This window comes from Oryza sativa, chromosome 2, assembly GCF_034140825.1.
Source record: "Oryza sativa Japonica Group chromosome 2, ASM3414082v1".
Classification (NCBI taxonomy): Eukaryota; Viridiplantae; Streptophyta; class Magnoliopsida; order Poales; family Poaceae; genus Oryza; species Oryza sativa.
In genome coordinates, this window is record NC_089036.1 from 24,086,468 (window position 1) to 24,323,632 (window position 237,165).

Here is a 237,165-nt window from a genome sequence, read left to right on the forward strand (position 1 = left end):
AAACTGAATCTTTTTTAAGAATCATGAAAAGTGGGTTTACTGGTTTCTTGACTTCTAGTTGGTTTTCTGCATTAGAACCTAGGAAAGCGGGTTTCTGGATTCTCACCTAATAGTTTGTTTTGTACATTATACAATTATATTAGAATCTGAATAAAAAGCTAGACTCTTATGAATTAGGACATGCGTTGGAGAAACTCCCTAAACCGGCTCTAGATTTTATTTACTCGGCCTTTGCCCATTGCTCGGCTACACTGGTCCTCTCTTGTGCCACAAGACGTCAAAGCCAACAATCATCGGCAGTGCTGAAGGGTCCCGCCCAATTACTCCGCTTTCCATATGATTTCTCCGAGTGGGGGATAGCCACTGCTAGGGCTAGATGCAAAACAGGAGGAAATTTCTTGAATAGTAAAAAGAATTACTCATGTGTATCATAAAATTCTCGCACAGCTATAGTTTCCCTTATTCGCGGAATAAGCGAAACAACATATTTGCAAACGAAAAGTAATTTGTAAATAAAACTATATGCATGTTCTTAGCGATCTAAAAGCAACTGAAAAATAAACTTCGATGAAAAAAAAACCTCGAAATCAGCTCCAAATTTAAGATTGAAAAATTCAAATTTTGGTTCATAAGTATAAGTATAAACGAAAAGATAAGGCCTTTGAGAACGGGAGATGCAATTGCCATCACAATTTCCATGTTTTTCCCTAAAAAAACAATTTCCATGTTAAGGGATCAAATGACCATTAGTTGATACACTGAATTCAGACCATTGCTGCTATTTGATCGTATGGATAAGACTTGTAGTTGGATCCTTACTAACAAATGTCTTCTAAACGTTTACTTTCTGGAGTATATATTAATTTTCTTTCATATATGTCAGTTAAGTCATACTCCCTCCCTCCTATTTTAAGTGCAGTTGTTGGTTTCTTTGTTCGACGTTTGATCGTCTGTCTTAAAATATTGCCTACTGGTGTTCGAATGAGTAGGATGGGATGTGCTTATCCCCACATGCAAAACGAAATGTCTCATTAGTATATGTTTAATTAAATATTATATATAATTGTTTTAAAGGAAAATGAACTAATATGAGTTTCTAAAACAGTTTATCTATAAAGAAAATGAAGAAAAAACATTGTTTAATTGTTCACTAAGCGTGTACGTGAAAATGGAGTGAGTAGAAGTCGTCGAACAAAGCCTTGAAAAGTTGTTGTACCCAAATTTTCCAAATTGTTTTTTTTAAGATAAAGTATAACAAACTGATACTCCCTATGTCCTATAATATAGCAACGAATCTGGACAGGTATCTAGATAGGATATTTCATATAACAACGAATCTAGACATATGTCTAGATTCGTTCTACTATGAAATATTTCATCTGGTCTCAGGTTGTCACTTTTCTATCCAGATTTATCGTAGTTATTTACTACTACGTCGTCACTATAGAAGTTGGTAAACGCATGTAATTTACACTTTTTACTGCCACAAAAAATCCCACCTGTTCCAAATCCTACTCGTGTTGTCCCCATGGGAACAAGGCAACAAGCCTCCCTTTGCAGCGCCAGAAAGATTCCTAGTCCTCCTCTCCTCCTCCCCTGAGTCCCCTCCCCTCCCCAGCTCCCCTCCCCTCCCGTCACATCTCCGCCCAATGTGGCATATAAAATCCCCCAGATCCAGCCCTCCCCACCTCCACTCCCTTCCTCATTGCACACACGAGAAACACAGATTCACACCCACGAGTGTTCGTTCGTGCCCGATCTTGCAGGTGGCTCTGTGTTCCGTTCTTGTTTTGTTCCGGTTTCTTGCGCTAATCCATCATGTTCGCAGGTGGGGGTGGGGGGTTGGTGGTGATGCCTGGGCGCAGTGGTTTATCGATCCCTTCCCTGCCTTGTGGCGCTGATCCAGGAGCGGCGAATTTCTTTGAGAGGGTGTTCTTTTTTTTTCTTCCTTTTGGTCCTTGTTGCAGCCAACGACAACGCGGGAATCGATCGATAAACCTCTGCATCCAGTTCTCGCCTTTTTGTGTTCAAGGGCTTGAGGCAGTAGTACTGGCTATTGCTTCTTGCTTCTTGGCTGCTCATGGGGTGTAAACATGTTTACTACTTGTTTAGGCTTGATATATATGTTTATGTAGGATATGTCTCTTTTTAATGACATGACTATGGTGATAGAACTGTAAAAATCTTTTATTCTGATGGTTGCATGATTTGATATGTGCTTCTGATAGGTTCTTTTATTCTGATGGTTGCATGATTTCCATGTTTACATGGTAGCTGTAGGTTTTGCACTACAAATTTCCCCTGGATATATTGTCTGAGACTTAGCATCAGCCATACTTTGACCATGCCATTGCTAATGTGTAAGGATAATGAGATGATGCATTGATGCTTGATGTAATTTGTGGGCTTTGGCCTATTTTATGCTTCCAAAGTATTTTGCAGGTGATTGTGTGGTTTTGTTTTGTCTTCTAATAGTGGGAATAAGTTCCTTGCTCTAGAGAGATTAGTTCTCAATTGCAATTTGTATCCATTAATGGAACTACGCGAGGTGGATTCTTGTTGGATCTTGCTTGCTGCCGTCATGAGTCATGACTGGAACAGGTTCCAGTTCATGTGGAGTGAATCAAATGCAGAATACGTTCTAATGCCAATGGGTCTTCCCTTGTATTCCCAATATTCTTTTGCCTATTGCTATGGTAAAAAAAAAGTTGTTTGCAATAATAATCTTTAAAAACCTTTTAATTTGTACTTCTATTGAATATTATTGTAGGTAGTGAATCCATCTCTTGTCTCTACAATATAACCCCTCCCCCCCCCCCCCCCCTCCTTGTCTTCTGTAATTATATGAAGATTAGCCAGCAAAGTTAGATGTAAAATAAGATACTTTCTAGCTAATGACTGCTAGAATGGAGTAAATCGGTAAATGCTCATAATGCATTAGGATTTTTAACTTTGAATTTTCTTCATGAATACCTTTCAAATCTAGGAAAGCTCAGGTGATTGTTGACATTATTCGATGCTTCCTACAGGAATCAAAAAATGAAGGTAGCCGTCCTTGATTCTGTCAATTAGATCCCTTTATTCTAACAGCGTTGCCTCTAACCTAAAGAATGAACTGAGTGCACAATGTCTCTATTGCTGAGGACTCGTTCTGTTCACCAAATGAAACCTTTTTTTTGTGGTTTTGTAGATTTTCAGAGACTCAGACCGATGCTTGTTCATCGCCAGGTGCCCAGGTTTTCCGTTCTTCTTGGTGAAGTTAAGTGGATCTGCCGTTTGGTGGCTGGTAATATTGATCTGAATCTGATACATATCAATTATATGCTCGGTGCTTGTTGATTGCCATCAATAATACCTTGTGTTCATCTGGAAAATATCATGTATAGTGTATTTAAGAACTCTGTATCAGAGCAGTTCGAAGATTGAAGATTTCGGCAGGCTACTGTGGCTTGCCCAACCTTGCTGTATCACTGTTTTACAACTTCCTAATAGGAGATGTGTTTATGTAACTCTGATTAGATACCGTTTTATTTGGAGGGATTATATAACTTACTACTCTCTCCATTTTAAAATGGACGACGTTATTGACTTAAGACATGTCTTTTGATCATGTGTTTTATTTAAAAATTTAGTGTAACTTTGCAAAAAAATGTAAGTCATGCTTAAAGCTTTAAATTACTTCTAATGATAAAACAAGTCAACAAAATAAATGACACGTGCATTTGTTTTGTTTTAATAAGACGAATCGTGTTATGTCATGTATAAAAGTTAGCAGCACCATACATTTTAAAAACTAAAACGAAGTTTTTTTTTGTTTGGAAAGTAACATTGTCCGTTTATATTTTAATTATCCGTTCTCAGAGGACGTTTTGTTCGTTCGTATGACAATCGTATTACATTGTCAGATGTTGGCACGTTGAAACATTGCTAGCTGAGGTGACTGCCAGTTCCATTTTTCTTACAAACAGAACAAAATTGCCTAATTCCTCGAAAAAAAAAAATTCTACTTACTGGACGGTACATTAACGTGCCCATGGTACATTAACGTGCGAGGGCCCAGAAGCGACGGTTTGGCCCAATCTGGCCCCAAGCCATGTCTTGTGTATCCACGTGCACTCGAGTTATTATATTCATGAAAATGAACAAGAAATATCAACAAATCGAGTTATCTGCATGGAAATGAACAATAATACTCCTATGTCAACAGGTCAGCCTGCTCCTCAGTAATCAGCACATGCTTATCCTCATTTTGGCACGATCGTCATGTTCGGTGATGTATTTAGGATTTTTATATGGCTGATTCAACTTATATAATTTTTTTAAATACCCTAAATATAACAAAGTTAGAAGTATAAATTGATCATATGCGTTTTAAAAAAGTTTATTTACACATATGTATATATATACATTGGATTAGAAATGTTTTGGGTGATTCCGGGACCATATCCCCTAGATCCACCTATGACCATGTCCGTGCGACAATTCACCGTCGACAAAAGAAATATCATATTGAGTTGAATGCACGAGGTTACCAACGAGCGCAAGCATCACAAGTTCGAGCAAACTGTCACCTTAGATGTATATAGGTTGCGTAGGACCCAGAAGCACAAAATCTCGTGAGCAGATCGATCAGCAGCAGAGCAGAATGGCTCTCCTCTCCTTTTGGTCACGAGAACGGATGCGATCTTGGCCATCTCTTTTCCCAAAAGGAAAAATTGGCAAGATTTTGCTTTGCGCCTTTGCCTTTATTTTTCGCCGCTCACGTCTACATCGGCGACGAGCTTTCCGGGAGCATATTGATACTACTAGCACAGATAAGGAACCTGACAGCTCAAGCACTAGCTGCTGCTGCTGAAATTATGGCAATTAAAGAGAGCGTAAAGCAGCAGCAGAAGTTGTTAATCACACTTGGCACTTGCAAAGAAGGGTAATCAAGGGAGAGTAAGAGAGCGAAGGGTGTCATCTGCATCCCGTGACAATAGATCAGAGAAGCCAGGAGGTCAGGTGAAAATTTGATAGGAAAGCAGTGGCCATCAAATATTAATGTAGTTGTGGCTGGATTACAAGACGATCAGCTCGAACACAACCAACCAAACTGAACTGAATGATGCTCCGGTTACACCAACCAGTATGATAAGACAAGAGAAAATTCTCTCAATTCCTACGAAAATTGAACCAAACAAATCTTACTCTCAGTACATTTCTCCTGCATTTATTTACAGTACCATCAAGTTGTATTGTTTTTTGTATAAAACTTATATTTAATTTACAAAAGGGAGTGAAAGAAAAGGGTATCCATATGCTATGCTTGCATTTCGGTTTCGAAGAAAATATTCATACGTTAGAAGTCAAAAAAATACGGAGAAATCTTCATCTCTCCCTCTGTCACTGCCGGCCTCCGGCGCGGCCGTCTCTACGGCCGCCGTCTCGCCGGCGGCGGCGGCGGTCGACGCAGCGAACGCCTCGTGCAGCACCTTCTCCACGTCGAGCGCCTCGGCGGCGGCGCCCGCGTCGTCGTCGTCGGGCGTCGGGATGAACGGCGGCCGCGCCACGTGGAGGACGCGGTCCCAGTCCACGCCGCGGAAGAAGGCGTGCCGCTTCACGCCGTGCGCGCCGAGCCGCCTGCCCGGGTCCTTCTCCAGGAGGAGTCCGATGAGGTCGCGCAGCGGCGTCGGCTCGCCGGGCATGTCCGGCCGCGCGGCGAGGACGCGGTGGAACGTCTCCCGCCGGCTCCGCCCCCGGAACGGCGTGCGCCCGTACAGCATCTCGTAGAGCACCACGCCGAGGCCCCACCAGTCGACGGCGTGGTCGTGCCCGCTCCCGGCCACGATCTCCGGCGCCACGTAGTCCTCCGTCCCCACGAACGAGTTCGACTTCGCCGCCGCCGACGAGCAGCGCGTGGACGACGAGGAGGACGAGGCCGTCCTGGACGTGGACGGCGGGGACCGGGACGACGAGGACGACGACGGCGACGGCCGTGACGCCGCGGCGCGGCGCGAGGAGAAGCACCCGAAGACGGCCGCGGCGGCCTTCGTGCTGTCGCGCCGCCCGCCGCGGGAGCGCGCGGTTTGTGGCGGCGGAGCCGTGTCGGGCGGCGGAGGAGGTGGCGGCGGCGGGAGCGTGGTGGAGAGGTCGAAGTCGACGAGCATGATGTGGCCGGAGTCCTGGATGAGGACGTTCTCCGGCTTGAGGTCGCGGTACACGACGCCGAGGCCGTGGAGGTGCTCGAGCGCGAGCACCAGCTCCGCGGCGTAGAACCGTATCGCGGCGACGGAGAACACCCTCCCGGCCTGGCGGCGCCGCAGCGCGTTCAGGTCGCCGCCGGCGCACCGGTCGATGGCGAACCCGACGACGCTGTCCGTGGCCACGACGCCGCGGAGGGAGGGGAGCAGCGGGTGGCGGAGCGCGAGCAGCACGTCCCGCTCGAACCAGATCCTCCGGTGCCCGTCGCCGCCCGGACCGCCGGCGACCTCCGCGCACTTGTGCCTCGCCGCGGCGCGGGAGATGGCCTTGAGCGCCATGGGATCCTCGTCCGCCGTCGCCGACACCGCCGCGGCGGCGCCGCCGGCGGGCACGACGTGGAAGACGACGCCCCTGGCGCCGCGGCCGAGCACGGAGAGGGCCTTGAGGTCGGCGAGGCTCAGCTGCGGCGGCAGCGGCAGCGGCGGCAGCGAAGGCGGCATGCTCACCATGGGCGCGCGATCGCGAGAAGCGCGCGGGAAGAAGAAGCGACGCGAACTATATTAATTATATTTGGAGGGTTTGAGGTTTAGGTGTGAGCTAATTCGTCTGGGTTGGCTTCGTTTATAGCCTCAAGCTAATCACCGTAATTAACTTCAAATGGAAGCTTATGAAGAGGCAAAGCTACAATAATCCGTGTATTAATGCCTGAGCAATAGAAGAAAAAAAATCAAGTTAGCAACAGCAACATGCAACATAACTGTAGCTTCCGTCTAGAAAATTCCTGAACTAATTCACGTGTGGTGTGAAAGGCAGGTTAATCAGATTTGATCATGTACAGTGAGCTGTCATCAACACCGAACAGGAAAGCCAACACAAAATAGACTGGAGTAGTAGTAAACCGACGAAATAACTTAGAAAAGTTCACCTAATTCTCGTGAAAAAGGGGGGAAAAATACAGAGCTCTAGGCTCGCCATTGTAGTGGCATATCAATCTGAATCCCCTGAAACGCAACTCACGTGCAAAGTCCTAGTACTTTCTTTCTCTGTAGCTCATCACATTCACATCGCTAGATTGGATTGGAACCCTATATACTGTTCATGACAGATTGCGTGTACTACCAAAAAAAAGATCCAGTAAAAACATAGATATTTCAGTGGTAAGTTTGAGTGTCCATGGAGCACAATCACAAGTTGATACTCTGATGTAATGCTGCACCGTATCTAAGCGCATTTCACAGCCTTTGCATTGCATCGGTTGCATCCAGTGCAATTTGCTGAATTGAGGTCAATACACAGGAAATATTCTGCTGTTTACGTCAGTAAGTGAGGTGTGACTGGTAGCAAGAATCTGCAGGGCTACTGATACTTTAGCAAGTTGTGATAAAACCGGTGGATGAACAGAATAAGAACCTGATTCCAGCATGAAAGGGAGATTCCACACGGTACTTGCTACTCTTCTGATTTCTGAATGGTTAATTGGCGACCGATGCTGATTCTCAACCTTTTCCAGTTGAAGCCCCAGCAGTAGGCATGATAAGAATCAGCACACTGCAAATAGATTTAGTTCAGACAAAAAGAACACAGGAAAAATTTGCTTCATTGTCACCCCGGTTGCTCTGGAAGTGTGGATTACCTTGACAGCTGGGAGTGACAGGAAATAGCTGTTCCCCCTGCTGAATGATTTCACATGATAGAAATGGTGAATTTATCGTCTCTACCTGTCAAAAAATACTCAAAAGACTACACAGTTGATATCAGTCACCATAGTATTTAGCACACTGGCAACCACATATGCTCTGCTGAAAACTGAAATGAGCAGCACACTAAATACACAATAATAGCAGAAACCAGAGCAGAGTGTACAAGTAGACATTTCCGCAGATGAACGATCTGCAGTCAAATTGCCATAACACTGAACGTTGTTGAACAAGATTACAAGCATGAGAACTTATGAACTGGACAGAAATTCAGAATTTATAACTCGAACTTCACTCAAACAAGGTAAAATTAAAAGCGGATAACTGGATATATACATCTCAAGTTGTTCACAACTACATGCTCCCTTTTGTGGCTATTAGACCACCTAACTGTGTGCATCACTGCATCCTTGATGACAATACTCCAATTATCTGAGGCAGAAGCAGTCCAATCCTCAGAAACATGACAGTATTACAGCAACCAGATGTGTGCATTCTGTGAACGATGCAAACACAACAGAACCGGGTCTACACATCCCTAGAAAAACAACAGTAGAACACTTGGACATGGCTCATTAGCTATTAGATCAAGATCACACAGTTCCCGTGGCCAGTGATATTAAAAATGGAGGCCAACTGATTTTACTCAAGATTAGCTGCACACTTGAGTCACTGAAACTTATCTTATTTACAGCACAACATGATCTCCTAATTCTTCCTTTGATGTTAATATTCCATCCTTCCAGGCCGAAACACAAAGTTCCTTGCCTTGCGGGAGCACAGCAAAGTTGCCAATGATACATAGAAGCTAGTCATTGTGCTGATACAGAATGCACCTAGGGATACCCATCCGTTCTCTCCATGCCAGCCACCAAGCCAACCATGGCGATTGCTTCCTGCCATTTTCCCTTCTGGCATCCTAGAATGCGCACTGCATCCTTCCCCGCTGCATATCCCAGGGTTTCCAGCCAATGCTCCTGGAAACTTCTGCAACCCATCAGTTGTCGGCAAAGGCCCAGATAGGCTATTGTAGGAGAGATTAAGCACCTCAAGCTCTGTCATGGCAGCTATCTCAGGAGGTACCACCCCTGACAACTCATTATGTGAGAAGTCAAGGGTCCGTAGCTTCCCCATCCCCCCAATACCTGAAGGAATCTGCCCATCCAAATAATTACAAGAGAGATTCAAATACTCCAGTCCCTTCATTGCAACCAACCCGTCTGGTATCTCCCCACGGAGCTCATTCCTAGACAGATCTATCCCGGTAGCTGCTTGAAGATCATAGCCCAGCTCCAATTGCCGGCCTGCCATATCCGTGGACACTGACACAAACAGCTGAGGTGGAAGCACAGCCTCTGATGGACTCCCCTGACCACTGCCTCCACCATTAAGGACGGCACTGACATTGAACCCACCATCCGGGATGAAACCCACAAACCTATTGCCGGACAAATCAATCCACTGAAGTGTTGGGAACGAGAACATCCAATCCGGTAGCTGACCAGAGAGCTGGTTACCAGCCAGTGATAAGAACCTCAAGCTCTGCCATTTGGCCACAGCTCCACTGAGCTCCCCTGTGATCTTGTTTCCTGACAAGTTCACCACCTCCAGAGATCGGCACCCGGCCAACGGCAGCGGAATTTCACCAGATATTCGGTTGTTCGACAAATCTAACACCTTCAAACTGTCAAGGGCATCAAGCTCCGGCCGCAGTGCTCCTGAAAGATGATTCCCCCCAAGCCGCAGGTACAGAAGCTGGAAGCAGCCGGCAAGGCCAGCAGGCACTACACCAGAGAGCCTATTACGCGACAAATCAAGCGCCTGCAAGTAGGTTAAATTCCCAATCCCAGTCGGAATCTCCCCGGAGAGCTGGTTATCCGCAAGAAACAATCCCTGAAGGCTCCGGATGGCGGTGATCCCGACGGGGATCTCGCCGGAGAAGCGATTGTGGGAGAGGTCGAGGAGGAGGAGGCCCGAAGCGTCGGGGTCGGCGACGACCCGCGGCGGGACGGCGCCCGTGAGCGCGTTCCGCGAGAGGTCGAGCGCGGCGAGGCTCGCCGGGAAGGAGAGGCGCGGGGAGAGCGGGAAGCGAAGCGCGTTGGCGGAGAGGTTGAGGGCGCGGAGAGCCGGGAGCGAGGCCGGGAAGCAGGTCGGGACGGCCCCGGAGAGCGCGTTGCGGGAGAGGTCGAGGTCGAGGAGCGAGCGCGGCAGGGAGCACGGCAGCTCGCCCGAGAGCGCGTTGGCCGAGAGGTCGAGCGCGCGGACGCGGCGGAGCAGCGCGAGCGGCGCCGCCGGGAGCTGCCCCGACAGGTTGAGCCCCCGCAGCGCGAGCCCGGAGACGGAGGGCGGCGGGGCCGGGGCGGGGGCGCCGGCGGCGGCCGGCGGGTGGAGCGAAACGCCGCGCCAGGACTCCGAGAGCGGGCCGCGCCACGACGCGAGCGCCGCGCGGGAGGGCGGCGGGAGGGACGCGCGGAAGGCCAGCAGCGCCGCGCGGTCCGTGGCCGCGGGCGCGGCGGGGCGCGGCGCGAGGGCGAGGGCAAGGAGGAGGAGGGAGGCGAGGTGGTGGAGGGGAGAGGCGTTCGGCATGGGGGGGAGTTGGCTGGGCTGGGCTAGGGTTTGGGCGGCGCGGCGCCGGCGTGGAGCGGAAGCAGCGCAGGTGGTGCAGGAGAGGAGCAGCAGCGGGGGCGTGTGGGCGGTGGTGGCTTCCGTGGGGTTTATTTTTGGGGGAAAGGTGGCGACGGCGGAGGAATTTGGGGGTGGGGTTTTACGAGCCGGGGGAAGCGCGCACACGTGACAGCGGCACGGCTGGTTCGCACTCGGGCGTGGGATGCACTGTAGTCTGTACGTGTAGGGGGGCGCCTTCCGGCGAATGTCAGATGGCACGAAAAACTTTTTAATGGTACGGACTACGGAGGGCATTTCACTGGTACAATCGTGAATCCGTCGGGCCATCTATAATATGAGCCACTCCTCGTGGGGAAACTCAGCTTACAATGGAGGATAACTGTGGATGGGCTACTCAAAATCTGAAGCAACTCAATAGAGACACTCCAACCCATAGTGGGTATGCAGCCACAAAACCCCATATATATTTTTACTACCCTACCCCTAATCTCTCTCTCCAGACCCTTCTTTTCTTTTTTTCACCGCCGCACGGGTCTCTCCCTCTCGCCGCTGCCGCCGCTCGCCTCTCTCGTTGCCGGCGGCTGCGAGGACGACGAGGAGGGCCGCCTCTCCCATCGCCGGCATCCACCGCCATCCCTCTCTCCCTCTTTCCCGTCATCGGTTAGGGGCGCCAGATCCGGCGCCGTAGTGGGCGGATCTGGGCCCCCCGCGGCTAGATCGGGGAGGATACGATGGCGGGCATGGCGCCGGCGGTGACGGGCAAGGCGCCGGCGGAGGAGGCCGAGCAAGGCGCGCAGTGGCCGGATCTCGTCGCTGTCGTCCCCAAGCATGACGACCACAACCACGACGTCGTCCTCGTGCTGCTTGGCCGTGAGCACGGGCGCCTCAAGCCCGTCGACGGCGCCGAGCTCGACCTCCGCCTCCTCCCTCGCTCCTCAGCCCGTCGACGGCACCGAGCGCGACCTCCGCCGCCTACTCCCGTTCCTCGCCACCGCTCCTGCTGCAGCCTCCTCCCGCTCCTCGCCGCTACTCCTGCCGGGTGGTTGCTGTGGCGGCGAAGGGCCCGAGAGAGGGGAACGGGCGAGAGAGAGAAAGAGAGAGAGAGGAGAGGGGTGGAAGGGGAATCTGTCGCTGGAGACATGGTGGCCACAGGAGCCCGTCGCTGCAATGCGTCGCTCGCCTTTGTCCCCTGGCCGAAAAGTAGCGAGAGGCGCGTCCCCTAGCCAGGGCGCGCACGGACTCACGAGGGGATGACGCGGATGGAAAGATTGACGGATGGTGCTAGGGGCACGACCTAGGGGCACCCGTTGTAGATGGCCTCATACTACTGGATACTTCCTCCGTTATAGGGGTGGGTAGAAAAAGACCGAGATCGATAAATGCGGTCATCAATTTGGTCCTAGGCAGGGAAATACCAAATTTTGTTCAGTCAATTGTTAGTCTCCTCGGTTAAATGAATAGACCGAATTAACAAAAAAAATGTCTAAATACAACCTACAATCCACTATGTTCAATAGGATTAAACTCTAATTTTCACGTTCCTACTTCTTCTAGGCATGCAATCTAACAAGAGTCTTTACTCATAAGCGCTTATGATTTTTTTATTTTTGTGTTGAAAATTTCCATTATTTCTTTGCATATATGAAAATGATATTGAATTTCGGTCAGGACCGAGACCAAGACAAAAAGACTGAGACCGAATTTGTTGGTCCTGATATTTTTGCGTTGAAATTTGGTCTTCACTTTTCAAAGACCGAAAGACCGAGACCGAAATTTTCGGTCAGACCGAATACCCACCCTTACTCCGTGGTGTTGGAATTGGATCGTGCCATTGCAAATTATTAATTTGAACAAATATTACTACAATTCGCGATATCAGCTAGATACCATTGAATTTTTTTTGCAAAATTGAAACTGTATCGTCGTTGTCAGGGTTATGGATACCACATACTTAATAGTAGTCGACTAAATCTCGGCAGGACCCACCACATATCATATCTTATACGGAAACAACCTTAGGATATAGGAGGAGTTCCGCATAAGGAAGGATGAATAGAGTTCTACATGAAAACGACAAGGACTACTCGGATTGTATCCATATTGGTCTCTGTCGGTGATATGGGACCGGGAGTATCGTGACCAGAGGCTTGAGGCAGACACAATCGCCCACGTGGCCTGGCACCTTCGGGGACGTCGGGCCCGAGGGTGAGGTGTCCGCCCTCCTCCTGATTTCCCCGAGGGGGGGTCGGGTGACTCCTGCCCCGGCCCCGAGGGCCGAGGCGCCCCGACCCCTTGTGGAGTTAGCGCCACATGAATGGGTTGGGTGAACACGGTAAGCCTCACCTAACCACATTTATTGCGGTCTGGTCGAACGTGTCACGCTGCATGCAGCGTAGTGCAGCGCGTTCCTTTATCCGGTCTGTGACCAGTCACAGACCGGTCAGATCACGGGTTAGGTGGCGACTGGCGGTCTGACGCACGCCTTGCCCCATCCCGTCAAGACGAAAGCCTCTAGGCACTCGTCTCAAGCCGGAGCTAGCGTGTAATCTCTTAGAGATGGCACGTTAGCCCTGGTTAGATTTATACCAGGCTTCATCCCAACCATTACAGGCAAGATGCTACATGAAGAAGGGCAAACATGCACGTTGCTAAGCTGACACGTGGTGGACAAGGATGACTGATTTGTGACCGGTCTGACACTGGTCGCGTCATCAACAGACAGCCATAATCCCACGTCGCACCTGTTTCCGGCGGAAGTGGGGGTAGATATGGGCCGTCCCGTCAGAAGGGCACCCGGAGAGCAACCGTACCGATCTCCGTCCATTTATGAAGAGAAGAACAGTCCAGTTTGGAGAGGGAGAGGGGCATGTGGTATCCCCTTGAGATATAAAAGGAGGACCTTGCCCACTTAGATAAAAAGAGGACTTTTGGACACAAGGCCTTGGCCAGATCCGATCCCAGAGCGATTGGGGGCTGGTTGACACTTTGTTACTTGTTCATACACAAATCCACCAAAACACAGGAGTAGGGTATTACGCTTCCCAGCGGCCCGAACCTGTATACATCGCCCGTGTCTCGCGTTTCTTCCTAGCTGGCGATCTTTCCACATACCGAGAGAGCTTGAGATTTCACCCTAAGCCCCCGGCCGAACCGGCAAAGGGGGGCCTGTGCGGTCTCCCGGTGAGGAGCCACGAGCTCCGTCATCTGGCGCGCCAGGTAGGGGGCTCAGCGTGTGTTTTCTGAGCTCTCGTACTCCTCCGTGTGCGCCAAGTTTTTCTTGTTCAGCCTAATGGCCGAGCAAGCAAAGGTGCACGACCTCTCTCCGAGTGTGAGCGGCGACGACGGGGAGCCAAACCCACGCCGTCGAGCTCGTACTCCCCCACCCCCTCCACACCAAAATCCTAAGCAGGGGGAGGCGCTCGAGAGGGTCGAAAAATCCGCAGCATCGCCAGTCGTGGGTGATGCAGGAGAACGGCGAGATGGGGAGCGTCGCCTCCTCGTCTACGGCGACGGCAGCACGCCTCAGGGCGCGCTTCAGGCTGTTGGCGCGCTCCTACGTCACCCGCCCGTCGTCCCTGACCCGGAGTCTCCAGCCCAGCGATGGCTGGACGACGTGGCCAACTTGGTCATGACGGCACAGCAGCGCCTGGGTGCTGGTGGACGGTCCGCCACCACCAAGACCTCCGGCGCCGCCACTACCGGCTCCGTGTCGTCAAGACGGAGGGCGCGGCGAGCGGCGGCTGTTGCACGCCATTCGGCTGTCACTCCCTCGTCAGCACCTCCGACTCGGGAGGATCAGCATGGAGAGCCGGATGCCCGCCTCGACATCGAGCGCCGGCGTAATAGCCGGCGTACTCCCCGCGCAACGGAGGGCGCCTCTTCGTCCAGAGTGTCACCTCGACATGGACGTGAGGACCAGCCCTCCGTGCCCCCGGCTGGTGGTGTCGGCTGTAGAGCCTTTGTGGCGAGTCTTCGGAATGTCCGTTGGCCCCCAAGGTTCCGGCCCACCATCACCGAGAAGTATGATGGGAGTGTCAACCCCACTGAGTTTCTCCAGGTCTATACGACCGGGATTGAGGCCGCTGGGGGTGACGACAGAGTCATGGCGAATTTCTTTCCCATGGCCCTGAAGGGACAGGCGCGGGGTTGGCTAATGAACCTGCCACCTGCGTCGGTCCACTCTTGGGAGGATTTATGCCAACAGTTCACTATGAACTTTCAAGGCACTTATCCGCGCCCAGGCGAAGAAGCGGACTTGCACGCGGTACAGCGAGGGGATGATGAGTCACTTCGCTCGTACATTCAGCGGTTTTGCCAAGTCCGCAATACCATACCATGCATCCCTGCACACGCGGTGATCTACGCGTTCAGGGGGGGTGTGCGGCACAACCGCATGCTCGAAAAGATCGCGTCCAAAGAGCCCCAGACTACCGCGGAGCTTTTTCAGCTCGCAGACCGAGTGGCTCGTAAGGAGGAAGCATGGACCTGGAACCCCTCCGGTTCCGGAGTGGCAGCTTCGGCCGCCCCCGGATCCGCCGCTCAGACAGGGCGGCGTGACAGGAGGAGGAAGAAGAGGTCGGTCTATTCCGACGACGAGGGTCATGTCCTCGCCGTCGAGGGCGCTCCGCGGGCCACCCGAAAGGGGAGGCCTGCGAGCGACAAAAAGAAAGAGGCTGGTACTCCCACCAGGGAGCGCCCAGCCGGCAAGTGGTGCTCCGTCCACAACACCTCCCTCCACGATCTCGCGGACTGTCGCGCGGTCAAAAACTTGGCTGAGCGAACGAGGAAGTGGGAGGAGGACAGGAGGAAGGAACGCCGTGAGGGCAAGTCGCCGGCAACTCCCTCCGGTAAACGGCGAAGTGAGGCCAAACAAAAGGCCCCCGCTGTTGACATCGATGACGGTGATGATGACCTAGGTTTCCAAGAACCTGGGGCCACCATTGCCACTGTCGATGGGGGAGCGTGTGCTCACGTCTCTCGCCGGAGCCTCAAGGCCATGAAGCGAGAGCTTCTGGCCGCGGCCCCTACTCATGAGGCGACGCGCCGGGCGCGGTGGTCGGAGGTTGCCCTCACTTTCGACCAGACCGACCACCCACCGTGCGTCGCCCGGGGAGGGCAGATTGTGATGGTGGTTTCCCCCACCATCTGCAACGTGAAGTTGGGGCGTGTCCTCATAGATGGGGGAGCGGCCCTCAACATCATTTCCCCCGCGGCTTTTGATGCCATCAAGGCCCCGGGGATGGTGCTCCAGCCGTCCCAACCGATTATCGGTGTGACGCCGGGGCACACATGGCCGTTGGGTCACATCGACCTACCGGTCACCTTTGGTGGATCAGCCAACTTCCGCACGGAGCGGGTGAACTTCGATGTGGCGGACCTCAGTCTGCCCTACAACGCGGTCCTGGGGAGGCCCGCGTTGGTGAAGTTCATGGCGGCGGTCCACTACGCCTACCTCCAGATGAAGATGCCGGGCCCCGGTGGCCCCATCTCTGTCCATGGCGACCTGAAAGTCGCGCTCGCTTGCATGGAGCAGCGCGCGGACCACCTCGCTGCTGCGTCCAAGCCCGAGGGTGGTGACGAGAGGCTTGGCACCACCGCCCCCACCGCCCCGAGGCAGCGGATTGTCACATGCGCCGAGGTCCCGGTCAAGGAGGTTGCCCTGGGCGACGGCCCATCCAAGACCACACGGATCGGTGGTCTTCTGGATGGCAAATAGGAAGACGCGCTCGTCTCCTTCCTGCGGGCAAACGCTGACGTCTTCGCGTGGAGACCGGCGGATATGCCCGGGGTCCCCAGGGAGGTGATTGAGCACCGTCTCGCCGTGCGGCCGGGCGCAAGGCCGGTCCGGCAGAAAGTGCGGCGGCAGGCCCCGGAACGTCAAGCCTTCATCCGCGAGGAGGTGGCAAGACTTCTGGAGGCCGGATTCATCCGTGAAGTCATCCATCCGGAGTGGCTGGCGAACCCGGTGGTCGTTCCAAAGGCGAACGGCAAGCTTCGGATGTGCATCGACTACACCGACCTTAACAAGGCATGTCCTAAGGACCCTTACCCCCTGCCTCGCATAGATCAGATTGTCGACTCCACCGCGGGGTGCGACCTTTTGTGTTTTCTAGATGCATACTCTGGTTACCATCAGATTCGCATGGCTAGGGAGGATGAGGAAAAAACTGCGTTCATTACCCCCGTAGGAACCTATTGTTATACATCAATGCCCTTCGGGTTAAAGAATGCAGGTCCTACTTTTCAACGTACTACTCGCATTTCTTTGGGTAGCCAAATAGGGCGTAATGTTGAGGCTTATGTCGATGACTTGGTTGTAAAGACGCGCAACCAAGAGACTTTACTCTCAGATCTAGCGGAAACTTTTGAAAATCTCCGCTCCGCCCGCATAAAACTGAACCCCGATAAGTGCGTGTTTGGTGTACCTGCGGGCAAGCTTCTCGGGTTCTTGGTCTCTGCCCGAGGCATCGAGGCCAACCCCGAGAAGATACGAGCTATAGAGCGGATGCGCCCCCCCAGCAAACTTAGGGATGTGCAATGCGTCACCGGTTGCATTGCCGCCTTAAGTCGTTTCATATCGAGGCTGGGAGAGAAGGCGCTACCCTTATTTAAGCTCCTCAAGCGCTCGGGGCCGTTTACTTGGACGGAGGAAGCTGAACGTGCCCTCACTCAGTTGAAGACATATCTCAGCTCTCCCCCAGTTCTAGTCGCCCCGGGGCCAAATAAGCCCCTACTACTCTACTTAGCGGCGACCCCCCAAGTAGTTAGTGCAGCGTTGGTTGCGGAGCGCGATGAAGACAATCCTCATTTCGCGCACCCCCGCCCTGTGCTGACTTGGCCCGGGAGCGAGCAGGGAGGAGAAGCCCCCGAGTCAAACGGTGGCCTAAGGCCCCTGACGACCGGAGTCGGCCCTCTGCCCGCTTGTCAGACGGTGCTGGGTGCCCCCGACCCTCAGGAAGGCCCCGAGGCCACTGCGGGAAGGCCGCACCTATCGCCCTTTGGCCCCGAGGTTAACCCTGTGCTGACTCGACCCGGGAGAAAGCAGGGAGAAGAGGCCCCCGAGCCGAACGGAGGCCTGAGGCCCCTGACGACCGGAGTAGGCCCTTTGCCCGCTTGTCTGACGACGCCAGGAGCCCCCGACCCCCAGGACGGCCCCGAGGCCACTGTGGGAAGGCCGCTCCTGTCATCCTCCGACCCCGAGGTCATCGGCACAGAAGACGAGTGCGCCCCGAGAGGCCACTTGGACGAAGAACGCCCCGGGGATGCGGCCCCTAGCGAAGAGGATCGGCCCCGCCGAAAGGTGCAGCGGCCTATCTACTTTGTTAGTGAGGCCCTCCGGGACGCCAAGACCCGATACCCTCAGGCCCAGAAGATGCTTTACGCTATTCTGATGGCCTCGAGGAAACTGCGCCATTATTTCCAGGCGCATCGGGTCACTGTGGTTACGTCTTACCCCCTCGGTCAAATCTTGCATAATCGAGAGGGTACAGGACGAGTGGTAAAATGGGCAATCGAGCTTTCTGAGTTCGATCTACACTTTGAACCACGCCACGCTATCAAGAGCCAGGCCCTCGCCGATTTTGTGGCAGAGTGGACCCCGGCTCCAGAGACCGTCTCAATCCCCGAGGCCAGCACGGACCCCTCTCAGCTGCCTCACACCGCCCACTGGGTGATGCAGTTCGACGGTTCTCTGTCTCTCCAGGGCGCCGGTGCGGGGGTCATGTTGACCTCTCCGAACGGAGACGTCCTCAGATACTTAGTCCGTCTCGACTTTCGAGCGACTAATAATATGGCAGAGTACGAGGGACTCCTTGCCGGACTCAGAGTGGCAGCTGGACTGGGGATCCGCCGCCTCTTGGTGTTAGGCGACTCCCAGCTGGTCGTTAACCAGGTCTGTAAGGAGTACCGGTGCTCTGACCCACAGATGGACGCTTACGTACGCCAAGTGCGGCGTATGGAGCGCCATTTTGACGGGATAGAGCTTCGGCATGTACCCAGACGGGATAACATGGTTGCCGACGAACTCTCACGGCTCGCGTCCTCGCGAGCCCAGACCCCACCGGGCGCCTTTGAAGAAAGGCTTACCCAGCCGTCGGCGCGACCCGACCCCTTAGGGGAGACGGATGCGCCTGACCGGCCCCCGAGGCCCGTCGGAGTCCAGGCCTCGGGACCCGAAGGGAGCGCTCCAAGCTCCCTTAGATTGATTGCTTGGATCTCTGAGATCCAAGCATACCTCGCAGATAAGACTCTACCTGAGGACCGTGAAGGGAGTGAACGCGTCCAACGCATTTCCAAACGCTACGTGCTGGTAGAAGGGACCCTCTATCGGCGCGCGGCTAACGGAATCCTCCTGAAGTGCATTCCTCAGGAACAAGGCGTTGAGCTTCTTGCCGACATCCATGAAGGCGAGTGCGGAGCCCATTCCGCCTCGCGCACCTTGGTTGGCAAGGCCTTTCGTCAAGGGTTCTATTGGCCGACAGCTCTCAATGATGCAGTTGATCTGGTCCGGCGATGCAGAGCGTGTCAGTTTCACGCCAAGCAAATCCATCAGCCGGCCCAGGCCCTGCAGATCATACCACTTTCGTGGCCATTTGCTGTCTGGGGGCTCGATATCCTGGGACCGTTTAAGCGGGCCCCGGGCGGGTTTGAGTACCTGTATGTCGCGATCGACAAGTTCACTAAGTGGCCCGAGGCTTATCCGGTCGTCAAGATCGATAAGCACTCTGCACTTAAATTCATTAAGGGCATCACGGCCCGTTTTGGAGTGCCTAACCGTATTATTACGGATAATGGCACCCAATTCACTAGTGAACTCTTCGGCGACTACTGCGAAGACATGGGCATCAAGCTCTGCTTCGCCTCACCTGCCCACCCCAGAAGCAATGGCCAAGTGGAGCGCGCCAATGCAGAAATCCTCAAAGGCCTTAAAACCAAGACCTTCAATATTCTCAAGAAGCATGGCGATTCGTGGATCGAGGAGTTGCCAGCGGTGCTCTGGGCAAACCGAACCACACCAAGCCGAGCAACCGGGGAAACGCCTTTCTTCCTCGTCTACGGCGCAGAAGCGGTTCTCCCATCCGAGCTCACCCTGAGGTCTCCTCGGGCCACCATGTACTGCGAAGCTGATCAAGATCAGCTTCGCAGAGATGACCTCGACTACTTGGAAGAGCGAAGGAGGCGCGCGGCCCTCCGAGCCGCGCGCTACCAGCAGAGCCTGCGGCGCTACCATCAGCGCCACGTCCGGGCCCGATCACTCTGCGTCGACGACCTCGTCTTACGCCGCGTCCAAACGCGTGCTGGATTGAGCAAGCTCTCACCAATGTGGGAGGGTCCGTATCGAGTGATCGGTGTCCCCCGGCCGGGCTCCATACGGCTGGCCACGGGCGACGGCACGGAGCTGCCTAACCCGTGGAATATCGAACACCTTCGTCGCTTCTACCCCTGAGGGGGGGGTCGAGTGTCAGGTTTTGGCTCGGGCCAACCCCGTACCCCCCTCGGGTGTGCAGGGTTAGCCGGGGGGCTACCACGCATGCACATTCTTATTTCTCTTATTTCAGCATTTCAATAAAAGCAGTTTCAATTTCCTAAAGGTTGTGTCTGTGCCGTTTTTTCCTTTTGAAGAATCTTGACTTGAAATAAGGTCACTCGTACTCAACCTTGCCCTCGGGGGCTCGGTTCGGTCAGCTAAAATCGCCAAACGGGGCCCAGAACCGAGCCGTGCCCCGGGGCGTGGTGAACTTCGGGGGGGAATCGGCAAAAACCCACAATCGGGTCACCCATAACCCTCGGTCACCACATTCCCGGCCTGGCCAGCCTCGACATGTGGATCTCCCCAGGCACTAGCCCCGACCCGAGCCATTAGAGGACTGGGACTTGGGCACGAGCCCTTAAATCAAGCTAAGACACAAAAGAGGACCACGGCACAGATCATCCTCATCTCATACGCATAGCAAAATAAAATTGACACGAATTTTTTCATCATTTTTGATTGCAGATTAAGTTGGTCTATACAAAAAAGAGGCATGAAGGCCTTAAAAAAAAAAAAAAAAAACTGGAGTCTGGCGGGGGCCTGGGGGCTCAGTCCGATGCGCCCGGGTCGCCGGCCTCGTCGTCACGGTCGTCTGCACCGCTGGCGTCGCCCTCCTCGTCGGAGTTGGGGGCGAACGCGAGCCGAGGGGCCGACCCCTCGAAACTGTGGACGATGTGGTCGGCGGCATCCCGGACCCGCGCGCGCGCGTCGTCCTCGGTCCCGGGAGGGAACTCTTCCAGCGCCATCCATGGAGAGAAGTTGGGGTCCCTGGCCTGGTAACTCGCTAGTACGAGTTCAACCGCTCCTTGGGCGAGGTCCCTCGAGGATGACTTGATGGTCTTCTCGAGCTCCTCGGGGAGTTGTTGGAGAGCCCAGGCCATCTTCGTGAGGTGCGGAGCGAGGCCTTCCAGGTTGGTGGGGTGTGTCATTGACTGGCCTTTCCAGAGGCCCGCTTGCCGACCGGCGCGATCCAGGCGGGAGACCGCATCCCAAAGCATGCCGGGCCCTATTTCGCCCGCCAAGCGGAGGGCCTCGGCTTCCCCGGCGGATGAGTCTAGCGCGCACTGCATGTCGGCGACGGTGAGTTCGGCAGCTGCGAGGCGGGCGGCTAAGTCGCTTTCGCCCGCAGCCGCCCCGCTGATACGCGCCCTCGCGTCCAGCTCCTTTTCCCGCACCTCGAGGTCGGCAGCCCGCTGCTCCAGTGCGGCTCTCTCGGCGCGGACGGATTCCAAATTGCGGCGTGCCTGCTCCGCCAGCGCTGCCTCACGGAGGAAAAGGCTATCCGCCAACCGTTGCGCCGCGGCCTCGGCCTCTTCGAGAGCTCGCTCCCGCTCAGCGAGTGCGTCCTCGCGGAGGCGGAGCGCGGACTCCTCTTCGGCGCAGGCGGCCTCGTGCACCGCCAGCGTTGTCTCCCGGATAGCGGCGGCGGCCTCGCGGTCCGCCAAGCCCCTCTCCACGGCGCCGGCGTGTTCCTCCAATGCCATAGCACGGGCCTCAAGGGCCTCCTCGCGCCGCCGGGACGCCGCTTCGATCTCCGTTGCCCGCCGCTCTCGGGCAGCGGCGGTGTCAAGGACCCCTTGGGCGGCGTCGAGCTTTTTCTTTAGCTCCGCCTCCCAGCTCCCGTGTTGAAGGCGGAGGGTGTCCTGCGCCTCGATCATCGCGGTGGTGGCAATGAGGGCGGCCTCCCGCTCCTCCTCCACCTCTCGGGCGATCTCTGCCAGCGCCGCTTTGCGGGCTTCAAGCTCCGAGACGTGACGGCGGTGAGCCTTGCGGCCCACCTCCACCATGACATCCACCGAGCGCCGCCCCTCCTCGACACGCGCCCATGCGGCCTCGAGCTCCGCTCGTTCCGCTCGCAGGGCCTCCACTTGGGCGCTGAACCCATCTAGCACCGCGGTGTTTGCGGCGGCCAAGGCCTGCAGAAGGGGCTCGGCGCTCAGCGGGGCGACAGAAGACGAGGAGAATAGCCGCCTTGGAGAGAATGCGACGCGGCTCGGCCCGCCGGAGGACGCACTGGGCTCGGGGATGTCCCCCGGACCCGATTGGTCCTGGACGTCGCCTGGGGAAGTGGGCCCAGGCGATCCGCCCGCAGCCTCGTCGCGAGCCGCCCCGGAGGCTGTCGCCTGAGCGTCGCCCGAGGGAGTAGGCCCAAGCGACGCGCCAGCAGCTTTGTCGTGAGCTGCCTCGGAAGACGCCATCGCCTCAGCCTGACGAGCCCGGGCGGCCTCCTCCTTAGCAGCTTCTTCGGCTTGGCGAGCCCGGGCGACCTCCTCCCGAGCGGTATCCTCTGCATGGCGAGCCCGAGCGGCCTCCCGGGCGGCCTCTTCAGCTTCCCGAAGGCGATCTGCGGCCTCTCGCCGGTCAGATTCTCGCCTCCGTTCCTCTGCGGCCGCCGGATCTTCGGCCTCGGATTGGCCGGACTTGGGATGGCGGGAGGAACGTGACGGGACATCGCTGAAGCAAAAGAAAAAACCAGAAGACAAACAAGATGGGTAAGAGAAAACTTGCTTTTGGGATAAAAGAAAGACGGTCGCAAAGAGAGTGGGACGAACCTGCGAGGGGGTCGGTTAAATGACCACCTTGGAGGGGAAATCAGGTTTCCCCAGGATGGTTCCGTCTCCCCCATCTTGCGGAGCCGCTTCTTCTTGCGCTCCCCCTCGGGCTGCGATGTCGGCGCGGCCCCCTCCGGGTGCCGACTGCTGGCACGCACCGCCCCGCCCCCTCGGGGAGGAGATGGGGGAGGTGTTCCTCCCAGCTTCCTCTTCCCCTGGGCGTCGGCAGGGCGGCTGCTCCCCGAGCCCCCGACGCGGGGCCCAGAAGCACGACCCCCTCCTGGGGTAGATTGTTCCCCCCGGCGGCTCTCGCCCGCGCCGTCGTGGCCCTTAGGAGTTTCCTCCTCTGAGGCCCCGACCCCCATCATAATGGTCAGAATGGAGGCGCGGTCGGGATCGCTGCAGAGGGGGAGGATTCCTTGAGGGATGAGAGACGCCTCCACGGAGCTGAGATTCAGCACCCTTTGGACCACGATCTTGAAGTCCTCGGGAGCCCAATCCCATCTGACTCCCTGGTGGGTCCGCATGTAGTCTTCGGACCCGGTGTACTCCCAGGCGCCCCGGGCGCGCCGTTGGAGCGGCGCAATCCGGCGACGGAGGTAGTCGCCGTACACCATGGCCCCTGTGAGCCCCTGGGATCGCAGGCCCGCCAGGCGGTCGAGGACGGCGTCATAGTCATCCCCCAGATCTACCGGCGCCCGCCAGCTGGAGACCTGCGCCGGGGGCTGACTTGGAAGTCGGAGGCGCGCTTCGTTGGCGAGGGGGGTGTAGAACCAGTCGCTCTTCCAGTCGTCCCACTTCTTGCGGAGGGCGCAGGGGATGTAGCGGTTCAACACCGGCCCCCGCGGCTGGAAGTAGCAGCCACCAACCACCGACGGCGGCGACACCGACTGCACGGTGAAGAACCACCGGAACAGCCGAAGAGATGGGCGCACCCCAATGAACATCTCGCACAGGTGCGCGAAGATGGCCAATGTCATCACTGCATTGGGGGTGAGGTGCGCCATCTGGAGATCGTAGAAATCCAGAACATCCATAAAGAAAGAAGAAAATGGCGGAACCAGCCCTGCCATTGCGAAGGGGAGGAAGAAAACGGACCGCCCCGGGTAGTCTGGTGCCGGGCGTCCCTCGCCCAGCATCACTATCTCCCGGCCGGTGGCAGATTCCGGCATAAAGCGGCGCGGCAGCCCGGCGTGCCTCTCGCTCACGATGCGAGAAGGCGGAAGTACGCTTCCGTCGAGCAGAGCGGAACCCCGTGCCATGGCGCCGGAGGAAGGGATGATTGAGAACGAGCGCGTGTGGCGAAGGAAAGGCGCAGCAGAGAAAGAGTTAGAGCTCAAGCAGCGAAGGCAAGGGGAATAGTGGCGAAAGGAAGGGAGCAAATCCTTTCCTCGGTGTCTTTATACCTTTGCCATCGCTGTGCCCGGCTCCTCGTTTCTCGCGCCCACTATCTCGCTCCCTCGTTTCTTACTATCCCGCTCCCTCGTTTCTCGTGCCCACGCTTCCACTAATCCCATTCGCCCGCTTGCGGCGCATGAGGTAGATATGCGGTTGTGGCAGTCGAGATAGATCGTATCGTGCGCGCGTTAATTACGCTCGCCGACCGAAGCAACGTTACCATATCTCCAGGCGAAGCAAATCGGCTCACCCAGATTCGTACGTCGCTCAAGTAATGTGGCAGTCTTGAAGAGACCGCCCATTATGGACAGCCAAGTCACCATTACCGATGTGCATGATTTGAGACCGTTGGGTTTCTGCCCAACCATGGAGACCGGTCCCACCTGTCACCAAGCTTTAGGAGTGGCGTCACGCCCGACCGCTTCCCTTGAGAAGGGCGATCGCCCTGGCATAACGCCGGGGGCTACTGTCGGTGATATGGGACCGGGAGTATCGTGACCAGAGGCTTGAGGCAGACACAATCGCCCACGTGGCCTGGCACCTTCGGGGACGTCGGGCCCGAGGGTGAGGTGTCCGCCCTCCTCCTGATTTCCCCGAGGGGGGGTCGGGTGACTCCTGCCCCGGCCCCGAGGGCCGAGGCGCCCCGACCCCTTGTGGAGTTAGCGCCACATGAATGGGTTGGGTGAACACGGTAAGCCTCACCTAACCACATTTATTGCGGTCTGGTCGAACGTGTCACGCTGCATGCAGCGTAGTGCAGCGCGTTCCTTTATCCGGTCTGTGACCAGTCACAGACCGGTCAGATCACGGGTTAGGTGGCGACTGGCGGTCTGACGCACGCCTTGCCCCATCCCGTCAAGACGAAAGCCTCTAGGCACTCGTCTCAAGCCGGAGCTAGCGTGTAATCTCTTAGAGATGGCACGTTAGCCCTGGTTAGATTTATACCAGGCTTCATCCCAACCATTACAGGCAAGATGCTACATGAAGAAGGGCAAACATGCACGTTGCTAAGCTGACACGTGGTGGACAAGGATGACTGATTTGTGACCGGTCTGACACTGGTCGCGTCATCAACAGACAGCCATAATCCCACGTCGCACCTGTTTCCGGCGGAAGTGGGGGTAGATATGGGCCGTCCCGTCAGAAGGGCACCCGGAGAGCAACCGTACCGATCTCCGTCCATTTATGAAGAGAAGAACAGTCCAGTTTGGAGAGGGAGAGGGGCATGTGGTATCCCCTTGAGATATAAAAGGAGGACCTTGCCCACTTAGATAAAAAGAGGACTTTTGGACACAAGCCCTTGGCCAGATCCGATCCCAGAGCGATTGGGGGCTGGTTGACACTTTGTTACTTGTTCATACACAAATCCACCAAAACACAAGAGTAGGGTATTACGCTTCCCAGCGGCCCGAACCTGTATACATCGCCCGTGTCTCGCGTTTCTTCCTAGCTGGCGATCTTTCCACATACCGAGAGAGCTTGAGATTTCACCCTAAGCCCCCGGCCGAACCGGCAAAGGGGGGCCTGTGCGGTCTCCCGGTGAGGAGCCACGAGCTCCGTCAGTCTCCCTAGTTCTACTTGGACAAGGGGACATCTATGGGTATAAATACAAGACCCCCTAGAAGGAGGGAGGACACGGAACAATAGATCAAGGCACAAGATCAACATACAAGCCAATATACGCCAAGACACGCCGCCGGATATTGACTTCAGAAATAAGCATGGCTAGTCCCCTACGGTGTCTATGGATACTGTCAGGAGAGACATAGCGCTGTCTTTGATCTCGCCGGATACGGATTCAAGGAGGAAGGCTACCCTGTTGTCGACTACGAGTCAGCACTTCAGACCGCCAAGTCGACAACAGTTAGATAGGCTACCCCAAATATTGTACTGGTGTGATTATGGTGAATAAGAGCAACGACCGGCTTCGGCCAATAGGAGTAGGGTTATTACCTGACAATTTAGGGGCCCGAACCTGTATAAAAATCCTCGTCTCCATCTTTTTTACTACAATCTCGTATATATTCTAGTATCAACGATCCCCATACTATGTAAATACCGGAATCGCGACATCAAACATCCACAGTCGTCGTCAGATTTTTCATGTTCTTCCCATCAGGGGGTCATCCACGAGAAAGGCAACCAGCTAGCTCCGGTGAAGAACCCTCCCTCCCTCCCCCTTCGCATCGACAAAAAGGAGGCAGCTAGCGAGCATCCTCCCCTATCCGAGATCATTGCCGGAGCCAGAAAGGCCATATCCCTGGTGCTTCCTCCCTCCCCCATCACCATACCCTTGGCATGGAGCTCGGCTCGCTGGATCCACCGGCCTATGATTCATGCTATCCTGGACCTTGCCGGTCCCACCGCCTCCGAATAAGGTAGGAACCCGTTCCCGGACTGCATTGCCTCGGCCCGCTTGAGGATCAGACGATGACCATGCTCGATGTGTGGTGCCGCAGTCCACCATGATCCGAACATCGACACCGCTAATGTGTCCCAGAGCTCGCTAATGAGGAGAATAAGGGAAAAAAAGAAGGAATAAGATGAAAAATTTGATGACGATTGCATGGTTTTAATTTTGCAAAAATTTAAATGGCACCTAACCGATATCGTGAACAGTAGTGTCATTTTTTTCAAATTGGTAAATTTGGAATGGCATGATCCAATTAACAATTTTTTAATATATGACTTTTGTACATACATTTGATTATCCATCTTTTTTTATTTGATTTGTTATTAATATTTTTTTTAATCATAACATATACTTTTTATGTTTGCAGAAAAATTTTGAATAAGACAAATGATACAAACATTTATCAAAATGTCCACGACATCATATATTGAAAACTAGAGGTATTATATTATAATATTAGCGTATAAATTGTGAAATAAACGACATGTGTATTCAGTTTTTAACGCTTCAGTCCTCCAGTTGTGTCTCCCTCATTTCTATTGAAACTATAAATTATTCCCTTAAAAGAGAGGCCTTATATTTCGTAAATACTCTCTATAGTGCATTTTTTAGACTTTCAAGTACTTTGTTTGTGATTGGTAAAAGCAAACATACTTTGTCTATACCAACATGATAAAATAGTGTATGATGAATAACTAGTCAACAATGCTTCATTGATTAGGGGTCTGTTCTGTTTTCCATGTCCTTTAAGTAAGGGGAAAATGAACATTTGAAGAGCACAAGATGACAAGAACTGTTGCGTTCGAAAAGTATGTTTTTTCTCTACTAATCGGTTGGATTATGGATACGATGATTTACTTCTAGGACGAGGGAGCCTCGTCCAAAATAGGCTAGGAGGGCAGATATAGATCATAAAAGGGCATTAGGGTTGAAATGCACTTGATAGTGCAGTGACTAAGAACGTGTGATTTTAACCCTAAGGCCCTTTACTTAAATTCCTAGCATGCTCACAATTTACCGAAGATACCACCGGTATATCATTCCAATGGAATAGCTGATGTCATGATTATGTTAGCATAATATCTAGGTACACCAGATCCTATACCTATCGGATCATGCTAACGTCGGTATAGTACCTGGTACCATATCTGATGCATATAGAGTATCGTGCTAACGACAGCTATTCCGTTGTAATGGTATGCTGTTATATAGTCTACCTCTTTTTATTTTGTCACTTAAGTTTAAGGCTTGATTAGAATTTTAGACAGGGCCTCCAAATTTCAGAGGACGGCCCAGTACGAGGCAATACTGGACTCCTAGCCTCCTGGCTAGTGATGTGGGCTTAAAAGAGCTGATCCCAGATGGGCCCTTTTATTTTAAGCCCACGACAGCCTTTGATCTCGTGTGTTCTTTTCCCCACGTTAGTGAATCAATCAACCTTGCCAAGTGCCAACTAACCTACTCCTATAGTTGATTCCGTGAAATCCCTGCCAGTGGTATAGTCGTACATGGTCCTGTTATAATTAATGCCACTTTTCACGATCCTCAGTTCCTTATTATAGTGCTTATCTATATGCATGTGCAGAATAGAATCATAGATTAGCCAATTTGCAGTACCTTTTTTTCCCTTTGAGAGTACCAACTTGTAGTTATACACCAATATACTTAACCACACAGCGAACAGTAACACCTCCAAATCTCAATTAACAAAACAGAGGAAAAGATCGAAGTGTAGTAATCTCCAGACATGAGTGAGGTAGTACAAGCAACGTACTACCAGTCTACCACCACCAGTAACAGCAAGCCTCGCAGCCAATCGATGACCGGTAAACCGCATCAGGTTCGCGTGGTAGTACAAGTGCAGAATCGTGTGTGGAGGTACTACGCGCCCCCCGCGCGCGCGACGGCGCGAGCGACGCGGATTTCTTTAAGTTTTTCCGCACGGTGTTACATGGGTTTGCGTCTCCGCTAATCGAGCGCCTCGCGCGCACACGCGCGACGGTTGGTTGGTTGGTTCGGTTTGTTTAAGATTTTGGTTGATTTCATCGAGCGATCCCGCGAGCGTAGACGTGACTGCGCAGCCGCCGCGCGGGGGTTTTTTTATGCAGTTGAGTGAATGCGCGCGTGGTCCTCTTTCTCTCTCTCGGCTCCGAGTCTCGTGACCCCCGCTGCTGGAGTCGTCGGCCGTCGTCGTCGACGCTGATTCGGTGATTCTCGTCCCACCAACCGGGTTTTTCTATAGGGTGGGTTTACACTTTACAGATTAGGTCGCTTTCCACGTCGGCCGTGGCCGGTCGCCGGCGTGACAGCCTTAGCTTACGGCGGCGACGGCAGCGGCAGCGGTGTTGTGTAGCGCCTGCCTTCGTACAAGGATGGTAGGGTATCAACAATGCAGTCAAACTTTTTTCTTGTAAACTAAACCGGTAAAAAAATTTGTTAATTATATTTTTGATAAGTAGGAGAAAAACGTATATGGTTATATGGTAGTTTTAGAAGTGACATGGTAATAACACATAGCCGTTATATGTAGACCGAGGTCACACATTTTCTCCATAGCGCTAGTGGCTTCAATTGTTATCTTTGTTTTTCTATGTCAGTTTATGATATTTTCTATTACAATCATGTTTTACTTAATTTACAAATAAGTTCAAAGTATTGCACTAAACACCACCAAATCTAGAAATTACAAAAAAATCCCCTTGCACTCTCTCTCCCTCAATGTCTCTCCCTCTACGCCAATAAGCTCGATCCCCACGGGTGTGGATAAAGAGCTCTCCAGCTGACACTGCCTCTCCTCTATTTTTCAGCATATATCAAAGGCATCTCTCTTTTTGACCGACGAGATCTTTAGCTAAGTCATCGTTTTCTTTCTCCAAAGCAAAACAAAGGCGGATCCACTTTGCCAAAGGATCCACTGGGTGATCTCAAGACTAGGGCCAATGAGGTCATTGACAGCTAGATTCATAGATCAGGCGATGGGTAGCAGGTTGGGAGTGGCCCATAAACAAGGAGAGATGGTAGAGCAAGCTGATGAGCTCTACAATGATGGGATTGTTGTGGCTGAGGGATGAGATGAGCATGGGACTAAATCTACATCGACAAAGCATCATACAAATAGGCCTCTCGATCTTCTTCTCCTCCACTGCGCTTGTTTTCACTTCCTAACCCCATCATTAGCCTCTCTTTTTTTTGGTCGAGCTAGCGAACACTAGCCGAAATTTATTAAGAAAGTGCAAGAAATTTACATGCTACAACCAACGGCAAGTCGGTCTCCTTCTTTCATTGGCCATCACCCGTTGGAGCTCCGCGCTCGGAGAGGAGGTGGACTGCACCGCATTGCTAGAGCATGGCCTCGCCGACCATGGCTTGCGAACCATGCCTCCACGCTCGAGTACCCTTGCCCTGACGAGGCGTGTGTCTTTTGTAGGGCACGACTAAGGCTAAGGTTTAAGGCCCCCATCCTTTGGCCAAATACATATAATACGCCATTCGGCGTATTAGCAAAATAATAATAATTTACAGATAAGACTTTCATATATGTGTTTTTAGCGACTTAAATACCAATGCTGGAAAATAAACTTCGATGAAAAACTTTAAAATTTCAAATTTTGGTAGCGGCTAATGCTGATTGAAGGAAACGATGGGGACCTAAGAGCATCTCCAGCAATAGACCTTATTTTGAAGCGTCTAAAAGTTAAATGAGGGCTGCCCCCATTTCTCAAGGACTAAAAAATGCCTCCAACTCCAGCAGTAGCCCCTATTTCTTAGTCCCTACTCATGTTTATCTTGTATTTTAAAATACAATCCATATACAGTATGTTTAACACCACAAAAATTCGAACACAATTATTTCTAACTCACATAATTTAACCATACTTAAATTCACAATTTCAAACACTACAATTCGAATACAAAATTAAAATTTTTAAACATGTAAATATGGTATGGGTACAGTGCCATATACGACAACAAGATGCAACCAAGATTCGTAATTCACCAATGAAAATGAAAATTGCTCATAAAAAATACACTATGTGAACCCAATGATGCATTATATAATTTAAAAATAATACATCCTACAACCATGAATGATTCGATTATAAATAACAAATCTGAAAGTAATATATGTCCTACTAGCAAGTGACACTAAAATTATTGTGGAAATAATTAACAAAAAAGGACTCCAAAGACCAATCGTGATAATGGCATATCCTACTAGTAAAGGACACATGGATCATCCAATAGAATCCAACTTATTCCATCGAAGTGCTCAAACTTCTCCATTACCGCCACCAAACTCACCTCCAAAGCCACTACTACCATCAAATCCACCATTGAGGGCAGCCACCTTTGAAGCTGCAATCTGTGCCCTCATAGCCAACACATACGTTCTCACATCCGGTTCCAAGGTGGAAACATCACAAAACATAATCTTCTGTTCTTGATCCCACACTAACTTACGCTCAGCAAATAAGAGCTTGCGCTCTTGAATCTCCTTAGTTTCCTTCCATCTCTCTTCTTTCAATTTCGCTTCTTTCTCTTTAGCGTCAAGCAAATCTTTCATCGCCTCTTTGTATGGTCCATCTTGTCCTCCATTCTTCAACTTTTCCTTTGCTTGCTTCCTACCTATTGGTCTCTTTTTAGCACTCGGCTGAGATAAATCAGGAGCTGTACTCTTGCTAGCATCATCTCCTTCATCTTCTTCACCAGCTCTCTCAATTGGGGTCGAAGACTTCCTAGACCGTGGCCTCTTGTGGGATTCTAGTGTTTGAAACTTTGGAGAATTCCTCAACTTGAGCCAACAATGATTAAACTGAAATGCCCTATTCTTTGGTGCAGTGGACGAGTATAATGCCTCAGCTTCAAGAACCTGCAACATAATTTAAGTTTTAATTCACATACATACAAGATTGTTATTAATAATAATAAATAAACAATTTAACTTACAAGCTCTTGATGTGGTATGCCACTTGGATGACGACGCTCAATTTGATTGTAGCAACCTTGAAACTTGCTTACTTCCTTCTGAATGTTACCCCAATGGTGCTCAAGAGAGTTTGCATTCCTATCAGACTCAAAATCACGGTTAGCATGGTAGTGCTCTGCGATCCTCTGCCAATATGCCTTCCCTGGTTGCTCATTGCCAATAATAGGATCTGAGCTAATGCTCTGCCATGAAATGCACAATTGAATGTCCTCCTTATGAGTATAGTTGCTTGATCTTTTGGCACTTCCTTTTGCACCATTTGTTGAAGTACGAAGGTCTTCATTTGGCATTAGCACTTCGACATCAGTGTCCTCGGACATCATGCGCACAAAGGAATCACCTCCACTTGTCATTGCAATCTAGTCACTGCAATAAATATATAAATTGACAACCTTTCCAATCTATCTCAGAAACATCAACAAGTGATTGCAATGTACATCAGGTTATACTGTTTGCAATATGTATTTATTTAGCATATATATTGGTTGCGCAGTACTAAGGACTCAGTGCAAACACAAATTTATTTCTTAAATATTATATATGCTCTGCAAGATTAGCTCTCTGACATAGAACAAGACACTGCATATAAAACATGAATGATGACAATGTACGTTTTGCTGTGCGAATGATTTAGATGGGCCTAGACGCCTAGTAAGCCCATAAAGATCAAAATCAAACAAGGAGACTCAGACATACGAAACTGAACTTTACTATTGTGATTTGTTTTAATCACCATCATCTCTGAATTTTTTTACTGCAGCATGTGTGCGGCCGGTGATAGATAGCTGTCGATGGTCGGCGCTAGGCCTTGTGGACAGCGGGTGGGCAGCTAGTTCGGGGAGGACGTCGAGACTCACCTGGGCATGATCAATCGGTGACGACGTGCGTTGGCCGAAGATGCAAGGAGGTCGGCGACAGTGAGTGACGGAGTAAAACCGATGATTGTGATGGCTTGAGGCGGCACACCATGGGATCTCGCCGAAGTTTCTTCCCGAGGGATGTCGGGTGGTCGCCGACCGGAGCAAAACGACCTGGCGGCTTGCTCGCTGGGAGGTTGTGGGAGGATGGCGATGACGCGGGAGGGAGGATGACGATGGCGCGCGCTCAGAAATTTCCCCCGCCAAAAAAAAAGAGGATGGGGGCTGTGGGGTTGAGCCCCCCGGACTGGGGGCTTGGAGGAGTGATCTAGGGGCCTCCCTAGATTGGGGGCTCTAGTAGGGAATCTGCTGGACCTATATTTTTTTGCATCAACTCTCAAAACTTATTTAGGGACTTTGTTTGAGGACCCTGTTGGAGATGCTCTAAGTAATTAAGAATTTTCTTTGGTTTTATTAAAATTAAGCTGGTTACTATAGTTGGTGTTAAAACTTTTTATTGGACAGCGACGTACGTCGTGAGGGGATTAAAGAATCGGGCAAGTTGGCCGAAAGCCAACGTGGTTCGTGTGGGCGCTACCGCGGTAGCGAGCGAGAGGTGCATGCACCTGTCAGAAAACGGATGCACCACCCAGGGAACGGACATCTTGTTTTTTCTTTTTTCTTTCCGGAATCCGGCGGAGAGGAACGCCTGTGCAATCCATGAAAACCGCGGCTGGCTTTGGGGGGGCTTTAGCTACGGAACAAAATTTTCGAGATGTTGCGCCTACGCCTCCCGTACAGGCTACAGCCCTGCTGCAGTGCTGCGTCGTGACCTGACGTGTCTGTCTAGCTGTCTCGTGGTACTAGTACGAAATTTACTGACACAACGCACTAGTGCATTTCCCAGCTGTTGAATTTCACCTACCATTGGAGTGACCCTGTTTAAATGGTAGTTAAAAGTCTTTTAAGTCCCTATTACATCAGATGTTTGAAAATTAATTATAAATATTAAACGTAGACTATTAATAAAACTCATTCATAATCTTAGACTAATTCACGAGACAAATCTTTTGAGCCTAATTAATCCATAATTAGCCTATATGATGCTACAATAAACATTCTCTAATTATAGATTAATTAGGCTTAAAAAATTTGTCTCGCAAATTAGCTTTCATTTATATAATTAGTTTTGTAAGTAGTCTATATTTAATATTCTAAATTAGTGTCTAAATACAAAGACTAAAGTTAAGTCTCTGTATCCAAACACCACCTAATTCGTACTCTAATATTCTCAAATGTACTGCTACTACTACTACAATACTGCATGGATCCAAATACTCTTATAAACAGTTAACAGATCGATATTGTAAACTACGAGTAAAAAGTATTCCCTCCGTACTCGTTTTGGACAGCGACACGGTCTCCAAAACATAATTTTGACTTCTTGTTTCTATAAAAATATATATTAAAAAGTGATATATGTATACTTTTATGAAAATATTTTTCAAGAAAAATCTATTCATATAATTTTTACATTTTCAAACTCAACAACTTGAGAGTTATTCATGATTTATATTCCCAATGTTTGACTTAAATATTGTCCTAAACGACTTCCATTATGAGTACAGAGGAAGTACAATTTACCCCCGAACTATTATGGTACGGTAGTACAATTTACCCTCTAAACTATAATAACATATATTGTATTCAATACCTCAAAACTCTTAAAACCAGACGAATACCGGGGCACTATTTTGGACGGTTTTAGGCTAGGTTAGCTGACTTGGCATTTCTAACGCGGCAAAAAATAACAGGCCCACTTGTCAGTGATCCATATATTCTCACCTCATCTCTTCTACCTCCTTCCACCTCGATCTCTCTCTCATCCTTGAACCGAGCAGTGAGGAGAAGGCCGCGGTGGCAGCAAAGACTACTCCCCGGGTTGCTTGAGGTGGAGCGTGGTCGGCTAGAGAAGCCCAGGGCGGTGACGGTGCGCGACGATGGCCATGATGCTAAACCGCTCGTTCTCACGGGGGGAGCACTGCGCCGCCTGGAGCACCTCCCGCGCGCCGCGGTACCGCCCTGTGGCCACCGACCGCGCTCGTACTCTAGCGCCAGCACTGAGCCGTTGCCACCGCTAGAGCTGCCGATCGGATTCTATTCCAGGGCAACGACCTCGACGTTGGGCCCTTGTCACCATCACATTTGTCATCGCAAGCCTCACCGTCAGTGCCACCATCTTTCTCGTGCCGCGCAGCACGGTGACAACGACGATGTGTCCCTGTTGCCGTCGCCGTCGCAGAGCGCCGACTTGCAGAGCTCCAACTTGACATAGTATCCACCCAGGTCACTGCACAGGCGCACACGCAGTCCATGCCGCTATCCCTCCTTCTCCCGCCTGCATGCCAGCCCCAAGAACACGGTGACGAAAATGAGGCCAACGTGCGTGGCCGACTACTGCTAGGCTGAGGCCGACCTGCGGTCAGAGAGGCGAGGCCGAGAACGAGCGGCCAATGCTGTCGTCGCCGTTGAAGGCAAAGGGCGCGGCCGACGCGCTCGCGCGTAGCCTCCACCTCCTGGGGTCCATACTTGTCGACGCCCGCCTCTTGCGTAGCTCCATCTCTCCGGCAACACCGCCGTCGTGCCCGACGCGGACGCACCACCAACACCAACACCGCACCACTCCGCCGTTGGCCGCACGAGCGTGCGCACGAGGAAGAGAGAGTAGGGTGACCGGGGAGGCGTTAGATTGAGGGAGAAGTATGACAAGTGGGCCCACGGAGTTTTTTTAAAACTTTTTTGCTGACTGGACTGACACGTTGGCATCTCGTAGGTAAGCTCAAGTCAAAACCGCTAAGAACAATATTTAGGTGGTTATTAGTCTAGTATAAATAATTGAGAGTGCAAAATGTCTACGTGAGCCTTCACGTATACACACAATGTATACAAACTAACAAATATTATTTTTTTAGAAAAATGTACATGTACTTTAAATAGTATTTATATATACGCGTGAAGTCCCATCTTTAAATTTATCATATATATATATGGAGAAAAAAATCTAAGACTTATATTCATAAAGCTATTAGAATTTTTTTTAAGTATGAAATATAATGAATTTGAGGATAAAACTTTACGCATACGTATAATAGTATTGAAAGTATATGTATAATATTTTTAAAACGTTTTAGCGATATTTAGTATAGTTGGTATGTACAGTACGGAGTATGGACATGAAGTTTGGTCCTGTTCGAGAACCCAACAAAGGGCAGATTAAGTTCTAGATTTTCGTGGCACGCTTTTCAAACTGTTAAACGGTGCGTTTCGTGTGAAAATTTTCTATATGAAAGTTGTTATAAAATATCAGATTAATCTTTTTTTTAAGTTTGTAATAATTAAAATCTAATTAATCAAAAGTTATTACCACCTCGTTTTACGTAAAACATTTGATCTTCATATTTATCTTCAGAAGATTCAAACAGAACCTTTGTGTGCCCAAGATATGAACCTCTTAATTAACAAATAGATATAGTTGTATAGCTATAGCTGTTGGGCGCACAGCTTTTTCATCCGTGAATGGATTACATTGTAGAAGTAAAACTTATTTCGAAAACTATACTGTATAAGTATTCGACACTGGCTTTAATTAGCTGAAAGGAAACTTTCATATGCCCTTTTATGGACCAACATGTCGCACGGACCACATTTGGTATAAATCCACTGAACACGTTTGATCTTTTCCCGCCTACTTAGCTGGAGCCTTATCCATTAATTTCAAACAGTTAGTAAGTCCTCAAATGGACTTTGAGAGTCACGTGACAACAACTAGGGTTTTTTTTTTTTGGGGGGTGTCCACTCGATCTTTCATGCATATTCACACCTTTCGCCTTTTCTTTTGAAAGATCACGGTTAATTTAGTGCTATATTAAAGAAAAGATGAATAGTTTAAAAAGAGAGCAAATTAATTTAAAAAAGATACGAATATTAGTGAAGTACCTAATATCAAATAATTAGAAGGGATAAGGACCAAGGTCATCTAACCCAGCCGGAAGACCTCTGGGTGTTTCTCTAAAAAAGAGCAAATTAATATTCAGTTGATTTAGAACAATCGGGCTAAAACCGCCATACAACAATAAATACACTAACTAGCTTTTTTTTAATAATGGAATAGATAACATCTCGGCCTTTGCTCAACAGAGCTACAGCCAATTATTACAATCTAGCACTTAACAAAGAGTGTAGTTCAAATAGAATTAAACACACACCTAAACATAAAAAAAATGACCAGACCAATATAAGGAGCACACAATTATTTAAGTCTATTTGTGAATCTCCATCCATAGTTGGCAAAAAGTTGCATAACCGTCGTCTCAAGCTTACGACATATAACTTTCAAAAGCTCTCCATCTTCATCACACTTTTACGGTTGTGCCCAAAACCGGAGCCAATATGTTGCTCTGAAGAATGCCTGCATAAATGAAATAGATAGTGATTTGTCAAAAATCATATCATTCCTACTCAATCACAGAGCCTAACATATAGTACAAGCTTCTACAAGAATTAGTTTGCTCCTTTTCTTGTTCACCCCCAAAGCCAACCATCAAACATACAATGTATGAAAGTAGGAAGGTATAAACCAAAAGAGTACTGAAACGCTCCCCAAACAAATTTTGCAAAATGACAATCTATAAAAAGATATTGAATAGTCTCATTTTTCATACATAAACAACATCTTAAGCTGCCATTCCAATTCCGTTTTGCCAAATTGTCTTTGTTAACATAACCCCTTTAAGCAAGTACCACATAAAAATCTTAATTTTAAGCGGCATCTTAAGTTTCTAAATAATCTTATTTCTCTCAATGTAACCATTATTAATTAAGGCTTAAGGCTAGATACATTGACCTTACAGAAAATAAACCATTTTGATGATAATTCCATCTAAAATAGTCAGTAGATTGATTCAACTGAATATGTACAATAGAAGCACGCAATTCATGCCAATATACAAGATTCTGACCAACTAAAACTCTTCTAAAAGAAACATTAAGCGGAACAGATCCCATGGCATTAGCAATAGATAAATTTTTCCTTCGAACTATATAATATAAAGATGGATATTTATCTTTAAAAGCCATGTTTTCTAGCCATGTATCCTCCCAAAACTTCATTTGTTCCTCATTATTCACAATAAAAAAACTCATATTTTAAAAAATATTTTTAACTTTCATAAGACCTGACAAAAAATAGGAATCACCCTAACTAGCTAGCAAAGCATAACCACGACAACAAAACTAACAGCCTTAAAACAAAACGCAGTTCACTGTACATTGGTAAAAACTCGCCGTCATTCGTCATCACACCACCGCACACATGATCAGGCGACTCCAATTTTGATAAGAATTAAGAACCAAGGAACACAACTTTACCTGACCAAAACCGAAGTCCGTTTGACTAATGCTTTCGATGCCACATATCATGGCTCCGACTTCACAACCACCGTGCGACCGAATCATTTCATCATTATCATATCTTATCGAATGAATTACTAATAATCTATCGAATGAATTACTGCGGCACAAGCTAAGACTATCTCTATCCTATTTTTTGTTGTCTTCCTCTTATGATATTACTCCACTGCTTTTGGACCACACTAGTGGAGCTAGGTTTAGATGTACTAGGTTTTCAAGTTTGCTTTACTTAGAAGATAGCTGAAACATGATTTCAAATAGACAAAATAGACCAAAGTGGAATTGGATAGAGAAAAGATTATAATTGATGTATGAGTTAACTAAGCGTCACCACAAAAACATGGTTTCCAGTGTTATTGATGGTTCGGTTTTTCCTTGTCATATCTAGTGAGCAAAACATATGGTTTAGTGCATTGACCCATTCACACCCAATTGATTATTCATTTCATTCCTAAATTTTGACCTAATTCCATTTACACATACCGTGAGTTTATTTTTTATTTTTTGCGGGGAACACCGTGAGTTTATAATACAACTCGTAAAGAGACAAATCATTGTGATAAAATTATACTACTGTTAGACATACACATGACTCCCCTGCAATAGAGTTTACGGATGTGCCGAGGTTAAAAAACCGCTCCCTAACGGCAAGGTCGCTAACAGCAATAACGGTTGAAAACAAGTGAAATTCAAACATTTTTTCCGCAAAATAAAATTTAGCTTGGATTTGTTTGAACTTAAACCAGTTATATCGAACAATTTCAAATGACCATGTCGATCTATCCAATGACTGTGATAATCAGTCTGTTAGCGTCGTAGAAAAAGTCTAGATGAGAAAAGTATCGAGAGGATGGGCGAACATAGGTCAGCTCGACCACCAAATTGACCCAACCAACTTGCATGATCGATCTTTGCCGTTAACTACGTACCTCCCCTCCTACGAGTGCACAACACCACAAACCAGCTTGTTTCCTCCATATCACAAAAGGTAAATATAAAAGACTGAGGAAGTATAAACATTTGCCGCCACCACCATTGATTATCGAGTTCATCCTCTAGTCCCCGCAGTCCGCAGCAGAGGAAAGAAAGCATCCAAAAATCTAAGCCACACCAAAAAAATCCTTTTTTTTTTCTTCTTCCTTCCCTTTCCTCGATCAGCATCATATATCCAACACAAAAATCTAGCACCAAAGATGCAGCGAAAAGCCGAGAGAGATGCCTGCCGGTTCCGGGGCGGGGCGCGCGACGCCACCTACGGCTTGCTACTGCTGCTGCTGCGCAGTGCAGAAGCCCACTCCACTCCGCGCGAGACATCCACTTGCCCGGGCCCGGCCGGTCCGCTGGTCCCCACGGCGCCACACGCCCCGAGAACCAATCACGGGGCCTCGCTTCCCTTTAAAATCCCACCACCCTCTCCTCCCACTTGCGCCTAGCCCCACCACCTCCACCACCTCACCTCCCCCTTCCCTTCCCTTCCCCTCTTCTCTCCTCTACTAGCTATAGTATAGGCCGCCCCCGTCGTTTTGTTAATTTTCACGCCGAAATTTCCACCCACACCACGCGCCGCCTGCCTACCTGCGCCTGCGCGAGCTGCAGATCGATCGACGAGAGGCCGCGTCTCGGTCGCGGGGGGTGGAGTTGATCGATCGATCCAAGGAGGGGTATGATGAGGAGGTTTCTGCCGGTGGGGGGAGGAGGAGGAGGAGGGGTGGAGCCGTCGTCGTCGTCGACGACGCCGCAGCGAGGGGAGGCGGAGGCGGCGGGGCTGCGGTTCGGTGGGGGGGACATCTCGCTGGGCCCGCACGGCGGCGGCGGCGGCGGCGGCGGAGGGGGCGGAGGGCATGGGCATCAGCTGCAGGACGGGAGCGTGGACTTGCTGGCGCGGCACAGCAGCTCGCCGGCCGGATTCTTCTCCAACCTCATGGCCAGCAACGGTAAGATCGATCGATCGATTGCGCTAGCCAACCCATTGTTCGATTTTATTTGTTCATCCGTGTTCAATTTGGCGTCGCGTGCGTGCATAGCTAGCCCATCGTGTATAGGCGTATAGCTAATTGGTTAGGACTACTCAGAGTCACGGATCTTCAATTTCTAGCTTAATTCTGTCAGGAGAGAACGGCTAGCTGTGCAAATGTCAACCTCGTCTTTGCCTTCACATGCCCCATCTCTTTCTCGTCACACACGCACACGATCGAAGTATCGATCGATCACATGAATTGCTGTTCTAGGCTTCTAGCAACAACCACCAAAAAAAACGAATTCCATCGATATTATTGTTAATGGTGTTCTTTCTCTCTCAGTGTTTCCTCCACACTGTTTCAGATTCTTCCCATACTTATCCGAAACCAAACGGGTTTGATCAATCGATCGATCTCTGTCTACCTGGTTCTTAACTTCTATGCAACTCCCATCACTACTAACTGCCAAAGCCACTAGCTCGCTCGGCGACGACGAAATGCTGATGAGCTCGCGCTATCTAGCTAAGCTCGATCCCTTTTGCAAGTTGCTTCTGCGGCGCGCGCGTGAATCGATCATCGCGTGCGACTTTTCACCGGTCCTAACTGGTTTTTTTTTTGGGTTAAAAAGTGGTTTTCGCTAAGGCCGTCATGGGAGGAGCTAGTGTGTATATCAGACTACTATCAGTATGCGTTGTGGATATCCATGGATGTGTTAGTCTGCGGCTTTTTGCTACGTGAGTTGCCATAAATAGTATCATGGAGATCCTCTGTGCCCATTTTTCTACTCAGAGCCATTAGCCATAGGCTCCTATATGTGGTTAGTAACTTTTGTGTGATAATAATGCATGTTTGCCACAGTTAGGGTCAATATATATATATATATATATATATATATATATATATATATATATATATATATATATATATATATAAGCTGTTAATTAAGGATCCACCATGAGATGTTATATCCATGAGATTATGCGGCTTAATTGTTTTCGTGATAATGTAATATGAGTTCAAGTTTTTAAGGCATATGTTATTACGAGGAGTGCACAAATTTGGCTCGGCGTGTAAGAAGGACGATGGAAAACTATGGGCTACACAGGAGGCGGGTTTTCTCAAGTAGGGTATCATCGATAGTGAAATGTGGGGTCTAGGGTTTTGAATACACCGCTTTTATTCTTTTTACGTACGCTTTTTATAATCGAGTGTCTCTAGATTGTCTTATTTTCTATTGCAACTTGCTATAAATGGCTTAGTTTTTTTGCCACTTGCACCTGGTGTCCCTCTCTCTCATTTGATCCATTATTTTCAGTTGCAAAGTCATTGCGCATGACAATCCATTCTTCACTACAATAGTAGACATGGGGAAAAAAAACAATTTGAAGCTATAGTGGAGAGAGCAAAGAGATAGATGTTTTTTTTTCTAATTTAATTTGTTCATAATAAGACTAGAAAACCATGCATTCATCTTCCAGGATTTGCACAAATATGTACATTTGATTAATTAGTATCACCATTCACCAACCTAGCTAGCTAAAACAAGCTCTTTTTAAAAATGTTTTTGGCAAGTATTCTCATTTCATATAAAGGATACCTATATGCACCTCATTTGATGAAAATCATTGCAAAATTATGCACCATCATTATTTATTCCATGAGTATTAAATTAATTCTGCGTCACAAATATTCAACGTTTTAGAGCATACAGAGATAATAACCCTTTAATGAAAACTTCAAAATATCATTTATTCAAAAATTAGGAATAAGTGTGTCAATATCTTTTTGAAATGCAGATCAATATGAACATAGAGTTATGTTATAATTAATTTTCACACTACATATATACCAACATCTAAAATGGCCTTTTGACCGAGCAACCTGTATACAACAATTGGTAAGGATAAAAATAGTACCAGTAGAAATGTCGAAATCCACATATAAGTACTACACCAGTACTAAATTTAGTAATTATACTTTGATCGAGGTAGGAATAGCCTCGAGTAAAGTTTAAAAGAGTCAAATGTCTTTCAGTGGAGCCCATGTAGCAGCATTTCTTTCAATGCGGCAGCCAGTTGCACTCTAGATTCTGCTCTAGATAGACCAACTTGCGCATATATGATCAATTAATTAGTATCAAGACAGCAAGCACAATTAAATTACCAGTGGATCTTAGTGCCTCGAACCCTAGCCAAGGCAAAAAGAAAAAGATGAGGGCATTTGATTAATTTGTGGATTAATTAATTTTTGATCAATGGATTAATTAGGGCGCCACTTGCCTTAATGTAAGGCGGGGACCACGTGTGTGTCGCCGCAACTTGGCCTGCGGGGTGGGCCCCCCGGTTTGTCCAGGTTCAGCTCCTCTGCTGATGGCCTGACGGTGACGTCACGGTCTTGCCTCGCTAAAGATAGTGACCTACGGTGCGTTGAGATGGCATGCGTGATTGCTCGGCTTCTTGATTTGGCGTTTGCTTTCTCTCTTGGCTGCGTCTATGTCAGCGTGCGAGGCTTGCTCATATGCACGGGCCGGCACGCGGCATGCACGTGCTAGCGTGTCCGGTAGGCTTCAATATACCATCTGTTCGCATCGTAGTACAAAAAAACCGAAGAAACCATCCGATTCAATGAAGAAAATTATCCATATTCTTAGGTTGTTGTATTTTGAAATGGAGAGAGTACTTGTTCTTATTAATTTGAGGAGAATAAGATCGATCCCCTGGAAGTAGTCGTAGGTACGTTCAAAATAAATATAAAATAAATATAGTGTAATGTGTGCATGTCAGTTCACTGGTCAGAAAATAATTTTCGCGTCATTCGCAGCAATTTGACTAGAAATTTACATTGTGGAATAAAAAAATCGTGGGGCCAAAATTTCAATGTTTTTAATGAAAATTTTAGGCTAGATCTTGGGATTTTCTTTTTTAACACAGTACAGACACAAACATGCATATATACACATGCATACTCAACGCTCTGAACATACACGCACACCCTATCACTATATAAGCACCTTTAAAGAGGACCGTCATGAAGTCGTCACAGACACTGTCAACATATTTTAAAAGTTGATAACCAACCATTTTGCTAAGGGCCTGTTTAGTTTGCGAAAAGAAACATTTTGGGTGTCATATCGGATGTTTGACCGGATGTCGGAAGGGTTTTTCAGATACGAATGAAAAAAATAATTTCATAACTTGCATGGAAACTGCGAGACGAATCTTTTAAGCCTAATTAATCCGTCATTAGCACATGTGGGTTACTGTAGCACTTATGGCTAATCATGGATTAATTAGGCTCAAAAGATTCGTCTCGCGATTTCCTCCCTAACTGTGCAATTAGATTTTTCATTTATTTATAGAGAGAATCCCTTATATACCACTGAAAATTGGTCTAATCCCTTATATGCCATTGAAAATTAGTTCTTCCCTTATATGCCATTGATCCAAATTTGCACACTCTCTCACGCCACTCCCGTCAGTTGACTATGTGTTGACCGTTAATTCTTAAGGAAAAAAGACGTATTTACCCTTCTGAGTATAGGGCATGCCTAACAACTCAGAGAGGGCAATATGTCTTTTTTACTTGAGAGTTAACGGTCAACACACGGTCAACTGACGGTAGTGACATGAGAGGGTACGCAAATTTAGACCAATGGCATATAAGGGAGGAGCCAATTTTTAGTGGCATATAAGGGATCAGATCAATTTTTAGTGGCATATGAGGGATTATCTCTTATCTATATTTAATGCTTCATGCATGTGTTCACAAATTCGATGTGATGTTTTTTGAAAAAAAATTTAGGGAACTAAACGGGGCCTAAGTTAAAAAATTCAAATACTTTTTGGGCTTCTATTGGGACCCAATAGTAATCCAAAATTTGAAACCTTTGATTTGAATAGCGATGTAACTATTGGGCATACAAGGTTTGAAAAAATGGTTACGGCCGGATTGCTAACTTTGATATTATTTTCATCCAAAACGACCAATACTGAATTGGAGGGAGTAGAAATTAAGTTGCAACACGTAAGTACATGTTTGACGATGTGCTTATAAGTAACTAGTAATAGCTAGTAAAGATGAACGCAAATGCAAACACTAATTTTAATTGTTTTTGTCTCTTTCATATATATAATATTCGTCTCACTAACGATCTACTACTCTTTCTAATTAAGGTGGTCGTTTGAACTCATCTTTCTGTAAGTTTCATATTCTTAATACTTGTGACCACTCAAAATAGACCTTACATTTTAAAATGGATGGAGTACAACTTTCTGGAACATATGGTTCTAGTCACGAGAATATTCCTCTCATATACTCCCTCCGTTTCTAAATATTCGATGCCGTTGACTTTTTTAAACATGTTTGACCGTTCGTCTTATTCAAAAATTTTAAATAAGTATTATTTTTTTCCTATCATTTGATTCATTGTTAAATATACTTTTATGTATACATATAGTTTTATATATTTCACAAAAATTTTTGAATAAGATGAATGGTCAAACATGTGCTAAAAAGTTAACGGTGTAAAATATTTAGAAACGGAGGAAGTATATCCTGTATCTATCGTGCTATTTTGTGCTGGGGCAACTCGGCCGGGCCACTTTTAATTTCGTAGTGCTAGCTTGTAATTTTTTTTAATTAGTTAGTAGTGCATAGTGTTGATGAATGGTAATTGTTGTGGTTTAAGTTATGTTTAACTATAATAACCGGTGATTAGTCAAGTTTAATTTGTACATGGATTTCAAATAGAAATTTGGTAGTGTTTAATTATGAAAATATTTATAGAACCACTATGCATATATAACATTACACCTGCAGTTAAACACACATTTGAACATGAGAATCAAACCTAACCTTAATTACGTGCACCTACTACAGAAAAATATTGTAGAATCAAATACACACTACTCCATTCAACCTTGGAGAAGCAAGTTTGAACATCCCATCACATCTAGGTTAAACTTATTGCTCAACACGTGTACCTATAGAGCTAGCTCTAACGGTATGCTAATACCGTAAACTATTGTTTACTTGTCACACTTGGCAGTTTTCAACTAGCGTTTGGGTAACAGTAGCTCTTTCTCTCACACACACAGTTAATTTAACTAATTAGCGATCATTAGTTAATTTCCGTGCTTGCTACTTGGCAATAAACTAAGCAGGCTTTCCAGGCTCAAAAGGCGGGGGAGGCAGCGGAGCCGAAGCCCACCACCACCCTTCCATGGCCGGCAGCGGCAGCGGCAGCAGCAGCGGCGGGAGGAAGATGAAGTCCCAGCTGAGCTTCACGGCCGGGCCGCCGCACCTCTCGCACATCGCGGAGGACGGCGCCTTCCCCGACCGCGCCGGCGCCGAGGCCTCCGTGCCCCGCACCTTCTCCGCCGGCGGCAGCAGCGGCGGCGGCGGGTTCTCCATCGTCGGGCCGTGGGAGGAGTCCAGGGACATCATCTCCACCCTCGGCGGGTACGAGTCCCAGGTAAAGATTGCTCGGCAAATTTGATTGCTAGGGCTACCTTCATTGAATCATTGTACACTACAAGGCTTCTTGATCTCTTCATCCCTTGTTTATATTTACTAACATTCATAAGAATTTGGACACATGTATGAAACACATACATTTATACATGTATGAATCTATTCAAAACTCAAAACAACTTATAATAATTAATGTAAAACAGAGGAAGAAGTAGTAGCTAGCTTTGCTGTGTTTGTGATATATATATATATATATATATATATATATATATATATATATATATATATATATATCGCGATGTGTTCTTGATTTCTTGGGCGTGTTGGAAATGGGGGCAGTTCGGCGGCATGGCGAGCACGTCGGCGCTGGAGATGGCCGGCATGGACAGGTACCTGCAGCTGCAGCATGACCAGGTGCCGTTCAAAGTGCGGGCCAAGCGCGGCTGCGCGACGCACCCCAGGAGCATCGCGGAGAGGGTACGTACGCAATATCATGATCAAAACGCCTCTATATTTGCTTTTGCTTTCTCTTCAGATCTTGACACATGAGCATGTACGTCGGTGTGATCGATGCGCGTCCGTAGGAACGGAGGACGAGAATTAGCGAGAAGCTCAGGAAGCTGCAGGAGCTGGTGCCCAACATGGACAAGGTGGCCATTACGATTTGAACTTTGCATAATGTTCATACCTATATTTACATGATATTTGAGGAAGAAAGGAACATCCCTAGCTAAGTATTTTCTTTTAAAAAAAAACTTTCCACATTTCTTGTGCCATTAGCACACAGATTCATGTTTCTCGCCTTAATAATAGACATGGCAAATGCACACGCATTCACCCATGAGTGTGCACTGTGAAGTGTCCCTTAACACATGCTCAACAAATTCATGGACACCAAGCGCAAAATCATAACCTAATAGAATTTCTAGAAAAAGCGTATCCATGTTTGTGTAGTTAAATTCTATAGGCACTGAGATTAGAGCTTTGGTGCATGACAGCCACAACTCCAACACCATACCAAACATGCTTTCTCAACAAATTCATGATTATTGTATATAGATGAAAGGGGTCGTACGTTCTCTCATCTAGTTCTAGCTAATATTAATTAGCGGTAACATTTTTTGCGCATGAATAATGCAACCAATTGAGTAATTAATTATGTTCGTGTTGCAACAGCAAACAAGCACAGCGGACATGTTGGACCTTGCAGTTGAGCACATCAAGGGTCTGCAGAGCCAGCTGCAGGTACGCATATTTGAGGATTTCTTCACAAGGACTAATCCCGCAAGTAGGGGATAAGATTGAAAATTCACATTTACATTTTTTTTCGTGAATGCGCAAAAGGCGCGCCCATCAATATATTAAAAGGAAAAGAGGTTTTGTTACATAACGCAACCAGCTAGACGAGCCTATGCGAAGGAAAGGAAGAAACGAAAAAAAACCGACATTGTCTATCATTCCCTTTTGTTCTAATCAATTTGTCTTATTTAAATCTTTTCCCTCTCAAGTGATGTATGGGCTGGTAATTAATACACCTCTCAAGGCTGAGAGATAACATATTTTCTATTTAGATTTGTTAGCGAAATAGCCGTGCTTTGCTACAAATAACTACAAATTATATGCATGCTAGTATTGTTTGGAACAAATTAACTACGAGGTGTGTTAGAAGATATATTCATCCCTGGGGATCTCTTTACACTATAAACTTTGTATTTTAGAGATGAAATAAGATAGAAGAAATATATATATAAGAACTAGTTTGTAATGCTGAAGCATATTGATCGGATAAGTAGTTGATAAAAGTATATAGCTAGCATATTCACTGGTACTATCATTAATTGTCTTCGTCTACAAAAGTATAGATCACATTTGCCATTATAATGGTTATATACTTGGTTAGAACTCGTACGTGTTGCCTTTTTTGGTTGTTCATATTTTCATTTTTTAGCCGAGGCTCCAAAACAGAAGCGATATAAACTTTTGAATTTTGTGTCGTCTTTCTGCGTGCAGGCTCTGAAGCATGAGCAGGAGAAGTGCACTTGCTGCAGCAGGCCTTGATTGATGAAGCAGTGAGACGGCGAAACTGAAAGGTATCTATCCTTAGTTTGGAACCCTGATTACGGATGATACTTTCATATTTCCTTGAGAGTAACGCATGCGTGGATGCATGAACCAATTAATGTCAGTGACACAATCCAAATCGACCGTGAGCATTTTGTCGAAATGTGTAAATTGTTAGATAGGACATGGCAAGGGACATGTATATGCATGCCTGCATGCATGAGTGAGTGCATGGAGCTAGCTACTCCGAAATAGCGGGGTGCAGCCATTGTGATCCCTTAATTAATTCTCGATCCACTGATGATTAATTAGCTTGTAATTCTGTCTTTAAACCTTTTTTTTAATGACGAGGGGAGAGAAAAAGAAAATGAAATTTTGGTCAGCATGCAGAAAGAACTACATTATTAATTCGTGCCATTTGGGGTGCTGTTTATAGCTAACCTTCTCGATCGATCACCTTTGTGTGTCTCAAGTTGCAACCATACTGGTTTAATTTGTGCTTTCAATGTAGGAGGACTAATGCAGTGTACGTGTTACGTTGATGCAATAAAAATCACCCTTTTTAAGTTATTGCAGCAATTGCGTATGCATCACTACTAAGAAACGACTTTTGGGGCGTTATTTTCGCAGGCCTTTAAGTACATAGAGTATTTGACCGCCTACAAAAATGTGTTTTGACGGTTTTTTTTAAGTAGTGCATGATCATCTCGTCGATTCACCTGTATCACTGTATGTATGGTTAATTTGGGTTTCGGAGTTGGACTATGTCTCAGCTTAAATCGTTTCCAATCGAATTCCACACCGCGCGCGCGCCATGCCACAACAACTGCTGCGTCGCACCCACTTGCACTTGCACCGAGCGCCATGGCGAGTAGGCCGGTTCATCCAATCCTCGTCGCGTTCTTGGCGCTGCTCCTCGTCGGCACTTGCCAGGCAAGGCCGGCTCCGGGGAAGGCCGCGTCGTCGTCGTTGTCATCGGCGGCGAAGGGGGCGGTGGTGGACGGCATCACGGACATCTACAACTTCGGGGACTCCATCTCGGACACCGGCAACTTCCTCGCCTTGATGGAGCACACCGTGGCGCCTCCCTACGTACGGCGCGGCCATCGGCAGCGCCACGGGGCAGTGCTCCGACGACGGGTACCTCATGATCGACTACCTCGCCAACGACCTAGGGCTGCCGCTGCTCAACCCGTACATCGACAAAGGCGCCGACTTCTCCTACGGTGTCAACTTTCGCCGTCACCGGCGCCACCGCCCTCGACGCGGCGGCCCTCGCGAGGATCGGTGTTACCGCGCCGCGCACCAACAACTCCCCCACTGGAGCTGGACGCTCAGAGAGAGCTGTTGGTGTGCGAACGGAATTACTGGCGCTGACGGTGGAAGGATGAGAGTGTCACGGAACGAAGAAAATATCGCGTCCAAATGCCATATTATGAAAGTAGTGCGAATTGAGTGGTCTATCCTGAAAACGGTGCATATTCGGTGGCATATTCTGAAAATTCTCGAGCAAGAGAAGCTGGCGCGAGCTTGCTGGTGATGGTGGGAGAGATCGCCGCGAACAGGCCGCGAACAGGAGGTCGTAGCGCCGCGCGGACGTCGGGCGCATGATGACCGGCGTGGTGGAGTCGGTGGTGCTCGTACCAGAGGTGGTGCGGTCGCGTGGTGAGCGCGGCGAGGGAGGTGCTCGAGATGAGCGCGACGCGGGTGGTGATCCCGGGCAACTTCCCGCTGGGTTGCGCGCCGAGCTACCTGGCGGCGGTGGACGAGACGGAGCGCGCGGCGTACGACGGGAACGGGTGCCTCGTGGGTCTCAACCTGTTCGCGCAGATGCACAACGTGCTGCTGCAGCAGGGGATCCGGGAGCTGAGGCGGTCATAACCGGAGGCCACGATCGCGTACGCCGACTACTCCGGCGCGTACGTGCGGATGCTGGAGGGCGCGCGCGACACGGGGTTCGACGGCGTGGCGCTGACCAAGGCGTGCTGCGGCGGGAAGTACAACTTCGAGATGGAGCAGATCAGCTGGGATGGCGTGGCGTCCACCTGACTCAGCGCGCGTACAGCGTCATGGCCGAGCTTCTCTACCACAAGGGCTTCGCGTCTCCTGCACCCGTCAAGTTCCCGCACCAGTAGATCGTCTGGTATTTGCAAGTAGTGAAAATAATGTAAGCTGTGACATTTTTTGACGAAGATGTAACCCATGATTTAGTCATATCATGTATTCCTTTTTTTTTTCAATTGGTACAAAAAATAGCAGTATCAATTCTTTTTCACTGATTTCAGGACGCTTCTAATTTGGATTTGCCGATGCTTCACGAGGGTGTTACAAAGTTGCAGCCACCCCTATTCCTACTTTATTTCTAAACTGATGTACAGAACGTGTATTTATGTACTCCGTGGATACAATACAATGTGCCTCAGCTACAACATTGTTTATGGAGGAGTACATATATGAACTACATGCTACGGCCTACTCCTCAACAGGAGGATCCACCCAACGGCCATGGTCCTTGATTAACTGAATCAAGGCGTCAGTGGCCCCCTCCATTGCAATGCCCCGTTGCACGACGGTCTGCACCCAAAACAAGTAGAACTTGTGTTAATGGAAGGAAAATGGCAGCTCTAAGTTTTTGTTTCAGCTCAAAGAGCATATATATGCCATGCAGTTAACATCCCTACTGTTGATTGTGTTTGCATGATCATGTACAAATATTGACTTGCAGCTATGTTCAACGATATACCGTGATTTCCATTATTCCATTTGATATGATTCAACTTCCACAAGTATAGGAAAAGGTTACCTTGCCAACATAAAGGTCGATCTTCCCAGGAGCACCTCCAACGTATCCGAAATCAGCATCGGCCATCTCCCCTGGCCCATTGACAATGCAACCCATGATAGCAATCTGCCAGGCAAATGTAGACATGATTAGCCATCAGGCTAGCTAATATGCGATTGAAAACAAGGGAGGCAGAAGGTCTGTAAGAGAGTTTACAGAGACGCCTGGCAGATGAGAGGTCTTCTCTCTAATCTGAGCACTGACTTCTTGGAGGTCAAAGAGTGTCCGCCCACAAGAAGGACAAGAGACATATTCCTGCAGCATTAATTAACGGTCAGAAATCGCCAAAAGAATGTTCTGCTTCACAAGAGAGAATTGCCTAAAGTTATTTATCCTCTTCGGTAGGCTATAAGGTTCATTTACTGTTAAAAGTGCAATTTTGCACTTCTTCATGATATCTCACGAGTTAAAGGTTGACGTTGTTCATGGGATCTACAGTCTAACAGAGAAGAATTCATCAGCTTACCGTTTTTGTGTTGCGCATCCTGCAGCCCTGTAACAAGTTGAAGGATGTGTCCCTCAAAAACTCAAATTCCTGGTCAGCAGCTTCAAGAAGTACACCATCACCAAGACCATCAACTAGAAGAGCACCAACATTTGCCCCAGCACCAATAACAAGGTCATCTCTGCATATAATTTAACTCAAATAAGCACAAGAGAATAAAGGTACAGTAATTTCAAGGGGTAAGGATGGGCGGTCAATGCATCTCTTAATAAGCACTTCATAGTACCTGTTCACGCTTTTGGGGAATTCTATGTGATGGATTACAGGGAAGTTCAAACCGTTGGTTTCTAAGTACTCAAATAACCTGCAAAACATTATTAAAAAAAATAAAATTTTAGGTAAAGAGAAGTACAGAACAATGGAAAACCAGGTGGAAACATTGGTCTGTATGTCAGTTTTCTGCAGAGTCAAATCCATTTTCATTTTTCATGCTTAATGTGTAACTTAGAATTGACTATCGGTTCATCCCAACAAATGGTAATAATGGAGGGAGTGGTATTAACTGGCCTACTGTGTTCACTTACCTCCTAGCAGCGTGTACTCTGCCAGTCTTCTCTTCACCATAAGGAACACTGTGCAGTAACATTGTTATATCATCAACACCCTTAAGAAGATCTAGCTGTTCATATGATTCATCTCCACGAAGGGTGACAGCCAATCTAGTGCCTACATAAAAAAAAGATTCATCAATAAAACAGACTAAGCAAAATGTTAAAATACAGAAAATGACATAAACACAATTCACAAAACAACAAAGATCATTATCAAATTCAAATGTCTACCTTCTGGCAAAAGTTTGTGTGCACCGCTTGACAGTTCATCCACATTGACAAGAGCAATTGCATGTGGGAGTGGCTTTGTCAGTTGCTCTGATAAGGGAGTCAACACACCCATGCTGATGTCAACTAATCTTTTGAGTGCAAGCCTCTGTACCATTTTACAGATTTCAACACAAAAATTTTAAAGGAATAGAATGTTAATATAAGCTTGTGATTTGTGAAAAGAACAAATAATGTTGAAGGAACTCACAGCTTGAGCATCTTCTACAGGTGGGAGCTCCCTCAAAAGAATAGAATCTACAGTTGCCAGATCCTGATATTCATAGAAAAATTAACATCAGTTTAGACTGAAGTACCAATAAAGTTTAGTTGTTTGCTAGAATGTACAGCTATAAGGATCAGACCTTGAAAGGCATGCCAACCACAAGCTTTGCAGCAAGAGACCTATAAAGGAGCTCAGGAGCCTGAAAAATAAGAGAGCCTTCCATCATTACAAAATGCATCAATTGATTTGATTCAGATAGAAAAAAATCAATGCCTTCTTTTTGCTATTGCTATTCTCACTATGTACTATGAACTATGCATAGAATGCATGGAACATGGCTACTGAAAATATCATGTTGTAGAATTGTATATTACAAAATAGACTATTGTCTTGAAATATATTTTGGTAAAGTTACACAAGATCAACACATTGCACAAAAGGGTAACAAATATGTGAGTTACCTTCAACTGATCCAAGGAAACTGACATCAAAACAGAGCCATCACGGTGCAAGACCCCTCTGTAGTCTACTTCCTCACCCTGTCATAAGTGCAACTAATAAGAAATCTAGCACTATTGTTTTTATGATAACTATGGACTATAGGAGTTATTTTGAACTAACCTCCTTTTGTAAAGGCAACTGACCACTTCTACGCTGGAAATCAAAATAGCGCCTGTGCTTTTCTTCAAAAGGAGCCTGAGAACATATAATGTATATAAATAGAAATTCTTAAAAGAACAAATAGAACAAAACACTACTAAAAATAGTCAAAATTAATGTGTGGCATTGGCAGCTAAACAAGAGAAAAGTGTAAAACTAGAGAAAGGTAATAAATCGTTACCACTCCTATTTGAAGGTCTGCGGCATGTGTGCCAAGATTTGCCAATCTCCGGCAAGGATCAATCTCTTCTTCAGGTGGTTCCGTGAGGGAGACACGGATTGTATCGCCCAAGCCATCCTGTAAGACAACAAAAGGAAGACATAAGGCATGCTTACCCTTTGCAGATGGAAAGATATGATATATGCAATATAATACACAAAGTAAAAATGCAATTACCATCAGAAGTGTTCCAATGCCAATGGCAGACTTCATCCTCCCATCTTCACCCTCTCCAGCTTCTGTAACTCCCAAGTGCAAAGGATAATCCCACCCTAGGTTATACATTTCTGCTACAAGCAAGCGATATGCTTGGACCATGATAACAGGGTTACTTGCTTTCATTGAAAACACAAAGTTATGGAAGTCCAGCTTCCGACAGATCCTGGCAAATTCCAAAGCAGACTCAACCTGAAATTATTTGTAGAACATGTCATTCATCTATCAAAACGATCATTAATTGAAGACATCCATGAAACGAAAAGTTATTTGAATGAAATCCCCAGAAAGGAAATAATACCATTCCGCGTGGAGAATCACCATAGTAACTCATTATGCGGTCAGACAGACTTCCATGATTTGTTCCTATACGCATTGCTCTTCCATACTGCTTGCATTTCTCAACCAACGGGGAGAAGACCTGAAATGATATGGAAGTGGCTATGCAAGTAAGGAAACATACTGCACATTCTTACTGACTAAATTAACACTAAAGAGTGAGATATTTGGAACCTTCTCGATATGCTCAAGCTCTTTTTGATAATCATCTTCAGTATATTCAAGCTGCTCAAATTGGGCACGGCGATCAGCTGCAAGTAGAGTTCTCAGCATATGCACAGAGTTGATAAGATATTGACACTAAAATGATACACATCATTATTTCACTCACCAAAATTCCCTGGGTTGACACGAATTTTGTCAAAGCATTCAGCCACTCTTAAAGCAACTGTCGGGGCAAAATGAATATCAGCCACTAGGGGGATGTTGTAACTGTTGAAATGCAAAAGCAAGATGAGAATTCATTCATGAAAACTCACTGAATCTGGAAAAATGATGACTCTTACTTCTTCTGAACAAGAGTGTTCTTAATCTCAAAGCAGGCATCAGCTTCCTTTCTACCCTGGACTGTTATTCTAACAAAATCAGCCCCTTTATCTGCTATCCTCATAACCTGGACCAGTGCTATACTTCGTTATTTCACTAGTCATGAAACATAGAACATCTAAAAGAACACATGATTAATGCATGCCCAGCATTCAATTATTCAAGCATAGAATTAAAAACTAAAACATAGAACTTCAAATAGGAGTGTACCTCCTCTACGGTTTTAGCAACATCCTTGGTATCCGAGGTGGTCATAGTCTGAATCCTAATGGGATGATCACTGCCAAGTGGCACATTCCCAACCATCACAGTGCGGGTTTTTCTCCTCCTTGTCTCATATATAGATTCACAATACTTTTGCCTGGGAACTAAAGAATAACAAAAGGGCAAAAGACATGCTGTCAGATTCTTTACAGAAAAAATGTTCATTCAGTTAAAAGCACTAAGAACAACTAACACGAATATACATGCAAGGTGAACAACAGCCGGCGAGTTATACCTAAAAGTGGGCTTCCTTCTGAAGATGGCTCGAGCTCCATGGTATCAGAACCGGTACTTGAGCTCTTGGCCACAAGCACCCTGCCTCTTGATGAGCCCACCCTTAGAGTAGCAGGAACCGACAAGATCTTAGCAAAGTCGACGCTCCTCGTGAAGCCGATGCCACCATCACGGACCCTGACATGTGGGAGCGGCGCTGGTGCCACTCCGGTGGCCATGGCTATCTCGAAGCACCAACTTCTGGGTTAGGCAATCCTACAAACAGGTGCATGGCAATGGTAGAGATGAGCACAGGGTCATCTTTGTGGGTTTTAATGGACAGAAATGGAATATTCCCTTATTGCTTCCAGTCCAACAACAGGACAACCATGGTGTGTAGTTATTGAAAATTAACTATTTCACAATTCGTACAAAATACTGACATATCAACAATTAGCAAATTTAATAACTTTACTTTGCTAATAATAAGAGAGGTTGGTAGGACAGCATGAAGAAACTGATGCTTCTACTACAATTCCAAAGAAAATCAAAGTATAGCACCAATCAATAAGCCTGGTCTTTTAAATAGCATTTCCACTTAGAAATTGAACATGCTTGCAGAAAATTGAGATAAATATTTTTTTTAAAAAAAAAAAAACTGATTCGTGTATCCTTCCGGCTAAGAACAAAGGGAGAAATAAGATGGCATGAACTCTTGATAGCTCAAAAAAAACTAAGAAAAATTAAGAAAAATCCCTCCTAATCCAAAGATAATGCTCTCTAAGTTGATCAAATCCCGAATTTTCGCAGCCAATCTCAAGAGCTCTACAGCCCTCTGAATCATAAAAACCCAAACCTTCTAATTCCCAAGCAGAAGCACGAATTCCAGCAGCTCCCCCGCAGCAATTAGCACCGACAACGCCAGCTCCCCCGCTAGAATTCCAGCAAATAAACCAAGCACGAATTGCGCCCAACCAACCACCACAGGAGGATCCACCCGATCGGCGTCCCCCCAACACACAAACACACACACATACACAAAGCTACTAGAAATCTCAGGAAGTAGAGATAAGGCTCCCCAACCTCGTAGCTCCCCTCCGGCGACCGCGACGAGATCAGCAGCGGCGAGGCGATGCGATGCGGGGATGGAGACAGAGTGCGAGAGCTCGCGAGCTCGGCGAAGAGGACGACGAACTGGCGAGCGAGTGGTGGGCTTTCTACCGGATTAGCCCATTTATCCCCAGAGGCCGGCGCCCCCGCACCGCGCGGCGCGTCGTGTGGACTCGGTGCACGAGCACCGCGTTGCCGTGGGCAGTGGCTGCGTGTGGGGTCCAAGAGATGAGGTGTTGGTGGACCGGGTGCATGGGAGGGGAAGGCTGACGGCGTGGGGTTGGAGGTGTGGAAGTGGGGTTCCGGGCTCTCCCCGCCATGATTTAATCGTGCCCGTCGTTTTCCCATGCGCTTCGTAATTCCATTATCATTTTGTTTTGTTTTTATTTTATTTTTTATTAGTTCACGATGGAGAGAGGCTGTTTTGTTCGTTTATTATTTCTGCCATTTGTTTTTCGTGGCCGGCATGGGATTGTATTGTACCATGAAAAAAAAATAGTTTAATCTGGTGCGAGAGATGGTGCTTGAGCCAGATAAAATTGTCTGATTGTTCCGTATTGTTACTGGCTAGAGGAGAAACTTCACGAATATTCATGGGTCATCGAAGGATGTTTTTTCCTTGATTTGTTGGATAATTCGAATATTTTATTGAGAAAACAAAAAGATAAATTTGGACTTATTTAAGACCCAAAGTTCTTTCACGGCAGCTGAGGTGGTGGAATGGGACTGTCTAAGAATCTGGTGATAGTTTTTGTAGGAAAAATATTTTGAACATAACTTATAGTGTAAGTTGTATATAGTTATATTATAATTGCTATGTGAAGTATATTGTAATTAAGGTGTAATTTTAGTTTTAATTCAAAATCAGCTGATAATGTTATTTTTAAAGTATTTGTAATGATAAAATAAATGATAATTATATTTTGTAATAAGATAAATCATAAAACGTATGCCCGAAAGTCAAGATGCTAAACAACAAAAACCATAGGGAGTGCAGTACTATTTATTGAAGAAATAAAAAGGATATTAACATTCTTTAGAAATAAAAGAAACTTGATGTTGTTTAATAAGGGGAGAAAAGGACATCATTTAGTTCATTACATTTCAACATTTCTTCCATGCATGTACTTTCGATGTTTGATCGTGACTTTGACAAGGAGATCGATCTTAATTAGCTAGTGCAGCTTGAAACAAAGCTACCTGCCCAAACATACACACACATCGTCGTCAAACCTCATGTTCAATGCCAAAGGGGAGTGTGGTTTGAGCGGCTGACTTGTTGTGGAGCAAGGCATCCGCGCGCGACGGCCGCCGAAGACCATAATCACCTTCTGGTCCGGTGGCATGGTATGACGGGTAGATGACAATATTGAGACGATGGCCAGTTCAGTCACACCACATGTGTTGACCTGGAGCAAAGCAGATGGCACGTTTCCCTGAGACAACCGTCTCCATGTGGGCGGAAGTTCTCCCACACATGTTTTGGGTCGTGGGAACTTTGGGAGCGTTGAAAGGTAGGCATAAAAACCGTGGTGGAAATTTTCGACCCATCAATCTAGTGTTTTCGTAACAGTTATACTGTTTTCGTTTCTAGTTATATATAAAATCGACTCATGTTGTTTTAATTTTCTGTTATGTTGATGTCGTCATTGAATAGTTATACTGATAAATACGGAAAATTCTTGACGAACCAGTAACCGTTTCCAATCTTTTTACCTCAGATAAATGTGCAACCTCATGTGAATTTAAATGCGTGCTAGCCGGGATGAAACTGGTTTGGATAGTTTCCGTCCGTCCGAACCATTTTTCGGATTCGGATAGTTTCTGTCGGAATTATCCAAAAATTCTCGGATTCGGAAACGAATTTGGATATTTTTTCTCGGAAACGAAAACGAATACAGTAAGGATACTATCCATCGGAATCGAAAAACGGTTAAAAACTATCCGAAATTTTTTTCGGATATCCGCAGATATTGAGCAAATTTTATAAAAAAACATGTATATATACATAACTTTTTCATACGGAATCAGATGAAGACAAACTTCATATCAACATTATAGAGCTCGATGAGATCTACAACTTTATTATTGACTATTTTATTATTTAAGGTCATTTAAGGGTCTAAATATTCATTATAATATACCATATTAAATTTTACAAAATCTCAGATCTACAATTCAAACGACATCTGATGGAGATGTGTTCCATATCAAAGTTGTAGAGCTCAACGGGATCTACCACTTTGTAGTTTATAACATTTGTACTTGAAAGCATTTAAAGTATAATACATACATTACAAGTTTCGAAGATGTGAAGTAAAATAAATAACATCTCCAATTTATGCAATGGTAAATAAGTTATACATCTAGTAAAAGGTCTTGGAATAGAAAATGATAATCATATTTGCATATGGATCTCTTAGAGGAACAACCATGAAAATCGATTTTCACATACGATTGTGGAACCGTCTATAAAATTGACGATATAAATGTTGGAGATATTTAACTAAAATAATAAGCGATATCTCTTTCTTAATCAAGAAACTCAATTTGAGGGGTTTTTTATATACCGGTAAATATTCGCTACTGTATTCGTTCCATCTTATATTCGCTCCGTATCTGTATTCGATAATATTCAATTTTATTTCCGTATCCGAGTTTTCGATTTCGAATCCGATTCCGAAAAAAAAATGAAAACGAATATGATAAAGCTAGTTTCCATCCGTTTTCGATCCGTTTTCATCCCTTGTGCTAGGGCATACTTATGTGGGTGTAGGTATGACATATGTCTTCCCCTTCATTCTCGCTAAGCTAGGAATCATTCTTGTTCCCGATTTCCGTCTCTTGAGCGCGAGACTCCCACACTAGAGAAGAGCGAGCGGGAGGGCGGTGTCAGATGGCGTGATCTTAAATCGAGCGATCTGATGAGGTGCGGGTAGAGGAATCTAATTTCTGTTGTTAGGGGGGCATTTTTTTATTCTAGGGAATTAAATTTATGCTGTCTATTGAAAATAAGTATATTTTTAATCCTTAAATTCTCATTAGAGAATGAAAGGCAGATTTAGGAAGAGACTTTCAGGCAACTCTTGGCCATGCTCTTAGAGTGTCAAATACAGGAATGTATAATAATACTTAACCAAACAATATTATTAGAGTCTACAGTAATTATCCTAGACTGTTTAATTAATCATTTTATAGCAAAAATGAAAAAGTCAATTACCCAACTTTCTCCGATCCAGTCTATGAAGTCCAACAAACCCAATACGACAGCCCAATGTATTACAGATTGAGTTGGGCCGCAAGCCCGCAAACCAAAACCATACTGTGAGGTTGTCAGTGCACGACGCGAAGGAAGCAGAGAAAGGTCAGGGCACATATGGTTGGGACCGCCTATGCATCACTCGGGTGAGATTTTTTCTTCCGAAGAGAAATCACGCGACAAACGTTTAGCAAAATCGCATATGGTTTTATTTATAAATCAAAACGGCTCAAACTTGAGTAGTTTTGATCAGAAAAAACGCGCAAGCCATGCAACACCGCCTCACGCGCGCGCGCTGTTCGTGAAATTTATCGGAGGCGGGTGCACGAGGCCACGGCGGAACAGCAGCTCGGCCATGACGCCGTACGCGCGCTGCGTCAGGTGGACGCCGTCCCAGCTCACGTACCTCCCCGGGTCCGCGCACGCCGCCGTCCCCGGCGCGCCGCACATCGCGCGCACGTCGAACCCGTACGCGCCCCCGCCGCCCTTGCCGCAGCACGCCCTGAACACGCGCCGCTCGTCGAAGCCGAGCGCCGCTGCCCCGTCCAGCGTCGCGGCGTACGCGGCGGAGTAGTCCGCGTACGCGACCACCGCGGCGCCCCGGTACGCGCGCCGCAGCTCCCCGACGGCGCGGCGCAGCCACGCGTTGTGCAGCGCCGCGAAGAGGTTGAGCGCGACGAGGCATCCGCGGGCGTCGTACGCCGCCCGGTCCGTCGCGTTCACCGCGCTCATGTAGCTCGGCACGCAACCCAGCGGGAGGTTGCCCGGGATCACCACCCGCGTCGCGCCCATGTCGAGCACCTCCTGTGTCACAAAACCCACAAAAATTAATTTAGTTCTTAATTAATTACTTTGTAGCCAGGATTATTATTTTAAAAATAAGGTCCCAAAAATTAATGGAAAAGAATGGTGTGTACCTTGGCTGCGCTGGCTATGGACTGCACGACTTCCGGTACAAGATCGACGGCCGTGGCAACGCTTTCGATCATGCGTGTGACGTTGCCGAGGCTGTATCCACCGTCCATCGGCCAGGTCTGGAGGAAGGCGTAGTTGTAGTCGTTTCCTCCGATCTCTCCCAGCATAACCAGTGACTTCGACAGCTTTTCACGGATCTCTGCAATGCAATGCTCACACAAAAGAACTTTTTTCTTTCAGAAAAAAGTATATATATATAACACAAGATTTCTCTATATGAAAGTCATTCTAGCACTGAAAAGCTGTACATTAGCTTAATTATTTGTGAGATACAGCATTGCTGACTGGCACTGATCAGGCACCGGTCGAAATTAAGCTGAAATGCGTTTCAGTTTGTTCGTTCACCTTGAGGAGAACTAGTTGTGGAGTTCATGAATTCCTTGAACCATCTGAGCTGCACGTATATATCCGGTTGAAGTAGTACCTCAAGGTCTTAGGTTCATATCCTCTATGGATGGATTGTTTACAGGGTTAAGTTCCCTACTTCAATAGCCGTATATATCCGGTTGGATGTAGAGGCCGGGTAAAAAATACCCTTCTCTAAAACAAAAAAAATCTGAGCTGCACGTCGAGGGGGCTGTTGGTGTGGGGGACGGTGATCCGCCTGGCGGCGAGCGCCGTCGTGTTGAGCGCGGTGGCGCCGGCGACGGCGAAGTTGACGCCGTGGGCGAAGTCCGCGCCCTCGTCGAGGTACGGGTTGAGCAGAGGGAGGCCAAGATCTCTAGCTGCACATCGATCGATCATATCCACAATTTAATCCGAAACAAAAACGCATATATATATAACGTAATATAATATTGTTTCTTCCATTTTTCAGACGGAAGAGAGAGAGAAATTAAACTGATGACGTCACCGAGGAAGTCGATGATGAGGTAGCCGTCGGAGCACCGGCCGGTGGCGCGGCCGACGGTGACGCCGTAGGGAAGCCTCGTGGTGTACCGGAGCAGCCCGCCGGTGGCGCCTTGCCTGGCGAGGTTGCGGTGTCCGACAGCGAGTCGCCGAGGTTTGTAGATGGCCGTAATGCCGTCGACTACTACCGTACGTGTCGCCGTGGACGCCGCCGACGCCGCCGGCGATGTCGTCGGCGGCGCTGATCCGAGGCATGAGCCGGCGAACAGGAGCACTGTCACGAGCGGAACAAGAGCCATGGCCGCGCGCGCTAGGTTGCCACAGGGTACAGGTCGCTACTTTGAATTATTTTCCCACGCTAATTAAAGTAGGCTCGATGCGAAACGTGGCCGGTTTTTTTCGTTACGAAACTCAGCTCTTCCGTAGGGAAACCTACGCGACAGCATTAATGCATTAATCGAGTTGCTTGCACGAATCTCCAAGTGAGGGAGGGGTTACGCGTTAGGCGCTGCCACGTGTATCGATCGGCACGAATCTCCAGGCAGTCGGCGAGGGTTAAGGGTTGGGGGCGGAAGGGTTCGCTCGTCTCCCTCTCTCGTTTTTGCGGCGGCGCCCCCGAGCGAAGCAGCCGAGCACCCACCCGCCGCCGCCGCCGTCGCCGATTCATGGCCAAGTTCAACGTGGTGCAGAAGAACAGGCGCGAGTGGAAGCAGGACCGCAAGCGCCAGGCCCATGGCGACCCCAAGACCGGCAAGCTCAAGCAGCGCACGGCGCCCGTCTCCGTCTCCGGCAAGCGCCAGCGCAAGCTCCTGCGCCGCCTCAGCCGGGTACGCTTGGTTACCCCCCCCCCCCCCCGACATCTTTCCCCCTACTCGTGTCCTTCTCGCGGCGCAGCGGCATGCTTTGTGGTAGTCGTGGGGATTTCTTATTTTCTTTGTTCTTATTTGGTGGGATCTGGTGTTGCAGGAGCAGAAGGAGGCTGTGATGGCCAAGGCGCTGGAGAACAACATGGGCGACGTCGAGATGGTATCTGCGGAAGGTGCGTTTGCGATGGTCATTGCTGATTTAATTCGTTTGAAACTTGCAAGTGATTGTGAATTGCTCCACGTTCTGTACTTCTATTACACTGAATAGTGATGCTTGTTGTACAATTGGGAATTAGCTCTATTGTTGTGCAGTGATTCCATGCAATTTTACAGTAATATTGGTTATGTTGGTCATGGTTGCGACTTGCAGTGATGTCTTCTTTTATGCTCATTTTGATTATTTTGGGCCCAGTTGCAATATGGCACCATTTGTAGTCATAATTTCCACCTCTTGTTGGTGGAAGACTGACAACTAATGTAGGCAAAAAAAACTTTATGCTTGTAGTTACAGAGGTTGGAACAGCTGTTTTTCACTTAAATATAGTATTGCAGACGATGAAGATAAGGAAAGTCAGGTTGTTGCGTGACAGTGTGAGTGAATATGGTTTATTCACTAGATTTTCATGATGATGGATGGTTGTTTTTGTATGTGTTGATTCAGTGTATCAAGCAACACCATTCTGTTCTGTTACGATGAATGAATTTTACTGTTGTCTAGGTGCTCTAAGTTGTAATGTTGTGAAACTTACCAGGCTATCCTAGCTGTGTAGTAGTAATAATTTTTATTTGGCTGTATATTTACTGACTGCTATTTGGTTGAACGTCTGCTGTTAACACAAGGAACTTATCATTGTACCTCACGTGGTTAAACTAGTGTTTGAATAAATAAGGAAATATGCATTAACATTTTCTTGTTTGCATGAATTTTGGTCAATTGTTATACTCCTCTTGTTTATTTTTGGTGAGCTATAAGAAAAAATATATGAAATATTATGTTTGAGAATGACTTAGTGATGGTAAGCCAACCATCAAGGATTCTTGATAGTTAATCCTAAAGGCAGATGTCTGGAATAAATTTCAAATCACCGTTTTATATTTAGTTTGATTTGCCCCTTTTCTTGAGATTTGTTGGACCTTCTTTATGTGTGTGGGTTCCGAAGTTTATTTCCTCTGGATTATATTGAACTGGTGATTTGAGATGAGATTCTAGCATATGTTGCTCTTGGTGTTAGTACGTTTTATTCTAGGACGGCCATACAATCGTACACTCACACTTAACAACTTAGTCTAGCTAGCTGTCTGCTACTGCTACATGCGTATCCATTGTTTTGCATTGACACAAGGCAAAGTTATGATAGGGTTCTCAGGTTGTTCCATACTAGGAAGCAAGTGTGAGTCAGCATGACTAGAGTTATTAGTCCTAAGTTGACCATGTTATGCAGGGTATTCTGTTACCATGTGTTTCTTCACTACTACTGCCATGTTATCTGGATGTGCTGTTTACATAATGATTTCGTTGCCTTGTCCTCTGTTTAGGCAACCACATGTTTATTTTTATAAGTATCTGGTGCTAAATGTGACACCTGATTTTGTGTTTTTTGAACAGGCTCTTCAGAAGCTGCAAAGGACAAGTCACAACTGAAGTTTAATGTGAAAAAGAACTCAAGAGTACAGATCAAAAGATTAAAAGGCAAAGGTGAGTTATTCGTGTTTGATTGACCTGATATTTTCTTCATAGGAGTTGATCACTCTGTTTACTTATATTTAGCTTTTGTCCTGTTAGAAGATCCATTAAAGCTTTGTTGTTTCATTCTTCAGGCAGAAAGAAAGCCAAGAATGCAAAGCCGCCGACAAAGGACAAAGTTGACGCCATGGTGGAGTGACTGGATGTGGTTGATAACACTCAGCTTCTACATTGTTGAAGGGATCCGCAAGGATTGAAAATACCATGAGCTATCAAAGCATCTTTACTGTCTTAATGTTTAGTACAAGCTAGTTAGCTTTCTAATCAATGTATCCTACTAAATACGATGATCAAGACCTGAGAGGTTAAATGCATGGTTTTTGGAATATTTGTATGAAAGCCTGATTTGCATGGTTTCTGCGTATTTAGTCGTGACATCCTGTCTGCACTTCCTTTCACGTTGGACACAATTTTGATCGATCAATCAAGCAAATCACCTGACTCGCATCAGCAGGCAGCAGGGGCGAGCTCATATTCCAATTATTACATTTTCGACTCCAGTAATTACTATTTGCTAAAGGCTCGTCTTGGCTAGCTCAGGATTTAAAAAAGGGAACACTCTGCATTGAGTGTTTGAGACCATGCTAAACTCTTACGTTAAGCTATTATCACAATTCATATTGGAGTGAACGTACCATCCCGTGGCTGGAGTCAAGCAGAATTCGGTGGCACGGTATATGCTCTGAAGTCTGAACTGCTACAATCTTACAATACTGATTGGAAGCTGAAAAATTCAGCTCGTTTTCCCTGCCTGTGCAGTCGCAGAAGTCTTTCAATATTTTGTGGAGAACAGGAGTAGTGTAATTATAGACAATATAATAATGTTGGAACAAATTATATAAGGGAAGTTTCTATTTGGGCCTACGTGGGCTGGTTCAAAGGAAGCACATTAACAACTTTCCACGATCCAGTAACACAAGGCTTGTGTGGCTGACTTGTGGGCCCGCAAACAGCTAGGCGCTCCCGCCCTCCCAATGGTCTAACGCGCTCGTCTTCGGCGCGCTCAACTCAAAACCACGCCGACCGAAAATTCTCCTCTTTTCCCCTCCCCGCTGCTGCTCCTCGCCCTCATTTTTTCCGAGCACATTGGTCGCCGCCTTCCCCAAATTAATCACCACCAATCCGCGTCCTCTCCCCCTCCCCCACCGGAGGCGCCACCACCGCGGCGAGGAAATTGCGGCAACGCGTGTAGCGGCGCCTGCGCCTCCTGCCGCCGTCGTCGTCCCGTTCCCCGCCATCGCCATCGCGCCGCAGGTATGGGCCGTCTCGCGCCTATGCCTCTACCGCACTTCATCCTGCCAGAAAACCCTAACCCTAGTGCCGCCGACCAGTTGCGTATGGATCGGCGACCAGCCGCACGCGTGTCACGCCCAGAAATTCACGAACCAGAATTTCTAAGCTGAATGTGCATTAAACCCCTGTCCAGAACCAGCCAGGGTACACAAACGACAATTGTTGACATACAGATCCACGTCTTACAAAAGTATAAAAGATTACAAATGCAGCGGAAAAGATAAAAGCGAGCTAAGCCTGAAGACTTGACTCCTGCAGCGGGCGATTCCATTCCACAGGCATCCTTGACGGCAGCGGCGAAACCAACTTCTTCGAAACATCTCCAACTGAGAAAAACTTCAACTCTAGTGTGGGGGAAAAGAGAGCAAGACTGAGTACTACCCAGTGTACTCAGCAAGTCATACTGGAAGAGAAGTTATGATGCAGGATATATCCAAGGGAGGCTAAAGGTTCTTTTGCATAAAGCTAGCATTTAAAAGCAGTAGTTGAAAGCAGTAAAACAGTTGTAGTAATTAATCAATATTAACCAATCACTGTCAAACGCTACACTACGTTGCAACAGGCCCAACCAACCACTTGAACTACACCAGTTCATTAGCTAACTAGGGGTGAGACTAATCACGGTGAATCTGGTCGACCGCCCATAACCGTGGGCACGGCTATTCGAATAGTTTTACTCAGATCAGAGGTGTACAACTGTACCCACAAGACACAGCCCCACAACACATTTCCGTGCGCCGACATGCCACCACGACATACTGGAAAGAGGCCGTGACAGGACCCTTCGCATAACCCCCTCTAACTAATCACACCACACCTCGGGTTTCACCCCCACTCCTCGCAAGGCAGCGGGCAGTCCCCCCTCGTGCCACGGTGAATCCGGAAGCCGATCAACCGGACACGCTGGCCGACCCACGCGCCAGCAACTCGCGATCCCTCCCCGCTTCCTTGCCATCGCCGCCGCCCGCCGCTGCCTGGGCCGCCTAGATATGGGCTGTCCCGCGCGCCTATGCCTCTACCGTACTTCACCTCGTTGCAAAAACCTAACCCTAGCTAGCGCGGTCTACCAGTCAACTACGAAAGGATCGAAGGATCGGCCACCAGCCTCGCCAGCAACTCACAAGTCCTCTCCGCCGCTTCCTCATGTTCAAGGCCATCCCCGATGTGCAAGGTATTTGGCCGGTATCTCTCTTCTGAATTCTAATTACCGAATCCGCTTGAGGCTTTTTCGATTTGATCGGGTCTGGAAACATGAAGCGATTATGCGATTTAGAAATGTTGATCCATGCACAAATGATTGTTGCAACTTAGGTGGTGAATTATACCTCTCCCAAGCTATAGGTGGATAAATTTGCATTTGTACATAAGAGGAATAGGGGGGAGTTTGGTTTCTGGATTATTCACCGCTTCGTGTTGTGTTCATCCGTACGAGTTTCATACTATCTCCGTGCGTCTGCAATTAATTAGTCGGTCTTGCTATGCTGATATGGATGTCGCTCATTCTCCTGTCTGTCTCTTGCTTTCCCTGCTGAGTTTGTTAGCTGTTTCATATTCCAAATTGCCTTTATCTTATTATTTGATCACATTTTCATTTCCTACTATCGATCGAACTATTTTGTTTCCTCTAGTAACCATTTAATAGATTTGGAGAATATGTGTATCTTATTAATCGATGTTTTTGTGATTGTGCATAGATCTTCCCCAACTATCTTTCTCTGATTAAGTAACCTCGATACTGAGCTTGTGAGATCACTCGGACGATTCCACTTTTTTTTTTTAAAAAAAATAAACAAATGCAGAAGCTCTGTTTCATTCATTCTCTTAGATTCCACGTTTCGGTTTATCCCGAATCCGAGTTCCATTTTTATAGCCATGAGCTTTTTCGTTGTTACAAAAGGATCCACAAGAATTATAAATGTTTTCAGCTTGAATCATTGTTTGAATTTGCTCTGATAAGCTTCAATCATTTCAGCTTGGTCTTAAAATGAAATTTCATCATTTATTCGCTTGTGGTGAAGAGGCTAATGATTGCAACCCAATCCACCCAACTTCAACACCAACAGTTATCTATGTCCAAGTGCCAGGGTATCTATCCCAGAAGAAAAGGGTGTCTGGACAAAATCTGATTGTTTCAAAGGTCCAGAAAGTTCTTCCTGAGGAATCAAGAATAAAGTCAGATGCTACAATAAAATGGGCACTTCAGCTTCATAGTGCTGGCTATTCTCTTAGTGGAAAATTTCAGGCCTCTGATCTCTGTGTCGATCCATCAACAGAATTAAGTGTTTAGTCACAAAGAGTGCTGCTTAAGAAAGCAACTATGAAGAACAAAAGGAAGGATTTTAAAAGATTGAGGCTAATTATCAAGCAAGACATCCTTGGAATCAAATGTGAAGCTGACCTCCCAAATGATGTCAAATTGCTATTGGACCTTCTTAAAGACTATCATGCTAGTGACTAGGTATTAATTGCTCATCACCCGGGGTTGATGAATGAAGATAACAAGATTTCTACTATATTCCACATAATATTCACTGAACTTGAAGCTCTAATGGTAACAGATGCCGTGAAGTATCAGCGCATCATCTCTGCTTTGGCTTCGCTGTATGGAAATGGTTGCTGGAAACCTTACGCCTATTGCAACAAGCATGTCAAGGGAGTTTTTGTTGACGGCTGTTAAATACAAAATTCTCGCCGTCAATACCTGCATAAAACCATAAAAGTAAAACATCCAATATAGTGATAGGATTTATTTCTAACCATTTCCACAAATGTTGGTGTATATTCGTATGCAGGTAATCAACTACCAAAGATGGGAAAGAATGAGCATGAAGAATACAAATATATTTTGTGCTGATGGACCCACAAGGTTTTGAGCTACAGCATATAAAATGTGCAATCATTTTGAGCCAAAACATGGTGTACCATAAAGTGGGGCCCACATGTTAGCATTCTGAAGAAGGATATGGGCCAGGGGAGCCGGCCACAGTTGGACCGAACCCCCAGCTGGCCCAATCCAGCCCAACTTCGGCATGATAGTTGTACTTCTCATCCTATGACGGTTGTGGCCGTTAATACCGGTGGAAACCGTCATCAAAAGAGACACTTGGCAAGAGAAGGATGAATATGCTATTTGGATTCTATGGAGAATATTCCTTAGCATCTCCACTCTCTCAAGTCACCTCCACACTATAAATATCCCTCTCCTCTCCCTCATTCACACACACTCCAAGCTTGAGCTGAATTATAAGAGGCTCTATTGTACTACTTTGTATACTAGAATTAGAAAGAGAGTAGAGTAGAAGAACTTGGAGGAATTCCGGAGTTCTCGGTAATCCTCTCCTATTTCTTTTATTCTGTTAATTACTCTATTTTCAATAGAAATATCTTCCTGAGTAATTTAGATTTACTTGCAAGAATTATCTATTGGTTAGTTCCTAATCAGCATACGAGATTATTGTTCACTATAATCAACTAAATTATAATAATTGCTTTAGTGAGTTATAAACACTAGAGTAGATATTAATTGCTTACATATGGTGTTTAGGTAATTTATATCTAGTAATTGTTGTGTATCCCACAATGCGTAGGTGGTAACAGCCCTCAAGAGCACTTAAGTCCTTCCTGTTCGGGTACGTAGTAGAGCGACATTTGGGAACAACGGGTTGCCAGTGCCTGAAGTATTGCGCTAGGATTAAAATTAAGCTTTCCTTGGACACTGTTTCTCACTAGAAAATCGTCTCTATTATTGGCTAACTTTAGCTTTGTGTCCTTAGATGAACATGATAAGAAAGTAATACACATTCCTTGTGGAAATCGATAACTAAAAATACTCCCGGGTGAAGTGCCACATCGGTATCTTCCATGCGCTTGCGAATTTTATTTGAAACGTTAAGAAATACCAACAGTTTTCACCTTCAAAAACCGCATGACCAACTATGAAGATTCTGCTGAAGGGTTTTATATCTTTACAGAAACTACTTTCACCATATGATAAAGGATCACTCTACGCATGTCCAAGAGGTAAAACTGTGGTGTTTTTTTGTGCACAAACAGATGGAACACATGTTGGGCACAATTCTCTTGGGGCTCATAGTTCAATTGATGATGGAGCTACCCAAATAGTCAGTTCTGGGTAGCATATTTTGATGAAGGAATGAAGCTGATAAACAATGGTTCAATTGAGTAATTGCCACCACGCTCGGATTTTGCGTACTACCTTTTGTCAACTTAACTCTGTAGAAAGAATGATTGTACGGTTTAAAGATAACATTATTTGTTTACATAGATATGTACATAGAAATTACAGAAAATTGCTTTGACACTGGGCTAATTAAGAATGATTGTACGGTTCAAAGAGAACATCATTCGTTTACAGTGATATGTACATAGAAATACAGTTACAGAAAATTGCTTTGACGCTAGGCTAATTATTTTGGTAGTCATTTTTTGCTTAGCAGTAGGGTCCTCTTTACTTAAAGGTTCGGATTAAAAAGGATTAATGGCAAACTTGTTTGCTTGTCCTGATACAGCCTCTTTTAACTATGATATTTATTTCTTCTGTTACTGGTCTGTATTTGCGAACTACCTTGTACTTATTGTTGGTTTTTGTACATCTGCAAAACTATGCAGCCTGTAGTTTGGCTACTAATCTTTGAGTATACTGTTCTAGTTACAATTGGTGGTGTGATATGCTCTCATGATCAACAGCTATACAGGTTGTGATATTACTGCATGGTGGATATTGTTTGCTAGTTTCTAGGAGTACTTGATTTGATACAAACAAAGCCCACTTTAGGTATCGTGGCGAATGGCTGTATTAAAGTGCGAATCATGTGTCCTGAGACCTTACGTTACCAGATCCGGCCTGCACTTAATTGGAATTGTATTATTTCTTTCGATTATTCTGGCTTAAGGATTCCCGTATTAATTGGGTTACTTCTATCTTCTCTTCCAATGCTTTGTTTTGATGTAGCTCTGTACATGCTTTCAGTCAACAACTAAATTTGTGAGTGCCTGTACATTCTGCATGTATTCAGTTAGCTCAACTAAAGATATAACTTATTCTGTGCACGTTCATAGGGTTGTGTCATTGTGTGCATCTCAGCTCTTCATTCATCCTCATTTGTACTAGTTACGTGCTTCTCACCAGCTCGGCAACAATGGGACACATCAGGAAAAGACAATAGAATAATCTATGATAGAATATTTCATGTTATGCACGGTTTCGATTTCAGAGCATCAGATGCAAACCTAACAGGCCGGACACATGTCAACATGCTATGATCGGTTTTCACCATAGAATCAGCACAAAAATCTGCATTTGTTAAGATAGTGACTGCTCATAGGCATTTTGGCAGGGAAACTGTGATATGATGGAAATGAGATCTTTCTACAAAGCATACCGTTTCAAAGTCAAATTACACCGGTTTCAGTTAAAAAAAATCAGATTATTACATTATATTGCAACAAATAGTGCACAATGTTTCAAAACAATGGACACAGAAAATACTTTCATGAAGTCACTGTTCAAAATTTCAAATATACCATGTTTGTTCATCGCTACAATTTTTCCAAACTTGCTTACAGCCACAGTTATCAGGTAATGCTATTAAGGCAAGGATTTGATGAAATTAACAATAAGATAGATGTGGGCATCAAAAGAAGGGCCTCCAAATGGATGTTGGCACCTTCTTTAATCAACTGTGTATCAAACCCGTCTGGATTCATAGACTTGAGTATGACTACGTCATCATGATGCCTGCCGAGTAGGATTGAGGACATCAGACCACATTATGGGTACTCAACAGGCCAATACTAACATAACCAGTCATCTGTTCAGCCTTATCATCTGCAGATATTGGAATTGGTGCCCCTGCATCAGGAAGTTACAGTTAGATGCATGCCCAAACATGATCTAACAGCTGTAACAATGGCTGAAGAAAACTGAATGGATAACTACATTATATTCATCCTTCGATGCAAACAGAAACTATTTCATTGGTCTCCAGTCACTAATTCAGTAACAGTTGCAGTGGACATGGTTGACATAATAAAATCTTGATAGTGTTAAGCAAGACAAAAAGGACACCACATTATTCAGTACTCATGAGCCACTAAGTTTTAGGCTAGATTAAGAATGATGTAGTAACATGTATAGCACATCCAAGCGACTTTACATTTCCTACAAGGGGGGATTTACTGAAAGATAGTGTTGCTAAGCTAACAAAGAATATATATCTTTTTCCATTAGATTTTCTTATGGAGTGGCTCACTGATGTTCAGATTCCAAAGCCCTAAAAAATTAGATAAAACCTAGCACTAATTCCAGATTCTACGCATGAAGTATCTAAAGTGGATAGACCGAAATAGCAAAATGCCACATCATTTGGAATTATTCCATTGTGAAAATGATAGATCCACAATCCCACAAGGCTGAAAAAAGCCTTTGCAATCACACGTTCTAAAAGAAGTAGAAGATTCAAGTACATGAAAGATAGCATACAAGTAGAACTAATAATTCAGTGCAAAAGGTTGTCTAGCAGAAAATTACACATGTAAATTAACAAAAAAAAAACTCCCTTTTACTCATAATTGTCTAACTTTGGCAGGCCCTTACTAATATAACTGTGGTGGCCTCAGGTTCCGTTGTGCCAACTTTAGGTGGCAATCCAAACATGCCCTTACTCTATCAAATCAAATAAATGAGCATGTACACCAAGTATGTATACCAAGCACGAAGGGAGATATTATCTTTGAGATCACAGGCAGAGAACGCTCCCTTTGAGATTGAAGCCTTTTATTGACTTCCACCTACAATTTAGCTACCTTTTGCTTCCTAAGCTGCTCATGGAACTTGTTGGTTAGTGACAATCTGTCAATCGGACAACACAGGAGCAAGATAATTGTAGAATTCATTTTGTAATATCAAGTTAGAAAGATCACACCCATGCAACCACATGATAAAGTGGTAGCTATATTACGGCATACATCCAAAACGCCATAGGACTCTTTAGATGATCATCGTAAACCGTTGCAATTTCAGGCAGTTGATAGGATCCAATGTGGTGGCATTTTGCAATTCGCAGATCTTCGTGCTTGTCATACTTGGGAGAGAAAGTAGTTATCCGAAGCAGATAACGAATGCGTTGAGGCAGGAACTCCTTCCAAATGTCCCCTTGGTGATTGTCAATCGATAGATACTGCACGAGGCAGACCATACTCCTGTCACCACCCATATGCACAAGGGTTGCGCCAATGTGTTTCTCCGCGGTGTCCACGCAAAACAGCCTCTCCTTACTGAGCTTACAAGCTGGGGGCTGCCCATCATCGTTGTCAGCTGATAAAACATAACAGGCACAGATGTGGCCAAGGGTGTCCGGATCACAGGACAACCCAACCTAAGCATCCAGGTCATGGTCATAGTAGCCACGACCTTTGAACGGCAACGCCCATGCACCATGCTGCGTCCACCGGGAGCTCTCCAAGTCAAAGGAGAAGGTGGCAAGAAGGCCGGTGCGCTTCTTCATGGAATACTTCGTCATGCTGAAGACCATGGTCCGTTGGTCAGGGTGCACGCCATGAGAGATCACATTGTGGAATGGTGGCGATGGAAGCGTGCACCATGACCAGTCGAACTTGACCTTGACGCCTACAGCAGGTCCATTATCTCGCGGTGGTGGTGGCTCACGAAGCATCTCGAAGATGCCTTCGTCGATGATGAAGAGCTTCCCATCCACCTGCACGTAGGCACAACAGAATGGGCTGGTCTCTGAGTCACACCGAGGTGAGGAGGTGAGAGTGACACTCTCAGCATAATGGGCTGGCTCTCAGCATAATGACGCTCGTCGGAATAGGCTTGCGTGGCGGCGTGGACAACCCATTCAATAGGGGACCAAGCATAATAGTCGAGCAGTCGTGGGCTCACCTATCGAGGGTAGACCATGGAGGAAGAGGACTATGATAGAGCTTGATGGTGTCGTGATGAGGAAAAGGAACACATTGACAGGAAGCGAAGGACCTCGCCAGAACTTATGGAGGAAGTGGAGGACCATGATAGAGCTTGAGAAGGAAGAGGAACACATTGATGATGAGCTTGTCCATGCAAGAAACAACTATGACATATAGCTATTGCTGGGAAAGAAGGGGTCATGGTAGGCTGAGGGTCAAGGATGGATGTTTTTCTTATGGTGAATCACACCTTATTTTCATCACTATACACGCACACATTTGCAGTACTAGTTACGGTCACTTGACATAGTGCTACATTATTTCTGTCCTCAACAATAAACAATGCACATTTTCTCGTTCGGAAGTGTCGGGATCGAGGTCCAATCTCACCCACCCAAAATGCTTGAAGTCAGCAGTCCATACTTTGCCGTTTATATGACATATGCTCAATCTAAAGACGGATAAATCATTGAATACCTGAGCATCATGCCAGCCCACCTAAAATACTTAAAATCGACCATTTTCTCCATGATGCTAGTTGATGATTTAGCACTTCTAAATGGAGAATATGTCATCCTAACCCATACATTACGAATTCAGAGAAGAATCTCACATATCACTATGAATTCATGATAAATGAGAATCTAAAAATGACAAATCATCATTTTTCTCATGCAGTTCAGGAAGGAAACCACAAAAGCGGCATAGACGTTCCCCTTGCGAGCCATATACTATGCATGCGAAAGATTTTATTATTTTTTAAAGATTTCATAAAACCCCATATTTATTGTCAAATTTGTGCAAAACCGCTGATATTTTGTCTTGTGTCTCATAACCATATATTTTATGGTCTAAATGTTTCATAAAACACCATCTTTATTTAAATTTCAGTTGAATTCAATATATCTAAAACAATATATTTTAAAATGGTAAATAGTTAAACCGACAACCTCAATCAAGCAATCAACAACTAAATGTTTCATATACACGTTATATATTTTATGTTTAAAATTTTTAGTAAATACTTGACAACAACTCCCTCCGAAAAAAAAGGAGATAAACTCTAACTATCTGATACAGCAGCTAGAGTTTACTTTTTTTTTCTTTAAGAACGGATGGAGTATATATATATATATATAAGGGTGGGGGGTTTTCAAAACTTTAAAGTGTTAGGTGCCGCTGGTTATAATACCTGTGGTTTTATATGCAACTTGCATCATAATTCATAATGAGTGGGGTTTATCGAAATTTCGCTCTATTTTGAACGAACCGAGCAAATAATTCGTGATTCGAGCAAATATAAATAGACAGAAACACCCGCCTTTCCTTTCCTTGCGCGCACTCCCTCCTCCCACCCACCTTCCCCCCTTCTCCCCTTCCCCCTCACACCTTTCGCCTTCACCTACACACACCGGAATCCGAGATCCCGGTGACCGCGTCTCGCACGCGTCCCCCTCCCTTCCCCGCCGCCGGATCCAGCCCCCGCGCGCTCGCCGGAGTCGCCGCCGAGCTAAACCGCGCACCCGTCCCCCGCCCCCGCCCAGGCCGAGCCCCCGGGTCTCCGCGCGCACGTGGGGGGGACGGCGCCGACGCCGACGCCGCGCCAGATCTGAGAGATCCGCACCGACGCCCCCCATCCTCGCCTTCCCCGAGGCGTCACGCCAGATCCCCCAGATCTGGAATGGTGGTGGTGTTGTTGCTGCTGCTGCTGCCGTAGGTATGCTTAGGTGAGTCCGTGATCCTCGGGACTCGGTCGCCGCGGCCCGCGGGTAGTGGGAGGGAGGCAAACCTCGTCGTCGGCGGCGGCGGCGTGAGGTGCTGCGGAGAGGTGGTCGGGGAAGGAAGATGCAGCGGAACGGGGTGGTGGAATGCAGCGTGTGCCGGTCGCGGCTGGTGGTGCCGAGCCCGCGGAGCGTGTCCAGGGCGTACGACAAGCACCGCAGCAAGATATCGTCCAAGTTCCGCGCGCTCAACGTCCTGCTCGTCGTCGGGGACTGCATCCTTGTCGGCCTCCAGGTGTGGCTTCACCCTCCTTGTAGCTATATATTTCATTCAAGTATCCAACCGCTAGGTGTCTGTGTTACATGTTTAGCCAATCCCAAATACTCGGTAGTTTGGTGAAATGGTCTGACGAAAATTCCTGTTTATGCTTAATAATCATCCTGAGCCTGGAGAGCTGTACTAATGATTTGCTTTGTATCTGCAGCCCATCCTAGTGTTCATGTCAAAGGTTGATGGGAAGTTTCAGTTCAGTCCCATCAGCGTTAACTTTTTGACGGAGGTTACAAAAGTTGTCTTTGCTATCGTGATGCTAATAATCCAGGTGTGTACTTTTGCTGATGTTTCTTGGTGTGCTTGCATTCTGATGATGAGTAATTTAACCCCTATAAAATGATATGTAGAGTACACTTATAGTTTGTCTTGATGGCTTTGGATTGGTAAAATACTCTGTTAGTTCATTAGATCACTTGTACTCTTACATGAGCAGCCTACTGAATTCTTCTGGTACAATTCTTCTGCGTCCAATTTCTTATAGTACATTCGTGTATCAGAAGTGATTGCACATTTAAAAAAAATGGAAGGAGCAGCAAATTTGTGCTAATCTTCCAAATTGATAAGCTCAACTAATGCAGAACTAAAGATCACAACAACAGCCTTTCAAGATGTGAAAGCAGTTTCGGTTGATATTCTATGTGCTACCTGCACTTCATTATCTTTATGCGCAATTTAGCTTGTCAGCATGTTCACTGTTCCTTGAAAATTTGAAGTCCTACAGATTCGCAATTGCTATGCTGCAACAGATGTACATTTTATGCCTTCTATATACTTTCCATTATGATCCTACCTCTTACTTGTTTACCTTCTCGATGCTGCTTTCTGTGTGGCAGTCTAGAAAGCAAAAGGTTGGCGAAAAACCACTTCTGGCACGTTCAACCTTCATCCAGGTGATTTGTTTTCTGCTTTCATGACTTATATGAACCACCAGTAGAACTTTTTTACATACTCATTTTTAAATACCTTTTTTCTTTACCAATAATTTGTTTCCGCTACCTATGTTCTAACATAATACTGCTTGTTGCATGTCTTTTTGTGACATTGTCTGATCATCTGACTCTCCATCATTTTCATATGTAGGCAGCCCGTAATAATGCACTACTAGCGGTTCCGGCCCTTCTGTATGCCATCAACAATTACCTAAAATTTATCATGCAGGTGAATCTGAAGCCATAGTTGTCGCCCTTCTATATACCCCTCTATTGTCATCATCCATGAATATATATTTTTATGTTGTCTGACATTTTTGAGCTGATTATGCAGCTGTACTTCAATCCGTCAACTGTGAAAATGCTAAGCAACCTAAAGGTACATATTTTATGCACTACTCAGGTGTTGTGCTTTTCTTATTAGTGTGTATACGCATATATCATACCTTTTGTAATCCAAATTTCTCTAGGTGCTGGTCATTGCTGTTCTTCTGAAATTTATAATGAAAAGGAGATTCTCCGTAATTCAGGTAAGCTTGAGGTTGTGTTGCAGTTATTTCTGACTTTATATATATAGGTTGCATTTTGGGGGTAAATATAACCAAATTTTTGTGCTATATACCATCTGTTAGTCTTCTACCACTATAGTGCAATTTAAAGATTACTGGGTCATGTGTTCACTGCTTTGTGTTACATATCCTCTATAGAATCATATTGCCAGTATTCGGCTACTTTGTACATAGAGATGCTTTAGGAGTATTAGTAAACTCTTAAATAAAATCAAGTGTGAGAGAATTTTGTAAGTGATTTTGCATAGTAAAGCTGAGTCTCAATAAAGCTAGCAGTGATAGTGAATGTTTGTCTATTGTCTTTGTGTCAGTTTCCACTGGTCTTATGGTATGTTTCAAATAAGTCTGCATCACAATGCTAGGTTCAACTTGTACTTTACTAGAATTGCCATGTTTTATCATTTAATGTTGATGACCATAATCTTCAATCTGGATTACTTGTAACTCACTATGTTACTGAGGTATATTACATGACAAAGTGCCTTTTGCATAGCTCTTACGCAACATTCTAGCATCATCAATCATGCTGATTTTCTCCTGCTCTCTTGCCCCCCTTAATTTTGTCAGTGGGAAGCTCTTGCTCTACTTCTTATTGGAATCAGCATCAATCAACTTCGTACTGTACCAGCGGGCAATACTGCATTTGGCCTTCCTGTCACTGCTATTGCGTACATATACACACTGATTTTTGTAAGTAGCTTCCACACCATTTGACCTCTTAGGATTTCCATTTTCTTTCACTTCATTTTCTCAGCTCTCTCAACAGACAATATGCTTTAAAATTATTTATATTCTCTTGCAACTGTGCATTGTAGGTAACTGTTCCATCATTGGCTTCTGTCTACAATGAATATGCCTTGAAAAGCCAATATGATACTAGTATATATCTTCAGGTAAATTACGTAGTATTGGAAATTTATTGAGTAATGATCTTTATTCTTCTATCCAACTATCTACTTATTTCGTATTAGCTATTTTGTTTAGTTGTCCAAGATTGTATTTTGTAGTATAAGGCATATGATGATTCTTTTTTTTATCCGCATTATTCTTGTCTTTTGTTTGCTTCACTGTTCTTTTTATATACTTTGCAGAATTTGTTTTTATATGGATATGGTGCAATATTCAACTTCCTTGGCATTCTTGGGACTGCCTTATTCCAAGGTACAATTATTTTTTTTGGAGTGTTATCATGCATGATCAATATTTTTATCAGTAATCAGCGTCAGATTCTACAATAAGACAACCATTAACTGTCTTATGTGGTCATATTCATATAATCTTTAGTGAACGCCATGTTGTCTAATGTTTTGACAATCAAAGCACCATTTCTTTGACATAATCATCTCCTGTCTATTTGCAGGGCCAGAGAGTTTCAATATTCTTCGAGGACATTCAAGGGCTACGATGTTTCTCATATGTAATAATGCTGCGCAAGGCATTCTTTCTTCATTCTTCTTCAAGTATGCAGGTAAATTCCGTGCGTACTTTTTTTTAGTTTCCTGTGTAAACACTATCATTTGCTGTTCCGCCTATATTATTCTATAAATTTATATCTTCAAATTGTTAATGTTATAATCAATTTGCAGACACAATTTTGAAGAAGTATTCGTCAACTGTTGCAACAATTTTTACTGGTCTAGCTTCTGCTGCCTTCTTGGGGCATACCCTGACCATTAATTTTCTACTGGGCATATCAGTTGTGTTTATTTCAATGCACCAGGTGAGTTTGCCTGCTTAACTAAATTTCATTGAGACGACATTTTTTGTCTTCCATATACATAACTGCTATCTGTTCTCAGTTCTTCTCTCCACTCGCTAAAGCCAAAGATGACAAACCAGCTGAATTGTTAGAGTTGGAAGATACACAGAATCATCGGTACGTTTCTACCTTGTTTTAAATGGTTGGATCATGGTACTTGTTGCCATATTTTTTTGGTTTTCACCTTCGTTCTAATCAACAAATGACAAACAAGGTTATAGTGACTTTAATATGTACTGTGCATCTAGATATGTGCTAATTTCCAAATATTTCTTGTTGCATTACCTCATAAGATACATATTATGTTGCAGGTCATCTGAATCTTCTTTTGTAAATATGACTGCTGGCGCTGCTGAAGATGTATGTGACTCATTTATTTCTAAAGAAAAAAAGATTAATTTGTGTTAGAACAATTACATTATTAGTTGCACATTATCATTTCAGGCCAGCCATAGGATTGGAACTGATGAGAGGCAACCACTATTGCCAACATGAAGTATTTTTTTGAGGTACGCATGGCTTCTTTAACCAGAACTTTTAGTTTGTTTGATGTGGCTTGTTTGCTTTAGTGACTAGTAATATGGCACAAGCTAAGATATGAAATTATGGACAAGTAAACAGAGACGTGCTTGTGCCCACAAACTGGTGGATAGAATAACTAGATTGATTTGCGGGAATTAGGCAGAGACAGACTCTCCGCATAGATTAATAGCGGCATCAAATGTGTGACCTGAATATCTGATATAAAACCGAAGCTCCCATTGTTTGGGTATTGGGTCATAAGTTTTAAGACCAAAGTGACCTGATAAATTTTACCTGTAAGTTAGTCTGATATGGGTTCCAGAATTAGCTTTTTGTTCCTAAAATGGAAGGAAATCATGAAATAGTCAGATACCTTGTGGGTGTGATACTTTATCTAATTCATCTGTCCAGAACTAAGTTTCTGAAAATGTATGTTCTTTTGTTTCTGCAGGTAGTGTAGAGGACAATTCTTTTTGCCATCCAACTTGGAGGCAGCAGAGTTTATATAGCGTGGCGAGTGAAATAAACTATTGTACACTGTAAAGGCAAAGAAAGAAACATCGATGTATTTTTCCCCTTTGTCATTTTTATTATCTTTTGTGATAGGGAGGGTTGTCAGCTGTGGCCTAACGAGTGTGGCACAACATTTTTTGGATAGGCAAATTCCACATGAATCCCCAGATACGATACTAGTATAAAGCAATTTTTTCCCTGGATATGTATACTCAAATGTATCAATGAGTTACTGTTGTTATATGGAACTTTTGTACTATCACACTGGTGTTACATATTGAAACTAGTCGGTTCTAGACTTACCATGGTAGCTATGAATGGCCTTGAGCCATCTCTTCACCATTGCATGGTCTGTCTTTTGTGCCTGTTCTGCCTGGAGAGCTGGATAAAGATTGCATATAATGGAGATCCAACAAGCATTTGCATAGAAGCGAGGACTTCTCCGTCTAATTTATGCTCAATAAACTTATCTGTGGTGCTTGCTATTCATCAGTCGTCACATCTGAAATTTTCTCGTCCTTGGTTGCCCGGACCATTCCCCCGGGCACATGGCGCTGATCACACTCAATACTGTGGATATTGTTCATAGGCCTAAGATTGTGAGCGGATGGTGCATATTTCTCCTAACGCAACCTCTGCATTTTGTACTCTATCCATTTGCTTCAACTCGCCAACTCGCATTGCCATCTAGCTTGTGATCCTACGCAAGCGCGCGAGGCTTGGTGTCCAGTCCGAATCCGAACCAATCCTACTCGGATTTTTGGGAGAGTCCGATTCGAATCTTACTCGGAGACGGTATCAGCCATCGGGCCATAAAAGGGCGGGAACGATCGGCGCGCGCGCCCTTTTGTCCTGTCTCGATCCTGCATTCCCGCCACACGTTCTTGGCTTCTTGCTCCGCCACCACCAGGCGAGAGCGAGCGAGAACTCTCGAGATCTTCGTCACCACCACCGTCCCCGGCGATGGAGGAGATCATCGGCCGCTCCTCCCCGCGCGGCCACGGCGGCTCCGGTTCCCTCCTCAGGAAGCGGTGCCGGTCGGAGATGGAGGCGGTGCGAGGCCTCCTCAAGAAGGCGGAGGCGCTGGTGCGCAAGGCGGCGGCGGGGGCGGCGGCGCGCCGCCCGCTCCCTCGCCGCGTCAAGGACAAGGAGGCCATGACCATGGCCCAGAAGGAGCAGCTGGTCGGCCTCCTGTCGTCGCTGCCGGCGGGGATCCTCCCGTCGCACGTCGCCGACTTCATGCGGCGCCGGTGCAGCTGGCGCGCGGTTCCCGGCGTTGACGGCGACGACGACGAGCTGGAGATCGATCTCGGCTCCACGGAAGACGCCGCGCTGTTCGAGCTGAGGAAGATGCTCGACGACGAGGCCGCCGTTCGCCGCACGTCGCCCCGCGGACTCGAGGACGGCGAGGTCGCCGATGAGTACATGGACATCTGCGGCGGCGTCTCTCCCCTGCCGGCGGCGGCGCGCAAGCCTCCTCCTCTCGCCTTATCATCACCACCTGCAGCCGCAGAGCAAGAAGACGATCTCATCGACATCTTTGGCGGCGACTCTCCTCTACCGGCGCACGAGGATCTCCTCGACGCGTCGCCGCTCGTCAAGCCAGAAGCCGACGAGTTCGTCGACATCGACGGCGACACAATCGACAAGTCGCCAGGAAATCCTAGCTCAACCACCACCGGTTCGAGCAGCGGCAACGCCTCCGGATCATCAAGCACATCCGCCTCCTCTTCAGGCAGCGACTCCGACTCCGACGGCGGCGGCGTCGGCGACACCGCGAGCAGCAACCCAAACACAGCAAACCATCTCCCCGTCGTCGTCGTCGAAGCTGTGGCCACCAAACCATTGGAGCCGCAGCCGCCGCAGGTCGCCGAACAAGCTTACAAGATGGGGGAGAAGCTGACCCGGAGCCGGAGAGAAGCAGCTCCAGCTCCGGCTCCGGCCGGTCGGATGAGCGAGCTCATCGCCAGAGCGCAAGCGGAGAGGCTCCGCCGCGACGCCGAGAGGAAGAGGGCGCGCGAGGAACAACCACGTTGATCGGGATCACTCATCGGAGTAGAGGGCATCGTACGGAGAAATTCCGGCGGCCGGCCAAGCCGCGGCGTCGGCTTCTTGATGAGCGGCAACTCGGATTCATCAATGCTGTACTCTGCAGGTCCTGCAGATTGTCATACTGTCACATTAGGAACTTGTACTGATGATCAAAGAGATGATCATCCATATACCATAGTGTTGTACTCTGTAGGTCGTAGTTGTAAAATCTTCTTTTAATATATATATCGATGGAGATGGATTCTAATAGCTGGAGTGGACGTCCACTCGTTTATTGCATGTCAACTAAATGGTTATGAAAAATTTTTCAAAAAAAAAAATAACAAGATAGATCAATATGTAATATATCACTCCAAAAACATGCAAGTTCAAATTCAACTTCTACAAGTTGTAACAAAAACAATAAATTTAATTGTAAATATACATATAATAATTTGAGTTTTGTTTGTTATTTTTGTTACAACTTGTAGAAGTTAAATTTTAACTTGCATGTTTGTGGATTGATATATTACATATTGATTTATCTTGCTCATATTTTTTTAATTTTTTTATAACCATTTAGATGACATGTAATAAACGGGTGGACGTCCACTCGAGCTGTTGAAATAGTTTCCCATATATCGATGTGCAAAGCTTTTGCACGTTTATAAAAAAGATCTCTTAATTACTTCCTCCGTTTCATATTATAAATCGTTTTGAATTTAGTCAAACCTTTTTAGATTTGATTGTTTTATGGAAAAAATTAGCAATATCTACCATACTAAATTAGTTTCACTAAATGTAACATTGAATATATTTTGATATTATGTTTAATTTGTGTTGAAAATATTACTTTATTTTCAATCAGTTTGATCAAACTTAAAAATATTTAACTAGTAAAAAAAGTCAAAACGACTTATAATATTATAATATGAAGTGGACGGAGTATTGTTCTCACGTTTGTAAGAGTCGAGCAATTTGATGTGTCCGGTCATCTGGTGTATATAAAGATTTAATCTTTGCAGCCATTTCGTGCTGTAATCTGCGTTGTTAGGAGCATGTGCTATTTTTCAGACAATGATTACGCGAGCCAATTTGTGCATTGAAAATTTAGAACTGAACCAAACAATTTTATACTCTGTATCCGTAGGCTCCGAGCTTGAGGCACATTGGAAACTTTGTACTGATCATGTGTTTCAACACTATTGTTGCTTAATTTGGGAAACGGATTCTAATCTCGACAGATATATATCCTCGTGTACCTTTGTGTGCAAATAGTTGTAAATAATTACATTGAATGACCTCCTTCGGTCATTCCGGTAAAAAAAAAAGTTGTAAATGTATATTTTTTAAAAATATATAGCAACATTTATCATTCCACTAAAAATCAATTCAAATTCAATATACAGTTGTTCATTTATTTCTCAATGTGTGAGTTGAGTTTGGAACTTAAATTGCATGTTGCAAAAAAAAATGTCAAAATTTTTAAAGGATTTTTTTATAGTTTTTAACGGGAATATCCTCGAGAGATCAGCGTAGTTTCATCTTAATCCACTAGCAAATCAGCAAAATACTTTTAAACTCTTGAGGGAAATGTCTAATTGTTTGCTCAAACACCATGCAAATAGTTATAAAGAAAATCTCAAAATATTTGACAACATTTATTCAATATATATACACCACTCCACAAAACCTTAGGCCTAAACTCAACTCACACCTCAAGAAATTAAAAATAAAAAAAATAACGTATGAACAAATATAGTTCAAATTTGTCTTTTTTACTTCTAAATGTGTAGATTGAGTTTAAAGTTTATTTTTAGTGGAATGATAGTTATTACTCCATCCGTTTAATAATGCGTGGGCAATGCTAGAAAGTCTTACGTTACGAAACGGAGGAAGTACTACTCTACATTGTCAAATTATTTTAGATTTTTTCATAACAATTTAAATTAAATTTAAGAGATAACACTACACTCCTTCGAGATTTTAGAATCCATTCCCGCCAAATCGATGTGCTAGGAATGCGTGTAGTGTGTTTGCTTGCTATGATACGAATTGTGTCAAACAATATTTTTCTTTGTCTCAATCATATGGCCAGTCATTCATATGTGCTTGACAAGAATATGGCTACAGAAAATCTTCAGATGAGACTCCAAGCTCCAGGACTGATCCAATTTTGGGGATCCCAGCTTATCTGTAGCAGTACGTGAAACATAGACACTTAAGCAGCACCCAAACCAAAGCATGCAGAAATCAAAATACGGGCATCAAAGTATATATATGGTGTTACGTCTGTTTGTATGTGCGTGTGTGTGCATCTTCCGTGTAATTGTAAAGAAAAATTTAAATCTGAACATGTCGGGGTTTTTGAAAAATAGAAAATCCAAGTAGGGATGAAAACGGCGCGAGTATTTCCTGACCGCTGGCCTGACCCGAGACTTGCAGGAAGAATATGGGAGACAAAATGGGATGCTCGATATTATCTTAGTGTTGTATCTGAATTCGTAAAATAATATGGGTTAGGATATAGGAAGAGTTGTATCTTCCCATATATCCCATATTATGAAATTTGTATAAAATTCTATTATAAATTCACCTATAAACATGATGAAATATTGGTTAGTAACTATTTTGCGAGTTCACGTATAATATTGTACAATTTGCTCCTTGATATATCTCGTCTTCTTATATTAAATATTTATCAATTAGAGATACAAATAGATAGTATCCGTTTCCGAATCCAATTCGGAGGAAATAATATGGGATGAGTGAAATTTTACCCGATACTACCTATAACCAATTCTGAATTTGAAGGAAAATATGAGTTAGGATATATGAATACCATGATCCGATTGTGCGGCTCGTTTTCACCCCAAAATCCAAGAAATACCATGGACAAACATCCAAGTCGAAGAAATGTCATCGACGAATGCGAGTTACATAAAATGCCATCATACAAGCGATTTTACCCCCAAAATATCGTCGTCATTAGGGTTCCGTTCATCCTATAACAATTAACGGAAAACTGCTAACCGAACCCTAACGCTGATGACATTTCTAGGATGAAGTCGTTTATACGATAACATTTCATTAAACTCGTACTTATCATTTATTGGAATAAGACGTTTATCAATGATATTTTTTGGATTTTCTTTTTTTTTAAAAAACAAAGTCAAATCTGAACATGCAAAATCCGTATCAACATCAACAGGGAGGTTAGCACAGACCTCTGAATAAGTAGCATGATCGTAAAACCAAAAACTGCATCATGCCAATGTTTTTAGTGCCAGCCAAAGCTGAACTTGCAAAATCCAAAATACAGTAGTTCTAAAACCGAACCCTGCATGCATGCCTGCAGCAAACCAATGCACAGTTCATATGCAAGTCAACATGTCCTCTGAATTCTTTCGAGAGTGCTATAACCAACCTATCGCTAACGGTTTTGATATGAAAATTTTTCAAATCAATCGGCCGAAACACTCGCACTTTCAATCCTCCCTCTCGATTGTAACATTTTGGATCCTTTTGCAGCCACTCGAGAGCTACAAATGACAGGTTCAATTTTGTCAGGCACCAAAATTTTGTCAGACAACACATTGAAACGTGTGACGATCAGTTCGTTATAAACCTGGGACGAAATTCCCGCGCTCGCCGCATGCACGCTCGCCATGTCACGCGCCACGCATGCGGATTCCGAACTAAGGGCCTATTTGGTACAGCTCCAACTTTTAAATATAACTCCAGGAGTTGTCTGTAGTGAAGTTGTGGAGCTGCCTAAACCCAGCTCCACAACTCTAGTATATTTTGTGAGAGAGCTCCACCCAACTCCACTCCCAATTTTGGTGGAGCTGAAACTGTTTGGCTGAGCTCCAGCTCCAAGAGGGGTGGAGTTGGAGCTGGAGCTGTGCCAAACAGGCCCTAAGTACGCGCTTAGTTAAAAATCAACATCATCTTGGCTTAGTAGTTAGCACGCGCGCTTAACCCTAATCAAATCGGAGTCGGATTAACACCCATGACATGCACGATAAAAGGCGAGAGGCACCATGCATCGTCCCCGCGCCACGCCACCTGCACGAGCGTACGTGCAAACTTTCTTCCAGCCGCCGCCTCTCGCTCTCCCTCTCACTTCCGTTGAGACCTCGCCGGACTTCTTGCTGCTGCTGATCACACGCACGCAGCGCTCCCAGGTCCCAGCAATGTTTGGGCCTTACTCCGGCGGCGGCGGCGTTCCGCTTCCGCAGATGGATGCTGACACCTACGTCCGCACCATCGCCGCCATGCCTCCGCATCCGCTTGCACCGCCACCGGACTCCCCCCGTACCCCTCACACCTACGTCGGCTTCCTCCCCGTCTTCGGTGATCTTCCACCGCTCACCGGCGCCGTCCTCCAGGAGCCCGTGCCGGTGCCACCCGAGCAGCGCGCCGATCAGCCGGTGGCCGTGGCCACCGAGAACTCGGCGCCGACACGGCCGCAGCTGTGCGCGCCCTACGACGACGAGGTCGAGGCCACCCTCCGTGCCATGGAGACGAACCCCGCGGAGCGGCCGTCGCCGTACTTCTTGGAGACGACTCAGGGTGGGCGGATGAGCGCTTTGGTGCGCGCCTCGATGATCGCCTTCATGGGCGAGTTCAGCCGGAAAAACAAGCTCGCCGACGGCACGCTCCAGCGCGCCGCCTACTTCCTGGACCGCTACCTGTCGGTGACGCCCGAGTCGGACGACGCGCTGCAGCTCCGCCTTGTCGGGGCCACGGCCGTGTTCCTCGCTGCCAAGTACGAGGACCAGTACACCCTGAGGAAGATCGACGCCAGCATGGTCGCCGCCCGGTGCGGCTACACCAGCGAGACGAGGCACAAGATGGTGTCGATCATGGAGACCGAGATGCTCGCCGCGCTGGGCTTCAACCTCGGCGGCCCGACGGCGTACACGTTCGTGGAGCACTTCACGAGGTACTACGGCGACGGAGAAGAAGAGAAGCAGTTGAAGGAGGCGGCGCATCGGGTCGCCGACGGGACGCTGCTGACGTACGGGTTCCACCGCTACCTGCCGTCCATGGTGGCGGCGTCGTCGATCTTCCTGGCGAGGCTGCACGAGCTGGGGCATGAGCCGTGGAGCAATGATCTCGCGGAGCTGACAGGTTACAAGGCCATCGACTTGATGGGGTGCGTGTGCGACATATACAGTCAAATTGCATGTCCTCGCTTTGCTCTTTTGCAAGAGTACTTCTTCGAGGATCCATAGCCCATGTATAGGAAGAACAAAAGAGTCTGTAAAAGCACAAGCATGCAAGGCATGAATATGATGGCTTAAATTTTGCACTGTTGCCTGTACATTGATCTGTAAACTCAAAATTGTGCGTGTTATTTGGTTGAAATATATGTGATTCATCAATTCAAATTTATAATTACTAGCTTTTAGTACTCTGATCTCTCTACAATTATGGCCCAACCGTGGATTCGTGGAGCACTTCACCCGGTATAACAGCCGGGGAGAGGAAGAGCTACGGGTGCAGCGGCTGGAGCGCGACATCGCCGACCAGTCACTGATGAACTACGGCTGCCCGCGGGCTACCTGCCGTCCATGGAGGCGGCGGCCGGCGGCGTCGATCTTCATCGCGAGGTGTTCGCTGAACCGGCCCGACCGGTCTGGACTCTGGAGCACGGAGCTGCAGGAGCTGACGGGTACAGCTCCGAGGACCTCGTTAACTGCATCGATCCTCGCCATGTAGAACGTAGTGATCGATGAGGACACCGGTAGGAGCAGAGATCTCTTGTAAACATGTTCTGTTGATTGTTCATGGTTGCCATGCAATGCAACTTGATTGAGGTTTTTTTTGGCCCCCTCAGCAAGATCCTAACTAGAGAGTCTTTGTAAATATGGCAAGGAGGTTGTCTTCATTTTTTTTTCTCGAACACGTAAAAGACTTATGTTATAAAACCGGTCCGAGATCATTATCGAAAACCAAACGAGAAAGAAACATCATAGGAGATCCAAACACGATGACGATACTGAAACACGATATTTGTTTACGAGATTCAGCAGTACCCTACATCCCAGGGCGCTGATTACGGGCACTCCTCTCTGATCCAACATATTACGACGTATTCGAGTTAAAATGACCCTCGGCCGGACGTCGTCGGCAGCCGCTCCCTCTCGCTATGTTAAGTCGTCATATCACCATGCGGTTACAACATTTCTGCTCCTCTATTTAAGAGAAATCATATGATAGAGTCGACTATTGCTCTGTTCCTCTATTTTATGTATGCCTTTTATTTTTCTCCAGTGTCATTTCACACATTTTTTATAGCTCTTTTCTTTCATGGAACTGTTGAATTGTTTATTTTTACACTTCAATTGGAAATTTGGAATATTTGCTCCCTCAGCAGGTTTACAGGGCGCTGTTATACGAAAGAAGCAAGCACATCTTGTGTGGTAAACTGGTAATCATTAGAGGAAATTAGATCATTGTTGGAATTTCACAGCTAGCCATTTAAGAGAAAAAGGTCATAGAGCATTTCAGATTAATTGGATGATTTGGAATTCAAAAGAATTCCTCTTAGCGACTTAGCCCAAGATTTATGAGAAAATTTGATCCATAGCACAGGAAAAAACACGGTACCAAAAATTAGCACAACAAATTTTTCACTTCGACCAGAAACACAGGAGACCAATTTTCCTTCGATACATAGCACTTCCCTTGTATTTTAAGCTAATGGTTTTAGTTTGCAGTAGAAAAAATTATCCTCGGACTAATTTACCCTTCGACCATGTCATCTCGTCGTTGCAGCCCCGTGCGGAGCAGCTACTGTGCCATGCGCGGTCGAGCAAGGAGCCACCGTCGTCGCCTCGCCGTGCCTCGCAGCCATCGCATGGACCAACCGCGCACGGTCGAACCACCCTCCAGCCATCGCCGTCGTCGCCTCGCCACACCTCGCAAGCAGTCGCCGCCACCGCCGCCGCCGTCAACCAAGTCGCCTCGCTTCGCAGCCGCACGCGGTCGACCCACCTGTGAGGCCGTCGTCGTCGTTAGAGGTGATGCTGAGGCCGATGACCCAATGGGCGGAGACGGAGCTGGTGGTGCCATTGGGAGCGTGGACGAAGGGGATTCGGTGGCTGGCGGAGAAGCCGATGGTGGAGACCCCGGCTGGCTCCGACGCGTCTCGCTGTCCACCAGAGCCAGCGGCCGCCTCAACGTGTCAGCCCGAGCACTGCCCTCCGCTGGCCACGTGCGCGCTGGAGTCACCGCCGCCTCGCGCTGTAGCGGCCCCCTCCACCGCCGAAGCCGGAGGGCCTTGCTAGATCCGGCGACGGCAGCGCCGGATCTGCCGCCGCCTAGCCGGGAGACCTCGCTGCCACCACTCACCGACACCGGCGAACGCCACCTCCCCCGCCGCCGCCATCGCCGCTCACCAGTCGACTTTGCCGACAGTGAGCTCTGGCGGTGGTGAGGAAGGGGGAGGGGGGAGTGGGAGGCGGTTGGGGGGGGGGGGTTCCCGTGTGGCCTGCGCGTGGGCGACACGGGGGGAGCGTGAGGGAGCCGTCGGTCTAAGCTCCATTGCCCTCTTGCTTGGAGAAGAAGGGCAAATAAGTCTTTTTTTCATGTCAACTCACATGTTTGGATGACAAATGTAACGGGAGTGCTATGGATCGCAAGAAAATTGGTGCCCTGTGCTTATGGTCGAAGTGAAAAATTTGTTGTGCTATTTTTTGATATCGGGTTTTTTCTTGTGCTATGGATCGAATTTTCTCATGGTTTATTGCCTCCCATGCCAATTCGTTGCTCTTGGCACAAATCCAATTGAAGACGACGAGCGCACGCTTGATTGCACGGGCATTGCCACTGCTGGCGATGTTGTCTGCGGCGAGCACGACCACGATGCTAGGGATACTGGAGAGCTCGTGGCGGCTCTCGCTGGACTTGGCGAAGACGACGAGCACCTCCGCGGCGCGGGCAGAGTCGGCAGCGGCGAAGTAGGTGATCAGCGCGGGCGCCACCCTGGCTGGCACTCACGATCTCTGACGCATGTTCTCCGGTAGCTAGAGCTTGCAGAGCTCGTACAACGCCGTGGCCACGCCACCGGACGACGCCACTACGGAGAAACCATTTCAGCCATCGTGCCGCATCTAGATCTGCCCATGCATGGCAGAGGTGGCGACGGTGATGTTGCATGGGAGGCGGAAACGACTGCGGTGCGCGACGGTAGCGGAGGAGGAGGAAAATGCAGCAGCGCCATCGGAGGATAGGGGCAAAGACGATACACACTGCGTCCTCATACATGAATGATTTTGAGTTCCTATCTTTCACTTTTTAATTTGTAGGATCTTACATCAAAATTTGTGTTCTTCTATATATCTAACTTGTAGTAACAATGCAGTTAATTACACTCACATACACAAGCTCATAGGGGGAGGATTTGCGTGCGTGCGTTCATGGGTGAGTGTGCGTACATGCGTTGTGAGTGTCTGCGTTGTACTGTGTGATTCTAAAAAAATTTACACTCACTTACAATACACTAAATTTAGATGTTATAGAAATTTTTTTATATTTACGATTTTTTACATGTAATAATTTTTTTTGTTATTTCACTTAAAACTGGCTACATCCATTTGTTGAAAATTCTGCAAAATTCGATGCTTCACCATGTTTTGTATCTGCTCTGTAATCCTGAATATGCTCACTGTATTTGCAACCTCTCTAGCAATGTGCATGAGTACATAGTAGTACGATATATCATCTCCCATGCTTAATCTACTATTCTAGTGGACAAATTTTTGCGTGACGGCGTGCAATTTTTTTTTTGAGCGTTGCTCCCATCCAGCAACTTGTACCGGTAGGTACTGGTACTGGGAGGTACAGAGATAAATCCATCCGTCCATGTTAGAAGGGTACGATTGGAAAACAGAGAAAGTAGTCGCGCCCCCTCTTCTCCTTTTCGCTCTTTCTCGTTTCCTCCCTCCGTGCGGCGCCGCTTTCTCATCTAATCTCTTTTTTTTCCTCCCCTCGGCGAGCACAGCCCCGCCCGTGCGAAGCCCGCCTGAGCTGCGCGCAGGCTCGCCCCAAATCTGCCCGCCCCGCATCCACGCCCCCGCCTGTGCGCTCGCTTGCTGGCCCCGCATCTGCCGTCCGCGGCGGGGGAACCAACACTCCTTCACCAGCGGCTTCATTCACGCCCCCACCGTTACCGATTTCTTATCTCATCCAGTGCCCATCCATCTGCGCAAGGAGCGACGGTGCCGTGGGTATTTTTTGCCCCTATCCCCCTGGACAACTCAAGCAGCATATGCCCCCTACCGGTTTAGGGTTTCCTCTCAGGTATGTGATTTTCTTGTGGTCTAATTTTTTTTTTGTTAGAACCAAGAGATAGGTAGCAGTTTGTTTGTTGATTTTAGATGATTTCTGAGTATTATGTGTTTTCTTTTTAGAGAACTTGTATGGGTGATGAAATGGGAGACAATTTTATAAGCTTAGAAGAACAAGAGGAGTACAGAACAATGACTGCCATGAGATTTAAGACAGAGAAAGAAGGTTTCCTCTTCTATAACAGGTATGCCAAAGAAAAAGGGTTTAGTGTAAGGAAGAATTACATTAGACGTGATCCTATTACTGTTGCGGTAACCCATAGGCAGTACCAATGCTCTAGAGAAGGACATAGGAAAGAAGTGTATATGGAAGCGGCTAACAGAAGTAGAGAACCAAAAGCTCTTACTAGATGTGGTTGTAATGCACTTTTTGAGATTAAACTTGACAAGAAGAAAGGTGATTGGTTTGTTGTGAAGTATGTAGCAAAGCATAATCATCCGTTGGCTAAATCAGATGAAGTAGCTTTCTTACGGTCACATCGCACAATTAGCAATGCTCAAAAGGCTAATATTTTGGAATTGAAAGAAGTGGGTTTGCGTCAGCATCAAGTTATGGATGTCATGGAGAGGCATCATGGTGGTTTTGATGCTACAGGTTTTGTTAGTAGGGACCTGTACAACTATTTTACTAGGCTAAGGAAGAAACATATTTTAGGTGGTGATGCAGAGCGTGTTATAAAGTATTTTCAATGGAGGCAAAAACATGACATGGAGTTCTTTTTTGAGTATGAGACGGATGAAGCTGGTCGTTTGAAACGGTTATTTTGGTCGGACCCTCAATCCCGTATCGATTATGATGCATTTGGGGATGTTGTAGTTTTTGATAGCACATACCGGGTGAATAGGTATAACTTACCTTTTATCCCATTCGTTGGTGTGAACCACCATGGTTCCACTATTATTTTTGGATGTGCTATCGTAGCTGATGAGAAGGTTGCAACTTATGAATGGATTCTTAAGCAGTTTCTAGATTGCATGTATCAGAAGCATCCTAGAGCACTGATCACAGATGGGGACAATGCCATGCGTAGAGCAATAGCAGCTGTGATGCCGGATTCTGAGCATTGGTTGTGCACTTGGCACATTGAGCAGAACATGGCAAGACATCTTCGTCCTGATATGCTTTCAGATTTTCGAACACTTGTCCACGCACCATATGATCATGAAGAGTTTGAGAGAAAGTGGGTCGAGTTTAAGGTGAAGCATAAAGGTTGTGAAGACAACCAATGGCTTGTGAGGATGTACAATTTGAGGAAGAAATGGGCTACTGCGTACACTAAAGGTTTGTTTTTTCTTGGGATGAAAAGCAACCAACGTAGTGAAAGTCTGAATTCTAAACTTCATAGGTATTTGGATCGTAAAATGAGCCTTGTCCTTTTGGTAGAGCATTATGAGCATTGCTTATCACGTATGAGGTATAGGGAGGCTGAGCTAGATTGTAAAGCTTCACAATCAATCCCTTTCACTTCTAATGATGCTAGTTTTATTGAGAAAGATGCTGCCCGTATATTTACACCTGCAGTTTTTAAGAAGTTGAAGTTGGTTATTGCTAAGTCGATGGATTGGGAGGTGATAGATTGTATAGAAGAGGACAACTTGGTTAAGTATGTTATTTCCATGAAAGGTGATTCTGAGATGCTACAAATCTTGAATTGTACATATGTGGAATCAACAATGAAGAGCATAAATTGCACATGCAGAAAAATGGATCGTGAATGCCTCCCATGTGAGCATATGGTTGCAATTATGCATCATTTGAAGCTCGATGCCATTCCTGAAGCATGCATAGTGCGTAGGTGGACAATTAAAGCGAAACACATGTTTCCTTCTGATAGGTATGGCGAAGTATATACATGGTCAAACCAGATGGAGAGATATCACAGGTTGCGTAGCATGGGCACGGAAGTGTTTTTCAAGTGCTCGGTGTCTAAGGAAACTACTTTAATGGTGATGGAGATGCTAGAAAAATTGGACTTAGAAACTGATGAATGTGAGACAAAGAACTCAGATTTGTCTTTATGTGGTCATGTGCTAGCGCAAAGTTTACGTACAGACATTGAGAGTCATGATAAGGTCCATGATCCTATGGAAATTGTGCCTAAAGGAGCTCCAACAAAAAGACTACGAGGATTCATGGAGAAGCGTGTTAGGCGTTGTGGTTATTGTCGTGGCCATGGGCACACTGTTCGAACATGTCCAATTTTCCTAAGGTGAAATATAATATGATTATTTTGAATATGTCAATTTATGTAAACTCTCTCTATATATTACTAATTTGATCTGTGATTTTATTTTCAGCAAAGTAGAAGAAGATGTATGAGAAGTATGAAGTGTTTCTTTGCACTGGTGGAAGTTGAATCTGGAGTTTGAAGTGTTTCTTTGCACTGGTGGAAGTTGAATATGCCTTGTTTGGGAAGTTGTATTGTTGGTCAGAGGATTATATTGTGTGGTCTAGTTATTTTGTAATGAACAATTCAATCTGTCATGGTTCTTGTAATGAATTTGTGTGAAAAGCACAAGCTTTTGCTGGAGAACAAAGCATGTATATCGTTGAATGGAGCTTTTGTCTTAATTACTGTCAGCTGTGAACAGAGCATACATTGTTTATTGTTTGTCTACTAGCACCATTGTGCTGTTTTTACTCGAACTCCTGTGAAATACATGCCATTCTGTGGAGTGATCAAAAGGACCAGAAGGTGGTAACATATCTCAATACATTTCTATTACTACTATGAGAGTACCTAAGCATTACTAATATTTTGCAGCACTCATCCCAAACAAAAGAAATTCCAAAAACTGATAATCAAAACGATGGAAAGAATATGGATCATAAGGTGCTGCTATTTTCTTATCTTGTAATATGATATCACTATTACAACTCTAATCCCTTCCAAAATTAACATTTCAGAATTCTCATCAAGCATTCAAAATCACATGCATTCCTGATATAGGGATAGCTGAAGCTCCACACATCATTGAAAGCGATGATGATAGTTTGTTTGAAAAAAACATGGTATTTCAATTAAAATTACAACCATGACAACATATTAAATTATTTAGCAATGCAGTAATAATTATATAATTGATCCTATCAGGTTGACACAATCGGTGCAAGGCTGAGACGTCCACATGGAAGGGTTAGCAAGCCAACTCACAGATCAGACAGTCCATTCTTATACTACAAAAAAAACATTTGCAAGTGCTCTAAAGAGAAGTAAGGAACCAAAAACTACAGAACTGAGCTTGCAGGATGAGATTACCATCAATTACATGAAGCAATGTGATGATGATGAAAAATTGCTATCAAGTATTGATGGCATACAACTTACATATGAATTTCTTAGGCCACTTGTCAATCCCAAAGACTCACAAATCATAAGCAAGTGGTTGAAAGGCAGTGTAAGAAATACTTAACTTCTTCCATACAACGTAATATTATCAGTATCTAAATTTTGTTCTTTATTCTTTCACAGGTCATAGATGCATACATTATGTTGATTAAAGACATGCAAGTGAAAGTCCAAGAGAGCATGGTACTGCATTTCTAGAAAGTACAGCACATTGCCAGGCCTGGAAAACAAATGGTGAACAAATTGGAACCCGCAACAAGCAATATCGAGACAAGAGAGCAAAAGTTACAGCAAAATATTTGCAACATGATATGGTATATCAATGTCCTCAAATATCCTTCATAATAATAACTGCATGACTTACATTTCATTTCCTATGTAGATTTTCCTACCACTCAATAGAAACTCAACTCATTGGTACGTGGCTGTTCTCAATGGTGCTAAAGAAAAAATTCAAATACTAGACTCGATGCGCATGGAAAAGAGCTACTACGACAAAGATAAAGACCTCAATAATACAGTATGCTACATTGTGCCTTTAGATTCATCACTATTCCTTACTAACTTTTTACATTAGATATGTAATACTCTATTTGATAACTCAGATAAAAGGAATTGAAAAGTTTATCCAGTATGCAAGGCTAGAAGATGGCGTTGAAAACAAATGGAAGAACACCAGGATTACCAATTGGCCATTCTGCCCAATGAAAGTCCCTCAGCAAAGTGACAAGTCAAACAAACAGTTAATTTTTGTCGCAAATTATCTATAACGAATTACCACTTACAAAGAACATGCTTGCAACAGCTGGTCATGTGGCTTGCACACATTGAAATTCATACAGCATTGGAATGGAAAAGAACTCTCCCCTGAGTTCAATGAAATGGTAATTTTAAATTGCATTCAGTACTCTTTGTAAATAAAATGACATTAATTGATATTTTTTCATAACTTGCTTTTCAGGATACAACCACCACTTTCAAACATAAGGTTGTAGCCAACCTCATTAATTCTACTATGAACGAAGTGATTGAAGTGCAGCAAGATATTAAACGCCTAGTGACCGAGGCAAATGTAGGCAACTAGCTCTAGGCTAAGATTCATATAGACATCATTGTAACTATCCATGATTAAAACAAGCAACTCATCAGTGTACCACTCGTTATGCTATCAACAATTTCTTTCTTCTATCCTATTATCATTTTGCAGTCACTCATTGTTACTATCCATGATTTATTTTGAAGTCACTCGAATTGCAATGTAATCAGTAAATGATAGGGGAGGGTATTGAACATTTGAAAATTCACATAGAACAAGCAACAACTGAGCTCATTAAAACATCCAATAAATCGTACAATACAAATCCTATAAGCAATGAAGAAGAAGAGCATATGCAGCCCAGAAAATGAAAGTATCTACCGCTGCAACCAACAGAAGCTAATGATTTAGATTAGATGAAAAAAATCGATGCATACACTGCCACGTCGCCGGCTAAGAAGACTACACGACCACCTCGCCACTGCAGCCGCGCAAAGCCCAAACCCGCTGCCGCCACAACGCCGGTTCCGACGACCACCTCGTCACCGCGGCCGGCACCATCACGCACGCCACCACCTCGCAGCCAAGGCTGCCACGCACCAGCCGCCGCCGCCACCTCGTGAACGCGGCCGCCACCAGGCCACCGCCGCGCCCGCCACCAGCAGCACCGCAGCACCAGGCCTTCGCCGCGCTAGGCATCACTGCGCCCGCCACAACCTCGCCGCCACGAACAACCCGCTGCCGCCGCCACCTCCGCCTCAAATGGATTAGATGCCACCGCCGCCTCCGCCTCCCACGGAGCACTTCGCCGCCGGCCGCCTCCTACAGATCAGCCGCCGCCGTCGCCTCGCCTCCCCCGCCGCCGCCTCGCCTCCCACGGAGCACCTCGCCGCCGCCTCGAACGGATCAGCCGCCGCCGCCGGCTACGGATCAGCCGACGCCGCCTCCTCCCACAAAGCAAGTAGGCGCCGACAGAAGCAACTCGCCGCCGCCGCCGCCATCTCCCACGAAGCAAGTCGCCGCCGCCTCCCACAGATCCCGCCGCCTCCCGCGGATCAACTCCAGGCCGATGAAGCAAGTCGCCGACGCCGCCTACTCCTCTCACGGATCGGATCGGATGGGAAGGGGAGATTTGCTCGCCGCTTACTCCTCTCACGGATCGAATGGCAAAGATTTGGTAGAAAACCCTATTTCCCTCCCCTGGACACTTCTACGCGAAAAGACAAAATTACCCTTCCACCACTCCAAATATTCCGGTACCACCTCATGGGCAAATTTGTACCTGGAGGTACCACAGATTTTCCATCATCCGATTGAGCTGATTGGATGGCTCAAATTTCGTACCGGACAGTACCGATGGTACCTGCTGGATGGGAGCAAATCTCTTTTTTTTTTTCGCGTGACCGTGTGTGTCAGTCTATGTAATATCGTATGATCGATCGGTGAATTAAGCTAGACAATAATTTCATCGTGACAGAGATCGAGTCGGAGATGCAAACAAATTAAGGAAAGAAACACAGATGGGAGAAGCCTAATTACGGTTTTACGAGCGTACGGCGCAAGCTAGTACAACTTCAAACACACGCGCTTAGTTCTAATCAAACATCATTAGTTCGATCCTGATTCGGAAAACCGCGCGGATTTTGAATTGGATGGATTCCTTCACGAGTGCGCAGCCTGATCAGAGTCGGATCGTGGCAGGAGGATAAAAGGCGAGAGCGCAACACCATCCTTCCTCCCGCCACCACCACGCGAGCGTCCAACTTTCTTCCGCCACCGCCTCTTGCCTCCTCTCGCTCTCCATCGATCTCACTTCCGGCGAGACCATGGGGGATTTGATCTTGGATCCCTACATGGAGGACGCGATCTTGGATCATTCCTGCCTCGCCGAACTTCTTGCTGATCAAACAGCTCTCCCATTGTTCCATCCTTACTCCGGCGGCGCCACTCCGCAGATGGTGGATACCGACACCTTCCTCCGCGCCATCGGCGCACTGCCTCCGCTTGCACCGCCACCGGCAGCTCCGCTCGCACCGGCGCCACCGGACTCGCCCCGTACCCCTCACACCTACGGCAGCCTCCTCCCTGTCTACGGTGATCTTCCACCGCTCTCTGGCGCCGTCCTCCAGGAGCCCTTGCCGCTGCCAGAAGGCAGCGATCACCCGGTGTCACCCAAGAAGACGATCGAGGTCGCATCGCTGCTGCAAGAGCGCGCCGATCAGCCGGTGGTCACCAGCAACTCAGCGACGACGACACGTCCGCAGCTGTGCGCGCCCTACGACGACGACATCGAGGCCACCCTCCGTGCCATGGAGACGAACCCCGTGGAGCGGCCCTCCCCGTACTTCTTGGAGACGACACAAGGTGGGCGGATGACCGCACTGGTGCGCGCCTCGATGATCGCCTTCATGGACGAGTTCAGCCGGTTGCACGAGCTCGCCGACGGCACGCTCCAGCGCGCCGCCTACTTCCTGGACCGCTACAGCTCCGCCTCGTCGCAGCAACGACCGTGTTCCTGGCGGCCAAGTACGAGGACCAGTACACCCTGAGGAAGATCGACGCCAGCATGGTCGCCGCTCGCTGCGGCTACACCAGCGAGACCAGGCACAAGATGGTGTCGTGCATGGAGACCGAGATCCTCGCCGCGCTCGACTACAACCTCGGCGGCCCGACGGCGTACACGTTCGTGGAGCACTTCACAAGGTACTACGGCAAGGGGAAAGAAGAGAAGCTGATGAGGGAGGCGGCGCATTGGTTCGCCGACGGGTCGTTGCTGACGTACGGGTTCCACCGCTACCTGCCGTCCATGGTGGCGGCGTCAGCGATCTTCCTGGCGAGGCTGCACGTGCGGGGGCATGAGCCATGGAGAAAGGATCTCGCGGAGCTCACGGGGTACAAGCCATCGACTTGATGGGCTGCGTCTGCGATATGTACAGTCAAATTGCATGTCCTCGCTTTGCTCTTTTCCAAGAGTACTTCTTCGAGGATCCATAGCCCATGTATAGGAAGAACAAAAGAGTCTGTAAAAGCACAAGCATGCAAAGCATGAATATGATGGCTTAAATTTTGCACTGTTGCCTGTACATTGATCTGTAAACTCAAAATTGCGCGTGTTATTTGGTTGAAATATATGTGATTAATTCATCAAATTCAAATTTATTAGCTTTTGGTACTCTGATGTCTCTACATATGGCCCAACCGCGGACACGTTCGTGGAGCACTTCACCCGGTACAAGTGTACAACAGCCGGGGAGAGGAAAAGCTACGGGTGCATGCAGCGGCTGGAGCGCGACGTTGCCGACCAGTCGCTAATGAACTACGTACGGCTGCCCGGGGCTACTATACCTGCCGTCCATGGAGGCGGCGGCCGGCGGGCGTCGATCTCCGTCGCGAGGTGTTCGCTGAACCGGCACGACGCGCTGGTCTGGAGCACGGAGTTGCAGGAGCTGACGGGGTACAGCTTCGAGGACCTCGTCAGCTGCATCTTCGCCATGTAGAACGCAGTGATCGATCGGTTGATCGATGAGGACATCGGTAGGAGTAGAGATCCCTTGTAAACATGTTTCTGTTGATTGTTCATGGTTGCCATGCAACGCAACTTGATTGAGGTTTTTTGGCCCCCTGATAGAGAGTCTTTGCAAACATGGCCCGGAGGTTGTCTTCATCTTCATCTTTTTTTTATTCACAAACACGTAAAAGCCTTATAAAACTGGCCCAAGATCATCATTAGAAACCAAATGCGAAAAATGTCATAGGAGATCCAAACACAATGACGTCATTGAGAGTCGTAGCTTATATCCCCGAGGCACTGATAACGGGTACACATCCCCGATCCAACATATTACAGCGTATATATCAGAGTTACAGCAACCCTTGGCCGAACGTCGCTGGCAGCCGCTCCCTCTCGCTATGCTAAGTCGCCATGTCGCCATCCTGCTACAATAGGTATATCCCTTTAGTATAGAATCCGACTCTTATTCTACTCCTCTATTTTATGTATGCCTTTATTTTTCTCCGGTGTCATTTCACACATTTTTGTAGCATTTTTCTTTCATGGAACTGTTGAATTGTTTGTTTTTACACTTCAATTGGGATTTTTGCTCCCTGATCAGCAGGCTTACAGAGCGTCGTTATACAAAAGAAACACGTCACACATGGTAATCATCAGAGGAAATCAGATCATCGTTGGAAGATAAATTTTACAATTCTTGAGAAAACACCTTGAGATAGCTAAATTTTACACTAATTTTTTTTTATCTTTAGATAGATAGTACGTAAAGATACTAAATTTTACACTAAAAAATATTATACCTTTAGGTAAGATAAAATTACCATTGTTGGAAATGTTGGCGATTCTCGCGGCGTACTTTCACATAATGGCCAGCTATATTGACTTTCACATTACTTTCGCTATGTTGTGTTGCATTGGACTGCATGTGTGTATATAGTGTGTGTGTCACCAATATTTGGACTGTATCTGCATAATGTACCCCAAAGATAATTTCTTGGCGGCCCTAGCATTTCTAGCCGCCATGGAAATTACTCATATTACACCCCAAATATATTCTTGATTGCCATGGTAGGTAGGGCCGCCAGGGAAAGACACAGTTTTGGACATCAATAAGTTATTCTTGGTGGCCCTGACTGACAAGGATAATCTTTCTTGGTGGTACTAACCGTCAAGGATAAAAAATGTCCTTAGCGGTTCTAACGGTCAAGAGTAAGAATTTTTTTGGCAGTTTCTCAGCAGCCAAGGAAAGATATATTTTTGTTGGTCTAAAGGGACAAGGTTACATTTCTTGGCGCATTTGAAAGTTCACAACTTTCTTAATTTGCTTGGTAGTTCGACCGCCAAGAAGATATTCCCTTACGGTTAGCAACCACGGAATCTGAATATCTCTAGCTTTCTAGACTTGGCGGTCAGCCAATGGAATAATTAATCTTGGCGATTTTCATACTATACTTGGCGGTTTTTGGCCGCCAAGAAAATTACGGATTTTTGTAGTGCTAGCTAATGCATTAATTTGATGCTTATTATTTTCCCTATTTATGTTGCATCTTAAGGCAATTGATTTGTCCATTGATCACAAACCAATCATTGGAAGTGAATGTGAGAATTGCAAGAGCAGGACAGGAGGACGAGTATTGGCGAAAAAAAAAATCCTGTCATGGGCCCAGAAGGAAGAGTCATGCGAGGATGGGGCGTGCCGCGTGTTCAAGGACTAATTACATATGTGTCCAGACTATTGGTATACTCTTAATCTTATTTCTTTCTGGTTATTTGTACATAATATATATTGCATCAGTTGTAATTGGTGTTTTCTTTACTTCCATTTCAGGTTTTTTTGAATTAAAGCAGAACAAAAATATTCTTCCTTCACAGCTGATAGTGACATGTGATCCTGTAGCTGAATTTGGCCCCGTACTAACTTGATTAAGATACAAAATTTTCCTCGATTTCCTTGATTAAGATTCAGCTTTTTGGTGTTCAGTTCATTTCTGAATTCTACTTCAGTTTATACATGAGCTGTAAGATGATGAAATGTTTCTGGGAATGACATGTCCTCCTTTATTTTGGATCCATCAAGACCGCTGCTCCTTGTCACTCTGAACAAGCATCTGAATAAGCATCAAGAACGAAACAGGACAGCATTGAGAACATTGGAATTTAACAGGAGCCATTTCAGAGAAAAATATCATAGAGCATTTCAGATTGGATGATTTGGGATTCAAAAGAATTTCTCTTAGACCAAGATTTATTGCCTCCCATGCCAATGCCAATTCGTTGATCTTGGCACAAATCCAATCGAAGACGACGAGCGCACGCTCGATTGCACGGGTGTTGCCACTGCTGACAATGTTGGCTGCGGCGAGCAGGACTACGATGCTAGGGATACCGGACAGTGGACAGCTCGTGGCGGCTCTCACTGGACTTGGCGAAGAAGATGAGCACATCCGCGACGCGGGCAGAGTCGGTGAGCGCGGGCGCCGCCCCGCTTGCACACACGATGCGATGCATGTTCTCCGCTAGCTTGCAGAGCTCGTACAACGCCGCTGCGGAGAAACCACTTTAGCCATTGTACTGCCACGGTTCAAAATTTCGGATCGAAATTTCAGTTCTATTGGATCTCCCAGTATGATATTATTTTGGCTGAAATTTTTTATTTATTTCATCTTTTCATGAATTTAGTAACATTTTGTTTAAATTTGTATCAAATTTTATTTAAAAATTCATATAATTTCGGGCTGAAATTTTCAAAATTGCGATATTACGGCCACCCCGCTAAAAATGATCAAACCGAAAGATTAAACACTGACTACCACTAGATCTAGCCATGGTGGAGGTCAGGACGACGACATCGCCTGGGAGGCGGAACCGGCTGCGGTGCGCAATGGTAGCGGAGGAGGAGAATTCAACGGCGCCATCGGAGGATAGGGGCAAAGTCGGTACACAATGTGTCATACATAAATGATTTGCCCTGCAACGTCATACATTTTGAATCGTTTTAGTTTAACTTGTAGCGTCATACATAATAGAATAGAGGTAGTACTACGCTTACGTTTTGCCTGAGATTTACCTGAACTCGCTTAACGCACTTTTACCATTGTCCAGGAAACTCCTTTAACGGATTTGTTGTTTCAACTGCGACATAATTTTGGGCTCCTATCTTTCACTTTTTCATCCGTAGGATTTTGCATCAAAATTTGTGCTCTTCTATATCCAACTTGCAGTTACACTTAATTACATAGCTCTTACACTCAATTACAGTACACCAAAATTAGATTTTGCAACATTTTTTTTCTTTATATTTACGATTTTTTACATGCTTGTCTTTTTTTTATGTTATTTCACTTAAAACGAGCTACATTGATTGGTTGAAAATTCTACAAAAATCGATGCTATAAATCTACCGAAAGATTAACAGGTAGTTTCTCTTTTAGTCACTCGATTGGACGTCCACCATGTTTTTGTTCTGCTCAGCTGCTTAGAAATCCTGAAGATTTTGATAGAGTGTTAGCATATGCTCACTGTTAGGTAACTTCTCTAGCAATGTGCATGAATCCATAATAGTATGGTATGTCATCTCCCATGCTTAATCTACCATTCTAGTGGATTTTAAGAATTTGAGTGCTTGGACTTCTTTTTGCGTGATGATGTGCTCTTTTTTTTTCGCGTGTGTGTGTCAGTGTATGTATAATAGTATCGTATGATCGGTGAATTTCATCATGACAGAGATCGAGTCGGAGATGCAAACAAAGGAAAGAAACGCACGCGCTTAGTCCTCTCTAATCAAACATCATTAGTTCGATCCTGATTCGGAAAACCGCGCGAACTTTGAATTTGATGGATTCCTTCACGCGTGCGCAGCCTGATCAGAGTCGGATCGTGGCACGAGGATAAAAGGCGAGAGTGCGGCACCATCCTTCCTCGGCCACCACCACGCGACCGTCCAAGTTTCTTCCCGCCACCGCCTCTTGACTCCTCTCGCTCTCCCTCGATCTCGCTTCCGGGCTCCGGCGACCATGGGGGATTTGATCTTGGATCCCTACATGGAGGACGCGATCATGGATCATCCCTGCCTCGCCGAACTTCTTGCTGATCAAACATCGCTCCCAATGTTCCATCCTTTCTCCGGCGGCGGCACTCCGCAGATGGTGGATACCGACACCTTCCTCCGCGCCATCGGCGCACTGCCTCCGCTTGCACCGCCACCGGCAGCTCCGCTCGCACCGGCGCCGCCACCGGACTCCCCCCGTACCCCTCACACCTACGGCAGCTTCCTCCCAATCTACGGTGATCTTCCACCGCTCTCCGTCACCGTCGTCCAGGAGACCTTGCCGCTGCCAGAAGGCGGCGATCACCCGGTGCCACCCAAGAAGACGATCGATGTCGCACCACTGCTGCCAGAGCACGCTGATCAGCCGGTGGTCACCAACAACTCAGCGACGACACGACCGCAGCTGTGCGCGCCCTACGACGACGACATCGAGGCCACCCTCCGTGCCATGGAGACGAACCCCGCGGAGAGGCCCTCCCCGTACTTCTTGGAGACGACACAAGGTGGGCGGATGACCGCACTGGTGCGCGCCTCGATGATCGCCTTCATGGACGAGTTCAGCCGGTTCTACGAGCTCGCCGATGGCACGCTCCAGCGCGCCGCCTACTTCCTGGACCGCTACCTGTCGGTGACACCCGAGTCGGACGACGTGCTGCAGCTCCGCCTCGTCGGGGCCACGGCCGTGTTCCTCGCCGCCAAGTACGAGGACCAGTACACCCTGAGGAAGATCGACGCCAGCATGGTCGCCGCCCGGTGCGGCTACACTAGCGAGACCAGGCACAAGATGGTGTCGTGCATGGAGACCGAGATCCTCGCCGCGCTCGACTACAACCTAAGCGGCCCGACGGCGTCCACGTTCGTGCAGCACTTCACGAGGTACTACGGCGACGGAAAAGAAGAGGAGCTGTTGAAGGAGGCGGCGCATCGGTTCACCGACGGGTCGCTGCTGACGTACGGGTTCCACCGCTACCTGCCGTCCGTGGTGGCGGCGTCGGCGATCTTCCTGGCGAGGCTGCACGTGCTGGGGCATGAGCCGTGGAGCAGGGATCTCGCCGAGCTCACCGGGTACGAGGCCATCGACTTGATGGGCTGCGTCTGCGACATGTACAGTCAAATCGCATGTCCTCGCTTTGCTCCCTTTCAAGAGTACTTCTTCCAGGATCCATAGCCAATGTATAGGAAGAACAAGAGAGTCTGTAAAAGCTTATGTCAAAAAAAAAGTCTGTAAAGGCACAACCATGCAATGATGCAATGCATGATGGCTTCAATTTTGTTGCTAGCGTTCGTATGTACATCGATCTATAAGTCCAAATTTGTGAGTTTTGGTTGAAATATGTATGATTCATCAAATTCAAAATTACTAACTTTTCGTACTCTGGTTTCTGTACATCTTTATCGATCGATCTGTACCGTTTCTCTTCTTCCTACTGGTCTACTGCATGTACATGCATTCGCGAACTCACAACTTCTCGTGCCACCTGCCACGTGATAGATGGTGGTATCTGTTGCACTAGGATGCAGTACACAACGGCTGAACCACCTAGTCGAGCTTTTTTTTTTTTAACAAATCGGTATTTAGGTGCGCCAATTTCGTTGAGTATACTGGGATGGAAAAACTGTATAGGAAGAAGAGATTTACAAAAGAAAAGGAAAAGGAAATGGGAAAGTATTTTCTAAAAAAACTAAGGATTGATATGTGCAAGGCATTTTGCTTCTACTAGGGCCCAAGTTTTAGTGTCCTCCTTTATTTTCGTAACGAGGGATATTGTCAAGAGCTCTATCCATATCTCTCATGCCGTTAGTAGTAGCAGAGTGCAAACATCTTTCCTGGATGTCCTAGGTTAGGTTGCAACGCCATACCCTAGGTATGGACTATAGCAGGAATCCAGCTGGCTGACTTTATGTGCTCTTATGACATCTAGTTTGCGAGCATGTTCCAGATTCTTCTCATGTATCTGCAGACCACGAGGAGGTGGAAAGCAGTCTCCAATTCGTGTCTGCAGAGCAGTCAATAAGTGTTGTTTGGACATCCTTAATCGGAGATGGATTCTAATTAATAGCTTGAGTGGACGTCCACCCGTTTAGATGGTTACGAAAAATTTTCAAAAAATTGACAAGATAGATCAATATGTAATATATCACTCCATAAACATGCAAGTTCAAATTCAACTTCTAAAAGTTGTAACAAAAATAACAAATTTAATTGTAAATATACATATAGTAATTTGAGTTTTGTTTGTTATGTTTGTTACAATTTGTAGAAGTTGAATTTCAACTTGCATATTTGTGGATTGATATATTACATATTGATCTATCTTGTTCATATTTTTTCATTTTTTTCATAACCATTTAGATGACATGCAATAAATGGGTGGACGCCCACTCGAGCTGTTAAACAGTTTCCCATCCTTAATCACTAATTTTCTAATGTCCAGTCCCTATTGTGGATCACAAGCTAGGTGAACAACTTACATTTGTTTGGTGCCTACGCTTTCCGGATGATTGTACACCAGGTATGGACTATAGCGGGAATCCAGCTGGCTGACTTTATGTGCCCTTGCAACATCTAGTTTGCGAGCATGTTCCAGATTCTTCTCATGTATCTGCAGTCCACGAGGAGGTGGAAAGCAGTCTCCAATTCGTGTCTGCAGAGCAGGCAGTAAGTGTTGTTTGGACATCCTTGAATCACTAGTTTGTCTAATATCCAGTCCCTATTACGGATCACAAGCCGAGCGAACAACTTACATTTGTTTCGTGCCCATGGTTTCCAAATGATTATGTCATAGTTTGTGCTAGTGGATTCAAGGAACTACTCTTTTTAGGTGGAACCGAGTATTCTTCATGATTTGTGAGCCTCCAAATGATTTCATCTACAACACCTGGGGAGAGTTGCACGCTTTGAACTGTTGTCCACAAGGTCACTAGTTGCTCTAGAAGCTTAGTTGACATGTCTCCGATGATTGAGAGATTTAGGTCTTGCGACCAGGTATTGTCTGTGATGGTATCCCTCAAGGTTCTATTCTTCCCTTTGGAGATTGTGTACACTTGTGGCATGACATCCTTCGGGTGGCGACCGTGCATCCAGGCTAAGTCCCAAAAATGTGATGTTGCTCCGTCCCCAATGGTTATCATTGTAGTTGACAAGAGTATTTTATCGGTTTCGTCGCACAGGGTATCCAAGCCGACCCATGCTTTGTCCAGGGATTTCCATTCATACCATAGCCATCTGACATGTAGTGCTAGTGCAAAGCTTTCTAGATTTAGCACGCCCAGGCTGCCGTAGGCAGTTGGCGAGCACATTATACTTTGCATTTCCCGCTCGTTATGTTTTCCTAACCCACCCATAGGAAGCTCTTTCATTGTTTGTCAAGCACTTTATAGGGATACCTTGGTAAATTTAAGCGTTATTAGGACATAGATTGGCTGCAAGGAAAGCACTTACTTGACTTGAGTGGTGCGTCTAGCTAGCCCCATGTTTCTTTCCCACCAAACAGCCATCGTTCCTGCCAATTTATCGAAGAGTGGTTGGAGGTCTGCCTTGAGCAATCTACCAACGGTGAAAGGTAATCCCAGGTATTTCACTGGTAGTGACGCATCACCAGTATGTTCTCCAATACATCATCGAGATCTATATTCTCACACCTGATGAGTGTCATCTGCGATTTTTGGATATTTGTACAAAGTCGAGCTTTCGGAGCCAAGTGTTTTATACGGATTGAACAAAGTTTCGGAGCCAAGCTTTCTGATATTGCTTACTCCCAATAATACATATTTCTTTTTAGATAATGGAATGTAACATTCCGGCGTTTACTCAAAGAGTTACAGCCAATTATTACAGAACTCACACAGAAAGTTCACGAAAGCAGAAACAAAGCTAAGCAAACTAATAGACACCAACAAAAGAAAAAGATCCTCTAACTACTGAATTCTAATAGAGAACCTCCACCCGAAGTTGGCAAATAGATACATAATTGTCGTCTCAAGTTTACGACATTCATCATTTATTAGCTTGATATCTTCATCATGCCTTTGCAACTGAGCCCAACCCTGAAGCCAATACATTGCCCTGAAAAGCACCTGCAAATAGGATTTTGATGGTGTTTTATCAAAAACCATATCATTTCTACTAAGCCAAAGAGCCCAACATATAGCGGAAGCTCCAACAAGAATAAGTTTTTTGATTTTTTTACTAACACCCACAAGCCAATTCCCAAACATATGAGATATACTATGTGGAGGATAAAGTCCAAAAGAGAATTGTATAGCTCTCCAAAGAAATTTAGAAAAAAGGACTCAAAGAATAGAATACATATAATCTACGGCGTTATTAGATAGACAAAACAAACTGCCCATGTATTTTCTCTAACTTGATTTTTGGATGAGATTTACACCAATATTTAGCTTGATAATGATCGAATTCACATTCTCTATATGCTCTGATCAAATCCAGTAAAAATCTGCAGGAGTGCACTCACGTTCAAATTGCTCTAATCAGACGAAAACTTAATCATGTTGTTGGCAGTTTGGCACCATTCAGGACTAACTGATCAATTAATCATTCTTAAGTAATTTTGTTCATCATATATAATGTCTCTACCGTGTTCCTTAGAGAAATATATGTATTTTAAGAATTTAAGCACAGTTGACTTTTTTTTTGGTGTGTTCCGGTGTATATGGAATGGAGTTAGTAATATCCTACCCAAAATAGTATTGATCGGTGAATTAATTTACAGCGCTAGAAATCTTGATGGATTTTTCTTGCGCTCGTGTTTGAGTTTTGATGACTCCAGAACGATTTGGAAACATTAACCTGATACCCAATTTTCTTGTAACCAAATTCACACGGACGCCAAATTAACCCAAAGAAAAAAGAAAGAAAGAAACGCTTTCGTAAGTCGATATACTAATTCAGGACTATAAACAATCAACTAATCATCATTAAGAAATTACAGCTATCCGTTAATCCCATCAGGAATTCGGGACAGAGTCGGAGACCAAAATAGGAAAGGAACACAACCTAATTCCAGGTTTTTTTTTTTACAGCCTAGTACGAGTTCACACCGATTCGCTTGGTTCAAATCAAATATATCAGATCAATACGATCCCGATTCGGAATTGCGCGCGAAGCCTGGCCTGAATCGGATCGAACACCCATGGTGGCAGCCAGGATAAGAGGCGAGGAGCGCAGCGCGACACCATCACCATCGCCTCGCCGCCAGTCGCCACCAGCGTGTGCAAGTTTCTTCTTCCACCACTAGCCTCCGCTCTCCCAGTCTCCCACACTGCTCCGGCGAGCGAGCGAGAGCGGCCATGGATTCGATCATGGAGCCCTACGTCGCCGACCTTCTCGCTGACGACATAACGGCCTCGATGGTCGAGCTCTTGCCCGGCGACGGCGGCGCGGCGCAGATGGATGTCGGGGTTCTTGACGCGTACCTCCGCGCCATCGGCGCGCTCCCGGCGCATCCAGCGGCGCCCGGCGCCGACCTGGCCGCCGCCGCCGAGGTGGAGTCCATGGCATCGAATGATGACACCAACGGCGTACTCTACGACTGGGACACGAAGGTGGATGTCAAGGTGCCCTGTGCCCTTCTTCCGCCGCCGCCGGGCTTCCCTCCGCTTCCCGTTCCAGGGCTGGCCGACGAGCCCGTGTACGCTGCGCCCGCTCGCCATCTTCCTCCGCCGCCGGGCTTCCCTCCGCTTCCCGTTCCAGGGCTGGCCGACGAGCCCGTGTACGCTGCGCCCGCTCGCCGTCTTCCTCCGCCGCCGGGGTTCCCTCCCCTCCCCGTTCCAGCGAAAGCCGAGCCCGTGTACGCCGCTCCCGTCGACGAAGGCGACGCCATCAGGGCGTTCATGCAGCAGCTGGAGTGGAGCGAGCAGTACAACGGCGACAACGACGCTCCGGCCCCCGACAACTCCACGGCGTCGCGCCCGCAGCTGTGCGCGCCCTACGACGACGACATCGACGCCAACCTCCGTGACATGGAGAAGGACGCCGCCCAGCGCCCGTCGCCGGACTACCTCGACACGGTGCAAGGCGGTCAGATCAGCGCGGCGGCGCGCGCCTCCCTCGTCGCCTGGATGGGGAGGCTCACCCACCGCTACGAACTCGCCGCCGGCACGCTCCACCGCGCCGTGTCCTACTTCGACCGGTTCCTGTCCGTGAGAGCCCTGCCGAGCTACACCGCGCACCAGCTCAGCCTCGTCGCCGCCACGGCCGTGTACACGGCGGCCAAGTACGAGGACCAGGGGACGGTCTTCAAGCTGGACGCCAGGGAGATCGCCAGCTACGGCGAGTTCGCGTCGGCGCAGGAGGTGCTCGCGATGGAGAGGGAGATGATGGCGGCACTGGGCTATCGGCTGGGCGGCCCGAACGCGGAGACGTTCGTGGAGCACTTCACCCGGTACAGCAAGGGGAAGGAAGAGCTGCGCGTGCAGCGGCTGGCGTGTCACGTCGCCGACCGGTCGCTGGAGAGCTACGGCTGCCTGGGCTACCTACCGTCCATGGTGGCGGCGGCGGCGATCTCCATCGCGAGGTGGACGCTGAACCCGCCGGGTGCGCTGCCGTGGAGCTCGGAGCTGCAGGAGCTGACGGGGTACAGCTCTCAGGACATCTCCAGCTGCATCCTCACCGTGCTCAACACGCAGTGATCAGCCAGTGATGGATGGATAATAGTTACAAGAATCTGGCAAGAAATGTATTTTTTGTAATTTGTGAACACATTGGCAAAAAAAATGTTACATTGTGTCGTTCACAATCATTGTCTCAGAAAGATTGCTTCTAGATTTATCAACCTGGGTTCATATGGATGTACAACAAATGTTACAGTTTCTTTGTAACCGTGCAATGTTTCAATTTCATCACCAGTCCCCTAATTTAGTCGTTGCGTTTCATTCATCAAATTCCATCATCGATCGTCTTCCTAGCTAGAGAATGAAATTCAAACATCGGTCATGGCGGGAGCAAGGATAGATATCTCTCCAGTCTCCACTAGTCGACTATCATGCCATAATGTTGTGCTAATCCTTGTATAGTTTTAACTTCTCTCTCTCTGTTTTTTTTTTTTGGGGGGGGGGGGGGGGCTAATTTTGCTATAACAACTTTTACACTATTTAATCAAGAGAAATGAAACAATATCAGCTATGTCTCCTTTTAGGTGATATTCAGAAATGAAAAACTACAACTGGGTATATACACTTGAACCAATCAAGATGAAAAAAATGACTTAATGTTATGTTACTATATATGCATGTTAACAGAAAAAAAATGCAAATTAATCAGCATCGAAGAGCATAGCAGAATGATAGGCGTAGATTGGTTTTGCACCTGAATCGATCGCTGGCATCCTCTATTTTATACTGGTGGTCTAGCACGGTTTCCCCTGCACATATCCAATGCATGTGCTACAGCATACAGGCCAGAGCCACCGTGCGGCATGTTTGAAATGCCAAAATTTTGCAAAAGAAAAAGGAAATGTTTCTGCAAGAGTTTCTCTAACTTATCACTCACAACATCTGAATTAACGAGACATTTCTCCGTAAAAAAAAGAATTAACGAGACATGCATTGAAAAGATTAAAACCATGTTAAAGCTAGATATTATAATGGAATAATCTATAGTAAAAACTTTTCAAACTGGCTACAGTGTGCACGTAAATATTTGGTCACACGAAAAATATAATCATAATTTTGACATTACAAAATAAGGGAAGCTGTATTGTACTATTACTGCTCTATCCAACTTCTACTCCCGACAGGGTGGTCCACGATGATTTTCTTTACAATGGCTGAAAGAAAGTGAGGTTTCACGATCTAATTTCATATTTCTAAGATGCATATATATTGATTTTAATCTTCTACATTCATTCATGATGTTTATCTTATAAAAATCTAATTAGCTTATGAAGTATGCTAAATCATACAGTATTTATCATTTGATACTGTAAAATCTATAGTTAGTCCAGCCCTTTTTTCTTCTGTCAACATACTGTTTCATCCACAAGTCTACTTATTGTACCGGCACATATACTCTTTGTCAAAATTCTTGTGCTAGGAAATAGAAACTTAGGAGCAACAAAAATACCAAACATCCCACTGCTATTTAACAATGCAAAATGGATAGTATAGTACTGGCTACTTCTTCTAAAGTAGGAGTAATTGACATTAATTCATCCTATGTCCCAACTCTAAATAACCAATTGTCAATTAATCATATTTTCGTTGCGCAATAATAGACCATGACCAAAATCCCAACAACAGTTCCCTTCGAAATTCCAACAACAGTAAACCTTAATGTGATATTCACAACTTTGTTCAACAATGCTTGTCACTAAACCGACATCCCAAACTCTACTAACCGATATTATAGCCTTTTACTCACAATTTCAATTTTGTAATATCAGCGAGGTACCAACATCCCAACCTAAAAAACCATAGCGTGTATCATTACTCACAACTCCATTCTGCAGTAATTGGTATCAAACCAACATCCCAACCCCCAACATTGGATAGTACATTCATTATTCAAAATTTCATTCTACCACTTCTGCAATAAAAATCGCATAAAACCGATATCCCAACCATAATAACCACCAGTGCGTTAAACGCAAACATTATTCTGCAATAATTAAAGTGAAACCGACATACCAATCCTACTAATAGATATTCCGTTAGTACTCGCAATTTCCTTTTCCGGTAAACGACAACGAACCGACATCCCAACCATAGTAACGGATAGTCTATTATTATTCCTCGCGGTTTTCTTCCGCAACAAGTAGCATCGAACGGACATCACAACCCTAACAACATAGAGCATGTTCCTCAAGAGCATAAAAGTATAACCAAAGGGGACTTGTGAGCAAGAGCAACCTGAGCTATATATATAGCTAGCCAACCTCACCACATAGCAGCCACGCCACTAGCTAGCTAGGCCAGAGCGTTGGTCTCTCCATCTTCGTCGTCGTCGGCGACATGGGCCAGTGACATCCGGCGGAGCCGGCTCTTCCCCGGTGCCCGCCACCTCCTCCGGCGGTGGCGGTTGGCCATGTCTATCTCGCCGCGGCGCGGCATCCCCTCCTGCGCCCGCACGAACCGCCGCACCAGCTCGTCGTTCCACAGCGACTCGCCGCCGCTGAAGGAGACCCTCTTCCTCGGCCCCTCCACGGCCGCCGCAGCCGGCGCCGGCGCCGCCACGGACACCGGCGCAGGGTGCGCCCTGGCCCTGCTCGACCTCGGGGACGACGCCGTCCGCGGCGATGCGGGAGAGCGGCGACCGCCACCACCGGCGGCGCCAGCAGTAGGGGACCTGGCCGGAGACGCCCGCCGCGGTGGCGAGGGAGAGATAGCGGCGCTGCTCCTCGCCATCATCGTCGGCGCCACGGCGTCGACTTGGATGCCCATGATCCCGTCGTAGGAGCACAGCGGAGCGCATATGCACACCTCCCTCGCGAACGCGGCGGACGTCGTCTTCAGAGACGACCCCCACCACCACCTTGGCCTCCTCTCCACCGCCCCCGCCACGGCAGCCGCCGGCGGCGGCGGCGCAGCTATGGCGGCACGTCGCGCCGACGGGATCAGCCCACCCAACGCCCGCCTGTACCACGGCTGCTTCTTGGCGGCGGCGTCACCATTCCTGCATCAAAACAAGCACACACGCACGAAGAGATCACCATCAAACACGTCCACAACGACAGATCTAAGGATCATAATTCTCAAAAGGGGAAAACGAGATATTTTTCTCCGTGTTCTTGAGGGGAAAAAAAGAGAAAGGAATTTTTTTTGTGTGCGAACACATATGCATATGACGAACACCTTGGGCGGCGGCGCTGCGCTTGCACGGAGTCGGAGCCATGAAGCTGCTGCATCATCGAAGCGAACTCGAGTTGGGAAATGAAAAAAAGCAAAGAGGAAATGAGAAAAAATCTGCCTCTGCCTGGTGGTGTGTGTTTCGAACAAATGAGAACACCAGTTTCTACTACTCGCGAAGGAATGATTTGGAAGGGGGGCAACTCTGCTGGCACTTCATTTAGCAGTTGGCAACAAAACATCGGACACATTAATGCCAGATTGGTTTTCAATCGCGAATTCACTCCTTGGCTAATGCGGCGTGTGCATGCGAGCCTCGCGAAATCCGGTTGATACAGTGGGATATTACGAGAGTTCATTTATGGAGATTTTGTTCATCATCACTGGGGATATATAGGGTCAGACTGAGAGAGAGAGAGAGAGAGAGATGTGCTCACCTCGGCATTTCGGGTATGGACGGATGGTGGCGTGTGCAGTAGTATGCCCGTTACGTTTACAGAGGTGCTATACTTGCGTACTTTGGACCAAATGGAACATATCTTTTTTAAACTAGAGGGGGAAAACTGGGACTTATCTTTTTCAAACATGTGAAAATATATAGAAGGCAGAAACGAAAAAGAAAAAGGGAAATTTGAAAGCAGATGGCAGAAACGAAAAGAATGGAAATTGTGAAAACAGAAGGCAGAAATGAGAAAAAAAAACGTGGTCGGCAGGATTCGAACCTGCGCGGGCAAAGCCCACATGATTTCTAGTCATGCCCGATAACCACTCCGGCACGACCACCTTGCTGACAATGCGTTCCAATAAATTTTATAGATTGTTACAGATAAACATTTCGTGACAACCCCTGTATGGCAATATGGCATGGGTATGGGTTGAGAAGTAGACTTCTATCCATTGTGATTTGTAAAGGACTCGATGTCGGAGCCTTGTCACTGAACCGGCCGGTGGTGCCTTCGGTTCACCAGCTGAGCGCATTGACTCGTGCATTGCCGCCCGCGGTTGCACGTATTTTCTGCGGCTGAGCCTGCCTGCTTGCCTGCTGGTCATCACACATCAGGTAAACTGCACTACTTCAGTAGTGCCTCGTAATCTCGTCGGCAAAATCGCGTGAAACCGATCGAGGGGCAGGAAGGCAAAACCCGCAAAGCAATGAGGTGTGAAAACGGTCACGAAAATTACCAACCAACCAAAGCTCATTTTTTTATTTCTACCAACCGAGTCATGTGAAAATGGTAACCGATGAAATTAAAAAAATATGCAAACAAAAATAGAAATGATTTCGCTGTTATATCGACTGTTTCTTTATCTTTATCTTACCGTATTCTTGCGAAAATTACCGTTTTTATAATATGGTACTTACGATATCTCTAGATACCCTCAATATGTACGGTTTTTCTCTATTTGATCTAATGAGGCCTGTTAGCTCCTCAATCAAATCCCTAACTTAAGAGCAAGGCTAAAAAGATACTTCCTCAATCCTCAAATATTTATCATTCTACTCGTTAAATGTAGATAGTTTAGTATAGATTAAGGTTTAAAAATAAATATTACAATGTTCCTCATTAAATGATGTATGGTTGGGAGTTGACTAAGAGTAGAATAGGGACAAAATTTAATAGGAGGTGATGTATGGGATAAGTACAAGTATTTTAGAATAAATTTTGAATCCTAGAAAGATAATTATTTTTAAACGGAGGTAGTATAGTTTACAATTTGAAAATTTGTAGGGTACTTGAGAAAGCACATTTATATCGGTTTCCGATGATCCGATCGATTCTGACATGTTTCTGTTTGTACAATTCCGCTTCAGAGTCCTCAACATTTTTTATACCATTTTCCTTTTTGGTTTTCAGAAAAAAAAAGGTTACGAGGATGGTTGAGCTGTTTTTCGACCTTTCCTCGACCGTTTCCAAAAAAGGGTGAAAACGGTCGGAATCGATAGCATCTCTTCGGAAACGACGTTCGATCGGCTAGCAATTGACCATATGTATCACTTAAACTACTCAATGTCGATATTAATACAGTGCATAAAGAAAATAGAAAAAACAAAAATTAAATACAGCCATAAACAGTAACGGTAAAAAACGTTACTCATTATACGGAACGGCGCTTTTTCGTGACCATTTCTACCCCTGCCTAGTGAGCACCACATCGCTTCCACAATTCCACAGTATCGCGTATTCGCGTGCCCGCGACCGCGAGACGTGCGGCCACCAGAATTGCACACATACGCAGGGGGTTTGGAGTTGGACCCGGAGGGCAAGGTCGGCAGGATGGCCCATATCGGCTTCACCTGCGGGGCTGCGGGCCGCGCCGACGCTAATTCGGCTGCCGCGCGGCTGCGCCTGGACCGTCACGGCCCGCACGCGTCTGTACAACACTGGTTCGCGCGTGTGGATCGGTACGTGGTGCGGCTCGCCTCGCCTGCTCGTCCAGCGTGGCGGCGTCCACCGCGAAGGATTGCGACGGCGTGCGTGCGTGCGCCGGATGACATTGTAATGCAAGTGCGACGCGATCCGTCCACCGCGCGCGGTGCGCCCGTGAAGTCGGGGCCGTTTCGACTGCCGGCAGATATGCTGTCGCTCGTCGGTGTCGGCGAGGTGCTCGCGACGCGCGACGGTGGCGTTGGAACGGACACAGCACAGTAGCTGCGATCGCGCAGGGCCGGCATGGAGGAAATGACTTTTTTTTTAGTTTAATTAAGCAGGAGGAGAAACAAAGTTTTTACAACCATACAACATCCAAGGTTTTCCCTGGAGAAAAAAAAAGGGAAGGTACAGAAGTTTAAGAAAATTTAGTAATATATTTAATATTTAATTAGTTTTATTAAATATAATATTGAGTATATTTTAATAGTATATTTGTTTTGGGTTAAAAATATTACTATGTATTTTTATAGATTTAAATGAATGAAAAAAAGGTGATTTTACAAAAGTTAAAATATTTTATAATATAAAACGGAGAGATTAGTAATGATTGATGAAAGCACCATATACCCCCCCAAAACAATTGGACTCTCCGAAAACGTACGTGCCTTTTCTTTTCTTTTCCGTTCTTCTTCACCTGCCACCATCTTTGCTCACGCTTTACAGCTCGGGCAGATCCCGGTTATCTCTCCTCCTCCTGATCGAGCCTCACCGCTACATAAATTAAGTCGAAACTCGAAGGTGACAAGTACGTATTGATTAACGAATAGCGAGTGTCCCACAAGGCCACAACTACAAGTCTAGTCGTTCCAATCATTGCAATATTAATTGCGTTTCTTAATTTGCTAGCTTTAGCTGAAAAAAAAATTGCTATGCATGCTGTGATGCTGCTATGATCGCAGCTATTTGCGTGGTTTAATAGAATGATAAAGCACCAAGAAATGCAACTGGCAAAGTATCAAACTTTGGATGCTACGGCCGGCGCGCTTATAATTAATTCCGCATGATGAAGTGGCTTTGAGTTGCACTTCAATTTGCCGCTCTCGATCATGAACTTACAAGCTCTTCATTCTTTCTGCTTCGTCGATCTAGCCGTCCCAATTGTTCAATTGTTTGCGTGAAATTTCCATGATTCAAACATTCTAGATCAGTGCTATTTGCGACTGTGTTAATGTCTTGTCCATAATATTGGGCATTGGCCATTCCTGTCCAATCACTACAGTACATGTAGGTCTGTTTGGATAGGGCTAAAATTTTTAGTCCCTGTCACATCGGATGTTTGACACTAATTAGACGTATTAAATATAGATTAATGATAAAACTCATTCCATAACTCTAGACTAATTCGCGAGACGAATCTATTAAGCCTAATTAATCCATGGTTAGGCTATGTGATGCTAGAGTAAACATGTACTAATTATGGATTAATTAGGCTTTAAAAAATTGTCTCACGAATTAGCTCTCATTTACGTAACTAGTTTTATAAGTAGTTTATGTTTAATACTCTAAATTAGTATCTAAATATTTGATGTGACAAAGATTAAAGTTTAGTCCATAAATGCAAACATTGACACCGAATATTTGCTTTGCTGAGGAACAGAGAATAATGGTGTAGAAGTATCGTAGTGGCAGGCTTGCAACAATGCAACTATTACATGGGAAAAGCATGCAGAGTGCCCATTCCAGAACAACCTACGCACTTAACAGAGTAACGTACTGAGCGGCAAAAAGCCAGCACTGTAGCAAAATACGACAACAACGCCCAGTCCACAGTTCCACACAACACTGCGCCCCGAATCGCGAGGTGTAGCTAGCATGTGTTCTTTTACCCCTTTTCCAACTTCTACTTTTTATTTCAGAAAAAAATGTTTCCCAAACCACTAAATAGTATATTTTGTTAATTAAAAAGTATATAAAAATTATATCAATCCATTTTCAGTTTTTTAGCTAATACTTAAGCAGTGTGGGTTTCTAACCCCTCAACATAACACAACATTAAAAATCAAAATACTGGCACCTACAAAGCTGAAAGTGAACAGGACAAATAGTGTCCGTGTAACAACAATCAGTTATCAACTATGGAAGGGTGCGTCCGAGCATGCATATGCCAGCACGTACTATTACATAGGCCGAGTTTAGTTCCAAATTTTTTCTTCAAACTTCCAACTTTTCTATCACATCAAAACTTTTCTACACATAAACTTTTAACTTTTCCATCACATCGTTCCAATTTCAACCAAACTTCCAATTTTAGCGTGAACTAAATACAGCCATATTCTCTATATCAAAAATTTTGCCCTCTAATCATTGTAGCCTTGTGCCTTTCGGCTCCCCGGGCCGAGCGTGTCCTTCCGCTCGCTCTCTCGCCTTTGGCAATCTCACTAGCTAGTCAGTGGTAGCGTGATCACCAACCGCGCGGTTGCACCACGCTACGCTTGGGCTTTGGCTCGCTTTAAATGCGTGCAGCGCCCCGCACGAACCGAGCTTTGGTTTTTGCCTCGAGGAGTTTGCCATGGAGGCTGCGGGGCTCAGCTCGTGGATGCGGGGTTTTCTCCTGCCGTCGCTGTGGGAGGCGGAGGTCGCCGTCTCCGCGGCCGCGCTGCTCGTCGCGGCACTGCTCCTCCTCTTCCTCGACCAGGCGGTCCAGTCCAGCACCAAGTCCCCGGCTTCCTCCTCGTCGCCGCCGCCCTCTCCTACCACTACGGCAGCCGCGAGCTGCCGCCGAGACGGTGGTTGTGGTGGCTGCGGCTGCCGGCGCCGGCGGGCGAAGGGGAAGCCAGCGGCCGCTGAACTTGGAGGCACCAGCAAGGTGAGCCACATTATATTTGTTTGCATTGCACATTTGCACTTCCTTCTTAATTATCAGAACAATTTGTTTGCATTGCAGGTTGCTCTTCCAGATGGTAGCCCTCACTCTCGGGGCAGAACCAGCTATGTGATCAAGGTACTTGCTTATATTATCTGCAAGGTTAATTGACTCCATGTCTGAATTGTTTCCGTGTGCCTTTTTCTGTTTTTGCAATCAGCTGGAGCTGCTCTGTGCCAAGTACCTCATCGGCGCCAACTTGAACGGGAGCTCCGATCCTTACGCCGTCATCTCCTGCGGCGAGCAGAGACGCTTCAGGTCACCTGCCATTACAACTTCTCTGCGCTATGCCTCATCTTCACACAGTATTTTGTTCTAATATAATCATGTCTGAGCTAAAAAATCATTCTAAAAAGCAAGCATGGCCTAATGCGTTTGCAGTTCCATGGTGCCTAGCTCAAGAAACCCGTTGTGGGGGGAGGAGTTCAACTTCCTGGTTAGAGAGCTCCCAGTTGAGGTACCAACAGTTTGCCATGTTGTGAATTCGAATTTCTGATATGTTTCTCAATTGCATTCCAAGTTTCTGTGTCACAAGTGAAAAGGTGATGCAGTGTCCATCATTACAATTCCATTATACACCAAGAAACTCTAATCATAGTGTCTCAGGTTGCCCCCAAAAAGATAAAATAGTTAATCCAGCTTTAATCCAGTCTGTTTTTCTCATCTTAAGCGTGCGAGAAAAGCAAAAACGTATGAGTGTGATGGATTCAGATTAGACAAATGCTATGTGAAAAACGGCACAGGGTGTATGCCAGCCTTGGTCCCTGATACAAAGCTATACTTTTGCACTATTGTACTAGTACTACTTTTCATCCTTGCTGATTAGATATTTGGATCCTTCGGCCAAGCGGTATATATTGCTGGCTGCCTGGCTTGCAGCTGAGCTTTCAGAATTGTAGCAGAAAGTCGCATGGTAAAATTCTCAAAGTCACTTTGCTTTGTCATAATCATGTGGCAGATTTCTTCCCGTCAGAAAAATGGTGGTCCAAATAACACAGCATAATTGGCGACCAGCTGAGTAGCAGAAATTATGAGTAGCAAGCAGAACAATAAATTATACTTGCTGGTGCATATGCTTTGCATTACCTTGCACGTGCAGCATCAGCTAGCTTCTCTAATGTGACATTTGCAGTTTTGCACTGCTCCTGTCAATGATTCAAAAGTAAGGTTTAGCCTAGAAAAACATTGTACTACAAAAGAATGGAAAGGCCGAGTTCAATAAAAGTTTCCATTATCTAAAATAAAAGGATGGAAATTAAGTACTCCCTCCGTCCCAAAATATAACAACTTTTAGCCCTTAGAATTTATCCCAAAATATAACAATTTAACAACTTCTCCAAACATTCTCTTCTCAACCAATCACAACCCTCCATCATTCACTTTTCCCACCTACCTCCAGTACTCATCCAATCATAATCCTCCACCATTCACTTCTACCTACTTTCTTAATAACCGTGGCCAACTCTAAAACGTCTTATATTTTGGGACGGATGGAGTAGTAAAAATCTGAGTAGATACAATTCCCCCATAATATTTCTTACCCAACAGCTGTGACTGATACTTACAATGAAACCGTTCAAAAGATGAGCTCCTTTTAACATTTGATGCCGAACTTTGGTTGCCTGCCTGATATACTCTTCTGTATATAGGTAACCATAACAATGTACGACTGGGACACAGTGTGCAAGTGCAAAGTTATTGGATCTGTAACTGTAGCCGTTCTCGGTGAAGACGAAGCAGGAGCTACTTGGTTCGACCTGGACAGTAAATCTGGTCAGGTAAAGTGTAAAATTGATGAATAAGTGATATTGTCTAACTTACCACTATTGCTGTACTTCAAATATTCAATGAACTTTTAAGGATGTATTTACAATTAACGAAATATGGTTGCAGATCTGCCTGCGTTTTAGCTCAGCTAAAGTATTTCTGACTTCTGAGAGGTAATCTTAATCAGGAAGAGGGGGGGGGGGAGGGGGGGAGGGGGGGAGGGGGAAGCAGCATACCTGATGATAAGCAATCTTCTTATTTTCCTTTTTCCCCTCTTTCTCCAGTCTGTTTGACCAATGTGTTGGAATCGAGTCCGAGAGAACGATGATGCTAAGCAAGCAATACCTGCCAATAACTCAAGATAGTGGCCTTCTACAAGCTATATTTGAACTTCCTCATGATGAAGTATTAATTCCTGATATTACAATTGCTTATACAGTATTTCATACTCATCAGAATTGACTCTTCCTCATGATGATTCATGTTTCTTATGCTGAAACATTCCATCTGTCTCTTGTACTTCCAGATTGTTCACCAAAGTTATTCTTGTGCTCTGGAGAGGTCTTTCCTGCACCATGGGCGTATGTACATCTCCTTATGGCATCTGTGCTTCCACTCCAATGTATTCTCCAAACAGTTGAATGTAAAGTACATGGATCTGAAGAAACATGCATTGCTTAATTATTTTACTTGAAGCTGAACATTGTTATTTATGCTCCTTTCTAGTTATCTCCATGGTAAATCAATAACAGCATGGAAATATTGTTAAGTAAATTTACACACTTATTATCCCTTAGATGATTTTCTTGAGCTTATTACTTTTATTTTGAGAACTTCCAGTTCGCTTTCTAAGACCTGCAATTTTTTAGGTGATTATTCCATTACAAGATATAGATGAGGTATGCAACCTACGAAGCTCTTTCCGTGGACTTAGTATTTGCTTTCTATCAGCTGAGATAGTAGACATCCACATCACTTTATCCCGCAGATAAAAAGAAGTCAGCATTCCCTTATCAACCCAGCAATTACTATTTTTCTTCGTACCGGTTCAGGTGGTCATGGAACACCCCCTTCATGCAGTCAAAATGGTAATTTATTGGCTCAATCTCATAATTTTTAAAACGTTGGATTCAAGAAAATGCCTAAATTGGAAAAGTAGTTTAATATCATAGAATCGAATTACCACATTTGTGCAAGTTTGAACTCCAGAGAGCTTGAACTGTATCATTTTCAAGTTGAGTTACTCTAAAAGAAGTGGCTTTTACCAGTAAAAGTTGCGCTAGCAAAGAAAATCATAAACCTAATAGATACTCCCTCTATCCCAAAATATAACAACTTTTAGCCCTCAGGATTTATCCCAAAATATAACAACTTCTCCATCAACATTCTCTTCCTAACCAATCACAACCCTCCACCATTCACTTTTCCCACCTACCTCCACTACTCATCCAATCACAACCCTCCACTATTCACTTCTACCTACTTTCTTAATAACCGTGTCCAACTCTAAAACTTCTTATATTCTGGGACGGAGGGAGTATACAATTTAGATTAACTATTCATGTTAGAAATCTATGTAGAGATTTTCTGTTGAAAATACCTGGCTTGATTTCTCAGGAAGAATCAGGTACAAATTCACATCATTCTGGAATAGAAACCGCACATTTCGGGCCCTGGAGAATGCTCTGCAGAGTTACAGGGCAACCTTAGAAGCTGAAAAACAGGTATCCAGAAATTATTCTAGCTTGAATATTTTCTGTTGATTTTGCAGAAATTATCTGAGCATCTGTAATGCTTTCCTACAAACAGGTCAGAATGCATTCACTTCAACAAAGAAGAAGCAGCGATGTCATCTGTAGCAAAATAGATGACCTAAAGACAGCAGAAAGAAGCATTGAACAAGCAAAAGCATTCCAACCTTTCATCAATGAACATGTTCTTGTAGATGCAACCAGTGTGAGCATCCCAAGTTGTTTTCCTACATATTCAATGCACAATTTGTTATCCCTTTCCCCCCTAATTTTCAACATGACATTGTCCATCAGAAAACCTTCCCTGGCACATCTGAGAAGTTCTTCAGTATCATATTAGGTGACAATTCAATGTTTTTCCAGCAGTATCGACATGGAAGAAAAGATACAGATTTAAAGGTTCCTATTTTGTCAGTAGCACCAATCGCATGTTCTATTTGCTATGTCAATCCTTGGATGTGTTAATCTAGTGACTGGTAGCATAACCAACATTTTTTTAATTTATAGTGTTTTGATTTTTCATTCTCTAGCTTAGCAAGTGGTACCCCTCAGATGAGTATGGCGGCAAGATCCGCGAAGTGATGTTCAGGTCTCTATGCCACAGTCCTTTATGTCCCCCAGATACTGCAGTGACAGAATGGCAACGTGCTTCTTTCTCAAAGAACAAAACAAATCTGGTAAGATTAAATTAGTAACAGATAGGTCCACTGTGAATCAGGTTTTCTTGATTTTTCTTCTTTAATGAAATTATGACTTACTATCTCATTTCAGATCTATGAGACAAAGCATCAGGCACATGATGTTCCATTTGGTTCTTACTTTGAGGTATTTGCCACCATTATTGACAACACGAACAAATAGAAATAGAAAATTTGAAATATTAGAAAGATTGTTTGGTCAGGAAAGTAGTAATTTTGTGAGAACTTGTTACTTGCTTCTCCGTTTCTATGTCTTTTCAGCAATCTTTTCTATTGTCTAAGAAGTTAATATAGTAAAGTACTCATTTTGCACAATAGATACTAATGCTAATGAAGAGGAGACCAAGTGGCCCGTCTTTAACCATTTCTTTCTCTGTATAAAACCACAAAATATTCACTCTTCCCAGTAAGATGTAATTATTTTTCCTGAGAGAGGAATTGCCATTGATACCTTGGTCATAGATCCACTGCAGGTGGCATCTAAGAACAACCTCCAGTTCAACATGTCAAGTTGATATAAAGATTGGTAAGTTGGCTATACATTGTATTAAGCTAAACTTTTGCTAGCAAAAGATGTTTCTGTTAAATATTACATTATGCTTATGCACATTATAGGAGTAAACATGAAGAAATGGTGCATTTTGCAATCCAAAATAAAGTCTGGAGCAACTGATGAGGTATGCTAATACTATCTTAAGGTGGCCTAAAATGAATATGAGACTAGGAACACATTATTCTACTTCAAATTTCACAACTCTATGGCATAAAAAAAGGGATGAACAATAGTTCAGAATTCTAACCTCCTGTGTCACTTCGTAAAATGATTTCACCAGTCACCAAAGTTCCCAGACTTAAGAACTCCTTGATCTTAATGCCGTGGAAAAGCAGTCACCACCACTGAAAAATTAGATGCAAGACAAATGGGTGATAACAATTGATTCTAGGGCACTCTGTACCACAAAGCCCTCTAATTATGCAACCATATGGTAACAGAGACACTTTAAAGATTTTGTTTCCCCTCCAAAAACAGGATTTAATGGTTTCTTCTTGACATGATATGTTGCAGTACAGGAGAGAGGTTTGCAAGATTTTGGAAGCTGCCTGTGACTATGTCCTAAAAGAAGAGTCAAACAACCAAGCCAGTCATGAAATTGAGGCAATATCTTTAACATGAAAAACTGTAGTTGTAAACCCATGTGTAGTTCCCACCGACAGATACTTCCAGCACATTGAAGAAGATGGCAGATGATCCAAATGAACTTCATCTCCACAATATATATGTACTTACTGCATGATACAGAAAAGATCAAACACTGTTACTTCAAACTAACAAAAGAATTCAAGAGAAGCTGACTTTTCTAAACCTTATTTTCTTATCGTACATGAACAACACACAGAAGTATGGTAAACTGTAAGGAGGTGCTAATTATTATTTACAGCTACTAAAGTATGACGCCCTGGTTTTTTACAGTAACACTATAATCACAACATCACGCATTCACACTTCTTTTTAGCCGGGATGGCCGAAGGATGTATTCACACTTTCCCTGACTTAAACTCGCTTTCAAGTTTCTTCAGCTTTGTCTCTTGCACTTTGAGATCCTGTTCGAGTTTCTTGATCTTTGCTTCTTGCTCCTTTGCTGTTAGAGTGAGGGTTCTGTTATCTAAAGCCCCAGAGAGTTCATTCAGTGACTGGGCCTGTAATAAGATTGAAAATAGTAATTAATCCAGATATCCTATTTGGGAACTGATTCATCAGAAATACATGCATATTTCCCTTAATAATTATGGGTAACAAGCCCCAGCGGGATTCAAAAATTACAACTTGGTGTAAACAAAAATATACCCACTGCTTGCGATATCTAGAATTGTCAGAGCCATAAGCTCAGGAAATTAATCTGAGTACAGACAACCAGTTGCTTGTTTTTCAGACGAAAAAAATTGCGTGTGCTCTAGCCCAACTGTACTCATTCTCTGTCTCAAGTCAATGAAATTCAATGCAGTCCTCCAACAAAACGAGTGAAAAAAGGTATTCCATACTTCGATTGTCCTGGGTTGCCTTCCGATAAACCATGGGTATTATTTCATTAGTTCTACAATTACATACTGCTTCTAGCTGTTGAGTTGAATACTTGAATAATTGTTAATCCTTTATTCTCTAATCTTACACTGAGCAGATATCAAGCTAAATAGGAAAGGAGGGTAAGCTATAAGCATAGTTCAAATATGGCTTCAAAGGGTACAGTACAAATAATACTAACCTTCTCAAGGAGGTGTAATCGTTGATTCATATCATTAACAAAAGCATCATGTCTTGTAGTTAGTTCAAGAATATACATCAGATGGATTTGAAGGCGCTCTGAACAATGCTTATCAAGAACACACTGCGGAAAGGCTGATTCACAGCCAACCTGGTAAAAAGGGCAGTTAATAAGCTTCATAGGGCAAACTGATGCACAATGCCTGTCCATCTCACACCGCATAACATGCTGCTCGCACAACTGCTCACATGGTAGGACTTTGAATGGGCAGACAGAGTCATGCTTCTCAATGTGATTAGCAGAAAAGGAAGCTAAACATCCATCATTTTTGCAGTTTACTATCCTAAATCTACACAGATTCCTGTGTTCAGCCAGCTTATCTTGTGTGTCAAATCTCTCAGGGCAATGGATAATGCATTTCATGTCTATACTCTTAAGAATAGTCCCTGCAGTAGCCTCTCTAACATCTGGTGCCCAGAAGTTCTCCATCTCCAGCTTCTGTATGAAGTCTTTAATTTTGTTCAAGCGGGTTTCGCTAGACAAAAACCCAGACACATGGCTCAACAAGTTCCGTTTTGATGCTACAAAACCATCGATCAAGTCTGAGAGGAACTCCGTCGGCATGGTGGATGCTTTTATTAATTGTTCTGAGTGATCCTCGCCTCCGTCGACAGCCTCACGAACAAGCGTCATGGACCCCTGAATCAAATATTCTGCTAGCTCGCTCTTCATTCCAACAGCTACAGAAGATGGGCTCTTGAAGATATCACCAGTAGTGCTGTCAACTGAGGCAGTTGCCAATCCACGAAGCAGGATTTCTGCCATGGAATGCACTACATCTGAATCACACAGGTTGCACTGAAAATTTAAGCCATCTTTCCCAACTGTGCATTCAAGGTTCTCCATTGTAATACCAAGCAGTAGTTCAAATCATCATAACAGTCTTCTGAAAAGGTCCAATGAAGCAAACCATTTATGTACTTAGTCTAGTATATGCTCATGCATTCTTATAAAGAACATACATAAAATTTTCAAAGCAATGAAGCCTAAAACTTATGCAGGTAAGGTTCTCCAAAGATGCGTCACTGTTCAAACAACACCTAAATGGCTTCTAGACGTGGCTCACAATTGGGCTGCACATCGCCTAGTCAGAAGCGTTTCATATGAATCAACTATCTAGAGATCAATAATGCCACTGCCAGCAATACAGTCCATGCACAACAAAACCAATTCCAACTACTATAGGCAATAGGCTATAGCACAATCAAACCCAATTACTCCAATATACAAATATATGAATTGGTCATTGGAAAAATCTAGAACTGAATGAGATATTTGGCAATCTAGCACTTCACATCCCACACATTTGACATGATTGCTTTGCACAACGCCAACGAAAATGTGGAGACACTGGGATACGGAGTAGCGAGTACCAAATAACAACACAACACCAACGATGCAAGGAGCCAAAAAACGGAAGTTGAAAACTGGACGAAACAATCCATCTCCTATGATAATAGCAATCGAAGACTCAATCGGCGCATCGGACGAAACGGGAACACCGCCGCACACCTCGAGGATCCTAGCAACTGGTAAGCGAAGCGACGCCGGAAACGAGAGGCGGACAGAAGGCTACGCGCCGTCGAGAGGATGCGGAGGAGGGGAGGGTGGTTACCTCCGGGAGCAGGAACGATACGCCCGCCCAGCCCAGCCTCGAGTTCGCGGCCGGCGATACGGCGCCGCGCAGCGCTGGAGAGTCAGAGACCTCGCCGGAGGAGAGCGCGTCGCGTCAGCGCCACGGGGAGGGGGAGAGAGAAGAAGGCCCACGAGAAGAGGAGGAAGGAAAGAACAGGTCATCAATGGACTCATGGGCCGCGTGGCCGTCCTTCTGTAGCCCATCCAGCCCATCTGGACCGTGCATCGTCGATCCGACGGCCCGTGGAGCGAAAATGGATACGGCACGGTGTGTGGGGGTGTGCTTAGCCGTCTTCTTCTTCTTCCTCCGGCACCGCCGCCCACCAAACCAACCAACCAACCAGCCCCGCCTCGAGCCAAGCAAAACCCTAGCAAAGGGGAGGGGCAGCGCCGGCGGGGGCGACGGGGCGTGGGGGCGACGGTGCGCCATGGACGCGATCCGGAAGCAGCTCGACCAGCTCATGGGCGCCAACCGCAACGGCGACGTGCGGGAGGTCAGCCGCAAGTACTACGACCGCGACGTCTGCCGCCTCTTCCTCGCCGGCCTCTGCCCCCACGACCTGTTCCAGCTCACCGTGCGTTCCCCGTGCTACTCTCGATCCCCTCGCGGCGGAGCCCCCTCCTATATCCCCACTCCATCCATCGGATTCGGTTATCGCGTGGCTGATGTGCGCCTGCGTTGTTTTGTTTTTTTGCAGAAGATGGACATGGGGCCATGCCCGAAGATGCACTCGCTGCAGCTGCGCAAGGAGTATCCTTGGAGATCCCCTTCAAATTATTCATGTAGGGTAACTAGGGTTTAGTATGTTTCAGTTAGATTTTGTGTGTGAATAGAAATAGATTTGTGCCATGCAACCTGCTTGACGGTTTAGTTTGAATCGGAGAAGCGGAGTGCTCAGCCGAGGTGGTTCTAAGGCGAGAGCGACGAATTAGACATTTTATCGATGGTGTGGGATGTTTGGTCTGCGATTTGTTCGGCTAGGATGGCCTTCAACGCATATTTAGTAACTTTTGGTACTTCTAAATTTTTTTAGATGTGGGCCATGTGGCATCTATATTTATGGAGTTGATTGTGTTTACTTATTGCTAACATTAACTGTTGTGATGCTTGAGTATGCTACAACAATTTGGTGTATAAGGTTTACATTCTGAAAGATTTACGTTATGAATAATATTAGTGATGTAATTCTATTTTAGTGCCTGCCAGTGCCTGGTGACAAGAACCGGCATTCTTTTAAGCGTTAGATCATGCCAGCTGTGAATATTTTTCCTTTTTGGCTTCAGTCACATGTTACCCTTTTCTTTTCTTGCCAAAATTAAATGATTCGAGGTCAACTTGAGAAAAATAGAAGATTCTTGAGGAATTATTGGTAAAAGTTTAGATTTAGTATGGTTATTCTCAAAACCAGAACCCATAGAAAGTGTTTGGCCTGTTCGGCTGTTCTTATTGGTAAACCTGTGACACATGCTAGTCTGTACTGTATGTTTGCTATTGAGTGCAAGAGCTCTGTTCTATTTGTTTCCTGAACTTAGTAATAGATATGAAGAAGCGAAAGCCAAAGGTATGGACAATTATGACCGTGAATTGGAAGAAACTATAGAAAGACTAATATCGGAGTGTGAAAGGAAGATTCAGAGAGCCCTTAAACGTCTAGAGGAGGACGATGCCAAGGCAGCTATAGCAATTTCCATCACTGAAGTCACACAGGTATATTCCTTTATAATAGTTAGTTCTCCTTGGGTCCCACGACTGTGGAGATAAACTAAGTTGCAATATGTATGTACAAATGCAGAGTAAAGAAGTGATTGAGTTCTCCAAACAAATCAAGGAGAAGATGAAGGAGATTGATGCTTTTGGTAAATCTGATGTTTACCTTTGTTTTGTTTGAAATTCCATCATGGCCACATCCTATCCACTTGAATTGACCATATCTTTATTAATATTTTCTCCTGAAAATTATTCAATTAGAGAGAATGATGCATCATGTTCATGACATATTCGCTTTAACTCTTTATCTCATTCAACAAGGAAATGTCTCTAGACAAAGAAGATATTCGGAAAAATATGTGTTTGGCTTTTTGCATGGACCAAATTGGCTTCTGCCTAATTGTGTTTAATCAATGGAGTTTTTTAAATAAGCGAAGTCGAAGGAACTAAACTAAAAATGATCCTAAGAATGTTTTACATTCATACAATTGCTGAAATCATGATAAAAGTATGGAAATTTGACCTCCGTAATCAAAATGAATGCTTTATATTTTTTTTCATAATTTATCAAATTATTCTTTATTGTGCCTAATGGGATAGTATTGATTTAGGAAAAATTAACCAATTCTTTCTCAAATATTTTTTGCTTTTCCCCCTCGCTATTTTGTTTCTTAAATCTTTGACTCTTTGTTACTCAATCTTTCTAACTTTGCCTGCCGTTGTGAATAATTTCCGAGTACACTACATAAAACAACTCCTTTTGTTCTCTTGAGTTTGATTGTATCAACTGTCTCTTCCTCTAGATCTTGAGGGAAACACTGAGGGCAAAATTCGGGCTACTGAAGAGGTTGACAAGCTCAAGGAACAGAGGGCTGAAGAGCAGGTATTGTCCCTGTGATCAATGATCATGAAATATGTGTACCACAATGGAGTTTGTGTAGTGCGAGGACTTCATATTTTTATATGACTAAATTTATTGCCATCATATTGCTTTATATACAATGGTTTGCCACCGGAAGATTACAGGCATATTAGTGTTTGTATAACTTTTCATACCCTTTCAGGCAAAGCATCTACTTGAAGCTTTTAATAAGGACCGTGTCTCACTAATGACTTCACTCCAAACTGCTAATCAATCAATTCCACCACCACCTGTTGCTGCTGCTCCAGATGCACGCACACAAGAAATGATTGATGAAAAACTCAAAAAGGCAGAAGAACTAGGTTTGATTTTTTTTAATCATGCTCCCTATATATTCCTTCCTTGAACTACCAAAGCACATGGCTCATTGTCTTCTGTTCATCGTTAATATACAAAAATTCATTAATTTCTAGCTTCCATATTGAACAGGTGAGAATGGAATGATCGATGAAGCTCAGAAACTTTTGGATGAAGCAGAAGCTCTAAAGAAGGTGATCGACCTTGGCTTTTAATTTTGTTGGTGCAACTGATTAGAAATTTAGGAATAAATCCTCTATGGTCGTTATCAAAGGAATAGTGTTCCATATCTCTCTTATGTGTTCTGTTGTCATGTTTAAACAGCTTGGTGCTCGGCCACAGCCTGTTCCGGACTCTGCAAAGATGTCAACTCACGTTCAGATTGTAAGTGTGGTGAATCGCTCATTGCAGTGCACATAAAAAATTGATATATTTAGTTGTTTTGTTTTCACTCCAAGAAATTATCACTGTGTTGAACTGTGGATGCATTTTGTTGTGATGCTTTTATATTGATGATTTTTATTTTTCAATCTCTGTTTAGACTGATCAAAAGTTGCGCCTGTGTGACATATGTGGAGCATTCTTGAGCGTATATGACAGGTAAATTTATCCTTTTTAACTTCACCATCAATTTCTGCATGGGGGTCATGAATGTACGAGAATTTTGGGGTTTCAAGTGCTTCAGCTTTTGACGAACACCTGTAACTCCTTTTCACCAGCAGGCTTTTGGGTCCACTTTTTCGAGGATTACTTTTGCAGCTAAAGAATGTGCGTGTTTATTTTATACATGTTTATCCTTGTGGATTATAGATATCTTGTTAAGAATTCTAATAAATTATCACAATCTTTTACATAATAGCATGCGTGTTGTTTACAATTAATATCTTAGCTTACAATTTTCTTCCAAACAGTGACCGGCGTTTGGCAGATCATTTTGGAGGGAAACTTCATATGGGTTATATGCTGATACGTGAGAAGTTATCCGAACTGCAGGTGAGGTTTTTCGAAATTGTGCTATTTTGAATGGAGCTAAGTCCGGTGGGGTTGCATGTTAGACAAGGGCCTTTTTATGGGAACAGTAGGATTGTCCTACTGGAAAACAGATATTAATAATAAAATAAGTCTAAAATATAGTTCAGAGGATCCAAAGGTTCAAACGTCAAGTCACAAAGAGAGAGAATAGAGAGGGCATGATAACTGATCAACTGACTAAGCTACTAAGTAGATAAGAAATTAGCAGAGAAGTTAACTTGCACTACAAACAAGATTTGCCTGGAGAATTGGTTGTCTTTTACGAGGTTTTGGCTAACATGGATATGTATAATTAACCTTTTTTGTTTGTTCCTGAATGTGCTTTTTATTGGAGATGAAGATGTGGTTTTTTTTTTAATGCTTAAAATGTGTACAGGAAGAGAAAAACAAAAGGCGCAAGATAGACCGAGCTGAGCATGAGAGAAGGTACTCTATATTTTAGAATTCTTAAGAAAACTAAGATTAATAGCAAAACAAAATTCTTTCATATGTGTGGCACTAAAAACGTTCCAATTTTCTCTAATATAACTAGGTCCAGGGACAGGAGCCTGGAACGTGACAGAGCATCTAGCAAGGATCGCCATAGAGGAGATCGAGGCAGCAGCCGTGATAGGGACAGGGATTATGACCGCAGGAGAAGCCATGATCGATACCATGACAGAGAAAGTAGGTCGGACAAGGACAGAGAATCAGGGAGATCCCATAGTTATGATTCAAGGGGCTACCGAAGGTCACGCTCCCCTAGGGACCGTTCCAGAGACTATGATCGATACGGGTATGCTTACATTTACTTAATTTGCTTATCAGATAAAGTTGGAATTATGCAAAATTAATTTCTGTTATATTTTACTACCGCGCTAAAACAAAGTAAGTCAACTGAAGGCACCAGGTTCATTATGATAATTCAAAATTTCTCAGGAAAAATATAGAAATATGTTCTTCAGAGATCAAAGTGTTATATGTTCTTCAGGAAAATATTGGGATGTATATATTTGTGTAGAGTTCAATACTAACTTCCATTCTGTGCATTATGTATTATATGAATTAATTAAATTTTCTAGTCAAGGTACCCAGCAAATGTGTAATTTTCGTATGTCTTTTTTTTTGTTATTTATAGAACAAAAACTCTTCTTACTTAGCACTGCTCAGAGTTCTGGTGAAGTGCATCTGACTTTGATTTTCTGTCACTGCAGGCGTGACGACCGTCGGCATCGACGCTAGACACATGGTCGAGGGTTTTAGCATGAACCGGATCGTTTGGTGTTTCAATTCAGAGGTTCATGTGGGAAAGATGCTTATTTCCTGAGTATATCCATTTGCACTACCACCAATGAACATGGAACTGATGTAATAGCTACGTGAAGTTAGGATTCTAGTTGATGCTGATCATGTACAACCAAAATTGTGTTAAAGAGTTGTGGTATGTCTCAGATCATCCAAATTTAAATTTGAAGATATCCTCTCCTCTTGAAACCCATTTGTTCATTCGGTGAATCGGGGTGGTACATGATACATCCGGTAAAGAAGGGATGGGAATTTTCACATAGCCTGATTTCCTGATATATTTAGCCACTGTGGACACTTGAGGATACGTTTAACTCATAGGAGGCATATTCCCTCTGACTAGCTAATTCTTGCATTCCAGATTGAATCGTAGAATTAAACATTAAAATCCATGAAAATTCTTAAATACCAAATTAGGACGTTGAATGCAATTTGTAGCTTTACATTTCTACCTCTGAAACCATGATTCAGATGTACAAGCTGTCCGTGACAGATGAGTCTTACTTCAAAGAGACTTTATCACTGACATGTGGGACCCATAAAGGTTGGGTCCACCCATCAGTAACATACGTCCCTCTGACTTTACGTCAGAGAAGCGCGATCGGTCTGTGACACTGGAGCCGTGGGGTGAACAAATATGTAAAGTCAGAGAAGCGCGATCGGTCTGTGACACTAGAGCCGTGGGGTGAACAAATATGATACAGTGGTACGCACCAACAAATAGAAGAATTGTAACATCCTGAAGATCTATATACAGAACCCTCACAAATTAGATATTACACTTGGACCAATCTGTTCGTTCTTGGTAAGTGGTAACAGAACATTTTTCGCATAACATGAGCGTCTGCAATCATGCTGACAGGTTTGCCAGAATGCTGATAGCAGCAGCAGCAGCAGCAGCAGTTCAGCGTCTAACATGATCAGAAGGTTCACGGCCAAGAACACACGCTTTATAACTGCATGCTGTAAACTGTATATAGTCACAGAATCACAACTTCACAAGTTAGAATACGGACGGACAGGCTTTGGTCACCCTATAATATGCCCGCATATCGTTCTCGCAATGCTTGTTAGCTCATTATCCGCTTGATTTTGTCAATGCAACTGCAAAATGACAAGTGTAACTGTGTAAGGGGTGTATGTTATGTGTTAATGTGGGGGTGGGAATAATCCGACTGGCCCAACACGCGTGGCCACGCATTAGGAATAAGTTCACTTTAGATCCTTTAATTTGACGGTAAGTTCCATTGTAAATTTTTTATTTTATTTTAACCGGATACTCATTGATATGTAGGGGTGTAAGTGGGTCAGCCGTAAACCCACTTATAGGTCAAAATAAGCGAGTTCGCGGCTTATTTTAACCTATAAATAGGTTTCGCGGGTTAGCCACTTACACCCCTATTGATATGTGGGTCTCACCATTTCTTATGATTGTAAGTACAAGTGTACCACATAAACACCACGTCAGTCGAAAACCGTCATCCAAGCTATTTTGGGATCAAGTTTATATTGGTTTTAAAGTTAAAAGATGTGTTATATATGTTATTATTTTGGTCCAGAGATGAATTTCAGACTCAGTGGCTGGACCTAAAATGAACTTATACTGCACGCGTTGCAAATCTGAGGCAGATCGGTGCGGATGGCTGCAGGTCAAAGTTGGACTGCTTGAGCAGCTTGGCAAGTTGGCATGCGGCGTACCATCACAAAGAGGGATGTGAGTGGAGATGATCAGCCATGTGCGTGAGTGGCCCTGTGACCGTACCTTCTCTTCTCGGCTGCCCTCGCACCGCCAGCCGGACGCGGAAACGGAGCTCACCGTTAACTTGCCGAACGTTTCCACTTGGATATATAATCCTGGTCTTACTCTTACGCTTTCGTTTTCAACTCTCGTCGGCAGGCCCGTCCTAGCCAAATTTTAACTTTTAAAGATTAGCGTTGAGCAGTTTTCTTTTTATCATATTTTGTTTTCTAAGTCGCTAAGAGCAAGTTTAATAATATAGTCCACTACTAGCTCCAATTTATCTATAGCCAATCTAATAGTCAATTCATACAATAGTTGTTTACTATAATATTAACATATGGTATCACCTGTCATACACATATTGTGTATTGGAGTCTGTGCTACAGCTGGTTACAAATCTGTAGCCTGCTGCTCTTCTCTCTTATCGTTTATCTCATTAAAATATGTTTATAGCTGGCTAAAAGCCTATTATTATACCTGCTCTAATAATAACACCGTAAGATATTTTTTTATCATAAACTATTTTTTTTCTTGTTCGTATTTCTACGACTTAGCCGTAACTTAATCAGTCCTAGTTTGTCATAAGCGTCTGAAGCTTCGCTATTACTTCTGCTAGACGTACGACTCTAACATGCAGCCATAGATTAACTAAAGGAAACCGTTGATCAAATTTAATCATACGTAAGTTATATGGTTGGGTCATATGCATAGTAATTTCCTACTTCTATATGTTACATATTTTAAATGCAAAGACGGTATCATACGATATTATATTTCTAAACAGCTGATCAACCGTATTTAAGAGGCCCTGCATTTTTCAAGAAAATGGACCGCACTAATTTTTATGACCTCTGGTGCTATATTAATTAATGTTTTGAACAAGGTTGAGATTAAACTTTTATAACTTTGACCATCATTAACTTTGAATATATTTAGTTTAAAGAAACTAGAAAAACATATATAGATTTTTCTTTCAAAACACTATAATAAAAATAAACATGCATTTATTTATTGTATATATTATAATAGAAAAATAAGGTCAAAGGTATATCTTGTAGAGTATGTCATTGTCCAAAGCGTCATTAAAATGAAACCGGAGATAGTAGATGGCAGATCTATTAATTTGGCCATCCTCGACATTGTCATCCATCCATGGTCCAAACTCCGTTTTTAATTTATTTTTCAATTCTTGAAGACTCATTTGTTTGTCTTTCTTTTAGTTTGACTGTTCGTGTTCCAAAACGAAACCCGTTAACAGTAACGACGAGCAGAGTACAGGCGTATAAAATAATACGGTGCTAGCTCATGCGGCGTTTTGAGAACCTAAAAAACAATCAAACTAATAGACCACCACCTATGCGGGGCCATGTGCACGGGCGCAAGGTGGTCAACGGCAAACCGGGCCCCCACGTGAAAATGGCCCATATGCGCCATGCGCGTGTACGGGTTAGTTAATTCCGGTATTGTATCGCGGCACGAAATGCGTAATCTGCGTCCTCCTCGTGCTCTGCTCCGGCCGGAGAAAAGCCACACCTCCCTAGGCCCCTAGCTAGTCCCGTCGTCGGGCGCCGTAAACTAACAAAATCCCCCGTCCTCCGAGCCGCGACGACGACGAACCGCTCGTACACTACGCCGCCTAGCTTGCCCGTGTTCGCGCTCGGCCAACTCCGTGGCGCCGCGCGGATGCAACTACTGCGCTGCAAGTGTACGTACGTACTGTGCAAACAGTGCAAGCATATGCAGCTAGGTGCAACGACGACGACGACCGCGCGGTCGCGTGATTTCCTTCGATCCCGGCGCCGTCGCCGCCGACGACCTCTACAGTGTCCAACCGTACTGCAGCTACTATATGTGCTCCGAATCTACAGCGAGCCCTGCAACTGGACACGCAGACAACCCAGACACACTCGCTGTAGCTACTACTCTAGCTCGTTTAGTTTGGTTGAAACGGCAGTGTGCATTTTAATAGGCACGAAATCTGTAGCCTTGGTTTCATGTACTCGATCGCCATGCATGTGCCTCAGACTTTGCTCTCGTGAAAAGATGAGGGGAGTTGGCATCCTCCCCCGGTTTTGTTTTCGCGCTACAATTAATACGGGCGAACTCACGGATCACAGAACCGTTGTATGCCGACAAAACACTCGAGTTTTTATAACAGATCTAAATTAATGGTCTACTCCACTCCGCAATCAAACAAAATCAATACCGGAGTAGTTCATATATCTGTGATAGTGACAGTGTGACCTTGTGTGTAACTGCAAGGCCAAAGTAGCGTTCGGCGCTATAGTAGCCGGAACAGTTAATTAGTTGCATTGCTTTGGTGCATGCAGAGCTATGGAGTCGGCGGCAGCACGGACGACGACGACGTCGGCGTCCGTCTTCGTCTTCCTCTGCTTGCTGTTCGCCGTGGCGGCGCTGCAGTGCGCCGCCACCGTCGACGCCGCGAGGCAGCTGCGGCCAGCAGCTGACGACGGTGGCCGCCGGGCGGCGCCGGCGTTAGTCCAGAGCCAGGACGCGGCGGCGTACGCCACGCTGCGTGAGAGGTCGCCGGCGAGGTCGACGACGACGGTCATGGCGTGGACGGCGCAGCTCCCGGCCGGGCCGAGCCAGAAAGGCCCCGGTCACTAGCTAATTAAGCTGGAGATGAGACGTGCGTGCATGCGTATGTATGTACGTGCAAGGGGCGAAGATAAGAGAGCTCCCTTTGCACGAAGAGGTTTTTTCCCCATGGTTTCGTGCATTTGGAAGAAGCTGTCCTGTCGTCCTGATCGGGTTCTGTCGTTTTTCCTTTTTTTTTTCTTTTTTTTTCTTCGGTTTCAATTGCTTCTCTTCCTTTTTGTAGTGATCCAGCTGCTTTTTTCTGCTGGAACAATGTGAGAAGCTTAAGGTTACCTTGCCTATTGGAGTAATTGTGATGCCAGATCCATCTTTGTTCTGTTTTTAACATGCATTATATTTCGTTTCACTCGACATATATATAGTACTTCCTCCGTTTTATAATGTAAGTCATTTTAGCATTTCACACATTTATATTGATGCCAATGAATCTAGACATATATATCTATCTAGATTCATTAGTATCAATATTAATGTGAAAAATACTAGAATGAATTACATTGTGAAACGGAGGAAGTACGTATTTTTTTTTAGAAAAAAGAAAAACTTATTAACACGTTTTAGTAGTAGTAACTTTATGCTATTGCTATATAGGGTCGACCTTTAAATTTGGCACCTATTTCTTCTTGGCAGGAATTCACCGGCAAAAGCTAGCCGAAGTTAACGCGACAACCGACAACTAGCAGATAACTTGGGGTTGTTGTTTGGTTGGGGCCGTATGTTGAGGAGCAGGAGATTCCTGCTCACGAAATGCTTGTTGCACTTTCAAAGTTGACATTAGACATGCATGTAGATAAGCTGCCATAATAGCACAAATTAACAGTAGGAAAGCAAAGTTAACCGGCCGGTGAACGCAAGTTCAAATAAAATAGCCTTGGCTCAGTGTTCATTTCGAGCAGCGACCGGCGCTCTATTCTGAATTCGAGTTGGGCCATTTCGACATTCCCTCTTCCATGGCCCATTTGAATGCGCTGAATTTTCTGGGCTCGAGTTATTGGGCCAATTTTTTTTTTTTTTTTACAAATTCTTTCCTCTGATAATAACTCTAGTTCTAGCTCGATTGAACATGATAGTGAATTACTCCCTCCGTCCCAAAATATAAGAGATTTTAAGTGAATGTGACATATCTTAATACAATGGTAAGGAAACACATCAGCTTTTACAATACTACAACATCGAATATATATCACTGAAAAATTGTCCATTCCTATTGTAGAAAAGGTAAAACTAGCATGGTATGGTTTTCACTGTATAACTAAATCACCGTCATGTTGGGGATGGCGGCGGAAGAAGGTGCGAGACGGCCATGGATAGAAAGGTGCCCTCTGCCGTGCCCATCATCGTTCCTTCCGTCGAGCTCATCGCCAAGCCATCACCTCTGGCTTCGCTCTCTGTCCAGGGACGAGGAAGGGGGAAAGGGCGGGGTGGTGATCTCATCGAGCGTCTCATGCACCTGATGCACGCGCGGATGTAGCGCGCTGCATCAAGCGGGGCAAGATGAGTTGTGAAGCTCGATGTTAGAGTGCGTTGCCTAGCCCATCTATTGTGGGCCACCGATGTCATATTGGACCTGCTCCACCACAGGTCTAACCGGAGTCACAACTTTAGGTCATGGGCCTACACAACCCGAAAGACTTTGTGTTGTGTAAGCCTAAGACCTAAAGTTGTGACTCCGATAGACCTGTGGTGGAGTAGACCCAATGTGACATGGGTGGCCCATAATATGTGGGCCGGGCTGCGCACTCTAATACTCGACTCCTACCTTTATGCTCAGCGTAGCTGGGAGGACACTTTTGCATCGTCTCGTCCTAGCTCGCGGGCTAGTGCATGACTATTTTATATGGCCTAATGTGAGTCAGGCTTCGTGGATGCAACCAAACACCCCACAACTAACAAAATACATATAGAGAAATTGTAGATTATAGCCTTATAATTGTAGGAATGATATACGAATTTTTCTTTAGATAATGGAATATAACATCCCGGTCTTTGCTCAAGAGAACTACAGCCAATTATTGCATATTAGCACTCAAACAAGAGTGTAGTTCAACAAATCATTGAGAACACCCCATGAACAAAATAAGTAACGAAACTAAAATAAGGAGAACACATTATTGAAGTCTATTTGTGAATCTCCAACTATAATTGACAAAAAGTTGCATAATTGTCGTCTCAAGCTTGCAACATGTAAATTTTATAAACTCTCTGTCTTCTTCAAACTTTTGTAGTTGCGCCCAGTATCAGAGCCAATATGTTGCCCTGAAAATTACCTGCCTATAAGAAATGGATGGTGATTTATCAAAAACCAAATCATTCCTGCTCAACCACAGAGCCCAACATATTGCAGAAGCTCCTACAAGTACAAGCTTACTCCTTTTCTTGTCTACCCCAAAAGCCAACCATAAAAAATGTGGGTTATACTACTAGGAAGGTATAAAGAAAAGAGAATTGGACTGCTCTCCATAAAAACTTTGCATAATGACAATCTATAAAAAGATGTTGGATAGATTCATTTTTCATGCAGAAACAACATCTCAAACTACCATTCCAATTCCGTCTTGCTAGATTGTCTTTAGTTAACACGACACCTTTAAGCAAATACCACATAAAGATCTTAATTTTAAGCGGCATCTTGAGCTTCCAAATTATCTTGTTTCTCTCAATATAGCTATTATTAATTAAAGCAAGATACATTGACCTTACCGTGAACATACCATTCTGATTAAAGTTCTATTTAAAACAATTAGATGAGTGATTCAATTGGATATGAACAATAGAAGCACACAAATCATGCCAAGAAACAAGATTCTGACCCACTAATGCTCTCCTAAAAGACACATTAAGAGGAACAGAACTCATAACACTAGCAATTGAAGAACATTTCCTTTGGATAATGGTATACAAGGAAGGATACTTATCTTTAAAAGGCAAGTTACCTAACCATTTATCTTCCCAAAATCTTATTTGTTCCCTATTATTCATGAATCCAAAAACTCATATTCAAGAAAGTATCCTTAACTTTCATTAGACCGGATCAAAAATGGGAATCACCTTCTTTCCTAACAACTTGGGTTATAGACTTATTATAAAGATATTTTCTCTTCAACAAGTCTTGCCAAACCCCTTCTTCATTTATTAACTTAAATAACCATTTACTCAACAAGCATTTGTTTTGAATTTCCAGGTTATGAACCCCCAAGCCGCCTTGATCTTTGGGTTGGCAAATAATATCCCATCTAGTAAGTCTGTACTTTTTCTTATGATCATCCCCTTGTCAAAAGAAGCGTAATTTATAATAATCTATTTTCTGAAGAACCCCTTTGGGAACCTAAAAAAAGAAATCATAAACATAGCTAAACTTGAAAGTACATAATTAATTAACACTAATCTACCCCTAACAGACATATGCTTACTTTTTTAACTACTAAGTTTTTTCTCAATTCTTTCTTCAATAACTTTCCAGTCTTTGTTACTAAGCTTTCTAAAATGTATAGGAATACCAAGATATTTTACAGGAAAAGCACCCAGCTTACAACCAAAGATACTAGAGTATTGATCATAATAATTCTTTGCTTGACCAAAACAAAATAATTCACTTTTGTGAAAATTTATTTTCAAGCCAGATAGCTTTTCAAACACAGATAAAATCAGTTTCAGATTCTTTGCTTGCTGTAAATCATGCTCCAGAAAAATGATAGTATCATCCGTATATTGCAAAATAGATAAACCATCATCCACTAAATAAGGAATCACCCCATTTATAAAACTAGCATCTTTAGCTCTCTTAATTAGCAATGCAAGCATATCAACTACTAAATTAAAGAGAATTGGAGATAAAGGATCCCCTTGCCTAAGACCTTTTAAAGTTTGAAAGTTATTACCAATTTGATCATTAACTTTAATACCCACATGACCCCCCTGTATAAAAGAAGCTATCCACTGACACCATTTAGGAGTAAACCTTTCATCCTCAAAGTCTGTTGAACAAAAGGCCATTTAACCTTATCATAAGCTTTTTTAAAGTTAAGTCTGTTGAACAAAAGGCCATTTAACCTTATCATAAGCTTTTTTAAAGTTAATCTTAAAAATTACTCCACTTTTATTCTTGCGATGCAGTTCGTGCATAGTTAACATACTATATATTGAGCTTATTAACATACTAGAATACTCTCAAAAATTGCAAATATGGGTGATGGCCATCGTAAATAGTTAAACATATATATGACACAAAAGTATCTCAAGTATTTATTGTACACGACTTAAGCTTCTTACTAGTCATACTTACTTTCCATCGTATACTTGCTGCACACTCTCGGTGACTCGGTTCAAACAGATTAAGACAGCTTCCCCAACGAAAAGATCTTGCATGGCGGAGAAATATCCAAAAACACAACAAACAAACAAACAAGTCACGTGAAAATATTCAGGAGCCACAAAATTTGACTGAGACGACAAAGAAAATCTGTCCACGGAAATATATATACTCCTATGCCGCAAACAACGTTGACGTAATGCAATACGATTTTATTTGATTACTTATGACAATTATTATTCGTACAAAATCACATACATAGCATATGTCAATCCCTGTAATTAGCAGGTGAGGTTGCTGCCGGGGTCGACGCCGAACTGCTGGCAGAACTGCTGGTAGTAGGCGACGCGGTTGCTGACGGCGGTGGGGTTCTTGCCGTCGCACTCGAGCGCGCCGTTGATGGCGCGGATGGTGGCGCCGAACCCCTGGCCGGAGACGAAGGCGTCGTGCACGTTGTTGGTCCAGTACCAGAGCGCCGTCTGGAACGCCAGCACGGGGCTCCTCGCCACCGCGTCCGGGTCGCCCAGCCCGTCGAACCCGATGCTCTGCCCCGCCGGCCCGTAGTTGAAGTTCCACGAGATCTGCAGCGGCCCGCGCCCGTAGTACCCCTTCCCCGCCATGCACGGCCACTGCGTGCTCGTCTCGTCGCAGTAGTTCTTGCTCGGTCCGTCGATCTCCTCGATGTAGCAGAACTCTGCAACAACGTTATCGTCATGTTAGGTATACCGTGGTCTCTACTGGTAGTATTATACTGTATGTTTTTTTTTTGGTGTTTCTGCTTACTTATGGTCTCGTGGTTGGCGTGGGCGAAGAAGGCGGCGATCTCGCGCTTGGAGTCGTCGACGGAGCCGGTGCGGCCGAAGGAAGGGTAGCCACCGGCGGCGGTGAGGAAGGCGTCGCGGGTGTAGAAGCCCTTGGCGGCGCAGCCGTCGTCGGCCTGGGCGACGAGCGCCGCGAAGAACTCCGGCGTGACGATGCTCGCCACGGACACGTCGTTGGTGGCCGGCACGTCGCAGGGGCCCGCCTGGCACCCCGTGCCGCAGTAGTCGCTGCCGGTGCCGCAGAACCCCCACTTGCTGCAGCACTGGTCCGACGCGCACCCGCAGCTCTGCGCCGCCGCCGTGCTCGCCGACACGGCCGCCACCATCGCCAGCACGACGGCCAGCAGCGAGAGCCTTCGCGCCATGGCTGATGATTGGTTCGGTTGGTTACTATGCTGTGACTTTAATTGTGATGTCAAGCTTCCGGTGGCTCGTGTGGCTTTATAGAGCTGACAGGCGATGCATGGATGAGGAGTTGAGGACAATCGATAACGACCGGCAAATGCATGGTCTGACTTTGGGCGCGAGATTGTTCAAACGAGGACCGGTTCAAATGCGTTGACGTCCACGTACGTACGCCGGCATCTGCACGTTCCGGTTGGATGGTGGCCGAACCGAACCGCGTCCACTTGTGTGGACTAAATTGCTCATGTGCGTGCCGTTGGTTCACTCCTACTGGATATATTTCGTAGGCAGGACGAACTAGTGGATATGGGCATCTAGAAGTAGAAACGTCGTCGCAGGTGTTTGCTGCGCGCGACGTAGCCATCGACGTTGAACTTTGCCGACTTCATGTGTGCCGTGCGTGCGTACGCGATGCGAGGATCGGACGCGCACATGAGGTGAGCTCCGTTGCAGCGCGCGGCGCGGCGGAAGAGCCGCGCGCGCGCGGGAGAGGGCAACCCGTTCCGTGCAGGGCGAAAATAGGAGGGGGATTTTTGTACGCTCACGGCATTTTTTTTGTCAGCGAAAATTCATGCAAGTTGATCACGGCGACGAAATTCTCCCCTTGTCTCGATGAGACGAGAGCACCATGTGCAGAGGAAAAGAAAAATTGCAAAGCCATCGATTGCTCTTGCTCTTCTGGTTTCATGAGACGCGTGTTGCCATTGCTATGTCCGGTTCCAGCCCTATTACTGTCAGTTCGCACAGGGTCTCCATCGGGTTTAAAAATGCCATGGTAAATCCAGAAACCACCTTGTAAACTCACAGGTTTCGAAAGAGTTTAAACTGAAATTCAAATTTCCGGCAAAATGCATCCAAATCTTACCAGTTTTCATCGTTAACGACCACTCGGGCGTGGTATTCGTTTTTGGAACCCTGGTACATCCATCGCTCCATCTCATTTTCATTGTTCATCTGTTTGCATTTAGGCCATCTTTGGCAATTGGAATAGGTGGCCCATAAAAGACGGCCCGTTATTAAAGCCCATGGTCCTTTGTCACGTTGGAGAAGACGCGCCACGGCCCACGGGCTGTAAAAAGTGGGGCCCAAGGTGAAGGCTCACCGGTTTCCTAACGGGTGCGACCCATCTAAAAATACAATGCATCTCGATTCTTATCCCTTCCGTCCTCCTTCCTCCTCCCCCCTCCCCGGTTCGACGCGCACATCGAACCCCGACGACCACCACCGCCCGGCCGCCGCCGCCGCCGACGCGGTCGTCCTCTCCGGTAATCCCTGTTACCCTCCTCGTATTATTCCTCCTCCTCCTCCTCGCCGGTCAATCTCCGCGTCGTGTTTCTTCTCCGCGCGCCACGATCCTTGCCGGCCCCCAGCCAGCTCCGCCGCGCCGGCGGCGGAGGCGGTCCGGCGTGCTGCCCCGGAATCCCTTTACATACCGGAAACTCCTCTCCTCGCCCACCCCCACACTGCCCAGCCCGATTCCTAACTCCGGACGGTGGTCGTCGTCGCCGCCGCCGGGAAGGTTCCTGGTTTGTGCCTCTTTGTGGGTAGGATGCGTTCGCTCGTTTTGGAATTGTGGGGATAGTTTTGGAATTGTGGGGATAGCGAGAGGAGAAGCTAGTTTGGTATTCCGATTCGTCTTCTCCTCGTCACCCGCCTTCTTGGAAACCCCGCCTCGCCCGTCCAACCACCAACCCCGCACCCCCGCCTCGCCGCCTGCCGTCCACCGCCATGAACCACCTTACGGAATACGTATCCATCACCGTTGGTGTTCGAGGTAACCTGCACCAATTCAATTCGTTATTTGGCGGTGCTTTCTTGGTGGAGGTAGATGCTTGCCTTGCGCTGTGGTTTACCCCCTCAGCTTAAGTTTGGTTCTTGAGTTGGACTTGCTTGGGAAAAAAAGGTGTGATTTTCCGTGTCCGGTGTCCCTCTGTGTGAAATAGCAAGAAAGACAGGTGCATTGTGCCGTCCATTCCAACATGTTGAATGCATGTGGTCTGGCATTCTGCTTGTGATTTGTGGCATAGTTTTGGCACCAATGAGTTGATGGGATTATGTGATTAGTATTGTAGTTTTGTGTCCTCATGTCCAGTAACCAGAGTTTTTCTCATGACAACATTTCTATTGTAGAGTTCTATTTACTCCTATAACAGTCTTATTTTCAATAAGACGTCACTTATTTTATGTGATTTCCATATTGGATGGTTGGGTACACAGGTTAGTTAGTATTTATGACTTGCTTGCAAATGTCACACTGGACAATCTCCTTACCTCATTATATGGAAGGGGATGTGTATGATTAGACAGAAGGGTTCAAATTCATCTGTTTTTTTAGAAAGTCTACATTGCAATATTTGGTATATATAAGTAGATATTCATCGCTTAATGCTTTATAGAGGGAGTTGGGGAGCCCAGCATTCCCTTTTTTCTATTATAAAATTCACTATGTTTCCACTCGACACGATTGAACTATGTTAGTTTCTGTATCTTCCGATAGATTAGCACTTCTCTGTAATTCATGAGAAGTTCTTATGCTGCCTGAAAAATTTGCAGGCTAGGATCTGGTGCATCTAACTATTCAAGAAATAGAAAAGCATGAGCTACTTCACTTGCAAGCCGAACAGTGGGCTTATTGTGGATAGGCCCGTCGCTGGTCTTGGGAGGACAGGCAGATTACTATCTCATCCTCAATATTCCCTAACGACACATTCTGTTCGATTTCCCAAGCTTCAAAAGCAGGTGTACCCGCGACTTGTTCTTGTTGCTGCTAGCCAGAAAAAGCTTCCTCCTCTATGTGCCTCGAGTGGAAAGGTGAACCCAGAGGCAGAAAATGATGTAAGTCTCTGGCATGTCCTTTTTGTGCATGAATGTATGATGGAGCATGGAACATATGGTCTGATTTGATAATTGCAATTTTTGTAGTATCAATTTGCTCAACCCCTTTTCTTTTTCTTTTTTTTTCATATGTGCTCCATCTTCTCCCAAAACAAACTTCTGCCTATCAAACTGTTGTTTCCTTCTATTTTATATCTCTTGATACCTGTATTGGTTAAACTCTCAATCTCTTGTCATCTTGTAAGACCTTAAGTGAAGTCAATGTAGTTGTGGCTCATATTTACGTGAGCATAATCTTTTTCTGAATGTGACAATTACTTACTCCCTCCGTTCCAAAAAACCTCAACCTAGGAGGGGATGGGACGGAGGGAGTACTTCATTACTGGATCTGAGCATCTGTTGGCCCATCTTATTTATTTGAGACGTCCTAGTTTGCTATTCATATTGAAACAGTACTCTAGCATACTGAAACAAAATACATAAGTTTATATGGAGAGATGGTTATGCATTTCCAGTTTATTGCACTACACTTTTTTTTTGCTAGAAACATGCATTTACAATTTTTACATAGATTTAATTTCTGTTAGCATTGCACTTGCTTTGCAGAATTATCTGCTTAACAATGCATGTATATTGCCTTGTTGCAGCCCTTTATGGAATCTTTGAAGAAGGCCATGGATGATGCCAAAAAGCCACGGCCTATTCAAGACTTGCTGAAAGAACAGATAGCTAAGCTGAGAGAACAAGGATCTGGTGGAGGTGGAGGAAACCGAAATCGTCGTGGAGGCAGTGGTGATTCTGGTGGCCCAGAAGATGAATCATTCAAGGAATCATTGGATGAACTAGTCCAAGTTATCTTAGCAACCGTTGCATTCATTCTTGTGGTAACTAACGTTACATTCTTGTTTGTACTCTCTTTCCGAATGTTATTTCTTCTGACACTTTCACTTTTACCCCAATTTGTAGCATAGTCCTGCTTTCCAAGTATCTTATTATGATTAGCTTAACTATTAACGACATACTGTAATGTCGAAACAACTTACCTGTAGATAGCTCCATGGTCAATGCACTAAAAGACTTGCTACATGCATTGAAACTGCATAGAAACTGGAGACTGAGAGCACCATTTCACTGTTAAGAGCAATATTATCTGGGTATTCCATAAAAGTCTCGGTGTAGTCACAGAAAAAGTCGGTGTAATGTAGCTTCAAAATAAACAACAGGCACTAAATATATATTAAGAAACTAATTTGTATTTGTGTAATATTGCAGTACATCCATATAATCAGAGGTGAGGAGCTGTATCGCCTCGCCAGGGACTACACCAGATATCTTGTTACTGGCAAGCGTACTGCGCGGTTGAAACGTGCCATGCAAAAATGGCGCAATTTCTCAGAGAGCTTTATGCAAAGTGAAGGCTCACAAGAAGACCAGTATGAAAGAGCAGCCACCTCCAAACCAACTTGGTGGCAACAGCCTCAAAAGTTTGTTCATCTTATGGAGGAACTCTGCCGAGGAAATTGGCGCCCGCATGCGCAGGAGTCTTAGTTCAGGTGCTCCCTTGTTCCTTTTTGGCCTTCTGAAGCACATGGATGTGGCGATGAGCAGTACTGTTTTCATGGCTGGTGCAATGACCTGGAATCTGGATAGCGTTCCTTGCCCGGGGCAGTGATTTGTTCTTCTTTGTTCGTTAATGCGTATTTTCTACGTTTTGTTAAGCACTAACCAAGTGAGTAACTTCCTGGCAATTTTGTAGTTGATGAGATCGCATATATAAGCTAGCCGGCGTCTCATGTCATATGCGGCAAATTGTAGATTATGTTGAAGTTGAACCGGTGTAGCTTGGTTTCACTGCATTTTGGTTTGGTTTCCTTAGCGTTGGAATGTAATGGGTCACCCTTGACAACGTGGCTCCAAATGTATAATCTTCAATGGAAAACGAGTAGTAAGTACCGAAGCGCTTCTTCGCTGAACACAACATATGAATTCTTGTCGCGTGTCGGACTACTAGGCATCAAAATGAGATATCCCCCCATTCTAAAATAAGCTCACTTTTATATATGAATCTAAACATAGACATGTATATCCAAAATAAGTTCACTTTTATACTACGTGAAGAAGATTCCTTTATGCAATTTTCACATGATACCATGCGTATTTCTCTGTTCTCCAATTTTCACATCGTCAGTGAAGCTACTATTAATCATCAGTTACTAACGAAATGAAAGGAGTAGCTTTGATAGTATCTTTTGGTTTTGTCATACAAACCATCAGTTCAAACTTCAAAAACTATCAAAATTTCGAGCCGTTCTTGTATCAAGAAACAACAGATCTAAGAAGCAGGGTGCATTAATCGCGCGGAATCAAGGACAGTTTCCCAGGCAGTGTTACTTTGACAGCATATTCGCGTGATTACATTTCAAATGGCAAAATGCCATTTTTCTGGATTGAGACACCATTTCACTGAGTAGAAGTGGATTTAATTGTCATCAGCAGAGGCTCCGGATCCTTCAGCAGCCTTCTTCTCCTTCTGTTTCTCTCTGCGCTTCTTATTTCTCAGTGCATTTTTGCTCATCTCTCCTCTGTCCCAGTTGCAATGTTAGTGATCATGCATAGAGGTAAAAATAATTACATAAAACAAGACAAGAAAACTAATTTATCGATCAAGAAACTAACCCCGTAGAAGCAAGCCCACCAAAAAGCTGCAATTCACCAAACAAATGTGTTAAGCCAATAGACAATATCAAAAATTTGAGTTCTTTAACAACTTGAAATAGAGCCAATAAAACATCGGGGAAAAAAAGGAGCCAAATATATTTGGCCGAGTGCGACCAACAAACAATACTACTTGTTTCTGCACAAAACCACAGCAGTTTGCTTGGATAGGGATTTTGCAGCCTTGGATGTGTATAAACTATAAGTCAGCAATTGAGCCAGCATAACCAAGGATTTACTCAGCACAACGATGCAACAAATAGTAAACAAGATTTATGCACACTTCTTTTTGTTGCAACTCTAACACGGCTTACTAATTGATCTCTAATATATACCTTATCCTGAACATCTGCAGAATTCTTTGAATGAGGTGGTCGATATGCTGTAGGTTTCGCTGCTATATTTGCAGGGGCCTTGCTTGATGGTTGTGCTGATTTAGAACCCTGTGCTGAAACTATACAGAAAATGAAGTATGTAAATCAATTGACCAGAACTTACTAACATGGAATATAAGAAAGTGTAAAGAACCTTGTTTTTTCGTTTCTTCAATTTTTATGCTACCCAACGATATCGTGAGGTCGGCAATGTCACTAAATTTTTCAGGCGCTTCTGGCTTCCAGTCAGCCTGTGTAATTCAAAAAAAAAGAAAAATCAAGGATGGAGTGTGTGTGATTATGGAAATATTTTATCAACTCGTTACAAATTGTTTAGGACTTAGGAGTTAGCATGCAGAACCAACATAGCATGCACGTCTACAACAAACTGGTCACACTGAGGTGAACAGGTGCCCGGTGATACCTGATACAGCTTTTCAAACATCTTCTTGAACTGCAGAGATCCATTGTGGTCAAATATTTTAATCCTGTAATAGGAAAGATAAAGATCACAATGATGCTACCCATTTTCATTAATACTCCAAAGGCTGCAAAAAATGTACCCGTTGTCTATTTGGAGTCTCGGAGCTGTTGTAGCAGTCATAAAATGGCGACCATCAGGGGACCATTCACTCGTAACAGAACATTCAGCCTTTGTTTTTCCTACCAATTTCTTTTCTGAATAATCCCAGAATGCCTAGGCAGAAAATACTCTGTCAGTTACACTGTGGCTATTTTGCAAATCGCCTAGCAACATTAAATCATTTTTTTAGCTTTTCTAGTTTGTTTAAGATTGTCTCCTAAAAGAGTATATCAAGAAAACGGTGGTATTTCCCATATAAAGGTAAAAGGCTCATATAAATATGGTAGTCGTGTAGTAACATACCATGTCACCAGGCAAATTACCAAACCCTGCTAAAACGATAACTGGTCGATAAAATGAGGTCAAGGATATCACCAGGCAAATCATGACTGACCTGTAAAATTTATATGGCTATACTTGAACAGTAACAGACCAACTTTTATAAAGAGTGTGTTCCCTTCAAAGCAGACCACACAGCAAAGGCTACTGGATCAAATTATTGCTAAGGATACATCGCCCTTTTGGGTTCCATCTTATTGTATTGTAGGGGCCTTCACCGAGCTCCAGAAGAGGGTTGCATTTTTTGTTGAATATTGTTGCTCTGGCCGGCATAACTGAGATTCTGTCAAGGAACACTCCAAGGAGACAAAGGGAGCACAAAGTATTTGAGATATTAAACTTGAATTACCGCATTGCATGTAAAAACTGAGACTGCAAGGATACATCCATAGACCACAGCAAATTCTGAACCTGAGTAAGACCACTGCACATCATGCACCGGACCATCCTTTTCTGCCAGTTAACGATGGGCTTAATGATCAGATATTAGAGAAACAGTCATCAATATCTATGAATTTAGTACTTACTGAGAGGAACAATTCCTTCAAAGGCCCTATCAGTTGTTAAATAGTTCAACTTGGTTTCACCATAGTAACTCTGGTTAGTTTTATCCACATCAGCTTGAGCAACAACTAGAAGCCCAGTGGACCCCTTATTCCAGTGAAATTGAACAGTAGAACAGCGAAAAAAACTCCTACGCGCAACAGCTTGGCCCTGTGCATCCTTGTCACAAGAAAAGATCTGAACACTAGCTGGAACACCCTACTTAAAGAGAAAAAAGGAAATAAAAAAACAATCAGCTTGTGAGACTTGTGTCTTGTGAAAGCATGATCAAAGTGGTTGTGATAAATCAGACCTTTGCCTCAGGAACAAATCCAGCAACATGAGATCCCGGTGCACTTGCTAGCTGCATAGCAGCTATACCAGGCATTCTTAGCTTGTACACAAAACCTTTTGTGAAATCTTTTGGATCAAAGAATTGTATCTCATTAGTCATCATGCGGCAAGCAACTGACTCATCCGCAGAAAATTGAACCATTGGCCTGTGAATCAACATGACATGTTCCATCAAATTTAAACACAGCAAACCATTTGGCAATCGAGATTTGGTCAAATTCATGAATACAAGTTCTCTCAGGCTGCTGTAGGTCATATTTTTCACCTAATCCATTTAGAATTATAATACAAGTAATACTGCACTCACAAATTCAGGATCAACAAATTTAACCAGTATCCAGTCAAAGCATCGTGTGCATAGGATAAATTTCTTACTAGAATTATTTTCTTCAGAAGTTTTGTATTAGAAGCATAAAAAGAGAAACAAACTTGCAGTAGCATATGAGCATTGACAAGGTTCATTTACAATTATAATTTCAAACTGCTATTACTATAGACAAAATGATTGCAACAACAAATGCACTAGAATGTAAGCAACTAAAGAAAATATACGCTCCTTCTTACAAAGTTCTACAAGCATAATATGCGGAAAAATTTTATGACACAACCAGAAAACATGCACATACTAAAAGCTCTCAAATCAGATTGTAATATTAAGCATGGGAGTTCAAGAATCATAATTCTAAGAAGCAAAGTTGCAGTAAAACGAACCACGTGGCCTTAGACATATTCTTCTGGTAGTGCTGGTAGAGCGCGGTGGCGGTGTCGACATGCCAAACGGTGACATTCTTCTCCTGCGGCGAGGACGACTTCTGGAAGGTCTGCAGGAACGTCCCCGCGGGCGACAGCGCGGCGGCGAGGAGGCCCGGGAGCTCGAACGACCTGACGACGGAGAGCGTCCGGCAGTCGTAGACCGTGGCCGAGGCCGAGGCCACCGTGGCGAGGAGGCGGGACCCGTCGCTCGAGAAGTAGGTGGCGCTGCACGCCGTCTTCGGGAGCCTCACCGGCGGGGCGGAGCCCGTCGGGTAAGGCGGGCCCGACCACACGCTGAATCCATCCGGCTCGCGCACTGCGGTTGCCCCGGGTCGAGCAATTCGTCAAACGGGTGGTAGACTAGGTAAGTACTAAGTAGCCAACCTCGCGGAAGAGATCGTGGGGGGCGCAAAACGAAGGGTGGGAAGGGGGCAAAGAGTACCTAGGATATCGAGGGCGGGCGGCTGAGACGCCATATCCGGTGAGCTGCGACGATCGATCTCCCGGCGCGCGGCGGGCGGGAGGAAGACCACGGGCGGCGCCGGCGTCGGCGGAGGCGGATGCGGCGGCGCGGTGGGGGATTGGACGGAGAGGTTGGGGACGGGTGGGTTTTACCGGATGCGGGTTGTGCTCCCTCACGGCCACTGACATGTGGGGCCCTACTCGTTTTGTGAGACAGGCGTTATGGGCTTGGAGCCCTTGGGAAGTGCGGGCTGAAATGGCAATCACGCATCGGTCCAACGGCCCAATCATCTTTGTGCTTTCTGTGTGATTGGGCCGCGAAGATCGAAGCGCAGCCCAATCGCAAGCGCCCGTGCGACGGCTGAAGTATTCGGACTCTCGTTTTCTCACACCGTTTTCCAAACTGCTAAATATGATACTCTCTTCGTCCCTTCGTCCCATAATATAACAATGTAGGACATTTTATAGTACAACAAATTTGTACCCATTCAGTTTTAAGTTGCTATATTATGAGACGGAGGAAGTATATATATATATATTTTTACAAAAATCAAATAATCTATTTATTAAATTTATAACAGTTAATACTTAATTATCCATCTCGCTTTGTATGGGTGATTAGCAATGTTCTAAATGTCTGGCTATACTGCCACTATAGCCGGAGATAGCGGATAGGGAGGGGACAGCTAGGAGACTTCAGTTTTGACACTAAGATTTATTGGGCGCTAATAGTTGTGCTTAGCCGGAGATAGCCGCTAAACTAACAGAAAATAGATACAGCATTTAGCGATGGCCCGCGAAAATGGGCTTTTGGCATCGTGGTCCACGAAATTCAGCTCAAAACCAAACCCTAAATCCCCCACACTCCCTAGTCCCCCTACTCGTGCGAGGCTCCTCTTTAGTCTCAACTCCAGAATTGTGCTCTCCCGGTGATGGTGGCTCCTACCCCCAGCAGTGGTGACTGGCGGTGGCAGCGGCGGCTCCTACTCTCTTGCCCCCAAGCGGCGGCGGCGGCAGCTGCTCCAACGTAGTCTTGCCCCAAGTGGTGATGGCGGCAACTCCAACGTAGTCTTGCCCCAAGTGGTGATGGCGGCAGCTCCAGTGGTCCTGCCCCCAAGTGGCTGCAGTGGCTTCTACGGTCCAGCCCCCAAGCGGCGACGGTGGCGGCTCCTACGGCACCTCGAGCAGCAACATGTGCAATCAAATAGTGAGTCACATGTCAAATTTTAGCCCAAATTCTATAAGTTTTTTTATTTTTCCCCTAATATTTTTTAAAACTGCTAAATACCTTAGTTGTAGCTATAACCCGCTATAGCCGCTCTTAGCTGTTGGAGAGCACAACCGTTAAGAGGCTTAGCCGGAGATTTAGAACATTGGTGATTAGGCTAGCCAAAAAGTTTTATCGAACTCAGCGTTAATGTGGTGCTTCAAACTTTAACATCTACTTATTTGTATGGCATAAAATTTTATACATGATTTTCATTTAAATCTTTGTAATTTCTGAGAAACTCCATTAAGAATCATCCCATTCAAATGAGATTCGGTTCACTGTCACGGTTTGCCACGCCACATGTTACGTGCGCTACCCTTTGTTATGCTAGCGTTTGGTTGAACTTGCCTAACAAACACTAGCCACAATTCAGTTAATTGTTGGCTCACATATTATATGCTAACTAGGTGAAACCCCGCGCGTAGCTGTGGGAGATTGATATGATAATGGCATGGTTCCAATTTTCCCTAATAAAAAATAGAAATAATGTGTAAGATAGCTAGATGATAGAAACTTGCATAAGTTGATGTAGTTTATCATAATTTAAACAGTATATAGAATGATGACCCAAATTTAAAAGTAATATGATGTGGCTTTATAAGAGAAGAAAATGTGAGAGATAATTCCAACCATAGATTAATCATTTGAGGGATAGAAGCAATTGAGGTGATATGGCTTAATGAGAGAAGAGAGAAATAACATTAACTAAATAAGAATAAATTGTATAGGTATATAGATATTATACAAAATGATGGAGAGATATATTGAAATATTTTGAGAATTATGTGGAATGATGATTTAACATGCTTGGATTTTTTAAAGCTATAAAATTTAAGTGAGGATGAACTATAGGCATATAGGATATTATAAAAGGTGATGGAGAGATATATTAAAATATTATGTGAATTATGTGGGATGATAATTTAATTCACATGCTTGCATTTTAAAGCTCTAAAAATTAATAAATTAGCATGCTTGCATGAGATTTGAGATGTAGTAAATGTTAGTGGATGATGTTGCATCTTTACATATTGAGCCTTAGGATGTAGTAGGCTAACTTTATAGAAAGATAGGATTTTGTAGCTAAATTTTGCTACACCTATGAATAATTTGTTGCCACACTTTTGACAAATTAACTTGTGGTAAAGTTAGCGTTCGAACAATTAGATCTTAAATTTATCCTTAAAATTATTATACCTCCTTGAGCCCCATTGGTTACCCTAATAAGCCAAAAAAATATATCAAAGTTTGAATTTTTAAATTTAATTTTGAAGTGGATTTTAAGATATTTTCAACGTATTTTTTTACATTGACTTTTAAGTGATAATAACACATATATAAAAGTTTTACCTGTAAATTAATTTTTATTCCCTAATTAGTCATGTTGACTTATTAGAGAATATGAGCAACCAATGAGAACTTAAATCTCACCTAACCTATTTTTTGCCTAATTTTGCATAAGTGCATACTACCTGTAACACACTTGGTTATAACTGGTACTTTTCGGATGGTTTACCACAGTCCACATACTTGGACAATGGCAAGATAATACTCAAACCAAATATGAATGTCGATCTCTAATATCCTTCGATCACTTAATGAAACATTCGGGGTTATGATAGTTTGACCATAGCTTACAGTACTCCAGATAGATAGCTTACGTGTGCTCTTGCTTTTGAACCGTGTCTCAATATGACACGTACACTAGATAAACGATCTTGGAAAGTGAATGTGGTACTCTCGCTCATCTCTCACGTACGTTTTCTTGGACGATTACTCCCGCTAGCTAGGCTACATGCCTACTCCACCTGATGGCTCAGCTGACCTGCGCTAAATTTGTCATCCACAAATTTATCAGCCGTGCGAAACATTGACATGCAATTGCAACCCCGTCTAGGAACATAGAAAAGTGAACGATCGATGAAAGGCCCCGTCCCGACCGAAGAAGAAAAGAGACTCCGCATTCCACGTCAAAAATTTAACAAGCCATCCAATTCACGCTGCACAGTACACACAACAGCAAAATGCCCCAGCACTTTTTCCATGGCCCCCGTATTATCCAAACAGCCAAAAAAAAACCCAAGCCACAAGCCATGTCGACATTGTCTCTTCGTCCCAGCCTAAACCCATGTCGACCTCTGCACATGAATGCGCTGCAAACGCAGCGAAAGCGGACTCGCCGTGCGTCCACGGCCACGAGCGAGCGAGCGGAGCCGCCTGCCTGACCTGCCGGTTCAGGCGGATCGCGGCCTCGAGACTCGCGACGCGACAGGAGGCGTGCATGCACCTGCGCCTGCTCGTGATCAGGCCCAGCGCCCAAGAGGCAAACCCGGCGGCGGCGGCGACGAGGAGGCGGCGAGACAGGAGAGGGAGAGGGGATCGGGCGAGCTAGTGGCGCACGGCGGCTCAGCGGTCGCGTCTCGTACGTCGTCGCGCGTCGTCGTCGTCGGCAAATTGAATGCGGAGCTCGTGACCGTGTCGTCTCCCCGGCCCGTTTCGGCCTTTGCCATTGCCACTAGCGCTACTCCCTGTTGCTGCGCCTGCCACAGCAGCGAGCTGTGTCAGCTTGGTGCATGCACTGTACTACTACCAGGCAGTGTACGTGTGGCTGGCGTTGGCTCTCGATCTTTTTTTTCCTCTTCTTATTTAATGATATGATCTCTGAATGATTGGTGCTGTGCTGGGTTCTTTTTTTCCGAAACTAATCCTATTGGCGCTAGCTGGGTGATTGATGCCGTGATGGCCGGGCTGATTTATACTTGAAAAGACGAGGCTTTGCATTGCAATAATCCAAGCCAACTGTACAGTGACACAAGTCTAAACACTGGTCGGATTTTTCACCACGGTCGTCTGCCAAGTTGAGCTGCCTGCCTCACATCACATGCAGAAATTTGCAAAATAGAATGAGTACTGCTATACATCCGACCCTATTATTCAACCCCTATCCGACCCTGTCGTATCTGCAATCAATTTACTTCATATTCCCTCCGTCCCAAAAAAAAGCAAACCGTGGATTCTCGTGCCAATGTTTGACTGTCCGTCTTATATGAATTTTTTTTATAATTAGTATTTTCATTGTTGTTAGATGATAAAACATGATTAATACTTTATGCGTGACTTATTTTTTTAATTTTTTTCATAATTTTTTCAAATAAGACGGACAGTCAAACATTGGACACGGAAACTGGAGTTTGTCTTTTTTTGGGACGGAGGGAGTACGAGCCAGCTACTCTCCATATGGGCTAGAGCAAGGAGCGGGTAAGTACTGGTCGGATGCAAGTCGTACACACCAATCGTATGTAGCAATTTCCAAATAGAATAGGCCAAACGGCGGTGGGCGTAGCTGGAGCCGTACGCTGCTATCTCCAAACTATAATGACCTAAGATTGAATGGAAAATTTTCTAGTACTATGAATCTTGATAGTCTATCTATCCAAGTATCCAAGTTGGTAGTAATAGAAAATGTCTTATCCGATTTTAAGTTCTTATATTTTAGAACGAAAGGACTACAACCGGTTCAACATATTGACGTTGTTAATTAAAGGGATAAGGAGTTGTAAGGGATTATTATTCGATCTCGATCTCTCCCTCCCCGAAGGAACTCGATCATCCACAGCCACAAACGCTGAAACTTACTGAAAGCAACTTGGCGGCCGGCAGGGTTGATGTCTTGATGATGTGATTAGAGGGGCTTTTTGGCAGGAAAAGAGGGGGCTTTTTTCGTGGTCACGAGCGTGCTTTATATCTTAACAAGTTGCTGCTTAGAGAACAGATGCGTGATAGCTAGCCAAGCAATGGTCCACTGGGAATTTGTACTAGTGTACATGTACAGTTGCATGCAGTAATACTACAGCGTTGAGTTGCATACAGTAATACTACAGCGTTGGAGATTAGAAGGATCGTGTCCACAACCTAACAATAGCAACTGTGGTTTGAGGAACAGATCACTAACAGTATCCCATGTCGGCAAAGAATGCAGAATAGCTGACAAACTGATATACTATACGCTTACACAAAAATAACAAGACGAAAAAGAAACAACCTCATAATTTTTTCAGCGGAGGCTTAAAAAAGCCAGAAACTTGATCATTTATCACGACAGGGACACCGCCAATCTGACCGATAATCCTTGCAATAATGACCCAGCACCAACCTAAATCACCCCAGCTTGGTTTATCGCCCCAACTGCAATCCTCCTAAACGTACTTACCACAGAGTCACAGACCAGTCCACCACCAACTACAGTTGCATCATGCACTCGGTTCAAGTTGAAGGAATTTTCCACTACTAGTTCCTCAGTAAGTCATAGCCACCCGAAATAGAAATATCGATCACGTACTAATCTAATCCCTACAGTATGATACTCCCCCTATATTAAAAAAACAATGCAAAAACGTCGATCACAAATTCACAACTAATTTAATCGCTAGAGCGCATTTTACTCCTAGATTAAAGAAACCGATGCAACATGCAAAGTATGCACACCAACACCGAGTACATTGCCAATCTGATTTGATCTGATTTGATTAATTTTGCATGCACGCGAATGGGTGGCCATGCTTAGGCTGCGACCCCTGTGCGCCCTGCACGAGCTACAGCCAGCCATAAGCTTCCATTATTTTTTATCGTGAATCTTACTAATCTACTCCATTCTTCTTGTATCGGCCAGTCGAGTCAGCAGAGATCGAGATCAAAATCTTCGCAGCTGCGCGATCGCGGCAAAAAAAGCCGTTGCGAGTTGCGACTTGCGCAGACTAGTAGTAGTCCACCGCCGCGCGCTCGCGTCCACAAGTTCTTCTCCACCACAAGTTTCGCGCGCTGCTCGCTCGCTTGGTTGGTTGGTTGATTGCTCGCGCCCCGCGCGGTTGCGTGCTCCCTCGCGCCACGGGTTTATATGCGCCACTAGCCGAGCCGCGCTTCTGGATCCCCTTCTTCTGCCGCTCGTTTTCCATTGCCGACGCGCAGCACGCAGCTGCGCAGCCACACCTTTGCGGCTGTCTTATCTTGTTCTTGAGTTGTGTTCTTGGTTGGGGAGGAGGAGGAGGAGATGAAGATCCAGTGCGACGCGTGCGAGAGCGCGGCGGCGGCGGTGGTGTGCTGCGCGGACGAGGCGGCGCTGTGCGCGGCGTGCGACGTGGAGGTGCACGCGGCGAACAAGCTGGCCGGGAAGCACCAGCGGCTGCCGCTGGAGGCGCTCTCGGCGAGGCTCCCGCGCTGCGACGTGTGCCAGGAGAAGGCGGCGTTCATCTTCTGCGTGGAGGACCGCGCGCTCTTCTGCCGCGACTGCGACGAGCCCATCCACGTCCCCGGCACGCTCTCCGGCAACCACCAGCGCTACCTCGCCACCGGCATCCGCGTCGGCTTCGCCTCCGCCTCGCCCTGCGACGGCGGCAGCGACGCCCATGACTCCGACCACCACGCCCCGCCCATGGGCTCCTCCGAGCATCATCACCATCATCAGCAGCCGGCCCCGACCGTCGCCGTCGACACGCCCTCGCCGCAGTTCCTGCCGCAGGGCTGGGCCGTCGACGAGCTCCTCCAGTTCTCCGACTACGAGACCGGCGACAAGGCAAGCACCTACACAAACTGAAACCATCAAACCACCATGCCATGCTTTGGGTTCCCTCTTTCTCAATTCTCATGGCGCAACCACGCCTTGTGATTATACTGCAGCTGCAGAAGGAGTCGTCGCCGCCGCTCGGGTTCCAGGAGCTGGAGTGGTTCGCCGACATCGACCTGTTCCACAACCAGGCGCCCAAGGGCGGCGCCGCCGCCGGCCGGACGACGGCGGAGGTCCCCGAGCTCTTCGCTTCGCAGGCGGCCAACGACGTGGCGTACTACAGGCCGCCGACCAGGACCGCCGCCGCCGCCTTCACCGCGGCCACCGGCTTCCGCCAGAGCAAGAAGGCCCGCGTCGAGCTCCCCGACGACGAGGAGGATTACCTCATCGTCCCTGATCTTGGTTGAATCTTGAAGAGGAGTTCGTTCCAGAGGAGAAGATCCTCCTCCTGTGTTCTTGGGTTTTGCCATGTCCTTGTGTTTTCTGCTTGTATGCTAGCTTTTGTGTTTAACGTTAGTCCTGCTCAACTGTGACATATTTGAGCCACTCTGCTTCCGTCCCATGCCATCAGTGATCAATCTGATATAAGTTTTTCTGAAAATGAGCTCCAGGCTCTGCTCTTATGTTTAATCTTCCGAGATTACCAGTACAGAAAGAGATTACCAGTACAGAAAGAAGACTGAAAGGCAAACACCAGCCTGTATACCGCCTCAAATAAGTTATCAGATTCCATGCTAGATTAACTTATTTTGGAACAGAGGTAATTAGCAAGCACAAGGGAAAATGGGCTGAACATAAATACACTGGCAAACGGCCATGAGATTGATGTAAACAATAGGATTAATCTGGAACTAAAAATACAGAGAACAACGATAAATGGACAGTATAATTTTCCGAACTACTATCCTTTCCCGTTTTACATGAACTCCACCCACACTCTAGAAAAAACTGATAAGGCATTGGAATCCAGAAGCAGCGCAGACATGAAAAGCCCTGCAACCAGATATGCAAACCTACGGCAGCAGATTTCTGAATCGGATAGGGCTCCGAATTGATTTCAACCATGCAAAGCACCTTAAAGTCTACAAAAATATCGCATTGATTCCCCTTCACCATGAGATGCAACTGGGTTCCATCTTGGCAGGAGACATCGGATGATCGCCATTTCTTTTATAGAACCTCCAAAACTGCAGGCAAAACTAATACAACTTCAAGAGTACTGTATAGAAGAGGCTAACAGTCAACTGATTGTATGTGATCTTCAGTTTCATCCTTGAGACATTCGCTAGGTAGCTGAAAACTTAAACAGAACATAGCCTGCAAGAAATATAAAACACAATATATTAGGTGTCACAAGAACTAGCAACAAACATAAAAAAATATCCATTGCTTAGTTACTTTCCCAGATTATGCAGGAAAACTAGAAAAACTATTATTGGTGGCTAACCACAAAGTTCTTAAAGACCATTCACCAAGAGACAGTTTCTGCTAGGAAAATATTATGGGCGGTGGGCCATACATTGTGCTCTCAAACAAATGAAAAAGATTTCTGTATCCTAAGATCAACAAAATAAAGAAATTTGTGCATGTAATCTTGCAGACAATAAACATGAATCTTAGTCTTATTATATGAGACAGAGGATACCTTGTTAGGTGCAACATCACGAACCCTATGGAATATGGGCTCTGCTATCTTCGCATTCAATTTATTTTGTGCTTCCTGAAAGGGGAAATGGGCCATTAAAACAAACTGGAAATGCCTCGCAAAATATATAAGAGCATATAAAAGCGATTTATCTCATGTTGAGAAACAGCCAAAGAGGTATGGACTTACGGATAATATCAATTCTTCAGATTCACTTGAACGGATGAAACAATAACAGTGGATCCAAGGTAATGGTCCGGTCCAGTATTTCTTTTGGACAAGACCACTGAAACAATCTGCACAGCAGATCTACAATTATGGACTAGAACAAAGACTCAAAGAGAAACTGTAACAGTTCAATACTTAGTAACATGAGAATCAAATGCATCAAACAAATACAAGAGTGCAACTACATGTTTGGAACTTACAGACACATGTTATGGCTATGAATGAGCCAGGCCCACGTGGCAAGTTATGCAGAGTTTATAAAAATTAAAACACAAACGAAAGGTACTTTATGTAGAAAAGAGAACTCCCCCATCAGCAGACAAATCTTGAATTGCCAGTGGATTGAAATGAATGATGTATTTTGACACAGAACAATGACCTTGAAGGCGAAAGTGAATGTCATGTTGACAAACAAATACAGGCATGCAAAATTTTGCAATTCAAATTGGTCGTTTGAAAATTTGGAGAAAGAGGTTTCAGATCAGTGGAAGAATGTGGGCCTAAATTGGTGAAATAGCATTCCCCATCATATAACAAATTCAAAACCAACAGAGGGTCTGAGAAGAACATATAGTCATGGTCTCATGGATGAACTAGAGATTGATACTGCACGTACTTAGGCCACAAAATGTCGTATAAATGCCACAAAATTAGCATTCCATGCAGACTGTAGAAATCCTAGGAACAAACTTGGCAACTTGCAATACATGCATCCAAGTATGATACTTATCCACAGTTACTTATTCCATTGAATCTGGAATGGTCTTCACAATTCACAAGAAAAGAAACCTTCCCGCTTCAACAGTATTCCGCCACTGCATGGTTTATGAATGTCTGCTTTCTAAGAAAATTTCACCTCTATTTGTGTGGCTTTTCATAGGATGGTCATTTTTGTTACAAATTTAAAATTCAAAGATAATTATTTGTGCATGACAGATCCCATATGCTTATGCCCTGCTGTCACTTGCCTAGTGCCTACAATTGCCTATCATTGGTTAATCTAAATCATTTTAGTATTGCAGAAATTTATTGCAAACAGATGAAGGATCTGTGGTTAAGTTTTGGACTTCATTGAGCAATCAAAATGTATCTGTGAAGAAGATTCAGTTCTAGTGTTTTTAGCAAAAGAACAAAAAGGACAACACTGCTGTCTTGAGTATAGAAATGTTATCAATGGTCTACTACTAACATGGCTTGTGAGCATGTCATGTAACCCAACAAATTGCCCAGCACATAATGTGATCATTAGAATGTAACAGAAAAGCTTGATGGAGAGGATAAAAGTACAAAAACATTACCAAGAAACTGCAGAGCAGAAGCAGGTAAATTCATTACGACATGGTCAAAGTGTTCCCATGGCTTGACAGGTGGTGGTCCTGAGCCTTTTACTCTTTTGTTGTTCCTCTTCTTTGTATGACTAGCATCTTCTTGGCAGTACCCATCACCTATAGGAGAGGTAAAAGTGTAACTCTACTACAAGTAACATAATAGGTAAAATCTTCATGCTTATCACAGTTGTTATTAACTTAGTAGATTGACAGACATAGGAGTTGCAAGATTCCTAAAGACATAATAAATGACGTAATTACCTCCATTTGAGCTTTCTTGACGCCTTTTTGTCGCAGTGCTTATCATGGATGAGTCATTTATATCCTTATGGCAGCTCTCTTGAACATCTACATGAGTTCAGGAAGTGGATAGCTTCATCATGTGTATGAAGAACGAATCTGCAACAAAGCAATATGTAGGAGGAGAGAAAGAAAAATACCACTATGATTTCCATTTGAAGTCGAACTTTCATTAGCAGGGTCAATGTCTTCACTAGAACAATTAGCAGCAACTTGAGAGTCTGACTTATTTTCTGAACAAGGCACTTCCAATAAATTTTGCATGAACACTCTGGCATCCATGTTATATGTAAATATATAATCGTCCACCTTGTTAATCTGTGCATTTGTTCTTAGATAACGAACACTGTCTGGATTTAAATCATTTGCATATACAATACATCCTTTCTGTGCAGCTGGAATCGAAAATGGGCCAATACCAGCAAACATGTCACATATAACATCTCCTTTCTTGAAAAGGGAAACCAATCTGATGTGTTCATGCTCAAGCCTCGAATTCCAGTAGACTAATCCATAATCAAGTTTAAATGTAGCGCCATATTGTTTTACTTCAGTTACCATATCGTTTTTCCCTGCTAAGATTTCAAACTGCGGAACTCGAAACTCGTTTGTAATGGTCCCAACTTTATTTACCACAGTCTGAATCCTTGGATAATTTTTCTGCATATAACCATGTAAAAATATTTTATCTGAATAATGGGAACAAACATAGTATTCTTGCCAGTTATGAATAATCCTGCTGCTTTAGAGAACAAACAGTGAATAGCTAGATGTGTCTATTGTTTTTTTACAGTGCCTCCTGCTTACACATCATGGGTTGCAATTCTATTTTAGCTATTTCCATGTGACAGTTGAATGGTTCTCTGCTCACAGGATGAAAACAAGACAATCAAGACAGACATTTAGGAACATTACAATAGTAAAATCATGGGCAGAATCTTTCTTTTGTGCATGAAGCCACATGCTAAATGTAAATTTGTGGTTGCTCTCTATAATCAGAGTTGCTAAAGCCCCTTACTGTTTTACATTCAGAAACAAATTGTAGATATGCTTCATGTTCATGAACATGTGCTTTGATCATATTAAGTGTACTTAGAAAGGATGAATCAGGAATTGAGCAAGTTACTCGAGAAGATATCCTTACATCATAGATGACCTTTGCTATGACATCTTTGTATGGAAGCAAGTCATCAGGTATGTTCAGATGTGCAACATGGCCTGCATGTACCATAAAAATTACTATTAGTAACAAGGTTCCACCAAAAAATGGAAAGGGACAACAGAAAGGAAGCACTGTCGAAGTTAGTATACTTAACAATTGTTTCAAAAGAAGAGGGTACCTCCACTCCAGCAGGCAAGATCTGCTTCAGAATATGATCTACAGGAAATAAAAGGGATGAAAACCCAACAAATGAAATTCAGCACTACACATCAAAATAGCTTTAACAATATGGAATCCTACATTCCTACACAAATGAAGAAGAGAATATTAGTAGCATTCACAACTAGAAAACTGGAACTTTTGAAAAGAAGTCCTTGATTTGGAAGACCAATTTGCCATCTACTACTTTGCACAAGAAATAACATAAAGAAAACATGATTGAATGTGCCTAAGTAACACACTGCAACAAAAGAACAGAAATAAGATCTTAGAGAATTAGATGGTAAACCGACCTGCACTCCAGTAAGAATAACCAAGGGTCAAACTGTAAGGTACAACATCAATGTTGCAAATTTGCTTCAGTGAATCGTAAACCTTCTCCTCAATATCAGACAGGTCTGTATTCCAAAAACCAGGCGTAAGCATTCTTTCAACAGAGGCGAAACAGATTAGAAACACTAAAACAGAGAAGTTTTCTTTCGATCAAAAGGCGCTAAGCAAGCATGGTAAACTATGGTACTCAAGACATGAGCAACCAAATGGATCTAACTAGACTCAATCAAGTATTGGTGACGGCATTCAAATATTTACAGCAACTCACAATATTTGCTTAGTTCTAATTCACAATTCCAGATAAGAACAGGCTACCAAGAACAAACACAGCCTGAAAAACATACATACAGGAGGTCCAATTGACAAGCTCTACTTTGCAAAGTCGAGCGATTTGGTGCAAATTTTAGAGCAGAGGGAAAAGCATACCGGGGTTCTGGATCTTCTCCGACAACACGACGAGCCGGTTCTTGTCGCTCTCGGGATCCTCCACGACTGGCTTCACCCGCGGCTTGTCCAGTAGGTACCTAGAAACAGGGGGGAAGACAAGCTCAGCTCAGCTCTCAGCACTACCCCTCGCTCCTACTAATAGCATCAAACAATCCTAGGGCTATGCTCTCCGTTTCTTGAATGGATTGGATCGTGGATTCGTCGACCAGCGAGAGAGGAGTTACCCGGAGCGGAGCAGGCGGGTGACGGCGGAGGCGAGCTCGCGGGGGATGCGGAGCGCCCAGAGCTGCAGCCGCTGCTCGAACTTGCTCTCGTCAAGCTTCTCCATGGTGGACTCTGACTCTCCCCTCCCTTCGCTGCTCTCCTCCTTGCCTAGGGTTTTGGCGCCGCCGGGGAGGTGGACGCACGTGGCGGCCGGAGTCCCGGGCTCGGGAGAGAGGGCAAACCGTCGTCGAGGGTGTGAATTGTTAATGGGCCGGCTGAGGAGGCTTCCCTGCGCGGCCTTGTCAGGCCCAAAACATTGGATTGCACATGGAGTTTGGAAATAATTAATTTGGATTTTGAGAAACATACTTAAATTTGAAAATAATTTTGCTTAAATTTGAAAATAATTAAGTCGAATTTTAAAACAGTGATGAAAAATGTAATGCGTGATTTTTTTTTCATGTGATACTGTGGCCATCAGAGATTCAGGTCATATGCAAGGAGTCGAACTCCTAACCTCCACACCGCGAGATTGCGGGTGTTAGCTAACCAAATCATAGTTATATATAAGTTATATCATCATAGTTATAGTTTCAGTACAATTACAAATGTAATTGCACTTTAATTATACTATGTTAAATTCGAAATTTTTCACTCAAAAAATTTGCGGTAGTTTTTTTAGAGACGGTCTCATTAACTTTTTCCATCTCGTTTTTTTGTTCATGTAATAGATTATCAGTTTTCTGCCAGGAACATCATTTTTCCATTTTGGGTCATACGTGAAAACTATGCGCAATAAGCTTGCAGGCCTGCCGTGGATCAAACAGTACGTAATTGAAAATGCACATCAGGAAATCAAATTAAATTTCTTAATTATAGCGGCTGCTTTATGCTTTTACCACCTCCGAAACTTATCAGCTTATGATCACAATACATTTTCTGCGAAATTCGATCGCGTGTGTGGATCGTAGTACACTCATACAAACTGTCATGCACAAGCTATGTTAAAACAAACAATCGACCGTACGTTGGGTATATAGACGATACAACGACGCTCGCGTGGATGACGCCGCCGATCACCGGAGCGTGGCGAACGCGCCGCCGCGCATCATCTGCTTGAACTCGAGGAAGTCGACGCGGCCGTCGCCGTCCCTGTCGACCTGGCCGATCATGCGGCCGCAGTCCTCCGCCGTCCGGCCCTGCTTGATCCCCAGCGACGCCAGCACGGCGCCCAGCTCGTCCACGGTGATGAACCCGTCGCCGTTCCGGTCGAACACGTCGAACGCCTCGCGCATGCTCGCCTCATCCACGTCGCAGGCGCCGCCGCCGCCGCCGCCGCCGCCGTCGACGCGCATGACGGTCTCGTACAGCTGGGTGAACTCGTCCATGTCGACGCACCCGTCGCCGTTGGCGTCGATGCGGGCGATGGTGGCGGCGAGCTCCTCCCTGTGCACGGGCATCCCGAGCCTCTCCAGCGACTCCGTCAGCTCCTCCCGGGTGATCCGGCCGTCGCCGTCACGGTCGAACAGCTCGAACACCCGCCGGAGCTCCGCCTGCTGGTCGCACGCCATCCCCTCGCCGCCGGCCGGCGCCCGCCGCCGCTAGCTGGTGGTGCAGCCGGCTGCACGTACGGCCACAGGGGAGCGTGTGGGAGGGAGGCGTCGGAGGCCGCGGTGGTGGTGGTGGTGGGATGGCGGAGGAAGGCGTGAAGGCTGGCCTCCTCTTATGGGCATTGCAAAGGTGAGGAGGTGGGTGCATGCGTGGTGGCTGCCCGCCATTGGGTGGTGCCGAGCGATTGGTGGAGGACATAGTGGCTTCGAGCATTTCAAGATTGTGTTGCCAAAAAAACGCCATTTTCATGCGATATTCCGCTGAAAATGCTGTGGATCGATCAAATCAACTCCGTGGTGAAGAAATGCGTCCAGCTTGTATGTTCGTCTCTGGCTATAATTTTTTTTTCTTTTTGAGGGATCGTCTCTAGCTATTCGGAGCTCGGCATATTTGTAAACAAGAAGTAATTTGTAAATAAAATTTTTATATACGTATTATTAATAATCTAAAAGCAAAGACTGAAACATTAACTTCGATGAAAAAACTTCAAAATCTTTCTAAATTTAAATGTTCTTCATTTTGGCCCATCAGTTCGAGCAATTCCAGCAGCCATAATTTAGGCCCACAAGCCAGTTGAGCGTAATGTTGGCCCGTGAGTGCGAGTGAATTTATCCATGACTTAAGCCCTAGTTCAGTTTGTTGATAAATTAATCTTCTTAAAATTTGACAGTGCAAAATCTGGGTAGACTCGTTAATAATTTTTTGTCAATGTTAGATGTTTAGTTTGCAATCTTTCTAAATTTTTGTATAGGTACACAAGTAAACTTCCTGAAATACCAAATGTTGATAGTGACAAACTGACACTGGCAGTTGGCAAAAGTTTGTTACCTTAATAAAATTCGGTAAATCAAAAAATGTAGGTAAACGAGCCGGCAAGCCCTCAAGGAGTGGGAGCGTCTGAATTAGGCGCAAACATAATTGGGATTTGGAAGATATATCTTCGAAAAATAAGCTTCTCGTCTACCAGACGAGCATAACATCGAAATTTTCAATGCTCCGTTTTTCATAACGAAATTTTCAATGCTCCGTTTTTCATATAATAATAATGCTTATGTTCCGGTTTATTCGAAATTCTCAGTTTATCAGATAACAGATACAGAGTACTTTCATGCGGATTTCGGTTCTGCACTACTCCGTACTATGTTATTCCAAATTTGATTTCACGCTTCACAAGGACATTCAGATCGAATTTGGTGCAGACCTACAACAAAGACAGCAAATTGGAACAAAATTAAAAGCAGCTTTCCGCGTTGAATGTATCCAGAAAACCTCGGCCAGATCACGGGAAACCTCACCGGCGTACGAGATTCTCGGAACATCCTTCTCGCAAACGAAGAAATTGCCACAAAACACTGACAAGTCTTGGGACAGAGTGCGTTTGCTTTGCTTCGAGATCTATAACCAAGAACAAAAAGACAAATCTCGAATATTTTGAAGACGAGGGGCATGTGCCAGCCGAAAGGGCCCAGAAAATCACCGAGGGTCAGATCCAGGTGAGTTTAAGCTGGCTCGATTTCAATCTCGCAAGATGGCAGACCATATGCCGATTGCCTGGACCGTGTGCGTGTGCTCGAGATCCAAACAAGAAGCTGATCTTGCAAATCCGCACCCCCCAAAAAAAAAATCCAGATCGAAAGAAACGAACAACTCAAAACCACCCCGAAAATTCAACGAATCAAACCAATTACACAAACTACGAAAATAAAACGCACACGACTACAAACCACGATGATAAAAAGCACACGATAGAGATAGAATGAATATGATTTGAAAGGAGCGGCGGCCGGCGATGCTTGTCTCTACTCCTGAGCAAGTATGAGTATATATATAGCCAGTCGCGGCGGCTGCCTGGTTAGGGTTTCGGTGAGCCATCTTGGGCCGGTGAAGCCCATTTATATGGGCCGGAGGAGCCCATGTAGATGGGCCGTGTGTCACAACGGTAAGTCGGCGGCCCATCCAGAATCCGACCGTTGCACAACCCGCCTCGCCTTTTACGTCGTCTTCCTCTTCCCGATCCTTCTCTCTCCCACGCGCAAAGCAAAAAAATTTCCCCTTTCCTCTCCACGCCAAGAAACGCAAAACCCCCACGCCGACCAAGGCGAGAAGCGCCGCCGCCGAATCGAACCGCGATCGCGCCCTTCTCCCGCCGCCCCCGCGCGCTCTTCTCCTCCTCGTCCTCGACGCCGCTGTGCCGGAGTTTAGGCGGAGATCGATCCGGAGCGGGGTTTCTCTTCTACCTGGTAGGTAAGCACTGGGGCTTTCTCTTGGATTGGTCACGCGTTGTCTTGAATTTTTTTTTCCCGTCATCGAGGAAAATTTTGCCCTATCTTGCTCGTTTCTTGGTTGTTGGTGACCGAATCCAAACCCTAGGTTATCCGCAACATTCCGGTCCAATTCGTGCAAACTGGCATGTTATTGGGGATTTGTTTGCTCCTGCTAATTTCATGAAATACGTATGGCTCGGGTCCCTTGGAAGATTTTAGGTGCGTCGTCTAATCTGTTAGTTTGGAACCCGGAGCAAAATATTTCTGAGCTGTCGCTGCAAATCTGTTGGAGAAACGGCTGTGTCCCTTGAAGACTCTAGGTGCGCCGTCTAATCTGTTACTTCCTCCGTTTCACAATATAAGTCATTCTAGTATTTCCCACATTCATATTGATACTAATGAATCTAGATAGATATAGTCTAGATCCATTGGCATCAATATGAATGTGGGAAATGGTGGAATGACTTACATTATGAAACGGAGGGAGTAGTTTAGAACGCAAAGCAAAATATTTCTGATATTTTGCTGAAAATCTGTTGGAGAAATGGGGACTCATGCAGAATGTATGTGAAATCCTGGTTTCCTTCAGCAACCATATGTTGTTATGCTACAAGTTGAACTAATATTTTTCTGACCATGTGCAAAATTTGTAGAACAAAATGTGTAATATATACTGCTTATTGTTTTTCTCTAGCAATTTTGTCTTTTCCCCCTTTGCTCAGTACCTAGAATTTTTCAGGCAAGGTTGAGGAAGAAAAGCTTGCTGATTTGTGATGGCTGCCCCAACTGCAACAGCTGTTTTTCTTGATGAGAACCTGCATATCCATAGGGGTAAGGCTGCTTTTGATCTGACTAATTCATCACAAGGAGGATTTCCTGTGGTAAATGACTGACATGTTTGGTCCATGTGTGCAGGGCCTGCTGGCAAGAGGGCTGATGGATTGAAGGCCAAGCCACTGAAGCCATTAGCAGCAAAGCAAGGGCTTCAAGAGAAGAAGGCCCTGAGGGATGTATCCAACATTGGCAAGCCCCCGGTGTCTACGCGGAAGCCCCTGCAGGACGTGTCCAACACCGCCAAGCCCCGAGGGCGCAACATTTCTGATGGCACTACCTTGAAGAAGACTGCTCTTCGCAGCCATGAGGCCACCAAGAACCCAGTGAAGAAGACTGTAATCTTTTCTGATGAGACCGCAAAATGTCATGAATGGGCTAAGGATGGGGTGGAGGGCACCCACTTCACTGGGAATGATTCTCAGAAGTTGGAAAAGGACAGTCAAGACAAACGTAAGAGTTCACTTCCTGCAGTTCAATATGCCATAGAACCCTTTTGCTTTCAGTAGGCTCAGATAATGAGATAACTTGTTTTGTTATTGTTCATTCTACACAGGTGTCAAGAAGAAGGTGGAGAAAATAATGTCAGCATTGCACGACTGGCCAGACGCGGTATTTGATCATGTGCTTTTTCCATCTGAGGTATGTATTTCAAAGAGCACAGTGTTCAGACTTTTCCAGATTGCTTTTACTTTTGAAATATTTCTGTGGATTTGAATTTCAAGGTCGAAGAAGAAAGCTTTTGATTTTTTCTATGTACAAATACACTACCTAACTTGGCTAACTAGCTTGGCTGATAATTTATTGAATCTAGAAGAGCCTCAAGTATTGCTTGATCTCTACATACCTTTTGCGTGAACAGTAGCTGATGCCTGGTGGTATCATTTGACACAAGAAGATAACTAATGGGTACATAGTAAATTAATGACTAGGCCAGTATTTTATGTTTTCTGTCGCAAAACAATAGTGGTGGTATCATTTGACAAGCTTATTCTTGTTATTTTATCTGTCATTTGACAAGCTTAATTGGGCTATTTCCCTGTAATATTCTCTTATATTAAGAGAAAAAAAAGTCTATTCTGAATTATACTATTCCCTGAATGAAACTGTTATCTGGATATTGATGGATTCCCTTTTGCTACCAGTAGTGCTTGTCTTTATTTATTTCCAAGCTGGCTGACTTATTTCATTGTGGTTCCTCTATTTATATTTATGCTTAATAATAGTATTCACTGGCATCAGAAGAAGCCAGAAAGGGGACTTCTATGATTCGGTATGACATTGGTTTCGCTAAAAGTTAACTCATGGATGAGAAAACCTTACATGTATTTTAATAGCTAACAACAGAGAACATCCATGATACCGTCATGGGTCAGTAACAGTTAAAATGTTTGATGGTTATTAATTGTGGTATGTTCTTCTGTCTGTACATGGTTCTGTTTGATGAACTGCTCGGTCATTCATTCATGCTCTGAAGTCTGAAGCAACATGTTATTCTAGGGATAAATTATGTCTTGCTCTATGTCGATAACATTTCTTGCTTTCTTGTATCTTTTCTTCTTGATCTCCAATATGTTATGTGATTATCTCAAGCAACGCAGATGCAATGCTAATTGTTTTTCAATGTATATAGGTGGTAGCAGCGTTTTTTGAAGAAGTAAAAGAGATGGAGCTGGAACCTGAGATTCTTCCAGAGAACAATAGGCGTCGCTCAAGTTCAGGTCTCTTTCTTCTTCCTTGCACACATTCATGCCGTTCTCTCATCTCTGCTTTCCAGTGCTTCCATCAACAACATCGTCTCGATTTCTTCCTTATAATCTGTATGGATGTTTGCCCCTCCAGGTGATAAAATGAAGCTGGCTGAAGATCCTTTCACGGAAGACGAGCTTGACTACTACCCATTTCTTGAGAACAATCCCGTTGAGTTTCAGCTGAGAGATGAGCTACCACTCCTGGAGCCTGGAATGAACTGAAGAATGCTAATCTGCCCCACTTGAAAAGACCTCAGAACAGTGCTATTATCATCATTATCCTCTTTGCAAACTCTACTTGCTCAGGAGCAGTTTATTTGTAGTAGTAGTAGTAGTAACTAGTATCCTAGATGTTCTGCTGTATGTGGTTGGTGTGATAATCATTCACACTTTAGGAAGAACCCAAGTAGCGGAAGCAACTTTAGCTTCCTTTATGTTCTGTGTCTTGGCTGAAATACCCATCATTAAGCCATTGTGTAAATGGTAGTAGTAGTAAACTGTAGTGTAAGGATTCTGCAGAAGTACATGCGTGTGCCACTTCCTCTATTACGAATGCGTGCACATGTGTTTGATTTCCTGTTTATATTTTGTTCAGAGTTTCAGCTTGGTCAATACAATGTTAGGTTCATCTGAACGCAGCCATCCACTTGACCACCTTGCATCGATTCCCAGTTCGGATTGGATGAATTTGCCGTTCCCTGTTCAAAATTTGACGTTCGCTGTTCAAATTGGATCGTGACGAGGAAGCCTTTTGCCGTCGTGTTCTTCCATCCTCTGCGGCTGGTTCTCCCGGGCCCACATGTCATCCACCCAGGGGAAGGTGGGAGGAAAGACCAAAAAAAAAATAAAAAAAAAATGTTGGATCGTGACGACTCACCAAGGCCTAGGATTATTTATGTATTGATCGGTCGCAACCGCGAGTCCGCGACGGGGCGAGACACCGGCGGCCATAGCTCGAGAGCTCGAGGTCAACCCGAAAGCCACGCACGCGCCGCGCAATGGGTTCCGACGCCAGCAGCGCCGCCGACGCGATGGGAGTGCTCCGGGCGGCGGTGCCCCTGCAGGCGGACGCCGACCTCGTCCTGGCTACCGGCGGCGGCGGCGAGCGGGGGCAGGTGGTGGGGCTCGTCCTCGTCGACGTCTCCAACGGGTTCTGCACCGTCGGCGCCGGGAACCTCGTGAGCTACCTCCCCCCCTCCCCACGCCTCTCCCTCTCCCTCTCTTCTCCTTCGCCCGTGCCTTACCGCGCGCGCGACGCGGATTGATGGTGGCACGCTTGGTTGGTTGGGCTGCGCCGCTGCTTGGCGTCGTGGCCAAAATTGCTTGTGTGCTGGGGATTGGGACACGAGTGAATAGACCACTCTGGATTACTCGGAGGAATATCCTCCTCCTGGCTTTTGCCTTGTTTTGAACTCCCTGTTTGTTTTGATCTTTATTGTCCTATTCTCTTCTTGCAACCACCAAGCGTAGTGTTCCTGCGTGCTGCAAAGCTGCTCATGTTGGATACGAGGATATATACCCATATGGCCATATAAGTTTTGGTCTTGCTCGTCATGTGAATCGTCATCTTACGTTTATCAACACGCTGCTGGAATCTCCCAAGACATATGCTCAATCTGCTTTAGTTTACTCGTTTTGTTTTTTTTTTTTTGTTTTTTGGGCTCATTCACCGTGCTAGTAGCCTAGTACTACTCCAGTATTTGTTTGCTTATGTTATTATTAGTGACTGGTTGGCTTGTTAAATTAGTGTTAATGATTATTGTTTTTAGAACTGGTGTTAGTGAGTATTTACTTGTTCTTGTTCATTTTCAGGCCCCCGTCACGCCAAACAAACAGATAGAGAAGATGGTGGATGAGGCCGCTAGGCTCGCCAAGGTGTTCTGCGAGAGGAACTGGCCAGTCTTTGCGTTTCTTGACACCCACTACCCTGATAAGCCCGAGCCGCCTTTCCCGCCACACTGTATAATTGGTTCTGGCGAGGAAAATTTTGTCCCAGGTTGTTCACGCTTCAATTTGTTGCCTCAACTTAAAGCTCCTAACCGGATATGTTTAGCTTCTTTCGTTATGGGCTGAAGTGATCAATTGATGGTTTTGCCAACGCTGACATGAGAATGGCAACACGTTATGGTCCTCTTTTGGTGCCTGACAAAATTTAATCTCTACCATTTGCAGCTCTGGAGTGGCTGGAAAAGGATCCAAATGTAACGATCAGGAGGAAGGATTGTATTGATGGTTATCTTGGTGCATTTGAGAAAGATGGCTCAAATGTTTTTTCAGATTGGGTTGCGAAGTTTCAGATCAAAACCGTGAGTGATTTGGTTCTGCTACTCTTCGAGTACTTCAGAAGAAAAATAGTGTGGTTGTATATGAACCGTGATTTGGCTTGATGCAGGTATTGGTTTTAGGAATATGCACAGACTTTTGTGTTTTGGATTTTGCAAGTTCAGCTTTGGCTGCCAGGAACATTGGCCGAGTGCCTCCGCTGGAAGATGTTGTCATTTATTCAGAGGGTTGTGCTACGTATAACCTCCCAGTTGAAGTAGCCAGGAGTATGCAAGGAACCTTGGCTCATCCTCAGGTATTGGATCACTGAAAACCAATTAACGAGGCTGTATGGTTTACATAACGAATGGAACCTTTTCTCTTACATCTGTAGCATGTTGGGCACTCTTTGCCACAGGATATCTATTAGTTTTTATTCTCTGGACTATCAGGCATAGGACACTTTCCAGTTTGCACATCCATGCTATATAGAGTTCCTTACAAAACCGTGTCTCACCAATCATGAGAACACTTCATCCATTCCTTTGCAGACTTGACCTTAATGTGATTGCCGGGTATATTCAACAGGGTAAAGAACTAAAGATATCATCTTGTTGTCATCCTCACAAGGGTTTAATAAACCACAGATGCACAAAACACCAAACATGGATATCTAACAAGTGAAATTAACCCGGACAGAATTCATTTATTTCCCTTTTTACTTATATAGTTACTCCATGGACATAATGATATCAACTTTACCTTCAATAAAAATAAACATCAATGAGTATTCCATAAATCCATACTTTATGATTAACCTGCTTAACCTTCTAATGATGCAGGATCTAATGCACCACATGGGACTTTACATGGCAAAAAGCAGGGGTGCAAAGGTTGTTGACAGAATCATTATTTAAGATTAGAGGTGTAAAACTAACACAAGACTGTAATAGTGACCTGGATCGATTATCTAGTTTGGTTTTTATTGCTGGGACGATGATCCTAGTGTTCTCTTTACTTCTTCCTTTTATCTCTTCAATGTACAACAATCTGACATATATTTCTTTACTTCTTCCTTTTATCTCTTCAATGTACAACAATCTGATATATATTTGCGGTTGGACAGAATACTGATATTTTGCTAATGTTTCGTGCACGGTTGTGCGTAATTAATCTAAGGAATTTGGTATGGATGAGCTGGGATCACTTATTTCTGAGCCAAAAGCAGTTGAATTCCCAAATTGGATGTGTCCCGGGGCTTGGAGTTAAATCTGAAACTTTTTTTGTAATGATTATATACTTATCGAGCCATATAATCTAAAAAAAACACAAGCTGTTATATAACACGATTCATATCATGTTATCATGCAATATAGAACACGCATTACGGCTTAGAAGCAACTGTCAGCACAAGTTGGCAGCAAATCAAGCAACAAATTCTAAATACATCGCATTAGTTTATTCAAGAGGCTCATAGCAACTGAACAAGAGAGGAACAGATGAGATCATCATCAGTACAAGTTTCCAATGTGATCTGAGCATCATCAGTACAAGGTTCTATTGATGAAATATGAATCCTACATTCCTCTGCTTTGAGGAAGAAGCCGAGTTGCTGAGCAGGTTGACCGGCTGCAGTTCAATGCCTTGACAGTGTCAAACCAACGGTCCAAACCAATCTGATCATGTTGGCTTTTAAACCGGTAATTATGCATGGGAGATACATCATAGCATATATATCACATAGCTAGCATAGCATGCAGTCATGCACATAGTTAGAGAAGTTATAAAAGGTGGTGAGCATTTGTGAAATGAGTATTACTACATCGACCAAAATCTTCAGTAATCCAGAGTACAATGATAAAGGTGCGTTAAACGAATCCAAGTGACTCTCAGGCACAAATGTAACGGACTGTCTCCTATGCTAATGGACTGATGGCATCATACTACGTACTTAGTGGCATCCCATCAACGTCGCCTTGGACAAAAATAGGACTCTCTGGACCTTCTTTTCCTGATCTAACCCCAAAACTCCCTGCAGCTAGCTAAGATCCTTGCAAGAACTAAGGTGCACTAAATTGGAGGGCCAGTGATTAGTCATTGTCATTGTTGATGTCAAGTTTTTCATCACCGCCCTCGGGGTTGTGTTGATGTTCATCCCTGGCACTGGCAACTTCATCGGGGTCCTCCTCAATGGGCTTGAACTTAACCAGTATGGCAGTCGCGTTGTCATTTGAGTGCAAGCAATGACCAACAAGCTTCTCACAAGTCTCGCGTAGATTTTCCTCCCCCTGTGTTGGTTAACATGCATACGTCAAGGCACAGGCCAAAGGGCATAATAACAATTCTAGCAACAAATGAATGAACAGCGAAAAACATCCTACGATCTTCATATGTAGACTTTAGATTTCAATCTCTTGATAACAAAACGAAGCAGATCCATGCACATGTGTTCAGAACTGGAGTAAACTTTCATTGATTTAATTTAAGAGTGCATGCATGAAAGGAACTTCTAGAGAGGATGCGTTTTTTAGACAAATGGATCATATCAACCCGGCTTTTGGTGGAGTCCAAGATAACAAGGTTCTTACAACCAACTAAATAAGCATATAACTACTACACTTCGTGTTCTCATCACAGAACCAGCCTGCTAACATAATTTCAAAGCAAAAGCCATGTGTTTTTTTAATGCATTACTTCATGACATGTAGAGAAAAATAGGAAGGACTCACCGGACGTAATTCCTGACGCACAAACTGAACAACATTGTTATTTCTCATGCCATCCCTGAAAGAGAAAAAAAAATGTATTTAAGTTTACTATGTGAATATGAATAAAACTGTAGAAGAAACAAAAGGAAGAGACATAGCATTGCCAATGGGAAACGTATATCAGATTGTGATAATATATGGTAGATTGCTGTCATTTATCAATATTAACACTGATACATCTTAGCACAATTCCTACAGGTGTAAATGTTTCATTTAGTGAGATGGTTCTTGAAGAATGATCTTGCAGTATAAGTCAGATATATAAGGTGACCAGTGGTCGTTGCAGTCATTTCCAACTTATTAAGCCTGTCAGATACCAAACCATCAAATTAAATAATTGTCTGAATACTATAAAACCCCAGCTAGTGCAGGGAATGACAGATGTCTCTCTTTTCAGTAGATTCAGCCTCTCCAAGGACATAACATTTAACTCAAAATAAGAATTCAAAAATCTTCACCACGTAAAAACATTCATAACTACACATGGTGGTGAACTAGATAATATACCAGTCCAGGTCACATCCAATTTTAATTAAAGCAAATGTACAAACCCTTGTGGAAAAAACAATACTGTCTTAGAAGCAAGTTAATTGTCATTGGAGTGGATATATTCTGCAAGAGATTTATTTAATCAGGAGCTAGCATAAAACAACAAATAACCTTTACTAATTTTATAGCAGAGGACCTACCAGACACCATCACTTGCTATGACAAGAAATTCAGTATCATCAGTTATGTTTTCCTAACAAAAATAAGGACATCTGATCAGACCAAGAAAACAAATATATAGTCATCTAAAATGGCATAGTTACACTTACGACGCGAATGTCAGGAACACATGTCACCATTTGCTGTGAAGGAGGCATATTTCTGTTCTGCTTATATGCAAAATCACCTGCAATGGTAGTAACGAAAATGTCAATTACAATGCTACAGATTTTATACAAACAGCCAAAAGAAAATAAGATAAAATTATACCAATCGCTCTGGACGTGGCTAACATTCCTAGAATTCTTTGCAAAAATACATGTCCTCCTGCTCTTTGAATTCTTTCGCGTTCAGCTTCATGGTGTGGTTTGTGATCAAAGGATAAACTAATTGCCTATGGACACAACAGAAAAACAAAAAGATAATAATTAGGCACCAATTTATTGCATTTGGCAAGAGAGAAGATCCAGGCAATAAGACATTTCACAAGAAACAAGTCACGCACCTGACCATTCTTTGAAAGCACGCAACGAGAATCACCAACATTCCCAACAATGATCTGATTTCCTCTAATGATTACCACACATGCTGTGCTACCTTCATATGACGGCGGAACGTAATCCTGAGGGGGCAACAATCCAGCTGAAGTGTAAAACTAACAATTCAATAGTTCCACGAAATAAAAAAATCTAAAAAGGTGTGCAATGCCACCAGAGAAAAAAATGATGTCCATACTCCATAAAAGAAGGGAACAAATGTAAGAAAGACATGATGAGTCCAACAAAGTGACATATCAAACAATACCATAGTTTGGGCAGTAGGATAACAACTAAAGTACAACAAGAACTTAACAAGCTTTTGGATTCTGACTCCATAAACATTAAACAAGTGCTTGATATGATGAGTGTGTATGAGAAATATATCACTCGGAACTCCACATCATATCTTGAGAGAAAAATATGGAATCCATATCACACATTCCTTCAAGATACTTCTTGCAGATAAGAATATGTGCACTAGATAACTAGAAATAAGATCATGATTAACTTTAATGCAGTTGGATGTGTAAAGAACAACCACGAAGTTTATATATCACCTCTGTGAAATGGTGGAGATTAGCACAAATGTTAGTGAGACAATTGCGATTAGCACAGGGATTAAGTGACTCCCTCCATTCATTTGATCGTTGCAAATCATCATCAAGTCTGCAATTAAGAAGGCAGGTGATTACATATTTTCATGTTTGCTAATCCAGCAAATGGTACTATATTTTCAAGAAAATGATTGCAATTATGAACACTTGTCCTTCCGTTTTCCACTATTGAGAAACATGAGTGCACAAAATATGTAGAGTACATGAAATAATTATGTAGAAAATAACCTGAAGCATACAGACGTAATTGCATTGGGCAGATTGTTGATATAGTCTACATCCTCAAGAAGCATAGTATGAAATCGTTTTGCACAGTACATTGCTACTTCAGCTCCTGAATAGAAAAAGGTAAAAAACTCAGCATGACTGTACAGATAGAGAACGAAGGATTGAAGGATGAATCAACTGTTATTATGTTCCTAATAGGAAACGCCGTCCTTTCTTTATAGAGGATTGTGACTTCTATGATATTTTAACCAACGCGTGAAGTGGTCTAACAGATGAATTGTTTGACATTTGTTAGAAAAGATGAGAATGAAGATCAAACCTCCATGGCCATCATAAACACCAAAGAATGACGTGGTCGCATCTAGATCTAGTTCAACTGCAAGCTAGATAATACGAAAGGTACAAATCAAGCTTGTTGTTTGATCACATTTACTTACAGGTAAACACCTTATGGCCATAAAATTGGTTAAAAGAGTGCAAGATTACTCACTGCATCTTCCATGTGCGGGCGAAATCCTTGCGTAGTATATGAGGCATACTTAACTCTGTGATTCTCTCCTTCACTAGATGATGGTGATTGTTCTAGTGGACGGCTGGGAGATGCACCCATGGCAGAAGCCTCTTTCCTGTAAGGACTAATGTGAACACACTATTGTACTATCTGTTGAACCAAACATTGTTCAATACTGATCAGGGTCACTAAGACTTAAGAAGACCATGAAAAATGGCTTCAGCATTTCAGAACAAAAATAAAAACTCCAAAGTTTGTGCCAAGAACAAATGCAGCAGCCTGCAGTGCACACGATATGAAAGGGGACAAATAATCACAGGCTAAGATTTCCCACTCAAATTTCAGTAACACCTGGTGCCGGGTAACAAACTACTTAACAGAATCGCACTTCACACCATACTGGGGAAGTGAAACATCATCAAGTGTTAGACCATTTAATGTGAGCTGCAAATAAAGATGGCTTGAACTTGATTGCTTGATAGTAAGTAAGAACTAAGAGACTCATACATCTATGGATGTAAACATCTACTGAATGAAAAGTACTTTCATGAAAAACAGAGTAACACTGCTCGCTGGCACTCAACAGCAAGAACGGACAGGTTATAAATCAAGATCACCGAGTTTCCGCGTGCACAGCATCATCAAGAATCAACAAGAATAAGAGGAATCAACAGAACGTCAAAACCCAGTGTGGGAAAAAAAAAGAGAGGAAAGCACACCTACACGCAGAAAGAATCTGGAAAAACATACCAAAATAAGTAAACGATAGAGACGAGCAGATATAGATCATCGAGCGGCCATGTTTACATCGATAACGCCAGGAAAAGAAACATCAAGAAAATGCGTAGGTAGAAACGGGTGCTACGATGAAGGATGAACTCATGAACTGATGAACACTATCCAGTTGCAAGAAGACGGACAGATACAGAATTACAGATTACCACCTCCTCCAACAGAGACCATGCGAACCGCAACAGCAGCGACACGGAAGCAGCAGTAGACGCAACAACAGGAACAAGGTGGAGAAGAATGATAAGTAAGATCGAAAATAAAAGGAGACAACGAAGATCACCATAGGTTGGTGCTCGTCACCTCCTTCTCCTCCAAGAAAACTGCCACCATCTTCGAAAGCAGCAGGAACAGCAACAACAAGAGCAAGCAAGAAAACGAAGAAAAAAGAGGGGAAAGAGATCACCATGGCCCTCGGTGCTCGTCACCCTCCCTCCTCAAAGAAAACCACCACCAACTTCAAAACCAACCGCAACAACATCAACACATACCAATGCAAGAACACAGACCAACTTCAAAACCAACCGCAACAACATCAACACACACCAACGCAAGAACACAGGCCGCAGCATTCCAGACCAAGAGTAAAACTCTCACAGAATCGTCTCAAGATCGAAGACAAACACAACACCCAATGGTCTCGATCAAGTACTCCACAGGACCACGGCGAACGAAACGAAACAGCAAGAACTAGAAGAGCAGCGGCTACTAGCAACAGCATCACCAACACAAACACATGGACATTGAAGAAGAGAAGAAATCTCACGGTTGTCTTGGAGCAGAGGAAAGCAGAGGAGGAGGAGGAGGAGGAGAGAGTGGGAGAGAGATCAAATCAAGCCCTCACCTCTCCGCGATTCCGCTGCGCTTGTGACTTGTGAAAATTGTTGTGGTTGCGAAGCAAAAGTGGGTGAGAGGAGCCAAAGCCTTGCATGCAAGAGGAGGTGGGGCACAAAAAGTAGTAAAACCAACCCAAAGCTTCCGTCTTCGGCCCGAGCGGGCGCATCTCGTCCGTTGGATTGGCCCAACGTGGCTGCTGCGCCTGATCCGACGGCCCAGGTGCGCCCCTCGTGCTGCCCGTGCACCTGGGCCCACTCGCGCGCTGCCTTGTGGCCTTCGAGGAGGGATTCCTCCTCCTCCTCCTCCGCCGCCGCCGTAGCCGGGGTATTGGTCGGCGCCGCCGAGCCGCTCGGGAGTACAGGCGGAGGAGCCCCGAGGAGCTGCATTGAGGCCCACGCGCCGCCGGGCTCGCCGTCGTCGGCCGCTTAGCTCCACCCCCTTCGTCTTCTGCTCCGGCCGCCGCACAATCACAGCCTCACCCCTCCCCTCCGGGGTCCAGGCTAGCGCCTCCTCGCGCTCGCGGGCTCGCCGCCCGAGCTGTGCGCCACGCCACGAGAGCATCGGAGCACGCGGCAGCGGCGGAAGAAGGAATCCGGGTCGGCCATGTCGGCGAGGGCGACGGTGGCCGATGCGGGAGGTGGAGCGGCGGCGGCGGCGGTTGCAAGGCAGCACGCGGTGTGCGACGGCGCGTGGAGCAGGAGCAGGAGCAGGAGACATTGGCGTAGACGGAGGGAGCCCCGGCCATGGCGGCGCCGGCAGCGCGGCGCGGCAGGCGGCGGCCGGACGTGGACGACGTGTGGGGAGGTGGAGCAGCGGCGGTGGGATGGGAATGGGGAATTTCCAGCTCTGGTGGACTCGGGCTGCGCTTATCGCGCCAGAATTAGGCCCACCAATAATCACAAAACAGGCCCTCGTTTTAGTCCGCGGAAGTATTGGGCCTAAATTCAGACCGTTTAAACTCCTATGTGGGCCTAAATTTGGCCCGTTTATAATGAGTAGGACTGAATCTAGCTTTATCTACAACAGACGTATAAAACAGATCGACGAATTAGCACATAATTAATCAAATATTAGTTAATTTTTAATTAAATTAATATAGATTTTAAAGCAAAATTTCTATAAAAATTCTTTTTAAAAACATTATTTAACAGTTTAAAAGCGCAAGCACGGAGTTGAAAAAGGGGGAAAAGAACACTTGATTTATATATTATTCATGTACTTAAAACAAGTTATGAGTCACGCAGTATGGTTTATTACTGCTGGAGTGCTGGTTCAATGCCAATTATTATGCAACCAAATTGTGATTAATGAACTATACTAATTCACTCTTATCCTACACTAACAATAAAGTTTCGTTGCACATGATGCGCTAATTTTCCCAGTTAAGATGTTACAGGAAATGTGGAGCTCAGAGAAACCTCCTAGAGAAAAACAGAGAAAAAACTGTACAGGGATTACCGGATTAGTACAACATTATCTCGCTCCTGCCATGACAAATGTTTGAATTTTATCCCCTCAATGAAATGCAACGACTAAATAATGGTGTATATATGTTGCCACTTACCAACGAAAACGAACTACAGTAAATTGAAACAATGCATATGTTACAAAGGATGTGTAACATTTGTTGTACACATTCAGAAGGGCAAAAAACCACAAGTTACAAATATGGGGAAACAATTCTAAACTCACTCACTAGAGGACTCCTTCTAGTTATTTACATGTCATTCGAATACGAAAATATAAACAAAATAGATTAATATAGATCATTCCACGAATATACGTGCAAGATCAAATTCAATTTATACAAGTTGAAAAAAAAACAAAATTAATGGTGGTTATCCGTTAACTAGGCTATAGTTTAATTTGTTTTTTTTCCTGGTAGAAGTTGAGTTTTGACTTATATATTTGTGGAATAATATCTTTTATAACTATTTAGATAACATAGAAGAAATATTCCTTAGAGTCTAAGTTTAAAATTCATACCTCAAATATGGATGTACACAACATCTGGGCCGTGTTAATAAAGATTGTAGGATCTTGCTGAGGGGGCAAAAAGAAAAAAAAAACTCAAGTTGCATTGCATGGCAACCATGATGAACGAATTAACATAACATTGTTTATTACAAGGGATATCTGCTCCTACAGTCCTACCAATCTCGTCCTCGATCAACCGATCGACCACCGCGTTCTACATGGCGAGGAGATATGCAGCTGTACCCCGTCAGCTCCAGCATGCAGCTCCGTTCAGCGAACACCTCCCGATGAAGATCGCCGCCGCCGCCGCCGCGGACGGCAGCTGGTAGCCAGGCAGCCGTAGTTGATCAGCGACAGGTCGGCGACGTCGCGCGCCAGCTGAGCTGCACCCGCCGTCGGCCGTTCTTCCTCTCCTCGGCTGCACCGGGTGAAGTCTCGAATGCGTCCGCGGTTGGGCGCGCTGGCAGATCAGCCGGTAGTCGAGCGCCGCGACCACGGGCGTTCTCCGTGAGGGACTGAGGGACACGTCCTGCGCCGACGTGAACCCGCCGTACCTTGCAATCCCCCTCCCATAAATTTCAAACAAAACAAACTATTGTGAAGTTAGCAAAATTTATTCAAATTTGATAAATATTGCTCAAATTTCCAATGTTGATCGAATTTAAATAAAATTTGCTAAATTCACACACACACACACACACACACAAGTCGGACATAGTTTTGTGTCAGGGGAGGGTTTGAATTTCGAACCGAAATTCCAAACGTGCGCATTAGACATTGCGGGTTCGCCAATGCATGCCCAGTAGGAGAAAGAAACGAAAGTGTATACAATATATAGAGATCAGACTACCAAAAGCTAGTAAATTTGAATTGATGAATCACATACTCCTATATTTCAACCAAATAACACACACAGTTTTGGGTTTACAGATCAATGTAAGCCATCATATTCATGCATTGCATGCTCGTGCTTTTACAGACTCTCTTGTTCTTTCTATACATTGGCTATGGATCCTCGAAGAAGGGATATGGATTTTCATCCCTCGAGAAAATATCCTCTCATTGTTTGCATGTTAGCTAAATAGTTATAAAAAAATTGACAACATAGATTAATATGAATTAATTAAATTGAAACATTGCACGGTTACATTTGTTGTACATCCATATGAATCCAGATTGATAAATCTAGAAGCAATCTTTCTGAGACAATGATTGTGAACAACACAATGTAACATTTTTTGCCAATGTGTTCACAAATTACAAAAATACATTTCTTGCCAGATTCTTGTAACTATTATCCATCCATCACCGGCTGATCACTGCGTGTTGAGCACGGTGAGGACGCAGCTGGAGATATCCTGAGAGCTATACCCCGTCAGCTCGTGCAGCTCCGAGCTCCACGGCAGCGCGCCCGGCGGGTTCAGCGTCCACCTCGCGATGGAGATCACCGCCGCTGCCACCACGGACGGCAGGTAGCCCAGGCAGCCGTAGCTCTCCAGCGACCGGTCGGCGATGTGGCGCGCCAGCCGCTGCACGCGCAGCTCCTCCTTCCCCTTGCTGTACCGGGTGAAGTGCTCCACGAACGTCTCCGCGTTCGGGCCGCCCAGCCGATAGCCCAGTGCCGCCATCATCTCCCTCTCCATCGCGAGCACCTCCTGCGCCGACGCGAACTCGCCGTAGCTGGCGATCTCCCTGGCGTCCAGCTTGAAGACCGTCCCCTGGTCCTCGTACTTGGCCGCCGTGTACACGGCCGTGGCGCCGACGAGGCTGAGCTGGTGCTCGGTGTAGCTCGGCAGGGCTCTCGCGGACAGGAACCGGTCGAAGTAGGACACGGCGCGGTGGAGCGTGCCGGCGGCGAGCTCGTAGCGGTGGGTGAGCCTCCCCATCCAGGCGACGAGGGAGGCGCGTGACGCCGCGCTGATCTGACCGTTGTGCACCGTGTCGAGGTAGTCCGGCGACGGGCGCTCGGCGGCGTCCTTCTCCATGGCACGGAGGTTGGCGTCGATGTCGTCGTCGTAGGGCGCGCACAGCTGCGGGCGCGACGCCATGGAGTCGTCGGGGGCCGGAGCGTCGTCGTCGCCGTTGTACTGCTCGCTCCACTCCAGCTGCTGCATGAACGCCCTGATAGCGTCGCCTTCGTCGACGGGAGCGGCGTACACGGGCTCGTCGGCCAGCGCTGGAACGGGAAGCGGAGGAAAGCCCGGCGGCGGCGGAAGAAAAGCAGAGGGCACCTTGGCATCCACCTTCGTGTCCCAGTTGCCGTTGGTGTCATCATTCGATGCCATGGACTCCACCTCGGCGGCGGCGGCCAGGTCGGCGCCGGGCGCCGCTGGATGCGCCGGGAGCGCGCCGATGGCGCGGAGGTACGCGTCAAGAACCCCGACATCCATCTGCGCCGCGCCGCCGTCGCCGGACAAGAGCTCGACCATCGAGGCCGTTATGTCGTCAGCGAGAAGGTCGGCGACGTAGGGCTCCATGATCGAATCCATGGTCGCTCTCGCTCGCTCGCCGGAGCAGTGGGAGAGCAGAGGCTAGTGGTGGAAGAAGAAACTTGCACACGCTGGTGGCGACTGGCGAGGCGATGGTGATGGTGTCGCGCTGCGCTCCTCGCCTTTTATCCTGGCTGCCACCATGGGTGTTCGATCCGATTCAGGCCAGGCTTCGCGCGCAATTCCGAATCGGGATCGTATTGATCGATTTGATTTGAACCAAGCGAATCGGTGTGAACCCGTACTAGGCTGTATAAAACCTGGAATTAGGTTGTGTTCCTTTCCTATTTCGGTCTCCGACTCTGTCCCAAATTCCTGATGGGATTAACGGATAGCTGTAATTTCTTAATGATGATTAGTTGATTGTTTATAGTCCTGAATTAGTATGTCGACTTACGAAAGCGTTTCTTTCTTCTTTTTCCTTTTGGCGTCCGTGTGAATTTGGGTACAAGAAAATTGGGTATCAGGTTAATGTTTTCAAATCGTTCTGGAGTCATCAAAACTCAAACACGAACGCAAGAAAAATCCATCAAAGAAGCGCGTAAAAACGGCAACTTGGTTTCTCACATATGTGTGTCTTTCCTTTTCTTCACTCCGACTGGATCTCTGTCCTGCAATGGAATTAATTTCTAGCGCTGTAAATTAATTCACCGATCAATACCATTTTGGGTAGGATAATAACTCCATTCCATATACACCGGAACACACAAAAAAAAAGTCTACTGTTCTTAAATTCTTAAAATACATCTATTTCTCTAAGGAACACGGTAGAGACACTATTAACAAAATTACTTAAGAACGATTAATTGATTAATTAGTCCTGAATTGTGCCAAACGAGATGGGGAAGTTGGGAAGCCCTGCAAACGAATGCAGGCTAAGCTTTCGTCTGATCAGAGCAATTTGATGAACGTGCGTGCACCCCTGCAGATTTTTACTGGATTTGATTAGAGCATATAGAGAAAATTGTTCTGAATGTGAATTCGATCATTATCAAACTAAATATTGGTGTAAATCTAATATAAAATAGAGTTAGAGAAAATACATAGTTTGTTTTGTCTATCTAATAACACTGTGGATTATATGTATTATTGGGAGTAAGCAATATCAGAAAGCCTGGCCCCGAAACTTTGTTCAATCCGTGTAAAAAATTTGGCTCCGAAAGCTCGACTTTGTACAAACATCCAAAAATCGCAGACGGCACTCATTAGGTGTGAGAACATAGATCTCGACGATGTACCAAAGAACATACCAACGACGCGGACATTACTACCAATAAAATACCTGGGACTACCTTTCACCGTTGGGAGATTGCACATGCAAGGCAGACCTGCAACCACTCTTCGATAAATCAACAGGAACGATGGCCGCTTGGCGGGAAAGAAACATGGGGCTAGCTAGCGCACCACCTTGGTCAAGTCAGTGTTTTCCCCGCAGTTAGTCTATGTCCTAATAACATTTAAATTTACCAAAGAATCTATAAAAGTGCTTGACAAACAACGAAAGAGCTTCCTATGAGTGGGTCAGGAAAACATAATGGGCGGGAAATGCAAAGTAAACTGAAAAAGATCATGCTCACCAGTTGCCTATATATGGCGGCCTGGACGCGCTAAATCTAGAAAGCTTCGCACTAGCACTACATGTCAAATGGCTATGTCATAAATAGGAATCCTCAAACAAGGCATGGGTTGGGTTGGATACCCCATGTGATGAAACCGATAAAATACTCTTCGTGATTACGATGATAACCGTTGGGGACGGAGTAGCATCACGTTTTTGGGACTCGGCCTGGATGCATGGTCGCCACTCGAAGGAAGTCATGCCACAAGTGTACGTATACGCAATCTCCAAAACGAAGAATAGAACCTTGAGAAATGTCATCGCAGATAATACCTGGTCACGAGACCTAAACCTCTCAATACTGTAGCCATGACAACTGAGCTTCTGGAGCAACTAGTGATCCTGTGGGCAACAGTTCAAAGCGTGCAGCTCACAAATCATGAAGAGTACCTGGTTCCACCTAAAAAAAAGTTCCTTGGATCCACTAGCACAAACTATGCGTGGGCATCAAACAAATATAAGCTGTTCGCCTAGCTTGTGATCCATAATAGGGACTGGACGTTAGACAAATAAGTGATTCGAGGATGTCCAAAAAAACACCTAATGCCTACTGCAGACACACTTTGGAGGCAACCTTCCACCTCCTCGTGGACCGTAGATATACGAGAAGGATATGGAACATGCATGCTCGCAAACTGGATGTGCAAGAACACATGAAGCCGACCAGCTAGATTCCCGCTACAGTCCATACCTGGTGTGCAGGAAAGGTGTTTGCAGGCTGCTACTACTAATGACATGAGAGATATAAAAGGAGAGAAACAATAGAGTGTGTGTTTGAACACATAGAGCTCTCGACAATATCCATCACTACGAAAATAAAGGAGGAGACCAAAACTTGGGCTCTAGCAGTAACAAAATGCCTTGCACATATCAATCCTTAGTTTTTTTAGAAAATATTTTCCCCTTCCTTTTCCTTTTGTAAATCTCTTGTTCCTATACAGTTTTTTCCTCCAGTATATTCAATGAAATTGGCGCACCTGAATGCTGATTCGTTAAAAAAAAAGGAAGCTTGGCTATGTGGTTCAGCCGTTGTGTACGTGCGTCCTAGCGCAACAGATACTACCAGCATATCACGTGGCAGGTGGCACGAGAAGTTGCGAGTTCGCGAATGCGTGTACATGCAGTAGGCCAGTAGGAAGAAGAGAGACGGTACAGATCGATCAAGATGTACAGAAACCAAGTACGAAAAGTTAGTATTTTTTGAATTGATGAATCATATATATATTTCAACCAAAACTCACAAGTTTGGACTTATAGATCGATGTACATACGAACTCTACAAATTGAAGCCATCATGCATTGCATCATTGCATGGTTGTGCTTTTACAGACTTTTTTTTACATAAGCTTTTACAGACTCATGTTCTTCCTATAGATACATTGGCTATGGATTCTCGAAGAAGTACTCTTGGAAGAGAGCAAAGCGAGGACATGCGATTTGACTGTACATGTCGCACACGCAGCCCATCAAGTCGATGGCCTTGTACCCTGTCAGCTCCGCGAGATCCTGGCTCCATGGCTCATGCCCCAGCACGTCCAGCCTCGCCAGGAAGATCGACGACGCCGCCACAATGGACGGCAGGTAGCGGTGGAACCCGTACGTCAGCAGCGACCCGTCGGCGAACCGATGCGCCGCCTCCTTCAACAGCTCCTCTTCTTCTCCGTCGCCGTAGTACCTGGTGAAGTGCTCCACGAACGTGTACGCCGTCGGGCCGCCAAGGTTGAAGCCCAGCGCGGCGAGCATCTCGGTCTCCATGATCGACACCATCTTGTGCCTCGTCTCGCTGGTGTAGCCGCACCGGGCGGCGACCATGCTGGCGTCGATCTTCCTCAGGGTGTACTGGTCCTCGTACTTGGCCGCCAGGAACACGGCCGTGGCCCCGACGAGGCGGAGCTGCAGCGCGTCGTCCGACTCGGGCGTCACCGACAGGTAGCGGTCCAGGAAGTAGGCGGCGCGCTGGAGCGTGCCGTCGGCGAGCTCGTGGAACTGGCTGAACTCGTCCATGAAAGCGATCATCGAGGCGCGCACCAGCGCGGTCATCCGCCCGCCCTGTGTCGTCTCCAAGAAGTACGGCGAGGGCCGCTCCGCAGGGTTCGTCTCCATGGCACGTAGGGTGGCCTCGATTTCGTCGTCGTAGGGCGCACACAGCTGCGGCCGTGTCGTCGTCGCTGAGTTGCTGGTGACCACCGGCTGATCGGCGCGCTCTGGCAGCAGCGGTGCGACCTTGATCTTCTTCTTGGGTGGCTCAGGGTGATCGCCGCCTTCTGGCAGCGGCAAGGGCTCTTGGACGACGGCGCCGGTGAGCGGTGGAAGATCACCGTAGACGGGGAGGAGGCTGCCGTAGGTGTGAGGGGTACGGGGCGAATCCGGTGGCGCCGGTGCGAGTGGAGCTGCCGGTGGCGGTGCAAGCGGAGGAAGCGCGCCGATGGCGCGGAGGAAGGTGTCGGTATCCACCATCTGCGGAGTGGCTCCGCCGGAGAAAGGATGGAACAATGGGAGAGCTGTTTGATCTGCAAGAAGTTCGGCGAGGCAGGGATGATCCAAGATCGCGTCCTCCATGTAGGGATCCAAGATCAAATCCCCCATGGTCTCGCCGGAAGTGAGATCGATGGAGAGCGAGAGGAGACAGGAGGCGGTGGCGGGAAGAAAGTTGGACGCTCGTGGTGGTGGCGGGAGGAAGGAAGAAGGATGGTGTCGCGCTCTCGCCTTTTAACCTGCCTGACACGATCCGACTCTGATCAGGCTGCGCACGCGTGAAGGAATTCATCAAAATGTAGAGCGCGCGCGGTTTTCCGAATCAGGATCGAATTAACGATGTTGATTAGAGGTAAAGCCCGTGTGTTTGGACTTTGGAGTCGTTAATTTAGCTTGCGCCGTACGCGCGTATATAGGAGTAAAACCGTAATTAGGCTTCTCTTAGTTCTCTCACCTGTGTTTCTTTCCATTTTTTTCTTTTTCCTTTTTGCACCCTGACTCGATCTCTGTCATGAATAGATTAATTAATGTATAGCTTAATTCACCGATCATAGGATATTACATACACTAATACACACCGTTACACAGAAAATAGTCCACTAGTACAAAAATTCTTTAAATCCACTAGAGTCTGGAACAGAGGATTACGCATGGGAGATGATATATCAAGTTTTTTTTTTAAAAAAAAGATGATATATCATACTATTATGATATTATCCATTCATGCACATTGCTAGAGAAGTTCCGGTAGACACTGAGCATTTACGAATTAACCACTAGTATCACCCGATCAAAATCTTCAGGTTCTAGAGCAAACACAATAGAGAGGTGCGTGAAGCGAATTCAGTTAAATCTCATGCAAAATGTAAGCGTAGTACGTGCTCAGGATTTGGAACTTGGAACTACTTCTATGGTACTAATGACCACTCCTAGCTAGCTCTCGAGTGGCTGCAAAAGGATTCAAATGTAACAACTAACAAGAGGGAGGATTGAAACTTTTGAAAATGATTCTGCGAATTGATTTGAAAAATTTGAGATCAAAATAGTCGTTAGTGATTGGTTGGTTCTAGCACTCTTGAAGTAATTCTTTTTTTGAGGAGAACGACGGCAGGAGATCTGTCGGAATTTAACATTAGAAGAGAAAAAAAATACAAAGTAGCACATAGGTTCAGAGGTTACAAGCCAATGAATGGAAAGAGAATTACAGCTGCAGGAAAAGCTAAAAAATTCATGGGGGTTTAAAGGCCAAGCAGCGCATATCAATAGCTTGCTTGATAAAATAAGCTACTTCAATATCTGAACAAGAAGAGTTTTGGAAAATTCTTCTATTTCTTTCCAACCAAATATTCCACCAAGTAGTTAGAAGAGTTCCCCTGACTAGCTGCACATCCTTCTTAGAGCCTACAAATTTGGTTCCAGACCACCATGTTGACACATCCAGGACAGGATTTATTCCGACCGAAGACAAGTTTTGGAATTGACAAATTAGGGTCCACACTTGTCTGACAAACACACAGTCACTGAACAAATGATTTGTATCTTCAAAGGCACAACCACAAAGGCAACATATCCAATTGCAAGGCCAATGCCTGCGGAGCAGATTTTGGGCAGTCAAAGTTTTTTTATGGAGAACTAGCCAACCAAAGAATTTTTTTTTGGTTCAGTCGGGGATTTCCAAAGAGAATCAAACTCATTGGTGGCAAATGAGCATTCAAACTGGAAAAGGTAAGCACTCTTTGTTGTGTAGACGCCAGACTCGGTCCAATTCCAGGTGATGTCGTCAGGATCCTGGGAAAGCGAAACCAATTGGAGTAATCCACCAAGCTGTACCAAATCATGAATTTGTTCCACGGAAGAGAATTGTCTGAAGGAAGTGAGCCATCTATTATCTCGCATTTCCATCTGAACTGTTCTTTGCTTTCTCTTTGCCAGGCTAAAACAACTGGGCACAATATCTTTTAAACAACGGTTTTGGATCCAATTATCATGCCAGAAGCTAGTTTTTGCTTCGTCACCAATCGTTATTATCGTTGCCGCTTGAAAGAGTCTTGTGTCCATCTCATCGCAAGGCACATTCATGCCTACCCAGGGTTTATCAACTTCTTTCCACTTGAACCAGAGCCAGCGGAGTCGGAGTGCTCTAGAGAACTTGTCCAGATCCGGTAGGCCTAACCCTCTCAAGCTTTTCGGTTTGCAAACAGTCTGCCAATTGACTAGACTATCACTTGGATTTGAATGATCAGGGTCTTCGCCCTTCCACAGAAAAGATCTTCTGAAACAGTCGATTCTTTTGAAGACCCATTTTGGCGCATGAATGACTGTAAGATGATGCATCGGCATAGCACTCAGAACCGAGTTAACTAGGGTTTGACGACCTGCAGAGGTAAAGAAGCGACCTTTCCAAGCTGGAAGTCTGCCCCGATCTTGTCTATAAGAGGAAGGAAATCAATTTTCCTTAATTTCCTGAAGTGGAGCGGGAGGCCTAGGTAGCGGCAAGGGAAATTCTTGATCTGCCCTGGCCAGCCGGCAAGAAGCTGTTGCAAGTCGATTCCATTGCAACTGATGGGGAAAATCTCAGTTTTGTTGATGTTAGAATGTAAACCAGAAATTTGTGGAAAACACGAAAGGATGTGAGAAAGAGCATTCAAGTCATCGGGATTTGGGAGAGCAAAAACTGCGACATCATCCGCGTAGAGAGAACATCTGAATCTGCCACTTCTCATGCCAATCGGGGCTAACACATTGGCACTCTCCGCTGCTTTAATGATCCGGTGAAAAGGCTCCATAGCTAAAATAAACAGCATCGGGGACAGGGGATCTCCCTGACGGAGTCCCCTAGCATGATTAATTCTCATCCCTAGGGAACCATTTAGGAGCACTTGGGACGAGGAGGTGGAAAACAGATTAGAGATCCAACTTAACCAACGATGCCCAAAGCTGAAATGACGAAGGACCTCCAGGAGATATGGCCAATTCACAGTGTCGAACGCCTTTGCTATGTCTATCTTAATGAATAGACTCTGTTTTTTTGATCTATGAAGCATCTGCACCATGTTTTGGACGTACAGAAAATTGTCATGAATCGCCCTTTTATGAACAAAAGCACTTTGATTTTGTGAGATCATTTCATTTAGTTGAGGAGCAAGTCTATTTGCTAGAATTTTGGTGATAATCTTGGCGAAGCTATGCATGAGGCTAATGGGACGGAAGTTGTCACACCCCAATCTGATACCGCCGTACTACGGCACCTGACAGGAGCGTGTCGTAGGGAAAACGGCGCGAACCGCTTCCTACGAAACCGCGATCTCGGTACCAGTCCCAGGACATAGTGCTGGTACCCACGGTGACAAATATGAATCATAGCAATCCTTAAAATAAATAGAGGACTTATTTACCTTAACTTAGGTTGCAGCTCAGACAGCCCGAGAGTACAACCGACGACGCGGACGAGGAAACACCAACAGCAGCAGCAGCGGAACCAACGGTCTAACACCCAACACCACAGGCGACGGCTGGGAACCAGGACGAAACCCTAATCTTCTCTTCACTTTATCTTCTCTTCAGGGCGGAGGAACTATATATATATTTATATAGAGCAAGGGTAAGTACTTTCGTACTCAGCAAGTCACGGGAACTTAGGTGTTTAATGCAAGCTTGGAAGGGAGGCAAGGTTGTTTTGCAAATCTTTTATTTGAAGACATTTTGAAATCACTAAGTGATTTATTTCTTTCTAAGTTTGGGCCGAAAAGAGACTTGCGTCTCGATTCGACTTTAAGAGATGTTTTTCAACAGCTCATTTAGTAATGTACCGACCTCCCGGGTCAGATCATTACTTCTCGGCTCCCAGAGCCATTCCACTTGATTAATCGGCTCCCAGAGCCTTTTTCATTTTCTCGGACTCCCAGAGTCCAGCTGCCCAGCAGCACAACAATCCGCTTCCACTCGGGAAGCCTAGTCTATGATACCCGCAGACATCCCGAATCACACAGATTCGTTTCCGACCACTCAGGTCGTCCATCTGCCACATAGGCTGATTCTGGTTACGATTCCCACACCACAACAACTTTTCACAAAGCACAGGCAAACAAAACTACGCAACGGGAACCACCTTACATCCGCCCATGACCGTGGGCACGGCTGTTCGAACAGTTAGTTAACCTCTGCAGAGGGGTACACTTTACCCACAAGATACGAACTTATTCCGAACACCCGTCGGTATCGGAGGTTCGCAACAAAGCCTTTCCCGAGCCGACCCAGGGTTACCTCATGCCACATAGAAGGATCAAATCCTCACATAAACATAGGCCATTTTAGGCGTTCACAAATCCAACTCCAACCACCTTGATCGGTAAGTGAGCAAGCTTCTCGTCCTTGCCTTACCAGGAACCCGGTTTGTCCGACCCCGCCCCGGCGTTCCCAACTATTGGCATGCGAGGTTTCCCTGAACCGACTAGTTACTTAGCCAGGGTGTCCCATTCCACCTTGTGGTTGCACTTTGATTATGTTCGATGAGTTTCCCACAGGAATCGGTCCTTATATGCGAATACGGGACAGTGCCACATAGGCACAACCCCCGCATCGCGAGTTTTCACAATTCATTTTATTTTCAAACACACCGACACCACATGTCGGGTTTTGAAGGCTTCACAAACCCATTTCCCAAGTTTTCGACAAACAACGGTGTATGTGGGATATTTGGTATACGCGCTCAGAGAGCACGAATACCGAGGTACCACAAGGGTGGAGCGACAAGGAATCAGGGTAGTACGACCTACGGAAATTAGTGCGGCTACTGGGTAGGTCCGTCGGTTTGGCACGCAAACCGAGGCCAAGCAAGTTAAGTATGTGATTCTAATAATGCAAGTTGCAAACAAGATAATAATGACTTTTCAATTATAGGGGCAATTGATCAAAGGGTGACTTGCCTTGCTCAAGGTCTTCACGAAGCTTCACGAATCTTCGAGAAAACCCGCGATCGACGAAAATCCGATAACCGCAACTATACGCAAACAATCGAAAACCTAAACAAAAGACCAAAAGAAAGATCCTATTTAGACTAATTAGTAGTGCCATTAAATAGATCTCAATTTTACGGAATTACTGGAAGTTGAACGGAGTCAAACGGAAGAGCGGTTGGGAAGATATGAATTTTGGAAGTTTAATTTGGATTTTCTGGTCAAGGAAATGATTTATCGGAATTTTCTGGAATACGAGAAATAGTTTATGGGATTTGTAGAAATAATATTCCCAAGAATATTATTAACAGTCACTGTCATGCGGGACCAAAGGAAATGGTTTATGGAATTTTGGAATAAGGAATTGATTTATGGGACAAAGGAAAAAGGATTTATTAAATCCCTGGAAAAAGAAAAGGATGGAGGGATGTATATTAGACTTGTTCGGTGGCATTGGTGCGGCCCAAAGGCTAACGCGGCTCGGCCGAACCAAATGGGCCGGCGCGGGCGCGAGGAGGCGGCCCATGAGGGCGCGCGGGGAGAGAGGGAGGCCCGTCGGGGTGGGCGCGGTCCACCGCGCGGGACCCACATGGCGGTGGTTGGGTTCACGGTGGGGAGGGTGCACGCGGAGGCGGGCGCTAGGGTTTCGGATGCACGCGGTTCAGGCGCGGCGCGCCGGGTGGACGGATGGCGGCGGGCCCACGTGCAGCCGCACGGCTTGCCGTGGACCGCGCGCACAGGAGGGAAGACGGAGGGAGGAGGCTAACTGGGCGCGACTTGACCCAGTCAAGCGGGCCCGGGACTGAGGTGGCGTCCACGTGGAAGCCACGTCGGATGGGGAGGCAGAGGAGGCCGGGCAGGCTGATCCGACGGCTCACGGCGTGCGGCGGGATCCGGCGAACGGCGGCGAGCCGGAAGGGGCGGCTAGCACTGGCGGCAGGAGGAGGAGAAGGGGAACTCATTCCACGGCTCGGATCAGGAAGAGGACGCGCGATGACGGCCGGCGGCGGCGGCCAATCTCGCCGGCATGCCGATGTGGCCGCGCGCGAGGAGAGCGAAGGGTGCGCGGGCTCGGGCTTAGCCGAACCGGTAAAGTGTTGCGACGCGCACGCGGTGACGCGGGACCCGATGGTCACCGGCGGCGCACGCACGGCGGCGTTATGCGGCGGCGGAAGCGGCGACACGGCGCGGAGACAAAGGAGAAGGCCGACGGCCTTGGGGCAGCCAGGGGGAGGTCAAGGGGATCCCCGGGAGCGTGGCGGCGAGAGGAATCGACGCGAGAGGAGCCGACGATGGCGGATTGCGGCGGCGGCAATCACCGGAGAGCAAAAGGGGAAAACACGACGAGACGACGAGGGTTCGATTCAAAGGGATGGGAGCATCTCCGGGGTTCAAGGAATCCGTTCCCGGCGTCGGATTGGACGGAGCGGCACCGAGGTTGGCTGGCAACGAGAGACGGCCTCCGGGACCGAGCATGGCGGCCGGCGAGCTAGCGCGCGGTGCAAGGGCGACGAGCGACGGTTCGGCGGTGAGACCTGGGGCAGTGTCCATGCGTGTTCGGGGGGCTAGCCGAGCTACCACGCGAGCTAGGGAGGGAGAGGACGAGCAAGAAGGGAGAACGGAGGGTGGCACTACCAAGCCGAGACGGGCGCAGTGACGAGCGGCCGACGGCTCGGGAGCGAGCTCTCCGGCCTCGGGCCGGGGAAGGGGAAGAAGAGGGATGGCCGGAGTCCTCGTCTCGCGTCCACGCACGCACCGGCCTCCGACGCGTGCGACGGCGAAGAGACGAAGGCAAGTGGTGGGAGCGGCGGCAAGGCGTCAACAATGGCGCGGGTGTTTCGAGCGAGGCGGAGACGAAACGAGAGGGGAGGGCGCGGGCTTTATAGGCGAGGAGGAGAGGTCGGTTTGGAGGAGGGAAACCGACATTGGCGGTCAAGGGAGCTCGGCTGGTGTTCACGGGCGGCAGCGGCGGTTTCATGGGCAGTGCGAAGGCGGCGACGGCGTGGATGCTTTGGGCGGCGAAGGCGGTGGATCGGACGGCCGAAAAATCGAACCGCGGGAGCGGGAGGATTAGCGCGGGCTGGCACGGTCAAGGTGGGGGCGGCGAGCTGGTGCTGGCGTCTGCGTCTCTGCCTCCGAGCGCTAGCGGCCAAGGAGTGGAGGCATGGCGTCGTTGCTTGGGAGGGAAAAAGAGGAAGGAGGACGGTGGAAAGGGGGGGCTTTACCATGCCAGTTTGGGAAAAAGGAGGTGGGAGAGGGAGTGCTCTGTCTCTGGGATTTGGATGGACGCGGGTGGAGCGGCTTGGGCACGCGCTGCAGAGCTTGCGGCAGGCAGCGGGGCCGAGCGGCAGCACGACGCAGGCGCTAACGGCGGCGGCGACCGGGCGGTTGAGCGGCGCAGGCGCGGCAGGGCTGACGGCGACAACGGCCGGTCGGTCGGCCACGCGCGAGCGCGGGAGAGAGCGAAGGCGGTGGCGGGTTTTGGGCGGCGACGGCGGGAAGCGGCGTCGGCGCGAGAGAGAGAAAGAGAGAGAGAGAGGGAGAAACAGCGAGAGCGAGAGAGACAGAGAGAGCGGGCGACGGCTCTCTCTCTCGGCTCGCATGCGTGCAACGCACGTGCGAGGGGGGGAGATGATGGGCTGGGAGGGGAGATGGGCCGGGGGAGGAGAATCGGCCCATCCAAAAACACAGGGAGGTAAGGTAGACTTTTACAGAGAAAACTGATTTGGATAGAATTGGAGAGATTTAGGGTTTGGATTCGAATTCAAATTTGATATTTGAACTCGAGGGTTTAGGGATGTATCAAGGGGAATTCAAGGAGAAGTCATGGGAAAGATTCAAAAGGAATACTTGGGTATTTGTTCTCGGGAACATAGGGTGGAGTCAAGGAAAGGATTCGAGGCGGGATTTGAATAATTCTGGATTCGTAGAAGTATTTGGCGAGGATTCAAAGGAAGGATTTGAATTTCAGAATTTGATTTCAGAGACTCAAATCGGAAGAGGAAATTGAGGCGGAGGATTTTGATTTCGATGAGAGGGAACAACGGGATTTGAATTGAGATCTTGGCACAACTTAGACTCGCACACAAAGAACGAAAATTTTCGCAATTAGGATTTTGCCGAATTAGTTTTTTAACGACTCGCGAAAAGCAGAGCGTTACAGAAGTGATCAGCGCCTGTAGCATCATCTTTTTTAGGGATAAGGCAAATAAAGGCTGAGTTCAGTTCTGCAAGTTGAGAAGTGTTGAGATGCATAAAGGATAAAATTGCTGCGAGGAGGACAAAAGGCTGGTGCAGACATGCAGGTTTTTATTTTATAATTATTTAGTTTTGTATTTTGCAAGTTCAGCTTTGGCTGCCAGAAACACTGGCATATGTAGGCTTTGGTTTTAGTAAGATGTTACTTATTCAGATGATTTTGCATCATATAACACTATAACAGTAAATAGCACTTCGTTCTGTCACCGGATAAAATACACCATGTTTCAGTTTGCACCAAGTTGAGCACGTAGTTTCACTTTACACTAGGGTCATTTGATATATTTTTTTCGCGAACGTGCAAAAGAATTATACGTCAGTATATTCAAAAAAATAGAGTTTTAGTTACACAATGCAAAAGGCCAGACATGCCCTTGCTGGTACAGGGTAGAGACCTTTAGGAAGGAGATCTGAAAAATGGGAACAAAGCTAAAAAAAGCTACTCCTATAAAGAGGGAAAAAGGGGGTAGAACTCCCCTATGTTCCCAACATATCCCCAAAAGAAGCTGTGTTAGCAAGAGACCAGAGACGACCCTCCTAAAGAATGGACTCTAAAACCGCTGAGACGGCAAGAGGGAGGAGCTGAAAACCTTGGTATTCCACTTCTTCCATAGCTGCCAGGAAACCAGGAGGACGAGAGAGTCGAAACCCTTGCGAAGATGCTCTGGCAGACGGGCCCTGGCCGATGGCCACCAGACCTGAATAGAGCAGCCCTAGGAGGGGGCGAGCCCAGGCTAGCCAGGGGAACACAGTTTGAGGAGCTAGACTTGACGTGCAAACACACTGTCTAGGAGGATGTGATTCGCCATTTCAAACTCCTAGGCACAAAAAGGACATGCCAAGTGGCTGTCGATGGCGCGCTTCTACAGGAGATCGGTCATCCACCAACGCTGCTGAAACGCAAGTCGGAGGAAGAGCTTGCACTTGGCAGAGCCTTTAGCCTACCAGAGCAGATCGGCGCAAGGAAAGATGCGCTGCCCCAAGAAGAAAGCTTGGTAGGTTGAGTGGGCTTAATAGCATTGGTCACCAGTCGAACACTAGACAAGATGTTCCTCAATGCCCCGGGAGAGCTGGATAGGACGCACTGCATCCTAGATCAGTAGGAATTGGGAGATGACCGGCACGGTAAGAGCGCCACGGATATCCCCTACCCAGGAGTTGCTAGTGAGGGCGGAACGTACTGTGCGCGTTGCCCGGAGATGCGGGGCACCGCAAGGAGGAGGTCCGGTGAGGGTCATTTGATAGAAATTGTATAAAATTTAATATCAAAAGGGTTTACAAGTTGTACCAATATTTTACAAGATTTTTCTTTAATTATATGCTGCAACCTAGTGTACTAGTGAAACTTATTTCAATATAACCTAGTGTAAAGTAAAAGTACGTACTAGACTCGATGAAAAGTGGAATAAGAATACAAGATACATTTTATCCGTATTTTGCATGTTCAAATTTGAGTGGGTTTGAAATTCTGTTTCTAAAGGAAATTCCCACACACACGAAAACTATTTTGTTCAAAATTTGCATAAAAAATGTTGTGAAATTTTGCAAAATAAGATTCAAATTTGACCAAAACTTGTTTAGAATACAACTTATTTCATCCCGATGTTTCCAAAAATTTGAATTATGGGTTCCCTCTCTTTTTTTCCCCAAAATTGTTAACCCTTTTTACTGCGTTTTGGTTTATCTAGCTTTGGCTTGAGTACCGCTAGAGTGTTGATGTTTCATGCACTCCTATAGAAGAGCTGAGAACACTAATTTATGAGCCAAAAGCAGTTGATATACCCTAAATTGGATTAGCACATATGAATGATTAGCCATGTGATTCTTTTTTTGAACAAATCAGCACCGAGGCGTGTCAATACCGTTGAATATAGTAGGAAAAAACAATATTTACAGATATAAAGGAAAAAAGGGCTACACATTGGCGATTGACTTTGGCAATGTCTCCGCTAGTCTTTTTTTCTCCCACCAGAGCCTAAGTTCTTCCTCCCTTCTTCTTTTTTTTTTTTTTTTGCAACGAGCGTCATCATTGAGAGTTGGGTTTGCTGAAAGACTCTTTGGTTTCTCTCTTTCTATATTTCCCATGTTGCTAGGAGTAAGGGTGACCGCTCCTTGCTTATGTGTGAGCCTCTTTTTAATAGGTAAAACTTGACAAACTAGTGCTTTTGTGAATCAACTCTTTTAAAAGATTGCTTTCGACCGTAAGCCCTAGCCTCCTTGACTAAGCTAAACATGTCATCTTTCCCCTGGCTTTTGGAGTAAAAAATACTCACCCTTGCTCTCTATACAAATATATTAGGTTTTGAAGGAGAAGATGTTGACCCAATCGTCGAGGAGTTCACCAACGAAACATGAAGTCTTTTGTGCTAAATTCCCAAACCATGCCTATGGAAAAAGTTAGTTGCTTGGATGCTTAGAGTGCTTAGATGCTTAGACGCTTTCCGCCGTTAGCTTTTGCACTGACGTTGTTTCTTTTCGCCTCCATATTTTATACTGAAGTTTTGTACATGTAGGGTCTAGCCATGATGGCAACCTTCTTAAGAACTATCATAGTAATGTAATGAAGTTATCTACTCTGATCAACTGTTGTTATGTGTGTACAAACTTATGTATACTCGGACTGGTACTACTATCATAGATGCATGGTAGCCTCCCAGTCTAATTCGGCCTGATTGTCCAAGTTGGCGAGGATAGAGGTGTCACTATCCTTTTTTTTTCAAACTACAAACTTTTTGTTCGAATATTTTTTTTTTGAATTTTTGTAAATTTCCATTCTGTTGATTGTCTCCAAAATGTTTTGTTTTAAAAAAAACATTGCCTGGGACGAAAATATAACAAGGTTGAGTGTGCAATTTGTCATGGGTAAAAACGTCATTTCCAAAATTGTCTTTCTCCAATTGAACAAAAAATGGTTAAAAAATTGTCACACAATATTTTAGCTAATTACCAGAAAACCAAAGTGTCCTACAACAAAGCCTTCTTTTTAGAGTGTTCTGCGATAAATCTATAATGTCCAATAAAAAAATTTGCTATTGATTAATGATCAGCCATGAATAGTGCCAACTTGATTAAGTACTCCCTTTGTTTTTAAATACATGCTGTTTTCTAAATATAACTGTGTACCTTTTCTTTTAGACTTACACAGTACAACGCTGACATTCACAATACACACGCACTCACCCCTATGAATACACGCACGCAAACCCTACCCCTATGAGCATCTTCGAAGACTGGGCCGGCCCTTTTTTATTAGAATTATACAGTACAACATAGACATTCACAACGCACGCGTAATGTAACGCCCCGATTTTCGTTCGGGATTAAAAATCATTTAATAATCCATTTTCTAGAAATTTAATAAAAGTTAAAGCAATTTAATCAAGTTAATTATTGGGGAAATTGAAAATTTCCTTTAAAAATCATTGGCCGAGAATATTTTGTAATATTCTGTGCCCTAATGAACCCTTTGAAATTTCCCGCGAATTTTTGGAGCTCAAGAAGTAATTATAATAATACAAAGTTCATTTAACCAATTAAATTAAATAGAAAACAAATAAAATCCTCCTTCCTCTCTTTGGGCCATTTTCGGCCCAAGCCTTCCTTCTCTCCCGCGGCCTGCGCGCCCCCTTCTTTCTCTTGGGCCGGCCCAGCTCGGCTCCCCTCTACCCCTAAGTCTGCTTAACCCCTCCCCTGGGTTCTCCTCCCTCTTTCCCTCCCCGACAGGTGGGCCCGACGACCCCACATGTCAGGCCCTTCCTCTACCTTCGGTCCCCGGAGCAAAAGCCGCCATGGACGGCCGTTGCCGCCCACATCGCCGCCGATTCCGGGTCCTCCCGCTCACGCCCTCGCGCCCAAACCGCATAAAATCGGTTCCCCTCCACCTCCTCCACCAAATCCCCCACTTTTCCTCAATTTTTGGCGCCAAATCGAGCCCCCACTTTGCCCACGATGTCGCCCACGTCGCTGGCTGTTACCACCCCAAATCCGCCACTCCGCGGCCTCCTCATCGCCTCCCCGCGCTATAAAAATGCATCCCGCACCTCCCTCGTCCTTTTCCCCATTTTCCCTGTGCTTGCCGCGCACTCCCTCGCTCTCCCCATGCCGTTCCCCATTGCCGCCGCACGCCGGCGCTCTCCAGCCGGCCACCACTGCTGCCCTACCCGTCGCTGCACCGAGCCGCCACCACCATCAGCTCCGCCGCTCCCAGCCGCACACCGGCCTCCACCTCGTTTCCCCAATTCCTCACCGAAACTCCCATTCCACCGCCAACCCGAGCCACCTTCGCCATCGCCACCTCCAGCCACGCCGCGCCGCCTCTCCGGTCCACCTCGCGCTGCGCCGCCGCCACCAATAGCTTCGCTGCGTCGTGCCGCACCCCGTCCACCGCTCCCCTTCCCCAATCCATTGCCGAAACGCCGCCGCCACATTCACCATCTCTCCCCGCCTTCCGCCGCATCTCATCGCCGCGTCCTCGGTGAGCACCCCTCTCCCTTCCGCCGTTTCCCGCGCCACCGCTCGCTGTCGATGGCCGGTGGCCATGCGCCGCCGCCTCTCAGCTGTCTGGCTATGAGCCGCCGCCGCCCTTTTGGCCGTGCACTGCCACCGTGGACTCGGTCCATGGTGGAGTAACTCATTTGACCCGCTGACGAGTGGGCCTCGTGCTTTGTGGACGTGGTCCGCGCCCCTCCTTTTTGATGATGTCAGCAGCAACCATTTCCTTTGAAAAAATATATTTAATAATTGCGCAATAAATCGGTAATAATTATAGAAATTCATTTAATGGCTCAAAAACTTCTAAAATTCATATCTAATTCATACAAACTCCAAATTGAGCCATTCAAACTGCAAAATTCATCTAAAATTGAGATCTATATGTTTGTTTACTTTTTATGTATTGTTTCCTTGGTGTTTATTAGAGTTTTTCTTCGTTTTGCGTGACAGCGCGTAGATTCCGTTGTTTCGAAAGTCCGCGGTCGCAAGGATAAGAGTTCAGAAGATCCAAGTGAAGAAGCAAGGCAAGTCACACATTCCCCTTGAGCATATTGATCCTAATTTATTAATGTTTTACCGTTTGCAAATAAATATGCATGTTTTGCTAATTACATGGGATCAGGGTTTACCTATCGGCTCGCTTGTGCCATGTTTACTTGATATCTGTCCTTTGTCAACATTGGGTCATAAATCGACTAGCTCATGTTACTTATGTGACCTAGCTAGAACTATATGCTTAGCCATGCTTAATTGCCACTAGCTCAGTTGATGGGATAATTGCAGTATTAGACCTTGTTAGTATCAGAACGAGCTGCGTGCTTGAGACACCCGACCATGTTGCATTGGTCGTAATTATCCAACTAAAATGCGACTGAATGGTGGGCTGTGGGTGCATGGTTTTACTAGTCGCACCATGGCAATTAAGGACCGGTTCACGGGAAACCCTGGAAGACTTACAGTGCTTACCACAAGCGGGAGTGGGTAACTGCTTGATCTGAAGTATAGCTCGACCCTTTCCTAGGCACCGGTGGCGAGGGTGGGCGTGATGGAGTTGGGTCGGCTGGGGTGTCCGGTTGTCCAGCTACCGGATTCACCGCGGCGCACGAGGGGACTGCCCGCTGCCTTGCGAGGAGTGGGAGTGAAACCTTAGCGTGGTGTGGATGGTTAGGGGAGAGTTATATGAAGGGTCTTGTCACAATCACTCGACGTGGTGACGTGTTCATCATGGGCACATGATGACACGGTGACATGCCGGTGGATTGTGTCTTGTGGGTACAGTTGTGCACCTCTGGCCAGAGTAAAATTATTCGAATAGCCGTGCCCGCGGTTATGGGCGATCGACCAGATTCACCGTGATTAGTCTCACACTTAATAAATCGACCCAATGCACTGTAGTTCAGGTGGGTTGGTTGGGCCTGTTCAACATGGTGTAGCGTTGATAAGTGGAGATTTAATATTATCTTAATTACTCAACTGTTTACTGTTTGCTCAATAAAATGTTTTACAACCGCCTTTACGCAAATAGCCCCAAAAACCCCTCTTTGTCTCCCCTTGCACGAATGCATCGTTGGTGTGGCTTGCTGAGTACGGTGGTTGTACTCAGCCTTGCTATTATTTCCCCCTTTTCAGAAGTGTAGTGCTTCTGAGCTGAAGATGAAGTTAGAGGACAAAGGCTTAAAGTTAGAGGACCAAGGCTCATACCCCAGTTGAGTTTTGCCTGTAAAGTGGAGCTGAAGCCCCGCTAGGATCGCCTTTTTCCGCGGCTCAAAGTTAGAGGACCAAGGCTCATATCCCAGTTGAGTTTTGCCTGTGGAGTGGAGCTGAAGCCCCGCTAGGATCGCCTTTTTCCACTGCTATCGTTCTCTTTCGGTGTGAGGACTAAGTGCCTCTTCTGTAAGTATTTTACGCTTTATTTACGTTTGGATCTGTTTATTACTTGTCGTTTTGTGTAACCTGGTTACTTGTCGTTTTGTGTAACTTGGCAAATCCTTGAAGACATTCACAGCGCACGCGCAATCACCCCCTATGAACACATGCACGCAAACCTTGCCCCTATTGGGCCGTCAAATCCTTGAGATTGACGAAGTCACAATAGGCGCATCGTTGTCGATGAGTACGTTGCCTATCACTGAAAGCACAACGCCGTTAAATTCTAGAAAATTCGCTCCCATAGGGAGTCGAACCCAGGACCTCAGGTACTACTGAGGCTCTTGTAACCATTAGGCTGCAGGCCCTTTCGCTATAATTGTGTACTTTTGAACATAACATTTCATCATTCATTTTATTAAAAAAATAGTGTAAATATGCTAAACTACAATTACCATTAATAATAAAATAAGTCACAACAAAATAAAATAAATAGAGTGACGCTCCGGTGCTCACTACTTAAAGTATTTTACTACAAGTAGAATTAATCTCGACCCTTTATTTTAAAGGGTATATTAGTAATCTTTTAATACAGATTAGGGGTAATTTTGGCATGGGATATTTCTCTGTCTCATCGCTCGCATCAAGTACGATTGCTACTCCTTAAAAAAAGGGTTATCGCTACTCCCATCAGCGGCGGCGCGGTCGGCGGCGCTGCCAGCGTTGATTGAAGGGGAAAATCGTTTCGCTCTGTTTGCACACATCGGATGTCCCTCGATGTGAAGGAAGCGGACGTGCTGACCGCGGCCGGCGTGCCCTACCAGCGCCTCGCTGCGTGCGCGACCTGTACATGTCCGTCATCTCCAAGCTCCAGGAGAAGGACCACTCCTCCGTGGTGCACGTGCGTTGATTTGTGTGGCTCTCTGCCATGGAATTTGGGCCTTTTTCTTTCACATCACAGACCAACACATGTCTTTTCTGTACACTTTGTCCTCACTCGTGTGCACCCGAGAAGAATTTCCCAGTCGGTCACCCATCCCAAATTGCTCCAGGCCAAGCAGACCTCTTCCTGGTCGGTCACCCCTCCCAAATTGCTCCAGGCCAAGCAGACCAACACATATCTTTTCTGCATACTTTGTCCTTACTCGTGTGCACCCGGGAAGAATTTCCCGGTCGGTCACTGTAGCGCCCGTTCCGTCGTGGCGCCTAGCGGGAAAATTATCTCTTAAAAACCCTAAATGCGAAATTTGTTTCTTTGCTTATTGTCTAGTGTCCGTGCCATCTCAGATCTCAAATCCCCGATCTATCGTCGAGTTCAATTCCGAATCCAAATCCTTCCAAATCAATTTCCTTCGCAAAAGTCTATTTTGCCTCCCCCGGGGTCGATGGGCCGAATTTCTCTCGGCCCATCTCCCCCTCCCCTCCCCTCCCCCGGCGCGCTCCCGCTCTCCCTCTCCGCTCTGCCCGCGCGCGTGCGCTTGAGCCGCCCGCGCCGAGCCGAGCCCTCCTCTCCGCTCCCTCGCTGTCGCTCCCCGCGCGTCGTTCGCGCGCGCGCGCCCACGTGGTCGTCGCCCGCGCCCGCGTGGTCGTCGCCCGCGTCGCGTCTGCGCCGCCCGGCCCCGCTGCCCTGCCGCGCCTGCAGCCGCTCGGCCCCGCAGCCAGCGCGCGTGCCCGAGCCGCGCCACTCCATCCGCCGCGCCTCCCGTTGCAAGCCGCGCGCGCGTGCCGAGTGGCCGACCGCCTGGTCGTCGCCGTCGTCAGCGCCTGCCCGCGCCTGTCGCCCGTGTCGCCGCTCCGCTCCACACCGCCCCGCCGTCATCGCCGTCGTCATCGCCTCGGCCCCGCCACTCCGCGCGCAAGCCGCCAAGGGACGGAGGCAGAGCCCTCCTCCCTTTGCCGCGACGCCCCCGCTCCCCTCCTCCTTTTCCCAAAGAAGAAAGGGGCGAGCCCCCTTTCTCTCCCTCCTTTTCCCCTTTTCCTCCCGCCGGCGTCATCCTCCCTCCGCCCTGTCGCCGATTGGATGCGAGCGCCGAGCGCCAGCTCGCGCCTTGACCGCCCAAGTCGGTTCCAAACCGACATTGCCGCCCTTAAAGCCTAGGCGCCCTCCCTCTCTTCTCCTCCCATCGCCATTGTTGCCGCCGCTTTCCGAGCTCTGTCTCGCCTCCGCCGTTCATCGCCAAGCGCCGGGAGAGCCGGTGCGTTCGTGAACGCGGAAGGGGACTCCGGGCGCTCGTCTTCCTCCTCTTCCCCGGCCCGAGGCCGGAGAGATTACTCCCGCGCCGTCGGCCTCTCGTCACAGCGCCCCTCCTCATCTCGGTAGTGCCTCCCTCCGTTCTTCCTCCTCGCTCCATCTCTCCCCCTTAGTTTTCGGTGCTAGCACGAGTAGCCTCCCCGTAGCTAGCCGGCGCTGCCCCGACCGTTGCCGTCGCTCGCCGTGTGCTCGCCGCCGTCGCCGCCCGAGCTCCGTAGCACCCGCTCGTCGCCGGCCTCGCTCGGCGTAGCTCCGCCCAATCCGACGCTAGCAGCGAATTCCCGTAGCCGCGTAGATGCTCTCACCGCCGGGAATTGGTCCCTCGTGACCTCGTCGCCGTTTCCCCCTTTGCTCTCCGCCGGTTGCCGCCGCCGAAATCCGCCGCCGACGGACTCCCTCCGGCGAATCCAAGCCGTTGGCTCGCTCCCTCTCATTCTCCCTCGTCATCCCGGTGTACGCCCCGTCGCCCCTCATCGTCGCAAGGCGCCCCGGAGAAACCGCCGCCGCCCGCCGTCCATTTGCGGCCGGCGCCTTCGTCTTCCTCCCGCCAGCCCACGTGGCAGCCACGTAGGCGCCACGTCGGCGCCAGCTCGGCCGAGATCGGGTCGGGCCGACCCCGGTCAGCCCCTCTCGTGCGCGCGTTCCACCGCGAGCCGTGAGGCTGCGCGTGGGCCCGCCGCATCCGTTCCTCCGCGAACCGCGCGCGTGCACCGCGTCCCAGCCCCGCCCGCGCGCGTGCGCCGCGTGCTCGCTCCGCACGGTGAACCGAGTCACCGACAAGTGGGTCCCACCCGGGACCGCGCACGGTGAGCCCGGTCCACCGGCTCTCTCTCCTCCCTCCCGCGCGCGCGCCTTGGGCCGGCCGGCCCATTTAGCTCGGCCGGACCGCCCTAATTTTCTCGGGCCGCGCCCTAGCCACCGAGGAGAAGTCTATATTCCCTCCCTCTTTTCTTTTCTTTTCCAAAAAGGATTTAATTAAATCCTTTTCCTTTAGACCAAAAATCCAATAATCTTAGAAATTCAATATCTTCCCAACCGTAAATCCGTTTGACTCCGTTCAACTTCCAAAATTCCTCAAATCTCGATATCTATCTAATGGCACGCATAGAGGTCATTAATAAGGCTTTATTTTTCGCCGTTTGTTGAGTTGTCTCGTTTCGCGTGTAGTTTCGGAGCCCGAAGACCCGCAGTGCGAGGATTTCGAGGATCAAGCTCCAGATCTCGAGCAAGGCAAGCCACCTTTGAACATCTTGAGCCTATATTTGAATTTAATTATGTTGCTTGAAAAATATTATGCATTGATAGGATCGCACTTAATCTGTTGTCCCGTCTGCAAGGCAGATTGGCAGACCTACCTAATTCGTTGCATTTGACCCTTCCTTTGTTAATTGTTATATCATGTCCCCTTGTAACCATCTAGTTGCGTCTCGATATTCGTGCACCCTGTGCGAGTATCGACGGACACCTTCAAACTTAAAATCTGAAAAACAACTTGGGTAAAACTTGGGTTTTACAAAAGACTTGGAAAACCCGACACCTGGGTCGGTGCTTGCGAACTAAATGAATTTCCAAAACCGCGGACCGGGGAATGTACCGGGTGTACGGTTTCCCGCTCTCGCACTTAAGGACCGATTCCTTGGAATTTCATCCAAACATAAGACAAGTACGACCACATGGGTGGAATGGGACACCCCTGGCTGAGTAACTAGCTTATCAGGGGAGCCTTGATGCCGAGAGACATGTGGATTCGCCGGGGTGGTGTCGGGGAGGACCCCTGGGCTTCCTGGCACAGTATGGTCTGGGACCTAACCTGTTGTTGGTCTGGGACCCCTCTCGTCGGCATATGGTAAACCTGTGTCGGCTTTGGAAATGCCTTGTCATGAAAACTTGGAGGTCTCCCGACGTGGCTGATCCCCCACGGGCTGGGTGATCCGGGTTAGTAATGTCGTGTGGGTAAAGTGTACCCCCTCTGCAGAGGTTAACAAACTGTTCGAACAGCCGTGCCCACGGTCATGGGCGGATGTGAGGTGATTCCTAGCGTAGTTTTGTTTGACTACTGCTTGTGAAATTACTGTTGTGGAAAGGGGTTCGATGTTTGAAAAATCTGCAGGTGATGGGATCAGCTAGGCCCGGGTGGCCGTTTGAAAATTGTTGGCCCGGGTGGCTGTTTGAAAAGCTATTGGCCGGGTGCCAACCTTGTTTCAATTCTAAAGACTGATACATTGCACATACTCCGACCGGACGAGACGCACTGTCTCATCCGTGTCGTTTGAGAAGCACTCACTTAGTTGTTTTTAGAAAAGAGTTCAAATAAAATCAATTGAAAAAACAACAGCCTTTCCTTGAAGCCTGCATTAAACACTTATTTCCCATGGCTTGTTGAGTACTCCCGTACTCACCCTTGCTCTATCTAAATAATCCCCCCAGTTGCTGAAGAAGATGAAGCGGAACCTGCAGATGAGGAGTTCTTCCAGGAGCAAGCCGGCTACGATGAGTTTTAGGGTTTCGGCCTAGTTCCCAAGTCGCGCCTGTGTTGATTGGTCCAAGTCCTAGCTTCCGTTTCCCTTTTGTAATGCAGTTGTGAGCTCGGGATCTGTCCGCAGCCCAACATGACTGTACCTCTACTCTATAATAAAGAGACCTTTGTTGCTGTGATATTCTGTCTCCCTGTGATACCAGCACTGTTTCCTGGGACTGGTATCGATTAACAGGTTAATTTGGAGCGTCACGGGCTAGTTCCGGTCGGGATTAGTTCGAGGCGTGACAGTCACCCATCCCAAATTGCTCCAGGCCAAGCACGCTTAACCCGGAAATAATTTCCGGGTCGATCACCCATCCCAAATTGCTCCAGGCCAAGCACGCTTAACCCAGGAGTTCTTTGGAGATTGGCTTCCGGAAAAGAAGTTGCAACTTGTTGATATGAGTATTCTATTAATTCTATTAAGCCCTAGGCCGGGATGTTACACATTCTGTCTACTGAAATCTGTACCGGGCAACCAACCAGTAATGGTTGATTTTTTTTTTCTGGTGCTTTGTTGTACAGCCACAAACCCATGTTGTTTTGGACAGATGTGCTAGCCAAGCTTCTGAAACTTTTTAGGATTGGTATTTGTAAATGGGTGATACATGGAAATTGTATGAGTAGGTTTGGCTCGAAAAGCACTTGCTTTCCTGATAGCATTATAATTTAGGACACCAAAGTTGTGTTTAGGACATGAGAGAGTAGGATTCATCAAGAAAGGAAAATAAATTCAGGTTAGGTTAGTTATCCCCAACAGAACATATTTGCAGCCATGTACAAACATGGCATGATGCTCCAGTTTCCCTTTGATGATCTGTTCTGTCAATCATTTCAGTTCTTCAACGACCAAACCTTGTTCATTGCAGGGGAACTCGAGTTCAGGTGTTGGCACCTAACTTGGCAAATCTCTAGCACTTGTCTTACTACCAACTGCATCTGCAGGAAACAATATACAAATGTGCAGGCCTAATAGGCCGCGTGTGGTCGTCGCCGCTGGAATTGATCCCAACTCCAGCGGCGCCGGCGGGCTTGGATTCCAGGTGATGCTGCGCCGCCGCCCTCCTCGACTTCTCCTCCTTCTTCGCCTGCAGCACCCTGGTGACCTCGTCGACGGTGATGAGGCGGTACGCCTGGCCAAGAAGCAGCGTGTCCCGTGGCTTGAGCAGCTTCACCCGCGTCACCCGCACCGTGCCCGTGCCGTGCCGCTCGGCCCGCGCCGGCGGTGGCAGCGGCGGCCGCATCTCCTCGGCGACGCGGAGGGTGACGAGCGCGATGTAGTTGCCCGGGTTGGCGCAGGGAGAGGGTGAGTTAGATACTGATAAACTACGATAATACCCCTACATGAATTATTATCCTGGACGAATATACTCTTCCAAATTTCTACTACTACTAACTCTGGTGGGAGTAGAACTAAATCTCAACCCTCCAACTAAATATGATTAACGGCTCAGATTGCTTTCTACTCCAGGTAGAAAGCACCGGAGCGGGACTCAAATAAATAATATTTATATATTCTTTATTGAGCCAAATGATCAAACTTTATATCTAAAAGTTAACAACATCTTATATTTTAAATGGAAGAAATACTAATCCGAGCAATATTTTTAAGACGAATGGCAGCAGGAGTTCTGCCGAATATATTAGAGAGAGAAAAGCAGTACCGAAGATTACAGTTGGGGGATCAGGGTGACAACTGAGTGAGACTAGAGAAACTCAACGGAGTACTACAGAATAAAAGGGAAAACAACCGGAGAGACCAAAGACATTAGTCCCGGCGCGAGGACTCTAGTAAGTCAATATTTTCCTTCACTAGGAAAGCACTAATCCGAGCAATTTGATCTAAGCGGTTATTCGCCGTTCTGTACGTGCATCCTAACGCAACAGATACTAGCTAGACATCGGGACATCGCTAGTTCGCGAATGCAAACCCAGTAAAAAAAAAAAAAGGGAACGACAGAGATAGATTATGTTGTACAGAGATCACAGAACACTAGAACAGAGTACCAAAAAATAGTAATAAATTTTGAATTGAGATGAATCATATGTATTTCAACCAAAAATTCACAATTTTGGTTTTACAGATCGATGTACAGACAACAGTGCAAAATTGAAGCCATCATGCTTTGCATGCATGTGCTTTTACAGACTCTTGTTCTTGTTGAGTTGTGATCCAAATTCATTTGCACTTAATAAAGGCCAGCTTCTGCCGTACGGATCATCATCCCTTTTAGGGTTCCACTATATATATACCTCTTGTAAGCCGCCGTGCGGCGATGTAACCTCACCTCAGATATAGTGAAGATATTTTGCTGGCTGGCGCCCGTGGTTTTTTTTCTCCTGTTTTAGGAGGGTTTTCTACGTTAAATCTCGTGTCTTTTGTGATTGATCTATTGTTTTTTATCGTTTGTTCGCCTATCGTTTCCTAACAGTTCTTCCTATGGATACATTGGCTATGGATTCTCGAAGAAGTACTCTTGGAAGAGAGCAAAGCGAGGACATGCGATTTGACTGTACATGTCGCACACGCAGCCCATCAAGTCGATGGCCTTGTACCCTGTCAGCTCCGCGAGATCCTGGCTCCATGGCTCATGCCCCAGCACGTCCAGCCTCGCCAGGAAGATCGACGACGCCGCCACAATGGACGGCAGGTAGCGGTGGAACCCGTACGTCAGCAGCGACCCGTCGGCGAACCGATGCGCCGCCTCCTTCAACAGCTCCTCTTCTTCTCCGTCGCCGTAGTACCTGGTGAAGTGCTCCACGAACGTGTACGCCGTCGGGCCGCCAAGGTTGAAGCCCAGCGCGGCGAGCATCTCGGTCTCCATGATCGACACCATCTTGTGCCTCGTCTCGCTGGTGTAGCCGCGCCGGGCGGCGACCATGCTGGCGTCGATCTTCCTCAGGGTGTACTGGTCCTCGTACTTGGCCGCCAGGAACACGGCCGTGGCCCCGACGAGGCGGAGCTGCAGCGCGTCGTCCGACTCGGGCGTCACCGACAGGTAGCGGTCCAGGAAGTAGGCGGCGCGCTGGAGCGTGCCGTCGGCGAGCTCGTGGAACCGGCTGAACTCGTCCATGAAGGCGATCATCGAGGCGCGCACCAGTGCGGTCATCCGCCCACCCTGTGTCGTCTCCAAGAAGTACGGGGAGGGCCGCTCGGCGGGGTTCGTCTCCATGGCACGTAGGGTGGCCTCGATTTCGTCGTCGTAGGGCGCGCACAGCTGCGGCCGTGTCGTCGTCGCTGAGTTGCTGGTGACCACCGGCTGATCGGCGCGCTCTGGCAGCAGCGGTGCGACCTTGATCTTCTTCTTGGGAGGCACAGGGTGATCGCCGCCTTCTGGCAGCGGCAAGGGCTCCTGGACGACGGCGCCGGTGAGCAGTGGATGATCACCGTAGACGGGGAGGAGGCTGCCGTAGGTGTGAGGGGTACGGGGGGAGTCCGGTGGCGCCGGTGCGAGCGGAGCTTCCGGTGGCGGTGCAAGCGGAGGCAGCGCGCCGATGGCGCGGAGCCGCGGAGGAAGGTGTCGGTATCAATCGGCGGAGTGCCGCCGCCGGAGAAAGAGTCGAACATTGGGAGCGCTGTTTAATCAGCAAGAAGTTCGGCGAGGCAGGGATGATCCAAGATCGCGTCCTCCATGTAGGGATCCAAGATCAAATCCCCCATGGTCGCCGGAAGTGAGGGAGAGCAAGAGGAGGCAAGAGGCGGTGGCGGGATGAAAGATAGTAGGACGCTCGTGGTGGTGGCGCGAGGAAGGATGGTGTCGCCGTGTCGCGTCCTCGCCTCTTATCCTCGTGGGTGTGTCCGATTCTGATCAGGCTGCGCACGTGTGAAGGAATCCATCCCAAATGTCCGAATCAGGATCGAATTAATGATGTTGATTAGAAGTAAAGCGCGTGTTTGAAAGCTTGCGCCGTACGCGCGTAAAACCGTAACTGGGCTTCTCCCATCTGTGTTTCTTTCCTTTCTTTGCATCTCCGACTCGATCTGTGTCATGGTGAAATTATTGTCTAGCTTAATTCAGCGGTCATAGGATATTACATACAGTCATACACTGATCTGATAAACACCGTCACGCAAATATTTAGTTCACTAGCAGTCTAGCACTAAAATTCTTCAAATTCATGCACATTGCTAGAGAAGTTACAAAAGGCAGTGAGCATTTACGAATTAAACACTGTTAACGTTCGATCAAAATCTTCAGGGTTCCAGAGCAGAACAATAGTAATAAAAGTGCGTGAAGCGAATTCAGGTAAATCTCAGGCAAAACGTAAGCGTAGTACGTGCTGACGAGTTGGAACTACTCCTATGGTAATGAACTACTCCTAGTTGTATCCCCATCAACTTTGTTTGGACAAAGAGGGAGATAGCACTGTAACATCAAAACTCTCTGCAGCTAGCTAAGATCCTAGCACGAACTATTCCTGAGGAAAATGGGCCAATGGGAGCTCCTCTGATTCGCCACCGATGTCTTGCTGGCCGCCGCCGCCATCCCCGGGATTGTGTTGAGGTTCATGGGGCTCCTCCTCAACGTCGGAGAGGACAGGCTCCTCATCGATGTCGGACAGGATAGGGATAACCGCGGCGCCGGGCTTGAACCGAACCAGTATGACCGTCACGTTGTCCCTCGAGGTCAAGCAATGATCAAGAAGCTTCTCACAAATGGCGCGCAGATTTTCCTCCCCCTGTGTTGGTTGCAAGCAACAAATGGATGAACGGTTACAGGCATGTAGACTTTAGATTTCAATTGCCTAAATACCAACCAGCCAGCCAAGCAGACCCACATATGTGTTTAGAAATGGAGTAAAAAATTACTACTTGATTCAAGAGCGCATGTATGAACTATGAAGGTAGGTTCTTGAAATTTATTCATTCGAAAGGATACTCTTCTATGCATTACTGTCATGACAATCAGAGAAAAATGAGGAAGGTGGACTCACCGAGTGTAATTCCTTGCGTATGAAATCAACCACGTCCTGACTTGACATGTGACCCCTGAAAGGGAAAAAAATGAGTTTAACTTTACTATGAGAATATGAATGAAATTGTCAAAGATGGGGGCTGCATATCAGACAGAAAATATATGGCAGATTGCAATCCTTTATCAATATTAGCAGTGACAAGTTATATACTGTAATTTAGCATAATTCCTACCAGTGTAAATGTTTCAGGGAGTGCCATGGTTCTCGAAGCATGTCCTTACAGTAGAAGTCAGATATACAAGGGGCACGCTGGCCATTTCCAGCTTAGTAAGCATATCAGATACCAAGCCAACAAGTTAAATAATCATCTGAATTCTATGAAAAAATACCTAGTGCAGACCCACAGGGATTGGCAAAAATAATTCAAATCATTCACCATGAGAAAACATAGAGAACTACACATCTAATTTAAATTAAACCAAGTCTTAGAAGAAGCAAGCAAGTTAACTTTAGCTGAACCGATGTGCATACATGGGTATATGAACCTCCTGTGTCAACACTAAATAAGCCTACATACATATGCTATACTGCTATGCATATATCTAAAAATCTGGAGTGGGCATACTCTGCATGATATTTTTTTTTTAAATCGGGAGCAAGCATAACGAAAAGAAATCACATCTATTATTTGTATAGTTGATGGCCCACCAGATGCCGTCAGTTGCTATGACAAGAAATTCAGTATCAGCAGTTATGTCCACCTAACAGAAAAGGAAAGCTATCAGATCAGAACCAGCAAAATTTTTAGTCCTCTAAAAGAACTTAGATATACTTACAATGGTAAACTCAGGATCACATGTCACCATCTGCTGTGAAGCAGGAATATTTTGGTTCTTCTTTAATTCAAAATAACCTGAAATGTAAGTAAGAAGAACGCCAATTACAATTGATGAAATATATGATATACAAACAAGTAAACAACCAGAAAGAAATAAGATTAATAGTATACCAATCGCTCTGGACACATGTAATAGTCCTTGAACACGAGACACACCCCATCCTCGCATGAGTCTTCCATCTGAGCCCATGACAGGAATTCTTTTTACCAATACTCGTCCTCCTGCTCTTAGAATTCTCTCACGTTCACTTCCGACGGTTGGTTTGTGATCAATGGACAAATCAATTGCCTTTGGATGCAACATAAATAGAAAAAAATAGGCATCAAATTAATGCATTAGCTATCCAAGCAATGAGACATTTGACAAGAAAAAAGTCACTATACCTGGCCATTATGTGAAACTACGCAACGAGAATCACCAACATTTCCAACAGTGATCTGATTTCCTCTAATGATTACCACACATGCTGTGCTTCCTTCGTATAACGGCGCCCTGTAAGCCTGCTGAGGGAGCATAAATCCCAACTGAAGTGTAAAACAAACAATTCAATAGTTCCATGAAAGAAAAAGGGTATATAAATATGTGAAATGGCACTGGAGAAAAACAGCGTACAAAAAATAAAGAAATAAATGTAAAAAAGACATTATGAGTCTTTTAAAGTGGCATCTATACTCTATACTCCTATAAAATAGAGTAGTGATGGTGGTGAGTGGTGAATCTATCACCACTGTCATCACTAACTCCCTACTATTTGGAAAAGTAAAAGGACAAGTGGGACCAGATGGTCCACATGTCAGCACCAACTCCCTACTTTTTCATAAAAAGGAAAAAGGACAGTGTGGGGGTGGGGAGGGGGGGCTAGAGGATCCACATGTTTTGGCATAATGGGTTAATAATATTTTTCTTTAATTAAAATCCCGTTGTGTGTATTGCAACACACGGGCAATATGCTAGTATCAGAAAACACTACAATTTTGGGTAGTACGATGACAATCAAAGTGCAAGAACTTAATGAGCTTATGGCTCCAATTCTGTAAAACAAGAACGTGACATAATAACTGCATCAGGTGTGAAATGTAATGATGTACCACTTGGAACTCCAGATCATATCTTGGGAAAGAAAAATATGGACTTCATATCATACATACTCCTGATTTTCTTCAAGATAATAATATGCACTCTATACGAATACGACTAGAAATAAAACTTTGGTTAACTTCTGTGCAGTTGGATGTGTAAAGAACAATCATAAGTTGATATATCACCTCTTCGGAATGCCAGAGGTTAGCACAAACGCCAGTCTTAAGGAACTGGAAACATTCACCATTACCACGGGGATAAAGTGACTCCTTCCATTCATTTGATCGTTGCAAATCATCATCAAGTCTGCGATTAAGAAGGAACACTGATTACATAATTCGTTTTTCCAAGACATATTGCAACTATGATTCTATGAATAAAATGGGTGCAACAATGTCCCCTTTTTTCCACCATAGAAAAATAGGAGTGGACTTATGTAGCACCATATGCAGAGTACATGAAACAATTATCGACAAAATAACCTGGAGCACACAGATGTAATTGCATTGGGCAGATTGTTGAGATAGTTTTCATCCTCGCAAAGCATAGCATGAAATCGTTTTGCACAGTACATTGCTACTTCAGCTCCTGAAGAGAAAAGATTAAAAAAAAAACTCAGTATGGATATTTTCTAAAATAGAGAGTGGATGATGAGTCAACTGCAATCCTGTGTTACTAGAATCTTTGATAGGAAACAGAGCCTATATATGGCAGTTGACATATTGCCATTATGAACAAAAATGGACACTCTCTTTCCTTTTAGGGGATTATGAATTGTACAATATTTTAACTAACGCACGAAGGTCTGTTATGCTAACAGATGAATAGTTGGACATTTGTTGGAAAAAGATGAGAGTGAAGATCAAACCTCCATCGCCATCATAAACACCAAAGAATGATGTGTTCCTTAATGCATCTAGATCTAGTTCAACTGCAAGCTAGATCAATAAGAAAGGAATAAATCAAGCTCAGTGTTTGGCCACAATTACCGGCAAGTTAACACTTTATCTGTAGGATTATGATCCCAACAAAATTGATAAAGGCAGTGCAAGATTACTCACAGCATCTTGCATTGTCGGACAGTATCCTTGCATAGTTGATGAGGCATACTTAACTCTCTGATTCTCTCCATCGTTAGTAAGCTTCGACGTTACTGAACTGCTGGCAGATGCACCCATCGCAAGACTTGCTTTCCTGAAAAAGACTAAAGTGAACACAACGTTGTACAAATCTGTTTAACCAAATATTGTTCAATACTGATCCAAGTCACTACGTCTTAAAAAGAAGAGAGCGTCCAAAATGACAAGCTCTTCCACATTTCAGAACCCAAAAGAACATCCAAAAAGCGTCTCGAAACTAAACACAGTAGCCAGCAGGGCACATGATCATTACAAAGGGGAGAACTATTCACAGGCTAAGATTTCCCTCTGAAATTTCAATAACACCTGCTGCTGGTATTAAGCTACTTTACAGAAATAACGCTTGATACCATAATGGGGAAATTAAAAAATCAATAATAAGGCACCATCGAACCTTGAAACAACTAGATCGGTTGGTCGGCAAAAAACAAAAACTACTTAGGGGGACCTACAACTTACAAGTTACATCTATAAATGGAAATATCTGTTGATATCAAAAGAATCAGAAGTACTTTCATGAAGAAATAAAAAACACCGATAATTACTCATTTACTCTTGCACCGTTTGTTAGCACTCAACAGCAATAAGCGCTGATCAGATAACGATCACCGAGTTTTCCGCACGCACAACGTCTGCAAGAACAAGAGGAATCAACAAAACGTCAAAACCCACATTTGTGAAAGAAGGTGAAAACACCCAAATCACCACATGCAGAAAGAATCTGGAACAACAACATACCATAAGAGGTAAGCAGAATAAAGTGAGAGATGAGAAGATGAAGAACACGTAGAGTTGCCATGCACACATCAATAAAGGCCCAGGAATATCAACGGAAGATGAACTCAAGAAGAACAACACCATTCCGTACCGAGAGGGAGACAAAACGGAGATCACCATGGGGTTGCGGGTGCTCGTTAGCCCCTCCTCCAATCCAACAGATTACCATGATACCATGAGATCCCACGCCAATAGCGAAAGCAACTGCTGAAGAGCACCAAGAAAACAATGTAGAAATGGACGAGTAACATCGAAATGAAGAGGGCAACGTCGATCACCATAGGTTCCGGTGCTCGTCACCCCTCCTCTACCACTTCAAGAAAACTGCAACCAATTTCAAAAGCAGCAGCAGCAGCAGCAAAAGCAAGAAAAACAGATGGAAAAAAGAGCAGGCGAAAACGAAGAGAAGACGGGGACAGAGATCACCATGGCTCTCGGTGCTCGTCACCCTCCCTCCTCGAAGAAGACCACACCAACAACTTCAAAAGCAGCAAAATAACAACACAATCCGATGCAAGAACACGAGATAACATTGGAGAGCAAAGTAGAACCCCCAAAAAATCGTCACACTGCTTGAATCTCGATCAGGAGTAGCAACGGAACAACAAGAACGAGAAGAGCAGCTACCAACAGCGCCACCAACACAGTTACACAATCACATGGCCATGGGAGAAGGTGGAGGAATCTTACGCGTTGTCTTGGAGCAGAGGAAAGCAGATGAGGAGGAGGACGACGAGAGAATGTGAGAGAGATCAAGTCCTCACCTCTCCGCAATTCCGCTGCTCTTTGCAGCGAGTTGTTGCGATTCGCGAAGCAAAAGCGCAAATGCAAAGGCAGCACCAACTTCGCACAGGAAGGCTGCGTGGACGCATCACCTCCGTTGGATCGGATATACGTGGCAGCAGCGCCTGATCCGACGGTGCTGCTCGTGCTCCCCCTTCGCAACGCCTTGGCCGTCAGATGGTGTCCACGTGTGCGGTCCGATGCAGAGGCCGGTGAGGATTCCTCCGCTCCCGCCGCCGCCGCCGAGCGGTTTCTCTTCGCCGTAGCCGCCGCATTGGTCCTCGCGCCGCCGTCCCGGTCGAGAGGACCACGTGGACTTCCGCTGATGCTGATGCTGCTCCTCCCCGGTCGGAGGAGCTACGAGGCGCTACGCTGAGGTCCACGGCGCGCGGGATAACTTCTTTCATTGATTGAAGGGCTTGTGATGGCTTACTACAAGAGTTAAAAAGGTGGGCAACAAGAAGGCGGTCACCAGCTGCAACTAATAGGATGGCTACTTGACGAGGGCAAAAGCGCAATAGCACTGAAACCCAAGGCAAAGACCTATTACAAGCAGCCGCCCCTGGCATTACCGGGAGGATGCCTAGCCGGGGTTCGAAAGGACTCTGAACCGCCGTCGCCGCCCCCCACCCCGCGCTCGCCGTCGTCGTCGTCGGCTAGCTCCACTCCTTCGTCCTCTGCTACGGCTGCCCCCCTGACCACAGCCTCCCTCCTCGCCGGGCTTGCCGCCCGAGCACCGCGCCACTGCCATGCCGGATAGGGAGCGCGCGGCAGGGCGGCGTATAGATGCGGAGCTAGAGGGCGCGCGCGGAGAGCAGGAGGATGAGCCACCGGCGCAGGAGAAGGAAGCCGAGCCGCGGCCATGGCGGCGGCGGTTGGAATGGGCGAAGAAAATGGGCTCTCACGTGGGCTGTACAAATCTACCCAATGTGAATGGGCCAGAATTTTCCGGCCCATAAAAGCAAAAGCTTTTATATGGAGTTTAATGAAATATAAGAAGAGGGGTAAAGCATATGTCATTAGCAGTTTAATGAAATAGTCATGTACTAAAAAAATGAAAAAGCACGAGCACAGTATTGATGTTTAAGTATGCTTTAATCAGTTTAAACAAGTTGTCAGTCACGCACTATGATTTATTACTGTTGGGAAGTTGGTTCAATGACAAACTGTCTATCCAACAAAATTGTGATTAAGGGACTACGGGTTATTAGTGCTTCTATGGGCTATTAGAGTTGAAGCATTATCTTGATGGCAATTGCTTAGGAAGAAGTTAACCACTAACAGCACATATATCACGTAGCTAGAGCTAGCTAGCTATTTTTTTTTAGAAAAAAAAAACAAGATTGATCATATTGATCCGGCTTTTACAAGAAAGCCAAAGACATTCACAGCAGTTCAGAATCAAACAACGAAAAAAATAAAAAATACTTCCTCCGTTTCACAATGTAAAACTTTCTAGCATTGCCCACATTCATTTAGATGTTAATGAATCTAGATATATGTATGTGTCTTAGATTCATTAACATATACTCCCTCCGTTTCGAAATGTTTGACACCGTTGACTTTTTAGCACATGTTTGACCGTTCGTCTTATTCAAATTTTTTTGTGAAATATGTAAAATTATATGCCTACATAAAAATATATTTAACAATGAATCAAATGATAGGAAAAGAATTAATAATTACTTAAATTTTTTGAATAAGACAAACGGTCAAACATGTGCTAAAAAGTCAACGGTGTCAAACATTTCGAAACGGAGGGAGTATATATATATGGCCAATGCTAGAAAGCCTTACATTGTGAAACGGATGGAGTAACAGATTCTATCAGGACGCATAGACACTAAAACTACTGGGGTTTCCAATATCTGAAGAAACATCAGGGCCCGAGGACATTCCACTTTCACCTCCTAACCACAAAGCATCAAAACACTTCCAGAAACACTTAGACAGAGAACCTGAAAAAGATTACAGTCATCACAGCTAATCTTCAAGACATGCATGCAGATGGCTAGAGAAGTCATGAAAGGCAGTGATCATGCATTTACGAATCAAGTATCGTTAATTCGATCAAAATCTTCAGGAATGAATACAGAGCAGAACAATAACAGACGTGCGTGAAGCGAATCCAAGTGTGCTCCCAGGCAATAATAATAATAATAATAAATAACGTGATCAGGAGGCAACACGAGGACTACTAACTAAGGTCTAGGAACTAATCCTGTTCTATTCTCGATCAAAACTCTGTGCAACTAGCTAAAGATTCTTTGCACGAACTAGCTAAGGCTGGCCAAACAGCAGCGCCAGTGCTTCTCCGTCAAGCGCGTCATCGAGGTCGAGTTGCTGCTCGCCACCGCCCTCTGGGTTGTGCTGATGTTGCTCAGCCACGGCGGCGCCGCCGGCGACTTCGTCGGAGCCCTCCTGGATGTCGGGCAGAACAGGGATCGGCTGGCCGGTGCCGCCGGCGACTTCGTCGGAGACCTGCTGGATGTTGGGCAGGACAGGGATCGGCTGGTCGGCGCCGCCGGCGACTTCGTCGGAGCCCTCCTGGATGTTGGGCAGGGCAGGGATCGGCTGGTCGGCGCCTGGCTTGAACTGGACCAGTATGGCCGTCGCGTTGTTCCTCGATTCCAGGCAATTCTCGACGAGCTTCTCGCAAGTGGTGTGTAGAGTTTCCTCCCCCTGTGCGATTACAATTTACAGGCATATGTCAGATGCAACGGGAATAACAGTTCTACCAACAGATGAATGAACTTCGTTACTCCTGTAGCTGTTGATCATATATAGCTCGGTAATTGGTAATTGAATGTTAGATTGCCTTCAGCTCCATCAAATCAAAAGGAGAAAGGAAAGTAAAATAATTGCAGCTTTAACATAAACTTCATAGACGATATGGAATGAAAGGATCAATAAAAGAATTTTCCAAGGAGAAAGCAAAAATGTGGGCGAACATAGCTACTTAGTCGTCCAAGACTTAAACCAAACCTTTTCGCCGGAAGACTTAAAACCAAACTTGAATAGCACTGTTTCTTACCAGTGTTGTTGTATTTGGAGCTATGTTCTTGTTTGTGGCTAATTGGCTATCCTCTGTAAAGCATTCTCTTTTCTTTCCCTGATTTATCAAACTTTGACAGAGCTCTTGCCTTCGCTAAAAGAACAAAAGAAAAAAAAAGAAAAAGAATGCACTGCAAACATCCTATGATCTTCATATGTAGACTTTAGATTTCAATTGCCTGTCATCCAAGCAGATCGCATGCACATATGTGTTTAAAATCAGAGTAAACATTTCTTGATTTAAGAACACATATATGTAGGTAACTACTAGAACTTGATTCATTAGAAAAAAAATGCATAGCTGTCATAACATGTAGAGAAAATGAGGACTCACCGAGTTTAATTTCTCATGTACGAAATCAACCACATCCTGACTTGACATGTGATCCCTGAAAGGGAAAAATGTGTTTAAGTCTACTATGAGAATTTGAATGGAACTGTAAAAAAATAACAGGAGAGAAAATAAATTTGCCAATGAGAAATGTGCATCAGATCGTGAAAATATGTGGCAGATTGCAATCCTTTATCAATAGTACTAGCACTGATACAAGATATATCCTGCAACTTAGCAGAATTCCTACCAGCGTAAATGTTCCATGAAGTGAGATGGTTCTTGAAGAATGCTCTGGCAGTATAAATAAGGGGACCGGTAGCCATTTCCAACATACTAAGCCTATCAGACACTGAGCCATCAAGTAAAATAACTATCTGAATATTATGAAACACAGCTAGTGTAGGGATCGGCAGGTCTTCCTCTTTTCAGTAGATTCAACCTCTCCAGGGATAGCATTTAACTCAGAAAAAGAACGCAATATTCTTGGCCACGAAAAAACATACGTAACTACACATGGTGGTGAAATAGATTAGATACCAGTCCAGGCTACATCCAATTTAAATTAAACCAAAATGTACAAACTCTTGTGAAAAAAATAATACTGTCCTAGAAGAAAGAAGCAAGCTAGTAAGTCAACTGTCACTGACTGGATATACTCTGCATGAAGACCTACCAGATGCCGTCACTTGCTATGACAAGAAATTCAGTATCACCAGTTATTTTCGCCTAACAAAAAATCCCATCAGATCAGACCCAGCAAAACAAATTTATAGTCCTCTAAAAGAACTTGGTTTACACTTACAACACGAATGTCAGGAAAATGTGTCACCATTTGATATTGAGGACGATAAACTATGTTCTTATATGCAAAATCACCTGAAATGGTAGTGAGGAAAATGCCAGCTACAATACAATAGATTTTAGTAAGAACTACCAAAAGGAAATAAGATTAAATTATACCAAGTGCTCTGGACGTGGATAGCTTTCCTTCAATACAATATGGACCCCACTGTTCCCTGATTTCCCCTCCTGAGTCTTTTGCAGGAAATTTTTCCCTCCATACTTGTCCTCCTACTCTTAGAATTCTCTGACGTTCAAGTGGAACGTTTGGTTTGTGATCAGTGGATAAATCAATTGCCTTTTAATGCAATGAAAAATACAGAAAACAGAATAATTAGGCACAGATTTAATGCATTAGCCATTAGGTATGACAGAATGAAGAAATGAGGCATTTGACAAGGAAAAAGTTACTACACCTGACCATTCTTTGAAAGCACGCAACGGGAATCGCCAACATTTCCAACAGTGATCTGATTTCCTCTAATGATTACCACACATGCTGTGCTTCCTTCATATGACGGCAGCTTGTAAGAAACTGCCTGGGGGGACAAAAATACCAACTGAAGTGTAATACAAAGAATTCAACAGATCCTTGAAATAAAAAGACTATAAAAAGCTGTGAAATGACTCTAGCAAAAAAAATGACATTCATAAAAGAAGGAATGCACAAAAGACATGATGAGCCCAGTATAGTGACATATAAAAAAAAACATAATTCGGGTAGTAGTATAAGTGGATAACAACCACAGTGCAGCAATAACTTAACAAGCTTTTGGATTCTGACTCTGTAAAACAGGCACTTGACATAATGACTGGGTATCTTGAAACAGATAAATACAGACTTCATACGCACACTATATGACTAGAAATAAATCTTTGATTAACTTCTGTGCAGTAGGATGTGTAAAGAACAATCATAAGTTGATATATCACCTCTGAGGAACGCCACACGTTAGCACAACTGCCAGTACTGAGGAACTGGAAACAGTCACTAGACTCGCTACTCGACTCACTACTACGATGGGGATAAAGTGACGCCCTCCATACATTTGGTGCTTCCAATTCATCATCAAGTCTGCAGTTAAGAAGGAACACTGATTACATAATTCATTGTTTGCTTGTCCAACAAACGAAACTAGATTTTTCAAGACATTGCAACTATGAAGACAATGGGTACAACGATGTCCCACTCTTTTTTCCACAAAGGAAAAGGGAGTGAACTTATGTAGCGCAATATGCAGAGTACATGGAACAAATATCTATAAAAAAAACCTGGAGCACACAGATGTAATTGCATAGGACAGATTGTTGAGAAAGCTTTCTTCCTCGCGAAGCATAACATGAAATCGTTTTGCACAGTACATTGCTACTTCAGCTCCTGAATAGAAAAGGTAAAAAAACTCAGTTTGGTCATCTTATAAGATAGAGAGTGAAGCATAAATAAAATAAAATCCTGTGGTCCTAAAATCTTTAATAGGAAACAGACCTTATAGATATCAGTCGACATATTGCTATTGTGTACACAAATGCACACTATCTTTACATTTTAGAGTATTGTGAATTCTATGATATTTTAACCAATGCATGAAGGTATGTTATGCTAACAGATGAATTGTTTGACATTTGTTAGAAAAGATGAGAATGAAGATCAAACCTCCATGGCCATCGTACACACCAAAGAACGATGTGCTCTTTAACGCATCTAGATCTAGTTCAACTGCAAGCTAGATAATAAGAAAGGTACAAATCAAGCTAGTGTTTGACCACAATCACTTGCAATGACACCTTTTTTTTTCTGTAGGGCTATGAGCGCAGTAAAATTGATAAAAGGAGTGTTTGATTACTCACAGCATCTTGCATGCTCATACGCAATCCTTGCATAGCTGATGAGGCATACTTAACTCTGTCATTCTCTCCTTCATTAGTAACCTTCGATGTTAATGGACGTTTGGTACTGGTCGATGCACCCATGGCAGAACTTGCTTTCCTAGCAAAGACCAAAGAGTACTGTGAACAACAGTGTACATATGTTTAACCAAACATTGTTCAATACTGATCCAGGTCGATCACTACGTCTTGAAAAGAATGGATTATCAAAATGGCAAGCTTCTCAACATTTGAGAACCCAAAACACATCTAAAAGTTTGTGTCAAGAACAAATGCAGCAGTCTGCAGTGCACATGATCATTAGAAGGGGAGAAATATTAAATTCACAGGCTAAGATCCCCCTCTCAAATTTCAATAATATCTGCTACGGGGTTTCACACCATACACAGGGGAAGTGAAACATCAATAAATGTTACACCCAACAGCAAGAAAACGGACGTACAGGTAGCGCCATTGAGTAAGAGATCAATGGGTTTCCCCCGTGCGCAGCAGCATCGTCAAGAATTTTCCGCATGCACAGCATCACAAAAATTAACGAGAACAAGAGCAATCAAAAGAGCGTCAAAACCCACAGTTGTAGAAAAAAGGGAAGAACACCCACATGCAGAAAGAATCTGGAACAGCAACATACCAAAAGAAGTAAGCAGAGATACACGAGACGAGCAGAGATATCACATCATCGAGCTGCCATGTGTACATCAATAACGCCAGGAAAAGCAGCACGAAAAAGGCATTGATAGAACCGGGATGATGAACTCACGAACTGATGAACACTATCCAGTTGCAAGAAGGGGCGCAAATACAGATCACCATGGGGGTCGTAGTGCTCGTTAGGATCTCCTCGAACAGAGCACAGACCAACTGAAACAGAAACAAACAACTAAAGCAATCTCCAAGCAAAGGAGACAACATAGATCACCATAGGTCTTGGTGCTCGTCACCTCCAAGCAATCTGCCACCAACGTCGAAATCAGCAGGAACAGCAACAACAAGCGCAAGCAAGACAGAAGAAAAGAGGGGGACAGAGATCACCATGGCTCTCGGTGCTCGTCACCCTCCTCGAAGAAAACCACCAACAAACATCAAAAGCAACAGCAACAACATCAACACAAACACCCGCTGTTCGATCACTCATTTACCCACTACTCGATCAAATAACTTCACAGAATCACAACAAAAACGAACGATACAGAACGAGAAGAAGAACAGCGCGGCTAGCAACAGCACCACCACCAACACAAACACACCGGCCATGGAAGAAGTGAAGGAATCTCACGCGTTTCTTGGAGCAGAGGAAAGCAGAGGAGGAGGAGAGTGTGGGAGAGAGATCAAAATCAAGTCCTCACCTCTCCGCAATTCCGCTGCTCTTGCGGAAGCAAAAAGCGTGGGTGCGCAGAGCCCTGCATGCATTGCAAGATGCTGTTTTCTTCTACCTGGCCACATCTCATCCGTTAGATCGGCTCTACGTGGCTTGCTTGCTCCTGATCCGACGGTCGAGGAGCACCCGTCGCGCAGCTCGTGCCCCTGGGCCCCGCTCGCGCTGCCTTGGCCGTCCGATGGGTGCCACGTGTGCGGACCGATGCGGAGCACGCGGCGGCGTAGGCCGGCCGGCGACGGGGAGGGGAAGAGGGGATTCCTCCGCTCCGCCGCCGCCGCCGACGCCGCGGCGGCGGCTCTCGCTTCCCGCGCGGCTTCTCTTCGCCGTAGGCGCTGCATTTGGTCCGCGCCGCCGTCGTCATCGGATAGCTCCGTACCTTCGTCTTCCGCTCCGGCTGCCGCTCGGCTCTAGCTTAGCCCGCTCTCCACCCCCTGCTCCTCGATCGGTCCTCGCGGCCTTTGGCGCCCGAGCCGTGCAAGGCAGCACGCGGTTGGGGAGCATAGAGATGCGGGGCTAGAGGGCGCGTGGAGCAGGAGGACGAGCCACCGGCGCAGAAGAAGGAAGGGACCCCGGCCATGGCGGCGACGGCGGTGCAACAGCAGCAGCACGCTCGGCGTGGGAGGTGGAGCGGCGGCGGTTGGTATGGGCCGTAATTTCCATCTCCATGCATATCCATATCCCTACGGGCTCTCAAGGAAAAGAAGAAGATGGGTCTCCCATGGGCTGGAAAATTTCGGCCATAGATCCCTTTGGGCTTTGGCTATCCCAGGGGAAAAGTCTGATTTATCCTCCTTTAATTATTGTGGCAGTACAAATTGCCCCCTTAATTGAAAAATCAAACAGTCTTCACCTTTTACTTTTTAATACCAAAGGAATTACTCCCTAATAGACTCCAGAGCGGTTTTGGCCCTACGTGGTACACACGTGACAATCAAGTCAGCATAAAAAATATAGATAAGGGTAGGACCCACGTGGTGACCAAGAGAAGAGGCAGAATTGATAAGTAGGCCCTATCTTTTTTTTATGCTGACTGGACTGCTATGTGTCCGCTACGTAGGAAAAAACACTCCGGAGTTGGGCAAGGGGTAATTCGTCTAATATAAAAAGTTCAGGATGATGAATGTTTTGAATTGAGGGGGGTAATTCGTACTACCACAATACTTCAAGGGGTAATCGGACTTTTTCCTTTCGTAGGTCGCCGATATTTTTCTTCCATAGAACGTCCAATATAAGTCCCTTAAAATATAAGCAAAACCGAGAATAACAACTTCCTCAACTATAAATATATAAGTTTAATTTGCCTCTCCATGTGGTTTGGACATCGGCTTTGTCCTACGCAACGCATGTTGACCTAATCTTTATCCTACATGGCATCTACATAATATTATAGTAATAAAAAGAAACAATGGGATGCACCTGCCTCATCTCATCTTCTTCATTATCTCTCCACTCTTTTTCATCTCTCCCCTCTTTCTCCTCTCACACTTCCGGTAGAAGTAGAGACTAGAGAGGCCGGGAAGGAGGTAGTGACGGCGCGGAGCTGATGCTGGGGAGGGCATTGGCGGCTCCTCCCCTCTTCTCTCCCAATATCGGGGCGCCAGAGCCATCAGAGGCAGGGGGCGCAGATAGCAGAAGGCTGTTGCCCTGACAAGAAGCGAAAGGTGCTTGGGGTTGATGGACACATGCCTCTTTCCTGTCGCTAGCTGAGGTAACCCATCGGGAATTTCTTGATTCTCTGACTCAGTGCTAGCCTTCGTCTTCTCCAATGGCGGCAATGGCAAGGTAGGGACAATGCTGGCCGGATCATATTCTCCCTATGCTAGCCATCTCCCTGTTCCCTCCGCGTCCTCCTAGACCACCACCATAGCGTGGGGGAGAGGGGAGAAAAGGCTGCGATGAACCAACGGTGGGAAGGGGGAGGTCGCTGATGGACCATGTCACTCAACAACTTCACTATCCGACCCCCTTTGAGGCCACCTTCTTTCTCACCTTAGCCGTCCCACGTCAACTTCGGCGCTCCCACCGCCCACTCCATCTACTACCACGACGACCTCGTCTAGGAGTCAGACATAGCGTATAGGGCTAACTTCTTAGTGGAGGCCGCGCTTGGCACCATCCTCGTCGCCACTGACAAGCCTATGTTTGTCGCCTCCACCATTGCGGCGCACTACTAGTAGCAAGCATGGCGAATTGAATCTGATATGTTATTATACCCGGTTTTACAGTTGAGAGATATAAATCAAATCTGACCTATATACGAGGGAATCAATTTGTACCTTTTCCTTTTCTTCCAAACAATCTCTGGTTGTAACAACAGCATGGAGAGTTCAGTGAAGTATATATATTGAGCAAAAGCAACACACATCTAACATTGTAAAATAATTGATGGGATTAATGACAAGTGCTAATTCAGATCATCTCCAGTTGAATATTGCTTCCAAAGATTCCAAGTGTGCGAGATGAATATTAATGTTCAATAATGAAACGCGTGCCGGGAAGAGCAGTACTCCCCGTAGTATGTTTCGCAGCAGGCATGCATATGAACATTATTGACGTATTCTATTGAACCAGCTGACCTTTCTTCGCGAAATCCTATCATTATATACCTGCCACTTGACCCCCAAAATGTATGCCACATTGTAACTATCCCGTCGTTTTTCTCGTGGCAACGTGTCGAGTGTGTGGCTGAGCTTAATTAAAGCCGTTGTCGTGCATACTGTTATGTTACTGAGGAACTAAACACCAAAGACGCATACTGCCATATAGTGGTACTATATATTTTCACTGTCAACTGACAGGGTTGATGCTTAAGCAACTCATGCTTAATTTTCCTCTCTAAATTTGCAGTAGTTTTCTCTCATATTACCATGAGGAGCTCAGGAGCCTAGCATGTCGCTGACAGTTTCACAGCTTGGAGTAGAGCTGGGGCGTGCACCACTTGAAGAACTTGCCGGTGGGGAGGTCGCCGGGCGGGAGCAGCGCGAGGCCGGCGGCGACGCGGCCGGCCTCCTCGGCGGTGCGGGTGCCCCAGCCGCGGGTCATGTCGGTGCGCGTGAACCCGGGGCAGAAGCAGTTGACGGCGACGCGGTCGCCGCCTCGGGCGAGGCGGGCGGCGAGGACGCGCGAGTAGGCGTTGAGCGCGAGCTTGGACACCGCGTAGTCCGTCCACACCGCCGGCCACCCGCGCCCCGGCGCCGACCACGTCCCGTCCTTCACCTCGGCCAGGAACCGCGACGCCATCCGCTCGATCTTCCCCTCCGTCAGCGACGCCTCGTCCAGCAGCATGCTCCGCAGCGACGGGTCCCTCACCTTCTGCACCATGCCCCCAAAAAAAAAAACGCTGATTATTAATTCAACAATGTTTTACTCTCGCGTATAACAACATGGAGTAAAATACTATTCCCTCGATTTCATAATGTAAGATATCGTTTGGATTCATTAGCATATATATGAATATATGCAATACTAGAAAGTCAAACGGAGGAAGTAATGATTTCTGAAACTTGCAAATGTCACTATAACTCACTACTGTAAGATGCACGTGGTTTTGCTGTCTTGTTAATTCTCATTACTGCCATGATGTAACAATCTATCTTTGAGCTATTATGATTACCTAATTCATAGTACTGAGTAACATGTGACTGGTGTTTGTTGAGAATTCAGATGACTTTGGAGCTCAGACAGTTACGTGGATAGAGAGTACTCCCTCCGTCCCAAAAAAAAAAGACAAACTATGGGTTTCCGTGTCCAATTTTAACTGTCCGTCTTATATGAATTTTTTTTATAATTCATATTTTCATTGTTGTTAGATGATAAAACATGATTAATATTTTATACGTGGCTTGTCTTTTTAATTTTTTTCATAATTTTTTCAAATAAGACGGACGGTCAATCGTTAGGCACGGAAACCAAGGTTTGTCTTTTTTTGGGACGGAGGGAGTAGGTACTTCATTTTTCATCCATCCTATACCTACCAATACAAACACCAAAAAACTAAAACACCTCTTCTTTCTTTAATCTCAATACAAATATTCCTCACTTTATCTACTCTTAATGTCCCAATACAATTATTCCTCACTTTATCTATTTACAGTATAATGATTACTTAAAAATATATTTATTTTAGGATAAATGGGATAAGTCAAAAATGAACTTATATATAAGGTGGAGGGAGTAATAGACAGGGCACGACTGATATCATGTGCAACGACAGAGACTCTTGAATAACCTTATCATCTGAAATAGTCTAGTGCGTTCAAACTTTGAAGTCCATGGGCCATGGCATCTCAATCAGCTGACGAGCTCAGAGGATGGTTTGATTAGGCCCACTCAGGAAATAAACAAAGTTTTAAGTCAACACCAGCAAGGCAGCAATGTGAACTCACTACTCGGCAGCCGGCAGGTGTGAAGTTTCAAGAGTGCCTCACAAAGTGATAATTGTAGTACTGCAGGCGTCAGAGAAGCTGTAGGGGCAAGATTTGCTTGCGAACTCACTATTCAGCCTTTTCAGACAATTAACGTAGCCTGAATATTACGTGCAGTCAAGAGTGTTAGGTCCCCATTTTTTTCCTCGGAAACACAGTGTGCGGCCATTGCCGGTGAGAATCAAAAGGTCAATTAGCAAGGGAGGCCACTATCATCTATACAAAATTTCTCTCCTATGGGATGAAATATGTGTAACTTACTGACTCCATAAAGGTCACTAAATGGCACTAGTAATTCGCTTGAAATTAGAATGCCATGAACCATTAAATTGATGATCACTTACATTTAGGAGGCCAAGCTGGGAGCTGATGTTCAGGATCCTGCTGTTGGCAGCCGATCGCCGGAAAAGCGGCAGGAGCGCCTCGATGAGCATCTTGGCCCCGTAGAAGTTGGTCCTGAGCACCGTCTCAGCGTGCTCCACCGAATTGGTGTCGATCTCGTTGAACGAAACGGCAGCGTTGTTCACCTGCAAATGTAAAGCAGACGGCAAAGAGTTCAACATTAGATCCGGCAAACCTACAGAGATAGCAAAACCACAAAGAAAAATGTGCACATCTGAAGTAGTTACGACACCGGCCAATTTCAGTAGTGGCAATTGGCAAACACTTGCTTTCAGTGGAGCTTTTGGCTAGAGTTCTAGAGTTAGAAACCGCACTAGAATAGTGCTTTCCGTAAGGCATAAGCTAACGATGTAGTTTATGGCAGAGAAGATGTAAATGGAATTCGACCAGATCAGCCCTCGAAGAAAGTCAGAGAGTAGTTCTCTTTCAGTAAAAAAGAAATTCAGAAAGTAGTTGGGCAGAGTGGATCACGCAGACGAAATTGATCTAAGTGGTTACCGTGATTATGATACACGTACAGACCGTGTCTCTGCCGTAGTACTTTAACATCAAGCACTACGTACCTGCTCTGTTCATGACTGCAACAACCTACATAGAGCAATTTTACGGTCCTTTAGAAGGTATCATGAGGTACTATTTTTTCTATTATAAATTTGATACCTCTTAATATCTAGGTACTATTATGAGGTACCAAATTTTACACTAAATTTTAGTAACTCATGGTATCTCCTTAATGACCGTAGAATTGCTCACCTACATATGGTTGTTTGTTAGCAATGACGTGCAAGCTTTTCTTGCGTATTTCAAGAAATAAAAATTTAGCCAAGTTGTTACGGACAGATTGTGTTCTTGTTTTGCATGATCGAGTTAATTAGGTGCGCTTGTCGAGCTTTGTCTGGTCGATCTTGGATAAGAAATAGAGCTGAATATATATTTTCAAACACGCGAATCTTCCTTTATATTTTCTTGACGTCAACGTAAACATATAACTAAGACCTACAACAGCTAGGCATCTACAATAATTTAGTGTGAATTAGTGTAATGACTTGGATTCTAATCTCTCTTTTTTTAAAAAAACTTGGATACCATTTAATCAATGTAGCAACTGCCACAGCTTAGCTTGCAATCTAGCTTATTATATCGTTTAGACTTCAGAGAACAGCTCCATCTGCAGTACTGTTCCATCGTCATGGAATGGAAGACATGGGCTTCCTAATAGTTTTTATCAGCTTTACGTAGAATACTTGCATTGGCCCGCATGGAAAAGATGTATAACCAATCTAGATAGATCAGCACTGGATCTTTTCTCTTGTTAATTCGAGTGTGCTAGTTTTAAAATTGGATCGTGTATCATGCGGATCCAAGCCTGGTCGATGCTTAAATATTATTAGCTTAAATCAAATCCTAGCCAGACATGGAAGCATGTACGTATTTGTATATATATGCGTAATGACAGCATGAGGACTAGTTCTTTATACTTCTTTATATTGTTTATGTTTGACCTGGTCGTCCTGGTGTGCTACTGAACTAATCAAGAGGCTTAAACACAGCTAATTCATGTACTTTGCATTTAGATAATTATGTGTTAATCTATTTCTTAAGAAGAGGAGGCCAAAAACTACTATATATCACGCTACTCGAGGAAAAAAAAGATAAATATCTACATCATTTGTTGGTCAGTATTGTAATAGTGTATATTGACCAATATAGTTTTTTTTATAAGAACTAAAATTGTATTTATAAAATAGACGAAATAGTTCTATAGCAGATCATGCAATAATTTTGCTTTCAAATAATTTTAATCTGACTCTACGGAAAACTGTACTGGAATTTCAGCTACGGCTAGCTTAGCTTGCTACTAGTACTTAATTAAGTGCCTTGAAAGGCCATTAAATCTTAATAGAAAAAAATGTTGCCTTGGCTCATTATACTTCAGCTTCTGGTGAAAAAATTGCTGCATTATTAGCTCGTCATACAAAAGGGCAAACTATTCTTCACCTAAGAAAAATCTGCGCTGTGCACATATGCAAGTAAGGGAAATTGACCGCAATTTTTAGAATACTCCCACAAAAGTCAACAGTGGCCAGTATTATGCAATCGAAAATCCAAATAACAAGTGAATGATGACGCCACCTGACTGCCTAAGTTGGTCGGTCTCCGAACGAGAGAAGAAAACTGGACCTTAATCAGGACAGCGACGGCATATATGCAAATGCAAAATGGTGATGCAATTATCAAAACAATCAAGAGCGTGATATACTACGTAATATCAAGTCAACATCAATGACCATGACTTGGACCAGCTTCGTGCTCTCGTCACGATCTATTTTATAAAAATTTTTTATATCCTGCGACATATAAAAGGGGAACACATCCCATCCGAAGAGCTAACGGCGACATTGACTACACAACAACAGTGTCAGATGGATCACACTCTAGCAACCAGGAAGCTGGCCAATTTTGCTTTACCGTTCTATGAATTCACATTCACTATTGCTGCAGTGTGAGTTAACTCGATAGGTGTGGAGTGTGGTGGCAAGCAAAACTAGCCAGGCTTTCGTTGCCTGTCACATACTTTGGCAAGTAAAGCACGTTACTTTTGATCCTAATTAAAGTGTAACGCGCGCACACACAAAAAGTGTGTAGCTTAGGCAGCCACACTCTGGAAAGAACGGGTAAAAGTCAGGGTGGGATGTAAATTTTGATTTTGAATTTTTACCAGGTGAAATGGCTAGGAGAATGATACGTATAGCCGATCAATTATACAGATAGGTTGGTTGGTACATGCATGATTGACTGGTTGGTGCCAATAATACACTGCCACAGCCTACAATTTTCAGGTTATTTTGAAATCTATCGATCATTCTATCTATGCATCGATCCGCAAATTTGAAAGATGAAACATCGTAGCTAGAGGAAACCGACAACGAAAAGCGGGTAGCGGATGGATCTGAAGGATGGATGGACTCACCAGGATGTCGAGGCCGCCGAGTTCGTCGCGGAGCCAGGAGGCGAAGGCGGCGACGGAGGCCGGATCGGAGACGTCGAGGCGGCGGAACCGGACGGAGCGGAGGCCCCTCGCGCGGAGCGCCGCCGCGGCCGCCTCCCCGCGCGCCCCGTCCCGCGCCGTCAGCACCACGGCCAGCCCTTGCTCCGCCAGCCGCGCCGCCAGCGCGTGCCCGATCCCGCGGTTCGCCCCCGTCACCACCGCCACCGTCTCCCCCGTCCACCACGCCCTGCGCGCATGCCCCCCGCGAGCGAAAACATTTCTCGATCTCATCAGCGCGCGCGCCGCAATAATCAAATTCAAATCGTACAACATGGGGATCGATTTGCTAGGGCTTACTCGGGAGGAGGCGTCGCCTCCTTGGAGCTCGACAAGTCCATCAATGGCGGAGAGGTGCTTGGCGCTTGGGAGTGGGAGTGGGGGTGAGAGCGAGGGGGACGGGAAGCGGAGGCCGGAGGGCACGGGTATATATAAGGGGACGGCAAGGCCACCCCGGCGGCTTGGACTTTAGACGCGGGGGCAGCGGAGAAGCGAGGGGAGGTTGCTTTGAAATTCGTGCGGGGGCAAACGTGGGGTAGGGGGGAATGGGGGGATTAGTTGCGGTCCATCGAGGCCGCGAGGCGGGTCAACCTGCAGGCAGCAACGACGGAGTGCACTGTGGTGACTAAGTTAGCCGTATGAACGGACATCTCGCCAGTGGCATGCAGGCCCGTGCGATTAATTTAACGTCAGAACTCCTTGTTACACGCACAACACGTACGTACGCGCGCTAAAGGCATCTTTATATCCATTTGGAATGATAAATGGTAAATAGACAGCAAGTGGAGGAGCGGACGGCCCCCTATCGTCCACGCGCGGGCGACCGGGGGCGAAACCCTAACACTCGGCCGCCGCCACCCTCTCCTCCTCTCCCCCGCCTCGCCGCCGCCGGAGCGCGCCGCCGGAAACTGCGCGGCCCGCCGGGATGGCAGCGGCGGGGCCACAACCCCGGCGACAGCCTGTCTCCGGCACGAGGAGGTGACACGGCGCGCTGGGAAGGCCGAGCGGCGGTGCGGCGCGTGACGGCGACGTCTGGCGCGTGTGGCGGCGGCAGGTGGCGCGGGAGATGCGGGTGACGACGCGGCTGGCCGACGGTGAGGCTGGCGGCTGACGAATGCCACCGGCATGCTTGGTGGTGGCGGCGTCGGGCGAGGAGCCGGGGCGGCTCTGCGGCGCCGGCGCCCAGTGCTGATGGTGGAGGTGGTTGGCTGCGCCCGTCGGTGAGGTAGCTCCGGGGTGCTCGGTCGTCGGCTCGTCGCCTCGTCGGAGGGTCAGTGAATCGGGGCAGTGCGGCATTCTTCGACGGTCGTATGCGATTTGGTTCAGTGTGTAGGAGAGGATAGGGAACCGTAGGCGAAAGCCTTGCCATGTCTTATGGCCGGCTTGACGATGGCGACGCCTTCGGCGCCGTTCCCCTCCTTTGAGGCATCGTTACGACGTGTTCCCTCTTCTTCTTTTACCACTGTGCTCCGGGTGAAAACCTTGCCCTGTTCCGGGCAAGCGGCAATGGTGATTCACATCGTGTCTCTGTTAGGAGTGACGTTTGGAGAACCTTTCATGCACATGCCCGATCGTGGAATTGGCGTTAGCTCCGTGGCTTCTACCTTCACACTGACGCTCAATAGGTCGGGAATGTTCGGCGAGGCCTTTGCCTTATTGGATCTGCTTCTTGCTTTGTAGCAGGCGGCCAACGGCCTTGTTTGTTTCTGCTAGGTGGAGTCGGAGCTGCTTTGTTGATGGGGTGTGATGAAGCTTGGCAACGATAACACGTTGCAATCTCTCTCTAGGTGTGTTGGTGCCAACAACAAGCAGGAAGCGGTGATACGGTGGATTTGGTTGATGTTCGCCATGGGAAGTCGAAGCTGTTTGGTCGTTTCTGTGATGAGCTTGGCAACGACGACACAAGTTTGCCGTGAAGTCGGAGCTGGTTTGCTTTGGCAAGCTTGGCAACGATAACATGCTTTCAAGTGAAGGTCGGAGCTGCTACGTCGCTTTTGCGCAAGCTTGGCAATGATGACTCGTGTTTGGGCTCCGTCGATGGTCTATTTTGAGTGGGTTGTAGCGTTGAGTTGTTGTGCGTGCTGTGAACTTGTTCGGCCGACAACAATAGCATCCTTTGTTTTCTTTTTCTTGTAACTCGTCTAGGTTTTTACTCCTGCTTATTGAAAATATAATTGGCAGCCTCTGCCTGCCGGTTTAGTTTCAAAAATAAATGGTAAATGGTAAAAGTTTTAGTGGTAAAAAATTTAGCATGGAGTTGGTGTATAGATGCATCCTAAAGTTTTACCAATTTAGCATTAAAAAGAGAGAGCGCGTGGTCCCGGAGCATTTTTTTGGCAAAATTTGCTACCCTATACTAGTAAATGATAAATGCCAAATTACCAACTTTTGCTACTAGTGTTTAGGTCCGAAATGGCAAGCGCCGGATAAAGTCATTGTTTCGTGACTTTCCTTAGGCTGCGTTCTTTAGTCAGGGTTCCCAACCCATATCCCTCGTTATCTGCGCGCACCCTTTTCAAACTGCTAAACGGTATGTTTTTTGAAAAAAAATATAAGAAAGTTACTTAAAAAATCATATTGATCCATTTTTTTAAAAAAAATAGCTAATATACTTAATTAATCATATGTTAATGGACCGCTCCATTTTCTGTACGCACGGCATTAGTTTTCAACTAGGGGAAACGAACACAACCTTAGTCTCTAATGAATGGGGGAGGAAAAGATAATGCGTTGGGTTCCGTTAAAATGCTACTCGCTTGGTAGCCATACCACTCTTAAGAGGGGTTTTAGACATTTTGATGCATTACTAGTCTGTCCCATAAAAAACCTAATTCAGTTATGATTATTTTTTTTTACGAAGGGGTACTCGGTATTAACCACATCTAAATACGATGACGCCTCTTGCTCCTTTGCACATCAGATCAATCCACACCTCCTCCTGTTCGTCTCCTCTTCCCTCTGGATGTCATGCTTACAGCTATAACGTACGTGAGGGGACCCTCCACTCCTCCAGCCGCCGCCACCCCGATGGAGAGAAGCTGAACTATCACCATATTGTCCTTTTGTCGAAACCGAAAAGAGTAGCATATCGTCCTTTTTTATTGAACGGGTACACATGGGCGTACTTAGGGCACTTTCAATGCATAATACCCCTTGTTATAAAGTGGGTTCACACATTAGATAAGATTGTTGCTACAATATATATAGTAGGAGGAGGGATTAACCTGAGTCTCACTGGTCTCACTCAATCAACAACCATGTGAGAGAGGAGAGGGGAGAGGAGAGAAATTATTGTTATGTTTTTCCCTAAATGAAGATCTTATATTATATAGGTAGCTCAGTATATATAAGGACTGTTATATGGGCTACTCCTACAATGGTGAGGTAGGCCATATGAAACTATAATGACCACTTCTCCTATACATTATGCCTATGGATGTCCTTAGGAGAACAATGGGATCTTGATCCCATTTTTCAATAAACGGTGTGTTTTTTTTAAAAAAAATAAATGTTGCTTTAAAAAATTGTATTAATCATTTTCTAGATCAAAATATTTAATATTCAATTAATCATACGCTAATAACTCATCTCGTTGTATAATTTCTTAGGCCCCCTTTGATTCAAAGGAAAATCATAGGAATTATAGAGGATTTTATTCCTATAAAAATTTTTCCTATATAGCGCTTTGAATCAAAGGAATGAATCCTATGAAATTCATATGGAATATCTTTTCTCATGTAAGTTTTGGAGGAAATTTAACATGAGGTAGAACCTCATGGAAAGAATCCTTTGAGTCTTTATCTCTCCTCAAATTCTTTTGTTTTTCCTATGGATCAATCAAACAGTCGTTCCTGTGTTTTGCAATCATCTGTTTTACACTTGTATTTCTGTCAGAATCCTATATTTTTCTTATTCCTCAATTTTTTCATTCCTATGATTCAAAGGGGCCCTTAGTTTTGTCATTTAATTTCCCCTCCTCTCACTACTATCTATGGAGTATATAGGATTAATTTCGATGAGGTCGGATGATATGACTGCCTTTTTCTTTTTCGAGAACTATATGATTGCCATTGCTCTTCAGCTCTTGAGCATGTGATAGGAGCATTTTCGTATATATGCGTGAGAACGGTGGGCCTATAGCAGTGTGTACATGAGCTTTAGTATTGTGTGTGCTCGGGAAAATATTGCAACCATATAGGTTGTGTTGGTAAGTTATATACTCCCTCCGTAAAAAAAAATCCAACCTATACTATTTAGATGGGACATAATCTAGTACCTGTCCAGATTCATTATACTACTTTCAACTTTTCTATCACATCAAAACTTTCCTACATACAAATTTTCAATTTTTCCATCACATCATTTCAATTTCAGTCAAACTTTCAATTTTGGCGTGAACTAAACACATCCTAGATTAGTTTCTTTGGGATGGAGGGAGTAGGTTTTTTCTTAACTCCTACTACAACTTTTATTGTACTTTCCAGAGAAGTCTTTAAGAGTCGGAAAACAATTGCAGTTCATTCCCAATTAATAAAGTACACTATTATTTTATAAAAAGTTACATGGAAAAGATCGAGGATGGCTATGATTGATCAAGATGAAAAAGTGTGTTAGAAAATTACATGAAAGATAGAGGTGCAGAAGTTACTATATATTTTGCTACAAGATTTAAACGATACATGTTCTTAGATTTTGTGACGGATGGAGAGTGGACTGATCGAGGGATGCCAGTCAATCTAGTACTCCCTCCGTCCCACTTACTAATGCGTGGTCAAACTTAATATAGCCTTCAAGACTAATTTTTTTACTTTAAATTTCTCATATACTATAATATTTATAGCAACAAAATCATAATAATATGAAAGTAAATTTAAATGGTAATTAATAATATTATTTTCATCAAATAAAATTTAATTTATAATAAACTATTTATTGATGAAATATGTAAATAAGATTTACCTCTTTAAAGAGTTAAATCTTAAGATGCGTTCGCGTCTTAGTAAGTGGGACAAGCGAATAAAAGATGCTCCTTTCATACGGTTGCTAATAACTTGATAAACTGGTCAAGTCGGCGTAGTGCATGCGGTGTTGTCCACTGGCCAAGTGGCCAGCTTGGAAGTTTTCTTCCTACCCAACGGAAGCGGCCGGTTGTTCAGCGCGTATGTTCGTGTATGTCATGCTTGCCATGCATGGGCCGTCGAAGAAATAGTCTAGCGTTTCTCTTTTCTAGTTCAACCAAAAGATTCCGTCGGATCAGACTGGTCTTGTCTTCGTTAGAGTGAAGGTAGAACAGTGATCAGTTCTTTCAGAAAAAGAAAATGGAAGATGAAGTGACTGTGAAAGACAGTGATAGTACATACAAATAATGACGGAGCCAAGAAATTTTGTAAGGCTATTCACAAGGCAAAGATGTGTTATTCAGCCCCGACCAACCACGTAGATGAGCTGCTTGCGTGAAAGAGAGAAATAGGTGGAGACCATGTTTTCATGGGGTTTTCATGCCCTTTTTAGTACCTGGAACTTTGTCAGTTTCGTCAGAAAAAGTGAGGAAGTGGGTCGCTTGCGCATGACTGGAAGCAGGAGAGAGAGAGAGAGGGAATATGATGGCGAAGAGGGGAGGGACTCGCCGGCGCAGGCGAGGAGGGCAGGGCGGCGGCGACCACGACGCCAGCGATGAAGCCCCTGCCACGTCCATCCTTGCGTCGCGCCCTGATGAGCCGTCGCCACTGGATCTGGCGAGCTTGGCCAAGCACTCACGCCGTCGTCACGACTCGCCGCCGCACCCCGATGAGCCACCACCACCGGATTTGGCGAGCTTGGCCACGCCGTCGTCGCGACTCGCTGCAGCCGCGCGCCCGCGCGTCGTGCCTCGACGAGACACCGCCACTGGATCTGGCGACCCTTGCCACACCATTGTCGCGACTCGTTGCCATCGCGCCATGCCCCAACTCGCCGCAATCGTCGCCCACAGCCAGATCCGGTGAGCCCCGACTTGCAAAGCTCCAGTCAGCGGCCACCTTCGCGAGGAAGACGCAGGTAAGGCGGTGGTGGCATGCGAGAAGAGGAGAGGCCAAGTCCACTGCCACCGTCGAGTGCCAAGCCCGTCACCGCCAAGCTCCATATCCGCCATCGCCGAGGCGGGCAGGGGAGGGAGGCGCTGACGAGGTCACTGGAAGGTGAGAGGAGAGGAATTGGTTGAGGAGGGGATGGGTTGGGATTTTGGGGAAATGTAAAAAGGAGAGAGAGGGAAGACGAAAAAATGTATGTTATGGGATCCATTATAATTAGCTTTGCACTGTGAGTTGAGTTGCTTTGTAGAAGTTCTATCCAATATATGACATCCCGGGTTTGGTCTTGGTGTGCAACGCACTGTAAACGCTATCAAGTCCATAAAAAACATAAATAGACAATTATAGGCTTATGGGTATAGTTAATTAACATACGTATAAGTAATTTAAGTCCCACGGCTGCCTCGGTTTTATGGGTCTTAGAAAGGTATGGAAAGGTATATTTTGCTTTTGATGGAACGTCCCTTTTTCTTCATGTCGTTAAGAAGATTATTTTTAAGAAAATATTGATAAGATAGCCAATATGTGATGTGCTGCTTCAAAGTTTAAATTTGACCTATGTAAATTAAAACAATAAATAATAAGTATGATTGCTAATAATACGTACTATTGGCAACATATTTGTTATTTTTGTTTCCATGTATATGTTGAATTTGAGCTTGCATCTTTTACGGAGTGCCTTACCAAT

At 45.7% G+C, this 237,165-nt stretch overlaps 34 protein-coding genes, 2 long non-coding RNA genes, 1 other non-coding gene and 1 pseudogene across 47 annotated transcripts; 18 read left to right on the plus strand and 20 right to left on the minus strand.

Annotated features, from left to right (window-relative positions):
• Nucleotides 1-1,599: 1,599 nt before the first annotated feature.
• On the plus strand, nt 1,600-3,610 carry LOC4329906 (uncharacterized). The gene is made up of 3 exons (XR_010739319.1): nt 1,600-1,766; nt 1,829-3,045; nt 3,191-3,610. It is a non-coding gene; the product is annotated as an uncharacterized lncRNA (long non-coding RNA).
• Nucleotides 3,611-5,170: 1,560 nt separating this feature from the next.
• On the minus strand, nt 5,171-6,777 carry LOC4329907 (serine/threonine-protein kinase OXI1). Its single transcript, XM_015768700.3, has one exon. The coding sequence runs from the start codon at nt 6,690-6,692 to the stop codon at nt 5,349-5,351; it is 1,344 nt and encodes a 447-aa protein (XP_015624186.1). The 5' UTR covers nt 6,693-6,777; the 3' UTR covers nt 5,171-5,348.
• A 1,266-nt stretch (nt 6,778-8,043) lies between these two features.
• On the minus strand, nt 8,044-10,568 carry LOC4329908 (leucine-rich repeat receptor-like protein FASCIATED EAR2). The gene has a single exon (XM_015767888.3). The coding sequence runs from the start codon at nt 10,464-10,466 to the stop codon at nt 8,607-8,609; it is 1,860 nt and encodes a 619-aa protein (XP_015623374.1). The 5' UTR covers nt 10,467-10,568; the 3' UTR covers nt 8,044-8,606.
• A 10,014-nt stretch (nt 10,569-20,582) lies between these two features.
• LOC136355272 (uncharacterized) lies at nt 20,583-21,518 on the minus strand. The gene is made up of 2 exons (XM_066307656.1): nt 20,826-21,518; nt 20,583-20,690 (listed from the first exon to the last, which is right to left on the minus strand). The coding sequence occupies exons 1-2, from the start codon at nt 21,516-21,518 to the stop codon at nt 20,583-20,585; spliced, it is 801 nt and encodes a 266-aa protein (XP_066163753.1).
• A 9,149-nt stretch (nt 21,519-30,667) lies between these two features.
• LOC107277797 (glutathione S-transferase T3) lies at nt 30,668-31,704 on the minus strand. Its single transcript, XM_015769006.1, has 2 exons — nt 31,417-31,704; nt 30,668-31,267 (listed from the first exon to the last, which is right to left on the minus strand). The coding sequence occupies exons 1-2, from the start codon at nt 31,702-31,704 to the stop codon at nt 30,668-30,670; spliced, it is 888 nt and encodes a 295-aa protein (XP_015624492.1).
• Nucleotides 31,705-34,092: 2,388 nt separating this feature from the next.
• On the minus strand, nt 34,093-34,861 carry LOC112937913 (uncharacterized). The gene is made up of 3 exons (XM_066307658.1): nt 34,739-34,861; nt 34,478-34,620; nt 34,093-34,367 (listed from the first exon to the last, which is right to left on the minus strand). Exons 1-3 carry the CDS (start codon nt 34,859-34,861, stop codon nt 34,208-34,210), a joined length of 426 nt encoding a protein of 141 aa, XP_066163755.1. The 3' UTR covers nt 34,093-34,207.
• A 4,285-nt stretch (nt 34,862-39,146) lies between these two features.
• On the plus strand, nt 39,147-47,586 carry LOC4329910 (transcription factor bHLH128). 2 transcript variants are annotated; one of them, XM_015770239.3, is made up of 6 exons: nt 39,147-39,644; nt 44,831-45,141; nt 45,480-45,617; nt 45,725-45,790; nt 46,317-46,385; nt 47,151-47,586. In XM_015770239.3, exons 1-6 carry the CDS (start codon nt 39,374-39,376, stop codon nt 47,196-47,198), a joined length of 903 nt encoding a protein of 300 aa, XP_015625725.1. In that variant the 5' UTR covers nt 39,147-39,373; the 3' UTR covers nt 47,199-47,586. The 2 variants fall into 2 exon arrangements, with proteins under 2 accessions (XP_015625725.1, XP_015625727.1); XM_015770241.3 differs by having other exon boundaries at nt 44,840-45,141.
• On the plus strand, nt 47,152-49,448 carry LOC107277505 (acetylajmalan esterase-like; annotated as a pseudogene).
• Nucleotides 49,382-55,257, minus strand: LOC4329911 (4-hydroxy-3-methylbut-2-en-1-yl diphosphate synthase (ferredoxin), chloroplastic-like). Its single transcript, NM_001401901.1, has 20 exons — nt 55,134-55,257; nt 54,073-54,326; nt 53,784-53,941; nt 53,534-53,640; nt 53,359-53,459; nt 53,202-53,278; nt 52,990-53,109; nt 52,650-52,880; nt 52,434-52,550; nt 52,214-52,288; nt 52,054-52,131; nt 51,732-51,791; nt 51,578-51,640; nt 51,331-51,475; nt 51,073-51,214; nt 50,775-50,852; nt 50,510-50,669; nt 50,200-50,298; nt 50,005-50,109; nt 49,382-49,775 (listed from the first exon to the last, which is right to left on the minus strand). The coding sequence occupies exons 2-20, from the start codon at nt 54,287-54,289 to the stop codon at nt 49,674-49,676; spliced, it is 2,235 nt and encodes a 744-aa protein (NP_001388830.1). The 5' UTR covers nt 54,290-54,326; nt 55,134-55,257; the 3' UTR covers nt 49,382-49,673.
• A 3,093-nt stretch (nt 55,258-58,350) lies between these two features.
• Nucleotides 58,351-60,542, minus strand: LOC4329912 (GDSL esterase/lipase At5g03980). The gene is made up of 5 exons (XM_026023091.2): nt 60,248-60,542; nt 59,962-60,119; nt 59,740-59,788; nt 59,337-59,533; nt 58,351-59,223 (listed from the first exon to the last, which is right to left on the minus strand). The coding sequence occupies exons 1-5, from the start codon at nt 60,540-60,542 to the stop codon at nt 58,702-58,704; spliced, it is 1,221 nt and encodes a 406-aa protein (XP_025878876.1). The 3' UTR covers nt 58,351-58,701.
• Nucleotides 60,543-60,827: 285 nt separating this feature from the next.
• Nucleotides 60,828-63,192, plus strand: LOC4329913 (uncharacterized). Its single transcript, XM_015767919.3, has 4 exons — nt 60,828-61,070; nt 61,210-61,282; nt 62,716-62,805; nt 62,928-63,192. The coding sequence occupies exons 1-4, from the start codon at nt 60,909-60,911 to the stop codon at nt 62,990-62,992; spliced, it is 390 nt and encodes a 129-aa protein (XP_015623405.1). The 5' UTR covers nt 60,828-60,908; the 3' UTR covers nt 62,993-63,192.
• A 10,237-nt stretch (nt 63,193-73,429) lies between these two features.
• On the plus strand, nt 73,430-78,748 carry LOC4329914 (CMP-sialic acid transporter 5-like). The gene is made up of 15 exons (NM_001416703.1): nt 73,430-74,109; nt 74,300-74,416; nt 74,982-75,038; nt 75,229-75,306; nt 75,412-75,456; nt 75,548-75,607; nt 76,214-76,336; nt 76,462-76,539; nt 76,738-76,807; nt 77,007-77,114; nt 77,233-77,366; nt 77,446-77,522; nt 77,717-77,765; nt 77,850-77,914; nt 78,379-78,748. The coding sequence occupies exons 1-14, from the start codon at nt 73,939-73,941 to the stop codon at nt 77,898-77,900; spliced, it is 1,218 nt and encodes a 405-aa protein (NP_001403632.1). The 5' UTR covers nt 73,430-73,938; the 3' UTR covers nt 77,901-77,914; nt 78,379-78,748.
• Nucleotides 78,749-79,403: 655 nt separating this feature from the next.
• LOC107275358 (transcription factor GTE9) lies at nt 79,404-80,477 on the plus strand. Its single transcript, XM_015769007.1, has one exon. The coding sequence runs from the start codon at nt 79,404-79,406 to the stop codon at nt 80,475-80,477; it is 1,074 nt and encodes a 357-aa protein (XP_015624493.1).
• A 4,037-nt stretch (nt 80,478-84,514) lies between these two features.
• Nucleotides 84,515-85,711, plus strand: LOC107277476 (putative cyclin-F1-2). The gene has a single exon (XM_015769008.1). It carries the CDS (start codon nt 84,515-84,517, stop codon nt 85,709-85,711), a length of 1,197 nt encoding a protein of 398 aa, XP_015624494.1.
• Nucleotides 85,712-89,962: 4,251 nt separating this feature from the next.
• Nucleotides 89,963-92,787, plus strand: LOC136355273 (protein FAR1-RELATED SEQUENCE 5-like). The gene is made up of 2 exons (XM_066307659.1): nt 89,963-91,618; nt 92,782-92,787. The coding sequence occupies exons 1-2, from the start codon at nt 89,963-89,965 to the stop codon at nt 92,785-92,787; spliced, it is 1,662 nt and encodes a 553-aa protein (XP_066163756.1).
• Nucleotides 92,788-96,042: 3,255 nt separating this feature from the next.
• Nucleotides 96,043-96,765, plus strand: LOC107280012 (putative cyclin-F1-4). The gene has a single exon (XM_015769009.1). The coding sequence runs from the start codon at nt 96,043-96,045 to the stop codon at nt 96,763-96,765; it is 723 nt and encodes a 240-aa protein (XP_015624495.1).
• A 17-nt stretch (nt 96,766-96,782) lies between these two features.
• Nucleotides 96,783-97,713, plus strand: LOC107276417 (putative cyclin-F1-4). Its single transcript, XM_015769010.1, has 2 exons — nt 96,783-97,108; nt 97,380-97,713. The coding sequence occupies exons 1-2, from the start codon at nt 96,783-96,785 to the stop codon at nt 97,711-97,713; spliced, it is 660 nt and encodes a 219-aa protein (XP_015624496.1).
• Nucleotides 97,714-101,740: 4,027 nt separating this feature from the next.
• Nucleotides 101,741-102,943, plus strand: LOC107277627 (putative cyclin-F1-3). Its single transcript, XM_015769011.1, has one exon. The coding sequence runs from the start codon at nt 101,741-101,743 to the stop codon at nt 102,941-102,943; it is 1,203 nt and encodes a 400-aa protein (XP_015624497.1).
• A 4,029-nt stretch (nt 102,944-106,972) lies between these two features.
• On the plus strand, nt 106,973-108,529 carry LOC4329915 (cyclin-F2-2-like). Its single transcript, NM_001416704.1, has one exon. It carries the CDS (start codon nt 107,086-107,088, stop codon nt 108,424-108,426), a length of 1,341 nt encoding a protein of 446 aa, NP_001403633.1. The 5' UTR covers nt 106,973-107,085; the 3' UTR covers nt 108,427-108,529.
• A 3,751-nt stretch (nt 108,530-112,280) lies between these two features.
• TRNAS-AGA (transfer RNA serine (anticodon AGA)) lies at nt 112,281-112,362 on the minus strand. The gene has a single exon. It is a non-coding gene; the product is annotated as a tRNA-Ser (tRNA).
• A 4,093-nt stretch (nt 112,363-116,455) lies between these two features.
• LOC4329917 (BAG-associated GRAM protein 1) lies at nt 116,456-122,458 on the plus strand. 2 transcript variants are annotated; one of them, XM_015770649.3, is made up of 18 exons: nt 116,456-116,817; nt 116,896-116,952; nt 117,035-117,132; nt 117,256-117,331; nt 118,524-118,652; nt 118,768-118,814; nt 118,926-119,046; nt 119,168-119,284; nt 119,511-119,540; nt 119,630-119,729; nt 120,259-120,365; nt 120,451-120,597; nt 120,687-120,791; nt 120,923-121,069; nt 121,164-121,217; nt 121,553-121,616; nt 121,706-121,767; nt 122,157-122,458. In XM_015770649.3, the coding sequence occupies exons 1-18, from the start codon at nt 116,521-116,523 to the stop codon at nt 122,262-122,264; spliced, it is 1,866 nt and encodes a 621-aa protein (XP_015626135.1). In that variant the 5' UTR covers nt 116,456-116,520; the 3' UTR covers nt 122,265-122,458. The 2 variants fall into 2 exon arrangements, with proteins under 2 accessions (XP_015626135.1, XP_066163793.1); XM_066307696.1 differs by having other exon boundaries at nt 116,460-116,817; nt 122,162-122,310.
• Nucleotides 117,426-120,930, minus strand: LOC112936078 (uncharacterized). Its single transcript, XR_003240421.2, has 6 exons — nt 120,560-120,930; nt 120,242-120,326; nt 118,878-119,299; nt 118,440-118,631; nt 117,961-118,019; nt 117,426-117,888 (listed from the first exon to the last, which is right to left on the minus strand). It is a non-coding gene; the product is annotated as an uncharacterized lncRNA (long non-coding RNA).
• On the minus strand, nt 122,337-125,178 carry LOC4329918 (uncharacterized). The gene is made up of 3 exons (XM_026022683.2): nt 125,027-125,178; nt 123,352-124,297; nt 122,337-122,788 (listed from the first exon to the last, which is right to left on the minus strand). The coding sequence occupies exons 2-3, from the start codon at nt 124,255-124,257 to the stop codon at nt 122,627-122,629; spliced, it is 1,068 nt and encodes a 355-aa protein (XP_025878468.1). The 5' UTR covers nt 124,258-124,297; nt 125,027-125,178; the 3' UTR covers nt 122,337-122,626.
• Nucleotides 125,179-125,371: 193 nt separating this feature from the next.
• On the plus strand, nt 125,372-130,478 carry LOC4329919 (uncharacterized). Of its 4 annotated transcripts, none has more exons than XR_010739443.1 (14): nt 125,372-125,621; nt 125,745-125,797; nt 126,586-126,754; nt 126,840-126,903; nt 127,558-127,637; nt 127,819-127,978; nt 128,106-128,167; nt 128,298-128,357; nt 128,515-128,573; nt 128,693-128,741; nt 128,885-128,966; nt 129,382-129,431; nt 129,538-129,780; nt 130,199-130,478. XR_010739443.1 is itself a non-coding variant. In XM_015770651.2 (13 exons), exons 1-13 carry the CDS (start codon nt 125,475-125,477, stop codon nt 130,224-130,226), a joined length of 1,257 nt encoding a protein of 418 aa, XP_015626137.1. In that variant the 5' UTR covers nt 125,372-125,474; the 3' UTR covers nt 130,227-130,478. The 4 variants fall into 4 exon arrangements, 2 of the variants coding, with proteins under 2 accessions (XP_015626137.1, XP_025878467.1); XR_010739444.1 differs by having other exon boundaries at nt 128,696-128,741; XM_015770651.2 differs by lacking the exon at nt 128,693-128,741.
• Nucleotides 130,479-139,061: 8,583 nt separating this feature from the next.
• Nucleotides 139,062-140,193, minus strand: LOC4329920 (chitinase 6-like). The gene is made up of 2 exons (NM_001416705.1): nt 139,742-140,193; nt 139,062-139,652 (listed from the first exon to the last, which is right to left on the minus strand). The coding sequence occupies exons 1-2, from the start codon at nt 140,142-140,144 to the stop codon at nt 139,240-139,242; spliced, it is 816 nt and encodes a 271-aa protein (NP_001403634.1). The 5' UTR covers nt 140,145-140,193; the 3' UTR covers nt 139,062-139,239.
• A 1,154-nt stretch (nt 140,194-141,347) lies between these two features.
• LOC4329921 (uncharacterized) lies at nt 141,348-144,999 on the plus strand. Its single transcript, XM_015770976.3, has 4 exons — nt 141,348-141,449; nt 142,738-143,019; nt 143,667-143,903; nt 144,292-144,999. Exons 2-4 carry the CDS (start codon nt 142,780-142,782, stop codon nt 144,565-144,567), a joined length of 753 nt encoding a protein of 250 aa, XP_015626462.1. The 5' UTR covers nt 141,348-141,449; nt 142,738-142,779; the 3' UTR covers nt 144,568-144,999.
• A 230-nt stretch (nt 145,000-145,229) lies between these two features.
• Nucleotides 145,230-149,319, minus strand: LOC4329922 (uncharacterized). Of its 2 annotated transcripts, none has more exons than XM_026022685.2 (13): nt 149,123-149,319; nt 148,639-148,996; nt 147,887-148,073; nt 147,558-147,792; nt 147,415-147,483; nt 147,204-147,305; nt 146,995-147,035; nt 146,672-146,805; nt 146,533-146,596; nt 146,263-146,359; nt 146,070-146,182; nt 145,696-145,721; nt 145,230-145,601 (listed from the first exon to the last, which is right to left on the minus strand). In XM_026022685.2, exons 1-13 carry the CDS (start codon nt 149,154-149,156, stop codon nt 145,499-145,501), a joined length of 1,563 nt encoding a protein of 520 aa, XP_025878470.1. In that variant the 5' UTR covers nt 149,157-149,319; the 3' UTR covers nt 145,230-145,498. The 2 variants fall into 2 exon arrangements, with proteins under 2 accessions (XP_025878470.1, XP_015626461.1); XM_015770975.3 differs by having other exon boundaries at nt 146,070-146,188.
• A 6,014-nt stretch (nt 149,320-155,333) lies between these two features.
• Nucleotides 155,334-156,573, plus strand: LOC4329923 (B-box zinc finger protein 25). Its single transcript, XM_015771047.3, has 2 exons — nt 155,334-155,981; nt 156,086-156,573. The coding sequence occupies exons 1-2, from the start codon at nt 155,460-155,462 to the stop codon at nt 156,377-156,379; spliced, it is 816 nt and encodes a 271-aa protein (XP_015626533.1). The 5' UTR covers nt 155,334-155,459; the 3' UTR covers nt 156,380-156,573.
• Nucleotides 156,574-156,761: 188 nt separating this feature from the next.
• LOC9271157 (tRNA (guanine(37)-N1)-methyltransferase) lies at nt 156,762-162,039 on the minus strand. Its single transcript, XM_015771046.3, has 11 exons — nt 161,859-162,039; nt 161,614-161,711; nt 161,148-161,252; nt 160,789-160,851; nt 160,618-160,691; nt 159,614-160,133; nt 159,435-159,521; nt 159,144-159,290; nt 157,807-157,913; nt 157,618-157,692; nt 156,762-157,289 (listed from the first exon to the last, which is right to left on the minus strand). The coding sequence occupies exons 1-11, from the start codon at nt 161,960-161,962 to the stop codon at nt 157,206-157,208; spliced, it is 1,464 nt and encodes a 487-aa protein (XP_015626532.1). The 5' UTR covers nt 161,963-162,039; the 3' UTR covers nt 156,762-157,205.
• Nucleotides 162,040-162,686: 647 nt separating this feature from the next.
• Nucleotides 162,687-163,519, minus strand: LOC9272185 (probable calcium-binding protein CML17). The gene has a single exon (NM_001428249.1). It carries the CDS (start codon nt 163,407-163,409, stop codon nt 162,915-162,917), a length of 495 nt encoding a protein of 164 aa, NP_001415178.1. The 5' UTR covers nt 163,410-163,519; the 3' UTR covers nt 162,687-162,914.
• A 1,964-nt stretch (nt 163,520-165,483) lies between these two features.
• On the plus strand, nt 165,484-168,877 carry LOC4329928 (uncharacterized). 2 transcript variants are annotated; one of them, NM_001424585.1, is made up of 6 exons: nt 165,484-165,693; nt 166,453-166,544; nt 166,629-166,997; nt 167,101-167,186; nt 168,178-168,265; nt 168,387-168,877. In NM_001424585.1, the coding sequence occupies exons 2-6, from the start codon at nt 166,487-166,489 to the stop codon at nt 168,515-168,517; spliced, it is 732 nt and encodes a 243-aa protein (NP_001411514.1). In that variant the 5' UTR covers nt 165,484-165,693; nt 166,453-166,486; the 3' UTR covers nt 168,518-168,877. The 2 variants fall into 2 exon arrangements, with proteins under 2 accessions (NP_001411514.1, NP_001411513.1); NM_001424584.1 differs by having other exon boundaries at nt 165,492-165,689; nt 168,387-168,801.
• A 342-nt stretch (nt 168,878-169,219) lies between these two features.
• On the plus strand, nt 169,220-171,752 carry LOC4329929 (nicotinamidase 1). Its single transcript, NM_001416706.1, has 5 exons — nt 169,220-169,473; nt 170,108-170,291; nt 170,468-170,601; nt 170,688-170,873; nt 171,400-171,752. Exons 1-5 carry the CDS (start codon nt 169,294-169,296, stop codon nt 171,472-171,474), a joined length of 759 nt encoding a protein of 252 aa, NP_001403635.1. The 5' UTR covers nt 169,220-169,293; the 3' UTR covers nt 171,475-171,752.
• A 579-nt stretch (nt 171,753-172,331) lies between these two features.
• On the minus strand, nt 172,332-178,393 carry LOC4329930 (probable protein phosphatase 2C 21). 4 transcript variants are annotated; one of them, XR_010739004.1, is made up of 12 exons: nt 177,559-178,393; nt 175,905-176,040; nt 175,734-175,797; nt 175,415-175,520; nt 175,130-175,238; nt 174,539-174,655; nt 174,304-174,427; nt 174,144-174,220; nt 174,015-174,067; nt 173,877-173,937; nt 173,287-173,341; nt 172,358-172,845 (listed from the first exon to the last, which is right to left on the minus strand). XR_010739004.1 is itself a non-coding variant. In XM_066307028.1 (11 exons), exons 1-11 carry the CDS (start codon nt 178,266-178,268, stop codon nt 172,648-172,650), a joined length of 1,749 nt encoding a protein of 582 aa, XP_066163125.1. In that variant the 5' UTR covers nt 178,269-178,393; the 3' UTR covers nt 172,358-172,647. The 4 variants fall into 4 exon arrangements, 3 of the variants coding, with proteins under 3 accessions (NP_001403636.1, XP_066163125.1, XP_066163126.1); XM_066307028.1 differs by lacking the exon at nt 173,877-173,937; NM_001416707.1 differs by lacking the exon at nt 173,877-173,937 and having other exon boundaries at nt 172,332-172,845; nt 175,905-178,382.
• Nucleotides 178,394-180,831: 2,438 nt separating this feature from the next.
• Nucleotides 180,832-182,088, minus strand: LOC107275563 (putative cyclin-F2-1). The gene has a single exon (XM_015769653.3). The coding sequence runs from the start codon at nt 182,015-182,017 to the stop codon at nt 180,845-180,847; it is 1,173 nt and encodes a 390-aa protein (XP_015625139.1). The 5' UTR covers nt 182,018-182,088; the 3' UTR covers nt 180,832-180,844.
• Nucleotides 182,089-185,018: 2,930 nt separating this feature from the next.
• LOC107277570 (putative cyclin-F1-2) lies at nt 185,019-186,221 on the minus strand. Its single transcript, XM_015769013.1, has one exon. It carries the CDS (start codon nt 186,219-186,221, stop codon nt 185,019-185,021), a length of 1,203 nt encoding a protein of 400 aa, XP_015624499.1.
• A 24,721-nt stretch (nt 186,222-210,942) lies between these two features.
• On the minus strand, nt 210,943-213,605 carry LOC107275609 (probable protein phosphatase 2C 21). The gene is made up of 8 exons (XM_026023494.2): nt 213,407-213,605; nt 213,214-213,283; nt 212,828-212,933; nt 212,531-212,651; nt 211,649-211,765; nt 211,376-211,553; nt 211,203-211,279; nt 210,943-211,127 (listed from the first exon to the last, which is right to left on the minus strand). Exons 1-8 carry the CDS (start codon nt 213,521-213,523, stop codon nt 211,011-211,013), a joined length of 903 nt encoding a protein of 300 aa, XP_025879279.2. The 5' UTR covers nt 213,524-213,605; the 3' UTR covers nt 210,943-211,010.
• A 3,572-nt stretch (nt 213,606-217,177) lies between these two features.
• On the minus strand, nt 217,178-218,573 carry LOC107276249 (putative protein phosphatase 2C 22). The gene is made up of 2 exons (XM_015769463.3): nt 218,433-218,573; nt 217,178-217,726 (listed from the first exon to the last, which is right to left on the minus strand). The coding sequence occupies exons 1-2, from the start codon at nt 218,478-218,480 to the stop codon at nt 217,325-217,327; spliced, it is 450 nt and encodes a 149-aa protein (XP_015624949.2). The 5' UTR covers nt 218,481-218,573; the 3' UTR covers nt 217,178-217,324.
• Nucleotides 218,574-225,217: 6,644 nt separating this feature from the next.
• On the minus strand, nt 225,218-230,809 carry LOC4329932 ((+)-neomenthol dehydrogenase). Its single transcript, XM_015768339.3, has 4 exons — nt 230,710-230,809; nt 230,335-230,599; nt 227,306-227,488; nt 225,218-225,849 (listed from the first exon to the last, which is right to left on the minus strand). The coding sequence occupies exons 1-4, from the start codon at nt 230,748-230,750 to the stop codon at nt 225,442-225,444; spliced, it is 897 nt and encodes a 298-aa protein (XP_015623825.1). The 5' UTR covers nt 230,751-230,809; the 3' UTR covers nt 225,218-225,441.
• Nucleotides 230,810-237,165: the final 6,356 nt, after the last annotated feature.

Bases quoted from the DNA above. Each gene is read 5' to 3' on its own strand.
- LOC4329907 (XM_015768700.3), bottom strand. From the start codon at position 6,692: ATGGTGAGCATGCCGCCTTCGCTGCCGCCGCTGCCGCTGCCGCCGCAG.
- LOC4329908 (XM_015767888.3), bottom strand. From the start codon at position 10,466: ATGCCGAACGCCTCTCCCCTCCACCACCTCGCCTCCCTCCTCCTCCTT.
- LOC136355272 (XM_066307656.1), bottom strand. From the start codon at position 21,518: ATGGCATTGGAGGAACACGCCGGCGCCGTGGAGAGGGGCTTGGCGGAC. The intron at 20,691-20,825 runs GTACTAGCGAGT...CACAGTTTCGAG, and splicing joins CCCAAGGAGCGGTTGAACTC to GGGTCGGCCCCTCGGCTCGC.
- LOC107277797 (XM_015769006.1), bottom strand. From the start codon at position 31,704: ATGTCCGAGGACACTGATGTCGAAGTGCTAATGCCAAATGAAGACCTT. The intron at 31,268-31,416 runs GTAAGCAAGTTT...ATTATGTTGCAG, and splicing joins GGGGTAACATTCAGAAGGAA to GTTCTTGAAGCTGAGGCATT.
- LOC112937913 (XM_066307658.1), bottom strand. From the start codon at position 34,861: ATGGAGCTACGCAAGAGGCGGGCGTCGACAAGTATGGACCCCAGGAGG. The intron at 34,621-34,738 runs GCCTCGCCTCTC...AAGGAGGGATAG, and splicing joins GCATTGGCCGCTCGTTCTCG to CGGCATGGACTGCGTGTGCG. The intron at 34,368-34,477 runs GTGGCACTGACG...GCGGTGGCAACG, and splicing joins TGCGCGGCACGAGAAAGATG to GCTCAGTGCTGGCGCTAGAG.
- LOC4329910 (XM_015770239.3), top strand. From the start codon at position 39,374: ATGATGAGGAGGTTTCTGCCGGTGGGGGGAGGAGGAGGAGGAGGGGTG. The intron at 45,618-45,724 runs GTACGTACGCAA...GCGCGTCCGTAG, and splicing joins CCAGGAGCATCGCGGAGAGG to GAACGGAGGACGAGAATTAG. The intron at 45,791-46,316 runs GTGGCCATTACG...GTGTTGCAACAG, and splicing joins TGGTGCCCAACATGGACAAG to CAAACAAGCACAGCGGACAT.
- LOC4329911 (NM_001401901.1), bottom strand. From the start codon at position 54,289: ATGGCCACCGGAGTGGCACCAGCGCCGCTCCCACATGTCAGGGTCCGT. The intron at 52,289-52,433 runs GTAACGATTTAT...ATATGTTCTCAG, and splicing joins CAGACCTTCAAATAGGAGTG to GCTCCTTTTGAAGAAAAGCA. The intron at 51,641-51,731 runs GTCTGATCCTTA...TATGAATATCAG, and splicing joins TGGTTGGCATGCCTTTCAAG to GATCTGGCAACTGTAGATTC.
- LOC4329912 (XM_026023091.2), bottom strand. From the start codon at position 60,542: ATGGCTCTTGTTCCGCTCGTGACAGTGCTCCTGTTCGCCGGCTCATGC. The intron at 59,534-59,739 runs GTGAACGAACAA...ATTGCATTGCAG, and splicing joins CACAACTAGTTCTCCTCAAG to AGATCCGTGAAAAGCTGTCG. The intron at 59,224-59,336 runs GTACACACCATT...TTTGTGACACAG, and splicing joins CCATAGCCAGCGCAGCCAAG to GAGGTGCTCGACATGGGCGC.
- LOC4329913 (XM_015767919.3), top strand. From the start codon at position 60,909: ATGGCCAAGTTCAACGTGGTGCAGAAGAACAGGCGCGAGTGGAAGCAG. The intron at 61,071-61,209 runs GTACGCTTGGTT...CTGGTGTTGCAG, and splicing joins TCCTGCGCCGCCTCAGCCGG to GAGCAGAAGGAGGCTGTGAT. The intron at 61,283-62,715 runs GTGCGTTTGCGA...TTTTTTGAACAG, and splicing joins CGAGATGGTATCTGCGGAAG to GCTCTTCAGAAGCTGCAAAG.
- LOC4329914 (NM_001416703.1), top strand. From the start codon at position 73,939: ATGCAGCGGAACGGGGTGGTGGAATGCAGCGTGTGCCGGTCGCGGCTG. The intron at 74,417-74,981 runs GTGTGTACTTTT...TCTGTGTGGCAG, and splicing joins TCGTGATGCTAATAATCCAG to TCTAGAAAGCAAAAGGTTGG. The intron at 75,307-75,411 runs GTGAATCTGAAG...CTGATTATGCAG, and splicing joins ACCTAAAATTTATCATGCAG to CTGTACTTCAATCCGTCAAC.
- LOC107275358 (XM_015769007.1), top strand. From the start codon at position 79,404: ATGGAGGAGATCATCGGCCGCTCCTCCCCGCGCGGCCACGGCGGCTCC.
- LOC107277476 (XM_015769008.1), top strand. From the start codon at position 84,515: ATGCATCGTCCCCGCGCCACGCCACCTGCACGAGCGTACGTGCAAACT.
- LOC136355273 (XM_066307659.1), top strand. From the start codon at position 89,963: ATGACTGCCATGAGATTTAAGACAGAGAAAGAAGGTTTCCTCTTCTAT.
- LOC107280012 (XM_015769009.1), top strand. From the start codon at position 96,043: ATGGGGGATTTGATCTTGGATCCCTACATGGAGGACGCGATCTTGGAT.
- LOC107276417 (XM_015769010.1), top strand. From the start codon at position 96,783: ATGGTCGCCGCTCGCTGCGGCTACACCAGCGAGACCAGGCACAAGATG. The intron at 97,109-97,379 runs GTACAAGCCATC...CAAATTTATTAG, and splicing joins GATCTCGCGGAGCTCACGGG to CTTTTGGTACTCTGATGTCT.
- LOC107277627 (XM_015769011.1), top strand. From the start codon at position 101,741: ATGGGGGATTTGATCTTGGATCCCTACATGGAGGACGCGATCATGGAT.
- LOC4329915 (NM_001416704.1), top strand. From the start codon at position 107,086: ATGGATTCGATCATGGAGCCCTACGTCGCCGACCTTCTCGCTGACGAC.
- LOC4329917 (XM_015770649.3), top strand. From the start codon at position 116,521: ATGGAGGCTGCGGGGCTCAGCTCGTGGATGCGGGGTTTTCTCCTGCCG. The intron at 117,332-118,523 runs GTACCAACAGTT...TTCTGTATATAG, and splicing joins TTAGAGAGCTCCCAGTTGAG to GTAACCATAACAATGTACGA. The intron at 118,815-118,925 runs GTAATCTTAATC...CTCTTTCTCCAG, and splicing joins GTATTTCTGACTTCTGAGAG to TCTGTTTGACCAATGTGTTG.
- LOC4329918 (XM_026022683.2), bottom strand. From the start codon at position 124,257: ATGGAGAACCTTGAATGCACAGTTGGGAAAGATGGCTTAAATTTTCAG. The intron at 122,789-123,351 runs GTTAGTATTATT...ATCTTATTACAG, and splicing joins GATTACACCTCCTTGAGAAG to GCCCAGTCACTGAATGAACT.
- LOC4329919 (XM_015770651.2), top strand. From the start codon at position 125,475: ATGGACGCGATCCGGAAGCAGCTCGACCAGCTCATGGGCGCCAACCGC. The intron at 128,358-128,514 runs GTAAGTGTGGTG...ATCTCTGTTTAG, and splicing joins TGTCAACTCACGTTCAGATT to ACTGATCAAAAGTTGCGCCT. The intron at 129,432-129,537 runs GTACTCTATATT...TAATATAACTAG, and splicing joins CGAGCTGAGCATGAGAGAAG to GTCCAGGGACAGGAGCCTGG.
- LOC4329920 (NM_001416705.1), bottom strand. From the start codon at position 140,144: ATGGCGCGAAGGCTCTCGCTGCTGGCCGTCGTGCTGGCGATGGTGGCG. The intron at 139,653-139,741 runs GTAAGCAGAAAC...ACGTTGTTGCAG, and splicing joins CGCCAACCACGAGACCATAA to AGTTCTGCTACATCGAGGAG.
- LOC4329921 (XM_015770976.3), top strand. From the start codon at position 142,780: ATGAGCTACTTCACTTGCAAGCCGAACAGTGGGCTTATTGTGGATAGG. The intron at 143,020-143,666 runs GTAAGTCTCTGG...GCCTTGTTGCAG, and splicing joins ACCCAGAGGCAGAAAATGAT to CCCTTTATGGAATCTTTGAA. The intron at 143,904-144,291 runs GTAACTAACGTT...GTAATATTGCAG, and splicing joins CCGTTGCATTCATTCTTGTG to TACATCCATATAATCAGAGG.
- LOC4329922 (XM_015770975.3), bottom strand. From the start codon at position 149,156: ATGGCGTCTCAGCCGCCCGCCCTCGATATCCTAG. The intron at 146,806-146,994 runs GTATGTTACTAC...TTTTCTGCCTAG, and splicing joins GTAATTTGCCTGGTGACATG to GCATTCTGGGATTATTCAGA. The intron at 146,360-146,532 runs GTATCACCGGGC...TGAATTACACAG, and splicing joins TGTTTGAAAAGCTGTATCAG to GCTGACTGGAAGCCAGAAGC.
- LOC4329923 (XM_015771047.3), top strand. From the start codon at position 155,460: ATGAAGATCCAGTGCGACGCGTGCGAGAGCGCGGCGGCGGCGGTGGTG. The intron at 155,982-156,085 runs GCAAGCACCTAC...ATTATACTGCAG, and splicing joins ACTACGAGACCGGCGACAAG to CTGCAGAAGGAGTCGTCGCC.
- LOC9271157 (XM_015771046.3), bottom strand. From the start codon at position 161,962: ATGGAGAAGCTTGACGAGAGCAAGTTCGAGCAGCGGCTGCAGCTCTGG. The intron at 160,692-160,788 runs TTAAGTATACTA...TGGTACATGCAG, and splicing joins CTCTTCTTTTGAAACAATTG to GCCATGTTGCACATCTGAAC. The intron at 159,522-159,613 runs GTATTTTTCTTT...GAACTCATGTAG, and splicing joins TTCAAATGGAAATCATAGTG to ATGTTCAAGAGAGCTGCCAT.
- LOC9272185 (NM_001428249.1), bottom strand. From the start codon at position 163,409: ATGGCGTGCGACCAGCAGGCGGAGCTCCGGCGGGTGTTCGAGCTGTTC.
- LOC4329928 (NM_001424585.1), top strand. From the start codon at position 166,487: ATGGCTGCCCCAACTGCAACAGCTGTTTTTCTTGATGAGAACCTGCAT. The intron at 166,545-166,628 runs GTAAGGCTGCTT...CCATGTGTGCAG, and splicing joins GAACCTGCATATCCATAGGG to GGCCTGCTGGCAAGAGGGCT. The intron at 167,187-168,177 runs GTATGTATTTCA...CAATGTATATAG, and splicing joins ATGTGCTTTTTCCATCTGAG to GTGGTAGCAGCGTTTTTTGA.
- LOC4329929 (NM_001416706.1), top strand. From the start codon at position 169,294: ATGGGTTCCGACGCCAGCAGCGCCGCCGACGCGATGGGAGTGCTCCGG. The intron at 169,474-170,107 runs GTGAGCTACCTC...GTTCATTTTCAG, and splicing joins CCGTCGGCGCCGGGAACCTC to GCCCCCGTCACGCCAAACAA. The intron at 170,874-171,399 runs GTATTGGATCAC...CTAATGATGCAG, and splicing joins GAACCTTGGCTCATCCTCAG to GATCTAATGCACCACATGGG.
- LOC4329930 (XM_066307028.1), bottom strand. From the start codon at position 178,268: ATGTCTCCTGCTCCTGCTCCTGCTCCACGCGCCGTCGCACACCGCGTG. The intron at 176,041-177,558 runs GTGAGGGCTTGA...TAGTCCTTACAG, and splicing joins CGCAGCGGAATCGCGGAGAG to GAAAGAGGCTTCTGCCATGG. The intron at 174,068-174,143 runs GTAAGTGTAACT...TATTTTTGTTAG, and splicing joins GTGTTCCTGACATTCGCGTC to GAAAACATAACTGATGATAC.
- LOC107275563 (XM_015769653.3), bottom strand. From the start codon at position 182,017: ATGGATTCGATCATGGAGCCCTACGTCGCCGACCTTCTCGCTGACGAC.
- LOC107277570 (XM_015769013.1), bottom strand. From the start codon at position 186,221: ATGGGGGATTTGATCTTGGATCCCTACATGGAGGACGCGATCTTGGAT.
- LOC107275609 (XM_026023494.2), bottom strand. From the start codon at position 213,523: ATGGGTGCATCTGCCAGCAGTTCAGTAACGTCGAAGCTTACTAACGAT. The intron at 213,284-213,406 runs GTGAGTAATCTT...TTATTGATCTAG, and splicing joins GTCCGACAATGCAAGATGCT to CTTGCAGTTGAACTAGATCT. The intron at 212,652-212,827 runs GTTATTTTGTCG...TCTTAATCGCAG, and splicing joins ATTACATCTGTGTGCTCCAG to ACTTGATGATGATTTGCAAC.
- LOC107276249 (XM_015769463.3), bottom strand. From the start codon at position 218,480: ATGTCAAGTCAGGATGTGGTTGATTTCGTACATGAGAAATTAAACTCG. The intron at 217,727-218,432 runs GTGAGTCCTCAT...GTAATCGCACAG, and splicing joins TACATGAGAAATTAAACTCG to GGGGAGGAAACTCTACACAC.
- LOC4329932 (XM_015768339.3), bottom strand. From the start codon at position 230,750: ATGGACTTGTCGAGCTCCAAGGAGGCGACGCCTCCTCCCGA. The intron at 227,489-230,334 runs GTGAGTCCATCC...TTACATTTGCAG, and splicing joins TCGGCGGCCTCGACATCCTG to GTGAACAACGCTGCCGTTTC. The intron at 225,850-227,305 runs GTAAGTGATCAT...GGCATGGTGCAG, and splicing joins CCCAGCTTGGCCTCCTAAAT to AAGGTGAGGGACCCGTCGCT.